Consider the following 288,358-nt stretch of genomic DNA (forward strand, 5'->3'; position numbering starts at 1 on the left):
GCAAGCTGCTGAGTCACAGCTCCTGACAGAGATGGCAGTGTGAGAAGTTCAATGTTTTCAACTAATTTTCCCTTTAAAGTTTCTTCAGAAACAGACACACCAAAAAGGAGTAGACAGCTGGAAATAATCAAACTCAGGGCTAAAATCAATCAATTAGAAACAAATAAAACAATTCAAAGAATCAATGAAACCAAGAGCTGGTTCTTTGAGAAAATCAACAAGGTAGACAAACCTTTAGCCAAGCTAACTAAAAGGCAGAGAGACACCATCCAAATCAACAAAATCAGAAATGAAAAGGGGGACATAACTACAGACACTGAGGAAATCCAAATAATCATTAGGACTTACTTCAAAAGTCTATATGCAACAAAATTTGAAAATTTAAATGAAATGGACAATTTTCTTTTTTTATTATTTTATTTTATTTTATTTCAATGCAGTTTATTCAGGAACCTTGAACAATCATCGGACCCTGGGGAAAGCCAGCCCACAGTTTAAATAGCCTCTGGGTAGCCAACCCCAGCATGCCACGTTGTAAGACCTGTGGTCTCACAGCTCAGGAGTTCAATCGCGCCCTTCCCAGAAACTCCCCCAGACCAAGACTCATTGCAAAAGCAAGAGGATTATTAACCATTGTACAACGGGGTCACCCTTGCTGGTCAGCAAAGAGTGGCACCGGGAGACAAAGGCCTTTAGGTTTTTAAAAGAAAAATTGCGGGAAATTTGAAGTTTTAGTTTTGGCAATTTAGGATTGGATGAGGAAGCTATACAGTAAGATAATTGGTTAGTCTTAGGTGCTCAAGCTTGGCCAGTCCTGCCAAGTGTGGATGCAGGTGCACTTTAAGGTGGGGGTGGTTAGCTCATCCTTGAAGATTAGGGCTGCGGGCTCTTGGCTGGAGGTCAAAAGCTACTCAGAAGAAGTCTAGGTTTGTTGCTAAGAAACGCTATCTCAAGGACAAGGGTCTGGTCATTCTTTTGCTGAGTAAAGGTCATTGCTTGCTTGCCCTTTTTTTATATCTGTCCTCACAGATAGGATCATATTCCTTCACTCTCTGGAAAGGTACTAAGAGGCTTTAGCTTAACCTGGACCTAAAACTCATAACTATAGGCTTTAGAGGACATACAGGTTACAAAGTTAGCCTAACCTTTTCAACGTGGGCAATGCAGATAGGTCCACATACATGGAAGCAAGCCAGATCCTCAGCCTTAGCCAAATGTGGAGTTGTTTGTGACAGAGAGCACTCACCATCGGGAAGGCGGAAACCAGCTCCATCTTTAAGGCGCGGCATTTCGAAGCTCTCTACAGTTCCCCCTTTTTGTTTTAGACGCATCAGGCAAGAGTAGAGGTCTGATCTCTGATATTAGAAATAAATTGGGACTTTGTACTGATGTTCATTTAGGTGTCATCCACCCAAAGAGCATCAGATCCGTCCAATACCTTTTTCTCAGAGGCGGGACCTGGGGCATCAACCCGCATGCAATCAGACATGCTCTTCTCTGGGTCGAAAGCGGCTAACCCTGAGTGCAGTGCTTAGCCTCGCATCCTGAGCATAACATTTTAGCTTTTTATGGTAGCCAAACATGCTTGGGGCGAATGTCCTGCTTCAATGGCTGTAAAGGCCTGAATGATCATGGCTGCATTACGCTGTTGTGAGACTCTAATCTTGCATATACACCACAGACAAACCAAGGAGACTAACACCAGAAGGCCTGCTAACGCTCCCATGCCCGCCCATTCCTTCAGATGATTCATGGCTGCAGCAATCCATGGTGATAATCCTGTGGCTAGTCCTGCGTCCACTCTGGTAGAATTTATGTGATAATGGCCACTCTCAGCTGCTTCATCATAGTATAGAATTCTCCAGTCCCATTACCTAAAATATAGCTAGACAATTGTTTAGACAGATTTGCAGCACAGGAAAAATTCTCATGTTGTATGCTAGTGATACAAAGTCCAGCATACTTTCATTGGCAGCCAGGTTGAGCAATTTGCCATAGGGTATCAATTTGCTCCTGCACGAGGTCAATCCTTTGATTGAACACCATCAAGCCTCCTTTTAGTTGAGCATTAATTCCTTTTTGTACATCTAAGGCATGAGCTACATTGGCTAAAAGATTATTCAGGGTCTGAGCAGTCTGCCCAGTATGACTCATGGCTAGTGTCCCGGTGGTAGCTCCAACAGCCGCCAATGAGATGGTAGTAACAATGGTGGCTGTAGTTTCAAGATCCCTTTTCTGTCTGAAGAGAGTCATAGCGTGAGGGGCATCAACGGGCACAGGCACCCAGCGAGGCATGCGAGTAACCAGGGCATACCTAAATTCACTAGCATTCCAGCATTGGGCAAAAAAGCAAGTATCATCACCACAATTAATTGGCTCTATCTGGCTAATAATGAATAAAAATGGGGGATATAAACAAACAGGTGTGGGCTTATAGGAAATATTATGAGAAGCCTTAACACCCTCGTTGGAACATCTTGCATCAGTTCTAGAACTAGCAGTGGTGTTGATGGACAATTTTCTTGATCGATTCCACTTACCAAAGCTAAATCAGGACCAGGTAAATCAATTAAATAGTCCTATATCCCCCAAGGAAATAGAAGCGGTCATCGAAAGTCTCCCATCCAAAAAAAGTCCAGGACCTGATGGTTTCAGCGCAGAATTCTACCAGACATTCAAAAAAAGCTAACTCCAGTTCTCTTCAAACTATTCCACAAAATCGAAACAAAAGCAACATTACCAAACTCATTCTATGAAACCACAGTCTCCTTGGTACCTAAAACTCACAAAGACCCAACCAAAAAAAGAGAACTTCAGGCCAATCTCCCTTATGAACATTGATGCAAAAATACTCAACAAAATACTCACAAACCAAATATAAGAACACATCAAAGATATCATCCACCATGACCAAGTAGGCTTCATCCCAGGTATGCAGGGGTGGTTCAATATACGGAAATCCATCAATGTGATCCACCATATTAACAAACTGAAAGAAAAAAAAAAAAAACACATGATAATCTCCCTAGATGCTGAAAAATCATTTCACAAAATCCAACATCCATTCATGTTTAAAGTATTGGAGAGATCAGGGATACAAGGCACATATCTAAACATAGTAAAGTCGATATACAGCAAACTATAGCCAACATCAAACTGAATGGAAAGAAACTTAAAGCAATCCCACTGAAAACAGGGACAAGACAAGGCTGCCCACTCTCTCCATATCTCTTCAACATAGTTCTGGAAGTCCTTGCTAGAGCAATAAGAGAGTTGAAGGAGATCAAGGGGATACAAATTGGAAAGGAAGAAGTCAAATTATCACTATTTGCAGATGACATGATAGTATACGTGAGTGACCCCAAAAACTCTACCAGGGAACTCCTACAGCTGATAAACACATAAAGCAAAGTGGCCGGATACAAAATTAACTCAAAAAAATCAGTAGCCCTCCTGTATACAAAAGACAAAAGGTCTGAGAAAGAAATTAGGGAAACAACACCCTTCACAATAGTCACAAATGACATAAGGTACCTCAGAGTAACCCTAACCAAGGAAGTCAAAGACTTGTATGAAAAAAATTTCAAGTCTCTGAAGAAAGAATTAGAAGAAGATATGAGAAAATGGAAAGATCTCCCATGCTCATGGCTTGGCAGGATTAACATAATAAAAATGGCCATCTTACCAAAAGCAATCTGCAGATTCAATGCAATTCCCATCAAATTACCAACACAATTCTTTACAGACCTGAAAAGAAAAACTCTCAACTTCATATGGAATAACAAGAAACCCAGAATTGCTAAAACAATCCTCTACAATAAAAGATCTTCTGGAGGTATCTTCATCCCTGATCTTAAGTTGTACTATAGAGCAACAGTTTTAAAAACTGCATGGTACTGGCATAGAAACAGAATGGTGGATCAATGGAACTGAACAGAGGACCCAGAAATAAACCCACACACTTATGGATACCTGATCTTTGACAAAGATGCCAAAACCATACAATGGAAAAAAGATAGCATCTTCAACAAATGGTGCTGGTCCAACTGGATGTCTACATGCAGAAAAATGAAAATAGATCCATACTTGTTACCCTGCACAAAACTGAAGTCCAAGTGGATCAAAGACCTCAACATAAAACCAAACACATTAAATCTGCTAGAAAAAAAAGTGGGGAATACCCTAGAACTCATTGGTACAGGAGAAACTTCCTGAACAGAACACCAATGGCACAGGCTCTAAGAGCAACAATCAATAAATGGGAACTCATGAAACTGAAAAGCTTCTGCAAAGCAAAGGACACCGTCATCAAAACACAGTGACTGCCTACAGATTGGGAAAGAATCTTCACCAACCCTTTATCTGACAGAGGACTCATATCTAGTATATATAAACAACCAAAGAAGCTGAAAAGCAGCAAACCAAGTACTCCACTTAAAAAATGGGGAACAGAGCTAAACAGATAATTTTCTGTAGAGGAATATCGAATGGCAGAGAAGCACTTAAAGAAATGCTCAACCTCATTAGCCATTAGGGAAATGCAAATCAAAACAACCCTGAGATTTCACCTTACACCCATGAGAATGGCCAGGATCAAAAACTAAAGTGACAACCTGGAGAGGTTGTGGAGAAAGGAGAAACCTTCTCCACTGCTGGTGGGAATGTAAACTTGTACAACCACTCTGGAAATCAATCTGGCACTTTCTCAGACAACTAGTAATAGTGCTTCCCCAAGATCCAGCCATACCACTCCTGGACATATATCCAAAAGAGGCTCAAGTACACAAAAAGGACATTAGTTCAACCATGTTTGTAGCAGCTTTATTCGTAATAGCCAGAAGCTGGAAACAACCCAGATGCCCCTCAACTGAAGAATGGATGCAGAAATTGTGGTACATCTATACAATGGAATATTACTCAGCAATGAAAAATAAGGAAATCATAATATTTGCAGGTAAATGGTGGGACCTGAAAATGATCATCCTGAGTGAGTTGTCCCCGAAGCAAAAAGACACACACAGTATATACTCACTCATATAGACATACAGCATAGGACAAACCCACTAAAATCTGTATATCTAAAGAAACAAAGCAAGAGAGAGGACCCTAACTAAAACGGTCAATCCCCATCCTGAAAGGCAAAGAGGATGGACATCAGAAGAAGAAGAAAATAGGAAACAACCTAGAAAACTTCTACAGAGGACTACTGAAAGCCAGAAGAAGAAAACAGGAAACAAACTAGGAACCTGCCACAGAGGGCCTCTGAAAGCCTCTGCCCTACAGACTATCAAAGCAGATGCTGAGCCTGATGGCCAACTGTTGAGCAGAGTGAATGGAATTTTATGTAAGAAGTGGGAAATAGTAAGAGCTGGAGAGGACAGGGTCTCCACAAAGAGAGCAACAGAAGAAGAAAATTTGAAAACAGGGAACTTCCCAGAGACTCATATTCCAACCAAGGACTATTCATGGAGATAACCTAGAACCCCTGCACAGATGTAGCCCATGGCAGTTCAGTGTCAAAGTGGGTTACATAGTAATGGGAAGAGGGACTGCCTCTGACATAATCTGACTGGCCTGCTCTTTGATCACCTCCCCCTGATGGGGGAGGAACCTTACCAGGCCACAGTAGAGGACAATGCAACCACTTTTGATGTGAACTGATAGACTAAGATCAGAGAGGAGAGGAGAACCTCCTCTCTCAATGGACTTGGGGAGTGGCATGCATGCAGAAAGAGGAGGGAGGGTGTGATCGGGAGGGGAGGGGGGAGGGGCCTATGTGGGGATACAAAACGAATAAAATGTAATTAATAAAAAATTAAAAAAAGTTTCTTCAGGACATAATAGCATTTTTGAAGTTGCCAATGACTGGCTTCTCTCTCTCTCTCTCTCTCTCTCTCTCTCTCTCTCTCTCTGTGTGTGTGTGTGTGTGTGTGTTTGTGTGTGTGTGTGTGTGTAATGTATATAGGTCAAAGGTAGTTGTGTAAGTGAGAAGCTTATCCCATAGTTTTACTTACAAGGTCCTTTTTTAGTAGAGTTAGGAGGATTACAGAAATTTTAGAAGGAATAGCTCCTTGATGTAGGAAGTGTACCACTGTGGGCTGACTTTGAGATTTATACTTTCTACCCACTTTCTCTTCTTCCTGAGTGAGGATGGACCTGTAATTTCTCAGGTTACTGCCCAAGGAGCCTAGTGTCTTAATACCGTAGACTGCCCTTCTGGAAATGTAAGCTAAAATGAATTCTTTCTTCTGTTACTTTCTTTTGGTAATGATGTTTTATCAGAGCAGCAGAAAGTAAATGATACACCATGTATCAACATAGGATCAACAAGATGGTGCGTTACATACATTTAGAAAAGTTCTCTCTGGGACTATGTTTATCCACTGGCTGATTTATCAACTAACAGTCTATAGAGAGTGTATCTCATCTACACAAATTCAACTTTGTTCTAAATACCTGCATTTCACAAGGTTGTAGACTTCTAAGTTTAATGTGGAAATACAAATGTTAGCTGTTAAGTGTTACAGAATATCGATCTGATTAGGGGACCTGAATTATTTGGATATCATAGATCAATATTTCTTTTTCCTAATGCATATGTATTTGCCCTGAAAATTTTGTTCTGAACTCTCTATACATAAAATTTCATTTCAGTGTGGTTCTTGGGAATCTTACATATTTTATGGTAATTTTAAGATTTTATTAATTTATACGAGGAACATATAATGTTGATGTAAATAGTAATAGATGTGGGTCTCGTTTGGAGTTTGAACTTGTTTATCACTAGGTTCACATCCATATTAATGGGAGTTCTAGGGTGCTCCACATTTGCTTTTGCTCTGTCTGTTCACTTTCTGGAAGCTTATTGCTATCCAAATATCTCTGGGCATATTTCTCATACATATATTTGATTTTTAAATGGTTTCATATAAACATGTCTGACATTCTTCTTCTCAGATTCATCTATATCTGAGAGGGGAATGAGTAATAGTTTGACCCCATTTTCAATCCTCTGGACTGGAAAAAATATTCCAAACCACTGAATTTTTCTGCAACATCTTATGCTTATGACCATGGCAGCTGTTTTCACTTAAGTCTAGTTTTTGCATCATGAACTATTGTATATTATATAACCCTAATAAAGTTGGCTTTATTATATTATATTCAGGTACTTCATTAAGCAGAAATATTATTATTAAGAGAAATAATGTATAATTTCATTGACTATCTGAGTATAATCAAAATACTCTTCACCACTGTGAGGATAGATTATCATTCATCAGAGGATAGATTAGCATTTACTGAACAAAAAAGTAAAGGCTCTATACAAAGTAAATATCCCTTCTTTTATCATGTTTTCTACTAGAACTCTTAGTATTGAAATACAGAATAAGTGTGTGTGTGTGTGTGTGTGTGTGTGTGTGTGTGTGTGTTAGTGTTTGCAAGCACATACACACATGCAAATTTGGTCCATCTAACTGAAGGCTATGCAAGAGCCATGACAGGTGTGAAGAGGTCAGAAACAACTTTCAAAGTTTGTTGTTTCTACAGTCTGTTATCTGGTTATTGAACTCAGGTACTGCAATTATGCAAAAAGCATCCTCGTTTTTGAAACCATCTTTCTAATTCCTCATTCTATGTGTGTTTTTATTAGACTAATTTTAAAAATAAAGGTTGATTTACTTGTAAAAAAGCAATGGAGCATATGAAGTACTAGATTCTTACATTTGTCATTTATTCTGTAAGAAATGAAACAAGACTAAGATGTAATATGTGGAATGTAGAATTATCATTGTACACATTTTCCTAGGGTCTTTACTTTTATTCGTTAAGAGAAGGAAATGACAGGAAAACAGAATCAGTTCAAGTGTATTTGGTGAACCAATAGTTTTCTTGTGATTTAAGGAAATGGATTGGTGTTCATGCAGGAATATGTCAATTAAATTAGATAGGGTTATCAAAAAGTCCTACCCTAACATGTACGAGGACTTTAGAAAACCATGCACACAATTTTATTTTAAATTAATTTTTATTTTATATATATATATATATATTGGTGTTTTGAATGCATGCATGTCTGTTTGAGGGTGTCATATCTCTTGGAACTGGAGTTTCCGACAGTTGTGAGCTGCCATGTGGGTGCTGGGATTTGAACCCAAGTCCTCTGAAAGAGCAGATGAATGGGATGGACAGGGGACATAGAAAACAAATAACAGGACAGAAGCCTACTCAAAGGTCCTCTGAAAGACTCTACCTAGCAGTGTATCAAAGCAGATGCGAAGAATCATAACCAAACCTTGGGCAAAGTGCAGGGAATCATACAAAAGAAGGGGGAGTTATTATGACTTAGAGAGGACAGGAGATCCACAAGGAAAAAATATATCAGGGCACGGGGGCCCTCTATGAGACTGTTTCTCCAACCAAGGACCATGTACGGATATAACCTAGAACTTCTGCTCAGATGTAGCCCATGGTAGCTCAGTAACCAAGTGGGTTACCCTAGTAAGGGGAACAGGAACTATTTCTGACATGAACTCAAGGACTGGCTTCGTTACCGCCCCCACCCCCCAAAGGAGGAGCAACCCTGCTAGGCCACAGAGGAAGACATGGTAGCCAGTCCTGAAGATACCTGATAAGCTAGGGTCAGATGAAAGGGGAGGAGGACCTCCCCTAGCAGTGGACTTGGAAGGGGACAAGGAGGAGATGAGGGAGGGTGGGTGAAATTGGGAGGGAAAAAAATCAAAGGAAGTTATAAAATGATTCTCCTATCTCCCCGAGCAATTTTTCACCACTTATATAAACTCTATGGAAGGCTTCATTCTCACAATGGGTGCAAGAGGAAAGAGATACATAATGGCAGTCCTAACTATAAGTCCAGTTTCTCCCTCTTAATTTGCTGATTTTAAGAACACCTTAAGCTTAGATTAGTGCAGGCCACTGACCTGTGAAATGAGACCAAGAAACTTTGGTTATAGGGATACAGCGAGATCAATTAATAAGAAAATGATAAAACTATGATCACCATCATCTTCGTGGACAAGTAGTTGCAAACAGTTGTAGGTTCTGTGACAATAAATGATAACGTTATACATGTATAAGACTTTGCATTAAAAAATAACAGATTGATCTCTGAACGAAGCCACATAAAGTAATTTTTAAATATGTTCTGTGATTTTTTATATAAATTAGTAGTGTCTTAATAGGTATAATACCGATTCTCTGATTATTTCATTCTGTAGATATATTATGTTTACATCTATTACTTGTGTTATGAATAAATACAAATCAGAGCAGGTTATAAATTGTTGTTTATGAAAGAAACAGCAGTGGCAATAAGAACAGAATTCAAAATTGTAAGTGTAAAGCATAATCATAACAATATTGAAACCAATAAGCTGTGTGTTATCGGAAATAGAAAAAAGCTTTCCTCGACATACATCCTACTAGCAGCCTGAAAATAAGTACATTCAGAAGTTTCAGTGATAAGATTTTACATTAACGCACAATGTAACCAAATGGAATTGTCTTACAAATTACCTCACATGCAGAGTAGATTTTTCTGCCATGATATTTGATCATAACCTATTGTGATCATCTATTTCTGTGGTTAATTTAATATGACAACATTAAATATTGAATTTCTATTATTAACCCTCCTAATTTAATTTTATGCTCACTAAGAAACCTTCAAATATGAAGTTCGGCATTTTCTATTAAAAACCTCCAGGAAGAGACTCTGTATCAGACCCTACTTTTATTTCTCTTTGTGCACTAATTGTATTCATATTCTTGTTCAGCTCATGAAGCTTGGCTCATCTGTGACAATTCTGGGACATAGAGAAACTCGATATTTACAAATTAGTCTGGTTAGCTTGATATGAACTCTGTACTGAGGTTAAGGATTAAGTTAAGGCTTAGAGTGAAGACTGCTCTGGGCAGCTGGCCAGCCTGCCCTAAGCATGTCTGCATCATTGCATGCTCCATACGTCTTTTCTTGAAAGTTCTCCAAATGAGAGATTATATGATTCATTTAATCAATATTGATAAACACTCACAGAGCACCCTCTCTTCTGCAGAGTGATTTAGAGAAGGAGCTGTGCACACAGACTGCTTACTAAGCTGCTCCATGACAAAACTGAGAACTGTGAGACTTTATATAACTGCACTGTGTGCTTTACTGTTGCTCCAACCTGAGAAGCAGCCCTTTTTAGTTTTGTAGGAACCCTACTGACAGTTAATGCATACATGGCAAGAAATAATGTTAGGAAGGAGATTCCAGAGCATTCTGAGCATAGAGGAGGCAACATAAGATTAGCTGTTTCTACCATTGTCATCATTTCAAATATTCCTGTTTTAAAACATCTGACAATGTCTCTGCAAATATTTTTTCCTTAGAAGTGACTGTATTTCAGTATTTATAGAACAACATAATTAAAATATGGCTTAAGGTAAAGAGATATTTTAGCAGTAATGAGCCTTGGCTCCTCTTCCAATGGAACCAGGTTCTATCCCCAACACATACAGAGAGGCTAACAACCCTCTGTTCTGGATCTGTTGGAACTGGGTTACAGAGAGAGCCCTCTGGCTTCTGTTAGCAGAACATGCATGTATTGCACAGAATTATATGCAGGCAAAACACGCACACTTAAAACGTATAAGATCAAAATAGCCGTCAGAGTGACAGTTAGAAAAGAATCTTAGATACAGTAGGAGCAAAACAAGTTTCTTTATTAATGAGAAAAGCCACAATTTATATTGATAGAAACATATCTAAATAGAGTTTTCTTTTATTGTTCACCAGGACAATTTTGTCCTCCCTGGGAAAGTGACAAAGTCTATAATCTTCTTTAGACAGGTAACAAATCATCTTGATTAGACTCTTATTCAGGGCTGGGTGCTACCATTCTATGCAGCATTGTGCAACGCAGATAGCAATGCACAGTTTATAGATATCTTGAGAAAATTAGTCCACCTTTGTAAATTGAGTGCATGGTAGCCACTCAAATATATTTATTATTCTTTTTTATCTTTTTAAAATGCTTTATTAATTATACTTTATTCATTTTGTATCCCCTTGTGGTTCCCTCCCCTCTCCTGTCCAAATCCCTCCCTTCCTCCACCCTCTGCAATCATGCCCTTCCCCAAGTCCACTGATAGGGGATGACTTCTTTTCCTTCCTTCTGATCCTAGTCAATTAGGTCTCATCAGGAGTGGCTGCATTGTCTTCTTCTGTGGCCTGCTAGGGCTGCTTCCCCCTCAGGGGGGAGGTAATTAAAGAGCAGGCCAATCAGTTCATGTCAGAGACAGTCCCTGTTCCTATTACAATGGAACCCACTTGGATACTGAACTGCCATGGGCTACATCTGTGCAGGGGTCTTAGGTTATCTCCATGCATGGTCCTTGGTTGGAATAGCAGTCTCAGGAAAAGACCCCTGTGCTCAGATTTTTTGGTTCTGTTGCTCCCTTGTGGAGTTCCTGTCCTCTCCAAATCTTACTGTTTCCCACTTTTTCCTAAGATTCCCTGTACTCTGCCCAAAGGTTGCCCATAAGTCTCAGCATCTACATTGATAGTCTGCAGGGCAGAGATTTCCAGGCTCCTGACTTGTTCCCTCTTTTCTCCTTCTTCTGATGTCCAGCCTCTTTGCCTTTCTGGGTAGGAATTAAACATTTTAGCAAGAGTCCTCCTTCTTGATTAGTTTCTTTAGGTGTACAGATTTTAGTAGGTTTATCCTATATTATATGTCTATATGAGTGAGTATATACCGTTTGCATCTTTCTGCTTCTGGGATAGCTCACTCTGGATGATCTTTTCTAGATCCCACTATTTACCTGCAAATTTCATGATTTCCTTGGTTTTTTTTTATTGCTGAGTAATATTCCATTGTGTAGATCTACCACAATTTGTGCATCCATTCCTCCACTGAGGGACATCTGGGCTATTTCCAGCTACTGGCTATTACAAATAAGGCTGCTACAAACATGGTTGAGCAAATGTCCTTATTGTGTACTTGAAACTCTTTTCGGTATATGCCTAGGAGTGGTATAGCTGGATCTTGAGGAAGCACTATTCCCAGTTGTCTGAGAAAGCACCAAATGGATTTCCAGAGTCTCTGAAAAAAGAATTAGAAGAAGATATCAGAAGATGGAAAGATCTCCCATGCTCATGGCTTGGCAGGATTAATATAATAAAATGGCCATCTTAACAAAAGCAATCTACAGATTCAATGTAATTCCCATCAAATTACCAACACAATTCTTTACAGACCTAGAAAGAAAAAATCTCACCTTCATATGGAATAACAAGAAACTCAGAATTGCTAAAACAATTCTCTATATGAGATCTTCAGGAGCTGTCTCCATCCCTGATCGCAAGCTGTACTATACAGCAACTGTAATAAAAACTGCATGGTACTGGCATAGAAACAGAATGGTGGATCAATGGAACCGAATAGAAGACCCAGAAAAAAACCCACACACTTATGGACACCTGATTTTTGACAATGATACCAAAACCATTCAATGGAAAAAAGATAGCATCTTCAACAAATGGTGCTTGTCCAACTGGATGTATTTATTATTCTTATACACAACTTGTTCTGCTTCATTTGCTACTAAAATAAAATCATACTCACGTTAATTTTTAGCTACACAATACCAGCCATGAACTGATATGGTTTTGGATAGACTTTTGCAAGATGTCCAGTTCCCTTCGGGCTTCCTTGCATCAAGAGCCTCAGGACAGCACACTTGGACATCAATCATGAGCTTACAAGCAGTTGCTTCCCTCATAACCCTGCTACATCCTCGTCCCTTGCAAACAGCTCACACAGTTCTTTGTTGTCATCACAAAGAAGCGCTGCTAGTCCAAGACAACGATTTTAGGCTTAATTCTGTAGAAGTAGAAAGGGGAATGAGGTCTTGACATCCTGCTCCCGAACAATGATTCTCAGTCTTGGCAGAACTAACAGTCTGACAAGATTAGCCATAGCTCTGTGTGTGCAGGGGTGCATTATGAATTGCTGTATTGCAGAGCAGCAACTCTGGATTCCAATCTTAAGATACCCATGCCACTATCCTTGTAAAACATCACATCAAAAGGAGTTCAGAAACTGTCAATTATGTCCCCTGAGGGGCATAATTGCTCTGTAGAGAAACCCTAATTTAGCACAGATTTCTGTAAACTTATTTACAGGAATAAATAAATAAGCCTCTCTTGTTATGAAACATGTCCTGTTTCTACTCTGTCATTCGTACTGATATCCTACAATTATTACATGATTTTTAAAACTCACTTAAGATGAATGAGAGTAGTTCATATTTGAATGAATGGTATGTAAAAAAGTAACTTTCTGAGCCTGGGATGATTTTATGACATGGAGAATAGGGTAGTTTTATTCAATTGTTGCTATTTTATCCTGAGGAATCAGACTAAACAAAGTCAATGCTATGAAAGTTGCTACCATCCATTTTGCTTATACTTAAGTGGTATGGAGTCTGGATAGAAAGATAAATTTAAGACAAAACTACAGAGTAAGGTAACTGCTCATATGCAGCTACATATATTCTGTATGACTGAAAGTCACTGCCTGAGTGTTATCTCTGTGGGCTGGTGTCAGCAAAAGATTTGATCTAGATTGTTCCACAGTGCATGCCTGATTCCCTCTACTCCTTTTAAAACAAAAAGTAAAACATCAAAAAACAAGAGTTTATCGCTGCGGTCCCAAATCATATAATTCTGCAGTACTTTGAAACTTAGTAATAGTAGTAAACAAGTATAACTAAGCCACATTCTATTTTTTTATCCTTCTTATTATTTTTATATTAATTACACTTTATTTATTTTGTATCCCAGCTGTAGTCCCCTCCCTCATTCTGTCCCAATCCCACTCTTCCTCCCTCATCTCCTTCCTGCTCCTCTCTAAATCCACTGATGAGGGAGTTCCTCCTCCCTCCCCTTCCATTGATCCTAGCTTATCAGATCTCTTCAGGGCTGGCTACAATGTCTTCTTCTGTGGCCTAGCAAGTCTACTCCTCCCTTAGGGGAAGGGGAGAGGTCAGAGAGCCATCCATTGTGTTCATGTCTGAGACAGTCCCTGTGTTCCCCTAACCCACTTTGATACTGAGCTGCAATGGGCTATATCTGGGCAGGGGTTCTAGGTTATATCCATTCATGGTCCTTGGTTGGAGAAACAGTCTCAGAAAAGACCCCTGAGCCCAGGTATATTTGGTCCTTGTGGAGCTCCTGTTCTCTCCAGTTCAAACTAACTCTCCCTTCTTTCCTATGATTCCCTGCACTCTGCTCAAGGTTTGGTTATGAGTTGGAGCATCTGTTTTGATACACTTCTGGGAAGTCTTTCAGGGGCCCTCTGTGGTAGGCTCCTGTCCTGTAAGCTACATTCTAAATTAAGCTTTAAAATATGTTATCTCTAATAGATGCTCAGAATCTACCTAGCAAGGTATCAAAGCACGTACTGAGGCTCATAGGTAAACTTTGGACAGAGTACAGGGAATCTTATGAAAGAAAGAAGAGATAGAAGAGGCTCCACAAGGAGAGCAACAGGACCAAGAAATATGGGCCTATGGGTCTTTTCTGATACTGATACTCCAACCAAAGACCATGCATAGAGATAACCTACAACCCCTGCACAGATGTAGCCAGTGGCAACTCAGTACCCAAGTGGGTACACTAGTAAGAGGAATAGGAACTGTCTTAGACAAGAACTCAGTGGCTGGCTCTTTGATCTCCTCCCCATGAGGTGGGAGCAGCCTTACCAGGCCACAGAGGAAAACAATGCAGTCAGTCCTGAGGAGACTTGATAGGCTAGGGTCAGATGGAAGGGGAGGAGGTCCTCCCTTATCAGTGGACTTGGAGAGGGGCATGGGAGGAAACAAGAGAGGGGAGGTGGGTTTAGGAAGAGATGAGGGAGGGGGCTACAGCATGAATACAAGGTGAATAAACTGTAATTTATAAAAATGTAAGTACATTTTTAAAGTGAAAAAAAGAGTTAAATTAAAAATAGAAAAAGATGCTCATCATATTTTGGGGCTCTGCTGAATAAGGTTGATGTCTGACACCCTTGGATAGCCATTTGTTTGTGCTAGGTCTACATGCTAGAATCCGCTTCTCAGTGGAGCTCTAAAATCCCCCAACCCCATCTGGGTGACCCCAGATTTCATAAGAAGGGTCATTTGTAAGGTGATTCATCATTTATCCCCTGATGGGCTTCCTCCTAGTGACCCTGCTCTCTGCCAATTGCTCCTGGCCCTCACCAGGCCTTTGTCTCAGCTACAAGCTCTCCAGATCTTTGCCATGCTCAGCACAGCAGCTTAACCAAGAGCTATAACATTTGGTATCACCATAGGTTTTGGAATGCTCAAGTTTCCACTGCAACCAGAGGTGATCACATTCTAAAAATACCTAAATTATGACACTAAGTGGAAAATTCTTTCCAGACCATGGACTAGAAAGTGGGCCTCTCCCGAAAGTGTTGTAGCCAATTCTGAGGGAAACAGAACCCCTGTTCTCCACTAGAAAGCCAAGTTCCAGGCCCCTGATGAAATCTGTCTCTTCCGAAAGAAGAATGACAGTATTTGTTTGTTTGTAATTTTTTATTTATTACAGTTATTCACTTTGTATTCCAGCTGTATGCAAATGCTAATACAAAGTACCACGATGCTATTACCTACTACCAATTTAGATGGCAAGACACTATTGTTTATTTTAGATCAGAGTTCTCTATTCCAAGAACTAGAAAGTCTGTGGCTGTATCTCAGTTGTAATGTATTTAATACTTAAAAGGTTTGCACTCCAGAACAGCAGGAGGGATGGGGGAATAGAGGAAGCAAAGCAGGAAGAGAGAAGAAGATAAATGAATCAATAAAGCCCTGTTAGTGCTCAGATCCAGGGTTTTTCCTTAAAAACTACAGCTTCAGGATTTCTTGACAAGTACAAAATTAAATGCATGTAAATATCTTATTCAACAAACTTGACTATTTGTTCAGGATATGTAATGTTCATTAATCCACATGATGTGCGGTTTGTCTTTTCCCAACTACTATGAAAGTTCTCCTATTTCCAGATCTGTCAGTCCTGTTCCAGTCCTTTAAAAGCTGTCTCAAAGAGTATCATGTCAAAGTTTTCTTCTCTTTAGAATCCTTTATCCTGCAGCCATCCTCTCTCACTTCAATTTATATAACACTATTATTTATATATTAGTTCTCTTTGATTTGTAGGCATTATTTATTTTTACTTCAAAGAAAGAATAGAAAATTATAAAAGTCTAGATAGATACTTCAGTTTCATAAAGGAAATACTACTTAAATTTAAATGTGTTGAGAGAGTGAGAATCAGAGTGAAATCAAGCCAAGGTTGTTTTGAAGTTCTTTGGCAGCTCAACTTATAGTAAAGTTTTCTTTAATTTTTGTAGGAATTAATTTAAATGAAATTTGTTTTTAACTATGCCATGCAAACACTTTATTAAAATAGAGAACATAAGTAGCTTTTTTTCTGTTTGTGGCCTTGTGAATCTATTTACATAAGAAATAAGAGTTAGGTGTTGGTCAATTAATGTACAAGGCCAATGAATCATTCCTATGAATAAAATACATATTGCAGAGCACAGAGATAGCTGTTAATACTAATCTGTAGCATATTTTGAGACTGCTAAAATTATAAAGTTCAAATGTTTTCACTACAAAAACAAAGAAACTGCATCTCTTGTGATGACATATATATTAGGTTTCATAGCACATGTACACAACAGTGCACTTTTTTGAGACAGGTTCTCAGGTATGTAGTTCAAGTAAGCAATGAGTCCAATATCTTCTTGCATCAGTACCCTGAGTCCTTGATTTAAGATGCATACTATCATGCCTTGCCTCATAACTATATTTGCAGAATTTTCATTTTGAAGATAGAAAAACACAGAAAGGAGATTGGAAAAAGTATAGAAATAAATATTAGAGAACACAAAATACAGGAAGCAACATTATACATACTGAAGAAAGAAAACATTCACTTTTGATGCTTCTCCAAAAACGACAGCTTAGAACTTAGTGCTTACTTATATTGATGCAAAGAAAGTTTTGCACGTGAAAGAAGGAAGAAACACTGAATCTGGATGACAGATAAACTCTGTCTTTCATTTATGCTTAATGCTAATGTAAGCTAACAGTAACCTTAGAAAATGTAGAGAAATTAAACTGGGTTTTAATGGCTATTTATGGTTATCACTCCACAATTCTAAGTATTTGTAACATATTATAATCACTGAGGCAGCCATAATATAAAGTTGTTACTATTATTTAGTTAATTAGACACTGGTAATTCACTTTGGATATTTTTGGTAGTGTTTATGTTATCTAACTTATACCTTGGAAGAATATGATTATAAGGTTAATTGAAGCAATATTCTGGAATATAACTTGCATAATTCAAAATTTGCAAAAAGTTTAAATGATAATGCTCTCTGAACTAATTTTTGTTTTTGTGTATCCATTAAGAGAGCCATATTAATGTAAAACATATAATATGAAATGAGACAAAACGATTTGGGAAAAGTAAGGGATCAGATGAAAAGGGTAAGAGGCATGGTAAATGGCAAAATGAAAAAAAAAGATGAATAAGGAAAAAAGAGAATTAAAGCTTCTGTAAAGCAAAGGATATTGTTGTCAGAATAAAATGACAACCTACAGACTGGGAAAGGACTTTCACCAACCCTATATCTGACAGAGGGCTAATAACTAGAATATATAAAGAACTAAAGAAGTAAAAAGCAACAAAGTAAGTAATCCAATTCAAAAATGAGGTACAGAGCTAAACAGAGATTTCTCTGTAGAGGAATATCGAATGGCAGAGAAACACTTAAAAAAATGCTCAACATCCTTAGTCATCAATGAAATGCAAATCAAAACAACACTGAGACTTTAACTTACACCCATCAGAATAGCTAAGATCAAAAACTCAAGTGACAACACATGCTGTAGAGGATGTGGAAAAGGGGAACCTCCTCCACTGCTGGTGGGAATGTAAATGTGTACAACCACTTTGGAAATCAATTTGGCGCTTTCTCAGACAACTAGAAATAGCGTTTTCTCAAGAACCAGCTATACCATTCCTGGGCATACATCCAAAAGATGCTCAAGTACACAACAATGACATTTGTTCAACCATAGTCATAAGAAATTTATTTGTAATAGCTAGAACCTGGAAACAACCCAGATATCATTCAACAGAGGAGTGGATACAGACATTGTGGTACATTTACACAACGGAATATTACTCAGCAATTAAAAACAAGGAAAACATGAAATTTGCAGGCAATGATGGGATCTAGAAAAGATCATCCTGAGTGAGGTATCCCAGAAGCAGAAAGAAAGCAAAAAGGTATATACTCACTTATAAGTAGATACAAGAATAAACCTACAAAAATCTGTACACCTAAAGAAGGTGAGTTAGAAGGAGAACCCTTTGTAAGATGATCAGTCCTCACTCAGACATGTAAACAGGATGGACATTGGAAAAAGGGGAAAACAGAAAACAGGACAGGAGCCTAATACAGAGGAACTCTGAAAGACTTTACCTAGCATTGTATCCAAGCAGATCTTGAGACTAATTAACAAACTTTGGGCAGAGTTTTTGCAGGGATTCTTAGGAATAAAAAGGGAGATAGTAAGACTTGGAAGAGACAGGAGTTCCACAAGAAGGGCAACAGAACCATCATATCTGGGCACAGGGGTCTTTTCTGAGACCTATACTCCAACCAAGGACCATTCATGGATATAACCTAGATCCCCTGCCCAGAGGTAACCCATGGCAGCTCAGTCTTCTAGTGGGTATATTAGTAAGGAGACTATCTCTAACATGAACTCAGTGGGTAGCTCTTTGACCGCCTCTCCTGGATGGGGGAGCAGCCTTGCCAGGCCATAGAGGAGGACAATGCAGCCAGTTTTGATGAGAACTGATAAGCTAGGGTCAGATGGAAGGTGAGGGGGACTTCCCTTATCCATGGACTTAGAGAGTGGGATAGGAGGATATGAAGGAGGGAGGGTGGCATTGAGAGGGGAGACAGTTGGGACTTTATCTGGGATACAAAGTGAATAAACTGTAATTAATATAAAAACAAAAAATTAATTAATAAAGAAAAATGGAATAAATACATAGGAATTTTAGTAAGAAAACTATTTCTATAATTTAAATAATGAAATTTAAAAATAAAAATAGAAAGTAATAACAATTATGAATAACGAAGATATTAGTTGAAATATCTATACTTGAAAACTATAATTTTGCAACAATAATAATCTAAAATTATGGTTATTACCTGCTCAATAAATTTATCATGTTCATACACAGCAAGATGTCATCACAGTTATAAATGTATTACTTAAAACATAGAATAAATAACAAGAAAACGGTAATATAGACACAATGGACAGTTCCCCTCAACACATTCTAATAGCGGCAATTATTGTTGTGGTGAGATTATAAGTTAATCATTCTATACCAATAAGCTCCTTTTTAATATTCTAAATTTGACCCTCACCTTTTTCATGTCAGTGGTCCTATCTGGAGAGATACGCCAAGACATATTTTCTGCTCTCCAAATGTTTCAAATTCTTTCTCATCAATTTCAGGGTGGTTTTTGGGTACAAGAGTAGCTAACATGACAGCCCAAGTCTTCCTCCGTTCATGATTACTGAGGTTAACAGGAGTCAGCTCCGGCAGTTCTCTCTTATTTCCCATTCCCACTCCTTTTCTTGAGGTTCTAGAAACTGTAGGGTGTATACTGACACAGGTGAATCTGTGCCTCAATTTTCTCATGCAGATTGATAGGTGCGCACATATGTTCCTCCTTTATATAGGCTTACACACAAGCAGAGCCCAAGTCTCCACTTTTCCAAATAGGTAATCTCAAAGCAGAAAAGATTTCTGACTTGCTGTGCTCTTTTGATTATGTCCCTTATAGAAAATTCTACCAGCAAGCATTATGTTTTGCTTTTTTATTCACAAAAGAGGAAGTGAAGGCTATAAAATCCTCTCTTGGGAATAACTTGCTTTTTATTAAGTCCACGTCATGTACTGTTTTCAATGTCAAAACCTATATTTAACTCTCTCTTCTTTTTTACATTCTTAATAAATCAATCTCTCAGATACAAGAAAGCCATATTCTGAATTGATAATGTTCCTTCACTTTGAAAAAGCTATTTTTTCAATATTAAAGTACTATAACTTCAGAAAAAAGATCATAAACCAGAAATATTCTAAGTACTTTCCTTAAATTATAAAATTTAATTCTCAGCTTCTTTGATATGAGAATTATTAGAAATCTTCAGTTTTAGTACATCTATGAGCATCAAATTAATTTTGAAACATAGAGAGAGATGATTCAGTAGTAAATCTTAATCTTATCTGGTCCAGTTAGATTTTATTAATTTTGAGGATTCTGCTGTCCCAAACAAAAAAATAAAAATAAAAATAAAGAATGCTAGACAGTTAAATACATTGAAATATTTATTTCAATATATTATATAAAATATAAAAACATTGAGTTTAAATATTTCCCATAACCTTTTCTGACTTTCCAAATATTCAATAAGAAAAAAGTAGATAACATGTTTAAAAAAGACTTTGTGTTTCATGAAATATTTTTTTGTTATTATGCATTTATTTCATGCTCTATTAAGTGAAGATCTTTTAATATATTTACAATAGTTTTAACTTTGGCTCATAAATGAAGGCTAGTTGATCCAGAATTACTATTATTATTAAAACCTGTAGCTGTTATATCAGCTCTCAGGTCTATTTCACTATCCCTTCCCACAGGTATCGTGGTAACTGAGGTCTCACAGGATTTATATTTATTCCACATCCTAGATAATACAAGTTTTAGAAAAAAGATGTTATCCTTGATATAAGTGCATTTTTGAAGATGATTGTTCACCAGGAATAATGTGCAATTGCATATTAAAAAGCTCAGGATGCGAGGCTAAGCACTGCACTCAGGGTCAGCCGCTCTGGACCCAGAGAAGAGCATGTCTGATTGCATGCGGGTTGATGCCCCAGGTCCCGCCTCTGAGAAAAAGGTATCGGACGGGTCTGATGCTCTTTGGGTGGATGACACCTAAATGAACATCTGTACAAAGTCCCAATTTATTTCTAATATCAGAGATCAGACCTCTACTCTTGCCTGATGCGTCTAAAACAAAAAGGAGAAACTGTAGAGAGCTGCAGAATGCTATGCCTTGAAGATGGAGCTGGTTTCCGCCTTCCACCTTCCCAATGGTGAGTGCTCTCTGTCACGAACAACTCCACATTTGGCTAAGGCCGAGGATCTGGCTTGCTTCCATGTATGTGGACCTATCTGCATTGCCCCCGTGGCACGCCTGGGTTGGCTACCCAGAGGCTATTTAAGCTGTGGGCTGGCTTTCCCCGGGGTCCGAGGATTGTTCAATATTCCTGAATAAACTGCATTGAAAAAAAAAAAAAAAAAAAAGCATTTTTGTTCATTGTGATTATTCGAGACTCATCCTTTTCTCTTTTTTCTTTTTAATTTCTTTGAATTTAGAATTGTAAATTATAGTAAACTTTCTTTTGCATCTCTATTATCAAAATCAGACCTTTAAAAATCTGTAGTTTCTTTTCCTGTGATATTTTTTTTTCCCCAAAGTTGTCCCCTCCCAATCATACCTTTCTCTCCCCAAGTCCACTGATAGGGGAGGTCTTTGTCCCCTCTGATTTGATCCTAGTCTATCAGGTCTCATCAGTATTGGCGGTGCTGTATTCCTCTGTGGGCTGGTAAAACTGCTCCCCGCTCAGGGGGATGTGATCAAGAGCCAGACACTGAGTTCATGTCAGAGAGAATCCCTGATCCCTTTACTAGGACACTCACTTGGAGACTGAGCTGCCAGGATGACATCTTTGCAGGGGGTCTATGTTATCTCCATGCATGGGCCTTGGTTGGAGTATCAGTCTCAGAAAAGAGCCCTGAACCCATATTATTGAAATTTTTTCAAAGACATTCTCTTCTCTGTTATATTGAAATCATTCTGTACCCAAACAAACAACCAATCACAGCTGTTGGCACTTATCTCTTTAAAGAAATAATGAACACTTGTTCATTACACACGAAAAATAAAAAGGACACTAAAATATAAGAAACTACTAAATTAAAAAAGAATTTGATACTAATAAGAAAATTTAAATCAAACTAATATTGAAGTAGTCAATCTTTGAAAGTAAAAATGTTAACAGTTATGACCCAGTTTGCTTATATGATAGGTTTTAGCCAGACTAACAGATAGTCATATCATACAATATCATTTATATACATTGTTATTATTTATTCACTTTGTATCCCAGCTGTGGCCCCCTTCCTCATCTACTCCCAGTCCCAGGCCCTCTCCCTCTTCTCCCTCTGTGCTCCTTCCCTAGTCCACAGAAAGAGGAGATCCTCCTCCCCTTCTATCTGACCCTAACCCATCAGGTCTCATCAGGACTGGCAGCATTGTCTTCCTCTGTGGCCTAGCAAGTTTGCACACCCAAGGGAAAGATGATCAGAGAGATGGCCACTAAGTTCATGTTAGAGACAGCCCCTGCTCCCCTTATTAGGAAACCCACTTGGAAAGTGAGTCTATGGGCCACATCTGAGCATGGGTTTTAGGTCCTCTCTATGTAAGGTCCTAAAGAAGCTAAAACGAGGAGGAGAATCCTAGGGAAGGTGCTCAATCCTCATTCGGAAGGAAAAACAGGATAGATATTGGAAGCAGGAGAAGACAGGAACAGGACAGGAGCCTTCAACAGAAGATATCAGAAAGATCTTACCCGGTAGGATATCAAAGCAGCTGCTGAAACTCATAGCCAAACTTTGGGTAGAGGTCAGGGAATGCTATGAAAGATGGGGGAGGGGGAGATAGAAAGACCTGAAGGGGACAGGAGCTCCACAAGGAGTCCAACAGAGCCAAAAAAAAAAAAAAAGAAAAAAGAAAGAAAGAAAGAAAGAAAAGAACACTGAAAACTGGGCCCAGGGGTCCCTGCAGAGACTTGTACAATATAATTTTTAGTTTACAAAATATAATTTGAAATGTCAGTTGTGAATGAATATTTGTAGCACATATAACATGAGAAAGCTGAGTGGTTACAGCTAGACAGCCCAAAGCAAGATAGTATTTATGGTTGTTCTTTGTTTCCTTTACCTCTGCTCAGTTCCTTTCTATAACTGTTCCCCTACATTCTTGGTGTTTCAGGTAGCAGCCCTATCTATAATTTCCAAACAAAACAAAACAAAACACAACAATGAAACAAAGCAGACAATCAAAATGAATTAATCCTTTCTAAAACTCCATGTTGGCAGCCCACAGTCCATAAGCCTATGTCTACTGTCTCTTGATCTGAGAAGAGATGCAGAACACATGGCATGCTGAGGATGTGGGGACCTGATCAAGCCCCTCTTTTGAAAAAGAAAACAAAAAAACCCAAAAACATTGTGTTAACATTTCTGATTTGATCTACTTAATTTTAAATTGCAGATGTGATAATAAAAACAGATAAATACTATGGTACTCAAAATCTTTGTGAACATTGGCAGACATTGTTCTATGAGAAGCAAAGAGCTATTCTTTGTGATGACTTTAAACCACTTCTCTATCATAAGATTCCCTGCACTCGGTGCAAAATTTGGCTATCAGTCTCAGCATCTGCTTTGATACACTGCTGAGTAGAGTCTTTCAGAGGCCCTTGTGTTAGGCTCCTGTCCTGTTTCCTGTTTTCTTCTTCTTCTAAAGCTAATAAGACCTGAAGCTTCACAATAAGAGCTACAGAACAAAAATATCTAGGCACAGGGGTCTTTTCTAGGACTGATACTCCAACCAAGGACCATTCATGGATATAACCTAGAACCCTTGCTCAGATGTAGCCCATGCAGCTCAATATCCAAGATGGTCCTGAAGTAAGGGGAACAGGGACTGTCTCTGGACATGAACTCAATGGCTGGCTCTTTGACACCCTCGCCCACCCCGATGGGGGAGCAGACTTGCCAGGCCACAGAGGAGGACAATGCAGGCAGTTCTGATGAGACCTGATAAGCTAAAGTCAGAGGGAAGGGAAGGAGGACCTTCCCTATCAGTGTACTTGGAGAGGGGAATGGGAGGAAATGAGGGAGGGAGGACGAGATTGGGAGGGAATGAGAGAGGGGCTACAGCTGGCATACAAAGTGAATAAACTATAATTAATAAAGAAATAAATTTAATTAAAATACTTCTTTATAAATTCCTTGCTCAAGATCCCATGTAAGAATTCAGGTGATACAGACAGCATTTTGTCTTTATTATGTTTGTCCATATACAAAATGACATAGCGTTTACAAAGAAATCCCTCTGATTGTCATCACTTTGATTCACATTATGTCTTCTATCTGTTGATACTAAATATGCCTGATATAGCTAAATAAATAAACCACTGGGTTTTCTGCAGACACATAGAACAAAACATTTATATCATAAGTTTCGTAAGCACAGTATACAGGAATGAAACATCCCTTTAACAGATTATAAATTTTATTAAAAATAAAATTCCTTTGACAGACATTATATGAGGAGATTCATAATTATTGTTTGATAGTTATTTATTTTTCCTGTTTTGGTTTTCTGTACCATTAAGCACTGAAAATACAGAGTCCATGTTGACTTCCTTTATGATTTTTATACAAATTATGGTTAATAATTTTATATTAGTAATAGAGATTTCACATTTCAATTTTAACATTTTCAAAGAAATGAAAAATATTAGTCCTCTCACAGGGATTCTTTAAGAAGGTGTTGTACAGTTGCATAGTACAGTAGTTAACTGGCATGAATGAGCTCATCTTTGCTAATCAGCACAGGAAAAGTTAAATAAATACATGAATCAAGACAGCATGAGGCAAAGAGGAAGGGATAGAAAGACAGAGGGAGAAAGAAATGGAATGATGGAGGGCCAGTCTGGGCAAACCCTCAAAATTACAAAATGCATTGCTTATATTCATTATCTATTTTCTTGAAAAAATTTCCATGATATGCATTTATTCACAATGCTGCTTTCACATATTTGAAAAAAAAAAACAAACAATGCTTTATCTGTAAAATGTTCTCAGTGATAGTTTCTAGAATCTTATATAGCTATTCTAAAAACATATCTCAAAGTACCAATTAAATGATTTTGTTAGCTAAAAGTGACTAACACATAATTATTTTAATATGTTTAGGAATTGAACTTCATTATTTAAATACATTAAATACTTTATAATTACATATATGTAATTATATACATTATAATTTTACATACTATAAATGCATTATAGTTTAAGACAATGAGAACTATTTTCTAAAATAGCAGAGAGTAAATAGCTTCAGCTTTGTAAAGAGTTGCCCACTCTACTCTGGCTACCTCATTTGCCACTGTAGCATGAGCATCAACTGGAGAAAACAACACAGCATCTCCGTGTTCTCCATCTAACATTTACATATGTAAATTTAAATATCCTTAGCATTTACCTCACACCCGAAAGAAGCATTTCAAAATTTCATCTACTTTAAAAAAATGTCTGCCTGAAAAAGCAATGTGCTGTACCTTCCAATAGCATGATATTCTGAAGAAGTTAAAATGTGGCATCAGGGTAAATCAAATGGAAGGGAAAATTTATAGAGGTAAAAATGTAAATATTATTAGGACACATTAAAACTATTCTACCTGGTATTTTAATGATGGATACAGAAGACTGCGTTTTTCAAAATTCATAAAAACTTTACAGAATAAAGATTAAAAGCTGAAATATAAATTTCTGAAATTAGTACCATCGAGGTACTTGGAAATATAGAAATTAGTAGTGAGTATGAGTAAATGATTTAATTGCATAAATAATTAAAGTCACATTTTCCTTAAAGGAAAGTGAAGGAAATTGTTGAGCTGTGATCTACTTTGAAAATGACTAATACCTGCATGAATGAGGACAAAGGAGCTATAGCTATAGTTAACTAAGTTGAAGTTTAACCATGTTGAAATTGATACTGCCATTCTCATGGGTGCACGGGTGAAATTCTAAGACCCAAACCCATATTAACTGAAGTGGAGCATTACGTCAGTACATGACTGAGGGCAAAACTAAGTTTTTATTACTGTAATTGACAGGTTACCGGTAATGATCAAAAATGTGCTTTAATTTTCTACATAGCAAATGAATCAAATTGGAGATAGTAATCAGGTCAATCTAGATGAAGGAGATTACATGTAGATGCTATTCTGTATGTGTGATGATAGTGAGGCTAACACATTTATGCATTTTCTTAGCTGATGGCTCTGAGTGTTATCAATAGAAACTCAAACAGTGCTTGGAGCTATCATTCTCCAAATAAGGAAGAGAATGGCTTTTAGGGAAACAGATTATCAATACTGGTACAAGTGCTCCTGCGATGTTACTCAATCGTCCAGGGCTGGCATGGCATGGTCGCAGACTTTTAGCACAAAGAAAATAATAGAATCAAAAAATGGTTGTTCCCGGAGTCCCGTCAGGCCCTTCTGCCCAAAACCTCAGTTACCTATAATGCATTCTCAGTACTGGAAACATGGTGGGTGACAAAAAAATACTAGTAGAAATTTTCTCTACCCCGTTATTTGATGATCTAATTTATTTCAAATTGAACCGAATTCATATATGTATATATTTTAGGAAGAATCTAGTGTGTTGTATTTCATACTACCTCCTAAATGCCTCGATTTTGTTATTTATCTCCATATTCCATCCCGACATTCCCTATCAATTATCCCTCCCAACTGGATGCTCACATTTTTATCCCATTTCCATTATATATATATATATATATGTATGTTATTTCTCATTCCTAATGATAGCTATTTCTTTCTTCCAGTCCCTTACTCTATACATACTCTCTGTGTTTCTATGGACTATAACATAGTTATCATTGACATAAAAGCTAACATGCAAGTATAAACAAAAAATATTATATTTGTCTTTCTGTGTCTAGGACACCTCAATCGGGATAATTTTTTTCTAGTTCTATCCATTTGCCTGTCAATTATATAAGTTTTTAATAGCTGAGTAAGTCTCCCCTGTGTAAGCATACCACAATTTTCTTTTTATAGTCTTCTGTTAAGGGACGTCTAGGTCATTTCCAGTTTCTGGCTATTGTGAATAAAGCAGCAACGAATATAGTTCTGGAAGTGTCTCATCGGTAGAATAAAGAGGAAGTTTCTGGTTTCTTTGAAGATTAAATTGTGTCATATGATGTTCTGCTGGAAGCTGTGTTGTGAGAGGGAACATGATGTTTTTCTGTGAGCTGTCTCATGCTAGGGGCATGATTTTGGATAGCTGAAAACATCCATGAATGGATATTGAGAACAGGAGATATATGGAAGCCCAAAGACAGTGAGATAACACTTTTTGGATCAACAGCACAGCATCGGTCTTACTTCATTTTTTTTTTTTTTTTTGTCTTCCCAATCCTACCCTCCCTCCTTCTCTTTGCCCTATGCCCCTCCTCTAGTCCACTGATAGGGGAGTTCCTCCTCCCCTTTTATCTGACCCTAGCCTATCAGGTTTCATCAGGACTGGGTGCATTGTCTTCCTCTGTGGCCTGGCAATGCTTCACCCCCACCCCCACCCCAGGCAGAGGTGATCAGAGAGCCTGCCACTGAGTTCAAGACTACTAATGGAGATATCAAAGCAGAGGATGAGACTCACAGCAAAACTTTGGGCAGAATGCATGGAATTTTATGAAAGAAGGGAGAGATAGAAAGACATGGAAGGGACAGAAACTCCACAAGGAGACCAACAGAGCCAAAATCAAAACAAAACAAAACAGACAAACAACAACAAAAACTGAGCCCTGGGATGCCTGCAGAGACTGATACCCCAACCAAGGACTATGAATGGAGAGGATCTAAAACTCCTGTTAAGATGTAACCTACAGACTCAGTCTTCATGTGGCTTACCAAGTAAGGAGAGCAAAGGTTTTCTCTGGCATGAACTCAGTCATCTTAGTTCTATGACACTTCATTTCAGAGAGAGAAGTCTTCCAGAGAACTTGGGACAATCCAACTGAATCATGAGGCTTTCGCTGAATTATCCCAATCTGCTGAATGTACTTTCTCATGTTGTTGTTGAGTATTGGCATTTTGACTGGACTATTAGTATCAGGAGAAAGAACAATGGACTCACCTCAAGGAACTACTTCTAAAAAGGTCTACAACCCCCTTTTCCTAATAGCTTTCTTTCTACCCTATCTCTGATCAGTGGGTATGAAGGAAGGTAGAGGTATTTAAGAACCCTGAATAAAGTAGGTTAGTTGAAAAATCTAAGCCTATAGTAGAATGCTCTGTGCCCTAGAGTGTTAGGGTTTTTCTTGAGGTAGATGGATTCCCGTCTTTCTGAGAAGCCGTCACACTGATTCCCGCAGCAGGTGTATGAACTTGCTGTCCCACCAACAATGTACTAGTGTTCCTCTGGTTCTATATCTTCACTAGCAAGATTTTTCGCTTGTTCTATTGATCTTATATATTCTCTTTTTTTTGTTTGTTTGTTTTTTATTTTTTCCATCTCAGAATATGGGTTGTTCTCCACAAACTGACACCAAGACCCCTTTGCTGAAGACATGCTCTATATTGAACATTGAGATGTAGAGCTGGTGTCTACATAGAGTTTTCACCTCCACATTCCAGCGTCTTTTGCTCAGGAAGGTGCTCGGCATGCTATTAAAAGGAAACACCAAGTGAGCCAAAGCACTTTTTTTTTTTTTTATTGTTTATTTATTTATTTTTTTTATCAGTTACATTTTATTAACTCTGTATCCCAACCGTGTCCCGATCCCTCATTCCCTCCCAGTCCCTCCCTCCCTCCCTCCCTCATCTCCACCGTGCCCCTTTCCAAGTCCACTGATGGGGGGGACCTCCTCCCCATTCATCTGATCCTGTTTTATCAGGTATCTTCAGGACTGGCTGCAAAGCCCTCCTCTGTGGCCTAACAGGACTGTTCCTCCCTTCGGGGGTGGGGAGACCAAAGAGCCAGTCATCGAGTTCCTGTTAGAAATAGTCCCTGTTCCCCTCACTTTGGGAAACCAATTGGTTACTGAGCTACCACAGGCTACATCTGAGTGGAGGTTCTAGGTTATATCCATACATGGTCCTTGGTTGAATGTCAGTCTCAGAAAAGACCCTGTGCCCAGATATATTTGGTCCTTGTGGAGCTCCTATCCTTTCCCCATCAGACTAACTCCCCTTCTTTCTTATGATTCCCTGTACTCTGCCAAAGGTTTGGTCATGAGTCTTTGCTTTGAAAACACTGCTAGTTACAGTCTTTCAGATGCGCTCAGTAGACTCCTGTCATATGTTCAATGCACATCCCATCTGTCTTTCTAAACGAGGATTGATCATCTTACCCCATGTCCGCTCAATTGATTATCTTTTTTACATGTATAGATTTCATTATGTTTATCATATCTTATAGGTCTATATAAGTGAGTATATCCCATGTTTGTCTTTCTCCTTCTGGGATATTTCACTCAGAATGATCTTTTCTAGATCCCACCATTTGCCTGCAAATTTCATGATTTCCTCCTTTTTGATTGCTGAGTAGTATTCCATTGTATAAAAATACCACAATTTCTGTACCCATTCCACCGTTGATGGACATCTGGGTTGTTTCCAGGTTCTGGCTATTACAAATAGAGCTGCTATAAACATGGTTGAGCAAGTGTCCGAGCCAAAGCACTTTTATCTGTGTATTGACTGCATATATGCTAGTATAATGATGGCGCAAAGCTTATTGAAGTCATCAACCTATAACTGATTTGACTTGAGACCCGTACAAGGAGATGTAGCAATACAATGACTCCCAATAACATTCTGCTATACTCACAGATCAATGCCTTGTTAAGTTATCATCAAAAAAGCTTCCTCCTATAGCTGATGGGAACACAGAGAACCACAGGCACACATTAGGTGGAGAATAAGAATACTTGGCACCCAACCCTAAATGGAATGTCTCCATCAATTTCTTCCCCTGAGTCAGGGGAAGAGAACAGGAGGCAGTTAGAGTGTAAAATCCAGAGGAGAATGAGGACACAAGAAATCAAGACCGTCTAAACGAAAATGAGGAACGCTCAAATGAACTCACAGAAACTGAAGCATCATGAACAGAGCCTACATGAATCGGCACCAGGTCCTCTTTGCTTATTTTATGACTTGCTTACCTTATGACTTTCATTTTACTCTTTTTATGTGTCTGTGTTTATTTTGCCACCTCTTAGACATTTCTCTGTGTGTTAGTTTGTCTTCTTCTACTCAGAAGTGATAGGTTTTGTTTTATCTTAGTATAATTTACTTTGTTGTATTTTTGAATGAATTAATGAATGGATTCATTAATGAATGCATATCTAACATCTTGGGTAAAGGTTGTCAACTGAACTGTCACTTGTGTCTGCTGGGATAGGGAAATCCAGCAGAATGATGCTGAGTATATCAATAATTCTAGGACTGGCTTTTGTTCAGGAGTAGTTGACTAACATAGTGAACTTCACAGTTTTGTTTTTCTGTTTGTTGTTATATATAATTATAGGTTAGTGTATTGTCTGTTTGTTTTGTTTTAAGCATGGTTTTATTTCTTTTGACTGGGTTTATTGTTTCATTGTATTTTTTGTTGTTTTTGTTTTTGTTTTTTGTTTTCTGAGAAAGTGCTTAAAGTTAGGTGGGTAGGGAAAAACAAAGATTCTCAGAGAACTTGGGAGAGACAAAAATATAAACTTAAAATTAAAAAAAAATAAAAGAACAGTGTTATTGTTGGAGATAAATTTGACCAGTGAGGTTAACACCCTTTAATCTATTTTCTTATTCTCATCAATAAAATAATTAATAATTTATCAAAGAAAAATGGTAAATAACTGACAGGATGAGCCTAGAATATATATCAAAAAACTTAAGAACATATTTAGAGACAACAGAAATATATATTTATGCAACAGACACACAGAGGCCAACAGAGAGTGTACACACCCACCAATGTTGAACAACTTAACAACAAAATTGTGGTATTGATTACTACTCAAAGTATTCAATACACATACACACACTCCAGAAAGAGAGAGAAAGAAAGAAAGAAAGAGTGAGAGCATGCAAACAGATACATATCTAGTTCAGATTTGCCTTCTAGCCTGTAGAGCAGAGCTGTCCACACCTCAGGTATGAGCTGGGCCCTCTGCCTCTTCCAAGGAGTAGTCCAGAAAGGAGCATAAAGTAATAGTATAATTCTATGGTGGGGAAGCTTGGGAAAATTTCACTGGATAGGTGTAAAGAATAATAACAGCAGTGATGTGCATCACACAATATCCAAGTAATCTTCCTTTCAAAATAGGACAACAGAGGCCTACGGATGAGGAAAGAAGCCCCCGGGAAATTCCTACTGAGGAGTAATGTATAATTACTTTTTTAGGTTTGTTGTGTTTCTTTGTTTGTTTGTTTGTTTTTGTATCTTTGTCTTTGGTTGGTTGGGTTGGGTTTTAGAGACAGGGTTTCTCTGTGAAGCCTTAGCTGTCCTGGAGTCCCTTTGTAGACCAGACCCACCTGGAACTCACAAAGATCTGGCTGCCGCTGCATCTCAGAGGAGAAACATATAATCCTATCAGCAGTAAAATAAATAAAGGCTGTTCTTAATATATTTGTCCATTGTGAGTAATTAATAAGATAAAGCTTTCAGCAAAGTAGATCTGAGGTTAACGGCTACAGCTGATCCTTTGCTGTTTTCTGGATTAAACAATTCTAACGCACATACTCTTTTGTCTGGCAAGTTAAATCTGGTTTGTGAGTAGTTTCCAAATTTTAAATTTAAGGATTGTATATTTTTTCTTACATAGGTAACATGCATAGTTTCTGTTTTCATACTTGAAATTAAATAATCCAATGTGTCAGTGTAGATATTTCACCTATTTTAGCCCATGAGTATGGTTCATTAATAAGCTTGAATATAATTGTATCTTAAGTAATTATCTGTATTTTTATTTCTAGTGCTTAGTATTGAATCAAGGCTCTCAGGCCTGTCAGGCAAGCTCACTACCAATGTTGTGTAGCCCTAGTTCCATGGACTGTGGTTTTTAATTTAAATAGGTAACTGAACATTTTGTTAAATGGATTAAACCCTGTTTTATTGTTGTTGTTCCTGTTGTTGACAGGATGAGCTTCTGTGGTTTGGTCCACAGCACAGTAGTGAATCCAATTAGAGAGTTGTGTCAGCTTAGTAAGTTTGGATCTTGTTCTTTCTCTCTGTAAACTTAAGAATGTTGTAACAGGAACTCTCTAAAGCTTAGGTGGCTTCAACTTCATTTTTTATTATATTCTAACAATTTTTGTAAAAAACAAACAAACAAACACTAAATAGGAAATTTCCTTTGGCTTTTGAATAGCAAGAAATCTAATTACTTCAATTCAATGAAATAGTATTTGTTCTGTGCATAACATTGGAAGCTAGAACCCCTGCTCAGATGTAGCCCATGGTAGCTCAGTATGCAAGTGGGTGTCCTAGTAAGGGGAACAGGGGCTATTTCTGGCATGGACCCAGTGGCTAACTCTTTGACCTCCCCCTGCCTCCACCCAAGGGAAGAATCACAGAGGAGGACTTTGCAGCCAGGCCTGAAGATACCTGATAAGCTAGGGTCAGATGGAAGAGGAGGAGGTCTTCCCCTATCAGTGGACTTGGAATGGGGTAGGGAGATGATGAGGGAGGGAGGGAGGGATTGGGAGGAAATGAGGGAACAGGATACAGCTGGGATACAAAGTTAATAAACTGTAACTAATATTAAAAAATAAAAATTTCATTAAAATAAGAACATCAACTGGTATTGAACAAGGTTCTGCATATAAAAAAAGATACAATCTCAGTCATGAAAACTTTAGTTCAACACTTTTGGACATAATGTTTCATGGAACAATGTTAAAATAAAACATTAGAAAAAAGATAAGAGATTTAAAATTCAGAAACATGTAATTTTTTCAAAAGAAAATACTGAAAACGAACATATTTCCACCTGATCTCCCTCTTCTGTCTCTCCCTCCCTCCTTCCTCCTTCCTCTTTTTTATAATATTCTTTATTTTAATTTTTTTTAATTACACTTTATTTTCTTTGTATCCCCCCATAGCCCCCTCCTTCCTTTCCTCCCAATCCCACCCTCCCTCCCCCTTCTCTATCCATGCCCCTCCCCCCGGTCCACTGATAGGGGTGGTCTTTCTTTCTTTTCTTCTGATCCTAGTCTATCAGGTCTCATCAGGAGTGGCTGCATTGTTTTCCTCTGTGGCCTGGTAAGGCTGCTCTCCTCTCAGGGGGAGGTGGTCAAAGAGCAGGCCAATCAGTTTATGTCAGAGACAGTCCCTCTTCCCATTATTATGGAACCCACTTGGACACTGAACTGCCATTGGCTACATCTCTGCAGGGGTTGTAGGGGTTCTATAGGGCCTTTGAACTACTCTACCCTGTGAGGTATTGAAGGAGATGCGGAGGCTCATAGCCAAACTTTGGGCAGAGTTCAGGTAATCTTATGAAAGAAGGGGGAGATAGGAAGACCTGGAGAGGACAGGAGCTCCATGAGGGGAGCAATAGATCTGAAAATTCTGAGCACAGGGGTCTTTTCTGAAACTGATACTCTAACCAAGGAACATGCTTGGAGACTATAGATTTTTTTATTCCTGATTTTCCAGTTGTTTGATATTATTTTCCAAATAAAATCTAAATCTGCTTTGTTGCCTGAGCTTCTTCAGTCAGCACTTCTCTGACCTGAGAAACCAACCTTCAATGTCTGCCTTACTCAAGCAAGAAATTCTCACTATTTTACAGCCTGGCATATTCTTATTTTTTATGAATTTATTTACTTTACATGCCCATTATAGCTTCCCATCCCTCCTCTCTTCCCAGAAACACCTTCTCACCCCCATCCACCACACAGCTTTGTCTACCATTCCTCTCTTTCTCCTCAGAAAAGTGGAAGCCTCCCATGGATATCAACCAGCTTTGGCATATCAAGTTGCAGTAAGACTAGGTAGGCATCTTCTTCTATTGAGGCTAGACAAGGAAGGCTAGTCAGGTGAAAGTGATCCAAAGACAGGTAATGTAATTGGAGATAGCTCCTGTTCCCACTTTAGTGGTCTTTTATAAAGACCTAGGTGCACATGTGTTCTATATGTTCAGAGGGCCTACCTCAGTCCCATTCATAGTTTCTGGTTGGCACTTCAATCAATGTATGCCCCTATTGGCCAGGTTAGTTGATTCTGTAGGTTTTCTTGTGTCCTTGTCCCCTCAGGCTCATTCAGTCTTCCCTCTCTGTATTCCAAAGGATTCCTCAAACTTTGTTTAATGTTTGGCTGTGGGTCTCTGCATTGGTTCCCATCAATTGCTATGTGAAGCCTCTCGGAGGACATTTTTACTAGCAAAATAGCATTAATATGGCCAGGGGTGGGCTCTGTGGTTCAATGGATGACATACTTCTATTTTAGCAATAGTACAGTTTCCTGGTGCAGGAATTCATCTGTGAAAACTTTATGCAGTGAAAGACTGATTTCCAATCATGCACAAGGTCTGTGCATTAAGAACTCTATTTCTTTTAAATATCTGTTGTTTAAGAACTGTTGCTAGAAAAGAATGAGTATAAAAATGAAAACTTTAACTGAGAATGTGCTTATTGAATATGGGCCAGGTAAATAAATAGTATCAAGTATATAATTCTTAAACCTCAACAAAGAAAATTATACAACTTCATCATAAAATCCTAAATACCTTATTAGATGCCTTTCCAAACAATTTACTATATAAAAAGTAACTCTATGAGCAAGCATAATATATGTTGTTAGGAATATAATAATCAAATACTGATGGCATACCAGGAAACCAGAGTAGACAAAGGCCAGAACACTGACAATACCCAAATAACATCATTGTTAAAGTTATTTGTATAAAATTGTGGAGTTTTTTCATAGTTTCCTCACTTATCTCTCTATTACCAAAGTAAATTGAGACTTGTGTTACTTTAACAAGCTTCACAGCACTACAGCTGAACAGTAATTACTTTCTACTTAATCCTCTAAACTAGTCTGCTTCCTCCCAGCATAAATCCCACTGATACTTGAACTTTGTGCTTTCCTTGTTCAGCTGCTCTCTGATGATGTCTCCTGGAAATCTCTGGCCATGGATGAATTTCTGCTTCCTCTTCTGTCTTCTCCTCTCCTGGGTGGCAGGAAGTCCAGCTTTGTTCTCTTCCTTGCACAGTAACTGTAAGCTGCTTTATTGGCTCTCAGTAAATTCAGGTCAATTCTCTTCACTGTTCAGTGATGGAATGTAAGCTGCTTTATTGGTATATCAGGAGACAAGTGGGGAGCAGTGTTTATATAGCATTAAGACAAGAGATTCTCAGGAAAAGGATCACAACCAGTTATAGATGATACAAAAACCAGCATTTGAATTACACAATAACCTTATGACTACACATTGTCAATCCATTGTTGATAGAAACACAAGATAGAGAACTAAACACTGTCATTACTCTTTGACTTTGCACATAAGATTTAAAGACTAATGAACATTCACAAATAACAAATAACAGGACCAACTAAAACAAAGAAGCCACAATCAGCATCTTTAGTTATAATTGCCAGCACTACCAGTGAATGGAATATTAAGGAGATTAACAGATAAACTGCTATATATCAAGTAAATTAATTCCTACTGACTACTAAAATAAAATGAATTATGAAGACGTCAAAATACCTAAAACAAAAGCATTGTGAAATGAAAGAAGTCATTCTACAGATTCTGTTAAATGCATCAGAGTAAAATAAAACAAACTAACTATGGACATAATTAAATATGTACTGTGTGCTGGGATTCACAGGCAGAAGGGAATGAGTATTGAAACCCCAGTATTTTTAGAATAGTGAAAATTGCAAACATGCCATTCTCTACATTGCTCAAATTCATTGATATTTCAGTACCAAGAAATCATTTCCTTGTAAGCTATATACTGTGTGTGACAACATGTTACATGGACACATGATTGTGACAAGCTGTTTTATCAGATGGTAAATAGAAGACTACCCACAAATGGGAGAACAGGGTAAATTAGACACATGAGAATTTCTTTCCTGGTAATAAAATTTGAAAAAAAAAAAACTTTGTGTTTGTTTGCAGCATGTTTGTATACAGGCATGTTTGTTTGTCCACTAGATAACATTCAGATATTTGTTTTCATCAGGAACTCCACTTAGTTGGTGATGTGCCCAGGCTGGGTTGAAGTAGCAGTCGTTGGATGACACCTTCTCAGCATTCATGATAACTTTAATTTTTTTTTTAACTTTAATCTTTTAAAATGATGTCTGCCAGCTGTTCTTACTGAGAAGTTAACATTTCTGTTTTTAATTTATAAATAACATGTTGTGATATATTTAGAAATATTATAAATAATATCTCAGTAGTCTACCTTTCATTTGGTGATTTTAGCACACATAAATTTTAACTATTGACATTAATCTTATGTGTGCTCAGTTTTCTATTTTAAGAAAGCAATTCTGTTTCATTTACTTATATATCATTTTTAAAATATTTCAGTAAGTCAACACACGTGCACACAGACACGCTATCCTTGAGTGTCAGATAATTTTTCAATAATGAAACTGGCATAAAATATAAAAATATATAAAAAAGCATGAAAGTATAGAAATGGAGGAGACCAGAGTCACATCAGATATGATGAGGGAGGAAATCCTGCAGAAGTAGAGTAGTGGAACCAGCATCCTAAGCACCCAAGTGATTTCATGTTAATTACATATGAAGGAACCTTAGATATTTCATATTTGGGCAAGCCAGGGAGTATACTCTTTTAAGAAGTGGAGTTTCATGTCTTACAGCATTTTCAAGGATATCAAGGTTGTGATTATTTGCTCTATTTCTTAAGTAGCATTGCTTTGTGTATAAAGTAGATATGTTTATGTGTGGACATTTGTATGTAATTTACATAAACTTTACCAGGATTAGTAATGAAGACCTAAATTAATTACATAAAATATTATTATTATTATTATTATTATTATTATTATTATTTTGTCTCCAGTTTCATTTGAGTTTGGGTCCTCTCCAAACTGAATTATTATTGAATTCTAGTTCACATTCATGTTGTCTTTCTTATTTCAAGCTGTTTATTTGCATTGGATTATTTTATTTCTTTCGGCTCTAGATGCGCTATTTCTATTCTGTAAAAATGCTTCTTTCTTTTTTTATTAATCATTGTTATTTTTTAAAATTTATTCACTTAATATCCCAGCTGTGGCCCTCTCTCATCTCCTCCCAATCCCACCCTTCCTCCCTCTTCTCCCTTTTGCCCCTCCCCTAGTCCACTGATACAGAAGGTCCTCCTCTTCTTCCATCTGAACCTAACCTACCAAGTCTCATCAGGACTGGCTGCATCATCTTCCTCTGTGGCCTGGGAAGGCTGCGCCCCCTAGCGAAAGCTGATCAGAGAGCCAGCCACTGAGTTCATGCCAGAGACAGCCCCTGCTCCCCTTGCTAAGGACCCCATTTGGAGACTGAATCTACAGGCTTCATTTTAGCAGGGGTTTTAGGTCCTCTCCATGCATGGTCCTTGGGGTATCAGTCTCTGCAGGGCCCAGTTTTTTTTATTTTATTTTATTTTTCAGGCTTTGAGAATGTTTATAACTGTTCTACTTGAATTACATATCTAAAATATCATTTCAGTTGTTCTTGAATTTATGCCCACCACATTGGGGATCTGAGGAGGGAATAGTATCTTGGTATATCATAGTGCTCGTGTTTTTGTGATAGAGCTCTATGTAGAGCTTGAGTTGATTTGTTTCTGAGTGGCTTTAGTTCTCTGTGTTTAAGTACAAATTTAGAGGCTGGATGGAAGAGAAGGTTGTGACAATGGAAGTTCACGAGTCAGGCTAGGAACGGACCGGGATGTTGGGTGTATCTTACTCTGTGTGTTGTCCGGTGTCCCACCTGGCACCAAGGTGGCTGGAGTGAAAGACATGAGGTTGGATCTTTTACTCTGTCATTTGTCAGGTTCAACATGTTTGTTACCAGGATGGTTCTGTGGTGTAGAACAGGGGGAGAGATTCCCCAGGCACATGTGGGAGGAGATAGGATAATTTGGGCATCTTGTCCTGACATTTACAAGGGGCAAAGAACTTCAGGAGTTCCTGAGGCAGGAGAGGATGTTGTGGAGGTGACAAGGTGTTTTGTGGCTCTGGTAGCTGTAAGGCTTGTTTTTTGAAGAGGAACATTTGTTGAAATTCTACAGGTATTCAGGGCAGGCGGGGGTAGGAGGACAGGGACTTTTTGTTCTTTTAACCACTTACGTAGACTTGGATCTGAATCAACAGCCTTTGAAAAGACAGAAAAAATAATGACTTTTACAGAATGCACTGAATTCAACCAAACAGAATTCAAGAATGTTCTGATGTTATCTAAAATTTAAAGTGAATTTTGAGAACTCTAAGTTCTATTAACTCCAGTTCTATTTCATTAACTCAACTCTGATTTTTACTTTTTCTACCTTCATCATTCTTTCGCTGTGTTTTTATTTCTACCTGTTTGAAGTTAAATGACATTCTTTCTTAAAGGAAAGTAAGATAACCTAAAGAAGGATACTGATATTTATACTTTCTAGATAAATACACAGTTAAATACTTTCACCATGGCTTTTTCCTGACTTAAACGAATACTTTCTGGTATTGGATAAAGAATTTCAAATAATGCTAGTATTCAAAAAACTAAATTTTCTCTTTTATTTTCTTAGTTGGAGCTCTGTTAAAATGGAGAGGGGGCATTAGTGAGACACAAAGTATGTGATGACACAGTGAATGTGATCAATATTTCCTTTATAATGTGATTTTATTTTATATGTGTGATTTCCACTCTGCTTACTGGCTCTTATAACAGAGAATGCTATTAGTTTAATACAACATATTAGGCAGGGCACATCGGCCTTCTCTTTTTTCACTGGAACCTTCTTTCCTTTCAAACATAGACATGTCAGACAAACATTTTTGGAATGTGTTAGCTGAACATTGGCTCCCATGAAACTTCAAGCTAAAAATGTCTTCAGATCATACCTTAAAACAGCATTTTCACTCACTCTGGTATAATCTGAATATCTGTGGTCCTTACCAATGATTTTACTAAATGTCTTGGCTTATAACTTCTTGTTTCATTACTAAAAAAATGATTGAAACAGATTTTTTTGTGAAAACAACTTATTTGGGTTAATATGAATTCCAGTACCAAGGTCATTCATATATGATCAGAAAAAAACAAAACAAAAACAAACGTGTCTTATTGCTTTTGAGACAATGACTGTGTTTTTCTTTAACAAACCTAATGAATAAAATTAAAACATCTATTAATACAAAAACTGAGAAGGGTAGCTTGTTTTTCTATTATAGCTATATCTTGACTGTTGATTTATCTACTCTGTAGGAAATGTGCTTAGGAATTTAATCAGTATAATAACAATTGTAGGCACATTTAAGGTTTCTAGTTAATCTTTAAGAATCTTTATTTGGACTATTCCAAACAACAGGATAAAATCATACAAATTTTTAAATTTAAGAATATAAGGAAGAGATGTATCCAAATAGTAAAGAAGAAGAAAGGGTTTTTAAGGAGAAGGGCATGGGAATTTTTGTCGTGAGAAGGTTATTGCATATGCTGATAGAATTTTATGGGGCAAGAAGTATTGAAACTGCATTCAGCTCATGAAGCTGGAACCAACTTCCTAGATCACAGTGGAGCAAACAATTCATCTTGAGTTTTAATTCAGCTTAGAAAGGAAACTATGTCGATTTTTGCAATAGTTCTCATATTCTTTCAATGTCTTTCTGTAAGGAAGGAAAATCTGCTGACAGTTTATTGCAATTCTGTGTTTATTCCAATTCTTGGAGCCCCAATGGGCTCCTAAGCAGACTCAATGTCAATAAGACAAGCATAAATTGTTTGAATTTGTTAACCAATTTTGTTATTTTATGATATTTTAGCACTACAAATATAATGTGCTTAGAAATTTCATTAGTAGAGTAACATAACTGTACATACTTTTAAGTTTATTAGTTAATAATTAAATAGTGATATTTATTTGACTATTCAAACTAACAGGATAAAATCATATAAACTTTTAGATTTAAGAATAGAGGGAGAGATGTAGCCAAGCAGGAAGAAAAGAAGATTCATAAATAAAAGTTATTTTAAGTTATTTAAGTTATTTTAAAATATTTAAGTTATTCATAAATAGAAGTTAATTTCATAATAGTAATTTCTTAAGACAAAAGCATAAAAATTATTTGAAATATGATCAATTCATCCCCGTGTCAGTTTGTTTCCTGAGTGGTGGTGGATGATCTCTGTGAAACTATAAGTATTGTTCTCAGATGCCAAGGATTTTCTCATCATCCCATCTGGACAATATTCCTCAATTCCAATTATTTCCCTGGAAATGTGTGTAGTGTGTGAATAAGAAAGTGTTATCAATACTTAAGGTATTGTAAAATATTTGGGCATTTACTATCAATTTGTGGGAGTATTTGTCGAGCATTCATAGTTCAATATAGAGTAGTGAATTATAGCAAGTAGATATTTTAATAGTGTTTTAGACTGCTATAAAATCCTATAAAATTGATAAATTATAAGTAAGAAAATGTGATAGTTCTAGAGACTAAGAAACATAAGATAAATGCAATAAGTTTTCAAAGAGGCTACTTTCATGCTCTGAGATACGTTTGGTTTTGGTAGTGCTGATATTTAGTATATCTTCACATTGTGGAAAGGTTAAAAGTCTATCCATGATCTTTATTTGAGGACATTGATCTTATCTATAAGGGTAAATGCTCATAACTTAATCACTGTCCAAATCATTTCTCCCTCCATGTAATATCAGCACTGGATAAGGCTTTCAAAGTATAGAAATTAGAGGCCTAAATTTTTGATAGTGATAAAATATAGAAATGAAAATAAGTCCCAAACATTTTTAACTTCATCAAATCATAAACATGATGAGAAACAAATAATAAATAAAATATCCTTATTATATTTATTTTGAGTGAAATTGTACTGTGGGGCCAGAAATTCATGTTACTGGCGTAGCCAGTCCAAAGCAAGAGTAAGGTCAAGACGTGTTAAAACCATGAAATTCTCATTCTGAGACTGACAGGAGTAGCATTCTTTCCTCCTTGCTCTGGGCATGCATGTCCCAGTGCATGAAAACCTACAAAGACTCCCATCTCTACCACCCTTGAGGTAGTCACATAGCCTGGTAACGGGTTTCAGGTTAAACCTCATCTTTCCATATAAGGGCATGCACCATAGCACCTGGAATTCCTATTCACACAAATGAAACTTTCCAGTACCTTAGCCCCAGCCAATAATGTACACACACCCCAAATGCCTCTTCCACTACATAAAGTTTGTTTATATAGCCCTTATTGACCCCCAATAAATGAGCTGTTTCACTGAAAACTGTCTCAGAGAAGAAGGCTGTTTCTCCCACACCCATTATCAGTCATGATCCTGTTAACCCACCCATCTGCCTGGCTAAGTATCATTCCTTCCAGTCAAGCCCTGTGCACAATGGGTGCCGGTACAGCACAAGGGCAAAAGCAGACATAGGGCTGGCATTGTATAATTAGATTTTTTGCAGAGGTTTCTAAAATTTCCTCAGAGTGGTACTGAGTAAAATATAGGATATTCCTAGAATACAGGTTTTCACTTGTAAAATGGAAGATGAACAGAGCATCTTTCCTGGCTAATGAAAAGGTTTCAGTTAAAAAATTATGGAGGAGGGTTCCCCTTTCTCCACATCCTCTCCAGCATGTATTGTTACTTGAGTTTTTGATCTTAGCCATTCTGATGGGTGTAAGGTGAAATCTCAGGGTCATTTTGATTTGCATTTCCCTGATAACTAAGGATGTCGAACATTTCTTTTTTCTTTTTTTTTTCAAGGACAGTTTTATTGAGCGTTGAAAGGAAGGGGCTGGAACAGTGGCTCAGTGGCTAGTGTTTCTCTGCCATTGGATATTCCTCTGTTGAGAATTCTCTGTTTAGCTCCATACTCTATTTTTTTTTAATTGGATTACTTGATTTGTTGCTGTTGAACTTCTGGAGTTTTTTGTTTATTCTGGATATTAGTTTCTGTCAGACATAATGTTGGTGAAGATCGTTTCCCAGTCTGTAAGCTCATGGAGATAACCTAGAACCCCTGCATAGATACAGCCCATGGCAGATCAGTCTCTAAGTGGGGTCCCTGGTAAGGGGAACAGGGGCTGTCTCTGACAGGAATCTAGTTGTTAGCTCTTTTATCACCTCCCTCTGAATGCGCGTGGGGGGCAGGCTTACCAAGCCACAGAGGAAGACAGTTCAGCCAGTCCTAATGAGGCCTGATAGGCTAGGGTCAGATGGAAGGGGAGGAGGACTTGGGGAGGAGAAGAGGGAGGCAGGGCAGGATTGGAAAGGGACAAGGGAGGGGACCACAGGTGGGATACAAAGTGAATAAATTGTAATACATAAAAAATAAATTAAAAATTATTACAAGTAATTAGTATTATGCCCAAAACTCAGTTGGCATTATTGTAAGAATCATCAATCATCACCATCATCTTATCCTCATAATTTGTTTTTAAACTTTCACTAATCTAGAAATGTCTAGTTTGTTTTTTCTAGAGTTCTTTTTACAGTCACTTAGGTGTCTCTATAACTTACACAGTTACAAACAAGGCAGGACTAGAATTCTGTATTGTTTTACTTTCACTTTTCATGCTTCTTTATAACCCTTAGATTTTGAGTGAAAGAGAACTTTCTAGCTTTCCTAATTACTGTACAAGACAAGATAATTCCAAATATCTGAACTAATAGTCATATTTTTTTAAAAAAGTGAAGATGTATTATTTTCTAAAACAGTATATTTTTATCTCTTGAAATTGTGACCCTGAGATAAATTGTTCATGGTAGAACATAAGCCTCTTAGTATATGATTATCAATTGCTTTGCTGCAAGGAATATCATGATTTCAAAAGTTTTACATCAAATTTGTGGATAAAATGTATCTTTACCTTAAGCATTAGACTTGTTAATTTTATATGAATGTGTTTTTCTGTGACTCACACATAAAACTCATATTATGCTTTATCAAAGTTATTCAATTACTTTATATAGGTATATACATGAATCTATATGTATAAATACAGATACATAAATACTACATGATTAAATCAAGCATTTCTTAACAGCAATTTTTATAGTTGATTTTTTTCTATTCTGCAAGGTTTTTAGTTTTGTGTAACCCAATTAGTCAATTTCTTCTTTAGTGATTAATTAATTGTTTCAAAAGTTATGCAGGTATCATTGTCACAATAATCTAATTATACCTCAAATTCATTTTCTACTTCTTTTAAATTTATTATCCAATGGTAGTTTACATGGTTCTCTACATCAGTTGTGTCAAAAGGAGCTTGTTTGATGATAGAACTATTCTACATCCTACACTCTCCAATATAGAAGCAGCTATTCCAATGTTGACTTCTTCAAATGATACTAAGAAAACTACAGAAATCCTTGATCTTCATAAGGACACTTATACTACATTAAAATATGTGATTTGTACTCTGGTAATGCCATGGCTGTCATTTCTTCTTCATTTTGTAAATAATAGAATAATATTACCACATGAAGGCTTCTCCACTCATACTACATAAATTACTTTGTTAATTAAATAGTGTTTTCTTTATTTTGTCATTTAAGTGAACATTTAAGATGATACATGCTTATTTATTAGATTATTTCTCTCACTTAGATGTATTTTACTTTATGATCATGAATTTCTAAGTATTAATAGTCATTTTACAAATATACAATATGTCCAGATACATATTTATGTTGAATATAGAGACATAGATATAGGATAAAACATGTTTCTGGGTCAGAAACAAAAGGTGAATGGGAAACTCTTAGTAAGCCACAGACCTATTGTAAAGAAAAGTATTTCATTATAAAGTAAGGATTTTCACAAAATTGACATCTCACATAATACATAGATTTAAAAAGTGTCCACTATTCATTCAACAATGAGGTAGAACAGTCAATCATCCCACAGAAGAGTGATCTACATACCTCATTATCTGAATTCAGTCAATGAAATTTCTTAATGGTCTCGGTGAATCAGTGGTTAGGGAGAGGAATACTAAATAGGAAAGAGATTCTTTAAACTAAGAATGTCCACAGAGTATGTTAGCACATAGTTGTAAACATCAGCACTTAGAAGGTGACCAAGAAGACAGGATCATCTTTAGGTATATGACATCATGCCTTTATGAAAGCAACAAGCGAACCAAACAAACACACAAAAACAAAACCTACAAAAAGAGCAAAAAACAAAAAAAACAAAAACAAAAACAAAAACAAAACTACCAAAAATCAAAATCTAAAAATTTTCCTGCTTTCAAACTTCACCTTAAGGGAGGCTAAAAGTCCCTTTTATATTAACTCAATTTTTGAAAAATCTGACTTTGGATTCTGAATTCCCTTTGAGCATTTGATATGGTAACTTTTAACTCTGTAACTGAGTTTTTGTTTTGTAAACTTTTGTATTATAAACTTGGGAAAATGTATTGCTGGTTTTCAAGTCCAGAATGTCCTCCACTATAATTGGACTGGAGAAGGGGCATGGGAGGAGATAAGGGAGGGATGGATTGGGAGGGAATGAGGGTGGGGCTACAGCTGGGATACAAAGTGAATAAACTGTAATATATATATATATATATATATATATATATATATATATATATATATATATATTAAAAAATCCGGAATGACTATTGTAGGTATTTGGAATGCACATCACTAAAATGCAGTCATCATGGGAGATAACTATCCTAAATTCCAGATTATATATAACAGTGAATACAATTTCTAAATTTAGTGAATATACTTCTGAAAATTGTAAAAACTTTCAGCCATGTTAATATGAGGATATTCTCCTTTGTTATGCAAAAGCAATAAGCAAATCCAGTTGATCTATAGTTCCCCTCATACCCAGACACCCTGTTCCTAAGACCTGAATAACTCTCCTAACTTTTATTTTTTAACTCATTACAAACTGAGTTCTGGACTTTTTAGATTATACTAAAGGTATCTACTCTGATTGCTTAACTTTTCAGGTAAGTTGTCTTTAGCTCTTCAAATCTATTCCCATTTAAAAAATTAATTTATTTCTTCTCTTCTTGTTTATTACATCATGAACACAGTTTCTCCTTTCTCCCCTTGTCCCAGTTCTCACAACCAACCATCTTTTCAAGATCCACCTCTCTTCCATTCCCCTTTAGAAAATACAGGTCTTCCAAGGATATCAAACAAACATAGCATATCAAGTTTCAGCAAGACTAGGCACACATCACCACATTAAGTCTGGATGAATATTCACAGTAAGAGGAAAAGGGCACCACAATCAAAGTGTAAAGACAGCCACAGCTACCACCATTTAGAATCCCACAGGAAAGACCAAGCTTCACAATTATAACACATATGGAGAGGACCTAGGTTAGCTGTGTGCAGACTCCCTGATTATCTGTGAGCTATTAGTCTCTATGATCTCCTTTGAGCTTAGGTTAGTTGATTCTCAGGTTTTCTTATGGTATTCTTATGCATTCTGGCTCCTATAATTTTTCTTCCCCATCTTCTGGAGGATTCCCTGAACTCTGCCTAATATTTCACTATAGGTCTCTGCATCTATTCCCATCAGTTACTGGAATAAGTCTCACTGATAAAGAGTATGCTAGGCTCCTCTCTATAAGTATAGCAAAGTATCATTAGGAAGAATTTCACTGACTTTTTTTTCTCTTTCTTTGGTTATATACTATGCATTGGGTTATCAGCCTCTGGTTTCTGGCCCTCAGGCAGTGGCAGGCATGGAATTCTTCTCATGGCCTGGGTCATCATTTGGCCACACCTACAATTTATGTGCCTCTATTACCTCATCGTATCTTGCAGGCAGGACACATTGTAGGTAGAAGGTTTTGTAGCTTGGTTGGTTGTCCCAAGCCCTACACCAGAAGTCTGGTGTATTGATGATGGCCAATTCAGGTTCTATATCGCCCATTGCTAAAATTCTTAATTAAGGTCACTGATAGAATCCTGAGAGTTTCCATTGCAACAGGTTTCTACCTTGCATCTGAGATACTCCAATTTCACTTTTCTCTCCAAGTACTCTCTACCCCATTGCCTCTCCTCCAAAGATATGATCCCTCCTGTTCCTATACTCATCTTCTCTCAGTCCACCCATGATATCTAGTGAGGAAATAGACTCCGTTCCTAGGGAGTTTCATGAATTCCCCTTTGGTCCCTCCTTTTTACTTACCTCTCTGGATCTCTGGATTGTCTTTTTATTTATATCCAATATCCACTTATAAGTGATGAGTACATACCAACTATTTTTTGTCTGGATTACCTTACTCAAGATGATCTTTTTTAGTTCCACCCACTTACCTGCATTTTTTATGGCACTATTTTTTTAACAGTTATTTTATATATAGTTTCTTTATCCCATCTTTGGTTGATGTAAATCTAGATTGTTTTAAGTTTCTGGCTATTATGAATAAAGCTTCAGTGAACATAGTTGAGCAAGTGTCAATAGACTTGAAGGCAATGACACAGGAGACAACTTCCTGAACAGAACATCAATAATGCAGGCATGAAGATCGAAGGTCAACTGTTAATAAATGGGACCTCGTGAAACTGAATTTTTTCTGTAAAGGACATTGTCAATAGAACAAAACAGCAGCCTACAAAAAATGTGAAAAAATATTTCACCTACTCTATGTCTGCCAAAGGCTAATATCCAAAATATATCTTGAACTCACAAAACTAGATATAAAAATAACAAATAGTCCAATGTTAAAATGGAGAACAGATCTAAACAGAGAATTCTCAACAGAGCAATGTCAATTTTCAGAGAAACACTTAAAAAGAATGTTCCTTAGCTAACAGGAAAATGCAAATCCAAAAGACTCTGAGATTCCATATTATATGTGTCAGAATGGGTAAGATCAAAAACTCAAGTGACAACAGAGGCTGATGAAGATGTGGAGCAAGAGAAACATGCTTCTATTGCTGGTAGGAGAGCAAACTTGTACAGCCACTTTGGAAATCTTGGGTATATACACAAAGGATGTCCTATCCTACCACACTGCACTTGTTTCAAGTCTGTTTTCAATCTAATCCCACTATAATTACTTGAAAGTCTATATGAGAGGACTTTTATCTACTTAAACCCATAGTGGGTTACACTTCACTTTGAGAGAAAATTGTGATGTCTGCATGGGGCAAGCTGAAACAAGCTTTGTAGTCTCTAGGTCAAATGCATGAATTTACAACTGAATCAGGCCTACCCCAGTGGCAGCAATAGACATGGAAAAGATATAGCATCTTCAACAAATGGTGCTGGTCTAAATTGATGTCTACAGGTAGAAAAATGAAAATAGATCCATATTTGTCACCTTGCATAAAACTAAATTTCAAGTGAATCAGAGCCCTCAACATAAAATCAGACACACTGAACCTGTTAGAAGAAAAAGTGGAGAAGAGCCTCAAACCCATTGGCACAGGAAACAACTTCCTGAACAGAACACTAATAGCACAGGCTCTAAGATCAACAATGAATAAATGGGACCTCAGGAAACTGAAAAGCTTCTGTAAAGCAAAGGATACTGTCTTCAGAAAAAAAGACATCCTACAGATGGGAAAAAGTACCTTCACTAAGCTTGCATCTGAGAGAGGGCTAATACCCAGAATACATAAAGAACTAAAGAAGTTTAAAAGCAACAAATCAAGTAATCCAATTTAAAAAATGGGGTACAGAGCAAAACAGAGAATTCCCAATAGAGGAATATAGAATGGCAGAGAAACAAAGAAACGTTCAACATCCTTAATCATCAGGAAGATACAAATCAAAACCATACCCACTCTTAACTCCCAGTACCAATCACTGCACTTGTCATTTGTACTTGTCCCTCCAAACTGCCTTTACTCCATTCATTTTCGGTTTCTAGCACACACTACATTGCCCTCTTCCTGAATTGCAGCAAAAGCTTTCCAATGTTTTCTGTGCAGGAAATTCTAGATGCTATATCGACTATGGAAAAAACGTTACTGTGACATCATGGGCAAACTTAGTAAATAGAAATCTTAGTTTACTTTAATCACATGTAAACCTCTTCTTTCCTCCTCCATTGCTCCTTTGGGAATTGTAATTGTAAGAAAATTATAGTTAAAGTTTTAATGAATTATCTGACAGGAGACTACTCTCTTCCTTCCCCTCACACTCCTCTTTGTTTTTTAATTCTTTTTTTGCATGTGTTAATCCTTTTTATTGTTAATTTTAGTATTTATTATGGTTAATACCTGTTTGAGTATTGCTTTTATTTAGTTGCTCTTTTTAAAATATTTTTTAATTCTTTATTAATTATACTTTATTCACTTTGTATCCCCCCTATGGTTCACTCCCTCCTTCCATCCCAATCCTTCCCTTCCTCCCCCCTCTGCACTCATGTCCCTCCCCAAGTCCACTGACAGGGGAGGTCTTCTTTTCCTTCCTTCTGATCTTAGTCAATTAGGTCTCATCAGGAGGGGCTGCATTGTCTTCTTCTGTGGCCTGGTAAGGCTGTTCCCCTCTCAGGGGGAGGTAATTAAAGAGCAGGCCAATTAGTTCATGTCAGAGAGAGTCCCTGTTCCTATTACAATGGAACCCACTTGGATACTGAACTGCCATGGGCTATAACTGTGCAGGGGTCTTAGGTTTTCTCCATGCATGGTCCTTCAACACCCTTGTGGTACAGTAATTCTATGCATACACTTATTTCTACCTCCAAACTTACATAGATAGCCCTACTGATAAACATTTATCTGTACAGTTTTCAGTGAGGTTTGTTTTGTCATTTACATAAGAACTTGTTGGAGTGGTCATTTCCTGATGTTCCAGCAATCAAGTCAGGGTTTGAAGATAATACATTTTTTCTTAGTGAGGTATTCATTATTCTCTATCTTAAATTTTTATTGCTGTGAAAAGATGCCACTAACACTGCAACTCTTACAAAAGAAAAAGTTTATTTGGGAGTAGCTTATATTTTCTGAAGACTATTGTTATAGCAAGAAGCATGGCAACAAGCAGACAGACATAGTGCTAGAGAAGGAGATGAGAGTTCTACATCAAAGCCTCACAGTGATAAACTTCCTCCAACAAGGCTATACCTAATCTAACCAAGCGAACCTCTTAATACTGCCATTCCCCTTAAGGCAAGCATTCAAACACAGGAGAACTGGTCTTTTCTGAAGGGAAATGAAAGGAGAGTAAATCTACAGAAAGGAGAGGTAGTAGGTAGCAGAGACGGAGGGAAGATTGTGGTCAGGATGTGCTGTATGAGAATTCTTTTTCAATTAAAACTAAATTTTTATTACTTCTAAAAGAAGTGTTAGAATAAGAATGGAGCAGGGATTGAAGGAATGTTATACAAGTAATAGGCCCAAATTGAGACTCACCCCCTGGGTGATAGTCAGTCTGTCTGTTAATGAGACTCTGCTATGCTTGCAGACAGGAGCCTGGTTTAACTGCCTTCTGAGAGGTTTCCTGTATCAGCTGATGGAAACAGATGCAGAGATCCACAGCCAAACAATAGGTGGAGCAGAAAGAGTCCTGTGGAAGAGTGGGAGGAAGAATTGAGGGAGTAGGAACTGTCAAGGACACCACCAGAAGACCTACTGAGTCAACTAACCTGAGTTTATGGGGCCTCAAAGAGATGACCAACCAAAGAGCATGCTTACACTGGTCTTTGGCTTCCTACACACATGTAGCAAATATACAGCTTGGTCAACATGTGGATCCCCTATCAATGGGCTGTATCTGACTCTGTTGTCTGGCACTGGATCCCTTTTAAATTTCTAGGCTGCTTTGGCAGGCCCTGGTGAGAGAGGATGTATTTGGTCCTGTTGCGACTTGAAATACCACAAAGGATTGATATCCCTTGGGAGCCTCCTCTTCTCTTAGAGGAAGAAGAGAAGGGAATGGGATGATGGGGTCATGAGTGTGGAACTGGGAGGAGAGGAGGAAAGGGGCTGGAATCAAGTTGTAAAGTGATTGAATTAATAATTTTTAAAAGTAATGGTATAGGAAAGAAAACTAATTTCATGAGGATGTTACCCTAAAAGTGTTCAAAGGTTTATTGAATAAATACTTCTCTGTTAATTCCACTTGAATCTTCCTTACGAGTTAACTTGAATTTAATTTTCGTGAGTTTGACATTTTCTGTGTAACATATCCCTTATTTGAAAGCCTTACAAGAAAACAAGATCTCCGAAGGTGTCAGCACTGGCTCTCTTTGTTCTTTATGTATTCTGAAAAGCATCTCCTGCTTTTCTACTCTTGGTTACTCATCTAATAAAATTGTTAATTCTAGAAACAGCTTTTACCATGAGGCCTTTGCAGCTGTGAGAAGGCCCAGAACGGTAGGACATGAGAACTTTCATGCTTTCCTCATCCTCTGCTTGTAACACAGACATTGCTAATAACTGCCTTATCTGCAAAATTTCATTATATGACTAAAAAATTCTAGGATTTTCTGTTACCATTAGGGTTTTGTCAAGAAAACGGGGTGTAATGTGATGAAAATATCTTTTTTCTCCAGAAATAATTTCTGTATTTTTTCTGTTATTCAGGGGATCATTTCTCTCTCTCTTCCCAAATGTATTGAAGTATAACTCTCTCTATCATTTTGCTCTGTCCGCAAACATTCTCTCATAAGATCAAGGGGTTCCACCTTGAAGGCTGGTATGTACACCAAAAAAAGCTAAGCAAGAAGGAGGACCCAGGGTAAGATGATCAATCCTCAGTCAGAAAGACAAATGGGATGGACATTGGAAGAATGAGAAAACAGGAAACAGGGCAGGAGCCTACCACAGAGGGCCTGTGAAAGACTCTACCCAGCAGGGTATCAAAGCAGATGAAGAGACTCATAACCAAACTTTTGGCAGAGTGCAGGGAATCATATGAAAGAATGGGGAGATAGTAAGACATGGAGAGGGCAGGAGGTCCACAAGGAGAGCAACATATCCAAAATATCTGGGCACAGGTGTCTTTTCTGAGACTGATACTCCAACCTAGAGTTGGATATAATCTAGAACCCCTGCTTGGATGTAGCCCATGGCAGCTCAATATCCAAGTGGGTTCCTTAGTAATGGGAACAGGGACTGTCTCTGACATGAACTCAGTGGCTGGCTCTTTGACCATCCACCCCTGAGTGAGGAGCAGCCTTGCCAGGCCACAGAGGAGGACAATGCAGATGGTCCTGATGAGACCTGATGAGCTAGGTTTAGATGGAAGAGGAGGAGGACTTCCTCTATCAGTGGACTTGGAGACAGGAATGGGAGGAGTTGAGGGAGGTAGGGTAGAATTGGGAGAGAATGAGGGAGGGGGCAACAGCTGAGATACAAACAAAAAAATTTAATTAATATAAAAGATTAGTAAAAGTTTAATAAAAAAAAGTTTAATAAAAAGATCAGTGGGTCCAGAGTAGCAGTTCTTACTATCCTTTATTAATATATTCTCTTTAAACATGAAAATGGGTAAAACATAATCCTCAAAATTGAGAATAATTTCAAATTAAATTAAAATCTTCATCAATGGAAATGAATATTTAGTTGTTTAATACATACAGTTATTTCTTGTTTGTGTCTTCATGTGCAAATAGTACAAAGACCAGAGGTCAGCATTGACACATCTGATTAATCACTCTTCACCTTAAATTATCATGCAACAGAGTTCATGTCAGTGACTGTCTCTTCTATCTGTAATAGGGGACCCACATGGAGGCTGTCTATGGGCTACCTATCTGACATGAACTCTCCATTGCCTCTTCTTTTATCACTTCTCCCAGGTGGGGCAACCTAGCCAGTCCACAGAGGAAGAAGATACAGGCAATTCTGATAGTACCTGATAGGCTAGAGTCAAATAGCAGTCCAGGAGGACTTCCTTTATCAGTAGACTATGGGAGAGGGATAAAAGAAAAAGAGGGAGGAAGAGTGGGAATGGGAGGAGATGAAAGAGGGGGCTACAACCAGGATATAATGTGAATAAATTCTAAAATGATAATAATAATAATAAGTTATCATACAAGTAATTATATATAATTATGGGATTTTCTAACAAAGTTTTAGTAGAAGTACCTTCCTGTTTGTCCTCTCTGCCCCATGCTGCCTCTGAGCCCTCCTTGTAACTTCCCCTTCCAACCACTTTTCTTCTATCACATTTCATGTCATTATGTCTAACCCAATCCATTCTCCTCCTCTATTTCTTCTATCACACATCTTTTTCCTTGCTTTTTAAGCTTTACCCATATTTACATCCATTTAATTACTTGCATGCATTACAGGCTAGTATATGTATAAAAATATTTTATTTTCCTTATTTTGTTTAAGTCATTTTGCTTAACGAACTTTCATCTATTGTTGTTCAGGTTTCTTTTTTCTTTAAAGTTAAATAAAAGTGTATTCTGTGTGCATGATACTTTTTCATTATTCATTCATTTGTTGATGGATCTCTAGCCTGGTGCCATTTTCTTGGTGTTGTAAATAGAAAAGCAATAAACATGGATATGCAAGTATCTCAGTGATAGTGTATATGCTTAGGAATGGCCTTGTATCCCTTCAGTTTGGAGTCCAAAACACTCTGAAATTGGAGCTTGCACATTTGCGTAAACTGACCGGTCAACATGTGTCATGGATCCCACATAAACATTTGGGATGCAGTGTATCTAAATCAGTTTAATAGGGAAGTTTACCAATCCAAATCTTATTCTCTTTGTTTATTCACACCTTAAGGATCCTCTACTGTCTATGTTGTAGATAAATAAGTAATGTGCTCATGTTTAAGACTAATATAACTAAACACTTTGGAGAGGTCAGGGCAGGGCAATTAAAGTATAAAGGGATGTTCAGGAGAGTCTAGCAGATCAGTAATAGAATATAGATAGTGAGCTGAAAGTGACCTAAAATCAGATCCATTCGGGCATTTTAAACATAAATTATCATATACTTGATTTTAAAAAAAATCATGAAGATACTGGAAAAGAACTAGTTGGTCTGTTGATAAAGTCAAGTAGATCAGAAGAATGCATTGTGATATCTGGAAGAGGCATTAGTTCCCAGAATGAGCATCAAGGTTGTCATGATATCATAAAAAAAAAAGAGGCATCATTCCTATGAAGAAAAATAACTGATCTGACTTTCAAATTTCAACATGACTCAGTTTGTGATGCTAACTCTGATCTTATAATACTGAAAACTATGAGAAGACTTAATAATAGTGGCTTTACTTTCTTTCCTGAAGATTATATGTATGTATTTATGTATGGATATGTGTATATATATGTATGTATGTATGTATGTATGTATGTGCATAAATATTTATATATAGTTTGATTCAATTTAAAGAAAATAATGGTGATGTGATTATGAAATTACATAGAAGATGTAATATTTACATAGAATAAATGAACTAAAATAAGAAAAGCTGATTATTTATTGATTATTTACAAAACTGATAATATTGAATAAGGGACTTTTTTGACAGTTTTTAATTTTTCAAGGAAATGTTTAATCAGTTTTTGATTAATTTAGAAAACAAAATAATAAAAAAATAAGAACTGTGCTCAAGTCTAGGACAGGATTTCACTTTTTTTTTCTTGCTGATGAAAATAAACAAAAGTTTTCAAGCCCAATGAACAAATTGATCCTAGCACTCCAAGGTCATTTCTTGTAAATAATAACAAAAAAAATTGATGAGGAAGAACGTAAAATCATACTGTATCTCTAATAAATTAGTTATTTGTTATTTATTTTATAGAATTTTATGAATTATTTTCAATGCCTTTACTTCTTATTTTTAAATAATTTTATATATTGACTTGTATCCCAGCTGTAGCCCTCTCCCTCTTTCCCTCTCAATCCTCCCCTTCCTCCCTCATCTCCTCCCTACCCCCTTCCAAGTCCACTGAGAGGAGGTGTCCTCCTCTCCTTCCATCTGGCCCTAGCCTATCAGGTATCATCAGGATGGTTGCAATGTCCTTATCTGTGGCCCCACATGGTCCAAATATATCTGGACACAGGGGTCTTCTCTGGGACTGTTTATCCAACCATAGACCATATATGGATATAACCTACAACCTCTGCTCAGACATAGCCCGTGGCAGCTCAGTATCCAAGTGGGTTCCCTAGTAAGGGGAACAGGATTTGTTTCTGACATGAACTCAATGCCTTTACTTATGACAAGCAAATACTAACATTGAGTCACACACCCCAGATTCCATAGTATTAAAGAGATTTCAGTATGTCAGCCCTTGGTGGCTCAATATATTTGCTTCTCTTTTTTCATTGCTGACTAATATAAATTTCATAATGAGGTTTTGTGACCCATCAGAATTTAAATAAACTAACAATGTGAATGATGAGCTCAAGCATATGCCCATTACTCACAGAAATGTTATGAATTCATTTGCTTTTAAAAATAAAAATACTTCTGATATTGCACATCTCTTTTCAACCATTAAGATATTTAGCTAGAAAAATATATTTTTACATTTTTGTAATTTGAAAAGAAAAAAAAACAAAGATGTTAATGTTGAACTGGGAAACCTTTGCATATCTAAATTTTTTCATACATGTGCAATAAAACGAATAAAAATAGAAATAATAAATAAATAATAAGTAATAATAAATAATGAATAGAAATAAAATTTCTATTTCTGCCTCTCACTGTTTTTCTTTGGACAGTGTCTCACGTAGCTCAGTCTTGTCTTCCTAGCTTGGGAAGGAAGACTTCCTTCAGAGCTCTCTGCCATTTCTCCTGAGTTATGGACTACAGACTCATAGCACCACATTCGTTATATCTGCTGTTTGGGACTAAACACGAGGCCTTAAATAAAATAAACAAGTGAACCACCAAATGAACAATTTCACAAGTCCTGCCAGTCTCTCCTTTATAGTAAAAGGAGTAAAGTGATGTCTTAAATATTATAATTTATCCCAAACTTAAAGAAAAGAATAAATATTCTCAATCAGCTGAGTCTTCTAAAACATCTAAAATAGTGGGCTTCGACATAGCATTTTCAAAGGTCTGAAATGTTAGTTTTCTGTCCTCATCTTCCATTTGCTACCTTGATCTACAATCCTGCATACCATTTAATCATTGCTATAAGATGGGAGAAACATTTCCTAGTTATATATCTGACAGAATTAATATTTAGCATATTCAAGGAACTAAAAAATAGCATTTGAGTGAAATAGATTATTCAAGGAATGCATATAATTGGGTGAAAATATGTTTTTAAATATTTACCATATTTACCTATCAAAGAAATGTAAACAAAAACTACTTTAAAATTTCATTTGATCCAAATCATAATGGCTAAATAAAATAAATACCCAGGTGAATATGAAGAAATGGAAACAATTGTTTATAGTTGTCTGGATTGCAAGCTAATCAAACAATTAGTACATCCAGAGTTGAGATTTCTCAAAAAAGTTAGACATAGTTTGACATATAATCCAGGTGCCCATTTCAAGCATATTCCCAAAGGGCACTATATCCTGTACTGGAGGTAGTGTCTCACCCATGTTCACTGCTATTATCTTCACATTGTGCAGACATGAAAATTGCCTAGGTGTCCACCAACTAATAAATGGATAATCAAAATGTAGTATACATACATTGATATATTACTTAGCTGAAAAGAAAATGCGATTTTTTTCAGTTAAATGCAATTAATTTCAGTTAGATATACAGAGCTCAATATAGTAACCTAAGTAAGGTTACTCAAACACAGTAAAACAACACATTTTCTCTCATATGTGGATTTGAACATTTTGATATGCATATTTAAAATGAATTATTAATAGAAGTGAGGAAATAAGGTGAATATGAGGATTTAAGGCAAGGGCTATGGAACACAATGGAATATGATGATATTTAAATTAAAGATATTTCAAATATAAATTACAAATTCATTCATATTTGTAAATACTTAGTAAAACCCCTTTATTTCTTCTCCAGTCTTCTTACATTTCCATTTTTATCCTAATTTCTACAAATGATACTATATCTTCACAAGAAACAAACACACTTATACACATATACACACATACATTCAAAGGCAACCCTAAAACATACCATCGTTTATAGAACACTTAGAAATCCATTAATATAAGCAGATGTTTGGGGTCTGGAAAATAGCTCTATGGCTGAGAGCAACGCTGTTCTAAAGGTCCTGAGTTCAATTCCCAGCACACACCTAACAGCTCATAGCTGTCAGATTCCATAGCCAGGTGATAGTGGTGGTGCACAAACTATTAGTCCCAGAATTAGGGAGCCAAAGGCAGGTTGAACTATATGAATTCAAGGTCAGCCTGATCTAAAGAGTGAGTTCCAGCTATACAGAGAAATCCTGTCTTGAAAAATCAAAAAGAAACAAAGGAAGGAAGGAAAGAAACAAAGTAATGTGCTGGATATATAGACAAAAAAAGATTTTATATTTGTTTTATTGCTCTAAATAGGACTTCAACTATTATGTTGAAGAGATATGGAGAGAGTAGGCAGCCTTGCCTTGTCCTTGATTTTTTTTTTTTTTTTTTTTTTTTAGTCTTTCTTCTTGATTTATTTTTTTAGGTGTACAGATCTTAGTATGTTTAGCCTGTATTATATATCTAATATCCACTTATGAGTGAGTATATACCCTGTGTGTCTTTCTGCTTCTGGGATACCTCACTCAGGAAGAACCTTTCCAGTTCCCATCATTTGCCTGCAAATTTCATGATTTCCTTGATTTTTCTTTTTCTTTTTTTTTTTTTATCAGTTACATTTTATTAACTCTGTATCCCAGCCGTGTCCCGATCCCTCATTCCCTCCCAGTCCCTCCCTCCCTCCCTCCCTCATCTCCACCGTGCCCCTTTCCAAGTCCACTGATGGAGGGGACCTCCTCCCCATTCATCTGATCCTGTTTTATCAGGTATCTTCAGGACTGGCTGCAAAGCCCTCCTCTGTGGCCTAACAGGACTGTTCCTCCCTTCGGGGGTGGGGAGACCAAAGAGCCAGTCATCGAGATCCTGTTAGAAATAGTCCCTGTTCCCCTCACTTTGGGAAACCAATTGGTTACTGAGCTACCACAGGCTACATCTGAGTTGAGGTTCTAGGTTACATCCATACATGGTTCTTGGTTGAATGTCAGTCTCAGAAAAGACCCTGTGCCCAGATATATTTGGTCCTTGTGGAGCTCCTATCCTTTCCCCATCAGACTAACTCCCCTTCTTTCTTATGATTCCCTGTACTCTGCCAAAGGTTTGGTCATGAGTCTTTGCTTTGAAAACACTGCTAGTTACAGTCTTTCAGATGCGCTCAGTAGACTCCTGTCATACGTTCAATGCACATCCCATCTGTCTTTCTAAACGAGGATTGATCATCTTACCCCATGTCCGTTCAATTGATTATCTTTTTTAGGTGTATAGATTTCATTATGTTTATCATATCTTATAGGTCTATATAAGTGAGTATATCCCATGTTTGTCTTTCTCCTTCTGGGATATTTCACTCAGAATGATCTTTTCTAGATCCCACCATTTGCCTGCAAATTTCATGATTTCAATGAGACTGATTTAAGTTTCTCTCCATTTAGTTTGACGTTGGCTATAGGCTTGCTGTATATTGTTTTTACCCTGTTTAGGTATGTGCCTTATGTCCCTTTTCTCTCCAAGATATTAAACATGAATGGGTGTTGGACTTTGTCAAATGCTTTTTCAGCATGTAAGGAGATGATCATGTGGTTTTTCTCCATCAGTTTGTTTATATGGAGGATTACATTAATGGATTTCGGTATAATGAACCACCCTTTTTTGCCTGGGATGGAGCCTCTTGGTCATGGTGGAAGATATCTTTTATGTGTTCTTGGATTTGGTTTGCAAGTATTTTATTGAGTATTTTTGCATCAATGTTCATAAGGGAGATAGGTCTGAAATTCTCTTTTTTTGGTTGTTGTTGTGTCTTTGTGTGATTTAGGTAACAAAGTGACTGTGGCATCATAGAATGAGTTTGGTAATGTTATTTCTGTTTCTATTTTGTGGAATTGTTTTGGAGTTAGCTCTTCTTTGAAGGACTGGTAGAATTCTGCACTGAAACCATGTCATCTGGTCCTGGACTTTTTATTGGAAAGGAGACTTTTGATGACAGCTTCATATTTCTTTGTGGGATATAGGACTATTCAGTGTATTTAATTGATCTTGATTTAATTTTGGTAAATGGAATCTATCAAGAAAATTGCCCATTTCATTTGGATTTTCAAAATTTGTGGCTCAACCATGTTCATAGCAGCTTTAATCGTAATAGCCAGAACCTGGGAATAACCCAGGTGTCCCTCAACTGAGGAATGGATACAGAAATTGTGGTACATTTACACAGTGGAGTACTACTCAGCAATTAAAAACAAGGAAATCATGAAATTTGCAGGCAAATGGTGGGATCTAGAGAAGATCATCCTGAGTGAGATAACCCAGAAGCAGAAAGACACATAGTAAATATTCACTTGTAAGTGTATATTAGACATATAGAATAGGATAAACATACTAAAATCTGTACATCTAAAGAAGCTAAGCAAGAAGAAGGAACATGGGTAAGATGATCAATCCTCATTCAGAAAAGCAAATGGGATGGACATAGGGAGAGGGAGAAAACAGGAAACAGGAGAGAAGCCTACCACAGAGGGCCTCGGAAAGACTACCCAGCTGCCTCACAGCAGATGCTGAGACTCATAGCCAAACTTTAGGCAGAGTGCATTTATTATTATGAAAGAAGGGGGAGATAGAAAGACCTGTAGGCGACAGGAGCTCCACAAGGAGAGAAGCAGAACAAGAAATTCTGGGTCAAGGGCCTTTTCTGAGACTGATACCCCAACCAAAGACTTTACATGGAAAGGACATAGAACACCTGCACAGATGTAGCCCATAGCAGCTAAGTATCCAAGTGGGTTCCCTAGTAATGGCAACAGGGACTGTCTCTAACATGAACTCAGGGGGTGGATCTTTGGTCACTTCCCCTTGTGGGTTGCAACCTTTTCAGGCCACAGAGGAAGACAATGCAGGCAGTCCTGTTGAGACCTGATAGGCTAAGGTCAGATGGAAGGGGAAGAGGACCTCCCCTATCAGTGCACTGTGGAAGGGGTTTGGGAGGAGAAGAGGGAGGGAGGGAGGTATTGGGAGGGGACTAGGAAGAGGGCTACAGCTTGGATACAAACTGAATAAATTGTAATGAATAAAAAAGAAAAAAGATTTTATAGTAAAGTAAATCATTTACCAAAGCTGAAGGAAATTGGAAACGGAAAGATCACATACACATATGAGTAAATTTATGTATTTATTGTTGAATAATACAAACTATAACCCAGGCTTTAAAAAAATATGAAAAAAGAATTCAAACAATAAACTAAATTTAGAATATAGGTACAATTAAAAAAATAGTGGAACATTATTACGGAATGATCAACTTATATTTTCTAATGTAGTCCTAGAGAAGCTAAACAAGAAGTAAGACCCTAGGGAAGATACTTAATCCTCATTCAGAAGTGCAAACAGGATAGACATGGAAAGCAGGAGAAGACAGCCAACAAGACAGGAGCCTACCACAAAGGGCCTCTGAAAGACTTAACCCACCCTGGTATCAAAGCAGATACTAAGACTCATAGCCAAATTTTGGGCAGAGTGCAGGGAATCTTACTAAAGAAGCTAGATTTTTTATTTATATGTTTTTAGAATTGTCGTATCAGTTTGATGATCATTATATAATTTATGTGTTGGTCTCTTCTACTTTTTTCCCAAGTTTTCACTACGTAACACAATTTAATATCTCTTTTTTCTTCAAGTTTTTATTTTAATTTTTTGTATTTATTTTGCATCTTTGGTGTCTCTCCATCCCTCTTCCCCTCCTAGTCCTACCTTTCTTTTCTCTTCCCCCTCCTCCTTTTTTTCCTTGGAAAGGTGGAGCTCCATCCAGGTCCCCTCATCAAGTCGTATCAAGACTGAGCTTGTCTTCTTACCGTGTGGCCTGACAATGCAGTCCTTCCAGAGGTAAATGATGAAAAAAGAATGTTGTCAAGTGAGTCCCTGTCTAATTCAGTCCTCTCTTCCCTTAATAAAGAACCCAAATGACACCTAAGCACTCCATGTGTTACAACTTTGTGGGGAGCCTAGGTCCTGTTCATACATGGTCCTTGGTTCATCCTTCAGTCTTAGCAATGCCTCTGGGCCCTGGTAAATTGGCTCTGTTGGTCTTCTTGTAGAGCTCATGTCCCTTCCATGTCCTTTTCTCTTTCCCCCACTTTTCCACAAGACTCCTTACACATTGCCCAATATTTGGTTCTTAGTCTCTGCATCTGTTTTGTGGTGCTGCCTGTCTGCAAGCTTAGCAAGAGTAATTCATAGTGTCAGAGGTTGGCACTCTCTAATAGGGTGGGTCTTTGGTTGGGCCAGGCATTGGTTGGGTATCAAAGAATAGATAAGGACCCTATGGCACATTTACACAGTGGAATACTACTCGGCTATTAAAACCAAAAACAAAACAAAATAATAAAATTTGCATGCAAATAGTTGGAACTATAAAAAAAGCTCCATTATAAATGTTCACTAGTTAATATTTAGCTCAATATTTCAGCATGGCTCTCACTATCAGATCATCATTTCTTTTTACATGCTTTTTTTTTCTTTTTTAAACCCAGACACAGAAAGACACAAATGGTATGTACTCACTTATAAGTGGACTTTAACCATAGAGTACAGGATAAGCTTACTACATACAGACGCCGAAAAGATAAGTAACATAGAAGACCCAAGAGAGAATGCATAAATCTCTCTTTTCTAATGTTATTTATTTAATCAATTTATTGCCTGTTCCCTGCTCTCCTCTTTCTCCTCCCACTTAGGACTCAGACCCCTCTTACATCTCTCCTTCTTCTCAGAGAATGGGAGGCTCTTAAGGAGCATCAACCCACCCTGGCACATCAGGTCACAGCAGGAGTAAGCGTAGTTTCTCCCACTGAGGCCAGACAAGGCAGCCCAGCTAAGGAAAGGGATCCAAAGGCAGGTAACAGGGTCAGAGACAGCCTCTACTTCCGTTGTTAGGGGAGCCACAGGAAGAGCATGCTGCAGGCGTGCCAAGTAAGTGTGGGCCCGGACTTGTTCCTGTTGGTTCCATTTTTTCAAAATGTCTTTTACTTCCTCTGCTTTCTGTCTCTGCGTTCTTGGAAGGAAGCTAATCTCAAACAACAACAGAAACAAAACAAACAAACAAAAAAAAAAAAGAAAAAAATGTTTTCCAAAAAGGTCTTTGCAACTTCCCACACTTTTTTATTATTTAGATTTGAAATAATTTAAAAAAAAATCTGTCTTATGTTTTCAACTTGACATATATAAGGTCTATAAAATTCTGGTTGAGATTTTTCTTTTATTTTCCTTTAACTTCTTTCTTCTAGCATACATTACAATTCTGTGCTTTTAGCTGTGGGATAATTTTGTTTCGGAAGGATACAGAATAGTTTGTTGGGTCTTCCGTTTTAAGTAGCTCCATTATAAATGTTCACTAGTTAATATTTAGCTCAATATTTCAGCATGGCTCTCACTATCAGATCAGGATTTCTTTTTACATGCTTTTTTTTTCTTTTTTAAATATCTTCTGTGGGTTGTATATGTTTTCTGCCCCAACCCATAGACTCTCATTTCTGAGTCCACATCAATTAGTTTGCTCAGCGTTAACTTTAATATTTATTTTTACACCAAACCTTCAAACTTTTCTTCAGTCATCAAACTGTGCTCACAGAAGCTTTTTCTTCCTCTATTTGTAATTCTGACAATTCTCTCTCCTTGATCATTTCAGATGCATTACTTTTAAAATCACTAATCTGTACTTTTTATTTTTCAGTTTGTATCTTGAGAACATACATTGTAGCTATTATTTTATATTGTCCCTATTACTTCATCCCACCCCAATGGGGCATCTATTAACACAACATTAAAGGTAAGCTGACATTTACTGATACATAGAAATATTCATCAATAGATACAACCCATCTTTTTCATAATTACTCTAACCTGAATACTGAGAACACCTTAGACTATGCAAAACAGATTCTTGTATATGTCCACAATGTAGTGCTTGGACCTGTCACCTGATAAGAAAATTTGATGTCATAATATCATGCATGATTTACACAACCTGAATCAATATCGGTGGCTTACTTTCAAGCTGTGGATGTTTTGTTTTAAAGAACTGACTAAAATGTATCTGGCAAGTCACCATCATGCTTTCTGCCTTACATTTAGAGCACTCAAATTCATATGTACTTCATTTAATAAAAAGTATCGTATTTAGTGCTACAAGTTAAAAAAAAATACCTTGTTACTGTAAAAAGACAAACTCTGCCTCAGTTTATGTAATACCGATTTGGTAGTCTTTCTAGTAGTGAAAAAAAATCACTTACTAAAAATCACATGCAGGGACAGTTGAGGACATAGTAATGGCTCACTGAATGATTTGACATTTCCAGTCAACCATAGCTGTAATGTTGTCCTTTACTGATTGTAACGTCAGTGGGATTGCTAGGATCACAGAGATGGTATTAACACAGACATTTCCTTTTGCAGACACTCATACTTGTCTGGCTGCCTTTTCAAACTTGAAGGACGTTTTCTCGGTTTACAAACAGCCTTTTTTTTTTTTTTTTCTTTTAAATAAACTACCCTGCTAACACTATGCATGCTAAGTTTATGCCTGTGGCATTTTTAGAAGCAGAGCCACAAACCTTGGGGAATATAAATTTAATGGATGCCTGACAGTTCCCTATCTTTAACACAGAGAATGCTGTCAGTGTTAGATGGTATTCGTCAAGTAATACTGATGAGGTCAGCTCTGTAGAGCAAGCTAATTGCAAGATGTGTTTCTGCTGACAAATTATAAAATGGGCTTATACATGCTATACAAATATAATGTAGTTCAGAGGAGTACAGAGAAGAAGAGCTATCAGGGAAAGTCATTACTTCGATTGAATAAGTAGAAAATTGCTGCTCTTAGCACGTTTTAGACTACGTATGTGAACTATGTACACTGTACCAATCTAGCACTCTGGAAATACAATCATATTTATTTCTGAATGATTTTAAAATTAACTTACATTGAAATTAAGCAGTTTTTAGACTGGAATTACAAATTCAGAGCATAAATTTATCATTATAATCATTTTTATTTTATTATTGTAACTGACAAAACAATGCTTCTGTAAGTTGAATTATTGTGTTGAGCATACCCATTTTATGTTGTTATTGGAAAACTGGGGGGAATCATATACAGTAAATTTGCAGAACCCTTGCCTAACATGCACAGGGTCTAGGTTAATTTCCTAGCCTGTTCTAAAAGAAGTACAAAAAAAAATTATCACTAGGTGAGTACGGGGGGCTTAATCCTTTAATCCAAGCATTTCCTAAACTAAAACAGGGTGGTGGGTTGAGGGTAGGAGCAGGGATGCTAGTTTTTTTTGTTTGTTTGTTTGTTTTCTCCTTCTCACCATGGATGCTACTCTTGAAGCTACCACTTCTCCATGTATACTTCGGTCAGTCTGGGATACATATTAATACTTGTCTCAAAAACCAACTCAAATTTTGATTTTTTTTCATCCTAAAATAATTTAGCTTCTTATAACATAACTTTTATTTAATTTTTTATTTTTTTTATATTGATTACAGTTTATTTCCTTTAGAGCCCAGCTACGGCTCCCTCCCTCATTCCCTTCCAATCCCAAACTCCCTCTTTCAACTCCTCCCTGCCTCTCTCTAAGTCCACTAATAGGGGAGGTCCTCTTCCCCTTCCATCTGACCATAGCTTATAAGGTCTTTTCAGAACTGGTTGCAATGTCCTCTTCTGTGGCCTAGCAGGGCTGCCCCTCCCTGGGGGGAAAGGGCGTCAAAGAGCCACCCAGTGAGTTCATCTCAGAGACATTCCCTCTTACCCTTCCTAGGGAAACCCGCTTGGATGCTGAGCTGACATGGCTAAATCTGAGCAGGGGTTCTAGGTTATATACATGCATGGTCCTTTATTAGAGAAACAGTCTCAGAAAAGACCCCTGTGTCCAGATATATTTGGTCCTTTTGGAGTTCCCATTTTCTCCAAGTCTTACTAACTCCCCCTTCTTTGATATGATTCCCTGCACTCTGCCCAAGGTTTGGTTATGAGTCTCAGCATCTGCTTTGATACACTGTTAGGTAGAGTCTTCCAGAGGGCCTCTGTGGTAGGCTCCTGTCCTCTTCCTTGTTTTCTCCTACTTCCATTTGTCTTTCTAAGTGAGGATAGATCATCGTACTCCGGGTCTTCCTTCTTGTTTATCTTCTTTAGGTGTATAGATTTTAGTATGTTTATCCTGTCTTATAGGTCTAGTATCCACTTATAAGTGAGTATATACTGTGTCTTCCTGCTTCTGGGATACCTCACTCAGGATGATCTTTTTCTAGATCCCACAATTCATTTCATCTTAATGGAGGATACTGCATATTGTTGGAATGAAACTGGAAACATAGTCAACATTGCATATATGTAATACACATGCATATACACATATATGTACACATGTGTATATGCATGCATGCATATAAATGCATATGTACATACATCAACATACATATATATACAAACATGCATATATACATATGCAAACATATATGTATATATATATATACACAAGCAGGCATACATGTCCATATATCAATACATGTTGTAGACAATATTAAATAATTCTTCAATTTTAGATAGAATATATGTATATATACAAACATGTGTATATATTATATATGATAGACAAAATTAAACAATTCTACCACTTAAGATAGTAAATTTGGAAATGTTATTTTGAGAAGAGAACAGTGCAATAATAAACATATTTACTTTTAAAGGTCATTGAAAATATAAAAGTACTTGTGTTTATATATGACTAAAACTGATCATTTAAAAGGGCTAGTGCGATGGCTAAGCAGGTGAGAGCACTTTTAGTATTCTTTTAGGTTTTGATTCAATTTTCAGTATACACGTGGCTGCTAACAACTTCTATAACTAAATTCCAGGGAATCCAATGCTTTCTTCTAGTAACCAATAGCAGCACACATAACATGGTATACATGCAGACACAGCAACCACAGACATTAAATGAAATCTTTAAACATAAATGAAAGAAATCATAAAGATTTTTAAATAAAATAAAAATGTTATATAACTTTATATTGACGATGCAAATTATTTTCAAGTTATTCTAAAACTCAAAAGTTGATGAAATAATTCTACTAGAACTTAAAGATTAGAAATGGCCAAGTGTATCTTCCAAGAAATAACTCGAGTGAAAACAGCGCTGCATGTCAAACATGGCTGACATGAACTCAATGGCTTGTTTTTGATCACCTCCCCTGGAGGGAGTGCATTCCTACCAGGCCACAGAGGAAGACAGTGCAGCCGGTCCTGATGAGACCTGATAGGCTAGGACCAGATGGAAGTGGACTATCAGTGGACTAGGGGACATAGGGGAAGAAGACAGAGGGAAGATGGAACAGGGAGGAGATGAGGGAGGGTGTGGGATTGGGAGAGGAGGAGGGAGGAGGCTACAGTTGGGATACAAAATGAATAAATTGTAATAATCAAAACATAAATAAATAAGAAAACAAAAAATATAATATTGGATTGATATTGTTGCTAGTGTATAAATAAACCAAAGTAAGATAAAAAAATAAATAAGAAAATAAATATTAGAAAACCCTAAAACATACAGTGCACACAGATGTCCTAAATACATGCCAGAAATTGTATTTCTACTCAACAGATAATGGATATACTGATACATCTCATTTCATAAACATGATCAGGACTCACGAAGTTTGCTCTTGAACAAAAATTTTATGAATCAAAAAGCTCAATTAAAAGTGTAAACATGACTATGTTAAATATATCCCATGCTTGTTATGCATCTTATTTCACAATAATACCAACATGAAATCATTTTACAATAATGGCTATTTTGGACTGCCTTCCATGGATGTATTACCTACATGTGTTTCTCATGCTAATCAGAAGAGTATTTAACATTGCATTAAGAATATAACTGACAAAGAGTTATAAAATAACTCCTTGAATCATCACAATTACTCATTGTTTTCTCAAAAGGGTAATTGATTCCATTTTTAGTATATTACCACTTATGTAGTAATTTTCCTATCAGACATCTGTACAGGGTAATGAATAGTTATATCTTAGTAAAATATAAAACTATTTCAAGGATCTAGCTTCACTCCACTCTAAAATTTCTAAGAAAGGCACAATTTTAGAAGAATAGATACTTTTAAAACTATCATAATATTTTATACCTTTGGGATGAATTCTGAGTTTTTTCCTCAGCTTTTTTCCTCTGGTGAGAGCAAAGGGACTGAACGTTCTGTTGTGTCACCAATTCCTGGAAGGGTGACTGTCCATGTCATTCATTGTTCTGGTAAGAATGTACAGCAAGTGGTAAGACACTTTTCAAAATCTACTTGCTTGCAATAATTCAAACAAATATGTTCAGAAACCTCACCTTATGCATTTACAACACACCTTTTTAGGTAGGGGCAGTTTAGTAGTTAGAAATAATTCCTATGTTTATATGTTCAGTATAATTTATCAGTCAAGGCTGGTTTTGTAAGCTGGGCAATGTACTGAGATTGAAAATAAACATTCCTTCACTGATGTAGAACAATATTTTTTTAAATTAATCAGATCGTTTTTAGAGAATTTTATTCATGGTTGCTGTATTGACATAATTTCCATCCCCCCATTCTCTTCTTCAGAACTCCCTCTTAAATTTATGACCTCCTCATCTTTAGTTATGAGAGTTATGATTTTCCTAAAACCTTTCAAGAAAGATGTTAATTAAGGGCTAGAGAGATGTCTTATCAGTTAAAGCTCTTATTGTGCATGGAAGGGAGCTAAAGTTCAGATTCCTATGGCCCACAAACATTGCCAATACACAGGCAGCTTATCTGCCAGTGTCCACACAGGTAAAATATATGTACACAGAAAATATACAGCACATGTAGTCCATTAAAATCAAAACCCACAATTCAGTTTATATTATAGAAGAATAAAGAATTCCAGGCTTGAGAAGAAAAAGAGGTTATAATCTGGCTACAGAGACTGCTACTTCAGGGAAGCCTGCCTTTGTTGAGAGACCCGCTTCAAATGGATTAAATAACTCCTCCACATGCTGGTGTGCTTCCAGCAGCACAGATACATGTGCCCACACACGTTCAAATGTGTGTCCACATAAAAACATACACCACATGTAGACATTAAAAAGACAAAACCCACTATTTAGACAATATTATAGAAGAATCAACAGTCTTAAAAACTATTAAGAACACAAATTTTCAAATATACTTAAAAAACTTGTTTAGAATGCGTTGTCACTTGAGTTTTTTATCTTAGCCATTGTGATGGGTGTAAAATGAAATCTCAAGATCATTTTGATTTGCATTTCCTGATGACTAAGCATGTTGAGCATTTCTTTAAGTATTTCCGCCATTCGATTGAGAATTCTCTGTTTAGCTCTCTACCCCATTTTTTTTTTTAATTGGGTTACTTGATTTATTGCTGTTTAACTTCTTGAGTTCTTTATCTTTTTTGGTTATTAGCCCTCTGTCAGATATAGAGTTGGTGAAGATCATTTCCCAATATGTAGGCTGTTGTTTTCTTCTGACGACAGTGTCCTTTCCTTTACAGAATCTTTTCAGTTTCATGAGGTCCCATTTATTAATTATTGATTTTAGAGCCTGTGCTGTTGGTGTTCTATTCAGAAAGTTGTCTCCTATACCAATGAGTTCAAGGCTCTTCCCCAGTTTTTCTTCTAACCATTTAGTGTATCCGGTTTTATATTAAGGTCTTTGATCCACTTAGACTTTAGTTTTGAGCAGGGCAATAGATATGGATCTATTTGCATTTTTTCTACATGTAGACATCCAGTTAGACCAGCACCATTTGTTGAAGACACCATCTTTTTTTTATTGTGTGGTTTTGGTTTCCCTGTCAAAATCATCTATCAGAATGGATAAGATCAAAATCTCAAGAGACAACACATGCTGGAGAGGATGTGGAGAAAGGGGAACCCTCCTACATTGCTGGTGGGTATGTAAACTTGTACAACAAATTTGGAAATCAGTCTGGCACTTTATCTGAAAATTAGGAATAATGCTTTCTCAAAATCCAGCTGTAGCACTCCTAGGCATATATCCAAAATACGCTCAAGTATGCAAAAGGACATTTGCTTAACCATGTTCATGGCAGTTTTATCTGTAAAGCGCAAATCTGGAAACAACCCAGATATCCCTCAACTGAGGAGTGGATACAAGGATACAAGGATACAAAAATCATGGAACCTTTATACAATAGAGTACTACTCAGCAATTACAAAAAAAAAAAAAAAAAAAAAAAAAAAAAAACAGAAAATGTAAAATTTGCAGGCAAATGGCAGGAAGTAGAAAAGATCAACTTGAGTCCTCACCCAGAAGCAGAAGGACAAACATGGTATATACTTACTTTTAAGTAGAGGAAATATAGGATAAACATACTAAAATCTGTACATCTAAAGAAGCTAAAAAATAAGGAAAACCCTGGGTAAGATGAGCAATCCTCACTCAGAAAGGGAAATAGGAAGGACATCAAAAGAAAGAGAAAACAGAACAGGACAGGAGTCTACCACAGAGGGCCTTTGAAAGACTCTACCCTGCCAGGTATCAAAGCAGATGCTGAGACTCATAGCCAAACTTTGGGCAGAGTGCATGGAATCATATGAAAGAAGCAGAGGACAGAAAGATCTGGAGGGGATAGGAGCTTCACAGGAGAGCAACAGAACCAAAAAATCTGGACACAGGGGTCTTTTCTGAGATTGATACTCCAACCAAAGACCATGCATGGAGATAACCTAGGACTCCTGCACAGATGTAGTCCTTCATAGCTCAGTGCCCAAGCCAGTACTGTAGTAATGGGAACAGGGACTGTCTCTGACAAGAGCTCAGTGGCTGGCTTTTTGATCACTTCCCTCTGAGGGGGGAGCAGCCTTATCATGCCACAGAGGAAGACAATACAGCCAGTCCTCATGAGACCTGAGAGGTTAGGGTCAGAGGGAAGGAGAGGACAACCTCCCTTATCAGTGGACCTGGGGGGGGGATGGGAGGAGAAGAGGCAGGTAGGGTAGGATTGGGAGGACATGAGGAAGGGGGCTACAGCATGGATACAAAGTGAATAAACTTTTAATTTATAAAACAAATAAAATTTAAAAATTCTAGTGTAGGCAAAATTGCTTTAAGTATTTATTCTCATTCAATTTAACTTATTTAATTAAATTCTCTAATGAAAGAAACCTGGCTGTTTTAAAATTTTTAACTAATTACAAAAGTTATCTCAAACTAAATTACTCATTAGAAATGATACCAATTAAAATGAACTTGAAATAATAAGAAATGTCTAAGGTGACGTAAAAATACATAATTCATTACAGAAAATATTAAGAATATTTGCATCTCAGTTATATTATCATTTACTTAAAACTAAATTGCATATTTAAATGTACTAATAAAAGCAAACAAACTTACAGATTGAATCTGTAAGCCGAAGCTGGTTAATTTAACATTTATTTAAGTTACTATGTGTTGAAAAAACTTTAAGTACATGTTATGATATGTATATTTAATCTCTAAATGTTTGATTCTGTATTTTAATACACATTAACATAATTTTATAACATGAATCTTTCTAAATTTACTCTGAAATAGCAAATATTTAGAATTAAAGTCAGATAATGTAGTTCAAATTTACTTAGGCACTATTTAGGTACAAAAAAGAATAAGTTAACCTCCATTGTGTTTTGGATTGAAAAATGTACCTCACAGGCACATGCATTTAAACAACTGGTCCTCAACCTCTGGTTCTACTTTGAATGGTTATTGCAATGGATAATTTTATGTCTCCTTGACACAAATGAAAGTCATCTGACTGGAGGGAATCTTTTTTTTTTTTACTTATTTTTATTAATTACAGTTTATTCACTTTGTGTCCCCCCATAAGCCCCTCCTTTTTCCCCTCCCCTCTCTCCTCCTTCTTCATGCATGCCCCTCCCCAAGTCCACTGATAGGGGAGGTCCTCCTCTCCTTCCTTCTGATCTTAGTCTATTAGGTCACATCAGGAGTGGCTGCATTGTCCTCTTCTGTGGCCTGATAAGGCTGCTCTCCCCTCAGGGGGATTTGATTAAAGAACAGGCCAATCAGATTATGTCAGACACACTCCCTCTTCCCATTACTATGTAACCCACTTGGACACTACACTGCCACGGACTACATCTGTGCAAGGGTTCTAGGTTATCTCCATGCATGTACTTGGTTTGAGTATGAGTCTCTGGGAAGACCCCTGTATTCAAATTTTCTGGAGGTATTTTATTTGTGGAGACCACTGCAGGTAAAAATTTGCTTAAAAAGTCATTGTTGCTTGAGGGTAGTTTGAGAAAGAAATGAAAATACAATAAAGAGTTCTACATGTAGACATCCAGTTAGAACAGCATTTGTTAAAGATGCTATCTTTTTTCTGTTGTATGGTTTGGCATCTTTATCAAAATCAGGTGTCCATAAGTGTGTGGGTTTATTTCTGGGTCTATTACTGGATTCTATTGATCCTCCAGTCTGTTTTTATGCCAGTATCATGAAGTTTTTATTACTGTTGCTCTATAGTACAGCTTGAGATCAAGGATGGAGATAACTCCAGAAGATCTTTTATTGCACAGGATTATTTTAGCAATTCTGGGTTTCTTTTGTTTTTGTTTTTCCATATGAAATTGAGAATTTTTTCTGTCAAGGTCTGTGAAAATTGTATTGGAAGTTTGATTGGAATTGCATAGAATCTGTAAATTGCTTTTGGCAGAATGGCCATTTTTACTATGTTAATCCTACTGTTCCATGAGCATGGGGGATCTTTCCATCTTCTAGTATTTTCTTCAATTTCTTTCTTCAGAAACTTGAAGGATTTTTTCATACAGATTTTTTCACTTGCTTTGTTAGAGTCTCACCAATGTACTTTATATTTTACTTGTGGCTATTGTGAAGGATGTTGTTTCCCTAATTTCTTTCTCAGCCTGTTTATCTTTTATATAAAAAATATTTTGTAAAAAATTAATGAAAACAACCACAGAAAACAAATATATTGTAAAATATCACTTTATCATAACTAAAAGCAATGCTATTAAAATGTAAAAAAAAAAATCGTTTTTAAAATTTATTTAATTTTTAAATTTGTTACAGTTTATTCACTTTGTAGCCTAGCTGTATTCCCCTCCTTCAGGGCTTCACAACCCCATTCTCCCTTTCTAGTCTCCTGTCTCCTGCAATGCCCCACCCCTAGCCCAGTGATAGTGGAGGTCCTCCTCCCCTTCAGTCTGACTCTAGCCTATCAGGTCTCATTAGGGCTGGCTGCATTGCCCTCCTCTATGGCCTGGTAAGTCTGCCCTCACCCCTCAGGACAAGGAGATCAAAGAGCCAGGCACTGAGTTAACATCAAAGACAACTCCTGTTCCCATCCCACTTGGAGACTGAGCTGCCATGGGGTTCATCTGTGCAGGTTTTCTTGGTTATATCCATGAATGGTCCTTGGTTGGATTATCAGTCTCAGAAAAGACTTGTGGTACCCAGATACTTTGGTTCTGTTGCTTTCCTTGTGGAGCTTTTGTCCCATCCAGGTCTTTCTATCTCCCCCTTCTATCATGAGATTCCTTGCATTCTGCTCAAAATTTAGCTATGAATCTCAGTATCTGCTTTCATACCCTATTGTGTAAAGTCTTTTAGAGGCCTTCTGTGGTAGGCTCCTGTCCTGTTCCCTGTTTTTCCCTCTTTGGATGTCCATCTTGTTTACCCTTCTGAATGATGGTTGATCATCTCACTCAGGTTCCTCCTTCTTGTTTAGCTTCTTGAGATGTACAGGTTTTAGTATGTTTATCCTATACTATATGTCTAATATCTACTTATAAGTAGTATATACCATGTGTGTCTTTCTGCTTTAGGACTACTCAGGATGATCTTTTCTAGTTCCCACCATTTGTCTGCAAATTTCATGATTTCTTTTTTTTTTAATTGCTGTAGTATTCTATTGTTAAATGTACCACGATTTCTGTACCCATTCCTCAGTTGAGGGACATCTGGATTGTGTCCAGATTCTGGCTATTATGAACAAAGCTGCTATGAACATGGTTGAGCAACATTTTTTTTAATTGGTGGTTGATAGGAGTGTGTCCTGTCCATTGTGGGTGTGGCATCTCTGGGCTGTTGTTCCTTGGTTCTATAAAATGCACGGGGAGCATACTACGAGGACAAGCCATTAAGCATTAACCCTCCATGGCCTGTGTTTCAGCTCTTGTCTCTAAGATGCTTAGTGAGTCTCCACCCTCACTGCTGTTGAAGGTGAAAAGCTATATGGAACTGTGAGAAAAATAAACTCTTTTATCACCAAGTTGCTTTGGGTCAAGTTGTTTCATCACAACAGTTGTAACCTGAACTTAGAAAGTAATGGAAATTTGAGCAGGTGGGAAATAGCACAGGAAATCATTAGCCTTCGACTTTGATAGTTATTGTCCTCATCCCCACTTCTGTCCCTTTTCTATGTCCTAATTTATCAATATACAAGAAGTTCTGGTCTAATTTTACCGCCACTAGGAAACCCACCATAACTTATCCATCATTGCGGTCTTTAAACCCTCAAATCATGAATCAAAGTAAACATTTCTACTTCTAAGTTGGTTTTTTGTTTGTTTGTTTTGTTTGGGTTTGTTTTTTTGTTTGTTTTTTATTATGTTTTGTTTTTTTGCAGTATTATTGATCATGGCAAAGAAATGTATCTAATTTAATCACTAGTGGTCGAATAATCTCCTTGTAAAATTTATGAATGATCCAGACTGGAGAGATGACATTCTGAACTTCCAAAATTTCTGTTTGTCACTCTACTAATATCTAGCAGGTCACCATAGCCTGTAAGTCCAATTCCAGTGGAACTAATACATACATCACTCACTCACACTGTTACACATAAATTAAAACAAAATTTTTTATAAAAAACTTCTGAGTAAATATTTAAACTGATAATAAATGAACAAATGCTATTTTCATTTTGAAACAAAATTTACCTAAAGTCTAGGTTACATGTAAATAATGTATGAATATTTGTGACTATATATACTTCAGTAAAACATAAAAAAAAACTTACTAGAAAATACATTTCTGTTAAATTTTAAATAAAATGGTCCCATGTGTAAAACAAGGTGTGCTGTACTTTTTTTCCCAGCTAGGTCATGATTGGCAAGGGCAGCAATGGACTAGCAGCAGGTCTTTGGGAAATTCGAGGCCAGGAACTGGAAATTGATATTTTTCATGTAAGCTGTGGTCAAATTCTGTACTCAGAGCTCTGAAATGCTTTGCATAGTGTGCCATCATATATCTTGTAAAATATGCTTCATTTGAGGAATATATATAAGAGGATGTGATACTAAAATTTAACTTGCTTGGGTCATCAGCATTTGCAGACCCAAAAATCTGTTGCATAAAAGAAACATATCTAAGTCACTAATACAAATATTACATGACCCACTTTAGCCAGACAAAAGCCAGCAGTACGTACCCCGGAGTCCCAGATTGGCACAGCGGCTGCACCATTCTCCCAGGGCGCGAATCTGCTAGACACCATACTAGCTCCGCAGGATCGCCATCACTGACGGTACGACCCGCCCAATCCCACAGTGACAGAGAATACGCTATATACTCACCGAAACCAGACAGAAACGTCATACAACCTGGACACACCAGGCACTGGGCCTCCCAAGCTTGGAGAGCACAACGAAGAGATCCCAGGACTTCCCAGAAAGCATTGGGACTAGCAAGCCAGTCTCCAGTTACAGCAGGACGTGGCAGCGGAGCAGTACTGAACTGGTGGGGCACCACAGCCCTCCAGTTTAAGACTAACCAGGGCCAAACCAGAGAACAGAGAGCCTGATTACCCCATCCCTGCTGAAGTGACCACCCTGAAATCTCCAGCTGCAGCAAGACCTCAGAACCTGGCAGTGACAGTAGCACAGAACTGGCGGAACACATCAAAGAAGCAGGGCCAAACCAGAGAGCAGAGAGCCCTGGATACCACGATCTCGGCCAAGAGACCTGCCTGTAAGTGAGTGCACCCTTGAGAATCTGCAGTTCCCCAGATCCTGGGTCCTTCTAAATCAGAAGCCAGGCATCGAACCCCCCTCCCACCCACATACCCACTTTGGGAAACAGAGGGGCACTTGGGACATTGAAGTTCCTGCCCTGTGGGCCTGATTGAGGAGCTAAGACAGTTAATACCAGAAATTGCGTTGCGATCATCATTAGCACCTGCGACATATACAGTACAGAGCCCCTCCCACACACTCAAGGGTTCAACATTAGCCATCACTCTGTCCCTCGAGAAACTCATCCACGCACACTTACACACACAGACACACACGCGCGCGCGCGCGCGCGCGCGCACACACACGCTTGCATTTGCCCCATTTGCGCCTGCGTACTTTCCTCCCACAGGTACAGCTAGTCCTCAGCACACGCTGAGAGTGCTCAGCTTCCTGAAGAACTCTCCAGACACCAGAGAGAGACAGCACCAGTCTGATCTGCAGAATCCAAAAACAAACAGGGAAGGTTTCAGATAAGCCAATGGCCAGAGGTAGGCGAAAGAACACTTCCAACATAAATCAGGACATCATGACTTCACCAGCAAACCCCAAAATCGATGGATACACCAATTCAGCAGAAGCACAGGAAAATGATTTTAAAGCCATGCTTGCCCAATTATTTGAGGCTCATAAGGAGGAAATGAACAAGTCTTTCAAAGAGATGGCCAGTCAATTGGAGGCAAAGAAAGAAGAAATAGACAATATCCTTAAAGAAACACAGGCAAACATAGCCAAACAAATAGATACACAAGTAGAGGAAAAATTAGTGGCATATAAGAAGGAAATGAAAAAAGAAATAGAGGCCATCGTAGAGAGACAGGAATCCAAATTCAAACACATGAAAGAAATGGTGCAAGGCATGAAAACAGAATTAGAATCAATAAAGAAAACACAAAATGAGAAAACCCTTGAGCTGGAGAACTTGGAGAAAAGATCAGGAACCACAAAAGTAAGCATCACCAACAGAATACAAGAGATGGAAGAGAGAATCTCTGGAGCTGAAGACACACTTGCAGAAATGGATACTTCTCTCAAAGAAAAAGTAAAATCAGAAAAGTTCCAATCACAAAATATCCAAGAAATCAAGGATGCTATGAAAAGACAAAATCTAAGAATAATAGGAATTCACGAAAAAGAAGACTCCAGACTCCAAGGTCCAGAAAATATTTTCAAGAAAATCATAGAAGAAAATTTTCCCAACTTAAAGAAAGAGATGTCAATAAATATACAAGAGGCCTACAGAACTCCAAATAGACTAGACCAGAAAAGAAACACATCACGTCACATCATAGTCAAAACACTAAATCTACAGAACAAAGAAAAGATATTAAAAGCAGCAAGGGAAAAAGGCCAAGTAACATATGAAGGGAGACCTATCAGAATCACGCCGGACTTCTCATCAGAAACTATGAAAGCCAGAAGGGCCTGGGCAAGTATCATGGAGACTCTAAGAGATCACAAATGTCAACCCAGACTACTATACCCTGCAAAGCTTTCAATCAACATAGATGGAGAAAACAAAATATTCCATGACAAAACTAAATTTATACAATATCTACACAGCAAACCATCCCTACAGAAGATACTAGAAGGAAAACTCCAATCCAATGAAAACAAATTCACCCAAGAAAACAGGGCATACAGATAATGTCCCAACAAAAATGAAAAGAAAACAAGCAATGAATCATGGTTAGATCATCGACTCCATTACAAAAGGAACTAACATGCATTGGTCACTATTATCTATCAATATCAATGGACTCAACTCACCAATAAAAAGACACAGGCTAACAGAATGGTTAAGGAAACAGGATCCAACATTCTGTTGCATCCAAGAAACACACCTATGCAACAAAGACAAACACTACCTCAGAGTAAAGGGCTGGAAAACTGTTTTTCAAGCAAACGGTTCCAGAAAACAAGCTGGAGTAGCCATCCTAATATCTAATAAAATAGACTTTCAACCCAAGTTAATCAAAAAGGATAAGGAGGGCCACTATATTCTCATCAAAGGAAAAATCCACCAAGAGGACATAACAATCTTGAATATTTATGCCCCAAATACAAGAGCACCCACATTCGTAAATGAAACATCATTAAAGCTTAAATCATACATTGATCCTAATACCTTAATAGTGGGAGACTTCAACACTCCACTCTCACCAAGGGACAGATCAACTAGACAGACACCAAATAGGGAAATAAAAGCAGTCACAGAATCCCTAAATCAAATGGTCCTAATAGACGTCTACAGATCATTTCACCCAAACTCAAAAGAGTACACCTTCTTTTCAGCACCCCATGGAACCTTTTCCAAAATAGACCATATAGTGGGCCACAAAGCAAGCCTCAACAGATACAAAAGGATTGAAATAATCCCTTGTATACTATCTGACCACCATGGACTAAAGCTCGACCTCAACAACAACAGAAACAACAAAAAGCCGACACGCACATGGAAACTAAACAACTTACTACTCAATGACAGCTGGGTTAAGGAAGAAATAAAGAAAGAAATTAAAGACTTCCTAGAATTCAATGAAAAGGAAGGCACAACATACCCAAATTTATGGGACACACTGAAAGCAGTGCTCAGAGGAAAATTTATAGCACTAAGTGCCTGCAAGAAGAAATTCGTAACATCACATACAAACAACTTAATGGCCCAACTGAAAACCCTAGAACAAAAAGAAGCAGATACACCCAAAAGGAGCAGACGGCTGGAAATAATCAAACTAAGGGCTGAAATCAATCAACTAGAAACAAATAAAACTATCCAAAGAATCAATGAAACAAGAAGCTGGTTCTTTGAGAAAATCAACAAGATAGACAAACCCTTAGCCAAACTAACTAAAAGGCAGAGAGAAACTATCCAGATCAGCAAAATCAGAAATGAAAATGGGGACATAACCATAGACATTGAGGAAATCCAAACAATTATTAGGTCATACTACAAAAGCCTATATGCCACAAAATTTGAGAATCTAAATGAAATGGATAATTTTCTTGAAAGATTCCATCTACCAAAACTAAGTCAAGATCAGGTAGAAAGACTGAATAGCCCTATATCTCCCAAGGAAATCGAAGCAGTCATTAACAGTCTCCCCTCCAAAAAAAGCCCTGGACCAGATGGCTTCAGCGCAGAATTCTACAAGACCTTCAAAGAAGTGCTAACTCCAATTCTCCTCAAGCTATTCCACAAAATAGAAACAGAAGGAACACTACCAAACTCATTCTATGAAGCCACAGTCACCTTAATACCTAAACCACACAAAGACCCAACAAAAAAAGAGAACTTTAGGCCTATCTCTCTTATGAACATTGACGCAAAAATACTCAATAAAATACTTGCAAACCGAATCCAAGAACACATCAAAGATATCATCCACCATGACCAAGTAGGCTTCATCCCAGGCATGCAAGGGTGGTTCAACATACGGAAATCCATCAATGTAATCCACTACATAAACAAACTGAAGGAGAAAAACCACATGATCATCTCCTTAGACGCCGAAAAAGCATTTGACAAAGTCCAACACCCATTCATGTTTAAAGTCTTGGAGAGATCAGGGATACAAGGCACATACCTAAACATAGTAAAGGCAATATATAGCAAGCCTATAGCTAACATCAAACTCAATGGAGAGAAACTTAAATCAATCCCACTGAAATCAGGGACAAGACAAGGCTGTCCATTGTCCCCATATCTCTTCAACATAGTACTTGAAGTCCTAGCCAGAGCAATAAGACAACTAAAGGAGATCAAGGGGATACAAATCGGAAAGGAAGAGGTCAAAGTGTCACTATTTGCAGATGATATGATAGTATACATGAGCGACCCCAAAAATTCAACCAGAGAACTCCTTCAGCTGATAAACACCTTCAGCAAAGTGGCAGGATACAAAATCAACTCAAAAAAATCAGAAGCCCTCCTATATACCAAAGACAAAACGGCTGAGAAAGAAATTAGGGAAACAACACCCTTCACAGTAGCCACTAATAACATAAAGTACCTTGGTGTGACCCTAACCAAGCAAGTGAAAGACCTGTTTGAGAAAAACTTCAAGTCTCTGAAGAAAGAAATCGAAGAAGATATCAGAAGATGGAAAGATCTCCCGTGCTCATGGATTGGTAGGATTAACATTGTGAAAATGGCCATACTGCCAAAAGCAATCTACAGATTCAATGCAATTCCCATCAAAATACCAACTCAATTATTTACAGACTTTGAAAAAAAGATTCTCAGCTTCATATGGAGAAACAAAAAACCCAGAATCTCCAAAACGTTCCTGTACAACAACAGATCATCTGGAGGTATCTCCATTCCTGATCTCAAGCTGTACTACAGGGCAACAGTAATAAAAACTGCATGGTACTGGCATAGAAACAGAAAGGAGGATCAATGGAACCGCATAGAAGACCCAGAAATAAATCCACACACCTATGAATACTCGATATTCGACAAAGAAGCCAATTCCATTCAATGGAAAAAAGACAGCATCTTCAACAAATGGTGCTGGACCAACTGGATGTCTACATGCAGAAAAATGAAAATAGATCCATATTTATCACCCTGCACAAAACTAAAGTCAAAGTGGATCAAGGACCTCAACATAAAACCAGATACCCTAAATCAATTGGAAAAAAAAAAGTGGGGAACAGCCTAGAACTCATTGGCACAGGAGACAACTTCCTGAACAGAACACCAACAGCACAGGCTCTAAGAGCAACAATCAATAAATGGGACCTCATGAAACTGAAAAGTTTCTGTAAAGCAAAGGATACCGTCATCAAAACAAAACGACTGCCTACAGATTGGGAAAGAATCTTCACTAACCCTTTATCTGACAGAGGACTAATATCCAGTATATACAAAGAACTAAAGAAGCTGAAAAGCAGCAATCCAAGTAATCCAATTAAAAAATGGGGAATAGAGCTAAACAGAGAATTCTCGACAGAGGAATATCGAATGGCAGAAAAACACTTAAAGAAATGCTCATCCTCATTAGCCATCAGGGAAATGCAAATCAAAACGACCCTGAGATATCACCTTACACCCATCAGAATGGCCAAGATGAAAAACTCAATTGACAACACATGCTGGAGAGGTTGTGGAGAAAGGGGAACCCTGCTCCACTGCTGGTGGGAATGTAAACTGTTACAACCACTCTGGAAAGCTATCTGGCGCCTTCTAAGACAAATAGGAATAGTGCTTCCTCCAGACCCAGCTATACCACTGCTAGGTATATACCCAAAGTTTGTTCAAGTACACAAAAAGGACACTTGCTCAACCATGTTTATAGCAGCTCTATTTGTAATAGCCAGAACCTGGAAACAACCCAGATGTCCATCAACGGTGGAATGGGTACAGAAATTGTGGTATTTTTATACAAAGGAATACTACTCAGCAATCAAAAAGGAGGAAATCATGAAATTTGCAGGCAAATGGTGGGATCTAGAAAAGATCATTCTGAGTGAAATATCCCAGAAGGAGAAAGACAAACATGGGATATACTCACTTATATAGACCTATAAGATATGATAAACATAATGAAATCTATACACCTAAAATAGATAATCAATTGAGCAGAAATGGGGTAAGATGATCAATCCTCATTTAGAAAGACAGATGGGATGTGCATTGAACGTATGACAGGAGTCTACTGAGCGCACCTGAAAGACTCTAACTAGCAGTGTTTTCAAAGCAAAGACTCATGACCAAACCTTTGGCAGAGTACAGGGAATCATAAGAAAGAAGGGGAGTTAGTCTGATGGGGAAAGGATAGGAGCTCCACAAGGACCAAATATATCTGGGCACAGGGTCTTTTCTGAGACTGACATTCAACCAAGGACCATGTATGGATATAACCTAGAACCTCCACTCAGATGTAGCCTGTGGTAGCTCAGTAACCAATTGGTTTCCCAAAGTGAGGGGAACAGGGACTATTTCTAACAGGAACTCGATGACTGGCTCTTTGGTCTCCCCACCCCCGAAGGGAGGAGCAGTCCTGTTAGGCCACAGAGGAGGGCTTTGCAGTCAGTCCTGAAGATACCTGATAAAACAGGATCAGATGAATGGGGAGAAGTTCCCCCCTATCAGTGGACTTGGAAAGTGGCACGGTGGAGATGAGGGAGGGAGGGAGGGAGGGACTGGGAGGGAATGAGGGATCGGGACACGGCTGGGATACAGAGTTAATAAAATGTAACTGATAAACAAAATAAAATAAAATAAAAAAAAAAACAAATATTACCTGAGAGTAATGTCTATATTACCAAGTAATTACAGATTTTCCAAACAAATGGGACCAAGAAGCCAGTAAGGATAGCCATTCTAATATCTTATAAAACAGACTATCAACCAAAATTAAACAAAAGAGAAGGAAAAGTTACTTCATACTCATCACAGTAAAACTCCACCATGAAGAGAATACAATTCTGAGCATCTATGCCCCAAATTCAAGGACACTCACATTTAATAATAATAATAATAATAATAATAATAATAATAATAATAATAAAATTTAAACCACACATAGATCTCCACACAGTAATAATAGGAGATTTCAACACCCCACTCTCCACAAAGGACAGGTCAACAAAGCAAAAATTAAACAAAGAAACAATGACTCTAACAGAGACCATGAATACAATGGACCTAACAGATATCTACAGAACCTTTCACCCAAACATAAAAGAATTTGCCTTCTTCTTATCACCTCATGGAACCTTCTCCAAAAAAGAGCATAGATTTGGCCACAATGGAAGTCTCAACAGATATAAGATGATTGAAATAATCCCTTGTATCTGACCACCATGGACTGAAGCTGGACCTCAACAACAGAAATAGTAAAAAGCCTACACACATATGGAAACTGAACAACTCTCTACTCAATGACAGCTGGGTCAGGGGAGAAATAAAGAAAGAAATTAAAGTCTTCCTAGAATTCAACGAAAATGAAGGCACAACATACCCAAACTCATGGTACACTATGAAAGCAGTACTAAAAGGATAGTTCATAGCACTAAGTGCCTTCAAGAAGAAATACAAAACATCTCATTCAAGCAACTTAATGCCTTGCCTGAAAGCCCTGGCGGGGGGCGGGGGAGACACCTAAGAGGAGTACATGGCTGGAAATAAACAAATTTATTGATTTCGGGACTGAAATCAATAAATTAGAAAATTTTAACGGAATGGACAATTTTCTTAATAAATTCCATTTACCAAAATTATGTCAAGATAAAAAAAAATAGATTGAATAGTCCTATATCCCCCAAAGAAATAGAAGCTGTCATCAAATTTTCCCACCCCCAAAAAATGCCCCAGGCCAGAGGTTTCAGAGTAGAATTCTACCAGGCCTTCAAAGAAGAGCTAACACGAATAATCCTCAAACAATTCCACTAAATGGAAACAGAAGAAGGACTTCCAGACTCATTCTGTGAAGCCACAGTCACCTTGGTACCTAAACTTCACAGAAACCCAGCAAGGAAAGAGAATTTCAAGTCAATCTCCCTTATGAACATTGTTGCAAAAATATTCAACCAAATCCTTGCAAACCGAATCCAAGAACACATCAAAGATATCATCCACTATGACCAAGTAGGCTTCATCTCAGGTATGCAGGGGTGGTTCAATATATGGGAATCCATTAATGTAATCCACCATATAAACAAACTGAAAGAAAAAAAAAACATTATAATCTTAGATACTGAAAAAGCATTTGATAAAATCCAACATTCATTTATGTTCAAAATCATGGAGAGATCAGGGATATGAGCCACATACCTAAACATAGTAAAGGCAATACACAGCAAGCCTATAGCCAATATCAAACTAAATGGAGAGAAAATTAAATCAATCCCACTGAGATCAAGGAAATGGGCAAGGCTGCCCATTCTCTACATATATCTTCAGCATAGTTCTTGAAATCCTTGTTAGAGCAGTAAGACATTTAGAGGAGATTAGGGGGATTCAGTTCTGAAAGGAAGAAGTCAAAAATAACTACTTTCAGATGATATGGTAGTATACACGAGTGACCTCCAAAATTCACCAGTGAAGTCCTACAGCTGATAACCATCTTAGCAAACTGGCTATCTACAAATTTAACTAAAAAAAAAAAAAAAAATCAGTAGCTTTCCTGTATACAAAAGACAAATGGGCTAAGAAAAAATTAGGAAAAAACACCCTTCACAAAAGCCAAAAAGGACATAAAGTACCTTGGTGTAACATTAACCAACCAAGTCAGAAGGCCTGTATGAAAAAAAAAAAATCCTGTCTCTGAAGAAAGAAATAGAAGAAGATACCAGAAGATGGAAAGATCTCCCATGCTCAAGGTTTGGAAGGATTAACATAGTAAAAATGGCTATCTTACCAAAAGCAATCTACTGATGTAATGTAATTCTCATAAAATTTCCAACACAATTCTTTACAGACCTTGAAAGAAAAATCCTTAAGTTCATATGGAATAACAAGGAATCCAGATTTTGCTTAAACAATCCTCTCCAATAAAAGATCTTTAAGAGGTATCTCCATCCCTGATCTCAAGATGAACTATAGAGCAACAGTAGTAAAAACGGCATGGTACTGTCACAGAAACAGGCTGGTTGATCAATGGAATCTAACAGAAGACCCAGAAATATACCCACACATTTATGGACACCTGATTTTTGGAAACGGTGCCAAAACCATACAATGGAAAGAAGACAGTATCTTCAGTAAAGTATGCTGATCAAACTGGATATCTACATGTAGAAAATGCAAATAGGAGTGGCTGCATTGTCCCCCTCTGTTGCCTGGCAAGGGTGCTTTCCCCTCCGGTGGGGGGGTCAAAGAGCCACCCAATGAGTTCATGTCAGAGACAGTCCCTGTTCCCCTTACTAGGGTAACCACTAGGACAGTGAGCTGCCATGGGCTACATCTGAGCAGGGGTTCTACATTATATACATGAGTGGTTCTTTTCTGCTCAATCCCAGAAAAGACCCTTGTGCCCAGATGTTTTAGTTCAGTTGTTCTCCTTGTAGAGCACCTGTCCTCTCCAGGTCTTACTATCTCCTCCTTCTTTCATAAGACAATGAATGCAGCCAGTCCTGATGATACCTGAAAAGCTAGGGTCAGAAGGAGGGGAAGGAGGACCTCCCCTATCAGTTGACTTGGAGAGGCACATGGGAAGAGATAAGGAAGGGAAGGTGGGAGTGGAAGGGATTGAGGGAGGAGCTACACCTGGGATACAAAGTGAATAAACTGTAATTAATATAAAAATAAAATAAATAAATAAAAAACAAAGAAGAAAATGCAAATAAATATATACTTATCACCCTGCACAAAACTAAAGTCCAAATGGATCAAAGATCTCAACATAAAGCCACATACACTAAACCATTTAGAAGAAAAAGTGGAGAAGAGCCTTGAACTCATTTGTACAGGAGACAACTTCCTGAACAGAACACCAGCAGCACAGGCTCTAAGAGCAACAATCAATAAATGGGACCTCATAAAACTGAAAAGCTTCTGTAAAGCAAAGGACACTGTCATCAGAACAAAATGACAGACTACAGATTGGAAAGCCCTATCACTAAGCCCATATCTGACAGAGGGCTATTATTAAGAGTATTTAAAGGACTCAGGAAGGTAAACAGCAACAAATCGAGTACTCCAGTTAAAAAACGGGATACAAAACTAAAGAGAGAATTCTCGGTAGAGGAATATCGAATGGTAGAGAAACACTTAAAGAAATGCTTAACATCCTTTGTCATCAGGGACATGCAAATTAAAACAACCCTGAGATTTCACCTTACACACATCAGAATGGTTACGATCAAAAACTCAAGGGACAACACATAGTGGAGAGGATGTGGAGAAAGGGGAACCCTCCTCCACTGCTGGTAGGAATGTAAACTTGTACAACCACTTTAGAAATCAATCTTGTAGTTTCTCATAAAATTAGGAATAGTGCTATCTCAAGATCCAGCTATACCACTCTTAGGAATATATCCAATATATACTCTAGTATACAACACGAACATTCTCTCAACAGTGTTAGTAGAAGATTTGTTCGTAATAGACAGAATCTTGAAACAACACAGATGTTCCTCCGTTGAGGAATGGATACAGAAACTGTGGAACATTTATAGAATGGAATACTACTCAACAATTAGAAACAAGGAAATCATGAAATTTGCATGCTGATGGTGGGAACTACAAAAGTTCATTCTGAGTGAGGTAACCCAGAAACAGAAAGACACGTACAGTATATACTCACTTATAAGTGGATATTGGACATATAATATAGGATAAAGATACTAAAATCTGTACACCTCAAGAAGCTAAGAAAGAAGGAGGACCCTGAGTAAGATGATAAATCCTCACTCAGAAAGGCAAATGGGATAGACATCTGAAGAGTGGGAAAACAAGGAACAAGACAGGAGCCTACCACTAGAGTCTCTGAAAGACTCTACCCAACAGGGTATTGAAACTGATGCCATACTTCAGGCAGAGTACAAGGAATCTTACAAAAGAGGGGATAGATAAAAGGACCTGGAGCAGAATGTAGTTCCACAAGGAGAGCAACAGAACCAAAAAATCTGGGCCCAGGGGTCTTTTCTGAGGCTGATACTCCAACCAAGGACCACACAAGCAGATAATCTCAAACTCTTGAATAGATGTAGCCTATGACAGCTGAATATCCAAATAAGTTCTCTATTAAGTGGAACAGGGGCTGTCTCTGATATGAACTCAGTGGCTCTATCTTTGATCACCAGCTCCTGAGGAGCCGGGCAGCCTTACCAGGCCACAGAGAAAGACAATGTAGGCAGTCCTGATGATACCCAATAGGTTTGGGTCAGATGGAAGGGGATAAGGTTCACCTCTATCAGTGGACTAGGGAAAGGGGCAAGGGATAAGAAGAGTGAGGCAGGGCAGGATTGGGAGGGGAATAGGGAGGGGCTACAGCTGGATTACAATATGAATAAATTGTAATAAATGAAAAAAATAAAAAAATTCAAAAAAGATAAAATGGTCACACACACACACACACACACATATATATAAAGAGAACGAGAGAGAGTGTGTATATATATATACACACACACACTCTCTGGTGAAATTATTCAAAGATGTAAAACAAATGAAATCCATTATTGGTTATTTAAATCCCATGAAAGCACAAATACAATACTATACTACCAACGTTTTTATTTTTATTATTATTATAATTCATTCACTTTGTTTCCCAGCTGTAACTCCCTCCCTTGTCTCCTTCTAGTCCCACCCTTCCTCTGTCTTTTTCTCCAATGGCCCTCCACTAGTCCACTGATAGCAGAGATCCACCTCTCTTTCTATTTGACCTTAGCCTATCAGGTCTCACCAGGAATGGTTGCATTGTCTTACTCTGTGGCCTGGTAAGACTGCCCTCTCCCAGGGGAAGTAACCAATGAGCCAGCCACTGAGTTCATGTCAAAGACAGCCTGTGATCCCCTTTCTAGGGAAACAACTGAGAGACTGAGTTACCAAAGGCTAAATCTGAGCAGGGGTTCTAGGTTATCTCTGTGCTTGGTGCTTTGTTGTAATATGTGTCTCTGCAAAGATCCTTGTGCCCTTTTTATTTTTAGCTTCTGCTGGTCTACTTGTGGCGCACCTGTCCCCTACAGGTCTTTCTATCTCTCCCTTTTTTTCATAAGATTCCCTGTACTCTGCCCAGTGTTTGACTACAAGTCACAGTATCTGCTTAAATACCCTGCTGGTATTATTGCAGAGTTTTCCAGAAACCCTCTGTGACAGGCTCCTGTCCTGTTCCGTCTTTTCTTCTGCTTCAGATGTCTAGCCCACTTGCCCTTTTAAATAAGGAGTGAGACCTCACCATAAAACCAGAAACAATTAACCTGTTAGGAGAAAAAGTGTGCAAGAGCCTTGAAGTCATTGGCACATGAGAAAACTTCCTGAACAGAACACCAACAGCACAGACTCTAAGAGCAACAATCAATAAATAGGACCTCATGAAACTGAAAAGCTTCTGTAAAGAAAAGGACACTGTCATCAGAACCCAACCTACAGTTAGAGAAAGGATCTTCACCAACCCTAATATCATTAATATAGAACTCAATAAGTTAAAGTTCCACAAATCAAATAATCCATTTAAAAAAGGGGTATAAACAGAGTCAAAATCTTGGGCCCAAAGGCCTTCAGAAACAGATGCTCCAAGGAAGTATCATGCATGGAGTGGACCTAATGTACTTCTCAGAGGAAACCCATAGGCTGCTCAATTTGCAAGTTGGTTCCTTAGTAAGAGTAACAGGGGCTATCTCTGACATAAAATCAGTGACCAAAATTTTGATCACCTCCACCTGGTGGATGCAACCTTGCCAGATCACAAAAAAAGATGATGCAGACAGCCCTGATAAGAACTCATAGGCTAGGGTCAGATAGAAAGGGAGGAGATCCTCCAATGAGTTTGGGAAGGGGTGCAGGAGGAGAAGAGGAAGGATGGGTGGGACTGAGAGAATATGAGGGAAGGGGCTACAGCTGGGAAACAAAGAAAAAATGTAAGAAATAAATAAGAGAAAAAAAAGAATGGCTACAGAGCTAAATAAAGAATTCTCAACAGAGGAATATCGAATGGCAGAGAAACATTAAAAGAAATGTTCAACATCCTAGTCATCAGGAAAATGCAAATCAAAAGGACCCTGAGATTTCACCTAACACCCATCAAAACGGACAACATCAGAAATTCAAGTGACGTACTTTTTATGTATACAGTATTCTGCCTGTATGTACACCTGCAGGTCAGAAGAGGGCACCAGATCTCATTAGAGGTGGTTGTGAGCCACCATGTGGTTGCTGGGAATTGAACTCAGGACCTTTGGAAGAGCAGCCAGTGCCCTTAACCTCCGGGATTGCTGCAGCCATGAATCATCTGAAGGAATGGGCGGGCATGGGAGTGTTAGCAGGCCTTCTGGTGTTGGCCTCCTTGGTTTGCCTGTGGTATATATGCAAGATTAGAGTCTCACAACACTGTGATGCAGCCATGATCATTCAGGCCTTTACAGCCATTGAAGCAGGACATTCTCCCCAAGCATGGTTGGATACCATAAAAAGCTAAAATGATACGCTCAGGATGTGAGGCTAAGCACTGCACTCAGGGTCAGCCGCTTTGGACCCAGAGAAGAGCATGTCTGATTGCATGCGGGTTGATGCCCCAGGTCCCGCCTCTGAGAAAAAGGTATTGGACGGGTCCGATGCTCTTTGGGTGGATGACACCTAAATGAACATTTGTACAAAGTCCCAATTTATTTCTAATATCAGAGATCAGACCTCTACTCTTGCCTGATGCGTCTAAAACAAAAAGGGGGAACTGTAGAGAGCTGTGTAATGCAGCGCCTTAAAGATGGAGCTGGTTTCCGCCTTCCACCTTCCCGATGGTGAGTGCTCTCTGTCACGAACAACTCCACATTTGGCTAAGGCCGAGGATCTGGCTTGCTTCCATGTATGTGGACCTATCTGCATTGCCCCCGTGGCACGCCTGGGTTGGCTACCCAGAGGCTATTTAAGCTGTGGGCTGGCTTTCCCCGGGGTCCGAGGATTGTTCAATGTTCCTGAATAAACTGCATTGAAAAAAAAAAAAAAAAAAAAAAGTTCAAAACAAAAAAAAAAAAAAAAAAAAAGAAATTCAAGTGACAATACATGCTGGAGAGGAAAAGGGGGAACCTTCCTCCATTGCTGGTGGGAATGTAAATTTATACAATAACTTTAGAAATCAATATGGTGTTTTCTCAGAAAATTAGGAATAGTGTTACCTATAGTGGTTCAGCTATACCACTCCTAGGTATATGTCCAATATATGCTCAGCTATACAACAAGGACATTTGTCCAACCGTTTTCATTGCAGCTTTATTCGTCATAGCCAGAACCTGGACACAACAAGATGTCCATCAACAGAAGAATGGATACAAAAATTGTGGTACATATACACAATGGAATACTACTCAGCAATTAAAAACAAGGAAATCATGGAATTTCTAGGTAAATCGGTGGATTTAGAAAAGGTCATCCTGAGTGAGGTGACTCAGAAGCAGAAAGACACACAGGGTATATATCACATGTTTTATAGTAATAACTGAATTGTGATTTTTCAATTAAGACAGAGGATAACGTAATTTTAATAATAGTAAGAAAGGAGGATTTAGATAAGATGTTTGAACATGTTTTTCTGGCCTGTCTAAAATAACTGAACTTTTGTGGTCCTAAACATTTATAATAGGTTTAAACAGCAAATTATTTCTGTTTTCTTAGATGTTTAGACTCCAGGACTTGGTGAAACTGTATAACTGAAAGTATTGAACAGTGTGTCTGTTCTTCTTTCTATACACTGACTCATTAGGAGTATATATAGCCATTCTGACTATAATTCCTCCTCCTCCCCTTCTTTCAACTTCTTTTTCCTCTTCCTCTCCTCTTCCACCGCTTCTTCTTCCTTCTTGTCCTAGTCTTCTTCAACTTCGTCGTCCTCCTCCTCCTCATTATCATATAAGCTAATATCAACCTGTGGGTTGTGATCTCTGTGGCAAATATCTGTCTTCAAAAATATTTTCATTATGATTCATCACAGTTGCAAAATTACGGTTACATCATACCAAAAAAAATTATGGTTATGGGTTCACAATATCATGAAGACTTCTATGAAAAGTTTACAGCAATAGTAAGGTTGAGAACCACTGCCAATGATGATGGTTAGCATTTATTAGTAGTATCGATATTATTAATGTGTGTATGTATGAGTAAGAGGGCAGATAGGGGAGAGTGCAATGTGTATATAAAGGTCGGAAGATAACTTTTTTTAATTCTTTCTTTACTAAATTTATAAAAATTCCAAGAATAAATTAAGTTCATTAGGCTTGGTGGTAAGCATCTTTATGGTTGAAACATTTAATTGGCTTGTAATTATTATTGTTGTTATTATTTCATTTTTACTACTTTGGGATTTCATACAATGAATCCTGATCATACTCTCTCTTGTTCCAAAAGTTAAAAGTCATAATTAGATTAAGTGAAAAACATATTCAGAATTCAGAAGAGTATTATTGATTGGTATATTGAGGGTCTGTATTTGGAACATTTACAGGAAAATCACACATACAATGAAACAAGTCATGTAAATAGACATTTCCTTTTCTAATAAATGTGTTTACCAGCCATATTCAACTATACAAATTAATATAATTAAAATAAATTATAGGAGATCATCATCATTGTTTTTTTGGGGGGTGTGTGTGGGGAGGCTGAATACAAAAGAGAAAAACAATTCTGAATTCAGGCCTTACTTAGAGATGGTTGAAGTTCAACTAAACTCTAGACAGTTTATCTAGAAATTATGTTGTTACGTATTAGAAAACTTGAAGCTATATAACAATGCTCGTTTTTATTACTTGTTGAAAAAGTCAGTTTTATTTTTAAGCATTGTATTTAAGCATTTTTTGTTTTTGTTTTTTTTTATTTAACTTTTATAATTACACTTTATTCATTTTGTATCCCCCCATAGGCCCCTCCCTCCTCCCCTCCCGATCCCACCCTCCCTCCCCTTATTTTTAAGCATTGTATCTTGCTGATACAAGTTAAATTTCGATGATTTGAAACCCTTAAAAATCAAGGTGTCTAAAGGAGCTGTTTTAGAGCCTTCTCTAATCTACTAGAGACATACATGTTTCCATCCAAAGTACTAGTATAAATAAATAAAAAAACTTTATTATATATAAGGAATAGTGCTTCCTCAAGATCCAGCCATAGCACTCCTACGCATATATCCAAAACATGCTCAAGTATACATCAAGGTCATTTGCTCAACCATGTTCCTAAAAGCTTTATTTGTTACAGCCAGAATCCGGAAAAAACCAGATGTCCCTCAAAAGAGGAATAGATACAGAAATTGAGGTACATTTACACAATGGAAGACTACTCAGCAATTAAAAGCAAGGAAATTATGAAATGTGCAGACTAATGGTGGGATCTAGAAAAGATCATCCTGAGTGAGGTATCCCAGGAGCAGAAAGACACACATGGTATATACTCATTTATAACTGGATATTAGACATATAATACAGGATAAACATACTAAAATCTGTACACCTAAAGAAGCTAAGGAAGAAGGAGGACCCTGGGGAAGATGCTCAGTCCTCATATAGAAAGACAAAGGGGATGGACATCGGAAAAGGGAGAAAACAGGCAACAGGACAGGAGAGTACCACAGAGTGACTCTGAAAGACTTTATCCAGCAAGTTATTGAAGGAGATGTTGAGACTCATAGCCAAACTTTGGGCTGAGTGCAAGAAATCTTATGAAATATGGGGAGAGAAGAAGACCTGTTGGGGACAGGAGCAACAGATCAAAAAATCTTGGCACAGGTATCTCTTCAGAGACTGATACTCCAATAAAGGACCACACATGGAGATAACCTAGAAAACCTAGAACTCCTGCACTTATGTAGCCCAGGGCAGCTCAGTCTCCAAGTGGGTTCCCTAGTAATGGGAACAGGAACTGTCTCTGACATGAACTCAGTGGGTGGCTCTTTGATCACCTCCTCCTGATGGGGGAGCTGCCTTATTAGGCCACTGAGGAAAGCAATACAGCCAGTCCTTATGAGACTTGATAGGGTAGGGTCAGAGGGAAGGGGAGGACAACCTCCCTTATCAGTGGACTTGGAGAGGGGCATGGAAGGAGATGAAGGGGGGAGTGTGGGAGTGGGAGAAGATGAGGGAGAGAGGGTGGAATTGGGAGGAGATGGGGGGAGGAGTGTGGGCTTGAGAGGAGATTTAGGAGGGAGCTACAATGGGGATACAAAGTGAATAAACTCTACTTTATAAAAATATAAATAAATTACAAAAGTGAAAAAGAGGCAGTGATTATAAATAATCTTTCTTAATATACTGAAACCTTAAGCTCTTTAACAAACATTAAAATGATATACACAGTATTCAAGAAATCTTGCTTTAAATAGAGGTTTTCAACTGCAACAACAAAGCATTGCCGAGTGTAATAGAGTTCCTTGATCTCTTTCCAACCATGTGTTCAGTTTTGAAGGATGTATAGCATGTACTTTGATTTTAAACGTTATATACCTATTTTTATGGCCACATCTGTCAGGCTGAACATTACACTGTTTGCCGAGTAAGGTACAAGTTGTTTTGAGTTAGAGGTAAGAGACGAAGCATAAAATTAAATGAATGTCAAAGAAAGTGCTTTCCTGGAACATTCAAGAGCTTGGCCTCATGAGAACGTATGAAAGCTCACTCAAGGCAGTAAACATTTCCTTCTAAAAGCAACATGGTGTTGAATGGCAAACATTAAATGGTGCAGTAACTGTGGATTCTTTTATAGATATTCTGAGACATTATACTGTGCAGATTGTTACCATATTATTACTGGCTTGTGGGCAGTATTGTTTTTCAATTTTAATCTTGCCCACTATGGTGCAAACATTACTGTTGTAAATACAGCCAACAGTATTTACAAGTAACTCATAAAAATGGTATGGTACAAGAATATACATATAACTATAAAATGATAATTAGCAACGTATTAGAAAAATGTATGAAACTGCAATCAGAAGCTACAGAGGAAACAAAAAAATGAAAATGCAGTATCAGTGTTCAAAATAGATAAAAGCGTAGAAGCACAATTTCTTTAAAAGTGGTGGTAACTAATTGGAGATGAAATTTCAGAATCAGTATTGTTTCTAGAAAAAAAATTCTTAGAATATAAAGGTGGTAAAACCATGAGAAATGAAAATATAGAAGTAAGTATAAAGCAGGACATGAAATACCTTGGTTATCATGTCAATAAGTTCTTTGAACAAAAAGAAATGATGATCAGGGATGGAAAGTTCCTCAGTTGGTAAAACCTTTGCTAACCATGTATGAAAACCTGAATTTGAATCTCAGGATTCACCTTCCAGGAATGATAGCACTGAACTGAGATCTAACTGCTCTTGTCCTTAACTGGAAGTAGAAACAAGATTCCTCCATAGCACTAAATAACATAAATTCTGCCTCAAACAAAGTGAAAGTCACTGACTTCTTTGGCATGCACTCAAACTCGCAGGAGCACACACACGCACAAATACATGAATGCACACACACATATACCGTATATTTGGATACACATTTATACCAGGTTCATCTTGAGATTTTTTAATTGTATAATATATATATATATATATATATATATATATTACAATTAAAGGTTGCAGGCTCAAGAAAGAGGAGTATGAAATGAAAATTTTGAGATGGATTATGTAATAGCTATATATTGCATATGCTTTGTTGAAAATATTGTAAAAAATCATATTCACTTGATAACTACTGCTTAAGAAAGATCCTAAGGGTCATAGTAAGTTTTAACTAATTGGTGACATTGTCTTATTATATATGTCAGATTATGAAATTATGTTAACAATGATAAGCAGAATTAAAGCTGGACAAAGGGTAGTACTAATTTGTGAAGTTTAGTAGAAGTTCAGTTCTCTATATTCATAAAGTCCTCCTAAATCTGCTTTCCCACTCTAATCTTTTTGCCAAAACTGGATATCCAAATTTCATAGTACTTATTCAGATTTCTCATCTACTAGATACTAAAGATCATAGACTAAGCCGTGAATAGAATGAACAAAACATTCCTTCCATCAAAAGCACTTGTTCTTTCTTGAGAGTTGTGTGTGCTACTTAAAGATGGTCTATCATAAAGGCTATCCGCTAAATTCATGAATTAAAGCACTTTGGGCACTCTTTGTCTTCTCTGATCTTAATCAGCAGAATATGTATGTTCCTTGAGTGTTCTTTAAAGCACAGAGAGAAGAGGTTTCAGAGAAAACTGTCAAGAATGTATCTTAAATTGTTAAGATTTCATTCATGAAAATGATAGCTTAGTATAGAGCAAAACAACAGTTATACAGGAAGATAGAATCATGTGTTCCTAAAATCAACAAAATGGAAATTGTCTCCAAATACAAGCAACTTGTTTATTCTTCCTTTGAGTTTGATCTCTATGAAAGATGATTGATTGCCAAACAGGAGGATGAACTGTTAGCTCCTAGGAAAGCATATAGAGTGTCATTTTGTTGTGGGAGGGAAGAGTTTTTCCATATAATTTTTAATATATATGTAATATTTTAGCTGTTATGCAGGTGCTAGAAATTGAACCATAGTCTCCTATAAGAGCACCAAGGACTGTCAACTGCTAATCTATCTTTCCAACCCTGGGTACCTGCTAATATTACACATCATGTTAAAAGCATGTAAGCTTGATTCATTTAAGCATGAAAGAAATCACCCATAAGTAAATTGTACTAAGAAAGGTAAGTTAAGTCTGTCCTGAAGAAAATAATTCTAGCAATTAATTTTATTGTACCTTTTAATTAATTATTTAAAAACCAAAACAAATTTTAAGGAAACAAGAAGTAAACACTGAATACAAGTATTGTAAATATTAGAAAACGTGATAAGATTTCACTCATGAAATGACAGAAAATTGAGGTCTTACCATACATAATGAGGTGTTTAACTATAAGCAAACTATATTTGGGAAAATTAAAATGTGTGAGTAAGCTAATATAAAGTGCATGATGGCTCAGCTCACAAAATTTTGAATGATTTTAACTCCAGTTTCAAAGGATACTGACTTCCACAGGTAGCAGTTTCACACATAGCATATGTGCTACATACAGACAAAACATTTATACAAATAAAATTAAAACAAGAATAAATTTAGAAATCACATGTAGTTTAATAATATTATATGCAACAATTGTATATAAAGGAGTGGAGATTAATTTAAAACTAAAACTAAAACAGCAATATCTCAATAATATATCCCTGAAAGAAGAGAGCCCATGTAGGGTATTATACAAAGAAGTATACTTTGTTCTTACAGGAAATAATGATGTAATACAGCAAAGCTGACTTTTTTGAAATGCCATAGTTCCTTTAAAGACTAGCAGAAGTCTAAGAAACCCAATGAATGATGCATATCTATCCTTCAAGAGGTAGGAAAAGTGTGTTTTGAAATACCTTCTCTGATAGAATTTGAACAGATTGCCTGTTCAGTATAGAAATGAGCAAGTATGACATTTTCTCTAAAATTCCTAGAACTACAGAACTTTGAACAAAACAAACAAACAAACAAACCAAACAACAACAACAACAAAAACACACATAACAAAAACATTATCTTAACTAAGATTTCTGATTAAATATTAGGTTCTGCAAGCCAGTGTTTTCATCATTGTGAAAAATGTCTGTGAGGAGAAATAATTTTCTTTCATTTCTTTTACTTGTATTTATAGAATTATTTACTATATGTGAATTTAGACACAACATGCATGCTTGTTGTCAAAGAAATTCAGAAGAGGGCATCACATCAGATGCCCTAAATCGTTTATGAACTCTGAAAAATGGTGCTAACAGTTAGGGCGTCAAAATCTGAGCATGTCAAAGTCCTTAGCCATCAGGGAGATGCAAATCAGAGGTACCCTGAGATTTCACCTTACACCATCAGAATGGCTAAGATAAAAAGCTCAAGTGACAACACAGTCTAGAGAGGTTGTGGAGAAAGGGGAACCCTCCTCCACTGCTGGTGGGAATGCAAAGTTGTACAACCACTTTGGAAATCAATCTGGTGCTTTTTCAGACAATTGGGAATAGTGATACCTCAAGATCCAGCTGTACTATACCACTCCTAGGCACATATCAAGTACACAATAAGGACATTTATTCAACCATGTTCATAGCAGCTTTATTCGTAATAGCCAGAACCTGGGAAAAACCCAGCTGTCCCTCAGTGGAGGAATGGATACAGAAACTGTTGTACATTTACACAATGGAATACTACTCAGCAATAAAAAACAAGGAAATTATGAAATTTGCAGACAAATGGTGGGATCTAGAAAAGATCATCCTGAGTGAGGTATCCCAGAAGCAAAAAGATACACACAGTATATACTCACTTATAAGTGGATACTAGACCCATAAGATAGTATAAACATACTAAAATATGTGCACCTAAAGAAGGTAAACAAGAGGGAGGACCCAGGGTAAGATGATCAATCCTCACTTAGAAAGACAAATGAGATGGACATAGAAAGTAGGAGAAAATATGAAACAGGACAGGAGCCTACCACAGAGGGTAGGCTCTACCTAGCAGTGTATCAAAGCAGATTATGAGACTCCTAACCAATCCCATGGCAGAGTGCAGGGAATCATATGAAGGAAGGGGGATTTAGTAAGACCTGGAGAGGACAGGAGCTCCACAAGGACCAAATATATCTGACACAGAGGTCTTTTCTAAGATGGATTCTCCAAGCAAGGACCATGCATGGGTATAATCTAGAACCCCTGCTCAGACTTAGCCCCTGGCAGCTCACTGTCCAAATGGGAATAAGGGTAACAGGGAGGTCTCTGACATGAACTCAGTGGCCGGCTTTTTTTACCTCCCCCCACCCCTGCTGGAGGGAGCAACAGTCTTGATAGGCCACAGAGGAAGACAATGCAGCCAGCCCTCATGAGACCTGATAAACTAGGGTCAGATGGAAGGGGAGGAGGACCTCCCCTATCAGTAGTCTTAGAGAGGGTCAGGGAGGAGATGAAGGAGGAGGAGTGGGGATTGGGAGAGGTGCCTACAGCTGGAATACAATGTGAATAAACTGTAATTAACATAAAAAAATAAAAATTTGGAAAAAAAGATGATAATATGAGGAATGAAGAATTAAGGGAAGATAATGATTTATGCTTGAATAAGTGATATCTGTGTGTCCAAAAGAAAAAAAAAATCTGAGCATGTGAGCACCATTCCTCCCCTTGCCTCCAAAGACTTACAGTCCTTTCATATAAAATTCATTTAATTGACTTTCAGGAGTTACTGCTGTCATAATTGTATAAGTCCAAATTCTTATATGAAACTCAAGGAAAACTCTTCAGGTGTGCCCAGGTAGTAGGAAAAAATAAAATAACTTGTTAAATATAACAAGGCAACAGAGTAAACTCCTGATTCTAAGAGGGAAGAATGGGAGCAAAGAAAAATTGAAACTCAGCATTACAAACATTCAGATGTAGCTCTCAGTACATCATATGTGAGTTTAAAAGAGATGAAAGAGCACCAATCACAGAGCCTTGCTGATTTCATCTCACATGGCCTCTCTGTTGGTCTGTCTCTGAATGCTGCCTGCAACAGACCTTTTCATTCAACATTCCTATTTTGTTGTTGTTATTTTGTATTTTTTTTGTCATTTTAGATTTATTTATTTTTTTATTAAATACAGTTTATTCACTTTTTATCTCAGCTGTAGCACACAATTTGTTTGGCTGAGGGGTGTCTAGGTTGTTTCCATATTCTGGCTATTATGAACATTATGGCTGCTATGATCATTGAGTAAATGTTGAGAAAATGTTTTTATATGGTTCAGTATTTTTCGATTATATTCCGAGGAGCTGCATAGCTGGATCTTGAGGTAGCACTATTCTTAATTGTCTGAGAAAGCACCAGATTGATTTCCAAACTGGTTGTACAAGTTTACATTTCCACCAGCAATGGAGGAGGGTTCCCCTTTCTCCGAAAACTCTCCAGCATGTGTTATCCCTTGAGCTTTTGATCTTAGCCATTCTGATGGGTATAACATGAATTCTCAGGGTTGATTTGATTTGCTGATTACTAATTACCGATTACTAAAAACCTTAAGCATTTCTTCAAGTGTTTCTCTGCCATCAAATATTCATCTGCTGAGAATTATCTTATACTTCCTTATAAGTGGATATTAGCCATGTAAGATAGAAGAAAACATTCTAAAATCTATAATCCTAATGAAGGTAAACAACAAGGAGGACCCTATGGAAGATATTTATTTCTCATTCAAAAGGGCAAACAGGTTAGGCAGGGAAAAGGATAGGAGTCTTCCACAGGGGTTCTCTGAATCTACCCAGCAGGGTATTGAAGCAGATACTAAGACTCATAGCCAATCTTTAGGCAAAGTGCAGAGAATCTTATGGAAAAAGGAGGAGATAGAAAGAAAGATGTGGAGAAGACAGGAGCTACACATGGAGACCAACAGAGCCAAAAATTCTGGGTGTCCTGCAGAGACAGATGCTACAACCAAGGACCACACATGGAGAGAATCTAGAACTCCTGCTCAGATATAGCCATGGGTAGCTCAGTATACAAGTGGGTTCTCTAATAAGGGGAGCAGGGCCTGTCTCTGACATGAACTCAGTGGCTGGCTTTTTTATCACCTCTCCCTGCAAGGTGGCCTAACTTGGCCACAGAGTAAGAGGACTCAAATTGTCTTGATGAGACCTGATAGGCTAGGGTCAGATAGTAGGGTAGGAGGAGTTCCCCAATCAACAGACTAAGGAAGGTACACGGGAGAAAGGGGGAGCAGGGAGTCTTGGAAGAGATGAGGAAGGTAGTTATAGCCAGGATACAAAGTGAATAAACTGTAATAAATATTAATACTTATAATAAAACAATTAAAAAGAAAAAGTAAACCTGTAGAGTAAACTAATCTGGACTCATAGTTCTCCTTGGGGCCTCCCCTACTCTGAGAAGCAAGAGATGAAAGAGTTGGAGGAGGGTCATGAAGGGACTGGGAAGAAATGAGTAAGTGGGCTCACAGAGACTGAACCAACAACCAAACAGATGCATGGCCTGGACCTAATTCCCCTACACATAGGTAGCAGATGTGCAGCTGGTCATCATGTGTGTAGTCTAACAATTGGAATAAGGTCTGTCTCTGACCCTGTTGCCTGCCTGTGGATCCCTGTCTCCTAGCTGGGCTGCCTTGAATGGCCTCAGTGGGAGAGGATATGATTATTCCTACCACAACTTGAGAGCATGGGTTGTTACTCCTTGGGTCCTCCCCTCCCCCCTCTGAGAAGCAGGAGACCAGGGTGGGGGCTGGGATGTAGGGGGTTATAAGAACGAGATTGGAAGGAGCATAGTAAGAGGGCTGGGATCAGGTTATAAGGTGATTAAATAAATAAGGGAAATAAAACAGTCGTCTGTGGCCACTTGAATCCACCCTGCTAGTCCTCTCTGAGTTTCTCAGAAGTTATTTTACTAGGTTATTTTACTAGGTTATTCTTGTGAAATCATAGCCCCTCAGGCTCTTCTCCCCAAGTGAGTTAAAACTTTTAGTGATTTGATCTTTTAATGAGTAAATTCAATTCTCAATATGTCCTCAATTCATCTTTGTTATTGAACTGCTACAAGGCTTTTGATTTTTTTAATGAAAGTATTTGTTTTAACAGTCATATTTTTTTATCCATTGTCTAGAACTTTTTATGTGAAACTTTTCTTATAAAAATATGATAGAGTTAGAGAAATCTCACATGGTCTTAGTCCCAAATGAAGAGCTGCTAGGTAAGGGCTTTTTGTTTGTTTGTTTGTTTGTTTTGTTTTGATTTGATTTTAAAAATAAGGCACCCAAGAGAGTGTCAAATCCCAAGTTTTTAGCTCTAAATATATATGCATATGAGCAATAGTAAGTTGACTCAGCCAATTGTATTTATGGATATTTCACAGTGAAAATTTTGAAAAATATTTGGTTTCCGCCTTCCACCTTCCCGATGGTGAGTGCTCTCTGTCACGAACAACTCCACATTTGGCTAAGGCTGAGGATCTGGCTTGCTTCCATGTATGTGGACCTATCTGCATTGCCCACGTGGCACGCCTGGGTTGGCTACCCAGAGGCTATTTAAGCTGTGGGCTGGCTTTCCCCAGGGTCCGAGGATTGTTCAAGGTTCCTGAATAAACTGCATTGAAAAAAAAAAAAAAAACAAGAAAAAGATTCATTTTCTCACATGGGTTTAGAAATCTGAATTTTTTTTTCCTCTGTTTATGAATCCATGATAAGGCTAAACAACATGGCACTAGCAGGCGATTAAAGAAATGATGGCATTTCATTGCACAGTAAAGAGAGGGCCACTAAGCAATGCTGTGGGAGGGAGAAAGGGAGGAGGAAGGAAAGGAGAGAGAGAGACAGAGGTAGAGACCTACAGACAGAAAGACATACAGAGACTGACTGTGAATAAGTCCGGAAGAAGAAATAAGATGCTCAGATCCATACCTCTAACTTTTCCCTCTTTCTTGGTATCACCAAAAGGTTAAGTTACGTCAGCTAGAGAGGGAGCTGAGCTACTAAACACTAAGACTCATAACCTAACTATCAAGATTATGTCACCTGGCCAAAAAGTATCATTGGTTAGGGCTGACTCATTTAATAGGTCAGTGTAGACAATTTCACATCACAATTATAGCATTCTTCATCACTGCAAAACCAGAAATAGAAAAACGTCTGGAAAAAATGAGACAAAAAAATGGTAAGGGAGCAGAGACTGCCTCTGACATAATCTGATTGGCCTGCTCTTTGATCACCTCCCCCTGAGGGGAGAGCAGCCTTACCAGGCCACAGAAGATGACAATGCAGCCAGTCCTGATGAGAACTGATAGTCTAAGATCAGAAAGAAGGAGAGGAGGACCTCCCCTATCAGTGGACTTTGGGGAGGAGCATGGGTGAAAAAAGGGGGAGGGAGGGTGGGACCGGGAGGGGAGGAGGAGGGGCTTACGGGGGGTACAAAGTGAATAAAGTGTAATTAATAAAAGTTAAAAAAAGAAAAAGAAAGAAACCAGGGGACCTTGAAGTCTGCTGTGAGATTGTGTCTCCCGAGAAAAACAGGGTGGCTACATTCATTATATACCTGTACAATATGGCTGCCTATCCCAGCAGTTTCTGATATTGCTCCTAGCAGCTGGGAAATTGGATCTGGGTGTTTCCACCTCCTGTAGCCAGGTTGGGCTTCCGTGGGAGGGAGGGGTACACTAAGTATAAGTAAAACCTTTCACCCAAAATTTGCCCTGCCTTTAAGATGTATAAGAACAAAGATGGAGCAGAGATTGAGGAAATGGCAAAGCAATGTCTGGCCCAACTTGAACCCCACATCATGGGAAAGAAGAATATTGTGATATGCTTAGGCCTCACAGCCAAACATCATTGGTCTACGCATAGGGAGTATTGAAGATAGTGGAAGGAAAGAGAAAAGGACCTGGAAATGACAGGAGCCATACACACACACACACACACACACACACACACACACGCGCGCGTGCAAAGCCAACTAACCAGGGCCCAGAGAAGTTTGGTGAGACTACAGCATAAACCAAGGACCATGCATGAACTGGACCAAGGCCCCCTAAAAATAGGTAGCAGATGGGCAGCTTAGACTTCAAGTGGGTACTCTAGTAAGGGAAGTGAGAACTGTATCAGAAGTGGATTCACTTGCTAGCTTTTAGATTATTTTCCCCTGGCTAGACTGCCTTGACAAGTCACAGCTGAAGAGAACAAGTTTAGCTCTGATGTAACTTGATGAGCTGGGCTGGATGGGAAAGAAGGCTCCCCTTTTCCACAGAAAAAGGGAGGAGAGAAAGGAAGGGGCTACAAGGATGTAAATAAAATAAATGAGAAAAAAAAAAAAAGAAAAGAAACAGTGATTACATCGATTTCTCTTGCACATGACCAGAGTTCAGGTCTCAGCACACATAACTATCTCTTAATACAATTCTGGAAGATCATTTGCCCTCTTCTGGCCTCTCTAGGCTCCTGAAGGATGTGTAGTACAATAACTCAGGCAGGAAAACACATATTAATAAACACATAAGTTAAAAAAACCTTTAAAACTAAATCCTGGGCAATAGAAATAATTACTCTCTCAAAAGAAAAGGACAGATATGCTTACAATTCCTTCAGAAATACGAAATCATTAGTAGAGAATTCCTCTTATGTATATAACTTAGTCTACCTTAAAACTGTCACCTGTGTGGCTTTCTAACTATTCAATAATAGCAGTTGTAGAGTCTCCTCTGATAACCATGACTTTACTAGCAGTGAGTACTTAGCTAGTGTTCTAATACCAGGCATGGTCTCCCTCTGGTTGATGGATTAAGTCTAATTAGGGTTCTGTGGCTTATGACCAAAGTAAAGCTAGGAACAGAAAAGGTGGCCTTCTCCACGGAAGAGCATGCCAACTGTTTATCCAGTTCTAAATGTTCAGCCCTAAAATCATAAGTTAGTATCATAAAAACATAATGACTTCCTGATAAGAGTATATGTACAAATGAATGCACATATTTGCATGCAATAGAAATTAGTGAAAACATTCATCAATTTGAAGTAAATTTGGAAGGAAATTGAGACTGGAGACTTGTAAATTTTTTGTGCTTTGATTATAGATATATACATATATACACTCAGAGGACTTAAGGCTTTTATCTAAATCCACGAAATGATGGTACATAGTTTAGTGGCTTGAAAGTAAGATGGAGTTTCAGACCTCTCCCATTAATTGCATACATATTATACATAGGTTTGAAAACACATTTTTATAGATACAGAAATGATGTGGCTTTTGTTGGTAGAGTGTTTAAGTTCAGAGACATTAATGTGCTAAACAGAAGATAGGTGATAAATATTTTTCATAGAATAGGTCTCCTTCATAAAACAAATATTGGAAAAGCTTTTCAGTTAAACTCATCTCTAAGGGCACTGGTGACAATGGATTCCATATTAATAGAAAAAAATCTTCAGGCAGTAACATTATTCCAAGGTCCAATGTTGTCCTACTCTAGAGGATAGAACACACAATTGCTTGACTACTGGTTTGTCATGAAGGTAGCATTCTTAGGGGAATTAAATACTGAATTTTTTTTTCACCAGAATAAAAGGGTCATATGTTACCTTGAGAGAAATTCTAATTCTCAAGAGGTAAGTGTTTGAAAGAATGTCTGAGTTTTCTTTTCCTCTAATACAAAGAATGCAACACTTGTTTAGAGAAAGAGACTGTGTGAATTGAGAATTCATGTTGATTTTGAAGTAGGACATCCACATTGAATAACAGAGCCACGATGGTAACTCACAGTCTCTTCTACTCAGAGTATGCTTCAGAATCCCCAGGTGGCTCTCTGAGACACAGTTTCCAATTCTTCGAAATGTCATGTAGGAATTGAAAGGAAAACAAAGTTTATGATTAAGAAATAGTGCAAGATATGGACTTCTGCTGAGATAAAAAAATGAATATTTTAATTAATTGTATTTTGGAAGAATGGATAATTCTGTAGTCATATTCAACGTATATATTTTGTTTGTCAGGGACCAAAAATACATGGCAATTAATGACAAAATATTAAATAATGAGAACACAAATCTTTGCATTCTGTATTTTTTATGGTCAAAAAAGAGCTATGATATTTATTTTGTACTACTGTGATAGGATAGCCATGCTGTTTTCAAATCAATGATATAACTAATTTCCTTTATAGATACCTTAAATGACCATTCTAGTCTTTACAGATAAATGCCACTCTCCATAAGAAGGTATAGAAGTTCTTAAGCTTTTGATGCCTGTTCATTTTCTCAGGCTCATTTCTTCCTCCAGTTTTATTAAATGTCTTAGCCTTTCCAGCATCCCACAAGAATTAGGTCAGTGTCTCTCCTTCAAGAACATGCCTTGCCCTTCTCATCCTCAATTTAATTTAAATACTCCCCTGGTAGACTCACATAGCACTTATTGTATTAAATTGAAAACATTTGTCTATTTCTCTCTCTTCTTCAGTTGACTGAGTTCCTTGAGGACTAGAAACTTAACACTCATTTGTACGCTCTTCAAATCACACCCTTTAGCACACACTCAGCAGCCATTGAAAAGATAGTTTTTGAAAAGATAGCTGCCTGATGGTGTGCTGCGGAATCACTGGTCTGATTTCTTTAGAAAATACTGAGACTAGAGAGCGATAACTTGCAGAAAAAGTACTACAGGTAAGTGTTGATTAGAAATATTTGTTGTTAAAAAACCTGATGTGATTACTGTGATATAATAGAGAACCTCTCCTCTAATCTTCCTCAGTCTCTTTCCCCTAGCAACTACATTTAATGGGGCATCCTAGTACAGGCATTGGAACTAGCCCATGGTGACCTTTAGTGTACAAAGCCTGATGTTTTGTCAGTTCTTATTCAACAATGCTATCAAGAAATTGATGAGGTGGATGGTATAAACCATTTCAATACTGTAATTTTTTATGTGACCAATAGCAAAGGCCTAGCTGTCCAAAGTGGTGCAGGAAATGGTTGAGTTGTATATTAGCCTGAAGAGCAATGGCATTCAGAAGGATAGCCTCTTTTGAGGCACTATTAGGCATCAATCTACTCTTCACCTCAAACTTTAGGTATGAATACAGGAGGACCAGTAGACAAGACCATAGATACCCCCAAATTGAAGTCAATGTGGTGAAGAATCTTAATAAGAACAGTAAGTTGGTCAAAACACTGGCTAAGAAATATTATGCCTTTTGGCATGAGTTCCTGATAAAACAGATTCCATATATGCTGGGTTCAGGAATAAAAAAAGGCCTGTAAGTTCCTTTACCTGCTGGCAAAATAAAACATTGAGTAAATTCAAGTTTAAATTCAGATGAAGAAGTTACTGTGACTTCCTGTTTCTCTCCTCTGATTTTTGAGTCAGGATTCAACTAGTCTTTACTTTAAGATAAGCTTTATTTGTTTTTAGATACTATTGCATTATTTTATGAATATTTGATCACAATGAATGGTCCAAACTAAATACCTAAAATTCCAACAATAATATAACAGATTACATAGGTGAATTTCTCCCATGTAGAATGAGCTCCCCAAGGGCTACATCTGAACATAGAGTCTAGGTCCTCTCCATGCATGGTCTTTGGTTGATTCTTCAGTCATTACAGGCCAACCATTGGGCCCAGATTTTTTGGCTATATTGGTTTCCTTGTGGAGTTCCTGTCTCCTCCAGCTCTTTCTGTCTCTGTCTTCTTCCATAAGATTCCCTGCACTCTGCACAAAGTTTGGCTAAGAGTCTCCGCATCTGCTTGAATACATGTCAGGCAGTCAGAGGCCCTCTGTGGAAGGCTCCTGTTCTTTGTCTTCTCCTACTTCCTGTCTATCCTCTTTGCCTTTCTGAATGAGGATTGCTGCAGTCACTGGCATGAACTTGGTTGCCTGCCCTTTGATCATCTTCTGGTGAGGTGGCCTTACTAAGCCACAGAGAAAGAGGATCCAGACAATCCTGATGAGACCTGATAGGCTAGGGTTAGACGGTAGGGGAGGAGGGCCTCCTCAATAAGTACAAGAGGGGAGGGACATAGCTGGGAAAGGAGGAGGTGGATTGGGACTGAGAGGAGATGAAGAAAGGGTCTAGAACCTGGATAAAAGTGAATAAATTGGAATAATAACAATAATGTAAAAAATAATAAAAAATATTTGTATTTCCATGCTCATTATGAAATTGACATTTCTAGACAACTATAATTTTCTTTCAAAGTACACATTATGGTTCTTTAGTTGACTGAAAGTTTATAGTCATTATGCAAATGGAAATCCTCCTCCAACTTATACAGAAACTTTATATGTACATTTTTTCAAAACTGCCTGTTTCCTATCAATCAGTGGAATTTCTTAGCACTTTATTTTTTCAAAAATATGTTTAAGAAACAGAATTTTCAAGTTTAAGTGAAATAATAGATGTCTCTATCATTTTACCTTTTAGTGTGATATCTAAAAAAAATTATCACATAATTTACTTAAAAAGTTAATATAATAATGAAAACAAATGCTTGCATGTAGAATTCTAAAACATTTAAAATAAATGATACATTATATTTTCATTGTAATATTACATATAATTATATATAACTATTTATGTATAATAAATTATGAAGTAAATACATAAATATAAATATGTATATATACTCTGTTTCACAGACTAAAAAGAAAAAAGTCACAAGGGAATGTAATTTGGAGTACATATGTTGTTAAAATTTACTTTTTATTTTGTTTTCTTCTTCCCTTATAATTTCTTCTCTATAACCTCCATGAACCAAAAATATGACGCTATTAACACCATGTCATATGAAGCCACATATCATGGTTGAAAGCATGCTGGGCAGCTTGTTTTACCTTTAATAATTTGCTTAATGTTCCCATAAAAATAACATCTTCTGCAGAGACTATTGGGAAATGAATGTAGCTGTTTCTCTTCCTCTGCAACACAACAATTTAAGTCTCATTTTAATGCATTTAAAACTTTTATTTAAAACATAAGAGCCTAAACTTTTATGTATTGGCCAGGGCTGTGAATATAGCTCAGTTGTGGAGTGATTCCCTAACCTATGTGAGGTCCTAGATATTAGCATGATGAAACACACCAAGCAAAATATTGAATAAAAATTTTATAAAGGTATTTTAAAACTTAGAATGTAGAGGAGGAAGGATTGTAGAAGCCAGTATAGCTGAGGACACATGAAAATCAACTAATCAGGACTCATAGAGGATCAAAGAGATTCAAGTAGCAAGGACAGAACCTGCATGAGTCTGCGTCAGGCTCTACATGCATGCTATGTATCTTTAGCTGGATTTCTAACAATGGGGGTGCATGTGTCTCTGAATCTTTGTCTGCTTTTGGAAACTAACGTTTTCCTACTGGATATCCTCATACACCCTTTGTATGAGGGTGTATTCTGGGAACATACCAATTACTCTATAATGACAGATAGATTATATTGTCTCTGAAAGGATGTTTCTATGTGGAAGGGCAGAAGCAGGAATTACTAAGGGATAGGTGGGACTTTGAGAATAGGAAAGATATTTACTATTTAAGCATGATACTAAAGTAATTAATATTGATGTTTTTTAATGTTAGTTATACTCAGCATATTTTCCAACGATAAAGCACTGTATGAAATTAAATGGAAATATTTTGAGAGATTAAGTATTGTACCTTTGGAAAGTGTGAATAGAATGCTAAGATCCTACCTTTTTAAAAGGCTCCACAATTCAAAACAGTTCCCCTAAACTTGTCTCATTAGATTAAATTTATTACATTAGAATCAAATAATTAGTTATTCTACTTTGAAAATATTATATTAAGCTTGGAAAACAGGCCATAACTTCTTTATTTAGACACACAAATACAGTTTATTCTATGTAAATTAGTTGTATAAACTCTGAATTCATGAAACTAGTAACATTTGAATTTTAGTTTGGGATGTGCCTGTATTTTAAAGTTATTTTATGATATTAATAAAAATATTGCTAGCATTAAAGATGCCTTTATTACCTTAGTAGTGAGTTAAAAATAATTAACACACATGTATATCTTACTAATTAACCAGCAATGCAATAGACATATTATAGAGCATGAGAAAATTAAAACTTTTATAACTTTTATATCTCATGAAGTTAAAATATTAAAATGCCAAACTTTGTAGGAAGTCTTATGGAAGAAAAGGGATGTGGAGATAGAGGAACATAGAGGGTACAGGAGCCCCACAAGAAGATCAACAAAACTAAAGGAGCTGAGCCCAGTGGATCATTCCGAGATGATGAACCAAACCAGGACAATGAACAGAGAGGACCTAGAACCCCTTCTCAGATGTGGCTCATTGTTAGCTCAGTCTCCATGTGGATCTCCCAATGAGAGAAGCAGGTTCTCTCTGTATCACAAACTCATTGCCTGCCCTTATTTTTTCCTTATTTTTTTATTTATTAAAATTTATTCACTTTGTGTCCCAGCTGTAGCTCCATCACTCATCCCTTCCCAAACTCACCCTCCTTCTTTTCCTCCCATACCCCTCCCCCAGTCCACTGAAAGGGGAGGTCCTCTTCCACTTCCATCTGACCCTAGCCTATCAGGTCTCATCAGAACTGGCTGCATTGTCTTCCTCTGTCATCTGGTAAGGCTATCCCCACCCTCCAGGGGTGATGATCAAAGATCCAGCCACTGAGTACATGTCAGAGAAAGCCTCTATTCCCCTTACTAAGGGACCCTTTTGGACAGTGAGCTGCATCTGTGCAGAGTTTCTAGGTTTTCTTCATGCATGGTCCTTGATTGGAGTATCAGTCTCACAAAAGACCCATGTGCCCAGATTTTTTTTTTTTTTTTTGGTTCTGTTGCTCTCCTTGTGGAGCTCCTATCCCCTCCAGGTCTTTATATCTTCCCCTTCTTTCATAAGAGTGCCTGAACTGTGCCCAAAATTTGGCTATGAGTCTCAGCATCTGCTTTGATACCCTGCTGGGTGAAGTCTTTCAGAGGCTACCTGTGGTGGTTTCTCTTCTGTTCCTTGTTTTCTCCCTCTTCCAATGCCTATCCTGCTTCCCTTTCTGAATGAGGATTGATCATCTTACCCAGGGTCCTCCTTACTAAGCTTACCTAGGTTTACAAATTTCAGTATGTTTAGATCATCCTCAGTGAGGTAACCCAGAAGCAGAAAGATACACATTATGTATACTCATTTATAAGTGGATATTAGAGAAATAATAAAGGTTGCCTGTTTTTTGATCCCTTGTTCCTGGTTGTGCTACCTTGCCAGGCATGGGGCAAGAGGATCCAGAAAATCCTGATGAGACTTAACAAACTATAGGCAGATGGTAAAGGTAGAGAACTCCCCCTTTCAGTGGACTAAGGGAAAAGGGAGGGATGGTAAGACTGGGAGGAAATGAGGGAGGTGCCTTCAATTGAGATATATAATGAATATATTGGGAAAATTTTAAATTAAAATAAAACAATATTAAAATGCATGTGGTCCAACGAAATTAAAATTTACTTCAGTTTTCCACTGATAGTATGGATATCTATAAATACAACCTGCTAAGTGTATAAGTGCCTGATTCATCTTGTATTCTCTGCTTTACAGAAAGAAAACAAAAAAAAAAAAGAAAACAATCTGCTTTGTTGAATCAGTTAAATATTTTTTGTGTTACTTTCATAAATACACTGCTTACTGTAGCTAAACCTAAAAATATAAGCAAAACAAATGAACATAAAAAACAACAACTATTAAAAACTAACTTAGTCTCCCTCTTTGAAGACAGGATAGTCTAATTATTGTAGTGTGAACTACATCAGCCATCACTGAATCGAGCAGGACTGGAAGAATATAATTCACGGAGACTGATTGAGAGTGCTTGCCACCAAATTAGCATTTCCACGGACACCAGCATTGGTTATCATAAATGGTGGCGTCTGCTGATGTTTTCTGAACTTTTTCAATGCAGGCTAAATTATTCAGTGTGCAATTGTGTCCTTAGCATGAACCTTGTTTGAAACAGGATTTCTTTTTAGCACTGTACATACCAATTTAGTTGATTCTCAAGCTTTGTGAATTCTTCACTTCTGACTCTCATCTAGCCATAGGACCCTGCAAGGTCCTATGCTTGCTGCGACATCACAATTTAGTGGGGTTACAAGGATTATAACACAGATTCTTGGGCTTGTGAAGCATGTACCTTAACCCTTAAGCTATGTGCCTAGTCATACTATGACCTGTTAATGAATAATGTAATATTTCAAAAATGAAATGATCTCATCAAGAGCAAGTGAGTATAAAGACATCATCATTCCAGATGTGTTTCATTTTATGCATGTTTACTAAAACATTAATTAGGATAACACATTTATTGCAGTGCATCTGTGCTTCAGAAATGCAATTCACTGGGTCTCATATGGTGTCCTTGAAAATGAGAATTCTCTTTGTCAGAAGGAATTATGGGATTGTCAGCGGCTGATCACATTCAGAAAACTCTGCCAGTAGAGAAGTAGATTCTAGTTGGATATGACAGAGCATTTTGGCTTTCCTTGCTTTATGTTGTTTATCAATGACATTTATGATTAAAATTGTGGCCAACAAAAAACTGAAAGTGATGTCTATCATGTTAGATGACAAATATCACATATAAACAAAAAAAGAACAAATGTAGGCTCTGAGGATTAACAGTTTAAAATCATGTAATGTTAGGGAATATTTCTGTAAGGTCACCTCTAAAGCAGAAACAGTCTTAGACAACAAAGTCTATTTTGCAATGTGGCTGAATATACCACCTCATTTTGAAAAGTGTTTATTTTTTTTATAAGCATGCTATAGTAACCTTGGGGATATGTAAAATAGGGAGACACATAAACAAATAAGGGCAAGATATAAGTTTTATCTTATCTGAGAAGAAATGCTCTATGCAATTGAATCTGCATACAGGCATACATTAGTACAATCAGGAATGAGCATTTTAGAAATACTATACTTTGTTTCTTTAAATTGTTTGTATTTTAAATATAAAAACAATTGTAAGTGGAGCATGGCAGCACATAACTATAATTTCAGCACTCAAGGAGTCAGATTCAGGCAGAAATTTGTGCTTACAAGGCCAGCCTGGTCTACAAAGCAGGTCCAGGACATCCAAGGCAAAAAAGAGAGACTCTGTCTTATAAAAACAAAGTAAATGAATAAATATTAAAAAATAATAAAATTCTGAAGTACTAAGAGTGTGAGAAATTAGTTGACAACTGTATTGAGAGTTTAAGGGTTTCAGATACTGAGTACAGATAAGATAAGAATAGAATCCTTATGATTTAACCCTACAAAAATTTTAACCCTCTCAAGAAGAACTTTACAAAACAAAGTTTCACCTCTGTAATGTTGCCTATAGCCACAGAAAGAGGATAGCATATTCATTATCTTCGTAAGTTTGACATCACTAAAAACAAAGTTGGTAGCTCAGTATCCAAGTGGGTTCTCTAGTAAGGAACAGGGACTATTTCTGACATGAACTCAATGGCTAGCTCTTTGACCTCCCTCATCCCCTGAGGGAGGAGCCTTGCTAGGGCACAGAGGAGGACATTGCAGCCAGTCCTGGTAAGACCGGATAAGCTAGGGTCAGATGGAAGGGGAGGAAAACCTCCCCTATCAGTGGACTTAGAGAGGGGCAGGGAGAACATGAGGGAGAGAGGGTGGGATTGAGAGGGAATGGGGGAGGGGATTACAGCTGGGATACAAAGTAAATAACCTGCAATTAATATAAAAATAAAAATTATAAAATAAAAAAAAATTGGAAAAAAGTCTTACCAATATACCTAAAAGTTTGTTTCCATGGTGATTTTTATTCAAATCAAATATACAGTGAAAGTTAAGCTTCAAAATGTACTATAGTTTTATACTGTGTTTTTCTTTATCAGAGAAGCATAATTTTCAAATAAAATATGTGACCAAATGCATTTTTATAGAGTTTATCTGTTTGGATAATTAAATTTTGTTAAATTCTACAGATAAAATTTGAGACGTTTATTACCTTTGTTCACAAATAATTTTCTGAATCTAAAGTTAAGAGGATGAAAGGGTGAGAGCGATAATATAATCATGAAAACAAGAATATAGATGGTCCTGGATATTGGTGAGGATACATCAGTTGAGGCGGAAATAGCCTACATTAGGATATTTTCTATTCCAATTTTATTTCTAGATTTCCCCCAACATCAAGAACAGTCAAAAGAAAGTATGCTGGACTTTGTGTCACTAGCATACAACATGAGAATTTTTCCTGTGCTGCAAATCTGTCTAAACAATTGTCGAGCTATATTTTAGGTAATTGGACTGGAGAATTCGATACTACGATGGAGCAGCTGAGAGTGGCCATTGTCACAGTAAATTCTACCAGAGTGGACGCAGGACTAGCCACAGGATTATCAACATGGATTGCTGCAGCCATGAATCATCTGAAGGAATGGGCGGGCATGGGAGCATTAGCAGGCCTTCTGGTGTTGGTCTCCTTGGTTTGCCTGTGGTATATATGCAAGATTAGAGTCTCACAACAGTGTGATGCAGCCATGATCATTCAGGCCTTTACAGCCATTGAAGCAGGGCATTCTCCCCAAGCATGGTTGGATACCATAAAAAGCTAAAATGATACGCTGAGGATGCGAGGCTAAGCACTGCACTCAGGGTCAGCCGCTTTGGACCCAGAGAAGAGCATGTCTGATTGCATGCGGGTTGATGCCCCAGGTCCCGCCTCTGAGAAAAAGGTATCGGACGGGTCTGATGTTCTTTGGGTGGATGACACCTAAATAAACATCGGTACAAAGTCCCAATTTATTTCTAATATCAGAGATCAGACCTCTACTCTTGCCTGATGCGTCTAAAACAAAAAGGGGGAACTGTAGAGAGCTGCAGAATGCTGTGCCTTAAAGATGGAGCTGGTTTCTGCCTTCCACCTTCCCGATGGTGAGTGCTCTCTGTCACAAACAATTCCACATTTGGCTAAGGCTGAGGATCTGGCTTGCTTCCATGTATGTGGACCTATCTGCATTGCCCACGTGGCACGCCTGGGTTGGCTACCCAGAGGCTATTTAAGCTGTGGGCTGGCTTTCCCCGGGGTCCGAGGATTGTTCAAGGTTCCTGAATAAACTGCATTGAAAAAAAAAAAAAAAAAAAAAAAAAAGAACAGTCAAAAGGATGTCAAAGGACACTCCATTCCAACATGTATGAAAAAAAATTTGACTAGATAAATACATATTTGGAAACAACCACAGCAAAATAAGCAGTTTGAGGCTCAATGGGCATAATACTAAATTGATTCTTAATGATTTGTCATTCTCCCCAAAGATTACTGAAATCCTTTAAGCTTCATCTGAAAAGCTTCCTTTTGCAATAGATGGTGATTAACACAGTGACACACAACTTATTGAAGTAGAGAGAATAGAAGCCTATGGAATACTCAGGCATACCTAGGACATTTTTTTCTTGCCTCCCAAGATTAGACAATATCCCTGTATATAGAAAGACCAATTTATCTTAAAGTCCCACTCCCAGCTGAAGAGCTTTTAATAACTAATGGCTGATGGGAGAGGGAAATTCCATTTTCCGTAATGTTTTGGCCCAGTAGATTAGTCATATTCCTGTGCATGGACACAAAGCCAAAGACACATGAGCAGCAAAATTTGGACATGGTAGGTAAAAACAAGTATAGGAAACAAAATTGGTTTGGTGGGAAAAGAGGATAGATCTAACAATACAAATTCAAAATAGAGAAGTAATTTCTATCCTGTGGAGTTTGAACTGATAAACTGTCAAGAGTTTCTAATTTTTCTGGTCTATATCTTTAAATTCAAACACAGGTACTGGTTTCTTTGGCTTAGGTGTGTATTGAGAATATTGTGCCACTTGAGTGTGCAGAGAAAACCCCTAGATTGTTGCATGACACTGGTCCTGGGAATAAATAAACAAATATGTACTCACTTCATATAAGGAAGTAGATGATAGACCAAAGCACAGATAACACTAACATTTAACTTGTTGAACCATTAAGTTATGTATGGGAGTATGGATAAGGGAGTACTTATAAGAGCATAAATGACTCAACAGCAGCTACATAATCAAAAGCCCAGAATGGGTGATAGTATACAAAAGCTGAAGCACTGAATAAAATACAATCAAGTTAGTTGGAGATTTTACTATTTATGCAATACTCTTGATCTGAAGCTCTTTCAGGCAACTGACTGATTTCTCCATCTTCCAAGCAATCTGGCTATGTTGATTGCTTTTGAAACATCTTGAGCTGGTCTGATACCATCTTTTACCAGTCCTTATTGCTGATATAATCTTGAGAATGGAGGCTATAATGAATATGGTAGCTCTAGTGAGCTTCCCTGAAGGATTGATTGACCCCATTCTATTCTGCATCTCTCAGCTCTTATCACAGAAAGGTAGATGCTGATCACCACAACTGTCCAACGTGCAGAGAATACGTGCTTACTGAATTTTCAGCCCGAAGTGGAACATCTATGCTGTAACTTCTTCATGGTTCAGTGGTCATTGCAAAATGGACCAGAAAAATGTAAGGGCACAGGTGGTGACTGAATACAAGAAAACAATGTCTTTCCCAAACAACAGGTGCACACACTCTGAGAAAGGTAAAGCTAGAACAAATACCAGCAAAAAGAGTGAAGGAAGTAGGAGAGTGAGTTTTCTTTAAGGGTGTTGTCACTGAAGGGTTGGAGAAATAAAACACAAAGTTGGGTGGGTAAAAAAAAAAATACCTAGAGTGGGCAGGAACTCCACAAGGATAACAACAGAGCCACAATACCTGGGCCCAGGAGGGCTTGCAGAGACCTGTACTCCAAGTAAGGGCCATGCATGGAAAGGACATAGACCTCGTGTTCAAAGGAAGCCCATTGGTGCTCAGTTTCCAAGTGGGTTTCCTAGTAAGGGGTACAGGGCTGCCTCCGACATGAACTCAGTGTCAGGCTCTTTTATGACTGACATCTGCCTGGTAGGTGCGCCTTGCCAGGCCACATAGTAAAATTATGCAGCCAGCCTTGCTGAGACATGATAAGTTATGGTCATATGGAAGAGGAGGAGGTCCTAGGGGCACTAGGGAAAGGGCATGGGGGAGAAGAGGGAGGATGGGTGGAACAGAGAGGAGACAAGGGAAGGGGCTGCAATAGGACACAAAGTGAATAAATTGTAATAAATAAATAAATATATAATTAAAATTAAAAAAATAACTGTTGGTAAATCTGAGGCATATTTTTAATATAATTTACAATGCTATGGACTTAAGAATTTTGAAGAATATTAATCAAATATTGTGTCAGACATAACTCAATACTTGCTTGTTTCCTTATGTGATTGAATTATAAATTTTAAAAGGACATAAAGTGCCCATTTAATGCATCATTTTATGAGATAACATGAGACAAATTAATATTAGTGGGATGATTAAGATTGTATCTCTCCTTTCTCCACAATAAAGCTACAATTATCTAAATTACCATCATCCTAGAAAAAGACAAGGGACTACAATTACTTTCAAATTATATTTAAAGAAGTAGATACCTAAATTTTTGGAATTAATGAGAAAAACGTATCTTTCCAATGAATGAATTGAATTCACTTTTACAGTTGTGACAAGTCTAAATGGCATCATCTTCGCATAGCAACTTTCCAGTTTTCAGTAGAACCTTGGTCTTTTTTTCTGATAAAAGAAAACATCTTGCTTATTGAAGACATTTTCATGAATGGTAGACTTAGATCTGTCTGATAACATTATTTAACTTGTACATTATTACATTTTACTTCATTGCGAACTTTTGTATTGCAGCAAATATTTCTATTAAACATTATGAGTAATTATCTGAGAGCTTCCAATTACACTTCTGTAGCTTTTAAATAGTTAATACATGTTATAGATCAAATTGACTTAAGAGATAGTTACAAAATATTCTATCTAAACACAAAAGAACATATTTTTTTCCTGTACATCATAGAAGTTTCCACAAATAAACACACAAAACAAAATTTAGCAGACACAAGAAATTTGAATAACTCCTTGCACTCTTATCAGAACATGATGGATTAAAACTGGATATCAAGAACAACAGAAACAACAGAAAGCATGCAAACCCATAGAAACTAAAGTCCTCTCTACTGAATGCAAAATGGGTCAAGAGAGAAAGAAGAAATTAAAGACTTTCTAGACTTGAATGTAAATGAATACTCAACATAACCAATCTAATGATACACAATGAAGTCTGTTCTAAGAGGCCAGATTATAGCAGTAAGTGCCTGCATAAAAACTTGAAGAGATCTCATACTGGTAACTTAAAAGTATCCCAAAAGGTTCTAGTACAAAAATAAGAAATATTACCATAAAAGAATAAACTGAAAGAAATTAGCACAATCTGGGCTGAAGTCAATAAAAGAAAAGTGAAAAATAAAAGAATCCATGCAAAAAGGTTGGTTCTTTGCAAACAAATTAAACCCCTTTCAGAATCATCCAATAAAGAGATAGAATATCCAAATTAACAAAATAATAATTTAAAATTGTCTCATTAAAGGAAACACTGGGGAAATCCTGCAAATCATGGGGACTTGCTTAAATACCTATGTTGAATCAAACTTAGAAATATAAACTAAATGGATGATATTCTAAATAGTATCACTTAGAATCAAGTTCAGATAAGGAATATAAACAGATTTATAATGTGAAGTGAAAGGTATCATTCAATGTCTCCCAACATAAAAGATCCCAGGGCCTGATTGTTTTAGAATTTCTACCAGACTTTCAGAAAAAGTGTTTGTGCCAATACTCAAAGTATTCAAAATAACAGAAACAGAAGGAACACTGTTCAATTTATGTCATGAGGCAAGTCATTCTGATACCCAAAAAGAAATAGAATTACAGACTAATTTCCTGTATGACCATAGATACAAAATCTCTCAATAAATACTTGCAAACAGAATCCTAGAACACCTCAAAAAGCAAATCGTAAGGGTAACAGGAACTGTCTCTGACATGAAATCAGTGGCTAGCTCTTTGACCGCCTCCCCTGAAGCAAGGGGAGCAGCCTTGCCAGGCCACAGAGGAGGAGAATGCAGCCAGTTCTGATGAGACTGGATTAGCTAGGGTCAAATGAAAGGGAGGAGGACCTCTGGTATCCGTGAGCTTGGAAAGGGGCACAGGAGTAGATGAGGGGGAGAGGGTGGGATTAGGAGGGGAGGAGGGAGGGAGGTACAGCTTTGATACAAAGTGAATAAACTGTAATTATTATATAAAAATTATTATTATATAATAATAATTAAGAAAACCGGGATAGCTTTGAACACATTGTTACAGGAGAAGACTTTATGAACAGAACACCATTATTACCATTAGTATAGGCACTAAGATCAACAATTAATAAAAAAGAGACCTCAAGACACTGGAAATCTTTTGTAAGGATGCTGTCATTTAGACAAAGCGACATCTACTTAATAAGAAAATAATTTCTCTCTTTCTTTCTTCTTTTTTTTTTTACCAAATTCATATTTAATACAGGAGTAATGTCCAAAATATATAAAGAAGTCACAAAACAAGGTATCATAGCTTCAAGCAATCCAATTTAAAAATGGGTACAATAGAGAAATTTCAAGTATCCAAGAAAATCTTCATGAAATGTTTCTCATCCTCTACCATTAAGGGACATGCTACTTTAAAGAATGGCTAACATCAAAAACACAATTGACTAGTCATGCTGTCAAAGATATCTAATAAGGAGAACATTCATCTGTTGCTGGTTGCACTGAAAACTTTTACAGCCTCTATGAAAATGAACATCATGGTTTCTCCAAATGATGAGAATCAGTATGCTTCCAGATCCAGTTATACTATTTTGGGACATTATAAATTAAGTTTTGTTTTTGATTTTTTTGTTTTGTTTTGTTTTGTGTGTGGCTTGGGATGCTTGTTTCTCTTTCGGTAGCCTTCAAAGTACAATCCTGTGTGGAGGTAATGGAAAAGTTTCTATGGTGGCACCCAGATCAATATCTCTATTTCAACAAATAGAGTAAATGTGTCTTCAACAATAGGCCTTAATGTCAGTTTTTAGAGAGTAAGCTATCCACTCTTGGGAAGAGCTTGGGTTCTTTGGGGATTTCCAAGGGTACTTGACTAACAATTCAATTGGATGTAAACCAGTCCTTGTAATGGAAGCTTCATTTCTTGGCTAGAGTTAGCCAGTTGAGAATGCATCTCTCTCGTTATTTGTTAAGTTCGATATATGTACATATTTTTGTAAGTTTGTATTGTATTAGATTTTAAACCACCCCTTGAATACCCATAATTTTTATTGTCTTTCCCTATATTCCTTCCTACAACCCTCTCTCTTTTGCCACACCACTTGGTCCTTCCATTCCACCTCTCCACTGTCCATGGTTATCTATTCTTATTTTTTCTTTTCTTTTTTCCTCTTATTTATTTGCTTGTTTGTTTCACTTTACATCCTGATCACAGCCCCCTTCTCCTCCAAGTCCTCCCCTCACACATCCCAATACATATTTGCTCCTCCTCCATCACCTCAGAGAATGGGAGATCCCCTATGCTTACCAACCTGCTCTGGAACAATAAGCTGGTTGAGTACTGGGAGCGTGCTCGCACACGGAGGCCAGACGGCAGTCCAGAAAAGGGAATAGATCCAAATGCAGGCATCACATTCAGATAGGACTCCTATCTGAATTTTTGGGGGGATGCACATGGAGAACAAACTGTACATGTTCTACATGTGTAGGGGACACAGGAGCAGTTCACGCATGCTCTTTAGTTGGTGGTTCATTCTCTGTGTGACCTCATGGGCCCAAATTAGTTGTCTCTGTAGGTCTCCGTGTAGCGTCCTTCACCACTCTGGCTCCCTTAATCATTTTCCCAAGTCTTCCACAGTACTCCCTGATCTCTCTCTAATGTTTGGCTTTGGGTCTCTGAATCTATTTCAGATATATATATATATATCTGTTCCCTCTATTTCTTCCTCTACAGCTATAGTCTGTGGTTCTATTAACTGTAGCTTGGGGATCATTGCCTTTACAGCTAATATCCAAATATAAGCACATGCATACTATATTTCTCTGAGTCTGGAATATCTCACTAAGAATGACATTGTTCTACTTCCATCCATTTGTCCACAAATTTCATGATGTCATTTCTTTTATAAAAGTTTAGTAATGCTCCAATCCATAAATATACTACATTTTCTTTATTCTTTCTTCTTTAGAAGGACATGTAGGTCATATCCAATTTCCGGCTATTATTAATAGAATAACGTTTAACATGGTTGATCAACTGTCACAGCAGTAGAAAATTTTTAATATAAGGACTTTATTTACCCCCTTTTCTCCTCCCTCCTACCCTGAAATATGTTCTTCCATGATATCCTTTAAATTAATGGCCTATTTTTTACTAATTGCTATTACATACATTTGTGTATATTACATTTATCATACTACATTAATAATATATTAAACACATATTTTATACTTTGTAATATAAAAAAATCTTTCAGTTTTACTGTTTGATTGAACATGTTTATGTTGCTGATTTTGCTTATTTATTTTCTTTCATAATATCTGTTTAAGGACTTTCCATTATAAATGATAATTTCATTGACACTTATCATTTACAAATGGGTTTTATATTTCTAGTTGCTTTGATTTTATTTCATTTTCTTTATTGAATATTACTTTAATTCAAGTATGATGACAAAATAATGCATTATTCTTTAAAGCTTATAAAATTTACTTAGAATGCAATTAAGTTTTATAAAATCTGTATGCACAAAATGAGAGTCATTCCATAGTATACAAAATTTCCTGTTTGAGAATGAGGAAATTTCATTCATTCAGTTGTCGATTACTATGTGATTTCTGTCATTTTGAGAACTCAACACAAAATGGAGTCATATTATTTCTGGAGGGGAAAGAATATGATCATAAGACATTACATGAAAAATAATCATGAGTGTTTGTGCCTATTCGTATTCTAACCTGTTATTCCCTGTTCGGTTGTTGTCCCTGAGAGAACTGCTCTTTTATGAAGAAAACAGTACCAGTAGACCTGGGTGAGAGGGAAACTGAGGAGGGAACTGGGATAAAAACAAACCTTTTTGTTTGGCTAAAGAGTCACATAGAACCAAAATATCTGGGCACAGGGGTCTTTTATGAGACTGATTCGCCAACCAAGGACATGGCTATACGCATGGCTATAACCTAGAACCCCTGCTCAGTCGAAGCCAATGGCAGCTTAGCATCCAAGGGGGTTTCCCTAATATGGGGAACAGGGACTATCTCTGACATGAACTCAGTGGAGGGCTTTTTGCCTTGTCCGAGGAGCAGCCTTACTAGACCACAGAGAAGGACATTGCAGCCAGTCCTGATGAGACCTGATAAACTAGGGTCAGATGGAAGGGGAGGAGGACCTCCCCTGTCAGTGGACTTAGAGCGGGGCAGGGAGGAGAGGCGGTAAGGAGGGTAGGAATGAGGGAGTGGGCTATAGCTTGGATACAAAGTTAATAAACTGATTAAGATAAAAAATAAAAATCAAAAAAAGAGTCACACAGCATGATAATGTTGAAAGTGAATGAAAAATGTCAGAGAATTTATTCAAGAAATTCTCTCAAGTTTCATTCTAGTCAAGAATAAGAAGTGCAAAAAATTGCTTTGTTTTTTTCTATTGCATGGATTTAGCATCTTTGTCAAAAATCAGGTGTCCATAAGTGTGTGGGTTTATTTTGAGGCCTTCTATTTGATTCCAATGATCCACCAGCCTGTTCCTGTGACAGTACCATGCAGTTTTTATTACTGTTGCTCTATAGTTCAGCTTGAGATCAGGGCTAGAGATACCTCCAGAAGATATTTTATTGTAGAGGATTATTTTCGCAATTATAGGTTTCTTGCTATTCCATATGAAATTGAGAATTTTTCTTTCATGGTCTGCAGAGAATAATGTTGGTAATTAGATGGGAATAGTATTGAATATATAGATTATTTTTGGTAAGATGTCCATTTTTTATTTTATTTATTTTTTATTAATTACACTTTATTTACTTTGTATCCCCCTGTAGTTCCCTCCGTCTTGCCCTCCCAATCCCTCCATTCCTTCTTTTTCTCCACGCCTGCCCCTCCCCAAGTCCACCATCCAGAAAGGCAAAGAGGATGGACAGCAGAAGAAGGAGAAAACAGAGAACAAGTCAGGAGCCTGCCACAGAGGGCCTCTGAAAGGCTGTGCCCTGCAGACTATCAAAGCAGATGCTGAGACTTATGGCCAACCTTTGAGGAGATTTCAGGGAATCTTATGAAAGAAGTGGGAGTTAGTAAGACTTGGAGGGGACAGGAGCTCTACAAGGAGAGCAACAGATCCAAAAAATCTGGACACAGGGGTCTTCCCTGAGACTAATAGTCCAACCAAGTACCATGCATGGAGGTAACCCAGAATCCCTGCACAGATGTAGCCCATGACAGTTCAGTCTCCTAGTGGGTTCCATAGTAATGGGAACAGGGACTGTCTCTGACATGAAATGATTGGCCTGCTCTTTGATCACCTCCCCCTGAGGAGGGAGCAGCCTCATCAGGACACAGAGGAAGACACTGCAGCCACTCCTGATGAGACCTAATTGACTAGGATCAGAAAGAAGGAAAAGAAGACCTCCCCTAGCAAGATGTCCATTTTTACTATGTTAATCCTGCCAAGCCATATGCACGGGAGATCTTTCCATCTTCTGATAACTTCTTCAATTTCTTTCTTCAATGAACAGGGGGAAAGGCATGGGAGGAGAAGAGGGAGGAAGGGTGGGATAGGGAGGGTTTGAGGGAGAAGGCTACAGCTGGGATACAAACTGAATAAACTGTATTAATAAAAATAATTAATTATAAAAGAATAAGAAGTCCTCAATATTCCTCACAATTCTCATTATTAGTAAATAACACCAATATTTCATTTTAGTGATTAAGAATTGTATACATCCATATAATTGTACCATCAATCTTAGTTCTTTTTCTTGTGACCATTTGGGAGTCACATATTTTCTTTTGGTTTCCCCAAATATCACATAATTTAATGCCAATTGTTTATTGTCTTTCATTTTTCTTTATACAAAAGCCGTGTTCAATTGTTTTTTCTTTTTTCCTAATTCTTATTTGCCTACTGAAAGGAGCATAGTCAGTCATTTTATGAATACTTGTTATATAAATATATTGCAAGTAACTTTTGTTGCTTCTCATTTTATGAAGATTGTACTGGGGACTTGATGGAGTAATTATCCTAATATTATTCTTGGATATTACTTTATTTAAGTATTTTTGTGTTCAAGTTCTAATTTATAAAAATTAATTTATTTGGTTTATTCATAATTTATGAAAGATTTTCTTTGCTTTTGGTTTTGTTTTTGTTTTGACAGAGTTTGAACACGTTAACCTTGGCCATCCTGGAACTCACGAAGTATAGAAAGCTGTCCTTGAACTCAGAGATCTGATTGTCTCGGCCCCAACTGCTGAAACTATATGTGTGCTCCATTAGGCCCTGTTTAAATATGTTCTTTAATTATCACTTGCAGCTAGAGTACTGAAAGTTCCAGAATTATGTCAGTTTTTTTAATATTTTCCCATATTGAATGTACTTCTGATGAATAATAATATTTATACTTTTCATATCTTCTCATTAATGTTCTTTTGAAATATTCTCTATTTTGTTGTTCTATTGCAGTGATTTCTTTTAATATTTTTTGTATGTTGAACTAATGCTGCTTTTATATATCTGAGAATTCTTTTGTAGAAGAAATAATTATATATATTGTTTTGTTTAGAAACTGAATATTTGTGAAAGCTACATAAATATGCCAATTCTGTTATTTCTGTACCGTATATTTTCTTCTGGGGTCAGTTTCTTCTTTACTAAAAGAACTTTTACAATATAAAAGATTTTAATTCATTATTTAAAAAAAACACTTTTTTAATTTTTATCATATGTTAAAGTTTATTTTTTTTATTTATTTATTTTAATTTTTCACCTTGGTGAACAGTTTTAACATTACAATTATTTGTTCTTAACTATCAAAAGGCTCTGTTACAATGTTTTCTTTTGATGTTGAAAAGGTTCTTCTAAAAAAATTATTCATAACTATTCATTACATGTTGGGGAGAGGGATGCATTACTATGGATCACGTAGAGTGTTCAGAGAACAACTTCCAAATATTTATTCTTTTCTTTCACTACATAAGTCCCTGTGGTTGAACTGAGAATGTCAGCATTGATGTTTTTCTCTGCTAACCTCCTCCCACGGCTCTTCTCGATCTTTGTATATAATCTTTCTTTTATCATCTTCCTTTCATAAATAGTTATCATGGCTGCTTGATACGCACACACACACACACACACACACACACCCTCTATTTAACATATTACAATAATCATACCATATATTTTTCATCACTTTACCCATTCATTTAGAAAATTTCCCCTTGATCGTTCCCCTTTTAATTTCATTGTGATATGAGAGAAAGCAAGCCCTAGGCATTTTCTAAATGTGATTTGTTTCACTGAATGAAATAATCTCCAGCTTCCTCTATTTTCCAAAAGATACTGTTTCATCGTTCTTATAGATGAATACAAGCTTATTATATATTATAAATATATCACATTTTTCTCAATTAATTGGTGCATAGATATCTTGACCTGTTCCATGTCTTTGAACTTGTAAGCCCTCTATTTCCACATTGAACCTATTGGTGATCAAATTGGTTCCAAGAGTTATGTTTTCATTTACTCCCTCTGCCCCACTTCTTTCCTTTGCCTTCATAGTTTTCTTAAGTTTTATTTATTGGTTAAATATTTGATCACTTGTTCCAATTATCAATTTTCTGAATTTTTCAGTTGTTTTCTGAATTTTTAGTAATTATATAATTGTATTTGATGAGTTATTGAAAACAGTGGAACAAATAATATGGAGTAACCAAAAATTTAAGGCCAGTCCTATATGACAGATCCCATTTATTTTTGTTAGTGACATAAAACAAAACATAATTTGGATTAAAATGTATTAGTCCATTTCAAGAGTTTTTCAACTCTATACAAATTAGGCTTCGTGTTGAGTCTTTATTGCTAATTCTGCTTTGAAGACACATATCTTCTTTATCATATTTCCCTGACAGAAATGTGGTATTTTCAGTTTCAGAATCAGCAAATATCTGCAGAGTAGTCCAGATTTGTTCTCACTTTCTATAATGGCATATATATATGCCATTATATATATTATTCCATTTTTCTCTCTGATTATTTCTGTTGTATTTAGGTACTTTGGCCAAGGCATGATTCTCTTTTGAAATATGAACAAGTAGGATTGATGAACCAGGAAAGCCCTGTAAAACATTTAATTAATAATGATTTTGTTTCAAAATATTTAATATATTTCAAAAGTTTTAAACCTGACATACTTCTCAGAGAGTCAGAATGAGATGTGATGATACACTGCCTTTCTCACCTTGTTAAAGAAATATTTACAAGGAAGACATATTTGTGCACCAATTCCAAATGCCTTACTGTGCAGTTTCATTAGTTACCTTCTTAATGGCAAGGCTTCTTGATTCTGTCTTACCTGGGTGTAGAGTTAAATTGAAGCATGCTAGTTAATCCTTGTGTATTTTTTCATATAGCTTTTGAAGATTTAATATTTTAGATATCTTCTTGTTCTCTAACACATATTCTTGTTTATAGCAAGGAGAGACTCCTTACTCCATTATCTAGGCCTGCTTCAAGCTTGTCAAACTGCACATTTTCACACCCATAGTGTTGAGATGACAAACATGTAATTACAAGACCAATTATTTTTACTTTATTTTGTTATTTTTTTATTCTTGATATTGTAATTTAACTACAGCACTTCTCCCTTTCTCTTATTTTCTTTCAAATCCTCTAATAAACTCTTCCCACTATCTTTCTAATTCATGGTATCTTTTTTCATCAGTTGTTATCACACACATATATGCATTTATATATATATGTATACATACATATATAAATACATATATAATAAATATATGTATATATATATACATATATTTGTATATGTATATTGAGTTTGCATAATTTACCTTCATGTATGTCTTCTCATTTACCATTTGGCACTGGACAACAGATTGGTGTCCTCATCTCTGGAGAGGACAACCTTTTCACCTCCAGCTTTACTCAGGTGTATGTATTTCATGTTCATGAGATTTTACAGGTATAGATACTGACTGGAAAACATTCTTATAGTAACAACACTGATTTGCTGGATCTAAAAATCTTTCTGCCCCTTCTTTGACAGTGTTTCCTGACCCTTAGGTGTAGAACTGTTTTATAGATGTATCCATTAGGACTAGGCTCAATAACTTTATATTTTATTGGTTGGGTTTTTATTTTGTTTTGTAGCAATCACCATATGTTACAAAGAGCAGTTTTCTGGATGAGAATTGAAAACAATAGTTATCTGTGTGTATAAGACCAAATGTTACTGATTTTGTTAAGGATTATGTTGAATTAGTAGATTAGTGGATATCTTATCCTCCAATAACCATGATATTACCAACATTGAGTGGTTTGTTTGGATTCTACAACCAGGCATGGTATCACTTGCTAAGTGGGTCTTAGGTCCAATGAGAGATTTGGATACTGTCAAGGTATGTGCCATTTCTGTATCCATAAAGTTATCATGCTCTACTGATCAATGATGTTGTTCATAGCTGCCAAAACTAGATAGGAGAATTGGTAGTGTCACTTCTTTGGAAGATTTCAAAGTGGCTTCTGGTGCCATGAAAGCTACTTTTCAGGGAGAAGACTTTCATGTCAGTTCCAGTTTAGAAGTCTCTGGGATAAGGAATACATGGCGTCTTTCATAATAGGGATAACCAAGGAAATCAGCAATTGGATGTATGTTTTGGATTCTCTTGGACAGCACTGCATAAAATCTCAGTAGAGGGCTTTTTATGAAATTAAACTGTATTTATCAACTTGTATAAAAACTGATTCCAAATGGATTAAAGTCAGAAACCTGAGTCCTGAAACACTGAAACTGCTAGAAGAAAACATAGGCAATACTCTACATTGCATAAATATACAAAACAATTTTGTAAACATAACTCAAAAAGTTGTCCTAAAATTAGGGTCAACAACTGGTAAGTAGAACATCATAAAGTTAAGAAGCTTCTACATATCAAAAATCACTAAGCTAAAAATGCATTGCACAGAATGAAAAAAAAAGTCGTTTCCTTCTATACATCAGATATGAAATTTGCACTCAAAATATCCAAAGAACAAAGAAAGAAGAAACAAAAAATAAGGAAGGAAGGATGGAAGGAAGGAAGGAAGGAAGGAAATAAATGGGACTGGGATGCGAAATAAGCGTTTTTTGTTTTATTTTTTAAAGACTAATATCTCAAAATTGTTAATCATCCATGATTATTGAGGCAATGCAAATAAAAAAGCTTTGAAACATTATTTTAAATTAGTCAGAACATTAAAAAAAGCAATAGAACAACTGACACCAAAGTTTGTAACCAATTTGAGAAAAATGGAACCCTCTTTCACTGTTAGTCATATTGAAAACTGGTGCTACCACTAGTAAAAGCAGTGTTGAGAATCTCCACACTGATAAATAATGAACCTAAGCAGACACCGCACTCACTCATTGGCATATACTCAAAGAATTCAACATTATGCTTCAGAGATACTTTCTCTGTCAGGTTCATTGTTACTCTATTCACAGAACATAGAAAATGAAAATAACCTAAATATTCTATGACAGACCAATTGATAATTAAAACATGGTACGTGTACACAATGAAATCCTATTCAACTGTAAAGAAAATAAAATCATGAAATTTACTAGCAAACGGATGGAACTAGAGAAGATCATATTCAGTCAGCTAACCCAGATTCTGTTCTGGACTCCTTGCTCCAAATCACTGGATGTGAAAACACAGCCTGCAGTTACTGTAGGAATCAGGAAAGTAAAGTAGAACTGTTACCATGGTACAGGTTTGAGAGGCAACAGAGAGGGAATAGTGAGCTACAAGTAAGCCAAATAGGGAAATGGAAAAAGGGAAAGTTCCTTAGAGGGGAAGGGGGATACAAACAGCAAATGGGAGGAAGGTAAAACGACACAAGAGATGGGTTAGGGAAAGTAGGAAAGACAAGAGAGCTGTACAGGAGGAAGGAGTTGGAAGAACAGCAAGAAGGTCTGAAAAAGCTACAAGTAATCATATTCTGTCACCCTCAATTTCCATAATACATGTAATCAGGCTTACAAATATTCATAGAAGCTTTAAGTAACTGCTTAGATAGGGAAACAGTGTTTCTTCCAAGAGACAAAGGTCACTTCAAAAATCAAAAACAAAAACAAACAAACAAACAAACACAAAAGCAATTTAAAAAAGGAGACTTTGGGTGAGGTGGCTTGTGGCGTTCAGTTTGAATTGCTAATTTGTTCCATGGAGAAAAGTGTGGGAAGGAGTGCTGAGCGAAACACTGTCCAGATCAGGTTGACCTGTTGGTAGTGTGACTTTATTAACTGACATAACAAAACCTACCTACTATAACTAGGACCACACCCTGGGCAAGGAATATTCCAGGTTGAATGAGTGGAGGAAGTGAACTGAGTGGAAGTCTGAAGTGTACACCTTGGTTCATTGTGGCCGGCTGCTGCTTTTCATTGTGGATGACACATTACCAGTTGCTTCAAGCTGCTGCAATGCTTATTTTTCTACAATGAAGAGACTGTGAATTAGAATGGTGATCTTTTCCTTTAACTTCTTTGTCATGATATTTTATTAGGGAAACAAGAAATCAAGTGACATTGAGGGGGACTGCTGGTTCCTAAACTTAGGGTCTTGCACATGTTAGATAAGTGCTTTCTGCTGAGCTGTAGCCTCAGTTCTTGGAAATTCTTTTGTGTAATGACAAATCTACAATACAACTATATGCTGCTTTTCAAAATATACACTCACTTTTAAAACACGCTGTATGCTAGACTTAAACAATAAGAAATAAAATATGGTAAAAATAAAAATGAACTCAATCACACACCTTTTCAAAATTTTCCAGAATTTTAGATACAACATTGTGAATTGGTAAGCTTTCTGTTTATTGCTTCACTACTTGTCAATATAAAATAAAAGACATTCTGTACAAGTATAAAGATTCAACTAGTGTCCCGCTTGTATTCTATATAATTTTAACTATTGTATTCATGGGACATCTAAGACATGAAACAAATGAAGGAAACTAGGAGATAATTCATTCCATGCGAGGAGAAACTTTTGGAAAATTTAAATTAGAACTCAGTTCTATTATAATTATTTCTGAATTTAAATTTAAGGTACTTAACATAAACTTAGAAAGCTATGGTTAAGATTGCTAATTACAAAAAAGAAAAAAAAAATCTCTGGTTCTGATGTCCTTTTGCTGGTTTAAAATATACGTTATGCCGGTAAAGAACCTGTCCTTTGATCAAATGTGTCTTACTCTCTGTATGTTTGTACATATTCTTGAATATAAACATTATTTCTTCTTAGAATAATTTAACTAAAAATAATGTTACTATTATTTAAGCATCGATGGAATTTATAATATGAAAAGTTTTATTTTGGTGCTCATCTTTGATGTATTTGTGTTTACTCACTCTCTTCAAAGAAATGTTTCAAGAGCAGATAAGTGAAATGAAAGTATACAGTTTCTGTTGATTTGACAAGCAATTAACATGATCTTTATTGGTCTAATGCTTCAAATCCTGAGCCAAGAAGAACAGCTTTATTATTAAAACATCAGATGCAATACATATTTTAATAATTGTAATACTAGAACAAAATATTATAATATATTATATAATTCTATATGTAGTGAATATCATACATACTGCTAAACATAGTAATAACATTTAAGTGACACAAAGTTTTAATATTAAAACCTTTAGTCCTCTAATTATTTTGCTGAGCACTTACATACTTTAAAATTTTTTATTTTCTTTTTTTTTTTACACTTTATTCATTCTGCATCCCCCCATAAGCCCCTCCCTCCGCCCCTCCCAATCCCACCCTCTCTCCTCCCTCTGCTTGCATGCCACTCCCCAAGTCCACTAATAGGGGAGGTTCTCCTCTCCTTTCTGATCTTAGTCTGTCAGTTCACATCAAAAGTGGCTGCATTGTCCTCTACTATGGCCTGGTAAGTCTGCTCCCCCCCAGAGGGAGGTGATCAAAGAGCAGGCCAATCAGATTATGTCAGAGGCAGTCCCTCTTCACATTACTATGTAACCCAATTGGACTCTGAACTGCCCTGGGCTACATCTGTGCAGAGGTTCTGGGTTATCTCCATGAATAGTCCTTGGTTGGAGTATGAGTCTCTGGGAAGTTCCCTGTGTTCAAATTTTCCTATTCTGTTGCTCTCCTTGTGGAGACCCTGTCCTCTCCAGCTCTTACTATTTCCCAGTTCTTACCTAAAATTCCATTCACTCTGCCCAACAGTTGCCCATCAGGCTCAGCATCTGCTTTGATAGTCTGAAGGGCAGAGGCTTTCAGAGGCCCTCTGTGGTAGGTTCCTAGGTTGTTTCCTGTTATCTTCTTCTTCTGATGTTTTTATTTCATGGAAGTTTCCTTTTTCTCTAAATGTCAAAGTAGCTTTGAAGTCTATCATGTGACAATCACACCATAACTTGAGCACCCCTTTTCAAAGATTATCAAATATGTCACCTTAAACTTTTCAACCCTCATCAATATTCAAAGTCATGTAATTGCCAACCTAGTCCTTATCCAAATCCCATTTATATATTGTTTATACTAATGACCAGCTACGGTCTTACATTCTCCATGTAGTTTTAGCCATCCTTACAAACACTAACAATCAGTTCATTTCTAAATTTTTCATTGCTTGGTTATTGATTGTTACTTTTGTTTTTTTCTTTTCCTTGCAACTCACTGGGCTAATTTTTTTTTTAATCTAAGGCATTAACATATTTTTATTTAAGCTATGGGATGTCAGTATCCCATTTATATCTACTACTGTCAGTCTTTGCATATACAAGGATATATAAGCCCTTCCTAAGTACCTTTAACCTGAGTACTATTACTTCAATAATAATGAAAATTCCCACCAATTTTCATTAGCTTTGATGTTTTTGCTTTCTTAGTCAGTGCAAATTTATCTAATTATTAAGAAATTAGATCACAGTAATCAATATAGATTTAACTGAAGTGAAAAAGAAATTAGGGAAACAAAAATAACAGGTTGTAATGCTAAACCATTCATAATATTCTTAGAGTTCTTCATCATCAGTTCCCTTTAACTTCAGTAAACAAAACTACCTTCATTACAACAAATTGCAGAGAATCCACAAACATTCAGAACATGTATTTTCATTTGATTCTAAAATTAGGCTTAACTCTTCTGTGTTTTGTATATAAGTAACAGCATTCTGGCCTCATTAAAATTAGTAATGAAAATTGATTTTACAGAGTATGATCTGAATTTTGTGCATGTCATTCTAACTGGGCTAATGAAATGACTTTGGTTGCCAGGAGCTTTTCTGTCTGGCTATCTGTAGAGAGGCAATTTACATGAGTTTCCAGAAATAAAAGCATTCATTTGCACTTCTAGACAGAAACTGTGGGTGTCTACAGACTGCCACACAGAGCTACAGAAACCCAATTGGACAATAAAAACCTTTTGAAGTTTCTCTCCAGATGGCTGAGCTGCTGTTCCTTCACGTGGAGCTGCAACACCCTACTTTAGGTGATGGCAATTCTGCCTGTGGATGAAAATTTACAGGAAAAGTTTAGACTCTAAAGAACTGTGCTCAGCTTTGGCAGTGATCGGTATTCTCCACAGGATTTCTGAGCTGTCATATTTATACACCTCATGCTAGGAGTACATGTTTCTTCTCATAACCAAGTAAACATGAATGGACTTTTTCTAAGCAGTAGCAGATAGCTAATGGGACAAGAATAAACATTGCAAAGGGATACAATGACTAACAAGCTTGATAATATATTGACAGATAATAGCGCATTTTTCTTTAAGAAGAAATGAAGAAACTGCTCTTGCATTTGGCATGATAAAATTATTTGAGTGTCATTACAGCTTTTATAAAAAATGAGTAATGATCAAATGTTGTTCTCTAAACCTGCTGTGATAGGGCAGCAAAAGCTTCGGGATAGATGTGATTTTTGTTGGTGTTGCACAGATGTGTGTAATTACTGCTTTGGTTTGCTCAAATACAAGGCATCTGCTTATTTCAGGATGATTATAATATTTAACAAGCACAATCTTTTCTAATTTCATTTATTTATTTATTTATTCATTTGAAATTTTTCTGACCACAAGGTTTAAAGTATTTTCACAAGAATTTATTCAATAATTCAACTTCAACAGCCTGTGAACTCTGAATAAAATTAGCATTGACATTTGTTTTTCAAAAATATTTTATTAACTGTAGATTTATTCTGTTAATAGGATTGATAAATTCAGTATTGTACATTAAAGACAAACTTGATTTATTATGCTTCTGTGTCTTTGTCAGTGAAAATCAAACATATCACATACTTCAGTTTCAAGGCCAAAAACTACTGAAATATTCTGATCTGAATTGATTTTTTAAGTTGTGTAAGGAATGGTTTCATAAACAACCTGTTAATAATGGTTATTTGTATAGACAGTGGTTGATTCAGTTATTGTTTAATGCTAAAATAGCCCATCAGTTTAAATGTGAGTTCTAGTGTGTCAGAAGTTTCTGAACATCAGGAATGCAAAAAAGTTTCTTTGGAATAGCTTTCATTCTTGCTGGGTACCACCAGAGCCCTTTGTTGTATGAAATTAGTGGATGGTTGTCCTGCACACCCAGTTCCATTTTTACCCACAGTCATATTTTGCTCCTTTTAACGGGATTGGTAAAAACTTAACCTTAATGTAGACTTGGCTTTCCATGTGCTCTTGATTTTCTAAGCAATATAACTCAGGTGATTTGATTTTGGGGCGGGGGAGATGGTGGCTCTTCTTATATATATGTATTTCTTTAACCTATAAAGTTATAATTATATAATTTCTCCTTCCCGTTCTCTTTCAATACATACTCTCTTTATTAATTGCTGTTACATGCCTACATGATTACTTATGTATGCGTATATGCATATGGCACATCAAAGCTCAAAAAGTAACAGTTTCTAATGTTCTTAAAGGTGAAATACAGTAACTTCATTTTGGTAGGTTAAAATATTAAATTTTTAATCAATTTTAATATTTGTTGGCTCTTGCTCAATATTGATAACATAGTCTGCCATTAACTAACTTTAGAATTTTAGCTTCTTATTTCATATTTCCCTCTTTTTATACAAAGTAATATACTTGATACATTCTTTTATTATGTGTGTTTATTTGCCAAGGATTGTTTGCCATTAAAAACTCTTTGATCACCTCCCCCTGAGGGGAGAGCAGCCAGGCCACAGAAGATAACAATACAGCCACTCCTCATGTGATCTGATAGACTAAGATCAGAAGGAAGGAGAGGAGGACCTCCCCTATCAGTGGTCTTGGGACATTTGTGAAGAAGGGGGAGGGAGGGTAGGACCGGGAAAGGGGAAAGGAGGAGGGAGGGGCTTATGGGGAGATACAAAGTGAATAAAGTGTAATTAATAAAATAAAATAAAAAATAAAATAAAAATTTAATTAAAAAAAATTAAAAAAGAACAAATGTTAACTTGCCTCCATCTTGACACCTAGATTAACCACTTTCTTTACTTTCAAGGTAATTTTAATGGACATAGTGACATTCTACTTTTATTAGTTGATTAAATTTATAACTAAGGCAGAAAACATTTTTTCACGTTCATGAAATGCTGTGTGATGTGTCAAGACATACAACCATTGTATAATTTAAACCAGGGCAAACATTTATGTGCTTTGGTATTTACTGCAAATACTGCTTTGGTATTTGGTATTCACTAAGTAGTGAAGAAATTATTCAAATACATTTTTCTTGATTTTGGAAATAAGACATTAATTATCATCACTTATAATTATCATATTGCTCTATTACACAGCATAACTTCATGCTGCTACATGTATATTACACTTTTTTTTTCCATTTCTTCTTCCCTTACCTTCTTTTTATTTATTTATTTATTTATTTTCAATGCAGTTTATTCAGGAACCTTGAACAATCCTCGGACCCTGGGGAAAGCCAGCCCACAGCTTAAATAGCCTCTGGGTAGCCAACCCCAGCGTGCCACGTGGGCAATGCAGATAGGTCCACATACATGGAAGCAAGCCAGATCCTCAGCCTTAGCCAAATGTGGAGTTGTTTGTGACAGAGAGCACTCACCATTGCGAAGGTGGAAGAAACCAGCTCCATCTTTAAGGCACGGCATTACGCAGCTCTCTACAGTTCCCCCTTTTTGTTTTAGATGCATCAGGCAAGAGTAGAGGTCTGATCTCTGATATTAGAAATAAATTGGGACTTTGTACTGATGTTCATTTAGGTGTCATCCACCCAAAGAGCGTCAGACCCATCAGATACCTTTTTCTCAGAGGCGGGACCTGGGGCATCAACCCGCATGCAATCAGACATGCTCTTCTCTGGGTCCAAAGCGGCTGACCCTGAGTGCAGTGCTTAGCCTCACATCCTGAGCATAACATTTTAGCTTTTTATGGTAACCAACCATGCTTGGGGAGACTGTCCTGCTTCAATGGCTGTGAAGGCCTGAATGATCATGGCTGCATTACGCTGTTGTGAGACTCTAATCTTGCATATACACCACAGGCAAACCAAGGAGACCAACACCAGAAGGCCTGCTAACGCTCTCATGCCCGCCCATTCCTTCAGATGATTCATGGCTGCAGCAATCCATGATGATAATCCTGTGGCTAGTTCTGCGTCCACTCTGGTAGAATTTTCCGTAACAAAGGCCACTCTCAGCTGCTCCATCGTAGTATCGAATTCTCCATTCCAATTACCTAAAATATAGCTAGACAATTATTTAGACAGATTTACAGCACAGGAAAAATTCTCATGTTGTATGCTAGTGACACAAAGTCCAGCATACTTTCATTGACAGCCAAGTTGAGCAATTTGCCATAGGGTATCAATTTGCTCCTGCACAAGGTCAAGTCTCTGATTGAGGAGGGAGGGTGGGATTGGGAGGGGAGAAGGGAGGGGCTTATGGGGGGATGCAGAATGAATAAAGTGTAATTGATGAAAAATTTAAAAAAAATAGGGAAAAAATAATTTAAGAACCTTAAATGACTTTCAAAAGTGGAGGAAAACATGGAGTTAGTCAATTTACATGGAGCACGTCTCGCCCCTGGGGGCAATGGTCTCCTGAACCTACTCAGACCTCGGACTCCATCACTGCTACTTCTAGAACTGATGCAGGATGTTCCAACAAGGGGGTTAAGGCTTCTCATAATATTTCCTATAAGCCCACACCTGTTTGTTTATATCCCCCATTTTTATTCATTATTAGCCAGATAGAGCCAAGTAATTGTGGTAATGATACTTGCTTTTTTGCCCATTTCCGGAATGCTAGTGAATTTAGGTATGCCCTGGTTACTCGCATGCCTCGCTGGATGCCTGTGCCCGTTGATACCCCTCATGCTATGACTCTCTTCAGACAGAAAAGGGATCTTGGAACTACAGCCACCATTGTTACTGCCATCTCATTGGCGGCTGTTGGAGCTACCACCAGGGCATTAGCCATGAGTCATACTGTGCAGACTGCTCAGATCCTGAATAATCTTTTAGCCAATGTAGCTCACGCCTTAGATGTACAAAAAGGAATTAATGCTCAACTGAAAGAAGGCTTGGTGGTGTTCCCTTACCTTCTAAGAAAAAGAACTTCTTTTATTTCAAATATGAGTGAGAAAACATTTTACTTCTCTCTTGGATCTGGCATTTTCACTTTGCATAATAATTACACTTCTGTCCTGGTTTTCCCAGCTGCAAGGAAGTTTTTCCTCTTTTCTGCATAATATTATTTTGCTCATCAGTTCATGGTGTGTTTGAGACAGGGTCTTGCCATGGACATCAGTCTGTTGTCACGTTGATGTCAACAATCCTGCCTCTACCTCTGAAGTTCTCCAAGTGCATGGATGTGCCACCACACACTTCAAGATCAACTGACACTTTTTTTTTTGGGGGGGGGGGTTCCTGAACTCACGTTGTAGTCCAGGCTGGCCTCGAACTCACAGAGATCCACTTGCCTCTTCCTCCCTGAGTACTGGTATTACAAGCATGTACCATGGTGCACAAAGTGACTCTTACTAATTCCTTTACTTTCAAGAAAACTTTGATCTTTTGTATGTATTCTTCTTTTTGTGTGTGTGTGCTGGATAATTAGATAATTGTTTTCAGTAGATACTGTTAAATGAAATTGTATCACTTATATCTAGATATAATAAACAATTTTTAGAACTCTAATTATGAAGTTCGTGTGCTCCATTTTTTGAAACTTGTTATACCATCACCAAAACTATATTATATAACATTCTAATTGTTAATTTGATTTTTCATTTGTTTGAAGTTATTTTTCTTTCTTTCAAGTTATTGCCATTTTGAACATCATAATATTTTGTTTTAAATAGAGAAACTATTTTTATTTTTTAAATTTAATTTTTTATGTGTTACAGTTTATTCACTTTGTATCCCAGTTGTAGCCCCCTCCTCATTCCCTCCCAATGCTTCCCTCCCTCCCTCATCTCCTCCCTGCCCCTTTCCCAGTTCACTGATAGTGGAGGTCCTCCTCCCCTTCCATCTGACCCTAGTCTATCAGGTCTCATCAGGACTGTCATTCATAGTCTTCTGTGACCTGGTAAAGCTGCTCCCCACTCAGGGGAGAGTGATCAAAGAGCCAGCAACTGAGTGCATGTTAGTGACAGCCTCTGTTCTCCTTAGGAGGAAACTCATTTGGAGACTAAGCTATCAAGGACTACCTCTGTTGAAGGGTTCTAGTTTATCTCCATGAATGGCCCTTGGTTGGAGTATCAGTCTCAAAAAAGAAATTAATTAAAAACAATTTTCACCATTTTTTTGTTAGAAGTAAATTGGTTCTCTTGATAGTATACATATGATTTTTTTGTTTTTATTTGAACTATGTATAATTACATAAACATTTACTCTTCATTTCATATGTAGCTTTTACACATCATTATGTTTATACATTACACAGTTAAATTTCTCCATAAAAAATATATTCCTACCATCCAATTCAATCATTATCTTTGTCTTTATGTATTTTCATTTTTTTTCAGACCTTTCCTTTACATCTTTATTTTTTTTTAAATTAGGGATTTGCTGAAACTTCCAGCAAATTTAATCTCTAGTCTTGGTTTGAGATGAACTTTAGTCTTCATTTTGTGGATATGGAAAATCTATCCTACCAAATAGCAGGTAATTGTTATTGTTTCTTCCGACCAGCCTTGACTGTAGGTTGTAACCTCAAGGTTAGTAAAAAAAGTGAGTGTTTCCTTTATAAATTGCCATTTTTGAAGAAAGCAGATAATGTGAACCACGCATATACTTGATCTGTTGTTTCTAGTTCTGACCTTCATTCTATTCATTATCCACACATGTACTTGGTTTGTGGTTTCTAGTTATGACCTTCATTCTACTCATCGAGTTTTGAATGAAAGGCTTACTTGACTGCTTTTGATAAACAATATTTCTGACAAGTCTCACCTACTTCCTGAGTGTGAAAATACTTTTTTTTAGTTTTGTTTTGATTCTTAAAAATCTTGTTTAAGATAAAACTTTTATATTTTAATTCTATATTTTTCTAACTTTATGGTTTGTGACAAAATTTACTTATTTTCTTTTTAAATGTAATTTATTTATTAATTTATTTATTATAATTTGTTCACTTTGTATCCCCTCTGCAGCAATCTTCCTCCCCATTCCTCATATGAAAGATCCAACCACCCTCCCTCTTCTCCCCCCTATGCCCTTTTCCTAGTACCCTAATAGGAGAGGTCCTCCTCCTCTCCTATCTGATCCTATCTCATCGGGTCTCATCAAGGCTGATTGCATCATCTTCCACTGTAGCCTGTCAAGGCTGCAGCCCCCAGTAGGTGGTAATTAAGAAGCAGGCCACTAAGTTCATGTCAGAGACAGCCCCCTTTTCACTTACTAGGGTACCCACTTGAAAACTGAGCTGTCAATGGGCTACTTTAAACAGGGGGTCTTGGTCCTTTCCATGCATGGTCCTTGGAGTATTGGTTTCTGCAGGGCCCCCAAGGCTCAGGTATTTTCAAATTAAAATATAATAGTTAGAAGTTGAAACTTAAATTTTATAAATTGCATATTTCTATTGAAAAAAATTATTTCCTGTCTTATTTTTTCTTTTTTATTTTATTAATTACACTTTATTCATTTTGTATCCCCCATAAGCCCCTCCCACCTCCCCTCACGATCCCACTCTCCCTCCCACTTCTTCATGAATGCCTTTCCCCAAGTCCACTGATAGGGGAGGTCCTCCTCTTCTTCCTTCTGATCTTAGTCTATCAGATCACATGAGGAGGGGATGTATTGTTATCTTCTGTGACCTGGTAAGGCTGCTCCCCCATCAGGGGTAGATGATCAAAGAGTAGGCCAATCAGATTATGTCAGAGGCAGTCCCTCTTCTCATTACTATGTAACCCACTTGGAAACTAAACTACCATGGGTTACATCTGTGCAGGGGTTCTTAGGTTATCCCCATGCCTGGTACTTGTTTGGAGTATGAGTCTCTGGGAAGACCCCTGTGTTCAAATTTTCTAGTTCTGTTGCTCTCCTTGTGGAGCAATCTCCCTTATGAACATTGAGGCAAAAATACTCGACAAAATACTTGCAAACTAAATACAAGAACACATCAAAGATATCCACTATGAACAAGTAGGATTCATCCCAGGCATGCAGGGGTGGTTCAATATATGAAAATCCATCAATGTGATCTACCATATTTACAAACTGAAAGAAAAAACAACAACAACAACAACAACAAAAAACAAAACATGATACTCTCCTTAGATGCTGAAAAAGCATTTGACAAAATCTGACAGCCATTCATGTTTTAAGTATTGTAGAGATCAGGGATACAAGGCACATATGTAAACATAGAAAAGGCAATATACAGCAAGCCTATAGCCAATATCAAACTAAATGGAGAGAAACTTAAAGCAATCCCACTGAAATCAGGGACAAGACAAGGCTGCCCACTCTCCCCATATCTCTTCAACATAGTTCTGGAAGTCCTTGCTAGAGCAATAAGACAGTTGAAGGAGATCAAGGGGATACAAATTTCCAGTCTTACTACAATTTGCTAGTTAGAGGTCTGGAGGCAATGATGAAGAAAATTTCCATAAAAATTTTAAATTTAATGCAAAGTATCAAAAATTACTTCAGTTTACTTTAATTTATTAGCAGTGGTTCTTCATTTCTAACTAAAGTGTATATATTTTATATATTCCTGTTAAATATATGAACATATGTATATATATATAATAAAAAACACAAACTATGAAAAAAATATAAAAAGACTTTTAAAGCTCTCTAGACATCTAGCGACATTAATTGTGACATAGTTGCTTAGATATAGTTGGGAGAGATACAGTGGATGCTAAGTACTGGATAGTCACACATGATTTTCTCTGTTATGAAGTAGAAAAGGAAGATCTTTAGGAACTGAACAACGCACATAAGTGTTTATGTTGACTATAGTCTTGGATGAAAACTCTAGTGAATAACACATTTCGTGGTATTTTGGGGGCATCTAACCCTAAGATATCATCACATCTTGAGAGCTTTAGTGAAAAAGACAAGGCTCTTCCAACAAATTGCTGAGTAACTATATGAAGGACAGAACCTACTAATGTGTTTACCTTCTGTAAATTTTCAGGTAAAGACACAAAATTTATTGTGTGATATTTTATAATTTTCACTACTCATGGAAGAATTAAATTAATTCTTAATTAATTAAATAATGTACTTATTAAATAATATATTACTGTGAGTTTGATCATAATTTGTAATTTTTGAGGAAAATCTAGATTATTTCCAGTTTCTAGCTGCTATGAATAGAGCAAAAGTGAATGTGATTGATCAAGTTCCCTTGTGGTGTGATGAAGCATCCTTTGGGTATATGTCTCATCCCATGGTTCTTGGGGAGGGGCATGCATGCAGAGGGTGGAGGAAGGGAGGAATTGGGATGGGAGGGGGGAGGGAACCACTGGGGGGATACAAAGTGAATAAAGTATAATTAATAAAGAAAAAATGCTAAAAAAATGTTAATGTTTTTAAATGTAACAACCGAAAAACACTCCTAATGATATTCTACCATCCTCATAGATCAGTACCTTATTCAGTCATCATCTGAGAACTTTCTCCAGCAGTAGATGGGAAAAACTAGAGACCCAGAGTCAAACTATGAGTGTGTGTGTACACAAACATACACACTTGCACACACACACACACACACAGAGAGAGAGAGAGAGAGAGAGAGAGAGAAAGTGGGAGAGAGGAGGGATGGAGAGAAGAGAGACAGAAAGACAAAGAGAGACAGAGAGTTCTCAGTATATAGAGCTCTAAAGGGATAGGCTTTATTAAATACCTCCCCTCAGAGCTCAAAAAACTTAATGGAAGAGGGGACAAAAAGAGTGTAAGTGCTACAGGGCCTGAGAGACACTAGGAAGAAAAAGGTCCTCTAATCAACTGAGCAAAGCTCATATGAACTCAGAGAGACTGAAGCAGAAAGCAGAAGGCCTGAAAGACTCAGCAGCAGGCCCCATGCATAAATTTTGTATTTTTATGGAACTCATGAGTCCTTTAAAAATAAATGGGGTCTCTTTTTCTTCTGCCTTCTCTTGGGAATCTTTTCTGTCTGCTCTGCTACCTTGTTGAACATTGATGTGAAGGCTTTTTTCTTTAATATTATTATATTTTCTTTTGTTATGTTTTGTTGTTGTCTCTTAAAAGCCAATTTCTTTTATAAGGAATAGAAGGGGCTTAGATGTAGATGTAATGGGAACTAAGAAGGAACTAAGAGGAACAGAGAGAGAGACTCTACTCAGGACATATTGTAGGAGAAATGAATCTTTTTTAATTAAAAGGAAAAAATTAAAGTACTTTAATTATTTATTTCTCAATACATCTTAATTGTTTTTTTTTTACAAAAATTTTAGATGTGTTCACACAAAAGCATTTATTTTAACAATATGTTAACATTTCTAGCATTAAAATGTAATTTTCTTTATTGTATTATTTTTTATTTTATTTTATTTTATTTTTTTTATCAGTTACATTTTATTAACTCTGTATCCCAGCCGTGTCCCGATCCCTCATTCCCTCCCAGTCCCTCCCTCCCTCCCTCCCTCATCTCCACCGTGCCCCTTTCCAAGTCCACTGATGGGGGGGACCTCCTCCCCATTCATCTGATCCTGTTTTATCAGGTATCTTCAGGACTGGCTGCAAAGCCCTCCTCTGTGGCCTAACAGGACTGCTCCTCCCTTCGGGGGTGGGGAGACCAAAGAGCCAGTCATCGAGTTCCTGTTAGAAATAGTCCCTGTTCCCCTCACTTTGGGAAACCAATTGGTTACTGAGCTACCACAGGCTACATCTGAGTGGAGGTTCTAGGTTATATCCATACATGGTCCTTGGTTGAATGTCAGTCTCAGAAAAGACCCTGTGCCCAGATATATTTGGTCCTTGTGGAGCTCCTATCCTTTCCCCATCAGACTAACTCCCCTTCTTTCTTATGATTCCCTGTACTCTGCCAAAGGTTTGGTCATGAGTCTTTGCTTTGAAAACACTGCTAGTTAGAGTCTTTCAGATGCGCTCAGTAGACTCCTGTCATACGTTCAATGCACATCCCATCTGTCTTTCTAAACGAGGATTGATCATCTTACCCCATGTCCGCTCAATTGATTATCTTTTTTTAGGTGTATAGATTTCATTATGTTTATCATATCTTATAGGTCTATATAAGTGAGTATATCCCATGTTTGTCTTTCTCCTTCTGGGATATTTCACTCAGAATGATCTTTTCTAGATCCCACCATTTGCCTGCAAATTTCATGATTTCCTCCTTTTTGATTGCTGAGTAGTATTCCATTGTATAAAAATACCACAATTTCTGTACCCATTCCACCGTTGATGGACATCTGGGTTGTTTCCAGGTTCTGGCTATTACAAATATAGCTGCTATAAACATGGTTGAGCAAGTGTCCTTTTTGTGTACTTGAATGAACTTTGGGTATATACCTAGCAGTGGTATAGCTGGGTCTGGAGGAAGCACTATTCCTATTTGTCTTAGAAAGCGCCAGATAGCTTTCCAGAGTGGTTGTACCAGTTTACATTCCCACCAGCAGTGGAGCAGGGTTCCCCTTTCTCCACAACCTCTCCAGCATGTATTATCGCTTGAGTTTTTCATCTTGGCCATTCTGATAATACATCTTAATTGTAATCATAAAATTAATTAGAGAAAATTGTTACATGTTCATTACTGTGCTGTATTAATGTGAGAAATTGGAATGAAGCCAACATATAATATTTATCTGAATAACTGGTTACTGGTAACCTAAGTGAACAGGAGGTTTAGAGACCCAGAGTTAGGGTATGACTTGCAGGAAACAGTGTCTTCCATACTACGCCAGGACTGATACATAGGACTGACTAAAGAAGCTGTGACATCATTCACAAGATGTGGACAGGTTCAAACCTGACCAATTCCCATCACTGAGAAGGAGACTTGCATAGAGCCTAAGAAGCTCTTTACTACTGGCAGAGACTGGAAAGGAGCATCCACTTCTCTCTAATGTATTTCAGCATAGGATATATCAGCCCTACTCACTTCCAGGGGCTTTAGATACAAGGCAGTACAGCAGGCAGGATGGAGGCTCAAGAAAAGGCAGAAGAACAATTCTTCCCAAATATCTGTGTCCTAATCTCTGAGATATAAGCCAGAAAATTCACATTGCTAAGATGGGCCACTTTAAGCACATGCTTTCCTCACGCTGATATACTACCTCTTCAACTGTTAGCCAAAGTCCAAATGCCTCAATTTGCTCCTTATCAGGTATTTTGGTGAAATACATGAGAATATTAATGAACACAGAAAATTCATTCCAAGAATTGGGCTATTGTTATTATAAAATTAACAAAATGAAGTGTATGTCTTTAGAAAATGTGAGGGAAAGTTATGTGGAAAAAATCTGAACCTGGAAGGAGGAAAGCCACAGAATGAAGTAAGAAGAATTTATTGAACTATTCTAGCTGAAGAATTGGTTATTACAATGCCAATACACAGACAGCAAAAACTGCTTTGAGGTTTCAGAAGGAAGTGACTATTCCAGTGAGAAGGGAAGAAGGTGCCTCTATATAATAGAAAAAATTTTGAATACATTCCCTTCATGTCATCAAAAGATGAGTGAGAATGAATTCAAATGTATTAGACTAGTTTGTTTTGTGAAGGAAATATATAGGCCGAAATCTTTCATGCAATGACACTGTTTTTTTTTTTTTTTTTTTTAGTTGAAATTTCCTTCTTTCTTTATTATCTTTTTAATTGCAAGATTTCATTGCATTCTTTTTTTGTTTTTTCAATGCAGTTTATTCAGGAACCTTGAACAATCCTCGGACCCTGGGGAAAGCCAGCCCACAGCTTAAATAGCCTCTGGGTAGCCAACCCAGGCGTGCCACGTGGGCAATGCAGATAGGTCCATGGAATACATGGGAAGCAAGCCACCTTCCCGATGGTGAGTGCTCTGTCACGAACAACTCCACATTTGGCAATGACACTGTTTTACTGTTACTTTGATTAGTTTTAATAGTGCAGGGAATCAGAAAGTTGTAACACTGTATAGTTTGACAGAGTGGGAACTGGAAGAGATCATCCTGAGGGAGATATCCCAGAAGCAGAAAGACACACAGGGTATATACTAACTCATAAGTTGATATTAGACATATAATATAGGATAAACATACTAAAATCTGTACATCTAAAGAAAATAAGCAAGAAGGAGGACTCTGGCTAAGATGCTCAATCCCCATAATAAATATTCTTAAATGGTTTTGAAAATGTGGTACTCAAAATCTATATAACATAATGACTTACCTCCTGCACATTAGTTCCACTACTGTATATATTATAAATAAAATTATCAATTTAAAGCCTAACTTTGGGCAGAGTGCAGGAAATCTTATGAAAGAAGTGGGAAATATTAAGACCTGCAGAGGACAGGAGCTCTACCAGGAGAGCAACTGAACCAAAAAATGTGGACACAGGGATCTTTTCTAAGACTGATACTCTAACCAAGGACCATGTATGGAGATAATCTAGAACCCCTGCACAGATATAGCCCATGGCAGCTCAGTGTCCAGGTGGTTACCCTAATAGTGGGAACAGAGACCGTCTCTGACATGAATTCAGTCATGGATCTTTGATAACCTTTCCCTGAAGGGAGATCAGCCCTGCCAGGCCACAGAAGAAGACAATGCAGTCGTCCTGATGAGACCTGATAGACTAGAATCAGATGGAAGGAGAAAAGGATCTCCCCTATGTGGACTGGTGGAGGGTCATGGAGGGAGATGAAAGAGAGGATGGGATTGGGAGAGAATGAAAGAGGGGGCTACAACTGGAATACAAAGTGAACAAATTGAAGTTAATAAAAAATAAATTATATTTTAAAAGCTGTTATTTTTTTTCTGCTTTTTGTTTCATACTTGATAGTGGTTCCTAGTAATTAAGTCCCGATTAGAGAAATTTTTTTTATGGATGCTAATACCAAGATCTCTGTACCCACTTCAGGTCAAAAAAGTGAATGGGGTTTCCCCCATATTTTAAATATTATTCTTAAGTTAATTATAACCCTCGAAATATTCAGCATTTCTGGGGATTCCAGTTATTTGGCTACCAAGAGCTGATTTGTGCCCTGTTGTCTGATTTATGAAAAAATAAGTTGATAATTCTAGGAGGATTTGGAGGGGAGTTAGGGGCAGGTATAATCTACATGCATTGAATGCATGCACGAAATTGCCAAAGAATAATTTAAAGAATACTGGTCTTAGACATCTTTTGAGACTCAAGCAATTCATTCTACAGGTCTTTTACAAAAGGATAGCAGTAGAAGAAGATGATGGTGAGAAGGAATTGAGAATTCAGATGACTTATGATGTATGTCTCCATTTTGAGGTCATAGTCGAAGCATTGGGAATCTTAGTTTCTGCCTGTCATCATGTAGACTCAGCTATAGGGAAGAAGTATAAGCTATACTGGTTATACAGAGGATATTTGAAGAACAGACTATATGCCAAATTGCTATTGTCTCATTAGAATCAACAGCTTCCCGTGCTTGCATGCCTGAGTGGGTGGGATGAGCTACTCATTCTAGGATGGACAATGTAGCAGCATCCATACCGACTATCCCTATTAGGTATCAGGAACCAATATATCCTCAGTCAGGAGTGAGGTTTTGGGAGTTTCTCCCTAATCAGTCCTGGAATGTTGACATGCTTCCAGCAATCACATTTTCTGTCAGCTGATAAGAATATATTTTTTGTCATGTCCAGCTGACACTGTTTCAAACAAACCTTTCCCAACTTCTGCTTCTAACAATCTTCCTACCTCCTCATCCACACATTTCCCTGAACTTTAGGATGAAGACAACCAACATAGATGCAGCATTAAAGATTTAAGCACTGAACAAATACTTATTCTCTGTAATCTCAGTTGTGAGTCTTTGTATTAATGACTATACACTGACAAACAAAGCTTTTCTGATTAGGGATGATAGTTCCAGCAATCTATGTTTAAAAGGCTAGTTACTTAAAAAAATTTGCAATTATAATCACAGGTTTGCAAATAAATACATGGAACAATAAAGCAACAACAATAACAAAAAAACCCTTTATATTGAAAGAGGTAAGCCAAGCACAAAAAGACAAATTTAGCACTATTTCTGTTATCTTTGTGAGACAGTTTAGGTCCCGAGAATGTTCACCATAAGTCTTGCAGTTGAGCAGTTAATCTCTTTTTTTAATGGATGTCTCAATCAAATCCTTCCCATCAGGGTTCAGGGAACTCTGTGGACTGAAAAAGGGAAAGTAAAAAGAGTAAGAGCCAGAGAAAATATTGGACACCAAGGAAACAACGCCTACTAAACTGACACATTTATGAACTCACAGAAAACACTTCAGGGTATGTCCTGCCTGCAGACACCTGCAAAGGATGGGGTCAGCTGAGAGGGGAATTGGACAGAAACACCCAGCCTTATTCAAGAAGCTAGTTCCAACTGACAACCACTTCCAAATAAACATTTAGATTTCTTCAAGAAAGTCTCAATGAGGAAAGAAAGTGCACTTAAAGGTAGGACCTATGGGCAGATACAAATGTACAATACAAAATGAACTCGATGTCAGCTTTGTATCATAATGTTGTGTGAGTGCTTATTATTATTATTAATTATGCATTGCAGGTCATATATACATGTATATGTGTGTGTATTATGTATATTCTCACTTCTGGTCTTGGGGTTATTGTTGTAGTTATTTTAATAAGATACCTGTTTGTGTAAATGTTTTTTTGTGTGTGAGCATCTATGAATTTCTCCTTTTTTTTTTTTGCTTTTGCTCGCTTTCTTCTTTTGTTTATTTTATTCTATTCTTATTTTTAATTTATTATAATTCTTAGATTTCTTCTTATTGTTTAAGGAAAGAAAGGATGCAAGATGGAAGAGAAAAAAGGGGAGACAGGAAACTTGGGGAGGGCAAGCAATCAGAATTAATTGTGTGTATAAAAATCCATTTTGAATAAAGAAGAAAAATCAAAGTATAAATGAGAAAATCATATACAGGGGTAAAGATGGGATCATAGTTCCCTGACTGTCCATGGTGAACTGTTGAATTACTGACTATTTATAGATATTAAGAAAAAGAGACATTGGCTTTCCTTCTGTATTCACAGGTGAACCAACCACCCTCCAGTGGACATTTGCAAACTCATGGTCATACATATGATCCTGGTAAAACTCATTGGGCCACCAAAACAAATGGAAAGACATGAATCTGGAGAAATAATTTGTGATATTTGTGAAGAGGGTGATAAGGGGTCTAAGTGTGTGGAGATAAAAGAGGGTTAAGACTAAAATTAATCTGAACACACCAAATATGTGTATGGAAATGTCAAAAAACATATATATATATGACATATATATATATATATATGATGCTGAGTGCTTATGTTAAAAAAATCAACTGCAATTTCAAGTTAATTGAATTAATCCAGAATGAAAAAATTGGAAATTTTACTTCTAACAGTAATTATAATAAAGTGAGCTTGTTGGTAGGCTAATATTCAGAAATATTATTAAGAAACAACTTGAATTATAATATAATAGTTTACCAGTAATATGAAGATGAAGCAATATGTTTTGTAAAAATTGAAGATTTAATGTGTAGTCTCACAATATCTCTTATCTGGGAGTTTGCCAAGTCAATCAGCAACTTTATTATTCTATTGGATATAATTTTCATATGTCCAGATATAATACATAATTCCAAATTATATAAAGAGGAACTTGTTCAAGTGTTATGCTTTTGAACTAGAGAGTTCCCTGACTTGACCTCCCTATTGGTGGCTAATATTACAAGGTTTAAAGCATCTTTGTTTATTATCTCTTTCCAGATTTTTAAAAGATAATTTGTTATATCATAATTTCATTCAGGTTCATAATGTACATACATTTCACTCATCTCTCAACCCTCCCTCGTTCTCCCTGAACTATCACACCTAGCCACCGCTTTTTTTCACCATGTCCCAACGTGCTTGTATGCCATTGTTTTATATTTTATTTTGGCTTATAGCCCATAGGGTTCAGCCTGAGCCATGGCCACCCAGTGAATCATGACTATTTAATCTGTGGTTACATAACTGAAGAGAATGTCACATAGTACCTTCATGATGACAGAAAGGAATGCTATTGAGAGTCACAAACTTGTCCTTCCCAGTTTCTTTTTCTAAGTTGTAGTTTTTATTTATTTATTTTTTGGTCCGTTAATGAGGAATTTTATTTTTTATTTTTTTAACATATACGTTTTTTATTTTTTATTGTTATATTAATTACAGTTTATTCACTTCATATCCCAGCTCCCTCCCTCATTCCCTCCTAATCCCACCCTCTATCCCTCATCTCCTCCATGCCCCTCTCTAAGTCCACTTAGAGGGGAGGTCATCCTCCCCTTCCATCCGAACCTAGCTTAGCAGGTCACACCACGGCTGGCTGCAATGTCCTCCTCTGTGGCCTATCTAGGCTGCTCCTCCCACGGGAGGCTGGGGAGGTCAAAGAGCTAGACATAGAGTTCATGCTAGAGACAGTCCCTGTTCCCCTTACTAGGGGGGCACTTGAATACTGAGCTGCCATGGGCTACTTCTGAGCAGGGGTTCTAGATTATATCCATGCATGGTACCTGGTTGGAGAATCAGTCTCAGACAAGTCCCTGTGCCCAGATATATTTGGTCCTTGTGGAGCTCCTGTTCTCTCCAGGTCTTTCTAACTCTCTAGTCTTTCATATGATTTCCTGCACTCTACCCAAAGGTAGGCTCCTATCCTGCTTCTTGTTTTCTCCTACTTCCAATGTTCATCCTATCCGTCTTTCTAAGTAAGGATTGATCTTCTTATCCTGGGTCCTCCTTCCTGTTTAGCTTCTTTAGGTGTACAGATTTTAGTATGTTTATGCTTCTTTAGGTGTACAGATTTTAGTATGTTTATGCTATCTTATCTTATAGGTCTAGTATCCACTTATAAGTGAATATATACCATGTGTGTCTTTCTCTGAAAGACTCTACATAGCAGTGTATCAAAGCAGATGCTGAGACTTATAAGTTGTAGTTTTAAGGAATACAAAATTTAAAATCTAGAAGCTTATACAAACTACATAATGGAATCTGAAACATTTAGGGACTCAGTTAATCACTTATTCCCTTTATTAATTTGATGACTAGAAGACTAAATTCTGATGACCTTTCTCATATCCATTAATTTATCCATTTATATTTATCAATATATATCACTTTCATAAATGTATATATTTAAGAAACAGTTTTAATATATAAACCATTACATTAGAACCACAGCAATACACACAAATCTATGGCACACCATCCCTGTCTTAGTGTTCAGAATCAGTTGAAATAAATATCAAAATAATAGATGCACTTAATATCAGGTGAATAAATTAAAAAAGTTCAAAAATAATGCTAAACAATGGTTAGAACACCCTTGGTAGAAAGGGAAAACATCTTGAAATTTTTATCCTTTTTATCTTTGAAAGTGCTTCCTATCTGTCAGTGATAGTTGTAACATTTAATAAAAAAATCAATAATATATTGAACATTGTAAAGAAAAGAAAAACAAAACCAAAACCTGCTCAATAGCATCTGTTTGTATTCTAAGACCAAGACAAATATCTTTTGTGTTCACTCCTAAAAAAGCATAAAGTGGTAGCTGTGAACAATGACCTCCAAAACATCACTACAGTCAATATAATGACAAGTTTCATTAAGTGATTTTTTAAGTACCCTTCAAATAGGCAAGTGACACAATGTATTATGAGACTTTAATAATTGTAACTCTGTGCTGAACTAGTCTTTGACCTTAGGTAAATTACTTTTTCCTATGTGATTCATTCCCCTATCTAAAAGAAAGAAGCTGGAGTAGATAATTTCTTTGGCCTTTTCATCTCAAAATATATTTAATAAATTTTATATAATTAACTTTTCCAAACTACTAGAAGCTAGTAGTTGCTATTGATGTGCTTGAAGGCGACAAGAAAATGTCGAAGCTGTCAGCAGAACTGGGCTCTACCATCATCATGGGTATGAGCTTTACATGCAAAAATGGTTCAAGATTTTAAGGGTTCATAAAGCCACTGAAGTTAGAAATGCATGGTAGGGTCACAGTTCCTTCCTAAAGACCCTGAAAAGCATTTCTGTAAAACTGTGAAAGTAATTCTTGGATGCTGATGGAGACCCTAAGATACTGAGAATTCTGACCTGTAAAAAAATCTGTCAAGGAGAGCTGCATACATAGAGTGGAATCAGACCAAAATCAAATGTATGTTGCAGGCAGCAAACCAATCTAAGAAATAGTTTGTTGTTCTTATTGTTTCATATTAAATTAATCAGAGTAAAAAAATTTATTTGCGTCTCAGGACATACTTTGGACTTTTGTACACTGGTGAAATGGTTAAAGACTGAAAAGATTTGAAGTTTAACTACCCGCATTTTGTATCATCTGCCAACGCCACGGGTATCTAGGCACACGGGTCTTTTCTGAGACTGACACTCCACCAAGGACCATGTATGGATATAACCTAGAACCTCTTCTTGGATGTAGCCCATGGTAGCTCAGTAACCAACTGGTTCTCCATAGTAAGGAGAACAGGGACTCAATGGCTGGCTCTTTGACCTCCCTACCTCCCAAGGGAGGAGCAGTCCTGCTAGGCCGCAGAGGAAGACTTTGCAGCCACTCCTGAAGATACCTGATAAAACAGGGTCAGATGAAAGGGGAGGAGGTCCTCCCCTATCAGTGGACTTGGAAAGGGACAGGGAGGAGATGAGGGAGGGAGGGTAGGAAGGGAGAGAATGAAGGATCAGGATACAGCTGGGATACAGAATTAATAAAATATAACTAATAATAAAAAATTAAAAATAAATAATTAAGGTTGGAGAAAAAGAAAAGTTATCAAAAAATTTTTAAAAAGTACCTAACCTAAAACAAGAAGTGTCTGTAACAGTTAACATACTGTTGCCCATTTAGTCAAAGTGGTGGTGTAGAATTAAAATAATAATAATAATAATAATAATAATAATAATAATAATAATAATAAAATTCCATGTACTCTGCCTGAAGTTGGGCTATGAGTCTCAGTCTCTGCTTCCATACCTCGATCAGTAGAATTTTTCAGAGTCCATCAGTGGTAGGCTCCTGTCCTGTTCCTTGTATTGTCCTGCTTCTGATGTCTATCACATTTGCCCTTCCGAATAAGGATTGAGCATCTTCCCTAAGGTCTTCTTTGTTGTTTAGCTTCTTTAGGATTATATATCTTAGTATGCTTATCCTATATTATGTGTAATAACCACTTGTGAGTGAGTACACACCAGGTGTGTCTTTTTGCTTCTGGGTTACCTCACTCAAGATGATCTTTTCTAGTTCCCACCAAAATGGGGCCCTGGGGGCCCTGCAGAGACTGGTGGCCCAACCAAGAATCACACATGAAAAGTACTTAAAACCCCTGCTCAGATATAGTCCATAGACTTAGTCTCCAGGTGGGTACCCTAGTAAGGGGTGCAGGGGCTGTCTCTGGCATGAACTCAGTGGCCTGCTCTCTGATTACCCTGGGGGATACAGCCTTGCCAGGTCACAGAGGAAGAAAACACAACCAGTTCTGATGAGACTTGATAGGGTAGGGTCAGATGGAAAGAGAGGAGGACCTCCTCTATCAGTGGACTAGGGGAGGGGCATGGGGGAGAAGGAAGGAGGGTGGCAATGGGAGGAGACAAGGGAGAGAGCCACAGGCAGGATACACAGTGAATAAATTGTAATAAATAATACACAATAAATAAAAAATAAATAATTATTATTATATAACAAGACTGAAAAATTCAAGTAAAACATAATGCATACACATGAACAATTTTGTTTTTTTAAAACAAGTAATTGCATAACCAACCACAGGACAAAGTAAGTAAAGAACAGGAAATTCCTGTAAGTCAGAGAATTTACATTTTAGTTGAGTCACTCAGGAAGATTGATTTTGTGTGTATATATATATATATATATATATGTACATACATATATATGTATCTTTTTAATAATCTACTATTAAGAGTAAACCAGTTATCTAAGAAAAAGGTGTGTCTTGTTAACACACGCACACAAAACTGTAGCACTTTATTAAAAAAATATCAATACAGGAAACTTGAGAAGATGCTGAACTATTAGGAGTACTTGATGGTCTTGCACCGGACTCAAGCTCATTCATAGCGTACAAATTATTTCCTTTACACCTGAACTGGGGCTCTATAGGCACCTGACACTTTCTTATATTGTCTGTATTCACCTCCACAAACACAGAAACACACACACACACACCTATAAACAAAATTAAAATTAAATAGATGATTCTATAAATAAAATTGACACTAAGGATCTTAAAAATAATAAACCTGTGCAAACTCAACCAGACTCGAGGAAATAAAAGTTAATGATGCATGGATTTCTGTAACTACTTTTATATCTTTTCAACTCTTGTGTACATTTTTCTCCTTCCTTTGAAGCCAGTAGTAGTGTGTTTTATATGTAAATATTTTTTCTTAATATACATATGTCCATTTCTTTTATCAAAAATACAACTTGCAAAACATTTTCTTGTATACAAGACCTTTATTAGTTATAATTTTGGTTACCTACATGGACTTTAATTTTTAACAATGTTACACTTTAAAAATTATTAAATAAATAGACATGAATTGTTATATATCAGATTTCTACAGGTCATTGATAAACTGTATAAATGAATGTGTATTCACTTTTCTCCTCTCTGAATTCTTATGTTAAGTTTCTCACTGTCATTAAGAAGATGTTCTGTATTTGTTTTAGCCTCAGCGACGTGAGTGCTGTATAACAGCTACCAGTTCCTGGGAGGGCCCTGAACAGCAGTCTCCCATAGCAGCTGATATACATCAGAAGTTATCACACAGTCCAGGGATTGAACTGTTTTACAGAAACCCAGCTGCCAATATATTATTTCTCACAGAGAGACCAGAACAGCCACCAGAAACCTGGGATCCATGAAAAGCTAACTTCTAACTGCAGGAAACTTTTCAGAAAAGGTAGTCTTCCCTGTGCTTCAGTCTCTACCTCATCTCAGGGATCTAGCTGGCATTCTGGAGTTTTATCCATTGGGAGAGATTTTTATTCACGAATCTAAACCTGCACCGAAAATCGTTTCATAGGATGGATGAGACAAATGTTAGCATCTTCTATTATCTACCATTATCTCTGTTTGTTACTACATTCATAGCATATCCAAGTTTTAACCTGAGAGCTGTAAATAGAGCAAATAAAAGTTGTGCAGATAATTTTGCCTTAGAGGTGCCCTCCTGACTATGTATGGCAAAACTGGAGTTTATTGAAAGATTGAATTAGCAAATCTATACCATGAAAAAGCTCAAAATAATGTAAACTTCAATATATGCTCAAAACAAATGTTTAAGCTATACTTAGAAATTATCTAAATGTCTAATAACAATATAATAAATAATGTAGTAATAATAAATAGCTATCAAATGACTTAATCCATGATAGGTGCAAGCTTGCAGGAAGCCTAACTATTTGAACGTGTTATAAGCAGACATATGAGACACAGCTATCATTGGATATTCATGTTTTTATAATGTTGTCATGTAATAAAATAAGATAGTATGCTTATCTTACGCTATATTTTTAAAGTTTAAAGTTATAGTTGTTTGTTATATTTTTATTTAAAAAATATAAATATATTTGATCATATTCTTTCCCCTTTTCCAATTATTTCCAGATCATCCACACTTTCCTTCCTACTCTACTACATTTCATTTAACCAAAAGTGAGTCCAGACTTGAATTCTTTACTTTATGTTTTCAGTTTTTCCCATTCTCTGTCCTTCTGTTTCATGAGTTTGAATTTCTCCATACCTGAAGAAGGCTGTTTTATCAATTTAACTGTCCCTGTATCTGTCAATGTTTGTGATTGTCTTCTAGTGTGTCTGTCTGTGTCTGTAAGTGTCCTATGAGAATGTGTCAGGGGAAAGGAGGGTTTGGGTGGGTGGGTGTGCCTATATTTTTGTGTATGTCTTCCACATAGATCCATTTTACAAGAAAAAAATCAAAGAAAAACATACAATGGACATAATATAGCTGATTTTTATGAAACCAACATTATAAAATTAACCTTATTTTTAATATTTACTTTATGAAAACAACCTTTTATACTTTTTTATATTTTTTTATATTAATCACAGGTTATTTACTTGGTATCCCAGCCATAGCCCCCTCCTTCATTCCCTCCCAATCCCACCTTCCTTCATCTCCTCCATGCCCCTTTCCAAGTCCAATGATAGGGGAGGTCCTTCTCCCCTTCTATCTGACCCTAGCTTATCAGGTATCTTCAGGACTGGCTGCAATGTCCTCCTCTGTGGCTTAACAAGGCTGCTCCTTCCTCGGGGGTTGTGGGAGGTCAAAGAGCCAGCCATTAAGTTCATGTCAGAAATAGTCCCTGTTCCCCTTACTAGGGTACTACTTGGATACTGAGCTAACATGGGCTACATCTGAGCAGGGGTTCTAGGTTATATCTATACATGGTCTTTGGTTGGAGAAACAGTCTTATAGAGGGCACCCGTGCCCTGCTATATTGGACCTTGTGGAGCTCCTGTCATCTCCAGGTGATACTAACTTCCCCTTCTTTCATATGATTCTCTGCACTGTGCTAAAGGTTTGGTTATGAGTCTCAGCATCTGCTTTGATAAACTGCTAGGTACAGTCTTTCCAAGGCCCTCTGTGGCAGGCTTCTGTTCTACTTCCAATGTCCATCTCATTTTTTTTTTTCTAAGTAAGGATTGATCATCTTCCCCTGGGTCCTCTTTCTTGTTTATCTTCTTTAGGTGTACAGATTTTAGTGTGTTTATCCTATCTTATAAGTCTAGTACACACTTATAAGTGAGTACATACCGTGTGTGTATTTCTGCTCCTGGGATACCTCACTCAGGATAATCTTTTCTAGATTCCATAATTTGCCTCCAAATTTCATGATTTCCACCTTTTAAATAAAAAATAAGGAGATTGGTTATTAGCAAGAGTGCATTCTGTTCCTACACAGGATATAAGATGTATGCATGCATGTGTTTTATATATTATGCCATGTTATATAATATGTATATTTCAGACTATATATGCATGCTGTGCTATATACATATATACCACATATTAAACATAAAACATGCAACTCTAATTCAGATATACTTTATACCCTATATGAACAGATATAAAATTCAAAATTTTGCTTAAGTTCTTTAAATATTTTAAGATAATTTTTTTCCTTTTATTATTATTATTATTAATTACACTTAATTAATTTTGTGTTCCCCCATAAGCCTCTCCCTCGTCCCCTCCTGATCCCACCCTCCCTCCCATTTCTGCATGCATGCCCTCCCCAAGTCCACTGATAGGGGAGGTTCTCCTCTCCTTTCTGATCTTAGTCTATCATTTCTCGTCAAAAGTGGCTGTATTGTCCTCTTCTGTGGCCTGGTAGGGCTGCTCCCTATGTAAGAAGTGGGAAATAGTAAGAGCTGGATAGGACAGGGTCTCTACAAGGAGAGCAACAGAACAAGAAAATTTGAACACAGGGAACTTCCCAGAGACTCATACTCCAACCAAGGACTATTCATGGAGATAACCTAGAACCTCTGCACAGATGTAGCCCATGGCAGGTCAGTGTCCAAGTGGGTTACATAGTAATGGGAAGAGGGACTGCCTCTGACATAATCTGATTGGCCTGCTCTTTAAGATAATTTTTATGAATCCTTTTTTATTATCCCTTTTCATTCTACTTTTGATTTTTAAAATCACATCAAACATTTATGAATATTTGTGTTGTGTTTTATTTATATATCTACTGCCTTTCAAGTCTCTAAATAACCTGAATAAAGTAAGTTCTTAATGTTTTCAAATATTTTATCCATTTTTCTCCTAAATGAAATCAGAATTCGTATTATTGATTCACTACTCCAAAGACACAAATGATATGTCAGTGATCATTTATTAATGTTTGTCATAACATATCCCCATATATACATGGATAATGACTGATATCACATTTAATTAATCATCTTTATTATGGTAATATATATTTAAATATCTCGTAATTATGACATGGCAAAAAAACTGACAGGATGTAATATGATCAGGTTTATTTGTTTCTTAGCTTTATAAATTATTTCTAGATTTTGACTTTTTAATATCAAGAAAATGTCATTCACTATACATAAATAATGAGTAGAGTTCATCTTGCCTTTGATTTACTTTTGAAAATCTTGGAAAAATTCTTGTAAGCTCCTATAACACAACATACCAAAAAAATGTCACAACTAAAAGCAATATAAAAATTTATTGATCTCAAATTAATGATAGAAAAAATGTGTGAAAAATGTACAACTTAAGAATATTTAAATTCAGGAACGGCTCCATTGTTGTCATCTGTGGCCTGGTAAGGCTGCTCTCCATTCCTGATGTGATATGATAGACTAAGATCAGAAGGAAGGAGAAGAGGACCTCCCCTATCATTGGACTTGGGGAGAGGCATGTGTGAAGAAGGGGGAGGGAGCATGGGACCGGGAGGGGAGGAGGGAGGGCCTTATGGGGGGGTACAAAGTGAATAAACTGTAATTAATAAAAATAAATAAATTTTCAAAGAGTAAATAAATAAATTTTAAAAAATAAAATAAAAAGAATATTTAAATTCTTTTAAAAATTATTTTATTAATTACAATTTATTCATTTTGTATCCCAGTTGTAGCCCCCTCCTTCATTCCCTCCCCATTTGCCCCTTCCTCCCTCTACTCCTCCCATACCCCCCCAGTCCATTGATAGGGGAGGCCTCCTCCTCTTCCATCTTACCCTAGCCTATCAGGTCTCATGAGAGCTTAGTACATTGTCCTCCTCTGTAGCCTGTTAAGGCTGCTTCAATGGAATACTACTCAGCAATTAAAAACAAGGAAATCATGAAATCTCCAGGCAAATGGTCAGAACTAGAAAAGATCATCCTGAGTGAGGTATCCCAGAAGCAGAAAGACACACATGGTATATTTAAATTCTTTAGGTGCTGTTTATGAACATACAGTATCACCTGAAAAGGTCTGTCATCATATTTTTATAAAAGTAATTGTTAAATCATTCTATTAATAAGAAAAGGCAAACACTCTTATATCAATATTTACAATTAAGTAAGCCAATCAGATGATAAGTGAGTATAGGTTTTTCATAGAAGATGGGTATGTACAATACTATTTCTTTTTCAAATCCAGATTACTTTACTTCATTGCCTGAGAAGAAAATATATTACCAAAGCTTTTTTTTTTTTTTGAGTAATAAGAGTGTAAGTGTCTGAAGATTTTCTAACCTTTTTTCCCTTAATTTTTACTATCTATATATTTCATGCACTCTAGAATAGCATGGATGATCTTTAAAATTAATTTTGTTTGAGGGATTTATTGATAAATGTATATGATTCATACAAGTTATTGATTGTTTGCCATAGATAATTATTTCAGTTTGATATCTTCTTACATTTCTTTACTTAACAAAGTTTCAATAACAAAAAGAGCGTAATGTAAATTTTGTTTGACACCTTGGTAAGAGGAAGTAAATTCTTTATTATGCAGACATTAGGATAACAATAATTGCTTGCTTCTTGGACCTTCTTGATTGTACTGCATCGTTCATAATTTTACTCTGAGGAACTCCCTGTCTTTAAACATATGATGTGTCTCTTGTAGGCAAACAATAGCTAAATTGTGTTATCTCTTTATTGAATAATTTTCTTAAATCCTGGATTATCCTAACAATTTCCATAAGTATTACTTTTGTGGGTTTTTTGGAGGAATATCATCTAGACATTTATTCTTTTTAAGTTTTTTTGTGCATCTTATCTGTATCTTGTTCAAACTTGTTGAATTCTTTTTATTTCTATTTTCTTTTTTTAATTCTGTGTTCATCTCTGTAGTTGTATTTTTTAGAATGATTTTTTTAATTTTTATTTTATTTTTACTAATTACAGTTTTTTCACTTTGTATCCCAGCTCTAGCCCCCTCTCCCATCCCCTCTCAATCCTACCCTCCCTTCCTCATTTTCTCACATGGAGATAACCTAGAACCCCTGCACAGATGTAGCCCATGACAGATCATTGTCCAAGAAGGTTCCCCAGAAACAGGAACAGGGACTCTCTCCGATGTGAAATCATGGGCTGGCTCTTTGATCATCTCCACCTGAGGGGGGAGCAGCCTTACCAGTCCACAGAGGAAGACAATGAACTAAGTCATGATGAGTCCTGATTGACTAGGGTCAGATGGAAGGGGAGAGGTACTTGTCTTTTGCAACCATGTCTACTGGACTTTTGGTGGTGACTGGCTATTGGCTTGATCTTTTAAATTGTATTTTTCCAGTGACATCTGTGAATGTGTACTTCTTTTGCTAGTCTTGTTTTTGATGTGGATGGAAAGGTTAGAAGTTGTTGTGATGGTGTGATATGTGAGGGCCAGACAGGAAAGGGACCTGAGGAAGCCTAGAGTTTACTGTTATCAAAATCAGGGTGCATTGATATAGGAACTAAGCTACTTATGGGGCTACCAGGTGGCATGTGGGAGGGAAAACAGGTAGAAACACCCGTGTGGACCCTGAAGATGCTGTATTAAGTACATTGTAGGAAATATATTTCTAACCCATGAGACTCAATCACACAATAGCTTACTTTAAATAACTCCTGAACTTAAATTTTGCTTTCATCAAAGTACCTGTAACTCTTCACTATGTTAATAATATAAGAAACCATCTGTAAAGGCAGGACTCAGTACACATTTAAATTTAGACCCACAATCTTCCACTTTTATTTTCATTTGAACTCTTCGTTTGAGAGTATGAAGCTCAGAGAGAAAACACCTGGGGCCTTTGACACTATTCTGATACCCTGGTATCTTTAGAGTGCTAAACTGACATATATTCTTGAAAGACACAGGGCTAACACCTACAGGGACACACTATTGATAAAAATGATAGAGATCTGAATTTTTTTTCTATGGTTGAATAAAATAAATGAAAATAATATACACTGACTTTGAAATAACAACTCAATGGTTTTTCAGGTTTTGCTTCCAGCTGTCAAATAATGATGACATAAATTTACACCTCAAATTGATATATGAAGATGACAACAGTGTCCCAGAAAAATAATCTTATATTTCTAACATCTAATAAACCATCCAATATATTCCCACATTATATAGTTTCAATATTAGTTTTCTTTTAATATCACAGCAGTTGCTTGTTCAATTACAAAAGTTCTCTTTTAATATAGAAAATATTTTATTTCCCTAGATATTGTTATATAGAGACATAAATAATTTCGACATTAATACAAAACATTTATTGAACCACACTATGGCCAATACTTATATGTGACAGGTACTTAACAGTGATGGATTTGATCCTACAGGAAGTTAATTAAGTTATTCAAGGCACTCGGTTTCTATTTGGAAAATGTCCCTAAAAGCTCTCTTGTAATAGCTAATTGTACTCCTATTTTATATTACTTGACAGCCATGGTTGATGTTTATTCTGCACCTGGTTTCCTACTGCATGTATCACGATGATAATTCTTCTGACTTAGAGCAAATATATCTTTATAATTGCTAGTAGGCTAAGGCAACATTCTATGACAGAAGCCCATGTACCTGATGACAGAAACCCAATGTTTTACAGAGAAATAAATTTCAGTATTTCTACATTAGTTTGGGAAGTACAGTAAGATGCCATAGACCTGTGCAAAAAAACTGAGTTATAGCACATAAAATACAACACCAAAGAAATAACAATAACACAATCCACTACCCAATATGCAAGCAAATCAAACATTTTTGCATGCTTTTTATTTTATTATTTTTTTATCAGTTACATTTTATTAACTCTGTATCCCAGCCGTGTCCCGATCCCTCATTCCCTCCCAGTCCCTCCCTCCCTCCCTCCCTCATTTCCACCTTGCCCCTTTCCAAATCCACTGATAGGGGGGACCTCCTCCCCATTCATCTGATCCTGTTTTATCAGGTATCTTCAGGACTGGCTGCAAAGCCCTCCTCTGTGGCCTAACAGGACTGTTCCTCCCTTTGGGGATGGGGAGACCAAAGAGCCAGTCATTGAGTTCCTGTTAGAAATAGTCCCTGTTCCCCTCACTTTGAGAAACCAATTGGTTACTGAGCTACCACAGGCTACATCTGAGTGGAGGTTCTAGGTTATATCCATACATGGTCCTTGGTTGAATGTCAGTCTCAGAAAAGACCCTGTGCCCAGATAGATTTGGTCCTTGTGGAGCTCCTATCCTTTCCCCATCAGACTAACTCCCCTTCTTTCTTATGATTCCCTGTACTCTGCCAAAGGTTTGGTCATGAGTCTTTGTTTTGAAAACACTGCTAGTTAGAGTCTTTCAGATGCGCTCAGTAGACTCCTGTCATACGTTCAATGCACATCCCATCTGTCTTTCTAAACGAGGATTGATCATCTTACCCCATGTCCGCTCAATTGATTATCTTTTTTAGGTGTATAGATTTCATTATGTTTATCATATCTTATAGGTCTATATAAGTGAGTATATCTCATGTTTGTCTTTCTCCTTCTGGGATATTTCACTCAGAATGATCTTTTCTAGATCCCACCATTTGCCTGCAAATTTCATGATTTCCTCCTTTTTGATTGCTGAGTAGTATTCCATTGTGTAAAAATACCACAATTTCTGTACCCATTCCTCCGTTGATGGACATCTGGGTTGTTTCCAGGTTCTGGCTATTACAAATAAAGTTGCTATAAACATGGTTGAGCAAGTATCCCTTTTGTGTACTTGAATGAACTTTGGGTATATACCTAGCAGTGGTATAGCTGGGTCTTGAGGAAGCACTATTCCTAATTGTCTTAGAAAGTGCCAGATAGCTTTCCAGAGTGGTTGTACCAGTTTACATTCCCACCAGCAGTGGAGGAGGGTTCCCCTTTCTCCACAACCTCTCCAGCATGTGTTATCACTTGAGTTTTTCATCTTGGCCATTCTGATGGGTGTAAGGTGATATCTCAGGGTCGTTTTGATTTGCATTTCCCTGATGGCTAATGAGGATGAGCATTTCTTTAAGTGATTTTCTGCCATTGGATATTCCTCTGTCGAGAATTCTCTGTTTAGCTCTGTTCCCCATTTTTTAAGTGGATTACTTGGTTTGCTGCTTTTCAGCTTCTTTAGTTCTTTGTATATACTGGATATTAGTCCTCTGTCAGATATAGGGTTAGTGAAGATTCTTTCCCAATCTGTAGGCAGTCGTTTTGTTTTGATGACGGTATCCTTTGCTTTACAGAAACTTTTCAGTTTCATGAGGTCCCATTTATTGATTGTTGCTCTTAGAGCCTGTGCTGTTGGTGTTCTGTTCAGGAAGTTGTCTCCTGTGCCAATGAGTTCTAGGCTGTTCCCCACTTTTTTTTTTCCAATTGATTTAGGGTATCTGGTTTTATGTTGAGGTCCTTGATCCACTTTGACTTTAGTTTTGTGCAGGGTGATAAATATGGATCTATTTTCATTTTTCTGCATGTAGACATCCAGTTGGTCCAGCACCATTTGCTGAAGATGCTGTCTTTTTTCCTTTGAATGGAATTGGCTTCTTTGTCAAATATCGAGTATTCATAGGTGTGTGGATTTATTTCTGGGTCTTCTATGCGGTTCCATTGATCCTCCTTTCTGTTTCTATGCCAATACCATGCAGTTTTTATTACTGTTGCCCTGTAGTACAGCTTGAGATCAGGGATGGAGATACCTCCAGATGATCTGTTGTTGTAAAGGATCGTTTTGGACATTCTGGGTTTTTTGTTTCTCCATACGAAGCTGAGAATCTTTTTTTCAAGGTCTGTAAAGAATTGAGTTGGTATTTTGATGGGAATTGCATTGAATCTGTAGATTGCTTTTGGCAGGATGGCCATTTTCACAATGTTAATCCTACCAATCCATGAGCACGGGAGATCTTTCCATCTTCTGATATCTTCTTCGATTTCTTTCTTCAGAGACTTGAAGTTTTTCTCAAACAGGTCTTTCACTTGCTTGGTTAGGGTCACACCAAGGTACTTTATGTTATTAGTGGCTATTGTGAAGGGTGTTGTTTCCCTAATTTCTTTCTCAGCCTTTTTGTCTTTGGTTTATAGGAGGGCTTCTGATTTTTTTGAGTTGATTTTGTGTCCTGCCGCTTTGCTGAAGGTGTTTATTAGCGGAGGAAGGAGTTCTCTGGTTGAATGTTTGGTGTCGCTCACGTATACTATCATATGTTAGTATAGAATATCTTGTCCTTTCAGTATTTCTAAGATGTTACATGTATAATATTGTAATTTCATACAGTTTTTGAGGAACATATCTTGTGCCCTTCTGCAATAAAATTAAAGCCCTCGGTTCCCAGCAAGGCAGCCTTGCTAGGCCAAAAGGAGGACATTGCAACCAGTCCTGATGAGACCTGATAAACTAGGGTCAGATGGAAGGGGAGGAGGACCTCCCCTATCACTATCAGTGAACTTAGAGAGGGGCAGGGAGGAGATGAGGGATGGAAGGTGAGATTGGAAGTAAATGAAGGAAAGGGCTACAGCTGGGATACAAAGTAAATAACCTGTAATTAATATTAAAAATAAAAATATTAAAAATAAAAAGTAAAGCCCTTCAGTTAGTGTTAGTACCACCTGCAGAACTAAATTTGGTGCATACAGATACTCAATTTCATGATAAATAGTACAGAATAAAGAGCTACGTACAGTTGTCTTTATTAACTTGTTCATAGAACTTCTAATCAAGTGACAACTCATATTTATTATTGTCATTTCTTTGTAAGTGAATTTTATATGTTCTATGTTGTAGTCCTTTCAGTTATTTCAACTTCTGGCATTGAATGTCACTTATAATTTTCCAACATTTAAATTTATGAGTTTAAGTCTTATACCCCAAATCTTGTATTTTATGGGCAACCATGCAAAGTATTCTTTACCTGAGGGCTTATTCCTTACTAATGGCAGTGCTATTGGAACCCTAATTTTCTGTGATGGCCTGTCATCATAACTATGATGATAATGATCTGAAACTTTTTAGGAAATGAGAACAATGCTGTTCTTCTACTGGAATTAGAGTCATCTTGGTGTGTTGCATCTCGATTTAGACATCAAACTTAGTAAAGCTTGCTCAGTGTCCCTTCCAACTTGATCATTTTCAGCCTTGATTGCTATTACCATACTATAGCGTGTATCACTTATTATACCCCAGCATCTGATAAATTGATAACATCTTTTATTTACTTACTTATATCTCTACCAACCCTTGAAAGTCAAGAACCACTTAGTATATGTGTATATATATGTACATATATGTATGTGTTAATATTCATATTTATGTATATATTAGTCTCATTTTTCTTTGTGAAACAGCCAGATGCCTTGCCAAATACTTGGTAACCTAAGGCTGAATAGTGGATACGTGTGGAAAGAACAAATGAAATAAAGTTAAATCCTCCTCTAATCATGCCGTTTGACTTCAACCTGTGAATATTTTTTGAAAATTTGTTCCTAATATTAAATTGCTAACTTTTATTCATAGTTTGTATGTACAAAGATTAAGATTGACATACATAATCTGGAAATTCATATTCTGTGTGTATCTAACACTTCACTCAAATTGAACCTTTATATTCTTTGCTACAAATAGGTACACTCGATTAACTAATATATTTATTACTATCATAATTTAACTTCAATCATTTTAGGCTATTTTTTAGAAGGATTCTTACTCTAATCTTCACGTCTTTGGAGATATTACTACAAATGATACTTGTCTTAATTCCTCTAAATAATTGTACGACTTTCTACAGTATTAATTGTGCCAAGTTACGTTCTGTCTTAAAATTTCTTTATGGAAATACTTATGTATTCCTAAGTTTACTTGTTTTTGTACCTATGATAATTTATAATTCAACACAAACCTACAATTCATAAATGTGAGTTATGTCTTTCAATAAATTATTCAATATTATGAGTGAAGGGACACCTGGATAGAACTCAAAGGAATCAATTTTCAGCATTATATTCTCTAACTTATTGGCTTGATTTTCTGAATCATTCTAAATTAAAAAATATATGTCCCTGAGTTACATTGAAGAGGACAGAATACCAGGGTCATTACCATTCTTCGAGAATGTCATTATAAGTACCAGCTATGAGACAATAAAAGTGTATCTGTCAATAAAGCACGAGCTGCATCCATTGCATTTGAGAGTGAACTGTTCCAGTAATGCCTGTTAATTTTCTTTTTCTTTTTTCGTCTTTATAATTTTTGATTATTTATTTATGAGAAGCATTCTGTTTGCATCCTGGCTGTATCCCCTCTAACCTCCTCTCAGTACCACTCACCCGTCCTCTTTTCCCCCTGTGCACCACCTCCATTAGTCCACACTTAGGGGAGGACCTCCTCCCCTTCTTTCTGAACTTAGCCTATCAGGTCTCATGAGAACTGGCTGCACTACCTCCCTTTGTGGCTTGACAAGGCTTCCCAAAATAGGGAGAAGGAGTCAAAAGCCTGCCACAGAGTTCATGTCAGAGAGAGCCCCAGCCCACTTGGGAACCCACTTAGAAAATGAGCAGCTTATAGGCTTCCTCTGACCAGGGTGTCTAGGTCCTCTTGATGCACGGTTTTTGGTTGGAGTATTGGTCTCTGCAGGTATTTAAACATTTTAAAGATTCCTTGGTGGCATATTTTGAATATATACCTAGGAGTGGTATGGCAGATCTCAAGTTAGTACTATTCCTAATTTTCTGAGAAAGTGCCAGACTGATTTCTAAAGTGGTTGTACAAGTTTGCATTCCTACCAGCATTGGAGGAAGGTTCCCCTTTCTCTACATCTTCTCCAGGATGTAAGGTCACTCACTCTCTGATCTTAGCCATTCTGATTGGTGTAAGGTGAAATCTCAGGGTCATTTTGATTTGCGTTTCCCTGATGACTAAGGACTTTAAGCATTTCTTTAAGTATTTCTCTGCCATTTGATATTCCTCTTTTGAGAATTTTCTGTTTAGCTCTGTACCCCATTTATGTTTGTAGCAACTTTATTCATAATAGCCAGAATCTGGAAACAATCCATATGTCCCTCAACTGAGGAACGGATATAGAAATTGTGGTACATTTACACAATGGAATACTACTCAGCAATTGAAAGCAAGGAAATCATGATATTTGCAGGCAAATGGTGGGAAATAATAAAAGATTGTCTTGAGTGAGGTATCCCAGAAGCAGAAACACACTCATGATATATACTCACTTATAAATGGATATTAAACATATAATATAGGATATAAACACTAAATCTGTACCTCTAAAGAATCCAAGCAAGAAGGAGGACCCTGGGTAAGATGAGCAATCCTCCTTACTCAGAAAGGCAAAAGGGATGGACATTGGAAGAGGGAGAATACAGGGAACAGAATAGAAGCCTACCAGAGAGGGCTTTAGAAAGACTCTACCCAGCAGGGGATTGAAGCAGATGCTGAGACTCAGCAAAACTTTGGGCAGAGTACAAGGAATCTTATGAAAGAAGGGGGAGATAGAAAGACCTGGAGGAGACAGGAGCTGTACAAGGAGAGCAACAGAACCAAAATATCTGGGTCAAGGGGTCTTTTCTGCAACTGATACTCCAAGCAAGGACTATGCATGGAGAGAACTTAGAACCCCTGAAGAGATGTAACTAATCGCAGCTCAGTGTCCAAGTGGGTACCCTAGTAATGGTAGCAGGGGATGTCTCTGACATGAACTCAGTGGCTCTCTTTTTGATCACATCTCCCGAGAGGGAGCAGCCTTACCAGGCCAAAGAGGAAGATGATGCAGCCAGTCGTGATGAGACCTGATACACTAGGGATAGATAGAAGGGGAGAAGGACCTCTCCTATAAGTGGACTGGGGGAGGGTCATGGGAGGAAAAGAGGGAGGAAGGATGGGAATGGGAGGAAAAAGGAGTGGCCTAGCACTGAGATATAAAGTGAATAAATTTTAATTTATAAAAAAATTAAAATTATAAAAGACTCTTTGATGGATGAGTACACCAGAAAGTTTTGAAATTACATAACCATGTCTAATTATGCCTTTGATATTTTCTTCCTTGTAACTTATGACTGTACCGACAACTTACTACCGTCCCCTTGCTTTTAACAAATCTCATATAATGGACATGAAGTTTCTCTCTTACATTTTCAATTAACTTTTTACTTTAGGCATATATTTTAAACAAAGAACTGTCAGATATGAGTCTAATAAGACACACATATTCACTGCATCTCAAGAAACAACCAAACAAATTCCAACTTAATAATCTGAAGACGTTTATCATCTCTATGAAACTGAAGGTGTCAAACAGCAGCTATAGCAAAATGAAATATTAAGTGACAAAGAAAACATTTTTCTTTTACGTTTTTATGGAGTTTTACAACCTGAATCCAATATAAGAGTACAGTAGAAAACCCAGTTCTTTTTCAACATAATAAATATAAGAAGCAGTCCAGTCTAAATGCCACACCAAGCTGTAACATAAATCAGCAGGATTCAGCAGAAACAGTAAGACTTTGCTAATCAGAATGAGTCCATGAAAGCCACAAAAGCTCAGTTGGATTATGCCTAGAAATTCTCTGGAATGTTTCTGGAAAGTGAATTGTTGAAGCATGAAGAATAGTGAAGTGATGCTGATCCAAAGGATATTCTCTCACTGTCCGTGGGCTTCTATATTTATCCTCTCCTCAGAGTCCACATAGGGATGCGTTCAGCTGCCCAAAGTTATGGCCCTCACATTACAAAGCTTTTAGCAAAACATCGAGTATTCTCTCATAGGACAGCTTATAGCAAAGTATCACATGACACACCTAAGCCTTCAAAGAAAAAAAAAAAAACAGAAACTCCCCCTACTGTCCATTTTTTTCAGATGGAAAGTGTTCAGTGGATGATAATGAAATTACTCTTAGGTGAAAGATATCGTTACATTTTTCTATTTTTTTTTTTGTTTCTCTCACTGTCTATAAACATAAAGAAAATTAATTTTCCCCCTTTTTGTTTTAGATGCATCAGGCAAGAGTAGAGGTCTGATCTCTGATATTAGAAATAAATTGGGACTTTGTACCGATGTTCATTTAGGTGTCATCCACCCAAAGAACATCAGACCCGTCCGATACCTTTTTCTCAGAGGCAGGACCTGGGGCATCAACCCGCATGCTTGCACTTCTCTGGGTCGGGTCGAAAGTGGCTGACCCTGAGTGCAGTGCTTAGCCTCGCATCCTGAGCATAACATTTTAGCTCCCATGCTCAGGGAGACTGTCCTGATTCAATGGCTGTAAAGGCCTGAATGGTCATGGCTGCATTACGCTGTTGTGAGACTCTAATCTTGCATAAACACCACAGGCAAACCAAGGAGACCAACACCAGAAGGTCTGCTAACGCTCCCATGCCTGCCCATTCCTTTGGATGATTCATGGCTGCAGCAACCCATGATGAATGCCGTGCCTTAAAGATGGAGCTGGTTTCTACCTTCCACCTTCCCGATGGTGAGTGCTCTCTGTCACAAACAACTCCATATTTGGCTAAGGCTGAGGATCTGGCTTGCTTCCGTGTATGTGGACCTATCTGCATTGCCCAAGTGGCACGCTGGGGTTGGCTACCCAGAGGCTATTTAAGCTGTGGGCTGGCTTTCCCCAGGGTCTCATGATTGTTCAAGGTTCCTGAATAAACTGCATTAAAAAAAAAAAAAAGAAAATTAATCTTTCACATAAGTAAATTGCTCTAATCATTGCAGACTTTATTGTTATCACTTAGTGCTGAAAAACATTACATATTTTCCTGTTGCTTACTTAGCTAAATCAAAATGTCTGATTGATATGTTTATATCTGTGCTAGGGATCCTTTTGGTTTACTTTTATGCTCAGAAGTTTCAACTTCTGTAAATTTTACAAAAAAATTAGCACTACCTACCACTTTTTCTCAAATTGCCTTGTGGCCATTGTTTTGTGGAAGACTAGGGCCAACTAACAGTTTTTGTTATTGTGTCCTCTGAAAAGAATGGAGTTTTACTTTTTCTCATGTCGCCATTGTAAATAAAATGTCTCCTTAGCATTCATAAATTTCTCGGCACATCATAAATTCACTCTATAACCTCATGTCTTTGGGAGATGAATTCAAGAAAATCGGATATTCAAGGTTATCATTGTCAAATTGAGAGTTCGAGAACAACCTGTGTTACATAAAAAATCTCATCTCTGAATAACAACATAAACAAAGGAACTTCTTTTAAACTTGCCTTGTCCATACACTTTTAGCAGTAACATTTGGCAGTCTTTTAAAATTGTATTATCTGTTTTTTATAAAAATTTTAAAATTGTTTATAATTTGTCACATTGGTGACAGAGAAATGTCCAAACATCAATTAACCTGACATGCACTATAATATTCAGTGAGATACTAGCTCCGCAGGATCTCCATCACAGACGGTACAGCCCGCCCAATCCCACAGTGACAGAGAATACGCTATATACTCACCGAAACCAGGCAGAAACGTCATACAACCTGGACACACTAGGCGCTGGGCCTCCCAAGCTTGGAGAGCACAACGAAGAGATCCCAGGACTTCCCAGAAAGCATTGGGACTAGCAACCCAGTCTCCAGTTACAGCGGGACATAGCAGCGGAGCAGCACTGAACTGGCAGGGAACCACAGCCCTCCAGTTTAAGACTAACCAGGGCCAAACCAGAGAACAGAGAGCCTGGTTACCCCATCCCTGCTGAAGTGACCACCCTGAAATCTCCAGATGCAGCAAGACCTCAGAACCTGGCAGTGACAGCAGCACAGAAGTGGCGGAGCAAATCAAAGAAGCAGGGCCAAACCAGAGAGCAGAGAGCCCCGGATACCAAGATCTCTGCCAAGAGACCTGCCTGTAAGTGAGTGCACCCTTGAGAATCTGCAGCTCCCCAGATCCTGGGTCCTTCTAAATCAGAAGCCAGGCATCGAACCCCCCTCCCACCCACATACCCACTTTGGGAAACAGAGGGGCACTAGGGACATTGAAGTTCCTGCCCTGTGGGCCTGATTGAGGAGCTAAGACAGTTAATGCCAGAAATTGCGCTGCGATCATCATTAGCGCCTGCGACATATACAGTGCAGAGCCCCTCCCACACACTCAAGGGTTCAACATTAGCCATCACTCTGTCCCTCGAGAAACTCATCCACGCACACTTACACACACAGACACACACGCGCGCGCGCGCGCACACACACGCTTGCATTTGCCCCGTTTGCGCCTGCGTACTTTCCTCCCACAGGTACAGCTAGTCCTCAGCACACGCTGAGAATGCTCAGCTTCCTGAAGAACTCTCCAGACACCAGAGAGAGACAGCACCAGTCTGATCTGCAGAATCCAAAAACAAACAGGGAAGGTTTCAGATAAGCCAATGGCCAGAGGTAGGCGAAAGAACACTTCCAACATAAATCAGGACATCATGACTTCACCAGCAAACCCCAAAATCGGTGGATACACCAATTCAGCAGAAGCACAGGAAAATGATTTTAAAGCCATGCTTGCCCAATTATTTGAGGCTCATAAGGAGGAAATGAACAAGTCTTTCAAAGAGATGGCCAGTCAATTGGAGGCAAAGAAAGAAGAAATAGACAATATCCTTAAAGAAACACAGGCAAACATAGCCAAACAAATAGATACACAAGTAGAGGAAAAATTAGTGGCATATAAGAAGGAAATGAAAAAAGAAATAGAGGCCATCTTAGAGAGACAGGAATCCAAATTCAAACACATGAAAGAAATGGTGCAAGGCATGAAAACAGAATTAGAATCAATAAAGAAAACACAAAATGAGAAAACCCTTGAGCTGGAGAACTTGGAGAAAAGATCAGGAACCACAAAAGTAAGCATCACCAACAGAATACAAGAGATGGAAGAGAGAATCTCTGGAGCTGAAGACACACTTGCAGAAATGGATACTTCTCTCAAAGAAAAAGTAAAATCAGAAAAGTTCCAATCACAAAATCTCCAAGAAATCAAGGATGCTATGAAAAGACAAAATCTAAGAATAATAGGAATTTACGAAAAAGAAGACTCCAGACTCCAAGGTCCAGAAAATATTTTCAAGGAAATCATAGAAGAAAATTTTCCCAACTTAAAGAAAGAGATGTCCATAAATATACAAGAGGCCTACAGAACTCCAAATAGACTAGACCAGAAAAGAAACACATCACGTCACATCATAGTCAAAACACTAAATCTACAGAACAAAGAAAAGATATTAAAAGCAGCAAGGGAAAAAGGCCAAGTAACATATGAAGGTAGACCTATCAGAATCACGCCGGACTTCTCATCAGAAACTATGAAAGCCAGAAGGGCCTGGGCAAGTATCATGGAGACTCTAAGAGATCACAAATGTCAACCCAGACTACTATACCCTGCAAAGCTTTCAATCAACAAAGATGGAGAAAACAAAATATTCCATGACAAAACTAAATTTACACAATATCTACACAGCAAACCATCCCTACAGAAGATACTAGAAGGAAAACTCCAATCCAATGAAAACAAATTCACCCAAGAAAACAGGGCATACAGATAATGTCCCAACAAAAATGAAAAGAAAACAAGCAATGAAACAGGGTTAGATCATCGACTCCATTACAAAAGGAACTAACATGCATTGGTCACTATTATCTATCATTATCAATGGACTCAACTCACCAATAAAAAGACACAGGCTAACAGAATGGTTAAGGAAACAGGATCCAACATTCTGTTGCATCCAAGAAACACACCTATGCAACAAAGACAAACACTACCTCAGAGTAAAGGGTTGGAAAACTGTTTTTCAAGCAAATGGTTCCAGAAAACAAGCTGGAGTAGCCATCCTAATATCTAATAAAATAGATTTGCAACCCAAGTTAATCAAAAAAGATAAGGAGGGCCACTATATTCTCATCAAAGGAAAAATCCACCAAGAGGACATCACAATTTTGAATATCTATGCCCCAAATACAAGAGCACCAACATTCGTAAATGAAACATTATTAAAGCTTAAATCATACATTGATCCTAATACCTTAATAGTGGGAGACTTCAACACTCCACTCTCACCAAGGGACAGATCAACTAGACAGACACCAAATAGGGAAATAAAAGCACTCACAGAATCCCTAAATCAAATGGACCTAATAGACGTCTACAGATCATTTCACCCAAACTCAAAAGAGTACAGCTTCTTTTCAGCACCACATGGAACCTTTTCCAAAATAGACCATATAGTGGGCCACAAAGCAAGCCTCAACAGATACAAAAGGATTGAAATAATCCCTTGTATACTATCTGACCACCATGGACTAAAGCTCGACCTCAACAACAACAGAAACAACAAAAAGCCGACACGCACATGGAAACTGAACAACTTACTACTCAATGACAGCTGGGTTAAGGAAGAAATAAAGGAAGAAATTAAAGACTTCCTAGAATTCAATGAAAAGGAAGGCACAACATACCCAAATTTATGGGACACATTGAAAACAGTGCTCAGAGGAAAATTTATAGCACTAAGTGCCTGCAAGAAGAAATTCGTAACATCACATACAAACAACTTAATGGCCCAACTGAAAACCCTAGAAAAAAAAAGAAGCAGATACACCCAAGAGGAGCAGACGGCTGGAAATAATCAAACTAAGGGCTGAAATCAATCAACTAGAAACAAATAAAACTATCCAAAGAATCAATGAAACAAAAAGCTGGTTCTTTGAGAAAATCAACAAGATAGACAAACCCTTAGCCAAACTAACTAAAAAGCAGAGAGAAACTATCCAAATCAGCAAAATCAGAAATGAAAATGGGGACATAACCACAGACATTGAGGAAATCCAAACAATTATTAGGTCATACTATAAAAGCCTATATGCCAAAAAATTTGAGAATCTAAATGAAATGGATAATTTTCTTGAAAGATTCCATCTACCAAAACTAAGTCAAGATCAGGTAGAAAGACTGAATAGCCCTATATTTCCCACGGAAATCGAAGCAGTCATTAACAGTTTCCCCTCCAAAAAAAGCCCTGGACCAGATGGCTTCAGTGCAGAATTCTACAAGACCTTCAAAGAAGTGCTAACTCCAATTCTCCTCAAGCTATTCCACAAAATAGAAACAAAAGGAACACTACCAAACTCATTCTATGAAGCCACAGTCACCTTAATACCTAAACCACACAAAGACCCAACAAAAAAAGAGAACTTCAGGCCTATCTCTCTTATGAACATTGACGCAAAAATACTCAATAAAATACTTGCAAACCGAATCCAAGAACACATCAAAGACATCATCCACCATGACCAAATAGGCTTCATCCCAGGCATGCAAGGGTGTTTCAACATACGGAAATCCATCAATGTAATCCACTACATAAACAAACTGAAGGAGAAAAACCACATGATCATCTCCTTAGACGCCGAAAAAGCATTTAACAAAGTCCAACACCCATTCATGTTTAAAGTCTTGGAGAGATCAGGGATACAAGGCACATACCTAAACATAGTAAAGGCAATATATAGCAAGCCTATAGCTAACATCAAACTCAATGGAGAGAAATTTAAATCAATCCCACTGAAATCAGGGACAAGACAAGGCTGTCCATTGTCCCCATATCTCTTCAACATAGTACTTGAAGTCCTAGCCAGAGCAATAAGACAACTAAAGGAGATCAAGGGGATACAAATCAGAAAGGAAGAGGTCAAAGTGTCACTATTTGCAGATGATATGATAGTATACATGAGCGACCCCAAAAATTCAATCAGAGAACTCCTTCAGCTGATAAACACCTTCAGCAAAGTGGCAGGATACAAAATCAACTCAAAAAAAAAAAAATCAGAAGCCCTCCTATATACCAAAGACAAAAAGGCTGAGAAAGAAATTAGGGAAACAACACCCTTCACAATAGCCACTAATAACATAAAGTACCTTGGTGTGACTCTAACCAAGCAAGTGAAAGACCTGTTTGAGAAAAACTTCAAGTCTCTGAAGAAAGAAATCGAAGAAGATAGCAGAAGATGGAAAGATCTCCCGTGCTCATGGATTGGTAGGATTAACATTGTGAAAATGGCCATACTGCCAAAAGCAATCTACAGATTCAATGCAATTCCCATCAAAATACCAACTCAATTCTTTACAGACCTTGAAAAAAAGATTCTCAGCTTCATATGGAGAAACAAAAAACCCAGAATCTCCAAAACGATCCTGTACGACAACAGATCATCTGGAGGTATCTCTATTCCTGATCTCAAGCTGTACTACAGGGCAACAGTAATAAAAACTGCATGGTATTGGTATAGAAACAGAAAGGAGGATCAATGGAACCGCATAGAAGACCCAGAAATAAATCTACACACCTATGAATACTCGATATTTGACAAAGAAGCCAAATCCATTCAATGGAAAAAAGACAGCATCTTCAACAAATGGTGCTGGACCAACTGGATGTCTACATGTAGAAAAATGAAAATAGATCCATATTTATCACCCTCCACAAAACTAAAGTCAAAGTGGATCAAGGACCTCAACATAAAACCAGATACCCTAAATCAATTGGAAAAAAAAGTGGGGAACAGCCTAGAACTCATTGGCACAGGAGACAACTTCCTGAACAGAACACCAACAGCACAGGCTCTAAGAGCAACAATCAATAAATGGGACCTCATGAAACTGAAAAGTTTCTGTAAAGCAAAGGATACCGTCATCAAAACAAAACGACTGCCTACAGATTGGGAAAGAATCTTCACTAACCCTTTATCTGCCAGAGGACTAATATCCAGTATATACAAAGAACTAAAGAAGCTGAAAAGCAGTAATCCAAGTAATCCAATTAAAAAATGGGTAACAGAGCTAAACAGAGAATTCTCGACAGAGGAATATGGAATGGCAGAAAAACACTTAAAGAAATGCTCATCCTCATTAGCCATCAGGGAAATGCAAATCAAAACGACCCTGAGATATCACTTTACACCCATCAGAATGGCCAAGATGAAAAACTCAAGTGATAACACATGCTGGAGAGGTTGTGGAGAAAGGGGAACCCTCCTCCACTGCTGGTGGGAATGTAAACTGGTACAACCACTCTGGAAAGCTATCCTGCGCTTTCTAAGACAAATAGGAATAGTGCTTCCTCCAGACCCAGCTATACCACTGCTAGGTATATACCCAAAGTTTGTTCAAGTACACAAAAAGGACACTTGCTCAACCATGTTTATAGCAGCTTTATTTGTAATAGCCAGAACCTGGAAATAACCCAGATGTCCATCAACGGTGGAATAGGTACAGAAATTGTGGTATTTTTATACAATGGAATACTACTCAGCAGTCAAAAAGAAGGAAATCATGAAATTTGCAGGCAAATGGTGGGATCTAGAAAAGATCATTCTGAGTGAAATATCCCAGAAGGAGAAAGACAAACATGGGATATACTCACTTATATAGACCTATAAGATATGATAAACATAATGAAATCTATACACCTAAAAAAGATAATCAATTGAGCGGACATGGGGTAAGATGATCAATCCTCGTTTAGAAAGACAGATGGGATGTTCATTGAACGTATGACAGGAGTCTACTGAGCGCATCTGAAAGACCTAACTTGCAGTGTTTTCAAAGCAAAGACTCATGACCTAGCCTTTGGCAGAGTACAGGGAATCATAAGAAAGAAGGGGAGTTAGTCTGATGGGGAAAGGATAGGAGCTCCACAAGGACCAAATCTATCTGGGCACAGGGTCTTTTCTGAGACTGACATTCAACCAAGGACCATGTATGGATGTAACCTAGAACCTCCACTCAGATGTAGCCTGTGGTAGCTCAGTAACCAATTGGTTTCCCAAAGTGAGGGGAACAGGGACTATTTCTTTTTTTTTTTTTTTTTTTTCAGGTGATATGAATCTTTTTTTTTTTTTTTTCAATGCAGTTTATTCAGGAACCTTGAACACTCCTCGGACCCTGGTGAAAGCCCACAGCTTAAATAGCCTTTGGGTAGCCAACCCAGGCGTGCCACGTGAGCAATGCAGATAGGTCCACATACATGGAAGCAAGCCAGATCCTCGGCCTTAGCCAAATGTGGAGTTGTTCGTGACAGAGAGCACTCACCATCGGGAAGGTGGAAGGCGGGAAACCAGCTCCATCTTTAAGGCATAGCATTCCGCAGCTCTCTACAGTTCCCCCTTTTTGTTTTAACAGGAACTCAATGACTGGCTCTTTGGTCTCCCCACCCCCGAAGGGAGGAGCAGTCCTGTTAGGCTACAGACCAGGGCTTTGCAGCCAGTCCTGAAGATACCTGATAAAACAGGATCAGATGAATGGGGAGGAGGTCCCCCCTATCAGTGGACTTGGAAAGGGGCACGGTGGAGATGAGGGAAGGAGGGAGGGACTGGGAGGGAATGAGGGATCGGGACATGGCTGGGATACAGAGTTAATAAAATTTAACTGATAAAAAAAAATAAATAAAATAAAAAAAAAAACACTTGAATACTTCAAACAGAAAAAAAAATATTCAGTGACTTTTGAGTGCATACATGATCATTATCCAAGAAATAATGATAATTTTAGTCAATGAAAAATCTTTTATGTCAGCTAGTGCAGTGGTATAAGCACAATATATATACATGAATTCATATGTGTTTTTGGTAATGATTTAACAAGTGTAAGATTTTTCTGACATGTGTACGTCATAATTACTGGCCTAACCTCTGTTTATTATTTTTATTTTCTTTATATATTCAGTTTAACAGATACTACCGGAATCACTCAAATTACTTAAGTATTCATCCTCCCTGCTTAATATTTCAGATCAAGGTAAGAATTCTTTGTTACTTTTTCATTGATCAAAATAATATAAAATAGTTTGTATAGTCTACCTGTTTATTTCAGAAGGCTAAACATTTCAAATGTAAATTTAAATTAAATTATGTTACCCTAAAAATCTATTGTAAAGTTTCATTTAGCTGAAAATAAGGTCAGAATAAATACTTATAATGTAAGAATAAATTATTTTTGAGGATGAAAGTACAAAGTTGGCATCTCAATGTTTAAAGGAAAAGAAAGAGTGTTCAGTACAATGTACAGGGACTATACATTCTTTACAAGTATGATAAAATGTCATAATATGGCAAAATAAGTGGACCTCTGTCAGAGTCTTAAGATTGAGACCGTTTAATATGTCCATTTGCTGTCATTAATGCAAAGAGAAACCATCAAAACAATATAGTGTTTATTAAATGCTACATAGCTCTTTTTCTGGGAAAACTCTTTTGCAGATGCTTTATTTCTACTTATACTCATGAATTTTACTGACTCACAATAAATAATGGAAAAAAAACCTCATTCTCTAGTAATATTTTCTTTTCTTTTGAACATCTGTCAAAGGCATAAATCAAAATCAAATAAAATGATCTAGTGGATGTAACATTCCCTTTTATCCCCTTAGGAAAATTACATTTCTAAAAATCTTCAAATTGAAGAAATAGATAAAACAGTAAATGATTTTTTAAAATATCAAAAATAGTTGTCATAACTAACTTCTTTGAAAAGTCCTTTTTAGTGTTTTAAAGTGAAAAACACACACTTAAATTTACTATAATGTTTCTATGATTATTATCATTGGCAACTATAATATGTAAATTCTCAATCATTGCTTAATTTATAAAGAATGTAAATATTCCATGTCTATAGCCTCTACTATTAGGAGTTTCTGCTTGAGTCCCCCTCATATCCTTCTAGAAGACTATAATGACTTTGGTTGCCAGCTTGTCATAGAGATGCCCCCACAAGCCTTCTGTCCTCTTGCCCATGCTCTCCCATGTTCTGACATACACCCCAATATTTCTCAGATCTCCCTCTCTTACCTTGTTCCTTCTCTTGTAACACTGATGAAATTTGTGCATCCTCCCTTGAATCCTCCTTGTTACTTGTCTTCTTTGAGCCTGTGCCTTGTATTAGGTTTCTCCTCTACTATATGGCTAAAATCCACTATTAAGTGAATACATACCATGTGTGTCTTTCTGGGTTTGGGTTACCTCACTCAGGATGATATTTTCTAGTTCTTTCCATTTTGCCTGCAAATTTTATGATTTCTTGGTTTTTAATAGATGAATAGTATCCCAATATGTAAATGTACCACAGTTTTGTTATACTTTCTTCCACTGAGGGACATCTAGATTATTACCAAATTCTGGCTTTTTTTGAATAAAGCTATTATGAACATAGTTGAAAATGTCCTTATTGTATGGTGGAGCATCTTCTCTAAATAGACAAGTCTCATAGTAGAGGGAGAACACCAACCCACCCACAAAAATCTTGACTTAAATTTTATGCTGCCTACAAGTGCAGCATTAAAGACAGAGCATATTGTGCAAAGACTGAAGGAATGTCCAACAAATTCGTGGCTGACCCAAAGACCCACCCTATGGGAGAGTGGCAACCCTTAACACTATGAAGAGCCTCTTAGAGTTGTCCTTAGAGACTATCCAGCAAACTCTCAAAACAGATGCTGAGACTCAGAGCCAAACATTGAGCAATGCATAAGGAGCCTTGTGAAAAAAGAGGGAGAAAAGTATCTGGAGGGGACAGGAGCTCTACAGAAAGACCAAACAAAATGAAATAACCAGGATCCTTAGGGACCTACTGAAGCTAAAGCATAAACCAAGGACCACACAGGGGCTGGGCCTAGACTTCCCTTCAAAATCTAGCTGATGGGCAGCTTAGGCTTCATGTGGATCCTCAGGAAAGTGTTGGGTCTGATGTTTGTATTTTTATGCTAATTACTAGCCCTCAAGATCAGGTTACTGCCTAGATAACCTATGCTTGTTGTGTAAACCTGCCTAAAACATTATACCTGATTGGCTGATTAAAGGCCTAGACAGGGAAGAATGGGGCAGGTGTGGCTAAGATTCCAGGGCTTTGGGTTCAAGAGAATCATGGGAAACAGAGAGAAGGAAAGTATAGACGTACTTTTAAAAACTCTTTTATTGGCTTATCCCAATCCCTTCCAACACCCCAACACCAGTTAGGAGAGAGCAAGGGTTAATGGAAGAAGGGGCACAGTTCTCTCAGCTGCTTCTTGTTGGTAAGGGGAGTTGAGTTCCTTGGATCCAGCCCAATCCTCATTTCAGAAAATATTCAAATTCTTGTCTCACAACAGCAACCAAGAAGCAGGAGCAGCATTGTTCTCTCTGTGCACTCGACACTCTGGGCTCTCACATTTACTCTCTCTCCAGGGTCATCAGATTTAAAGTATCTGCAGCTGGCAAGAAGCCAGCAGGAAGCAAAAAGTCTACTGCTGTTGACCATCTGAATCACTCCCATATCCCACACCTGGGACCAAAACAAAAACACGTTTTCATCCACAACAGGGAAGAGAAGAGTCAGAAAGTTAGCATGCTGAAGGAACCTTATGGGTTGGGAAGAAGGACTCCAAGAATGGTACAGATGGAGAAAACAACAAGATGAAAAATATAAGCAAGTATGATGGGATTATGGATGGAAGGTAGAGATGAGGATGGTTAAGGAGTATGGCATTGGGTGGGGGCTGGGAGGTGGATGGTGAAGTTTCTGAGACAGTGTAGGTAGAATATCTTCCCAGCCCAAGGTGTTTTAAGGCAATTATGAAATCTGTCAGGTCTCTGTGTCTCATTTGATTGTGATAGCAGGCTAAATAATAACACGGTGGTAATTATATGTCTAATAATAAACATTATATAGCCCAACACCAATTTTATTTATTACAACAAGTAAGGAAAGCTGGGACTGCATCTGACATAGACTTTCACACAGCTTTTCTATCACTTCCCTATGGTGGGACTACCTTGCTAGTCCACAGGGAAAAAGAACATGCTGAGTCCTGATGCAACTTGATAAGCTGTGGTGGGTGGAAAGAGAGCTCCCTTTACTGAGGAAAAGGAGGAGGAGGAGGGGGAAGGGAGAGGAGGAGGGAAGGAGGATGGAGCTGGGAGGCTGGCAAGTTGGGATGGGGCTTTAACCAGGATGTAAAGTTAATAAAAAAAATAAATTTTAAAAACAATGCAAATATTTTGACTTACCTTTATTTTATAATTGACTTTTTAAAAATAAAATTAATAATAAACAATAACTTTAACCATTTGAAAAGGCATTTTTTTCAGTGCTAAATGGTGATATAGCTGAGACAGCTTATTAACTTTATATTAACATATTAACATACTTAATATTTATATATGTTCAAATAGGTGAGAAATGACTGCATAATTAAGTTACTTCATTAAAATTTGATAGTTATGACTTTTCATCTCTTTCTTTATCTTTGAATTTTGTTCAATTTTTCTGGCAATGGGTTAGAAATATAAGATTACCTATAATCATATACCTAGAAATAGATTATTTTCCTTTTGTCTTTATAAGAACAATTATCAAAATAAAAGTATGAATAAAAGCAACCCAATAAATATCTACATTTATTGAATATAGAGAATCTTACAGAAGAAAGGAGAGATAGAAAGACCTGGAGGGGACAGGAATTCTGCAAGGAGAGCTACAGAGCCAAAAAATCTGGGCTCAGTGAGTCTTGCAGAGACTGATGAATCTACCAAACCATCTATGGAAAGGACCTAGACCCCTGCTCAGATGTAGCCTAAGGGCAGCTGAGTCTCAAAGTGGGATTCCTAGTAAGGGGAGCAGGGGCAGTTACTGCCATGAACTCGGTTTCCTGCTCTTTGATCACCTTCCCCTGATGAGGTAGCCTCCACAGAGAAAGATAATCCAGACAGCCCTGATGGGATATGATAGGCTAGGTTCAAAAATAATGGAAGAGCTCCTCTCCTCTCAGGGAAGTAGGGGAGGGACATAAGGAAAGGAAGGAGAGTGAGACCAGGAGGAGATGAGGGAAAGGGCTACTGCCAGGATACAAAGTGAATAAATTGTAATAACTGATAATAATAAAGCAAATAAAAAGAAAATTGTGTTAGCCAAAAATTCTATGGTACATGTGAGGACTAATTAGAACCATCATGTTTACACTTAGAATTCTAATGTGTCTAAATCATCGAATTATAAAAGATTGCAGAAACAATATTTGACATATTTGAGATTCCTTTGCTCTGAGATTATAATTTTTTGTTGTTTGAACTAATAAGATAATTACATCATGTCTTCCTTTCCCTTTTCTACCTTTAAACCCTCATTTGTACCTCTTCCCTACTTTCTTTTAAATTTGTGGCTTCTATACACTTCAGTGGCAGTGTGTGTATGTTCCTAAATACAGAATACAAACTGCTCAGTCTATATTTTGTCAATGGTCATTTGGTGTTGATAATAAATTGGTGTGCTCTTCCTTGAGGAAGGCTATCTCTCCAGCTCTCAGAATTCCTTAGTTATTTGTAGTTTGTTGTTGTTGTTGTTGTGATTGTTCCTCCTCCCATGTTAGCATGTCTGTTGCTGGTGTACTCTGGCAGATTAAGTTGTTGTGAAAGGATTATTTGCCTCTCTGTTATACTCACAAAGATCCCATTGACTGACAATATTCCATTATTATATGCACGTAAATACACATATGTGTCCATTCTTTGGGTGAGGGACATCTAAGTTGTTTCCAGATTCTAGCTATTACAAATACATCTGCTATGAACATTTTTGAACAAATGTCTTTTTTGTATAGTTGAGCATCTTTTTGGATATATGCTGAGAAGTGGTATACCTGGTTCTTGAGGTAGCACTATTCTCAGTTTTCTGAGAAAGTGGCAGATTGATTTCCAAAGTGATTGTACAATTTTACATTCCCACATCCTCTCCAGCATGTGTTGTCTTTTGAGATTTTGATGTTAGCCATTCTGCCAGTTGTGAGATGAAATCTCAAAGTCCTATTATTATTATTATTATTATTATTATTATTATTATTATTATTTACAGTTTATTCAATTTGTATCCAGGCTGTGACCCCCTTCCTCATCTCCTTCCAACCCTATCATCCCTCCCTCTTCTCACCCTATGCCCCTTGCCTAGTCCACTCATAGGGGAGGTCCTCCTCCCCTTCTATTTGACCTTAGCCTATCAGGTCTCATCAGGACTGGCTGTATTGTCTTCCCTGGCAAGGCTGCATCTCCCGAGAGGGGGGTATCAGAGAGACTGTCACTGAGTTCAGGAGTTCACTGAGTTTTCAGTGTAAATTTGATTTGCATTTCCATGATGACAAAGGCCATTGAGCATTTCTTTAAGTGTTTCTCTGCCATTTGATATTCCTTAGTTCTATAGGGGGACTCTGAAATACTCTAACCATCAGGGTATGGAAGGGAATACTGTGACTCATAGCCAAACTTTTGGCAGTGTGCAAGAAATCTTAGGGAAGTAGAGGAGATAGAAAGACCTGAAGGGGACAGGAAGTTCACAAGAAGACCAACAAAGCCAAAAAATTGGGACCATTGGGACCCGCAGAGGCTGATACTACATGGTCTATGTACTCTCCATACATGGTCCTACAACCAAGGACCATGCATGGAAAATACATAGACCCCTTGCTCAATTTACAAATGGGTTTCCTAGTAATGCGGGCAGGGGCTGTCTCAGACATTAACTCAGTGGACAGCTCTTTGATCATCTCCCCCATGGGCATGCAGCCTTGCCAGGCCACAGAGAAAGATAATGCAGCCAGCCAGGAAGAGACTTGATAGGCTAGGGTCAGATAAAAGGGAGGAGATTCTCCCCTATCAGTAGACTAGGGAAAGGGCATAGAGGAAGTATAGGGAGGAAAGGTGGGTGGCAGGTTGGGTGGCCCAGGGAGGAGATGGAGGGGGCTACACCTGGGATACAAAATTAATAAATTGTAATAAATAAAATAAACAAGAAAGAAAGAAAGAAAGAAAGAAAGAAAGAAAGAAAGAAAGAAAGAAAGAAAGAAAGAAAGAAAGAAAGAAAATTCTCTGGACAGAAATTGTAGTATATTTACACAATGGAATATTACCCAGAAATAAAATAACAAGAAAATCATGAAATTTGTAGTGAAGTGGAAGTCAAGGCATGAACTGAAAAAGAAATTGATCAGAAAGGTGAGAAATTTTACTTGCTAGATTGCTCACAGTCTCTTGTCTGGCTCTCTTTGGAATACATCTCAGGAAGACCTGCTCACAGAATAGTAAAGTCCAGTTTTCTTTGCTCTAATTCTTGAATTACCACTCAAAACAGTTTCACACAGACATACCTCTAGGGTGATATGATAAGGCATCTATCATTTTAGACTCCATTCTTAGGTCACACTTGGCTATGTCAAATTGACAGTTAAAGCTAACTTGGACATTGTGATTTGTATGCAAAATGATAATAAGAAGAGAAGAATTAGAAGTAAGACAGAACTTTGAAAAATATTCTTTTCAAAAAATTTACACGTTTTTGTTATTTTTTTCAGTATTAGTACATATACTGATAAGATGACTAATCCTTAGAACATAGAAACAATTTATGGTTGAGTTAAGAGACACTCCAAAAAAAAAAAAAATAAGCTCTTTTTATGAAACTCAATAAATTGTATTCTTACTTCTACTTGACTAGGTTCATAAATTAAATGTTTCTATTTTAAATATGATTTATAAATAGTTGATAGAAATCTAGGAGAGGGCTGAGAGATAGCTCATTTCTCAAGAGTGCTTGCTCCTCTTGGACAGAAATGGAGTATGGTCCCAGACCCACATGAATAGCCTCCATATCCAGAGCATATGATGTCCTCTATGGCCTTGGTAACGACATATATGGGGAAATCATAGAAGTTGTATGTGTGTGTTTCTGTGTGTGTATTTAGAAATGGCTTGAGTTTTAGTGACATTTTATTTATTTAAAATTTATACCACAAATTTGGAAATTATTTCAAATCCTAGAACTTCAAACTTGCAGAATTTTAAGCCTCTCCTTTCATTGTTTTCATGTGTTTAACAGCTTTGTGTTTCAGGGTCTGTTCTTATGTGTATGTCCCTGTATTATCATCTAAAGTATTGAAATCCAGATAAATTACTTATTACTCATCATCTCAAGGTTTCTCTAAAATCTGAACTCTCTTTATTATAATTAATGTACATAAATGATTTCCATGGCCATGACAGTATAACTGGAGCATGGAGGCAGGAACCACAGCAAGTGCCAGCAATGTCATCATGGTAATGTAGACTAGCATAGTTAGCTTTCCTGGTTAACGGTGAATACAAATATACACCAATTGCTACAATCCCAGGCTGTTTCTTCTTACACAGACATTTAAAGTTCATTTTCAAAAGTTCTATAATTACAGCTGATTAAATTGGAACTAATTGTGTTGGAAAACATTAATATACCATTGACATTCCAAGCTTCCATATGTTTCTTATTTTCCTTCTGCATCAACCTTGTAGAAAACACTTTACTTTTAGCTTATTTCATATATTTTCAGTTTTTAATCTTCATGAAAAGGAACAGTCAAAGCACTTTGATGATTTATTGATTTCTAAAACTGTTAAAGCTGTCTTAAATCTTATGCTGAGTTAAATGGACTAAGCTGATTTCTAATATTATTTTAGAGAAAAGTGTGTTCTGAATAGTGCCTGAAATTTATTCTACTTATTTCACTGCTATAAATATTACTTTAAAACAACTACTCTGTGTCCTCATTAAAGTGATTTGATTATCTATTTGCATAGATATATTTGGCCTAAACTTGACAATGGATAATTAATATTTCAGTACAGTCATTTGATACCTTCTAAATGTATACTCTATTAAATAATTGCCATAATCAATCTAATTAAAAGATTTAAGGCAATACCTTTTTTGGGCGTAGAGAATGTTGAACATACTTTTAAAACTTTGAGCAGGCGTTGCAGTGTTCAGAAATACTGTCACCCTTCCTGAAAACTGACCTACACAGCTAAAATTCAGTGTTCTTTGCAAACTATGGCTTGAAACATGTTGTCAGTATCATAAAGGAATTCATACTGAAAACCAAACAATAGAATCAAAAAAGAAGACTCAATTAAAAAATATTGCAAGGTATAAGCAAACACATGTCTGACTAAGGGTTAATGAGTACAGAAAACGATACAAAAATAAACAAATATCTGAAATAAAAATCAAAACTATGATGAATCAGTTTCACAGTTTTTATGATTGCTACTTAATAGACAAAATATAAGAGCAGTGACAGGACGTAGAGAGAAAAGAACATGTTATGCTCCTAGTAGAAATGTCATCTCTATGCTTAAACTTTGGAAATGTGAGGTTTCTTTTTCCTAATTTCACCAAAGTAAATTTTGTGATATAAATTAGAATAGAGTTTAAAGTCATCACCTGCTTACTCTGGGGAAAATTTTTCTTTCTTTCTCTTAATGAATACACTTGTTAACTTACAAAATATGGCTCAGTTCCCATTAGTCTCTGATTGTTCCTTCCTTATTAAACTCTCTCCATCTCTTCAGCATGCCACAGCCTACTTTTGTTCTTTTTAAAAGTGATCCACTGAGCTTAACTCTAGTTGTCTGCATGAGTGGGAGTTATTTACTGAAACTTGTTAACTCATCAGTGGCTGCACCACTGAAGAAAGTGTCACTTCATCCTCTAGCACCTGATAACTTCCTGAAGCCCTTCAGTAAGAAGCTTGAGTTCATGAGCCCTTCTCCATGAAGGATTTGATGATGGCAGGCCAATTCTTTTGCTGGAAAGTCACTGGTTCAGACAGTTCACATTTACAATGTTTGTGTCCTATCCACGAGATGATTTTGCAACACTACTGTCCTTTGCTACTGCATTTTTTCTTCTCCACATGCTCTTTCGTGATGTTCCCTGAGCATTGCGGGGAGGTGGGGGAATATAGATGTTTTATTAAATTCCAAGCACTCCGCATGCACTAACTTTCCAAAGTTTGATCAGATGTGAGCCTCTTCATTATCTGCAGTTTACTTCTAAAAGAGTATTTCCTGATGAAAGCTGAGAACAGATGAGTATTTGGAAAGCAGTGTGACTCAGTGCCCATTTAGCCAAACAACAGAATGAGCTTCTACTTTCACCTGGAGCCTATATCCTCACAGCCATGGACTTTTGATTAGGTTTTCAGTAGGAGACATAGGTTCCTTCCTGTAGAATGGGCCTCAGTTTCAAGCAGAATGCTGTTGATTACCCCAATAATAATCTTGAATGGATGGGCTTTCTGTGCAAGATCATTAATGTAACAAACCAGGGCCACAGATGTATAGATTCATGAATGAGTCCTACTCTTCCATATATTTGTGTGTTCCAAAAACACACTGTATTGTACCACGAGTTTCTATGTTTATACTCTAAAATAGAGAAAAATGACATAGTCAAGGTTACATATGCCAAAATGACTTCAACTTATGCATAACATCATAAGCCTTTTAAGTGCAAAATCCTTCTTGAGCTGTGTGTTCAATGACTTAAAAATTTAAGATAACCACTAATTATTTTATTTCTTGTTTTCTCCTACATGTGATAAAGTGACTATGAATTATCTATTATGTTTAGGAGTCAATAATCATAATAAAGATTTACCTACAGAGATTGTTAGGCTGTTCACAGTTATCAAAGAATGTGTTAGAGTCTTCACTTAGCATTTTTTTTCCTGAAAAGGATTTTTACTGTTCTGTTAAAATCCTTATACTCAATATATATATATATATATATATATATATATATATATATATATATATATATTTATAGAATCAAAATAAGTTGTGCTTCTTGCAGAAACATGAATCTTTCAAGAATGAGTAAAATATGAAATATATGCGTTTAATGTCTTACTTGCAAAAGCAATAAGGCATCTTTCTTCTGGTACAATATAAAACTAAAATACCCAAAAGGACTAATATACAGAATATAAAATTAACTCTATTTAATGGAGTCAGTGTGGTTTTATATACGTTTTCTGATGTTTAATAAAACAGAAGAATGGAGAAGTTTGTAAGATCACTACTTTTTATGAAAAAGACTAAACTGCAGTAAACTACTATATATAATTTTCTTTTTCTCCAGTTTCTCCGGATCCATAGAAATCACATTGTGATGCGCAGCTTCTAAGGCATCTTTGCTATTTGGAGCTGGTTGATGCATAACATTTCTCTATCCCTCTTATCTAATCACTAGGGAGAAAGCCCTTTGGTAATCCTGAGTTTCTTCCATTTCCTCTAGCAATCAGAACACTTGCTGAGTGAAAATAAGAGGTACTTATCATGTTATGAACTTCTTCAACATAATTAGTTACATTATAACCTGATAAAGTTCAGCAGGTCTTCCGGGAACTGAACAAATGAAAGAAGAATGAGCCAACAGTCTGTCTCCTTTAAAAGATATATTTTATAAACATAGTTCACTGCATCCCATCCTTGGTACTACACACAGTCTCCCATATTTCTGAGAATTCTGTAATATTTTCACTATGTGTGATTGTAATATCAACATAAAAGCAGTATATTTATGTTAGAAGTTGATTTGGTTAGTGGCAATTTAACTGGCATTAAGAAGTCAGTGTTGGGTACTGAACTGTAATATTGAAGTTGATTCGATATTAACATAACAAGCGGTTTAGAATGTTGCCTTTGTGGCAAGTTTTCTTTAAACACAAAACTTAAATATCTAATAATGGGATTCCTTAGTAATAAAGTCATGTTGCTTACAAAATTACATAATATGGTTTCCTATCATATCATTTCAATGAGGATTATTTCCTCTTTGAAACCCCAGTTGTTTTTTTTTTTTTTTTAAAAAAAGGAAACCATTATAAGCTTTAAAGGGTTATTAGTGAGAGGGATTGAGAAACTGCCCCGTATTTAATAACTCATCTTTCTTTCTCAGGGCTAGAGTAAGGTGCTCCCAGATATATTCCATGTTCATAATTACTGAGGCTTGAGGGGCTTAGAGATTTGTGGATTTCCTCAGCAATTTAAGTAGATTCCTTAAAATATATATCTTGATAGGAGGATCAAGTATAATCAACATAGAATGTTATTAAGTAGTAAAGCAAATTATACTGATCAATACTAAGTGATTGTTTAAAATACTATCAGATATTATCTTTCAGTAAAAAATAGTTCAAATGATAAAACATTATTATTTTTGACCATAACAAATAAGAGAGTTATTTACCCTTAAGTTGATGACTGAATTCTACCATGAAGTAGATCAATGGTTAAGCCTTTATAATTTTTTTGTGCTGCCTAGTGCATGTGATTAAAGGGAATCATATTAATTATATTAAATATGCTGAGAGACTTGTATGAGAAAAAGAACCCAGAATAGGATGCTTTCTTCTTCTGTTTTTCCTATGCATTATACATCTTGTATTCTCAGATATATTAGACCATACCTGTGCCCTGGATCCTAACATGATTTCCACCATCAGATGCTACAAACACTTATAGAGCCTCACTGCCTGATACTGCTGACCCTAGTCTTATAGCCAGTACTCATTACATTTCTATTGCAGTTATAGAAAGCCAGAAGATGACTTGCAGGGGAAAAATAGTTTATTTGGGTTTAAAGGTGTAGAGGGATAAGACTATATGTTGTTAGAACAAAGGGTTAGTGGCTGGTAGTCATAGTAGCTAGAGTTCCCTGACAGGTGGAGCAAATAAAGCATGGACAAGGATTTTAATATCAAAACCTGGCCCCAGTAGCATACTTCTTCCAACAAAGTCACACCTTCTAAATTTACCGTAACAGTCCAACCTGGGGATTAAATATTCAAATGTTCAAGATGATGGTGGCACTTCATTCGAACCCCCATACAGCTCACTTCCTTATACTGAAAGTCCTTCCTATAGGGGCCTCCTTGAGGCTTGTAGCATAATACTAATTCCTGTTCCATTAAGACTCAGAGGAAGTTCTGATTTACCTAACAAATAGAGGAGAAAGTAGATTTAAGGACTGATGCTATATGGGAAAGGGGAGCAGGTAAGCCCATTTTATTTCCTTTCTTAACACGTTTTTTCTCTTTTTAAATTTTTATTAATTACAGTTTATTCACTTTGTATCCCCCTGTAGCTCCCTCCCTCCTACTCTTCCAACCCCACCCTCCATCTCCTTTCTCCATCCGTGCCCCTCCCCCAGTCCACTGATAGGAGAGATCTTCCTCTCCTTCCTTCTGATCCTAGTCTATCAGGTCTCTTTAGGAGTGGCTGCATTGTCATCCTCTGTGGCCTGGTAAGGCTGTTCCCTGCTTCAGGGGAGGTGATCAAATAGCAGGCCAATCAGTTCATGACAGAGACAGTCCCTCTTCCCATTACTATAGAACCCTCTTGGACACTGAACTGCCATGGGCTACATCGGTGCAGGGGTTCTAAGTTATCTCCATGAACGGTCCTTGGTTGGAGTGTCAGTTTCAGAAAAGGCCCCTGTACCCAGATTTTCTGATTCTGTTGCTTTCCTTGTGGAGCTCCTGTCGTCTCCAGGTCTTTCTCCTTCTTTCATAAGATTTCCTGCACTCTGCCCGAAGTTTGGCTATAATTCTCAGCATCTGCTTTGATACTCTGAAGGGTAAAGCCTTTCAGAGGCCCTCTGTGGTAAGCTCCTGTCCTGTTCCTTGTTTTCCCCCTCTTCTGATGTCCATCCTATTTGCCTTTCTGAATGGGGATTGAGCATCTTATCCAGAGTCCTTCTTCTTGATTAGTTTCTTTAGGTGTACAAGTTTTACTGTGTTTATCTTATATGTCTAGTATCCATTTATGAGTGAGTATATACCCTGTGTGTCTTTCTGCTTCTGGGATGCCTCTCTCAGGATGATCTTTTCCAGTTCCCACCATTTGACTGCAAATTTCATGATTTCCTTGTTTTTTATTGCTGAGTAATATTCCATTAAATTCCTGACAAAAACCACTTTCTTAACTCTTAACTGAGCTTTCTAATCTTCCTTTGTAGAGATATCCCTTTGGCCTTCTCTAGAAGATCACTTATGACTTCTTCATGAACAAGAGTCAATTTCGTTTTATATCATACTTCTGGGGGGAAAAACATGGACAGAAAATAAAAGGTTTTATGGTCTAGTAGACAAGAAGCTCAGAATGATTGATTAATGACTAATTCCCTTCCTTATTCATCGCTAGACCTAACAAAGGAAAGTTTGTGTGTATATTATGATACATAATACAACTTTTTTTTAAAGAACAAAGCACAGTTTTTATTTTCAAAATTATCTGGTAGACACAGTTCTCTAGAACAGCAGATCACATCTCTCTCTCTGTCTCTATCTCCTCTCTATTATTTTTTTTATTCACTGACATCCTGGTTGTGGTCCCCTCTTTACCTTCCATTCCCACCCTACCTTCTGCTTCCACTTCCCCCTCCACCATTTCTCAGAACTGGGGAACCCTCCTTCCCATTCACTCCAGCTTATCACGCTGAATCAGGGCTGAATGTGTTCTCTTCCCCTGTGGCCTGGCAAGGCAGTCGGCCAGGGTACAGTGACCAAAAAAGCTGTCAAGAGAGTCTGTGTCAAATGCAGTTCCTGCTTCCCTTACTTGAAGACCCACATAAAGCCTAAGATGCCCAATGACTACATCCGTAGGGGGTCTAGCTCCAGCCTATGCACAGTCCTTGGTGGATGCTTCAGCCTCAGCAATCCCCTCTGGGCCCTGGTTAGTTCGCTCTGTTGGTCTTCTTGTGGATGACACACAGAATAGCAAATCTTATGAGACATACTTCACAGAAATAATAGAGCATGCAATATATGAAGGACTTTCAGCCAGAGAAGGTAATATTCCACCTTGAGTAGACAAACTACAATAAAGTGCTTTTAAGTATGTGTTTTAATATTATTAGTAAAACTCAAAGCATGCAAATATTGGAATGAAAGCAGTTAAATTGCATTTTAAACCTGTTTTTGTAACTTGTGTGGGTGATTTATCTTTATTCTTTTAATTTCTCTTTTTGTTTTGTTTTTAGCTCTAGACATTACGAAAATATATTTCAGATTTTAGAAATTTTGTCATGAATCACTTTTCTACATGGTTATATTTTGTATATTATATAAAATTCTGATTTTAGAATATACCACATTTATTTTATGTAAATTAAAATATACAGGAATTATAAATGAGACCATGTAAAGAAAGTTTTTCTTGTATCCTCTGTGCATTGTAAATGTCATTTTATTTCCCCGGATGTAGGGAATGAGATGAGAACTCTTCTAGCTTGTGCTGATCACTGAGCATTTCTAATTATCCTTAGGCCTATGTCTGGACACTTTGAGCTTCCTTACAGTCTAATCTTTGGCAAGCATAGACCCTGACTGCTTCAGCCTCTGTCCTCCATCTGCTAATTTTCACCTAGAATGTTTCAAACCTCTGAGATTTACTGCTGGATAAGTTCAAACTTTCTAGCTCTTTCTTAATTCTGGCTGGCTGGTTCAACTCAGCTCTTCTGGATCAAACTAATCTCCATGATTCAATCTGGCTTCTCTCACTTCTGAGTGAGTTACTATGCTTGGAAAAACTGTCTGTGAACTCCGTGAACTGAACTGCACTGACTGCATGAACTGACTGAAACTGAAAGGAACCACACAGACTCAACTGAGCTCTCCTGCACTCGACTGAGCTGCACTGCCCTGTACCAAACTGTACTGAACTCCACTGTAGTATCTCCAATGTGTTAAATCTCTTTAACATGTGTTCTTTGGGACACTGTTTCTCCATCTGATTGACTCCCTGTGATTCCAAGTACTTGAAAATGAGGTGCATACACCTTCATTGGGCGGTGAGTGAAAACCTGAGGCTGTGGCTTTAAAGGATTTGGAAATAATGGCATTATGGACATACTTCATGAGACAAGTACAGTGTGCTCCTCCAGGTACTTTTCCTTAACTGCAGGAAATGTATAAATTCATAGAAAAAGAAGCCATCAAACGACATGGAAAAGTTTACTTTGTCTCTTATGGCTTCGCTGGCAAGACAACAAAAATCGAAATATGCTAGGAGATATATTTTTGAGGAAGTGTGCGTAGTGAACCAGGTAGAACATATGGACATAGGCAGGAGGTCAATGTAAATGCAATGTGATAGGATAAAGAGAGAAAGAAAGAAAACATAAATTGTGAAGTTCTGATAGGGCGTGGTATCCTGATAGTGGAATACCACAGTAGACTGCTGCAGCTATGAGAGTGTGCATGTGTATTAAGAGTACTAAAAAGTAATGAAATGACAACTAAGGTATAAATGTCAAATAACTGGCCCCAAAATCCACAGTAATCATTATAAGGAGATAATTAAACATATAATAAAAACATTATTGACATAAGTTCTAAGATAATCAGTTTTGAATTATAATTCATATGTAAATGTATAAACTGTCTAGGATAATAGGTTTCATACATGTTTCAAATAACATTAGTAATTGATACAGCCAAGTATTCAGCCTGAAACATATTCATATATGAGCAATACTAAATGAACTCACTGAGAGTTGATTGGGGAACTCAATTTGGGATCATATATATATGATCTAAATGCAGTACTCCTGTTTGAAGTTCTCAAAAATAAATTGCAAAAAAAGTATAAAAGAAAAGCATAGACATATTAATTTGCCATTATATGCATCAAAAATGAAAACTACCTTACTGCTTCTATTTCGTATGTCTGTGTAGTGGGTGGCCCTTCTTTCTGGAGCATCTAGAGGTGAATGAGGTTTTTTATCTAGTCCAATTTACAGAGAACTATCTAAACTCCTTGACTCTCCACTTTAAAGACAAAGAAATGTCCGGTTGATTGTCTCACCTTTTTAACCAGGAATATTATTTTCTGCCTTCTTTTTCCACGTTTAATAAATCTATATTTAAATTTGGAATATAAGGCAATCAGGATCCTCTCCTTCAATCAAAGTCACTACCTTATTTACAGCCCATGCTGCTTTAAATAAACTTGCCTTGAAACATGACATATGCATGAGTGGTGAGGAATAAGTCTCAAACAATTTGGAGAGTTCTCATTCCACCGTCCACCACAGCTCTAGGGACATACAGTAGATGTTGTTTTTAAAGCCTCATTCTGAGCAATGAGTTAAATGAAGATTTTTATCTTTAGCATTCAAACTTGTTTTATCAAGAGACTTTACACATTACATTTAAACCCCTTTAGAATCAGCTATTTTCAGCAGCATTCCTCAGCATCTGTCTAATAAGTTTTCTCTGTTCTGCAGGTTCCAGTCTTTATGTGTGTTTCACATCAAGCTGATTTCTTACACAGTCATGGTTTCATTTCACACCAAGAATATGCTTTTATCTGCCAATCTTTTACACAATCTTCCTCTTACCAGATCTAATTTTTTTCAGCCCTTGCCTTTTATTCTGCTCCACAGGTTAAGCAATCACATAACAGCTTCAGAACTCCTTCTACCTACCATTTTATCTGTCTTAACTATTGATTTCCAGTTGTATGTGTGTGCTTGTCCTCTTATTCTTACATATTTCTGCACAAAGTCACCTTTTCATGATGTAGTAAAAAATAAGACGTAAAATAAGAAACTCCAGGAACACACCATGTTTTTTGTCTCTTCTTTATCTGCTCTTTTAACATAAGTTTCATTTAGCACTGTGTGACTCTTAACCTAATTTTCTAAAGGGTTAGATTTGAATTTCATTGAACTCAATTAACATAGTGACTTTTTTATTTTTAATTGCATTCTATGTAAAAGTGAAACATCCATAAAACATTTTAAATGCCTTATTTGGTTCCAAAAACTCACACAACAATACTATGTTTATCTATTTTCTTTCTTTTTTTTATTGTTAAGTTCACTTTATTCAGGATATCTTTTCAGATTTCATTCTCAAAGCCATGAAAGCACATAACAATATATAGGCATTCACACACACTTTTTTTAAGATAAAGTATTTAAAATGTTAGAGTTGACTTAAAATGATAAATAACATCTGCGCGGATGTTTTATTTGTGGTGCATTTAATTACCCCTTTCAAATGTTAATGGGTAACAATGGTTAACGTGGACTCATTCATAACTCAAAACAAAGAAACAAATCTATAAATGTTCATAAGAAACATGTGTCTATAATTTTGTGTTGTTGTTTTTGTTGCTGGGTCTTGTGTGTGCTTCAGGTATTACGATAATAGTTACCAAGTAAAAAGAATTAGGAAGTGCTCTTTCAGTTTCTCTTTTATGACGTAATTTGAAGGGTATTGTCATTAATTCTTTATTGAAGATCAAACACTATTCTCAGCTGAATCCTTTTGCTCCTGGGTATTTTTGTTTGGAAAAATTTTAATTGCTGCTTCTAATTACATAGGGATTGCAGGTATTTTTAATTAATTAATCTTGTCTTAATATTAATAAGTCATACATACTAAGAAATCCATTTTTGAGGTTTTTTTTTAATTAGTGGAGTATGAATTCTTCTGATTGTCTAAATCTACTCCATAATAATGTTCCATTTTTCATCACTGATTTTATCAACTTTCAAATACTTGTGTTTTAGTTAATTCAGGTGAGTAAAGGTTTGTCAGACTGAATGATATTTTTCATTATTTGTTTTGTTTATTTTGTTCCTCCTTCTGTTTCATTGATTTTAGTCCTGATTTACGTTTTACTATCTACTCCTTTGGGATATTAATTTTTTTCTTGTTGTTTTGAGTTTTCCAGTGAATTTAATAATTTATTAATATGAGATCTCTTTAATATATTGGAATAGGCACTTAGTGCTATAAATGTGCCTGTTAAAACCATTTTAATTGTTTTCAATAGGTTTAGATATGTCCTGTTTTCATTTTCTTTTTTTTTTTTTTCAATGCAGTTTATTCAGGAACCTTGAACAATCCTCGGACCCTGGGGAAAGCCAGCCCACAGCTTAAATAGCCTCTGGGTAGCGGGTTTATCTATTTTCTACACCTGAGAAAACCAAACCAAAAGGATTTGTCTAAGGTTATATGGCCACTGAAATCAGAATAAAATACGCATGCTACTGCAGTGCTCCTGCGTGATCAGTGCTCGCCAGCATCCCTGGCTGTTTCAGTACTGTTATGTGCAGATAAGAACCTAAATACTTTATCTAAAATATATTTCAAATAAATTGTTTGATAAAAATTATAATGACAAGTTAATATCACTAATAATAAGGATACCATATACTCTATCATGTATTTAAATTCCCAACTTAATTATTTTTGTATTTACTTTTAACAAAATCAGTTTGAGATCTTTTATTTGATTCCAAATAACATGTGAAACACTTGGTCTGAGATGTTCTTATATGTGCATTAGTATCTAGTGTTTATCTCTATTACAGACAAATTTATTTATTCAAAACCTTTTTCTTTCTCTTAAGTGTGTCACATATACAAATACACTGTGCTTGTACATTTCTTTTTCGGTCTCTACTAGTTGTATTTTACTCAATTAAAAGAAATTAGTGTGGATCTCTGATATAGGCTATATTTGTGTATCCTCAAATTTCTTATGTTAAAGTGCTAGCTTCCCATATTAATGTATTTTGAGGTAAAGATTGTTAAAAATATCTGCGGTCAACTGAAGTTACAAATCAAGACTTAATTTAATGTGATTTATGATTTACTTGAGGAGGAAATTGACAATAGATATCTATGTGGACAGGAATAAAAAAGACTATGTAAAACAACTGAAAAGGACAGACAAACACAAGGAAGAAGAAGCTTTACAACAACAGAGATTCTGACATATTAATCCTGGACTTCCCACATGCAGAAATATGAAAATACAAGTGTTTCCTGGTGCAGTCACACATTTTCTGTCATTATGCTGAGGCAGCTTGATCAGAGTAAGACAGCCCTGTTAATTAAACTGTAGGGTAATGAGTATTAGGATACCTGGGAACATTATTTTTTTATTATTATCATTTATTACAATTTATTCATTTGAATCCAGGTTGTGTCCCCCTCCCTCGTCTCCTCCCATGCCCCTCTCCAAGTCCACTGATAGGGAGGTCCTCCTCCCCTTTCATCTGACCCTAGCCTATCAGGTCTCCTCAGGACTGGCTGCATTGTCTTTCTCTGTGACCTGGGAACTTTTGTTGGGCCATTTCTGCATCTTTTCTGAGATGCTTTCTGCCTTTAGATATCCTACATTGAAGAGGCCACTTAACATTAGAAACAGCTCACTTCAATGTGAAGGAAATAGATAACTTGTGTTTTCTAATAGCATTGATAATGATACTCTATTAGTAGAAGTATTTGTGAAAATGTAGAAGGTTCCTTGGTACAGTTCCTTGACCTCTTACATCGTTGTGTCAGCTGAATCTAGACATCAGGTTACTAATGATGAATCATATATATTACAGCTGTTAATCCTCCTTCAGAATTTATACCATGTTTTCCTTTCACAGGCATGGGAGAGAAAAGAGCTATGATAATACTTAGAGAGAATCTTGTAGTAAGGTTCAGTTTCTACACCTGTGAACAGTTATCACTTAAAGAATTGAACCTCAGGTGTGTCCTAATTAATTGGCCGTTTTAAAAAGTTCTCAAAGAGCACAGGTTCTCTAGCACACACAGGAAAACGTAGATTTATTTGATGAAAGAAAACATTGGCAGAAAAGATGGATAATGTAATGACCCGAGTTAAAACTTGATAAAAAGTCATTTGAAGACTACTTCTGGAGGATGTTTAAAAGACATGTGTGAACTGGAAATGTTCTCCTTTTTTTCAAGTTAGTTTGAAAACCTCATAAAAATATTCTACATGTGTTATAATTTTAAAATATCTGGCTTGATTTTTCTGAAAAGGGAGTAATCACTTTCACTTAAACCTTCATTATATGCTACCTAGTGGCTTCAGTTTATCCTACTAGTAAGAAAATAATTGTTTTACTCATTAGACTAAAGTGTTTTTAGTACTTAATGCCCATACTCATGATTCCTTCCTACAAGCATTCTGTTTCTGAAATATTGGATATATTGAAAACATGACAGAGACCTTTCTAATGTAGTTTTAAAATATACTACATAGTATGTTATGCATTTTGAGGAGGACTTTAATCTTTAGAAGAAATTTCACATCCTGATGTAATAAACGGAACACATCATTACTATAAAATATCTCTAATGTAGAATATATTTCTTGATGTTTAGAAGAAGCCTATGACACATTTCCCAAAACTGTCTTGGCAAAATTTCCTTTATGTCCCCAGCTTTATTCAAGTACAGTTTCTCAAAGATGCAGTATGGCATTTCACCAAGGCCTCCATAAATAAAGGCAGGGGAAAAATCATTACAAAACCTCCCTCGAGTCTGAGCTGGGCTGAGAAGAGATGGCTCAACAAAATACAGCTTAGACAAAGTATCCTGGCATGATCGTTATTGCTCTGAGCCCTTTTCAGTTAGAGTGTCCCTGTCTGTTGCTTGCTCCTGACTCATTCTTTTCCTTTCTGTGCATGAAGCAGACATGAAAAGTCATTTTTATTTCAATTTAGTTAGGATTATTTTCTCAAACTGATTTAATGAAGACTTCTGGATAGTTAGATGAAATTATTACTCTATTTCACTGTCCTTCTTTCCATATCTGACCTAGATATAAAAATGTAAATGAAACCTTATAAAAATGAATAAAAGTTTGTAAAAGCGAATCTTAACCCTTTGTAAATCTTTGTAAAAATAAATAAATAAATATGGATGGCAGATCAAGGTAGAAATCTTGATGACTTTGTATCATGTTTTCTTTACTTAGCACTATAATAAAGGAATATTCCAGCAGACCAATAATGCCTCCTAATTAATAATAGTTTCTATGCAAACAGAATCAATGCTATTTACTCCAGAACTTCCATACTACTTATGTTCTGATTCCTAGAACTGAGGATCTACATCAAATTTATAGAATATACCTTGATCTCTGGAAGTATAAATATTTAGAATATGTTTGGCCCAGCTATACATACGAGGCACAAATGTAGGGAGAAAGACAACTATTAGCGGGGAGGGTATTGTCACTGTACTTTGTTTTCAGCTATAATGTCGATTCAGAAGAACTGCAAGATAATTCTGCTGAAATAATCAACCCGACTCATTTTTTTGGTGAAACAACCCAGTTTCTATTTTTTATAATACATTAATTTGATTGGTTTTCTCTCTTAAATTTGAATCAACCATTTTTAGAAAGCATTGGCCATTTGAGAGTTATGCTTTTCTGTTAACTTCCTATGTTTGAAAATAAAGGCCAAGGGTTTATTAAGATACGAGATAGTGTCTAGACAAGTACTTTTTAAACATGAGTATTTTGAAATCACTCACAATATTTTTTTTCAGAAGATTTGGGATCAGTGAATCAATATGGATAATGGGACCTTACTTTTCAGAGAAGCTAAGATACCAGAAGAAGGTGTATGAGTCTATGAGTCGTTGCTATTCTCATGTAAAATAATACCCACAAAAGAGTAGTAGAATACATTTTAAAAGTCATATATGGAAAATTGTATTGCTACACCTAGTCTGGGACTCCATGTCCTGTAGAATCCCTTCACTACAACTTGGTGACTGTTGCAGAAAAAAAAAAAAAATGTCAGTGTCCCGATCTGAAAAATATAGTTGTCACAGTAAATTCTACCGGAATGGACGCAGGACTAGCCACAGGATTATCAACATGGATTGCTGCAGCCATGAATCATCTGAAGGAATGGGCGGGCATGGGAGCGTTAGCAGGCCTTCTGGTGTTGGTCTCCTTGGTTTGCCTGTGGTATATATGCAAGATTAGAGTCTCACAACAGTGTGATGCAGCCTTGATCATTCAGGCCTTTACAGCCATTGAAGCAGGACATTCTCCCCAAGCATGGTTGGATACCATAAAAAGCTAAAATGATACGCTCAGGATGCGAGGCTAAGCACTGCACTCAGGGTCAGCCGCTTTGGACCCAGAGAAGAGCATGTCTGATTGCATGCGGGTTGATGCCCCAGGTCCCGCCTCTGAGAAAAAGGTATCGGACGGGTCTGATGCTCTTTGGGTGGATGACACCTAAATGAACATCTGTACAAAGTCCCAATTTATTTCTAATATCAGAGATCAGACCTCTACTCTTGCCTGATGTGTCTAAAACAAAAAGGGGGAACTGTAGAGAGCTGCGGAATGCTATGCCTTAAAGATGGAGCTGGTTTCCGCCTTCCACCTTCCCGATGGTGAGTGCTCTCTGTCACGAACAACTCCACATTTGGCTAAGGCCGAGGATCTGGCTTGCTTCCATGTATGTGGACCTATCTGCATTGCCCCCGTGGCACGCCTGGGTTGGCTACCCAGAGGCTATTTAAGCTGTGGGCTGGCTTTCCCCGGGGTCCGAGGATTGTTCAAGGTTCTTGAATAAACTGCATTGAAAAAAAAAAAAAAATATATATATATATATATATATATATATATATATATATAGTTGTTTAAGCAATACATAACCTAATAGAGCAGAACTACTTGGCAAAAGCTAGTTATGAATCTTGGCTTACAATCTAATATATGGTTAATAATTTGAACCTTATCCAGTCTGTCACTGATAATGCATGAATGCTAAGAATGTATATTCTATGGATGAACTTTGAAATCTTTAAAATTTCTAAGAAAACAATCCATGTTTGTAGCACCTTTATTCGTAATAGCCAGAACATGGAAACAACCCAGATGTCCCTCACCTGAGGAATGGATACAGAAATTGTGGTATGTTTACACAATGGAATACTACTCAGCAATTAAAAACAAGGAAATCATGAAATTTGCAGGCAAATAGTGGGACCTAGAAACAATCATCCTGAGTGAGGTATCCCAGAAGCAGGAAGACACACATGGTATAACTCACTTATATAGACCTGTAAGACAGGGTAAATATACTGAAATCTATACACCTAAAGAAGAGAAACAAGAAAGAGGACCTGGGGTAAGATGATCAGTCCTCACTTAGAAAGACAAATGGGATGGACAGTGGATGTAGGAGAAAACAAGTAACAGGACAGTAGCCTACCACAGAGGGCCTCTGAAAGACTCTGCCTAGCATTGTATCAAAGCAGATGCTGAGACTCATAATCAAACCTTCGGCAGAGTGCAGGGAATCATATGAAAGAAGGAGGAGTTAGTAAGACTGGAGACGACAGGAGCTCCACACGGACCATATATATCAGGGCACACAGGTCTTTCATGAGACTGTTTCTCCAAACAAGGACCATGTATGGATGTAACCTCGAACCCCTGCTTGGACATAACCCAGTATCCAAGTGGGTTCTCTAGTAAGGGGAACAGGAACTATTTCTGACAGGAACTCAATGGCAGGCTCTTTGACCCCACCTCCCAAGGGAGGCACAGCCTTGCTAGGCCACAGAAGAGGACACTGCAGCCAGTCCTGAAGATACCTGATAAGCTAGGGTCAGATGGAAGGGGAGGAGGTCCTCCCCTATCAATGGACTTGGAAAGGGGCAGGGAGATAAGGGAGGAAGGGTAGGCTTAGCAGGGAATGAAGGAGGGGGCTACGGCTGGGATACAAAGTAAATAACATGTTATTAATATTAAATAAATAAATAAACAAATGATTAAAGAAATAGAAAACACTGTCATTTTTTCTTTGACCCATAGTGTTTTTTATCTTATTTTTATTTTTAATACTTCAGCAAAATGAATTACTAATATATTTTGGATATCAACCTCTCATAACATGCATGGTTATAAACATTTTCCATAAACATCAACCAAACATTGTCAATGACCAGCAGCTTTGTCCTTTCCTTTTCCTTCAGTATTTGTTATAGTTTAGAAGCACTGGGAAGTAGCTTTTATACAGTGTTATCAATTAGCAGTTCTGTGTTATTCCTTTATGAAAAGACAATGAGGTTTTCTCTCATTACGTCTATAAGAGACTCTAGTACATTTTTTACATCCTTTGAAAATCAGCTGCTAACAAATGTGTACACTTATTTCTTGGGTGCCCAGGTTTTTTCTTGGCTCTGTGTTCATTTGTTGACAATGAAGTACTTTCTTCATTACTGTAGTCTGGTAATCTGCTTTGAGTAAAAGAAAGATTATTGCCTTATAGATAAGAATTTTAATACAGCAGTAGGCTGCTCTAGTAAGAGATCACTTCCATGGATCTGTCTCTGTGATCTTGCTGCACTAACACAGTCCTTTAGAATACTCCTTCAATCCCTCGCGCTGGCATTTAGTAGACACCTTTAATTCCAAACAATGGCATCTATTGAGGAACAGATAAAGTGATGAATCAGAAAAAGAACTGACAGAATGAGTCAGAGATAGTATACACCCAGCTCACAGGAGAATAGACAAGAAAGAGGGGCTACTAAGAGCCATAAAGAGAACAAGAGCAAGAAAGTTCATAGAAACAGTGCAGTAGAGTTCAGTAGTACAGTACAATTTGGTTGCAGTTCAGTTGAGTGTAGTACGTTTGTGCAAAACAGACTGTGGACCTCAAAGGCAGTTTTTCCAAACCAAGCAATCCAGAGAGAAGAGAAGCTAGTTTGAATCAGTCAGCTTGGAGAGGGGTTTTGGACCAGAATAGCTGAGTTGCACTTGTCAGCTAGAGTTCAGAAAGAACTACAAATGGTAAGTCAGTAAGTCTACGGCAGTAAGTCTCAGTGGCTGAAAACATTCTAGGCCTAGGTTCACAGAAGGAGTCTTGAAGCTGAAGTCTTGAATGTCTGAGCTTGCAGGAGATTAGGTTATAAGGATGCTAAATGTCTCCAGGACTAGTCCTAGGGATAGTAAGTTAGAAATGCTCAGGGCTTGGCTTAAACCATGTATTTGTAAAGCTTAAGTGTGGCTCTCATCTCATCCCTTCATCTGAGGAAATATAAAGAACACTTACATTTATAGTTTGAACTTGGCAAGGATTACACTGAGTAAGTAGTGCATTGTGGTTATTGTGAGCATATTAATTTTCTTTTGAGCACACCATTAGGCTATATCTCTATTGTTATTTATCTCTTTAATACACATCATTGATGTACTGTACAGATTTATAAATTACAGTGCACACGTTTTTCATTTTCATGATATGTATGAAATAAAGCAAAACAAGAGGAAAAACCTCTTACACTACAGTAAAGAATGCATTATGAATGGGAGAAGGAAGGAGTCCACAGGAATATACTCTGTGTTCAAGTATTGTTGGGAGCATCCAGAAGAATGGTATCAACAGAGGTGGATAGAAGTAGAAAGATTCAGAGTGTATGTCAAAATGAGAGAAGACACGTTGTTCTAGTACAATAGAAATGAGAATGGTTCTTGACTTTTACCTCTGGACAGATGTTTTCATCTATCCCGAACAAAAATATGACTTGAAAGAGTTTGAGGTTAAAATAATCTTGAATCTTCTCTTAGTCATGCCAGAAACAAAACAACAAAATTGTTACAGAATGGGTTGAAGAGGTAATAAAACTTTTTATTGAAGTTCTGGAGGCTCAAAGTCCAGTTTCAAGGTGACCAGCATGTGGGGTTTATTGTGAGATCTATTCACATGGCTTGTACCAGACGATTCTCAGTGGATATGAGCCAGGTCAGTTATGCCCATTTTCCACATATAGTTGGAAAGACTAGCTACAGAGTGATGTACTCAGTAAGATGTCCTGAGATGGTAAAGACTAGTTGAGACAGCTAGAAATCCGCTGCCGTTTCTGTTAAAAAAAATACATCATTTAACAGTTTAGCGAAGGGTTTTCTGTAGTGTAAAAAACTCAGGAGAAGCTGCTATTTGTAACATCTCACTTAGGATGTGCAAGTGCGATTCTATCACAGGCAGGTCATCTAAGTCTGAGAGGTATAGCTTTCTTATAATCTTTAGGGTTCTGAATTTCCTTAGTGTCTCTCTGTAAATACTGATCAAAAGACAGGCAGTTTGTTCCATGCAAGGATCTTCCCACTACATTCTGTCAAGCTGACCTTAAGATTACAGTGAACTTGACTGAAAGCTTATAGGTAAACACCATTTTCCTGTGTCCTGAGAAGATCTCTTTACTCTGTCTAACCAAAAATAGAGAGTCAAAAAATAGAAAAAGAAAGAAAATATGGGATACAGAATAGACACACAGATACTAAAGTGAATAAGGAGAATCATAAATACATAATACCAGTTATGTAATTACTTCATATCAAAACTTTCAAAGAAGCTAACAAATCAAGTATTCTGAAAACTTGTACTTATCATAATGACTTTCCTTTCAATTAGTGAGACTTATACATGATATAAAAAATTAAGTTTAAGGCTTAGATCATTTGATACTTTGAAGATTATACTTCAAAGTATTCTTATGTTGTCATTGATGATACTGAAGTCATTTTTCTTACGATCTTAATTGTTTTGTTGGGAAACTGTTATTTTTTCCAACAGATATTCCAGAATTTTCCCACTTTTTCTGTCGTTTCAAAAGTTTCATAATTAAGTTTCAATGAAGTATGTTCAAATAAGTTCACATTCACCAGTTAAACTAGGCAACTTTTGTATTTAAGAGTAATTTATCTTTCATTAACTATGGAACATTTTCTATATTTGTACAAGTATTTTTCCATGTTTTTATTTTATGTGGATTTATATTACAGGATATTTTTTATTTCTTCCTTTTAACCTTCCTCTGTAAAAACATATTGCTCTACATTTTCTTGATTTGGATTTTTTCTCTTCATTCATTTTATCCTTGAGTTTTCATTTCAAATTGCATTTTAACTGACTCTCCTTTTTCAGTGGACTAGGGGAGTGGAATACCAGAGGAAGAGGGAGGAAGGGTGGCAAGAGGAGGAGATAAGAAAGGGGGCTATGATCAAGATACAAAGTTAATAAATTGTAAAAAAGAAAGAAACATATTTCTAGTAAGGTCAAACAAATAAGAATGCATTGTCTCTGTGCATAGTCAAAATTAAAATTAAATCATATTTTATGTAAACAAACAAGAATGTTTTGTTTCCGTAATTAAAATTTTATAGTTATGAGTAGGACCCCAGTGCCATTGTCCACCATCTCCAGGAAGCCTGTGGAGCATTGGGGTAGCACGAGGCTCAGAGAACTGTCTGTATGTACCTTAGCTACCTGGTATAACTGGGTCACAAACAGTGAGCATAGCAGAAACACTGAATCCACCAGAGATGAGTTGGGTGAGGGACCAAAGTCACATTGTCCTCCACGCCAAAAAGCCCTCTCAAGTACTCAAATGTCCCTAGGCTCAGAGATCTTTCTGCCTGCCCCCCACAGCTGCCTGGTCCACCGGGGTAAGAAAAAGCAAACCCAGCAGAGACAGTGAAACCAATGGAGATGAGTTAGGCAAGGGCCACAACTGCCATTGTATACCTTCACAAGAAACCCTGTAGGGCATGAGGGCAGCTCTGGATTGCACCTGTCTGCCTGTACCCCAGCTGCCTTGCATACATGGATCACAAACAGTGGGCTAGCACAGACAGTGAGCTCAGCAGGGTGCCCTCCCTTCTTAGCTGCATCTGAATTTTCAGCAGCCATTCTCAAGCCCCCGGTGACTTCTATCATTTTCTCCAGAATCCAGAGACAGGTGGATGCCGTCTGAGGAAAAGGCTCCAGGAACAAAGAGTCAAGGCTGCAGACAACCAGAGGGCTAGAGGCTGGTATAAGAATACAGCCAGCATAAATCACAATGCCATGGCTTCACCAGAATCTCCAAAAATAAGTGGATATTCTAATGCATCTGAAACACAGGAAAATAATCTTAAATCTATGATTATGCAGTTATTTAAGCACATGAAGCAGACACTAACAAAAATATAGAGGCCATTATGGATAGAGAGGAATCCAAAATCAAACGGGTAAAGGAAATTAATAAAATCTTTCAAGATTTGAAACATAATTAGAATCAATAACATAATTAGAATCAATAAAGAAAACAAGAGTGAGAGAAAGACACACACAGAGAGAGAGAGAGAGAGAGAAAGAGAGAGAGAGAGAGAGAGAGAGAGAGAGAAAGCCATGGAGTTGGAGAACTTCAAGAAGGTTAGAGAAGAACTTACCATAAAGGTAAGCATCACTAAGAGAATACAAGAGATTGAGAAAAGAATCTCAGTCGATGAAGATACAGTTACAGAAATCAATACATCTTTCAAAGAAAACATAAAAAGAGAAAAGTTCCTGACACAAAACATCCATGAAATCAAAGACAGCATGAAAAAAAAAAGAAAACCTCAGAATAATAGGAATAGAAGAAAAAGAAGATTCCCCAAAAAAAAATGTTTCAAGAAAAACTTAGAAGAAAATCTCCCCAATCTTAAGAAAGAGACACTATTAAACATACAAGAGGCTTACAGAACACCAAATAGATTAGATCAGAAAAGAAATTCCTCCTGCTACATAACAATCAAAACATAAAATCTAAAGAACAAAGAAGAAATATTAAATGTGCCAAGGGAAAAAGACCAAGAAACATATAAAGGCAGACCTATCAGAATTACACCAGACTTCCCAACAGAGACTATGAAAGTCTGTAGGATCTAGGCAGATATCACGCAAACACTAAGAGACCACAGATGTCAACCCAGACTACTATAACAAGCAAAATTTTCAATCCACATAGGTGGAGAAAACAAAATATTCCACGGCATAACTATAATTTAAACGATATCTACACAACAACCCAGACCTAAAGAAAATACTAAAAGGAAAACTCCAACTCAGTGAAAGCAACTACAACCCCCCCAAAAAAACCCCACAGAATAAAGACACTTTCACAACAACAACAACAACAAAAAGAAAAAAAAGCATACACCAGCTCCACAGTAAAAGGAATTAGCAGTCATTGGTCACTAATATCTGTTAACATCAGTGGTCTGAGCTTTCCTATAAAAAAGACACAGACTAGCAGATTGGTTGCAGAAGCAGGATCCAACATTCTGCTGCATTCAAGAAACACACCTCTGCAACAAAGATAGACACTACCTCAGAGTAAAGGTCTGGAAAAAATGGTTTTCAAAGCAAATGGACCCAAAAATCAAGCTGAAGTAGCAATCCTAATATCTAATAAAATAGACATTTAAACAAAATTAAACAAAAGAGATAAGGAGGGACCCTTCATTCTTATCAAAGGAAAACTCTACCAGGACATCACAATCCTGAACATCTATGCACAAAAGACAAGGTCTCCTGCATTGTCAAAAGTAATCATTATCAAAGCTAAAATCACACAGCAATCCCAACACCTTAATAGTGGGAAACATCGATACCCCACTCTCACCAAGGGACAGATCATTGAGATAGAAGCTAAATAGAGAGGAAAAGAATGACACAGAATCTTATGTTAAATGGACCTAATAGATGTCAATAAAACTTTTGCCAAACATAATCAAGTGTACATTCTTGTCAGAACTCACTTAACCTTCTATAAAATTGACCATATGGTAGGGTACACAGTAAGCCTCAACATATACAAGAGATTGAAATAATCCATTGTATCCTATCAGAACACTATAGTCTAAAAATAGACCTCAACAAAAACAGAATAGTAAAAACCTACATACATATGGAAACTGAACAATTCTACTCCACAACAGCTGGGTCAAGGAAGAAATTAAGAAAGAAATTAAAAACTTCCTAGAATTCAGTGAAACTGAAGGTACAACGTACCTAATTTCATGGGACACAAGGAAAGCAGTGGTAGGAGGAAAGTTCATAGCACTAAGTGCCTACATAAAGAAATTTGAGACATCTCATACAAGCAACTTAACGGCACAACTGATGAGGAAAAAAAAAAAAAAAAACTCAGACAAACCCAAGAAGAGTAGATGCCTGGAAATATTCAAACTCAGAAGTGGAATCAATAAATTAGAAACAAAGAGAACAAATCAAATAATCAATGAAACCAGGAGCTGGTTCTTTGAGAAAATCAGTAAGATAGAAAAACCATTAACCAAACTAACTAAAAGGCAGAGAGACACTATCCAAGTCAACAAAATCAGAAATGAAAAGCTGGGCATAACAAAAGACACTGAGGAAATCCAAAAAATTATTAGATCTTACTGTAAAAGCCTATATGTAACAAAAATTGAAATTCTAAATGAAATGGACACATTTCTTGAAAGAGTCCATTTACCAAAGCTAAATCAAATTCAAGTAAATAATTAATTTTTATAAATAATAGGAAATAGTACTATTTCCTCTAAGGAAATAGAATCTGTCATCAAAAGTCTCCATCAAAAAAAGCCCAGGACCAGATGGTTTCAGTGCAGAATTATACCACTGCTCTTTAAACTATTCCACAAAATAGAAACAGAAAAAAACATTACCAACCTCATTCTGTGAGGCCACAGTTGCCTTGATACCGCAACCAAACAAAGAACTAACAAAGAAAGAATTTCAGACCATAACTTTTATGTAAGTATCAATGATATCATTCACTATAACCAAGTAGGTTCATCTCAGTCATTTAGTGATGGCTCAACATATGGAAATCCATCAGTGTAAACCATCAATGCAAACTGAAAGAAAATTCACATGATCATCTCCTTAGATATTGAAAAGCATTTGACAAAATAAAAAACCCATTCCTGTTTAAAGTTTTGAAGAGAACAGGAAAAAAACACATTCCTAAACACAGTAAAGGCAATGTACAGCCATTCTATACACAACATCAAACTAAATGAAGAAAAACTTAAATCAGTATCTCTGATATCAGGGACAAAGGAAGGTTGTCCACTCTCTCCATATCTCTTCAATATAGTACTTAAAGTACTATCTAGAGCAATAAGACAAGTAAAGGAGATCAAGGGGATACAAAGCTGAAAAGCAGAAGTCAAAGATTCACTATACAGACAATATGATAGTATGCATGAGTGACCACAAAAATTCTACCATAGAACTCCTTAAGCTGGTAAACACCTTCAGTAAAGAGGCTGGATAAAAAATCAACTTAAAAAAAAATTAGTAGCTCTCTTGTATACAAAAGACAAAGGGCTGAGAAAGAAATTAGGGAAACAACACACTTCACAATAGCCACAAAGTACATTAGTGTAACTCTAACCAAACAAGTGAAAGACATGTATGGAAAAAAAAAAAAAAAGAAAATTTGAACACAGGGGACTTCTCAGAGACTCATACTCCAACCAAGGACTATTCATGGAGATAACCTAGAACCCCTGCACAGATGTAGCCCATGGCAGTTCAGTGTCCAAGTGGGTTACATAGTAATGGGACGAGGGACTGCCTCTGACATAATCTGATTGGCCTGCTCTTTGATCACCTCCCCCTGATGGGGGAGCAGCCTTACCAGGCCACAGAAGAAGACAATGCAGCCACTTTTGATGAGAACTGATAGACTAAGATCAGAAGGAAGGAGAGGAGGACCTCCCCTATCAGTGGACTTGGGGATGCAGAGGGTGGAGGAAGGGAGGGATTGGGACAGAGGGGAGAGGGAACCACAGGAGGGATACAAAGTGAATAAAGTGTAATTAATAAAGAAAAAAAAAACATAGTGAAAATGGCTATCCTACCAAAAGTAATCTACAGATTCAATGTAATTCCCATAAAAAGCCAACACAATTCTTTGCAGAACTTGAAATAAAAATTCTCAGTTTGATATGTAGAACTGGGGTCAGATGGAAGGGGAGGAGGACCTCCTAGTGGACTTAGAGAGGGTCAGGGAGATGACAGAGGGAGGGTGGGATTGGGAGGGAATGAGGAAGGGGGCTACAGCTGGGATACAAAGTAAATAAACTGTAATTAATATAAAAATTTAAAAAATAAAAAAGAATATCTAAAACAACACTATATAATAAAAGAAATAATCCATTTTATCCTATTGGAACACTGTAGTCTAAACCTAGACCTCAACAAAAGCAGAATAGTAAAAACTTACACACACATGGAAACTGAACAACTCCACAACAGTTGCATCAAGGAAGAAATCAGTGATCACCATCACTGGTCTCAAGTTGTACTACCAAGAAACCGTAATAAAAATAGCATGGTACTAGCATAGAACCATTCTGGAAAGTCAGTAGAATCAAATCAAAGACCCAGAAATAAACTCACACACCTAGGTATATCTAAATTTTGTCAGAGAAGCCAAGATGATAAAAAAAGGTAGCATCTTCAACAAATGGTGCTGGTCTAACTGGATGTCTACATGTAGAAAAATGCTTGTATTTATTACCCTGCATAAAAGTAAAGTCCAAGCAGATCAAAAACCTCAATAAAAAACTAGATACATTAAATCTGTTAGAAGAAAAAGTGGGGAAGAGCCTTGAACTCATTGGCACAGATGACAACTTCCTGGACAGAATATCAAGAGCTCAGGCTCTAAGATCAACCATCAATAAATTGGACATCCTGAGACTGAAAATCTTCTATAAAGCAAAGGAAACAGTCAAGAGAACAAAATGACAACCTAGAGACTGGGAAAATATCTTCAAGCAACCCCACATCTGACAAAAGGCTAATATCTAAATATATATAAAGAACTCAAGAAATTAAACACCAAGAAACAAAATATTTCAATTAAAAAGTGGGATACAGAGCTAAACAGATACTTTTCAACAAAGGCATATCAAAATGCAGAGAAACACTTTAAGAAATGCTCAAAATCCTTAGTCATCAGACAAAGGCAAGTCAAAATTGTGAGATTGCATCTTACACTCATCAGAATGGCTAAGATCACTTAAGTGAAACACTTTCTAAAGAGGATGTGAAGAAAGGGGAATCCTCTTCCATTGTTGGTGGGATTGTAAACTTGTACAACCACTTTAGAAATCAATCTAGTACTTTCTCAGAAAACTGTGAATAGTGATACCTCAAGACCCTGCTATATCACTCCTGGGTGTATAGCCAAAAGATGTTCAAGCATCAGAGAAGAACATTTGCTCAACTATGTTCATAGCAGCTTTATTCGTAGTAGCCAGAATCAGGAAACAATGTAGATGTCATTCAAATGAATAATGGATATTAAAAGAATATTAATAATTAATATTAATTTAAAAGGTAAAAAATAGAAAATGTTGATTATATTTTTATTCTATTGTTATTATTGATTATTATTTATAACTTACTCTGTATCCCAGTTGTATCCCCCTCTCTCATCACCTCCTGGTTCCATCCTCCCTTTCTCTCCTTCCCCTATTACTCTTCCCTTGTCTGCTGACTGGGGCAAGCTCAGGTCCTAGGGAAGCAGATACTAATATTTAGAATGTGTATGTGTGTGTGTGTGTGTGTGTGTGTGTGTGTGTGTATTGAATAGTTATGTTGTCAAAATAAATTGTTAATATTTAAGTTTATGCTTAGATTTGTGAGGCTCTCAAATTTTTTTGGTATTTTCTAAAATGTATTTATTTTTTTATTAATTACAGTTTATTCACTTTGTATCCTTTCCCTCATCCCCTCCCAGTCCTGCCCTCCCTCATCTCCTCCCATACCCCTCCCAAAGTCCACTGATAAGGAAGGTCCTCCTCCCCTTCCATCTGACCCTTCAGGACAGGCTGCATTGTATTCCTCTGTCCATATATGTGCAAACATAGGCAACACAGATTTGACAAAGGAGTGTACTAGTCACAATAAAATAAGAAGACATGAATTCGGAAGGGAGACAGGTGCAATTCTGAACAAAGGGTGATGGAAAAGTATAATCAACATATATTTTATAAATGAAAACGTATGACATTTTAAAGTAAAAATATGATTTAAAAAGACAGTGAAAATTCTAAGATGAAGAATATGCACCCAAATAATAGAAATAATGGTTTATTTATGAAATTTTAATTAAACAGGTTTATTCTATGTTTTCTAATTGAGCAAGTAAATTAATTCAAGCTAGTATTTTCAGCACCATTTCTTCTGACAAACTGCTTTTGAACAACTTTTTTGTAAATAATGTTTTGCTCCAAACAACTATTGCTTTAGACTCTTAAAATCTTTCTGTCTTCTCCTCTGTGATGAATCATGAGCTTTTGGAGGAGCGGGAGTTGATGTATGTGTCTCATTTACACCCAATGAGCCCCTCTGTCTCTGCATTAGTCTACTGAAAAATGTTCTTTGATGAGGGTTGAGAAATGCACTAACCTATGCTTTAAAGTCAGACAGGGCAGTATAACATTTAAACATGTCATTTTTACAAAAATATTACTATTAGGTTCTCAAAAGAACTTATTTCAATTATGGTTTCAATCACATATTTCAATCAATCGTAAGTTAGCAGTCCAGTTAACACACACACACACACACACACACATACACAGAGAGAGAGAGAGAGGGATGGAGGGAGAGAGAGACTTAGAAGTAATAGGGAATGAGGGAGGAACTGGAAGTAAAGGAAACTTAAATGAATTTTTGTTTTCAAAACACTTTACATATGTACAGGAAATCTAGCTTTGTCTTATTGTATCTTCTTTTGTCCTGTCCTCTGTTGAAGGCCTCCTCTTTTCTGAAGAGGAAATAGGAGAATGAATCTGGGGATAAGGGGTGGTATGGATGGAGGGGGAAGGAGAGCAGGGAGGGAAAGTTGTGATTGAGAAGGATTGTATAAAAGATTCTAGAGGCTTCGAGGAAGTAGGAGAACATGGCCCACAGAGTAAACTATACAGGGCTCACAGAGATTGAAGCAGAAGTCGTGGAACCTGTGTGAGTCTGAGCTAGGTCTTCTGCATACGTGCTGTGGTTGTTTAGCTTATGGTTTCTGTGGGACGTTTAATGGTGAAAGTGGGGGTGTCTCTGGCTTTTTCCCAATCTTTGTACTATTTCCTCTTACTGGGTTGACTCGTCCAGCCTTGATATGAGAATTTATGACTAGTCTTACTGTATCTTATTATGCCATGTTCAGTGGTTATCATTGAACAACTCTTTTGGTATCATTTGACACCTGCTCTTTTCTGAAGGGAAATGAAGAAGTAAGGGATCTTGGCAAGAGGGCAGCTGGAGGGGAGAATGGGAGTAGTGCTGGAAGGGAAGTCTGTAGTCAAGATGCATTTAATGAGAGAAAAATAAATTAAAAAAGTAGAAAGAAAGAAAAAAAATGATCAGTGGAATAATATTTGACAATAAACTTCATGGAGTATTGAAAAAACAAAACAAACAAACAACAACAAAACCAAGCATCCAACAAGCCCACTCCAGCATGGGTGAGAACTCAGGATACCTGCCACTCTGGACCCGCCTACGCATTGTGCAGACAACAGTGGCATGAGTCGAATAATCAGATTCATAGTAACTTCGCCAGTCATTCCCCTCCTTCCACAGTTCTTTATTGATCTGGTAAACCTATAGAGGAATCCTTCCGAATCCTGCACATATCAGTTTTACCAGACATACAAAGTTGAATTGTTGAGTCTCAGGTGCCTCCCTTGTCCTTCTACAGTAAGGTATCAGCAAAGATTTCACAGCATTTCTATTGCAATGATTTTTAGTTTCCATTTTGTTGTGAAACTTCCTTATGTTTACATACTTTAATACTTATATTTTGAGAAGTCAGGATAGATACCTAAGACTTCTATGGTTAAACTTTAATTCCTTCATTTGTTATATTCTAGGTTTCTATGCTTTAAAAATCCTATTCATTTCATTTTAAAAATACATTATTCTATCAAATAGTTTATTATTTACATTTAAAATTTGAAGTCTGGGGTCCCTCATTGATCATAAAATTCCTGCACTTAGAAAATCTTTTCAGAAGTGATCTCTTTCATCTCATTCAAATATACATTTGTCACTATCAATAGATCATGTCATAATAAGTTACATAAAATTTATATTTTTAACTAAATTATAATATTAATTGATTCTGTTGACTGAATTTTATTTCAACTTTTGTTTTTGGGAGATCAATCTGTTGGTTTACACGCTCTTTTGATATACCATATTTTTTGTCTTCTCTGAATTGAAGTTGCTTTTTGATAATGTATTTTAATGTTCATCTTTGCTAGTTTATGTATTTATCCTACACTCATCAACTTTTATTAGTATATTTATTATTAGAGACTCAGAACTATTGGGGCACTTTTCTGCTCATTATTATATAATACTATTTTTGCTGGGTTATTTCAGTTGTTTCAAGCTACTAAGTTTAATATATACAAATAATAATATATATGATATCCATTATATTTTTCATGTAACATTTTATATGTAGTCTATGTATGTAGCCTTCTGGACCAACACGATCATATGTAACCAATTCTACCAAGAAGCTAGCCTTTCCCTTTGATGACCAGCAATTTCCTATTCCATTAATGCAATAACTAGTTCCCAGCAGGCTTCCCTCACTTACTGCATAGTTTATTATCAGTGAACACAATTCAATATTATTAGAATTATTCTATCATAGTTCCATTGTAAAAGCATCATCAAACAGATCATATTTCGTCAAGGGGTACTTAATCAGTTCTTAATACATTCTCAAATGACAGTTGGCATTATTTTCAAGCTCCTTCACTGAAGATGTTTCATATAATTATATGAATTCAATTAATTTGTCAGCTTGCTGGAAGGATCCATGGCCCCATGAAAGCATTCATATTAATGTACAAGTATAACGTTTTTATTAGTTTTGTGTAGTTCTATGTCTTTGAAAATCAGGTATTTTATCAATAATAATAATAATAATAATATAGATTTACTCTTCCACTTTTTCTGTCTTTTATTGTGCAAGTGGTTTTTTTGGTCTAGTTACCATTATCCAAATATAAGTCATTATTTAGAACTCAATTATGAAAGAAGGACTATGTATTCCAGTACAGGGCTGTAGAGGAACTTTAATCCAGCAACATGGCTTTTGTACCTATGGATTACATGTAAAGACCTAGGTCTAGTTATCCTGCTGGAATATAGACATGATCTTAAGAAACATCTTTAGTCTCTCTGGCTGGTATACAGACCTGCCTTTAGTACATACCATTTTGCCCAAACAATGTCATCTAATTGAAGAACACCTAAAGTGACAAATCAGAGAAAGATTTGACAGAATGAGTCAGAGATAGGATACACTCAACACTTACAAGAACAGACATGAAAGAGAAGCTTTTTTTTTTTTCAATGCAGTTTATTCAGGAACCTTGAACAATCCTCGGACCCTGGGGAAAGCCAGCCCACAGCTTAAATAGCCTCTGGGTAGCCAACCCAGGCGTGCCATGTGGGCAATGCAGATAGGAAAGAGAAGCTTCTTAAGAACAACAGGCAAATGGTGGGATCTAGAAAAAAAAATCATCCTGAGTGAGGTATCCCAAAAGCAGAAAGACACACATGGTATATCCTCTCTTATATAGACCTATAAGATATGATAAACATACCAAAATATGTACACCTAAAGAAGATAAACAAGAAAGAGGTCCAGGGTTAAGATGATCAATTCTCATCTAGAAAGACAAAGGGGATGGACATTGGAAATAGGAGAAACAAGTAACAGGACAAGAACAGCACAGAAAGAAAAAGCAGGGGAGTTCATGGAAACAGTACATCAGAGTTTGTGAGTACAGACCAGTTCAGTTCAGTTGACTGGAGTAAGATTCAGTTGAATACAGCTGAGATCAGTTGAGTCTGTGCAGTTCCGTTCAGTTTCATTCAGTTCATGCAGTGAGTGCAGTTCAGTACATGGAGTTAAGATGCACGTTTTCCAAGCAGAGCATTTCACTGAGAAGTCAGTTTGAATCAATTAGCTTGGAGAGTAGTTTTGAGCCAAAATAGCTTTGTTGAACTAGTCAGCCAGAGTTCAGACAGAACTACAAAGGGTAAGATTATTCAGCAGTAAGTCTCAGAAACTTAAAACATTCTACGCCTAGTTTAGCAGATGGAGGATTCAAGGTTGAGGCTTGGAGATTAGATTGTACTGAGCAGAGGCTAGAAGGTTCCAGGCCTTGACCTAGGGATAGTTAGATAGAAATGCTCTGGGCTCAGCCCAAGCCATGTAAAACTTGAGTACTTAGTATCTATTTTGGAGCACTGCTAGGTAGACTCCTGTCATACGTTCAATGCATATTCCATTTGTCTTTCTAAATGAGGATAGATCATCATACCCCGTGTCCACTTTCTTGATTATCTTCTTTAGGTGTATAGATTTCATTATGTTTATCCTACCAAAGTCCATGAGAAGATAAAACCTAGAACCTCTGCTCAGATGTGACCCGTGATAGCTCAGTAATCAATTGGTTTCCCATAGTAAGGGGAACAAGGACTATTACTAACAGGAACTCAATGACTGGCTCTTAGACCTCCCCACCCCACAAGGGAGGAGCAGTACTGTTAGGGCACAGAGGAGGACTTTGCAGCCAGTCTTGAAAATACCTGACAAAAGCGAGTCATATGAAAGGGGAGGAGGTCCTCCCCTACTAGTGGACTTGGAAAGGGGCAGGGAGGAGATGAGGGAGGGAGGGTGGGATTGGGGAGGGAATGAGGGATACAGCTGGGATACAGAATTAACAAAATGTAACTAATGAGAAAAATAAAATTATGGAAAAGAAAAAAAAATTAAAAAAAAAAACTTGAGTACTGCTCTCATCTCATCACCTCATCTGAGGAAATAAAAGAACTTTTACAAAGGGCAGTAATACAAACATGTTTTTGAAAAGAAATCCATGAAATATTTTTAATAAGTAATCAATAGGCTAAGCCCTGTAAAGAACTTATTCAGTATTACACAGAATTTTTACAAATAATACACATCACATTATTTTGAAGTAATTGACTTTGGTTAACCAAAATTTTTAAAGAATATCCTTATGCATTTGGAAGCTTTTATGGTTCATAAAGCAACATTAGCATACAAAGGCTTTACCACATAACTAGTGTACACTCCCCAAATGTCAAAAGCCACTGACTCACTCTGGTCTTACAACTAAACATTGTCAGGAATCTAGAGTCATATTACTTTCTAAAAAGGATGGCAATGAGTCATTCTGTAGTAACTTTCTAAAGTTTGTAATTCTGTATATACAAATATCACCTTTTGTGATGTTTTCATTTTAAAATCTGTCAATTAGTGCTTTAAAGTGCACTAAGTGCTCTCCAGGAAACTTGAAGAGTTACTGTCTTCCCAGTGGTCTAATTTGCTACCGGGTTTGACAAGAACACAGGGGGAAAAAAAAGAAAAAAAAAAAAACAAAAAAAACAAAAAAAACATACCAATACCAACAGAATTTAGTAGCACAGAAATAAAGTGAAGCAGTATATAAGCATTTTCCCTCATCTCTTCGGGGCATTATTTCTGTCTACTGTTCACCTACTCTAATTATCCTGGCAGATCACTTAAATTACATTATTTCTGCTACTAACAAGATGAGCCAGATTTTCCCCAGTGCCAAAGACACAGTATCATCAACAAAAAAAGTCTTTATGATACTCCAGTGGCTTCAAAGTGTTAATCCATCACATTGGATGTTTATCTGGTTCTAAGCAATGACGTGCTCTAGGGAGAATTTGGCTCAGTGTGAAATGGCTTCAGTACACATGCAACAGTACTGTTCAATTTGTTTTTCTTATGTTTACATTAGGTAGGCTTTGGCAGCACAGCTTAGATTTTTGAAACAAACATAGCACTATGCCTGCTGCTCAACTTGGGCTGTTTTCAGGTCAATTAATGCCTGCTAAGTTTTTTTAAACAGGTGTTAATCTGGTATTTAAACTGCTGTGACATTGGCGTATTTCCCCTGTAAAGTGAAGTTGAAAATAAATTCTGTAAATGTCTAAAAAATAATAAACACATTCCTCTTACATTTACCCTGATAAACTTGTTTTTATATTAACATATTTCAGATTAAATCTTGGTGTTGATCCAAATTATGCAGGTTTTCTTTTAAAACAAATGTTATTAGGTTGTTTTAATTTGTTTTTTCCATATTAGTTCTGTATTGCTAATTTGACACTGTCAAAGAATTAGTTGGTGAAAAATGGTGTCTTCTTATGAATACTATAATTTAATGATGCCATTTTATAAGTGTTAGAGAAAGAACATTTTAAAATTAGAGAAAAAAGATAAATATATTCTGAGAAAAATAAAACTTCATTTTTAAGCAACTGTCTATTTTATACCTATACAAAGTCAACTGCAGTCCTGGATCTGTTAGAAGATTGTGAAAACACACAGCTATAATGTAGACCCTGAACTTAGGGCATGTGAAGTCTAGGTGAGATGTGGACATGAATTGAAATAACTTAGGAGAGTTCAAGCACTAGTTGCAAGAGACTATAACAACAATCTTTTCTATTAGGTTTATAATCCATAATCTGAGCTGTTTGAAAGAGATAATATGCGATTTGGATTATAATATGCAAAGTTTAAATTTCTAAAGATTATAAAATACAAAAGACTGCCTGAGCAAATGGAGAAAAATAAGTCCAGCTCAAGAGCACAAAGGAATGATTTGCATGTATAAAATAATAGCTGCAGAGCTCTATTGGTATAAAATGAGTGAAGCAGGTCAGCAATGTGGGTTGTGGGTGTTGAGATTAGAAATTTAAGGACCAAACAATGGCATGACTCACATAACATGTTCACTAGCTGAAAATGTGGCTGTGAGTCAGTGGTTACCAGAATTCAGAATACAAAGATAGCCTTGTTTTCTGCAGAATCTGTTTAAAGGCGAACATTGGAGCTCTAATATAAGATTCTGACTTACCAACTCCAGTTACTATGATTTCATATTTCTCCAGAATTTATAACCCCCCTAGAAAATCAGGTATGTTGGGGAGCTCATTATTGAAGATATCAAGCATGAAAGAAACATGATTAAATACTTTATACTAACAATGTAACTCACAAGTAGGCAGACACCTAAGCTGGTTTATTGGTTCATTGCAAAGTTGATAAGTATTGAATGAATCATGTTCCATGCAAGAACTCATGTCAACGTGGGACAAGAATAATTTTAAAGGTTCCACAACTCATAAGCTTTAAAATATCTCATTGTGTTCTTTTTCCTCAAAAAGGAAACTATTGTATTGACTTTTAGTGCTTCTATAAAACTATAAGCTGGAGACAAATAGCTGATCTCTCTAAAATTAAAAAAATAGAGTTTTGTAGTCCATTACATGAAAAGGGAAAATGGCATGTGTTTAGAATTTCTGTAAAAGTTCTGGCACAGTTGAGACTCTCATGTCTATGAAGGTACACAAAAACAAGAATAATTAGATAAAGTAGGTGGGAGTAAGTGAACTAACTCTGGGTGCCTGTTTGGATGCAGTGATGTCATTACTTGATTGTTTTATATAAATGGGAAATCATTACCTCACAGGTTACAGGAGTATTCATTACTATCAAACAATGATAGCACTGATTCATAGTTGACAGTGTGTGTGTGTGTGTGTGTGTGTGTGTGTGCAGTCTAAAATGCTTCACACGGTTATATTAACTGAACAGTATCACCTTTTTGGATCTTTTACATTTATCCTCAAAATTCCATCTAACATAATGGCAATGATTTACAAGAAAATGTTGATAAAGTATGTAACTGAAACAATGATTAACAACGATAATTTTTGTAAAATGCAGAGCATTCCGTGTCTTACCCAGCTCCTGAATAATGGTACAGAGATCTTATACTTATTAAAAGCTTCCATCTCCATAGCTGTGCAGATACTCAGCTATTCTAACCTGTCAGTAGTGGCCTGGCCCACTACCTAGTCATGTGGCTTGTTACCTGCCATCTTAGTCTCATCCTGTCACCTCTTTCACACATGCCCCATTGGTGACTCCCTCTAGTGTCTACCTGAGGCCCCCTCCCTGGGCTGGGAATCACACCTTATGCTCTCCTGCACAGCTATTGGCTGTTCAGATCTTTATTTAACCAATCAGAAGGTGATGGAGAATAATATTTTCAACACACCAAGACAGGAGATGCTTCCTAATAATTACAATGCCAAAGTCTGGGACGGTAACCAGAACTCTGGGTAAGTAAACCAGCATCTGAATACACAGTACACATACACATTCTCCAACAGCTTTAGCGTGATCAGGTAACAAAAACTAAAAATAAAAAACATAAGAAATTATAATAAAATGCACAAAACAATAAAAAAATATTTCACTTAAGAGGAAAATATGGTATTTGTAAACAGTGAAGTGATCAGAACAGGAAGCTCTCACACTCATCCTGTCAACAGTCAGCTCTTCTGACCTCCAAGCACTTTCTCTACAATACGTAAACTTAGCTACAGAAGCAGCATTTAATCTCAAATAAATGTACAAATTATCCTCCTTTCTGTTTCTTAGCTTGTGGTATAACTAAATATAAAGATACAAAGGTTTAAAAATAACCAGGTGTGGTGGCTCATGTCATCAATCCCAGCACTCAGGGAGGCAGATACAAACAGATGAGTATCAGCTGAGGGCCAGCCTGGCCTACAAAGTGAGTCCAAGACAGACAAGGCTACTGCTTGCTTGCTTGCTGCTCCTGCTCCTTTCTTAATCCCAGCTGTAGTGAATCATTTCTAGGAAAGATTGTGACTAATGTGACTGCTGTTCCAAGGATTGGCCAAGCGTCCCAAGAAAATTTACCCTGGTACACATGTGTGATGCACATCTGAGTAAAGAAACTGTTACTAATATGTCAGGTAAATTTTCATGGCTACTTTTAAAATGAATGTCAATATCCAGTATGGAAGAAACATTAATGATTACCTTCATATAACTGGAATATAAACGGATACTTTGTGCATGTGGGTTTCTGTACATGTGTGTGCACCTGAGTGCGTGTGTGTGTGTTTATGTGTATGAATGTGTAGTATATTCGAACAATCACATGAATAATTCCCATATCAATGCAAATGAATGCAGCCATTATAGAAAACTACATAGAAGTGCTTAACAACTGAATTTAAATGTACCATGTTGTACAGACATGGTATCCCTGGGATTCAAATTTAAAATGGCATCAGTGCTTAGGAAGATTGATAAGTGATTAAAGCATGCGCTGTGCAAGTGCGAGGGCCTGAATTGGGATTTATTCAGCACGTCTGTAGGCAGAGCCTTTGGAGCAGGGCGGTATTAGAAGCAGTGTAGATCGATGGGCTGGCTAGTTATCCATGCCAGGTGCAAGACTGAGCCACAGAGTCAGTAGGAGACTCTGGTTTTGCTCACTTGCTCGTTTGTTTGCTTAGCAATAGTGTAATACATGTGTAACATAGACCTATGGCATTATGTATAAACATACATAAATGAACATCTTCCTTAATCATGCAAATTTATCCATAAAACAAATAAAAACAGACATTTTAAAACACAAAAACAATAAATGAAAAAGCTATTTCCATTGCCATAATTGTTGCAAAATTTTTCTCAATAGGCAAAATGTAGACACATTCTTTGTGTTCATCAGCAGATAAAGCAGTAAAGATTGTATGTACATATATAATTTCACAAGAAGAGTATCATTTGTTGACTAAATAGAATAAACTGTCATTTCCTTTAAGAAAGATGAATATGATAGATATTGTCATTGGAAAATGTGTAAAAAGCAAGATTAAAGGTACTATAAAGTTTTGGCAAAGTTATTTATTGCATTAAAATAAACTAAAATATACACCAAACCTGGAAATTCCCAGGAAAACAGACAGTCAGTCTTTATGCATGATCAATACCTCATTTATCTGTTAACATCAGTATAAATTCACACAGACTTTTTTGAGCAAAAACTCATCTAAACAAAAAAAAATGGAATAAATAAATTTTGGCTTAAGAAATCAAAATCTGAAGATGGCGGTGACCAGTGAACACCATACCTGAGGGGCACAAGATCTGAAACTATGAAATTGGTGAGTGGAGGGGCAGCTGAAGCCAGAACATTGACACTGAGGCTTCCTGGCCGAGAGGAGACAACCACTAAGGTGGGACAGTTTGGATCCTGGTCACCCATGGACGACTCCAGGGACTGAGAGTGTTAAATATTCAACCACACCTACCCTTCCCCTTACACCAAGCATGGCTCTCCCTGCTCTGCAGAGGCAGCAGTGCCTCCGGGCTTAGTGACTGAGACAGCAGAGGCAAGAGACTGTATGGGCCTCCCAGGTCTGCAACTCAGGCTAGGCAGTGCCTTACCCAAGCAGGAGCCTCCTTGCTCCTTAACTGATATGCCTGATATGCCAAGATAGCAAGACCTCCAAGAGACCACCAGGAGTCCAGTGCAAAACACATGAGGATTTATTTATTATTATTATTATTATTATTACAAGCTATAGCTTTGGCCTATACCCTCACCTACTCAATGGTTGAGAGCAGAGTGCCTCTTGCTCAGGGTAGGTGGTTGATTTAAAGATTCCAGTCCCTTCCAGTATGCCAAAAGCAGGGAAATTCCTATCTGGCAAGTGTCTACTGGTTGAAACACAGCAAGGGATATTGCATTTTAAACTGATTGGCTATATGAAGTACCCCAAACCAAAAATGGTCTGGCATCCCTTGTTTGGCTGACCTAAGGGAGAGGGGTTTCTGGGCCAGATTCCCAGCAACTGTATCTCTAGTGGGCAGGAAAAGAATGCAGTCAGGCTGGTTCCTCAATGCCAGTGGCTGGGCATGTCCCTACCTGTCTGGCCTTTGTTCAGGCTTGTGCTTTAAACTTTAAACCAATAACTCAAAAAATGAATTTATAATTCTTTGGTCACTCAGCAGCTACCCTAAGTACGGGTCTCCCTGCCCAGCTGCCAAACAGTTGACACCACTGAGCTGACAAATCTCCTACAGTCTCACTTGCCTCTGTGCACCCAAGTCACAAGAGTAGAGAACGGGGGAACCACTCTACTTTCCAATGAGGCCTGCAGGCAAATGAGTGCCTGTCAAGGGAGTGCATGCAGAGCCCCAGATGCAGGGTCCCCACACTAGCAGCCCGACATCAGGTTCCTCCCACGCTACTGTGGGCAACATACTGATCCTTTGGGACAGCATTCTCAACATTGAAGCCCCTGTTCTGTCGGTGTACCAATGGAACCCATGCAAACAATTTGTGGAGCCCAGACAGATCTGAATACCAGGAGAAAAATACAATAGGCCTGTAGGCCACTGAGGTATTCAGGGCACCTGTGCATGCACATTGCACTCAAGAACAGTACCAGCACCCACACCCCCTCCTACACCTACACCCCCTCCTGCTCTCAAACTCCACCCTTCCAGGCATCTACACTCACTAGCATGCTGTCCTTCAAGGAACAGTTCCACATACATGCCTGCACTCTAGCATATGTGCCTGAAACCTTCCTCCATTAACTACAGCTGAAACACCAACATAGACTATCAAACTGGTGGACTTCTCTCATCTTCCTGAAGAAAACTCCAGACAGCAGACAGATGGACTCAGTCTGAAGTACAGACTCCAGGAAAAAACTGTGAAGGTTATGGATATGCAGATGGCAAGAGTTTGGCAAAAGAACACATCCAACAAAAATCAGTACATCATAGCTTCAACAGCATCCCCAAAATCTATGGATAATCTAATTCATCAGAAATACAGGGAAATGATCTCAAATCAATGCTTATCCAGGCACATAAAGAGGAAAGAAACAAAGCTCTCAGGCAAATAGAGCCAAACAATTAGAGGCACAAGTAGAGGCATATAAAGAGTAAATGAACAAAACAAAGAGGAATCATGGGAAGACAGGAATCCCCATTCAAACAGATGAAGGAAATGGTGCAGGACATGAAAACAGAATTAGAATCAATATAGGAAACACAGAGAAAAGACTGGAGCTGGAGAGCTTAGAGAAAAAATCAGATAGCACAAAGGTAAACATCACCAAGAGATTACAAGAGATGGAAAAGAGAATCTCAGGCACTGAAGATACAATTACAGAACTTGATACATCTCCCAAAGAGAAGATAAAATAAGAAAAGTTGCAAACAAACAAACAAAAAAATCCAAGAAATCAATGATGCCATGAAAAGACAAAATCTAAGAATAATGGGAATAGACAGAAAAGATGAATCCAGGCTCCAAAATCTAGAAAAATATTTTCAAAGAAAAAAATCATAGAAGAAAATTTTCCCAACTTAAGAAAAGAGATGTCCATAAACGTACAAGAGGCCTAAAGAACACCAAATAGACTAGAACAGAAAAGAAACTTCTCATTTCACATAATAGTCAAAACACTAAATCTACTAAACAAACAAAAAAAAATATTGAAAGCAGCAAGGGAACAAGACCAAGTAACATATGAAAGTAGACATATAGGAATCACACCAGAATTCTCAAAAGAAACTGTGAAAGCCAGAAGGACCTGGGAAATGTCATAAAGACTTGAAGAGACCCAAAAATATCAACCCAGACTACTATATCCACCAAAGCTTTCAATCACCATAAATGGAGAAAACAAAATAATCCATGAAAAAACTAAACATAACAATATCTACACAGCAACCCAGCCCTACAGAAGATACAAGAAGGAAAACACCAATCCAACAAAATCAAATACACCCAAGAAAACACAGGATATAGATAACTTCACAGCAACAACAAAAATTAAAAGAGAAAAATCATTGAAACAAAGTAGCACCACCTACTCCACAATAAAAGGAACGAACATTCATTTGTCACAATTATCTATCAACATCAGTGGACTCAACTCTCCAATAAAAAGACACAGAATAAAAGAATGGTTGCTGAAACAGTATCCAACATTCTACTGCATCAAAGAAACACAGATTAACAACAAAGATAAACATTACCTCAGAGTAAAGAGCTACAACACAAAACAAAAACAAAACAGAACAAAACAAAACATTTTTTTTTTCAAAGTTTTCAAGCAAAGGGACAGAGAAAACAAGCTGAGGTGGCTATCCTGATATCTAAAAATAGATTTTCAACCAAAATTAATCAAAAAAAGATGAAGAGGGACACTCACTCTCATCAAAGGAAAAATCCACCAGGAAGACATCACAATTTTGAACATCTATGCCCCAAATACAAGAGCACCTGCATTCATAAATGAAACATTATACACATCGATTCCAACACCTTAACAGTGGTAGACTCCACTCTCATCAAGAGACAGATCATACAGACAGAAGCTAAACAGGGAAATAATGACACTTACAGAGGTCCTAAATAAAATGTACCTAATAGATGTCAACAGAACTTTTCATCCAAATGCAAAAGAGTATACCTTATTTTCAGTACCTCATAGAACCTTCTCAAAAATTGACCATATAGTCAGACAAAAAGCAAGCCTCCTGAGACTGATACTCCAACCAAGGACCATTCATGGAGATAACCTAGAACCTCTTGCTCAGATGTAGGCCGTAGCAGCTCAGTGTCCAACTGGGTTCCCTCGTAAGGGGAACAGGGGTTGTTTTTGATATGATCCTCCCCTATCAGTGGACTGGGAAAGGGGAAGGGGGAGAGATGAGGGAGAGAAGGAGGGAAGATTTGGGAGGGAACAAGGAAGGGACTACAGCTGGTATAAAAAGTAAATTGTAATAAATGAAAAAGCAAGCCTCAACAGATAAAAGAAGATCAAAATGATCCCTTGTATCAGACAGAATACCATGGCCTACAACTGGACCTCAGAAACAACAGAAATAACAAGAAGCCTACATACACACAGATATTAAACAACTTTCTACTGAATGACAGATTGGTTAGGAAGGAAATAAAAAAGGAATTAGAGATTTCCTACAATTTAATAAAAATGAAGGCACAACTTACCCAAAATTATGGGAAAAAATGAAAGCAGTGCTAAGAGGAAAGTTTATTATACTAAGTACCACCAGAAAAAAGTTTGAGACATCTTATACAAACAACTTAAAGTCACACCAAAAAGCCCTAGAAACAAATGAAACAGACACACTCAAGAGAAGTAGAGGATTGGAAATAATCAAACTCAGAGCTGAAATCAATGAACTAGCAACAACAACAACAAAAAAAAAACAATTCAAAGAATCAAAGAGAAGAGTACCTCCCCTATCAGTGGACTTGGAAGGGGCAAGCAAGAAGAAGAGGGAGGGAAGGTGGGGCTGGGAGGGGAGGAGGGAGGGGCTTATGGGGGGATACAAAGTGAATAAACTGTAATTAAAAAATAAAAAAAGAATCAATGAGACCATCAGATGGTTCTTTGAGAAAATAAACACGATTGACAAAAGATTAACCAAACTAACTAAAAGGCAGAGAGAAACTATCCAAATCAACAAAATAAAAAATGAAAAGGGGAACATAAAGAGAGACACTGAGGAAATACATACAATCATTAGGTCTAACTACAAAAGCCTATATGCCATAAAAAATAAATCTAAAGGAAATGGACAATTTTCTGAATAGATTCCATTTAACAAAATTAAATCAAGATCAGGTACATAGATTAAATAGTCCTATATCCCCCAAGGAAATAGAAGCAGTCATTAAAAAAAAAAAAAAAAAAAACAACAACAAAAAAAAAAAAAAAAAAAAAAAAAAAAAAACAGGGCCAGATGGTTTCAATGCAGAATTCAACCAGACCTTCAAAGAGCTAACTCCTAGTCTCTTCAAACAATTCCACAAAATAGAAACAGAAGAAACTTTACCAAACTTATTCTATGAAGCCTTGTCACCTTGATACCTAAACCACACAAAGAACCAACCAAAAAAGAGAACTTCAGACTTATCTCCCTTATGAACCTTGATGCAAAATGCTCAATAAAATACTTGCAAATCAAATCAAAGAGCACATAAAAGATATCATCCTCCATGACAATATAGGCTTCATCCCAGGCATACAGTGGTGGTTCAATATACTGAAATCCATCAATGTAAACCACCATATAAACAAACTGAAGGGGAAAAAGAAAACACATCATAATCTCCATAGATGCCAAAAAACTTTTGACAAAATCCAACACCCATTCGTAATTAAAGTCTTGCAGAGATCAGGGATACAAGGCACCTACCTAAACACAACAAAAGCAATCTAAAGCAAGCCTATAGCCAACATCAAACTAAATGGAGAGAAACTTAACACCAATCCCATTGAAATCAGGGATAAGGAAAAGCTTTCCATTCTCTTCATATCTCTTCAACATTGTACTTGTAGCCATAGCTAAAGCAATAAGATGACTAAAGGAGATCAAGGTATACAAATCAGAAAGAAAGAAGTCTAAGTATCACAATTTGCAGATGATTTGATAGCATACATGTTAACTTGGAAGATGTTTAGTGAAAAATAAAATGTTGAGTAAAAGAGAAAACTAATGTTTTCATATATAGAACCTTGGGAATGAATGGTGTTTGGACTTGGAAAATTGATTAATTTGAAGATTTTAAGAAGGAAACAACTAAAAGAAAATTATTTGAAATAGATATAAACAACTTAAGACTTGCCAAAAGTGAGATTAAGTTCTAAATTGTACATATGTTTTTTTCTAGACCTTGAAGCTAATTTTCTCAATTTGCTTTCAGAATATTGAAGTCTGGTTACCATAGTGGTAACCTATGGTACCATAGCCTCACATAACTCCACCCTGTAAAAAGGACTAAAATTACAGCCACTCTCATTAACTGGGGACTGTAAATAATATTTTCCCTCCATTCTGCACCATCACCCGTGAATACCCAAGGATGTTACATAGCTATTTGTATGGCACACTAACATGTTCTACTCTTCCTTTTTTTCTTTCTGAAACCTTCTTTTTATAAAACCTTTATGAACTTTCTTTACTTTATTTCTCATATTGTAGGATTTCAATTTCTTCAAAATTTTAGTGTACTCAAGAGTAAATTATTCTCATTAGAATTATTGTTTAACATCTTTTATCCCTACTTAATTAAGGTTTTCTATCATCAATTAATCTTGCAATATTTTAAATTGAAAAAGCTTTGTAATAATGAAATATATTAAATTCTTAAAGGAAGAAAATTTATGAAAGAAATATGAAAGGTCTTTTCTCATTTTCAAAAGATTTTAGTATTAAAGCTGTAATATATATGCATTTAAATTAAGAAATCATTTTATTACATTATGTAAAGGAACAAAAAATGAAGTACAACTAAGCAGGGTAGCCAAATTAAGATGTTTTAACTAATATTTATGGAAAACTGTTGGAATTACTTTAGCATATTGCATACATATTGAATCTTCTCCAAGTACAGCATGTGAGTTTGATTTATTCTAGTAAAAATATACTACATTTTCATTGTTCTACCTGTTTTGTTCTTCATTTGGACCAAGCATGTATACTAAGCTAAACGTTTTTGCTTCTGTGTTTTTCTACCTACTTTTGATCTGTGGGTCAATTTTCTGCTAAAGTTCTTTGAGCATTTTTTGTTTAGTTCACCATGGACAACTATATCACATGATTCTTCACTGGAGAAAAGATGTTTGGCTATACATTAGCTGTAACATTACTCAGGAGCATACTAAAATACTAATAGTAAAATACCAAGTCAAAGCTCTCTGTTCTGTGCACAGACTAGGATGCTAAAAATCTCCTGAAATGATACTTTAAAGGAATGCATGCTGAGGCTTCATTTTGAGAGAATATGGTTTAAGTGATTCACTCAGGCCTTTGCCTCCAGCAGGAAATGTCTTTTCAAATATGACTTAGGATTGCAACTGTAGCCATCTGTGAAATAACTATTAAATTATACAATATCTCCCACTATTCAAAACATCAAAGCAGTGGTCTCTACTGCAGTAATAGTCAGTAAGCTTCCACGGTCTGATCTGGGGCTGATCTCAGCTTTTCAATCTTGAGCAGCAAGTATCTGAAAACAAAAACTAAAAAAAATCAAAATATAAAATAAAATAAAACCCCACATCTGTTTTACTTTAGGTAAATGTTTGATTTCTCAGTCTTCTAATTTAAAAGAAAAGATGAACAAAGGTATCCTTTTTTTCTATTTAAATTTTATCCATCATTAGTAAATAATTCTAACACATGATTGTTAATGAACTTTACTGCCTCACAAGACCTTTCCCAATAAGTTTCTAGACAGAACAGGATCTTTATAGTAGAACACAAGTCAGATAGGGGCCTCTGAAAGACTCTACCCAGCCATACATAAACAAATGCTCATTTACACTATTTTTTTCCAGACAGTGACAAATATTAAATTACTTCTTTTTCTAATGGCAGTTTCATTGGATGATAAGCTGTTAAGAGTTAAGATTACCACAGAGGGCCTCTTATAAACCCTACCCAGCAGTGTATCAAAGCAGATGCTGAGACTCATAACCAAGCATTGGGCAGAGTGCAGGGAATCTTACGAAAGAAGTGTATGATAATAAGACATGGAGAAGACAGGAGTGCCACAAGGAGAACAACAGAACCAAAAACATCTGGGCACAGGGGTCTTTTCAGAGACTGATACTGCAACCAAGGACCATGCGTGGAGATAACCTAGAACCCCTGCACAGATGTTGCCCAAGGTAGCTCAGTGTCCACTGTCAATGTAAAAATAAATAAATAAATAAAAATTTAATTAAAAAAAAAAGATCAAGACTTACAGACTACAAATACATTGTGCTTTTGGCTCTACAGTTACTTATTTATTTTTTTAAATACCCAACAGTTAGAGATTACATGTAGTGGAATTATGGTTTCAACATCTACAAATAGTGAATATGTCTGGTCTGTCAAACTAAACAGCTGCATAGGAAACTTCTGTTCCTTTGGAGCATATGTATTGTCATCTTTTAGAGATTTCTTAAGCTCACTTTGTGTTTTATAATCAGACTTATGTATTGCTGTCTGCCTCACATAGAACAGAGATCATGTCTGTCAAGGCACAGATTGAGGAAGGGTTTTGTGAGGCATTAGATTGCATTAATAACATGTTAGATTTGTTCATGTACTAATCATGAAGGAAAAATTTTTAACAAGATGGTTCTGTTGCCAGTATAGAGTCAAGAGCCCCACCCAATTACTTTTGACTCCAAATTTCCAATTTCAGATATACTCTTAACTTATAACTGGCAGCAAATGATTTACGGGAGAGAAAAACGTGTAATTTCTTTCCAAAAGAAATATTTCAGAAAGAAAATGAAATTAAAAAAAGGCATTCCTGTAACTTCATCAAGATTAAATGATTTCATAAATTTTCATCAGGATATTGGGTGCCACCCAAGAATATATTTTTACCTAATGATTAAAATATCTTACTTAAAATTGGGTGTCTTGAAAATAATGTCAAATACAGACCTCAGAATTTCAAACACAAACTTTTTATGTGAAAGGCAGAATAATTCACACATAGCATATAACTTTAGAATTTCAACAACTCAAGTACAGTATTTCTATATTGTTGTATGAAATTGTGGGGGTAAATGCTGCATTTGGCCTATGTGTGCATGTTTATGTGCATGGGCATATTTGTGTGTGAGTGTATGGATAGGTGATAGATAGATAGATAAAGAGATAGATGATAAATAGATGGATAGACAGACAGACAGATAGATCTAATATCCAGAAATTTCTATTTCTGAAGCATCGTATTCACACTCTCAGGTCATCAATATGAAAGCTCTTCTTAAAATGTTTACTCAGTGTGTTATTTTTTTTTCTTGGAAATTACACCTGGTGTGATTAATTCTGTTGATATGAGGAATGCAAATGCTGGATTCTTCTGGATTATTTCTCCAGATAAAGGAATTTTCACTTTTTGTGCAAACTATTGTGGAAAACTTTTAAAACATATGCAACCACACCAAGTTACCTAAATAAGAAAAAAAAAATGCACTAAATTTGAGTTGATAGTGTAAGGTAAGGCATATGTAAAAAGTAAAATTATCCAGGTTCTTTTGAGTGACAACAATTTTTCAAAATTTATCAGAGATTATTTCATATTCATTATTTCATTTCACTAAACTTCATTTGCATATTTATTTAAGGAATTATTCAGGAACTACAGTTACTGAGGAAGTAGTCAGGTATTTAGCAATCACCAGGAAGTTATGCTGTTTCATCTCCATATTGTAACACTGTGGGACTTTCAGACTCAACTAATTGCATTGCATGTTTGATGATTCAACCCCCAATTGAACTGATACAGCTGTGCTCTTTGATGTGACAATTGCTGAGTTTTAAACTGCAGTTTGATTTTATGATTTCATTTCCTGCTTTAATAACTGAATGTTAAATGTAGCAAAACTTATTAACCATGCCTTAGTCATTTTTGAAAACACTATGATTCTAACAGTGTATGCTTTTAGGGATGTGATTGCCTTATATTTTAATTTCAAATAATCTTTATTTTAGGGTAATTCTAAGTGATAAACTCATGACCTAACTTATGTTCATTTTTTTATGATATAAAACAAATGATCGTTACTGATTTTATAATATTTTACAAATATCTCTTATTATACTTTAAGAATTATAGACACATATACACAGATACATAAATAGATAATAGATATATAGATAGATGATAGATAAGAGAGAGATGATACATAAAATAAATAAATAGATGACAGACAGAGATAGATGATAGACATACATACATGTTTGGGGTTTGGTCTGATGCTTGTATTTTGATACTAACTACTGTGACTCAAGATCTGGTTATTGCCTGGATAAACCTATCTTTGTTGTGTAAACCTGGCTAAGACATTATACCTTATTGGTTGTTTAATGGCCTAAAACTTAGGCAGGGCAGGAGGTGGTAGGCATGGCTAGGGTTCCAGGGCTTTGGGAAGAGGAGAATCACAGAAAACAAACAGATGGGAAGAAGAGAGGTAGAAGGAGGCAACAGGTTAGCATGGAGAAGGAACCATGTGAACAGGAGGGAAGGAGTCCAGGATTGATGTGGAAAGGCCCAAATGAAGAACAAAAGCAAGTATTTATAAGATTATGGATGAAAGGCAGCCCAGATAGGAATGGTTAAGATGGATGGCATTGGATGGGACTGAGAGGTAAATGGTGAGGTTATTGAGACAGTGTAGGTGAAATATCTGCCCAGCACAAGGTACACAAGGCAATTATAAAATTTACCAGAAGGCTGTGATAACAGGTTAAATGATACCAACATAATAATTATATAATTATAGTGTTAATAATAAACATTATATAGCCCAACACTTTTTTATCACCAACAGCAATAGATGGCAGATAGAAACATAGATCAAAAGATAGATAGATAGATAGATAGATAGATAGATAGACAGACAAATGGATAAAGGGAGAGAAAGTGGAACAAGGAGAGAGAGAAAATATTATGTCATCAACTATAGCAGCATAGAAACCCTACAAAGGAACACAGCACTGAAGAAAATTGATTATTCTTCCTCTAAAACCATCAAATAACAACCACTCCTCAGCTAGGTGTTAAGGCCTGTGAAGCCCCTCTCTTATTCTTTTAGGAACGTTGATTGGGTTTATTATCTTCAGACATTGTTCTGACAACCACAACCATCATAAGTTTATGAGTATTGCAGACTTGTCAATTTCAGAACACCCTGTTTTGTATCAGTGTTCCAACAACTTGCTCTTAAAATCTTTGTCTCCTCTGAGGTTCTCTGAGCCTTGGATGAAAGGTAATTAACCTGTGTGTGTGTGTGTATCACTGCTCTATTACTAATTCTCTACTCTATGACAAATTTTAAGACTTTGTGTTAACTAAACACCATGAAAATAAAGTTTCTTTGATGAGGGTTACATGCTGTGTAGATATAAAGATGAATATTTAGAAGACAGTTTGATATGTCCACTTCACAAAATTAGAGTACTAGCCCCTTCTTTAGACTATGCAACCTACCTACTTTGCTCTGAGTTCTTGGCCAAGTTTAATGTATTGAGTATGTGTTTCCTTTTTATAATGGGATTTGTAACCAATTTTAAAGTGGTTGGCTACTAACATAATAATCGTTCTCTTAGTTTACAAATGGACATATATTGCACAGTCAGGCATCATCATATACCACAGGGTTTGCAAATGGGTTATATTACTGATGACTTAGACATTCAAGCCACATATGTACATTTTATCACATTAAATATTGTATTGATGGAAATGGAAAATTGAAGCTATGTATATATGTGTGTATGTATATGTTGGTATTTATATATTTTAGGTTTGTGAAATTTTATGGCAGAGATTTTTCAAAGAAAAAAAAGCATTATTCATCCAATAGTGTGCTTGAAATTATACCTCAAATAAATTCTACAATTGAACTATTTAAGGTACATAGCTCAGTTTAAAAAGTAAGAGTTGTAGAGATCATCTGTAAAACAATGTAACTTTTCCTCATAATGCTGTTCCCAATATTTGAAGATTTGATTAGAAATTAGTTGTAATGTGTTCCTTCTGCAATTAAACTTTGCCATGAAAGTTAAGCAGGAAGAGTATGTGACACCTACTTCAGCTTTTTTATGTGTAAGATAATTACACTGCTATTGAGATAGTACTCTCTGGTTTTAATTTTATGCTAAGGATGCTCAGACTTGAAACAGTTTTAGACAAGAGGAATAAAATCTTGAAAAGAATATTTAAGGTCTGTAGTCAGTCATAGAGCAATTTCGAAAGGTGTATGATGGATTGAAACATCTTGGTGAAGTCTGATTAATATGAGAGGTCAATGCTGGTTGATTTTAGTCAGAGGATACAAACCTACACATATCTGGAAAGAAAGAATCTTAATTGAGAAAACACCTCCAGAAGTGCATCCTATAGGCAAGTCTCTAGTACACTTTCTTGATTGGGAATTGATATATGTAGCTCCTCACAGAAGCTACTGTCGCATTTTGATTGATAGTCCTGTCTAGTATAAAAAAGAGGGCCATGCAAACTATAGGGAGCAAGCCAGTAAACAGTACTCTTTTGCAGTCTCTGTGCCAGTTCCTGCTTCTGGGTTCCTGCTTTGAGTTCCTACAACTTCCATGAATGATGGACTACTACCTGTTAGATGAAATAAACCCTTCTCCCCATGTTCCTTTTGGTTATTGTATTTTCTTGCAGCTAAAGACAGGAAATGTACTAAAAGTATGGTTGAATTTTACAATGCTTAAGAAGGAAGGCTCTATCCATTTGGAACTAGAAATGATCATCCTGAGTGAGGTATCCCAGAAGCAGAAAGTCACATATGGTATATACTCACTTATAGGTGGTTATTAGACATATTATATAGAATAACCATACTAAAATCTATAGTCCTAAAGAAGATAAACAAGAAGGATGATCCTAGGGAAGATGCTCTATCCTCATTCAAAGGACAGACATAAGAAGCACAAGAAGAAAGGACAAGAACCTACCACAGACAGCTTCTGAAAGACTCTACTTATCATGGTATTCAAACAGAGGCTGAGACTCATAGCCAATCTTTGGGCAGAGTGTAGGGAATCTTATGAAAGAAGGGGGAGATAGAAAGACCTGGAGGGGACAGGATCTCCACAAGAGACAGAGCCAATAAAGTGGGCCCAGGCAGCCCTGCAGAGACTGATCACAACCAAGGACCATGCATGGAGAGGACTTAAAACCTCTTCTCATATGTAGCCAATAGACTGAGTCTCCAAGTGGGTTTCCCTAGTAAGGGGAGCAGAGACTTTTTCTGGCATGAACTCAGTGGCAGGCACCCTAATCCCCTAATCCTGTAGGGGTGCAGCCTTGCAGGCCAGAGAGGAAGACAATGCAGCCAGTCCTGATGATACCTAATAGGCTATGGTCAGATAGAAAGAGAAGAGGACCTTCCCTATCAGTAGACTAGGGGAGGGGCATTCGGGGAGAAGAAGGGGGAAGGAATTAGGAGGAGATGAGGGTGGGGAGCAAAACAAAAATACAAAGTGAATAAATTGTAATAAATAAACAGAACAATAATAAACAGAACTGTAATAAATAAACAGAACAAAAAATCAAATAAAATAGAAAGGCTCATTCAGACCTAAAAAAGAAAAAAAAGGAGTGCAAGTGAAATATCAATGAGTATGACTCCAAAGGTAGAAATACACTCTTCAATCCTTAATTATATTTAATCTTATAGAGAACATATTAGAAAGAAGGAGATTGGAAGATGATGAATTAAAATTCAATCTCAGCTATATAGTGAGCAGCTCACATGGGGTACGTGAAACCCTGTCTTAAGACCCTGTTATAGTGATAATAGCAATAATCAAGGTAATAATTTCTTTAATGATTTAACAGAAAAAAATAAGTTATATTTGATAGCCTTACACCAAGTTAAGTAATGATAAAGGAAGTTCTCATGTTTGCAAAAGTAAACACTGTAATAATGACTTAATCAATGAAATAAATCTAACAAGTTATAATAATTTTAATGTTAAGGGTGTTATCGTTTAGGTAAAGACATAATAGAATTCATACAAAATTGGCTCTACTAGCCTTCACTTAAGAGTTTTTTCTTCTGAGGGTCAGGGGAGGGAATATAGGGAGATGAGAGAGAAACAGAGCAGAGGCACCAGGGGAAAAGAAGGAGGGGCCTAAGACTGAGATGTAAAGTGAATGACTAAATTTTTAAAAAGTAAAAGAAAAAAAGAAAAAAAATCTTTGAACTACTATTTCATTTCTGAATTATCTCAGCTATGAATAGAATTAGAAAATCATTTTAGTCAATTGTCATACTTAATCTCCTCAATGTTTATAGAAAAAAACTGTAATAAATAATAATATAAAACATCAATAATAAAATATCCTGCCCATGTATGTGTTTGATATATGTGTATGCGTGTGTGTATGTGTGTGTGTGTGTGTGTGTGTGTGTGTTTGTGTGTGTGTATTTGTGTGAGAGATATGTGGGTCTCAATTGTTTCTTTGTATAGTGTGGAAATAAATGTCACATATTGACTGAGACAGCATGTACATAATCCTTCATTAGACATGCTGAGCCTAAAGCCTCGAGAGATCCTCCTTTCTCACCTTCCTTCTCTCCTATGTTAGTCCTGAGTTACTGATGCTCATTTACTGGGGAATCTAGCTTATCAGGCTTGCAAGTCACATGTTTGTTTTTGTTTTTTTTTTTTATACTAAATAAGCCATTTTCTGTTTCATGGAATTTTTCTTAATGTAATTATTTTTATCTGTAAATAATCAAGCACCCCCCAAAAAATCAAAAGACCATATTAGCAAAACACAGCTTTTTTTTTAATTGGCCAGTAATATCACTGAAATGAATAACTTAGTAATCTTTCTTGTTGACAGGCAAGTAGCAAACAGAAATAAGAAATACTGCCAAATGTTCATAATTGGTACAATTCTGTCATTGGCTTCAAATCTCCTTACTAGAAGCAAGTACTTAGAGAAAATTTTGTGCTTAACAACATACATAGGAGCACAGTATTCAGGGCAATCAGTCTAAATGCAAATTTAGCTACTAATATATTCACTTCAATCAGTAAAGTATGCAGAAAGTTAACCATTGGGATTTACATCTTGTGGTGTAAACAGAATGCAGCTGGAATGTAAAAATAGACCATGCCTATGATATAAGTCAATGTGAAATATTTACATCTTAAAACTACTGTCCACTTATTTTAATAAGCTCTGTTATTTTATACCTATATTAACCAGCAACAATTCAGAGCAATTAACTCTTACTGAATTTTAATTTTTAAATTATCAGTGACATCTCTTAACAAAGGAAATAGTATACATTCGTAAATCAAAACAATAACAAAGGAAAATAAAAGCTGATGGCATATTCTAAAATATTGAAATACAAGATAGTCCTGTTTTTATACTATCTGCAGAATATCTTTCATATATTACCTAATGTTATTTGCACAATACTAAATATTACAGCAACTGTTGTAATATCTTCCTTTTCTATATATACTGGTAAAAATTATGGTCATTAATATCTGGTGTTTTAAGAAAATTTTTAACAACAATATGCTGTCATAGTCCAAAGCGGTTAACCTGCTGACAGTTAGTGGACTTATATTTCCTTTAGGAAATTTCATTTTCTGTTCTCTTCATATATATACAAATAGATATTTTATCTCACTTTAAAAATCACTCCTTACCTGGATAGGAGGTGGTCACTTCAGTCTTCATGTCCTGCTAGGAGTTTCAACCGGAGTCACAACCATATCCTCCCAGGAGCCTACCCTGTTGCAGGTGTCCACCTTGACAAAAAGATGGCTCCCCTCAATTTCCCTTCTTGCTTCCAACACTCTCCCCTCTATCACCTGTTCTCCCCACATCTGATTCCCATCCTTCTATCCCTCCCCATTCCATCTCCTGTCTAGTTCCCTCTTCATCCACTTCTGCTGGCTATTCTATTTTCCTTTCTAATTGACATTCCGGTACCCTCCTAAGGGCCTTCCTTGTTACTTAGCTTTTTTGGGTCTGTGGATTGTAGCATGGTCATCCTGTACTTTAGGTCTAATATTCACTTATAGGTAAGTACATACCATGTGCCTCTTTCTGGGTCTGCGTTACCTCACTTAGGATGATCTTTTCTAGTTCTATCCATTTGCATGCAAATTTCATGATTTCTTTGTTTTTCATAGCTCAGTAGTATTCCATTGCATAAATGTACCACAATTTCTGTATCCATTCCTCAGTTAGGTGTTTCTCTACCATTGGATATTCCACTATTGAGAATTCTCTGTTTAGCTCTGTACCCCCTAGTGGCATAGATTTATCATTGAGTACATTTCTACTTAAATTAACTTTAGTAATTTATGTTCCCTTGGTTGATAATTTTAATATAAACAGTATTTAATTAAGAATACAGTATTTAATCAAGAATCCACTTGTGGTCTTGCTATGGCAGTGCCCATATTGGCTGAATTATTATTTGAAAAATTAAATCTCAGACACATAGCTGAATTCCTGACAGAGAAATGATTTTGTTTTTATAAAGTATTGCATATATATATATATATATACATACATATATATATACATACATATATATATTCTGTTAATGAAGAATGAAAAACAAACATGAATAATGGATGCACATAAATAAAAAAATAGTTAATTGGCACTGTGAAAGCAAGCAGGTTATAGCTGGCAGGGATTCAGAGAGTCACGGATAGACCATGCCTGATGCAAGGTGTGCAGTGTCAAAACAGTAGTCTAAATAATTCCCTGTTACATTTCAGGAGGCTGACCATGCAATTAGGCTTTTATTGGAATAGAAAAATAAATCATGCTGTTGATTAGTTTAAAAATTCCTCTCTAGCTTTCAGAAATGTCCTAAAGAAAAGGATATTCCTGACAGGTATTCTTTATTGAGTAGATAATTTAAAGCAAATGGGGAAGAGTATTTGGGGTCATGAAAACTCATTTTCTCCAAATTATTTGATTTGTCATATCACAGGGCTGAAATTCAAATGTAGACAAAATGCATGACGAAAAGGAAATAGTAAGCATTACAAGCTAAATTGTGATCACAGGATTTTATTTTGTATAAGATGTTTTTGCTTGTATTCTGTTATTATTGAAGGAACTCTGGGCAGCTTGGACATGATGAGCATGGTCATGGCAGGCCATTCACTTCTTTCCCATTCCCTCTGCCTTGCTTGAAACTGACAGACTGCATTCCCAAAGCTAGCCACCAAGGTTTATTGATTTTTCTTGGCCACTTCTTCCTCCTGAGGCTAACTACCAAGGTCCAGCAATTGAAAATCTCACTTTTTTTTTTTCACCTACTCTATGATATCTCTTTGGCAGAGTCTCAGTGAAACCCAGAACTTGGTTCTGAAACCCCAGAAAGGGAATGAAGAAATGGCACTGAGAAAATGACAGTGATAAATAATAAATGATAAAATGAAATGAAAAAATGATAAAATCTGGGTTCAGGTGCATTGATTACTCAAGAGAGCTGCAGCCCAGAATGCCAGTGTGTTTATTGGGTGGAAAGGGTGGGTCACTCTTGGTAGGTTGTCTCTATAAACAAGCATTCTTAGGCCGTAATCACCTTGGAAGAAGAAGCTGCCATTGCTACTTACACACTAATAGTTTGACCACAGGAAGAACAAATTAAGGCCTGATCCACCTAGGGAGGCGATTTGCCAATGGAACAAAGGTCTAAGGCCTTGGTCCTTGATGTGGAGGTGCTCAAATCAACAATAAACATTCATTGAGGACATCACTCACTCAAGCTTCCAGTAACAACTACATACTCTAGCCACTTGAGACATGGTCATTATTAGCTCTTAGGTTACACACTTTTGTGTTTTTTATTTATTTATTTTTTATTTTTTGCTTTTAACTTATTTTTATTTTTATTAGTTACAGTTTATTCACTTTGTTTCCCACCTGTAACTCCCTCCTTGCCAATCCCACCCTCCCCCTTCTCCAACCAGGCCCCTCCCTCAGTCAACTGATAGGGGAGGTCCTCCTCCCCTTCCTTCTGATCTTAGTTTATCAGGAGTGGCTCATCAGGAGTGGCTGCATTGTCTTCTTCTGTGGCCTGGTAAGACTGCACTACTGCTGAGGGGGAGATGATCAAAGAGCAGGCCAATCAGTTCATGTCAGAGACAGTCCCTGTGCCCATTACTTTTGAATATTTTTATTTTTAAAATTTATTTATTTATATATTAATTACAGTTTATTTGCTTTGTAGCCCCCTCCATCATCCCTTGTCTTTCCCCCCTCCCTCCCTAATCTCCTCCCATGCCTCTCCGAAAGTCCAGTGATAGGGGAGGTCCTCCTCTCCTTCACTCTGACTTTAGCCTATCAGGTCTTATCAGCACTGACTACATTGTCTTCCTCTGTGGCCTGGTAAGGATTCTCCCCCCTCAGGAGGAGGTGATCAAAGAGCCAGCTACTCATTTCATGTTAGAGACAGTCCCTGTTCCCATTACTTGGAAACCCTCTTGGACACTGAGCTGCCATGGTCTACATCTGTTCAGAGGTTCTAGGATATCTCCATGAATAGTCCTTGGCTGAATAACAGTCTCAGAAAGACAATATCTGGGCCCAGATATTCTGGTTCTCTTGTTCTCTTTGTAGAGCTCCTTTCACCTCCAGGTCTTTTTATCTCCCCTTTATTTTGTAAGACTCCCTGCACTTTGCCCAATGTTTGGCTATGAGTCTCAGCATCTGCTTTGATGCCCTGTTGGTAATAGTCTTTCAGAGATCCTGTGTGGTAGTCCCCCATCCTGTTCCCTGTTCCTTCCAACGTCTATCCTGTTTACCTTTCTGAGTGAGGGTTGATTATCTTACCCAGGGTCCTCCCAATAGTTTGTACACATAACTATTTATGTGTACAAAGTTTAGGCTAATGGGTCTCCCACAAGCAACAAGACACACACAGTAAATAGTCACTTATAAGTGTGTCTTGCTGCTTGTGGGATACCTCACTCAGGATGATCTTTTCTAGTTCCCACCATTTGCCCGCAAATTTCATGATTTCCTTGTTTTTAATTGCTGAGTAATATTTCATTATGTAAATGTACCACAATTTCTGCTTCCATTCCTCCACTGAGGGACATCTGTATTGTTTCCAGATTCTGGCTACTACAAATAAAGCTGCTATGAATGTGGTTGAGCAAATGTTCTTGTTGTATACCTGAACATATTTTGGATATATGCATAGGAGTCATGGGTTTAGCTGGATCTTGAGGAAGCACTGTTACTATTGTCTTTGAGAAAGCGCCAGATTGATTTCCAAAGTGGTTGTACAAGCTTACATTCCCACCAGCAATGGAGTAGTGTTCCTCTTTCTCCACATCCTCTCCAGAATGTGTTATCACTTGAGTTTTTGATCTTAGCCATTCTGATGGGTGTAAGGTGAATCCTGAGGGTTGTTTTGATTTGCGTCTCCCTGATGACTAAGGTGGTTGAGCATTTCTTTAAATGTTTCTCTGCCAGTCCTTACTCCTCTATTGAGAGTTCACTGTTTAGCTCTATACCACATTTTTTAAAATGGATTACTTGGTTTGTTGATGTTTAACATTTTTAAATTTTTTATATTAATTAAAGTTTATTTACTTTTTTCCCAGCTGTAGCTCCCACCTCATTCCCTCCCAATCATACCCTCCTTCCCTTTTCTCCTCCCATGCCCCTCTCCAAGTCTACTGATTAGGGATGACTTCCTCCCCTTCCATCTGACCCTAGCCTATCAGGTCTCTTCACTGGCTGCATTGTCTTTCTCTGTGGCCTGGCAAAGCTGCTTCCCTCTCAGGGGAAGGTGATCAAAGAGTCAGCCACTGAGTCATGTCAGAGACAGTCTCTGTTCCCCTTACTAGGGTACCCACTTAGGGACTGAGATGCCATGGGCTACATCTGAGCAGGGGTTCTAGGTTATCTCTATGAATGGTCCTTGGTTGGAGTATCAGACTCGGAAAAGACCCCTGTGCCCAGATTTTTTGGTGGTGTTTCAATTCTTTAGTTATTTATATATTCTGGATATTAGCCTTCTGTCAGATATAGGGTTGCCTAAGATCCTTTCCCAGTCTGTAGGCTGTAGTTTTGTTCTGATGACAGTGTTGTTTGCTTTACAGAAGCTTTTCATTCTCATGAGGTCCCATTTATTGATTGTTTATCTTAGAACCTGTGCTGTTGGTATTCTGTTCAGGAAGTTGTCTCCTGTGCCAATGAGTTCAAGGCTCTTCCCTACTTTTTCTTCAAAGAGATTTAGTGCGTCTGGTTTTATGTTGAGGTCTTTGATCCACCTAGAATTTAGTTTCGTGCAAGGTGATAAATATGGATATATTTGCATTTTCTACATGTAGACAGCCAGATATACCAGCACCATTTATGAAAGAAGTTGTCTTTTTTCATGGGTACACCCTTCTTTATGCAAACTTTTGTTATAATTAAGAAAGCTTTCCTAGTTAATGTGTTTACATGTTGTTTGTTCATTCTCTCATGTGTTTGCTTTTTCATTTTCTTTTTTCAATTTATTTTACTTAACTGTTATAGATGACAACAGAAATATGATTATGTCTCCATTCAATGGCTTGAAAAAGCCAACCAAATTTTAATCTATGACTTAATTCTGTGTGTTGAACTTTAAAACAACTCTTAGCTACTCTGCAGCATGACCAACACATGACTAATGTATAGTTTTGTGATATTACAATAGCCAAGACACTACCAATAGAGACTCATCAAGTCAGTTATAATCATACGTTGGTTGCTGACTCAGGCAGTGAGTCAGAACTTGAGGTAGATATACCTTTCTGATTTGAAATGCTCTGTTACATAAACAAAGAATATCAGTGACTCAGATATTGAACACATTCTTGAATGAAACAATTATATGACTAAACACTTGAAAGAACAGACTCCTGTACAGAAAGTAAGCATCTTCTCCAATTTTGACTTTATTTAAAAGAAATTGAAAGAAATGAAACAGCCTCCTAGTGTCCATATCCTTTTTAATTTCTATTGAGACTTGCTAAAATTTATTATTTTTCACTGTCGCTTCAGAAATTAGAGATTTTACAGTTTCCTTTATGGTCAAATGCAACTTAATGAGATGGCTATAAAAACCTTGAATTCAAATGTAGCATTAAAGATACACTTACAGATTGTACTGAAAAAATGTTTGTAAAGTCAAGGTTATCTTTTCAAACAAAATTATGACTTATGTAAATTACTCATCTTTACTAATAAAAGTTAGGTTTTAGCTATAGTAAAGCTTTGACGTTTTGGATATGCATTTCTGTATTATGGAGGCAACCTTTCTCCATTTTGCCTTAGCTATTTCAAAAAATGTGGTCCTCCTGCATCAGATTTCTAAATAGGCAGAAATAAAAGCCATTTCTCACTATATTGTAGTTTATTAGAGGTGTATTGAACATTGAACATTTTTAAAACAAAAACAAGGCTGAGTCTCATTACGCAATCTCTGTGCCAGTTGAGGTAGACGTATGATTTTATTAAAGTGCTGGATCTTCTATATGCCTTTGCATATAGAAGCACCTTTCTATCACAGGAGGATTGCCAATTGGTAATTCTGAGAGCTGTGTGTGATTATTAAAGCTCCTGTTGTATCTTCTCATCTGGTGCTTTTCTGGATGACTTTATATTACAGTATCTGAGATAATGTGTAGTGATACATTATAAGTTTTTGTACTCATTGTTCTTATTTTGTTCTCATTGTTTCTCCATGTTTTGGCATTACAGTAAATTCATTTTAAAAATAATCTGTCAGTATTCCTTTTTTGTTTTTGTTGTTGAAAAAGTTTGTAAAGGTTTGATACAAAATGTCCAAAAGTTTTTTTCACTGTTTTAACTGTATAATATTCTACATTGTGTACAAACACACACACACACATGATTCCATTACAAGCTATTAGATGATATTTACTAATATGCATTTCAGACAGTTGTAGTTTGTTCAGATTCATGTTGATATTATAATATGAAACCCACAGTGACGATTATTCATAATAGGAATTAGAGCAAGTTTAACAAGAAAATGAAGACCACACTATCTCTTACATAATTTTGAGGTTAAAAAAAAAGCCTAAATAAATTTACTAAATGAAAGGCATGTCTACAGTATGAACCAGGGAGTAATGGCTTCATTACCTGCTTTCTAAGCTTTTCAAATACATTTTATTTAAAATATAATTATTTCACTCCTTCAATTTTCTCCATCAGAACCTTTCCAAACTGACCCTTAGTTCTTTTAAAACTGATGGTCTCCTTTTCTTTGATCATTATTGTTTTACATACATACACACACAGGAATATATAAATGTAGCCACTATATCTGTCTTTGTTATTTATTTGTATGTGGTTTCAGAACTTGCTGGGTTGTATTGGATGATACATTAGTGGTCTCATGCCTAAGAGTGACTAATACCCTCTCTCAGCAGTCATTAGTTGACTGTAGTTTTTAGACTAGTAGTGGAACACTGTGAGATTTCCCAACTTAAGATGTTAACATTTACAACACAACTCTGCACCTAGGACTCAGGGAACATCATAGAAGAAGAAATAGAAATACTGTAAGAGACAGAAGTCCAAGAGGACTGCTGTGAGACTGCCCGTGCCTCTGAATTGGTTCCTAAATGATAACTTGTTTTTCAACTTCTCATGTCTGATTTGGAAGATAATTTAAATATGTTTTTGTAAAGTTAATGTTTTTACTTACCTGTCAACATAAACTTAAATAGCAGTAAATTATCAGATATTCCTGATTTTGTTTAGAGTAAACAAAATAATTTCTTGAAAAGCTAAGAATATGTTTTAGTTCAAAGTTGTCAATGAATGTGTCATGATGAATCTGTCATTTTTAGAAGTGTTTCTATGAACTGGACTCCCACAAAGCACTATATTCACTGCATTTTCACTATTTCAATCACCTTGAATATAAGATATTATATTTCTGTTAATATATAGATATGATTGTTTTACTATTTTTCATAGTTAAGATACATAATTAGAATGCAAATAATGAAACGTCACAACACAGTGATAGAAACAAGTTTTGCCCACAATTCTATCAGTTTCTAACCTCATGATTCCAGAAGTGAAGTAGATGAGATGATCTACTAAAAGGAGGAGCAGTCCTGTTAGGCCACAGAGGAGGACTTTGCAGCCAGTCCTGAAGATACCTGATAAAACAGGATCAGATGAATGGGGAGGAGGTCCCCCCTATCAGTGGACTTGGAAAGGGGCATGGTGAAGATGAGAGAGGGAGGGTGGGATTGGGAGGGAATGAGGGAGCAGGATACAGCTGGGATACAAAGTTAATAAAATGTAACTGATAAGAAAAAAAATAAAATTAAAAAAAGAAAATATTTGCAAAATGCCTTTGCTTCTTACATGTATTATTAAATGTGTGTGAATGTTTGTGTATGTGTATCATGTGTGAGAGATAGAGGAGAGAAACACAGAGAGAGAAAGAGCATAGGATATGGAGTGTAGACATAAACTGTCAGGACTCTATTTTCTCCTTCCACTATTGTTTTCAGAGCTCAAGCCCGCAAGGTTGGTGACAAGCAATTTAACCTACTGTGACCTCTCACTAACTCACATTTAAAATTTCCAGGAAATGTATTGTCTTATATCTGATATACAGCAAGTCTATTGTTTAAAAATCTCACATTATGTGAGCTGGAAAGATGGCACAGCAGTTAAGAGTGTACTCTAACAGCTTTCAGAGTTAGCCCACGTTCAGTTCCCGGTCCACAAGTGCCTGTAACTCATAAGCAATAGGTTCTGATGCCTCTGGCTTCTGCTGCTGCTGTGCTCATAGTCACATAATCACCCAGGAAAAAATACATATAAATAAATAAATAAATAACAAAATACATCTTTATGTGGTTCATGCTATTTCTTTCCCCTTAAACAAAAACTTATAGTATTCTAGTGAAAATTGCTGTTAATTAATGTATATATAAAATTGAACATTCTAATTTTACTCACTGGCTATTGTTTTATGTGTTTCAAGGCACAACACTACCAATGATTCAAAACACTTGTCACGATACATTTTAAGTGCTGGTTTCTTTTAAACAAATGACACATTTAAAAAAATATTTCCTACAGAAATGGAAGGGTATAAGATGAACTAAAAGTCCCAAACAGTAATAATTGATGTTACAAGCCTAGCCTATAATCTCAGACTATGGGAATCTGAGGCAGGAAGATACAGGTTCAAACCTAGCATGAGTTACACAGGCAGACCCTCTTAAAAACATCTCAAGATAACAAGAGAATAGCTATCCTCACCTACATATAATGTCTAAACTCTAAAACACTGATGTTAAATGATAAGAATCAGAACAAAAGATACTGTGATTCACAGCTTCAGTAAATGCAAATCATACTTTATTAGAAAATACTATGAAAATTTCTTACCAAACTAAAGAAATCTATTCCATGTGACTGAGCAGTTACATCTATGAGGAATTCACAGGGGAGTTAAAAAAAAAAATCACCAGCATGAAACTTCCATACAGCTGTCTCTAGTATCTTTATACAGATTTTCTTAAAGCTAGAAGTGGAAATTATCCTTTGATATGTATGCGGGTCAATAATCTGAGGTAAATACATACAATAGTGACAATGTGTTACAAATCAATGAAAATATACGGAAGGGATAGATTGATACTGGCTTAAGGATTATGCAAACTGAAGTTTAGACATGGTCTGTACTTGTATAGCATCATGAAAAGATAAAATTATGGAAACAGCTAAAAGTTTAGTTAATGACCTGGAACCCCTGTGCAGATGTAGCCCAGGGCAGGTTGGTGTCCAGGTGGGTTACCTAGTAATGGGAAGAGGGACTGCCTCTGACATAATCTGATTGGCCTGCTCTTTGATCACCTCCCCCTGAGGGGGGAGCAGCCTTACCAGGCCACAGTAGAGGACAAACAGCCCCTTTTGATGAGAACTGATAGACTAAGATCAGAAAGGAGAAGAGAACCTCCCCTATCAGTGGACTTGGGGAGGGGCATGCATGCAGAAATGGGAGGGAGGGTGGGATCGGGAGGAGAGGAGGGAGAGGCTTATGGGGGGATACAAAATTAATAAAGTGTAATTAATAAAAAAGGTTTAGTTAGGCAAAATATTGAAGGGACCTATATTAAAAAAGATAAAATTATATAAATAGCTAAAAGTTTAGTTAGGCAAAGTGTTGAAGGAGTATATATATATATATATATTCATATATATATATATATATATATATGATGCTTGTGTGGTGAATGCATACCACTAAATTTGGTCTAAACATATACATTATTTGACAACAGTGTGATATCCTATGAAAACTTTGGAATTGGGTAATACATTTTTGTCACAGTTTCTGCATCAACTTTAGAAAACATACTATACTATAGAGAACACTGATTGTAGAGCCAGTGTTGGGGCAGTGGGTGGATGGAAATGTCCATGTTTTCTCAACTTGTATAGAATAAAAGAAGGCATAAAATATAAAGTCTGTATTTTTAAAATCTCAAGGAGAAAAATACTTAAAAATTATTCAGATAACAGTGACTCTACTTGCATTTTTTTAAAGTTTTCTGCTAAGCATACTACTGAAAATTGTAAAACTCTGAAGGACTTATTAAACTGTATACATAAAATTGTAGTTTCTATTTCAAGACTTAGGCTCCCCTCAACTGCTGTCAACAGGTTGTTAATTGAATGTTTCTGTGACTATGATAGCATTTTCAACAAATGCAAAAACATTATTCTCATGTCTTTGACTTTGGTCTCTTGTATTGGATTTAGAGAGTGTGTGTTATAACCATCTTTCTTTGTTTCTATTAATCTGTGCTCTTAACTTCCCACCTAGCAACTTCACTGTGATGTGTCATTGCTTGTCACTGTACTTTAATATTCTTTTCAATAACTTCAAACAGTGTAGCACTTTCTTTATGCCATGAAAGAAGATAATTTTAAGATGTAGTTACAAAGAAAAATAAACATTCTCTATTGACCATTCAGAATGAAATATTCTTGATATACATTCATCATCTCAAAGAGCTGATACCATGCTAAGAAATAAAAACAGTGTATCAAGGAAAGTCAAATCTGTAATAAGTAAGAAGATAAATAACTACAGTTGAATAGAAAATCTCATACTATTAAAAATTTGGAAACACAATAGGTACTTCAAATCTTGACTAAAATGTTTGCAAGTTTATGTCTTTTTTTTTCTGGTAGGCATACTTTGGACTTTGGAGTAATTGATGACTGATAACTTCCACAAGAATGTTTGGACATGAATTTAAGTTAACACAAAATCACCTGTGTGTCACAGTAAAAGCATCTCTAAGAGGGAAATTTATAGGACAAAATATTTACACATAAAAATAGATGGATAGATAGGTAGATAAGTATGAAATAGTTAGGCCTTTTTATTTATTGTATTTATTTTTATTTTTTTAATTTTTATTATTAGTTATATTTTATTAACTCTGTATCCCAGCCTCCCTATTCCCTCCTAATTCCACCCTCCCTCCCTCATCTTCTCCCCCCACCCCCTCCAAGTCCACTGATTGGGGAGGACCTCCTCCCCCTTCATCGGACCCTGTTTTATCAGGTATCTTCAGGACTGGCTGAAAAGTGAATTAGGCCTTTTAAAAAATATTTTCTTCTGATAAATTTGAATCACAACAGAATATTCACATGTTTTTTTTTATGCAACTATATGTTCATAGTTTTAATTTAATTACCTGTGAAATTTATTTTTGTCCACTGATGTGAAAGTTCTCAACAAAATTCTAGTTAATTTAATTTAAATTAAAAATTGTATGGATATAACCTAGAACCTCCACTCAGATGTAGCCTGTGGTAGCTCAGTAACCAATTGGTTTCCCAAAGTGAGGGGAACAAGGACTATTTCTAACAGGAACTCAATGACTGGCTCTTTGGTCTCCCCACCCCCGAAGGGAGGAGCAGTCCTGTTAGGCCACAGAGGAGGGCTTTGCAGCCAGTCCTGAAGATACCTGATAAAACAGGATCAGATGATTGGGGAGGAGGTCCCCTCTATCAGTGGACTTGGAAAGGGGCACGGTGGAGATGAGGGAGGGAGGGAGGGACTGGGAGGGAATGAGGGATCGGGACATGGCTGGGATACAGAGTTAATGAAATGTAACTGATAAAAAAAATAAAAAAAATAATAAAAAAAATTTGTAAGCCAAAAAAAATTTATTTATTTATTCACTTTACATCTCTTTACATACACATTTTTATCTTTTTACATCTTTCCATAGTTCTCTCCCTCCTCACATCCTAGTTCCACTCTTCCACCCTTTTCCTTTTCCCCCTCTTCTCCTTAAAAAGGGCTCCCCCTATCTCCCTACCATCCCACTCAGGCACATCAAGTTCCATCAGCACTGAGGTCATCTTCACCCACTGAGTCCAGACAAGGCAGTCCCACTATGGGAAGTGATTGTAAAGCTGGAAACAAAGTTAATTTCATAAACAGCATGTGCTCCCCTTACTAGGATACCTACATGAAGATCAAGCTGATAGGTTACATATCTGTAGGGAGCCTAGGTCCCATCCATGCATGCTTTTTGGTTGGTGCTTCTGTCTCTGTAAGCCCCATGGGCCTTGGTTACTTGACTCTGTTGGTTTTCTTATGGAGTTCTTGACCCATCTGAGCCCTTCTGTAATTTCTCCCCCTCTTTCACAGAACTCTCTGAGCTCTGCTTAATATTTGCCTGTAAGTCTGCATCTTTATTTCTATTCTGTTAGGTGGAGCCTCACAGAGGAAAAATTTGCTGGTTTCTGTCTGTAAACTTAGCAGAGTAGTATTAATAGTGTCCGTGAGCAGCTCTCTCCTCTGGGGTAGGTCTTGGGTTGAGCCATGCATTGGTTTGACATTTCTTACTGTCATGAAATAATATCTTGGAGACATGGATTATCATATCATATAAAGGTGTTCAATATATAAAACTGACTAGTAATAAGACACATTACTAGTATAAAAGACAGAATTACATTATCAAATCAATTGTCAAAGAAAAAGCATTGGATATATTTCAGTGCTCTCTCATGACAAAAAAATATTAGCCCAGCAAGCAAAAGAAGAAAGCCAATTTCCCATAACAGATAGCATACCATGAACCCCCTTAAATTCTGAGTAACTTTTACTTGTATCATACATATTATCATGAAGAGGCCATGATAATGATAATTTCAGCCATTACAATCTGCTTCAGGTTTTCTTATATACAGGATTAGTTCCTTATTAGAAGCACATCTTTCCCACATTTCCATGAAATGGTGTCCCAGAAACATGCACAGACCTCAGAGCTTTTTTTTTTATCTTCTATTCTCTAATTAGTTTTCTTATTTGTTTTGTCTGTTGAACATCCATATTACAGCATAATTAAACACAAAATATTCTAGAAACAATTACTAAATGCTTTACCTACTACTGAGATGAAATGTAAGTGCTGAGTGTAGTAGAGACAAAGCAAAGTAGAAATGGTGAGGAAAAATGATTTTGAATCCCATAACCTGAATATTGTACAAGACTGAGCATCCGAAGCAAGGACAGGAGAAGCTTAATTAGATGAGAAATGTTACCACGGAAGCTGTCTGAATCAAATAAACCCTAAGACAACTTTCTTTATTCCTTAACACAGGTCAGACAGTAGCTTATATTTAGAGACCTAAGTTAACTGGGTACAAATTCCCAAATACAATATGTATTTCTTTGATTCAGTTACTCCATTGATATGTATAGAATTAAACCAACAAAACATCTGATTACAGTAAGACATTGGGAACTCTTTGCTGACTATAAAATTATGAGAGTGGTAACAGTTCTTAGTTAAGTCTCAAAAGTGTGCTGTTTTTAACTCTTTGTCCTCAGGTCCTCCCTCAACAGACCTGTGGGCTGTTCACACATATGAATTTCTACCAGGACTATCCAGGAGGACCCCAAGAATTGGACAAAAATATCAAAGGATGTGAACTTTTATTCACAATCCTTCTAAACCCAGTATGTGTTCTATTCATAATTTTACAATAGTATCAGTGCCTTGTCAAATAAATCTAAATAATGAAGGTGTTTTTTTTTTTTTCCCCCTCAAACAGGTTCTCACGAGGTATCCTACCTAGTCTAGAACTGCAGAAATGAAGCTCATAGATTGCTCAATTTCCAAGTGGGTACCCTAGTAAGGGAATCAGGGGCTGTCTCTGGTATGAACTCAGTGGTTGGATCTTTGATCACCCGCTGAAGGGGGTGCAGCCTTACCAGGCCACAGAGGAAGACAATGCAGCCAGTCCTGATGAGACTTCATAGACTAGCATGAAATAGAAGGGGAGGAGTTTCTCCCCTCAGGGGACTAGGGGAGGGGCATGGGAGGAGAAGAGGGAGGGAGTGTGGGACTGGGAGGAGTGAGTGGGGAGACTACAGCCAGGACACAAAGTGAATATATTGTAATAAATAATAATAAGGGACTTTTCAAGTTGGCAGCAATCAGTGCACACCTTTACTGAAGGTCAGAAAATCTGAAACTCAAAAACTGGTGAGTGGATGCGCGGCTGAAGCCAGAGCATCAGCTTTGAGGTTCCTGGGCTAGAGGGGACAACCAGTGATCTGGGACAGATTGGATCAAGCCACCCCAGTCCTCCAACCCCCGTGGATGACTTTGGGGTCTGATAGTGGCAAATTATCAACCCCTGCACTTCAGGGTAGACTTTTGCTCTGTGGCAACTAAGAGAATTACAACCCCAGGTACTGGGTGCCTCCTCACTCTAAAGGACAAACAGGGGACCCTGAGAGTAGAAAACCATGGGTTCCCTGAGATTACCACATTTACCTGCAAGAGAGTTCCCAGGACCTCTCTGCTTCCCAATCAGGCCAGCTACTGTTTGCTCAAGAGCACTCTGTGCTTTCCACACACACCTGCCAGTGAGTGCTTCTACAAAAGAGTGCGTACAGAGCCCCAGATTGAGTCCCTCTACACTAGCAGCCAGACATCAGATCCTGCTGTGGGCAACATAGTGATCCTTGGGAAAGCATTCTCAACATTGACTCCCGTGTTCAATGGGTCTCCAAGTGGAGTACAGCCCAAGAATTCCTGAAATCAAGATGGTGCAGCTCAGGAAAATCTGAGAAATTGGAACACAAAATCAAGACAGGCCTGTGGTCCACTGAGCCCATCAGGGCACCTGCAAAACTTACTGCACTGGAGAATAACAAAGGGCACCTGCACCACAACCTACACTTGCTCCTCCCTTACACTTCACCCTTCCAGGCAGGCGCACCTGCACACACATTCTCGTGCTTGCGCACTTTCTCCTGCAACCTTGTTCCTTTAGCTGCATCTAAACACCAACATTCAGTCTCAAATCAGTGGATCTCTCTCATCTTCCTGATGAATACTCCAGACTCCAGAGACAGACGGACCCAATCTTCAGTACAGGCTCCAGGAACAAACAGCAAAGTCTACTGACCATCAGAGGGCTAGAAGCAGGCATAAGAGCACATCCAACAAAAATCAGGACATTATGGCTTCACCAGCAACCAGCAAAATCAATGGATATTTGAAATCATCAGAAACACAGGAAAATGATTTTAAATCTATGTTTATCAAGTTATTAGAGGGAAATAAAGAGGAAATGAACAAAACTCTCGAAGAAACTCAGGCAAATATAGACACACAAATAGAGACACATAAAGAGGAAAAGAACAAAACTCTCGAAGAAACTCAGGCAAATATAGACACACAAATAGAGACACATAAAGAGGAAAAGAACAAAGCTCTCAAAGAAATACAGGCAAATATAACCACATAAATAGAGGTACATGAAGAGAAAACAAACAAAAAAATAAAGGCCACCATGGAAAGACAGGAATCCACATTCAAACAGATGAAAGAAAAGGTGCAAGAAATGAAAACAGAATTAAAACCAATAAAGAAAACATGAACAGAGAAAACCCTGGAGTTCGAGAACTTAGAGAAACCTCCAGGAATCACAAAGGTAAACATCACCAACAGAATACATGAGAAACTCTCAAGGGCTGAAGAAACAGATGCAGAAATTGAGTCATCTCTCAAAGAAAAATAAAATCAGAAAAGTCCCAAACACAAAATATCCAAGAAATCAAGGACGCTATGAAAAGACAAAATCTAAGAATAATAGGAATTGATGAAAAAGAAGACTCCAGGCTCCAAGGTCCAGAAAATATTTTCAAGAAAATCATAGAAGAAAATTTTCCCAACTTAAAGAAAGAGATGTCCATGAATATACAAGAGGCCTACAGAACACAAAATAGACTAGACCATAAAAGAAACTCCTCACATTACATCATAGTCAAAACACTAAATCTACAGAACAAAGAAAAGATATTAAAAGCAGCAAGGGAAAAAGGCCAAATAACATATAAAAGTAGACCTATCAGAAACACACCAGACTTCTCATCAGAAATTATGAAAGCCAGAAGGGCCTGGGCAGATATCATGCAGACTTTAAGGGACTACAAATGCCAACACAGACTACTATGCCCAGGAAAGTTTTCAATCAACGAAATGGAGAAAACAAAATATTCCATGACAAAACTAAATTTAAGCAAACAGTAAACCAGCCCTTAAGGAGATGCTAGAAGAAAAACTACAATCCAATGAAAATGACTTCACACAAGAAAACATAGAATACAGATAACTTCACAAAAAAAAAATTAAAAGAAAACAAGCAATGGATCATAGTAAGACCACCAACTCCACAATAAAAGAAAATACATTCGCTGGTCAATATTATCTATCAATATTAAAGGACTCAACTCTCCAATAAAAAGACACAGACTAACAGAATGCTTGAGGAAATAGGATCCAACATTCTGCCGGATCCAAGAAACACACCTTTGCAACAATAACAGACACTACCTCAGAGTAAAGGAATGGAAAAATGTTTTTCAAACAAATAGACCCAGAAAACAAGCTGGAGTAGCTATCCTAATATTTAATAAAATAGACTTTCAACCAAAATTAATAAAAAAAATATGAGGAGGGGCCCTTTATTCTCAACAGAGAAAAAGTCCACATGAGGATATCACAGTCCTGAACATCTATATCCCAATTACAAGAACATCTATCTTCATATATGAAACAATATTAAAGCGCAAATCACACATTGATCTCAACCTTAATAGAGGGAGACTTCAACACTCCCATCTCACCAAGGGACAGACCATCTAGACAGAAACTAAATAGGGAAATAATGACACTTACAGAGGTCCTAAAATGTAAATAATAGATGTCAACAAATTTTTTTACCCAAACTCAAAAGAGTATACTGTCTTCTCAGCACCCCACAGAACCTTCTCTAATATTGACCACATAGTCTGTTACAAAGCATGCCTCAACAGATAGAAGAAGATTGAAATAATCCCTTTTATCCTACTAAAACTCCTGGGCCTAAAACTAGAGTTCAACAACACCAGAAATAACAAAAAAGCTGTACATGCAAGAAAACGAAACAAATCTGTATACAATGATAGCTGAATCTGGGAAGAAATAAAAATAAAAAAATTAGAGACTTCCTAAAGTTAAATGAAAATTAAGGCACAATTTACCCAAATTTATGGGACAAAATGAGAGCCGTGCTAAGAGGAAAGTTCACAGTGCTAAGTACTTTCAGAAAGAAAGTTAAGACATCTCATCCTAGCAACTAATGGTGCACCTGAAAGTCCTAGAAAAATAAAAAGAAGAAGAAGCAGACACATCCAAAGGAGTAGACAGTTGGAAATGATCAAACTTAGGGGTGAAATTAATAAAGTAGAAACAAATAAAACAATTCAAAGAATCAATGAAACCAAGAGCTAGCTCTTTGAGAAAATCAACAAGATAGACAAACCATTAGCCAAACTAACTAAAAGGCAAAGAGAAACTATCCAAATCCGTAAAATCAGAAACAAAAAGGGAGAGATGACAACAGACATTGAGAAAATTCAAAGAAACTTTAGGTCTTATTTCAAAAGCCTATAGGCTTCAAATGAAATGGACAATTTTCTTGATCGATTCCACTTATCAAAGCTATACCAAGATCAGGTAAATAGATTAAATAGTGCTACATCCCTCAAGGAAATAGAAGCAGTCATCAATAGTCCCCATGCCAAAAAAAAAAAAAACAAAAACAAACAAACAAACAAACAAACAAAAAAAAAACAGGACCTGATGGTTTCAGTGCAGAAATCGACCAGACTTTCAAAGCAGAGCTGAAGAGCTGACAATACTTTCCAAACTATTCCACATAATAGAAACAGAAGGAACATTACCAAACCCATTCTATGAGGCCACAGTAACTTTGATACCTAAACCACACAAAGAACCAACAAAAAAAGGAGAATTTCAGACTCATCTAGCTTATGAACATTGATGCAAAAATACTCAATAAAATACTGGTATATTGAATTCAAGATCACATAAAATATATCATCTATCGTGACCTGGTAGGCTTCATCCCAGGCATTACAGGGATGGTTCAATATATGGAAATCCATCAATGTAATCATCCATATAAAAAACCTGAAGGAGAAAAACCACATGATCATCTCCTTAGATGCAAAAGGTCATTTGACAATATCCAACACCCATTCATGTTTAAAGTTTTGTAGAGATCAAGGATTCAAGGCACACACCTAAACATAGAAAAGGCAATGTACAGCAAGCCTTTAGCCAACATCAAGCTAAAAGGACAGAAACCTAAATCAATCCCATTGAAATCAGGTACAAGGCAAGGCTGTCCACTCTCTCCATATCTCTTCAACATAGTACTTGAAGTCCTAGCTAGAACAATAAGACAACTAAAGGAAATCAAGGGAATAAACATTGGAAAGGAAGAAATCAAAGTATCACTATTGATGATATGATAGTATACATGGGCGTATCACATGATGATACACAAAGTATCACAGATGATATGATAGTATACATGGGTGACTCCTAAAATTATATCAGATAACTCCTTCAGCTGATAAATGCCTTCAGTGGACTTCGGGAAGGGCATGCATGCAGAGGGTGGAGGAAGGGAGGGATTGGGATGGGAGGAGGAAGGGAAACAGAAGCAGGATACAAAGTGAATAAATTGTAATTAATAAAGAATTTTAAAAACTCACAGAAAAAAGAGAAGTGTCTTTGTTAATGATTAAAATCTTCCCTATCAGTGGACTTGGAGAGGGGGCATGGGAAGAGATAAGGGAGGGAGGGGGGATTGGGAGAGAATGAAGAGGGGTTACAGCTGTGATACAAAGTAAATAAACTGTAATTCATATAAAAATTAAAATTAAAATTAAAAAAATAGTAGTAAGAATCACTTAATTTCAAGGAACACTGCATGTTTATATGCTAAACTGGTAAACTGAATGACATGTATATCTTACCACAATATCAAAGACAGGAAAAAAAAGAATGCCTAAACTGCTGACATTCATTTTAATGGAGAACATTTGACCCTATTTTGGTGTCTGTGTAGTTATTGAAATGGTAGTCATCACTTTGTTTTTACCAGACAAGGATATGTTCACAACCAAGGCCCTCTAATTCATCCTCCCATAGATTATCAAAGACCAAGTCATTGCTTGTAGTTGAGTCATGCCTAATTAAACATCCAGGTTCAAATTATTTAAGTTTTAGTACAAAATGTTACTCATTCCAGTCACAAGCCAACTTACTACTCAGCCAACTTACTACACAAGCCAACTTCATACTCAGAGGCCAAAGGAAAATAAGAGATTTCTCACATTTCTTTCTTCTCCCTTTGCACTTTTATGGAGGAGCTATTACATGCAGGTATATAAATCAAGGGCTTAACCTTCACACTATGTCTCCTTCAATTTTCCAACATTAGTTTCATTGAACTCTTTACCAAGATAAAAACAATGAAATGGTGCTAATACTACACTTTTTTTGTTATGTGTCATTCATTCTTCAGGAAACTTGTTCAGCAAAATTTTGCTAACTCATACCCTGAAACTTCCCACTAAAATATTTATATAATACTAGTGTTTCCTTGATCTAGAAGAAATATTCTATCCAGTAGGATAGATATTATAAACTAAGGATTTGTATCACGAGTAGTGTTTGGGTAAGATATGTTCATTATAACCAAAAGCCACTTTCTATTTTAATAGTTAAGATTCTGAATTCTTGGAATGAATCACATAGGGACTATATTCATCCACTCCTGAACTATTACAGAATTACATAAATTAATGATTAAAACACTCTGGACATGTAGCTTCATATTAAAATCACAGTGCTTATCTGGGTTGACACCAATTCAAAACTCCTTTCTTGCGTAAAAGAGGGAAACATTGATTGCACCTGTGCCTTTTCACCCAAGCTACTCAGGTTTGCTTGTAGACTTAGCAGGATTTATCCTTCACCATATTCGCCTTTACTCTGCATTCTTTTACTGTGATAAATTATAAGTATGATGACAACAGCATTTTTAAGCTGGAAAATTTTAAACAATTCATCGAGCCTTAGGGGATGGTCAAAGAGATGCCTCAGATAGCAGAATCTGCATATTGATTGATGCTCTATGCCACTATTAAAATAACAAAGTCTCTACTCAATTTTAAAAGCAAAATTCACCTTCACACCATTTTCTCCTCTCTTGTACTTTTAACTTGTTCTAATAAATGATACAGTAAGTGATTTATAGAGGCCTGGATAACTCAATAATTCTTTTGTTCTTAATGCAGTAGGGACGATGTATGAATCTGGAAACTTCTTATCACTCCAAAACTTCTTCTTTGGCAAATTTATCTCTTTTGACTATGTTATGGTTATCAACTTGACAAACGTAGGAAGAAGGTTCATTGGAAGAATGGCACAATTTTATTGGCCTGTGGGCATGTCTGTACAGCTGTTTCTTGACTGTTATTTACCTCAGGAAGATTGTGGGCATACCATATGTGTATAGGAAAGGTAGGCGAGCACAAGCCTGGGATCAAATTTGTATGAAGCAATCCCCATGCTCTATGCTTTTGGTTACTTCTTGAGTTTCTGATTTTGGGTCATAGTGTTTATCTCATCCATACAAAGCAAACTAGGAGAGAATAGTTTTATATTTCTGTGTGGACAAAATGTTTTAAAAGATAAACCAAACGTGACAATGAAGGTATTATATCCAATCTGTGTTTTTGAGGATAATCACTCAATAAAAGGTAATAAAATGTATATATTTCATTCCATCATTTTATCTTTTATTGGTACCACCAAGAATGAGAACAGTATGTTCCAAGTGACTATTATGTCCTAAAATTCCTGGTCTGACTAGTGAAATAATACCTAACACTAAATAAGTTTTTAAATGTCAAGGCTTTCAAAATGTCTTAAGTTCTCACAAAGTGGAAGAATAGTGCTAATTATATTTAATTACTTGCAACAGATATGTCAAAGTGGAGGTAGATTCAATGTTTAACTTTTTCTTATTTTCTTGGCTGTGGGAATTAGGAAGTTGGGTGGTCATGATCTTCTTTCTCTTTCAGCTATGGCTGTAAGTACACAGACAATTAACCTCCTTGTACTTCATGTTTTCCATAGGCTTGTAATAATGCTGACTTCAAACGAATGCCTTGGCACATATTGTCAAATTTTATGAAAATTTTTTCTTCCCATTAGTCTCTTTTTAATTGTTGCTGATAATTTTTCTTGCAAGTCTCCTTAGAAGAAAAAGAAAGAAAACTAATGAAAAATATGTGCATGCACTATGTAATCTGTGGAATATTCTCCAACACCTTTAAGTATCTAGAGTAAATGAAAAGATCTACGGCCACATATACAAGCAGCAAATACCTTAGCTCAAGAGACATGCATGTGCCCTCTGATCTAATGCCTTAGACATTCTAACATATGTTATTTTCCCTCGAAGCAATGACCAGCATGTTGTTAATGATTCTTTCCTTAAAATCAGTAACATTTAGAAAGATATGAATCATGTATAAAGATGCAATATTTCCTACAAATTCTGATTAAAATCAGAGCTAACATAAAGCTTTCCAAACTTACAGTAATCAATCAACTCTTTATTCATGTTTGAAGAACTTATATTTCGTTCAGTATTATTTCTTTCATTGTCATTTTAATTTATTGAGCCATTCCCTAGATGGTTTTCTGTCGCAACCACCTCGACCAGCAAGGAAGGCACGGCACACGAACTCTTCTCCAGGTAGTTTATTAAGGAAGGTTTGAGCTATCTTCTGACCCCAGGGAGAGCCCTCCCCAGTAATAAATACCCTGGAGCCAACCAATCCCAAGAAGCCACGTAGGAAGTGCGGATAGGTAGACGGCAGATCATCAGACACACCACAGCCAATAAGAAGTTGTTTATCCCGAGAGCACTCGCCCTGGGGATGGCTGAAGGTGGAAACCGGCTTAGGGCGCGGCACAGGCAGCTCTCCACGGTTTTCCTAATTTATTTTCAAATATATGACAAATAATTCAGTTTAAAAAATGGATTTCACAGTGCGAAGGAGTCTCTCTGAAAACTTTCTATCCTGAAAGAAAAGATTAAATTACCTTAGTTAAATTTATTTAAGTAAACAGGATATGTCGATAAATATCACAGACTTCATAGAGCCATGGTACTAGAAGCCGATCTCTTTAAGCAAACTATAGATTAACAAATTTTAGCAACCTATATAAGCAAAATATTAATCTACTTAATTGAAGTATTCTTCTTTACTTGCTTTAGCAGATTATCTTAATAATAGTGATAGTGAATATTTTGGAAGACATGTCAATTCACAAATCAAAAATCTCTTATTTCACAAGATAAATCTAATGATGGTCATCTCCAGGATTGGATTTCCATTAATTATAGCAACTGCTGTAACAACCAAAGAATTTATTTGAACTTACTACTAGTTCACACTTATAAGCATAATATATATGTAAATTGTTTATATTGTTGTTTTATGCAAGGGTTTAATTGCTGTGATAAAACACCATGGCCAAAAGCAACTTGAGGAAGAAAAATTCATAGTCCTTCAAAGTAAGAGTACATCACTGAGTGAAGTTAGGACAGAATCCAAATAAAACAGGAACCTGGAGGCAGGAAATTATGCAGAGGCCATGGAGAATTGCTGCTCACTGTCTTGCTCACCCTGTTTTTTTAAAGCACCAAGGTACCAGCAAAGGCATGGTACATTCCCAACTCAATCATCAATCTAGAAAATGTACCACAGACCTGGCTAAAGGCCCATATGGTAGGAAGTTTTCCTTAACTTTTTTATTTTAATAAGTATATTTTAAATTTTCACTTATTTATTACAATTTATTCACTTTTTATCCTTGCTGCAGTCCCCTCCCTCTTCTATTCCCAGTCCCACTCACCCTCCCTCTTTTCCTCCTGTGCCCTTTCCATAGTCCCCTGAAACTTTGGCAGAGTGCCTGAAACCTTATGAAAGAAAGGGAGATAGAAAGACCTGGAAGGGACAGGAACTCCACAAGGAGAACAAACCCAAAAACCTGGGCCCAGGGGGGACCAGCAGAGATTGATACTCCAACCAAGGACCTTGCATGGAGAGGACCTAAACCCCCTATTCAGAGAAATCCTGGAGGCTTCTCAGTTTCCAAGTGGGTTCCCTAGTAAGGGGTACAGGGGCAGTCGCTGACATGAACTCAGTGGCCAGCTCTTAGATCACTTCCCCCTGGGGTACAGCCTTGCCAGGACACAGAGAAAGATGATGCAGCAGTCTTGATGAGACCTGATAGGCAGGGTGAGGAAAATTTTCTTAATTGAGGTTCTCCGTGATGCTGTAAGAAAGCAGGGTAGTCAAGACAGTGAGCAGCTCTCCTTCATGACATCTGCATCAGCTCCTGCCTCCAGGTTTCTGTTCTATTAGGATTCTAACAAGGAGGACCCTAGGGAAGATGCTTAATCCTCAGTCAGAAGGGCAAAGAGGATAAACATCAGAAGTGAGAGAAGGCAGGGAGCAGGACAGTAGCTTAGCACACAGGGCCTCTGAAAGAATCTAACCAGCAGGTTATCAAAGCAGATGCTGAGACTCAGCCAAACTTGGGGGAGAATGTAATAAATTTTATGAAAGAAGGCGGAGATAGAAAGACCTGTAGGAGACAGGAATTCTACAAGGAGAGTAATATAGGCAAAAAAATTCTGGCCCCAGGGACTCTGCAGAGACTGAAGAATCAGCCAAGGACCATGCATGGAGAGGGCCTAGACCCCCTGTTCAGATGTAGTCTATGGGTAGCTCAGTCTCCATGTGGTTTCCCTAGTAAGGTAAGAAAGGGCAGTCTCTGGCATGAACTTGGTTGCCTTCTTTTTGATCATCTGCCTCTGGCAAGGTGGCCTTATTAGGCCACAGATAAAGAGGATCCAGCTAGCCCTGATGAGACCTGATAGGCTAGGGTCAGACAGTAGGGAGGAGGACCTCTCCTATCAGTGGACTAGGGGAGGGATATGGAGGAGAAGGACAGAGGATGGGACCAGGACTAGAGGAGGGAAGGGGCTACAGCCAGGATACAAAGTGAAAAAAATTCAAATAAATAATAGCTAACATAGTAGTTAAAAAATTAGAGAATTAAGGCTACAAGCAAAAGCAACAGGATGGCTAATCTTACCCCTTAGATCCAGAGGTGTTGTCTAAACACACTGTTTTATCAGTGTTTTAATCTTATTTCATTGAAACTTTATTCTTTGCTAAAGAAACAGCTGGCTTTCATAAATATTAAATTGATTTTTAAATATATATTGTTTCACAAGTAATTATCTACTTCATTGTTTGATATTAGCAGTCATATTATGTTAGTACTCATAGGAAATAGGTATAAATAATAATCATTTGTAGCAAAAGTATGTGAAAACTATTTTTGTAAAATTATTAACATTGCTTGTTATTTTGTTTTATGCTCCATGTTTTTCAATAATATGTACAAATACTAATGATAAAATTGGATGTGAGTTATATGGAAAGTGTAAAATGTATATTAACTTAATCAATTCCATTACAAGTCATATTTGTAGGAAATATTAGTTGCTCCAATTGGCAGAGGATTATAGAGAAGAGCAAAGAAATGTATCAAATATACTTAATAAGAAAATAAAGAGGTAAGGATCAGACTTCACACAGCTGATGGTAAGCTGTCTTCCTAACGTTCATGAAAACAAAAAAAAATTGTAGAAAAGGCAATCAGCTTACAAATAAAATAGAAAGTACAGAAAAAGTATTTAAACGGTATCTGTATTAAAAAAAAAAAGAGTATAAGATAATCGCATAGAGCATTGTTTTGGTTTTTAAAAAGTTCTGCATTTCTCAGTGAAAAAATATTTGATCTAATAACTCATTTAAAATTAAAATTATATTTACTGAAGCAAGATTTAAGTCAACTAAATATAATTTCTAACAAATATTACCTGATAAATATATTTTAAATGTATTAATAAAACTCAAAATATAAAAATAAAAAGCATCTGGGAATGCCCTGAAAGCTTTCAATTGTTCCCAAACTTTTATTTGCCACTGCAGCTAAAACTGCAATTTTATGAGTAATTGAAATTATTTATGAGCACCAAAATTTTAACTTCTCATAATTCTGAAAATTTGCAAAGAATATATTAAAATTTGAAATTTAAATTTGGGAATAATGGAGCTAATTATCTCCCATTGACAATGGATTAATCCATTATACTTCCTCTTTATATTTGGTACTAGAGAAGACACAAATGACAAGGTAAGCAATAAAAATATTCCAATTTAGTTCTTATTGTCTGTTAACTCAAAGACTGGATATGATTTAAAATTTTGATACCACATTTGCATAATAAAGCACCTGGAATGGATTCCTGTTAATTCTTTCATAATGCAATGGTTTCTCTTCTGCACATTTCTGGATAAAAATTGAATAATTCAAAACATACCAGATTTTCATTATAATGACATTAAAGGTAAAGGAAGAAAATTCCAGATACTAATGTTTAATTAAAATTGTTTTTATAGAAGTTCATTAAATGCTCTAAAACAATGTAAACATCTTTAAATTAATTAAAAGTAATACTTTATTTATTTATATATATGATGTAGTAACAACAGTATAAAATTTTTCTTTTCAAAACTTATTAAATTTTCATATTACATTTATTAATCTGTTTTATGTTTGTTTGTTTATTCATTGTGGAAGCATTTTGAAAATGCTCTCACGTATTACATCGCACTGCAGTTTTCCCTGTCTCCACTCCTCACATTTCACCCCTCCCTTCCCCAGATCCACTCCTCTTCCATTTCCCTTCAATATAGTACAGCCTCCCAGAGACAGCAACCTAGCACAGCATAAGAACTTGAAATAAGACGAGGCATTAAGACCCATATCAAGGCCACATGATTCATCCTAGCAGGTGGAAAGGGGTCCCCAAAGCAGTCAAAGAACCCCCACATACACACACTCACAACATTCTCACTGCTAGGAGTTCTGCCAGAACACCAAGCTATTCAACCATAGCAAATAATGCAGGGAACCTAGCTCAACACCATACAGACTCAGTGATTACCTCTTCAGTCTTTTTTAATCCCTAGGATCCCTGGATTGTTCATTCCCTTTTCCTGTGGTGCCTTAGAAACTCTCAGACTCCTGCAGTTTTTCCTCCCTATCTTTCTTGTGGTTCCCTGATCTCTGCCTAATATTTGGCTTTGGGTCTCTGAACCAGCTCTGATCAGCAGCCAGGGGAAGTCCCTCTGAAGACAGCTGATCTAGGTCATACTAGGTCATAATCTTGTTCTATGTGTACAGCAGAATCATTTCTTTGTTTTTTTTGTTTGTTTGTTTGTTTGTTTCTTTGTTCTGTTTTCCAGTTGTTTGGCAACATCCTAGTTCTCTGGGCTATCCAGAGGTTCCTGGCACTCCAGGCAGTGTAAAACATATGTTTTCTCTTGTGTCATGGGCATCAAGTCATTGGTAGGCCATTTCCATGAGTTATTAACCATCATTAATTACCCCAGCATATCATGCAGGCAGGACAAATTGTATGTCAAAGCCTTTGTGAATGTGACTGTGTAGGTGTCCCAACACTTGCAGCCTTGCCTGTTTATAGAAGATGGCCAGTTCAAGATCAATATCCCCCTTTACAAAGAGTCTTTACTAGAGCCAACCCCATAAGGTCACAAGGAGTTTCCATTGTACTGGGTTTCCAGTTGTCTCTTTGTACATCCAAATTGTGGCAGCTATTTAAAATTATTTTCTTATTAATTTTGTTAGCTTATCAAGAATAAAATATAATGAGCGTTAACCATATTGACCTTCTTCCCAACTCCTTGCAAACTGCTTTCCCCTTTCCTACCTCTTTACCTTTGTGAAATTCTATTTTCGTTCAGCAAGAGCAATTTTTGGTACCCATAAAAGCATGGATATGTAAACTTCCACTGATATATGGTTGACTAAACAGTGTCAATATAAAAGAAAACTACCTCTTCCTGTCCCAGCAAATAACAATTAGCAGTAGATATTCAGGTAGGCGTGTGGCTTCGTGTATACTTCTCATCTCCATTCTGGGATTGGTCTGGTTTGCAATCATAATTGTCTTGTGCATGCTGTCATAATTGCTGTGAGTTCACTTTTGCAGCTTCCCAGTGTGTTCATAAGAAATTATTCCTGGTTAGTCTCTCCACCGATTTTGTGATGATTGCTGAGCCTTAGAAGGAGAGGGTACATTATGCTTTATTTGGGGCTGATTCTATAGTCTGTACCTTGGCCAGTTGTTGGTCTTTGTAATAATCACTATCTCTTGTAAGTAGAAGTTTCTCTGATGAGGACTGAAATAAGCATTAATACATACATTCAAGAAAAGTTGTAACATTAAAGAGGCAGTTTAATAAAAATGTCCATTTAGCACAATAACAGCAGTAACTTCTTTCCTAGGGCCTATTACCTGTGAAATCCACAAGTTCTTAGCCCACAGATCATGCTAGGTATGGTTTCAACCTTTGAAGAGGAGTTTAAATACCCTCAGAAATAGGTTGGTTAATCCCATGCTGGTCAAGTCACTTTTGCACTAGTGACAATGTTTTATTGTAGTGACATTGTTGTTATTGTAACTCACAAGATTCACAGATGAGTGAAACTAGCAGCTGCTTTTCTCCTGCAGTAGCATGCATAGCACCTTCCAGCAATACTTATGCTATCCAGCTGGGAAGAAATTTTCAGCTTACTATCTATAAGTTTTGTGACTTAGATATGTGGTGTCTTCAGCGATATGATTTCCCCATCACATTCTGGAAGGAACTAAGGACACTGGTAATAAATAGCTTGAAATCTTGGTATTTATGGGAATTCACTGTCCAACAACTCCAAAAAGGCAGATCCATTCCTAAAATAGTACATTTTATTTGTTAGCCTATGGTCTTTAATAAGCAGATTTTTACTTAATTATACGATATAGGAGAGACTTATCTTCCTTTCAGAATAAGAAATAAGTAAGTTTACAAATTACATTTTGAAAGGTGTTTACAGTTATTTCTTTTCCAGTATTTCCTCTTCTACCCTGCCCTCTCTCTCCCATCCCATTTTAATATGTTCTCTTCCACTAATCCCATTAAGCTATTATATCACTTCATTTTATCTGCCCTCCCTTAAAAATCCTTCCCTGTGACCTCTTACTAATTTCCTGAACTCTATTGATTTTCCAAACAATACATATCTACCTGAAGATTCGAAGCTAAAACCACAAATGAAAGAAAGCTTGTGATATTTATTCATCTAGGTACCTCAATCAGAATGATTGTTTCGAGCTCTATCCCTTAATCTGTAAGTTTTATAATGCCTTCACTACTGAATAATATTTTACTCTGTACATATATCATATTTTTATTTTCCATTCAATAATTCGTGAACATCCAGAGTGTTTCCAATATCTGGACATTAAAAAACAACAAAAATTAATAAGCACTTGTCTCTATAGTAGAATATAAGAGTTTATGCACAAGATTGGGACAGCTGGATTATATGGTATATCAATATTTTGTTTTGAAACATAAGCGCAGCTTGGCATGGGCCAATTAGAGCTAATAGAGAAGATAGGATTACATATTTTTGTCTATTTATTTTTTATATTTATTTGCTTGCTTTGAAACCCACAAGTTCAATAATAATTTTGTGTCACCATGGATTTGAAACTATCTATTGTAGCCTGTGGAGCTCCTCAGTGGCTACACAACTAAAAGCAATGGTTTTAAAAGCAATGGTCTTAAAGCAATGGTTTTCCCTCTCTCAGTAGTTCTTAAAGAAGTATTTTAACTTGGCTGCTATATTTCTTTACAATGCTAAACAGGAGAAAGTAAATAATAAGCAAATAACAAAAATGTTAATGTGATAAACTCTTGGTTTACATGAAAAAAAATTTATCTGAGCTACCAATGGTATGGTACTGAAAATTGAGCCTGATAGTTTCTGTGGAATAATTTTCACCTACTTTTTATATTGTGAAATATAAGAATCTATATATAAGTGTTGTTCTAAACAAAACTTTGATGGAATGACAAATCTTGAAGCTGCTGCAAATAGTAGGATCATTCCTTTATTTTTATTATTATTATTTCTATTACTCTTTAAAATTTTGTATCCCAGTTGTAGACCCCTCCCTTGCTCTTCCTCCCTTACCCCTCTTTCCTAGTCCACTGATAGGGGAAGTCCTTAAGCCCTACTATTTGACCCTATCCTATCAGCTCCCATAAGGACTGTCTGGATCTTCTTCCTCTATGAGCTGTATAAACAACATAAAAGAGATTTCTTGAAAGTAGAGATAAACAAACATAGTTTATCTCAGTTATCTCTTACTATTGAATCAAAGTCCCTCAGCACACAGTAGTAGATAGAATACTCACAATTCATGTATCACATGAATAATTATCTTGAATATATACAAAAATAATTTAATACACTATTAAAAATATGTATTTTAAAAAGAATGGGATTTTACACAGACATTTATTCTTCATATAAAATATACATAAAACAATCAAAAACATATAATACTCAAAAATATAAGCTACTCAATGCAAGTAATCACCAGAGAATTACAGATTTAAACCACAATAAAATCCTAGTTTAAGCATACATATTTTATGTTATGAACAAATGAATAAAAATTTCCAAAGAATAATCAAAATGGTGATAATCAAAAGGCAGCCAATATTTTGCAGGCTGTGAAACTGGCTCATATTATATGTTTCCAGACAATAAGACATTGCAGTAAGTTTGGAAACACACTTATTTTATACAAATACTAACAATAAACCAAAAAACTCTATTCCTAATAGAACTAGAAAGAATTGAAATGTGTGCCTACCAAAAAAGTTGTATGACAGTCCGTAACATCAGTCTTAGAAAACATAAAAGCAATCCATGTATCTATCAGTAGGGAACTGAATTGAAAGGTGTTAAGTCTCTCTAACTGGGTATTTCTTAGCAATTCAAAAGAGTGATGTACCAATGTCTCCTCTGAAATCCAAGAAACTTGCAAGCGCTGTGCTTAGTCCAAACAGCCAGTTACTCACATATTGTAACATTAAATTTATGTAAAGTGCCCTTAGAAATGACATGCTTAAAAAAGAAAAGAAAAAGGAAGGAGAATGAGCATGAATAGGCTCCCACTTACTCTGCAAGATGATTCAATAGTTTCCAAATCATTGCATGATGAAATGGCAGAGTGAGGTTTATTGAATTCATATTATATCACACTGGGATTTCAAAAAGGAAAAAGAAGGGAGGAGCAAATTAATTATTCACTTGATATTAAGCCTCATACTTTTATAAAAATAATAACTTTAAAAATATGAGGAAATTGTGTGAACTCTAAGTTGTTGAATTGTGAACTTTAAATTTATTCAATTACATGGGAATAACTTATAACGAAACTCATGAGTGTCTATTTTTGTGTACATATGTATATGTGTGCACATGTATGCATGTAGCCGTGTGTGTCTGTGTGTGTGTGTAGGCTCAGAGGGTGACATCATAGGTCCTTAGTAATCGTTTTGAAGTTAATTTCTGTAATAGACTCTCTCCATGAATCTGGAGCTCACCATTGGTTAGACTAGACAGACAGTGAGGCCCTGAAATTCATCTTCCTTGTTGCCTCAACAATGAGGCCTAGATTGCAGGTACGCACTATCAAACTGAGCTCTTACATGTGTGCAGGGAATCCAAGCCCAGGAACTCAGGCCTCTTCCACAAGTACTTTAAAACTAAGCCATCCAACTAGCATCTCTACCTAAGCTATCGTGACTAGATAAATGCCACTAAAAACTGAAACTATGGAGCTCATTATTCTCGCTATTAAATACATATTTGTTTATATACTTAGTATTTATATAATGACAACTGTTGTCATTTTTATCCATCACATTTAAGCTGAATTTTTATAATGGTTAGTTTTTCAAATAACTGGACTGTTTCTTATGACAGGATTGATAAATCGTATCTTTTAAAGTTCTTTGGATCATAAGACTCTTCAGAAGTTTATTTTAAGAATATGTGTATATAAATAATATGAATATAACTTAGTACAGTCTCTCCAGGAATAGGGAAATTAACAAAAGCTATTAATATTAAATAAATCATAAATTGTAGGAGTGGCAGACAGCAAAATTACTAAGTGAATGTAGCTCATAAATTATTGATATTTTCATGATAAAGCAAAAAGAATAAGACAAGTAGTATTTTCATGCAGTGTAATAGCTTGTGTCCTAGTGTTCAGAATGATGAAATGTTGCAAGGACAAAAAATGTGGGCTAAGAGAAAACATGCGACTATTAACTTAACCTCACGTAAATTGGTTCTTCTGGAGTGCGAGCTGTCTCAGTCATTTCAAAGATACACTCATTAAAGAGTCACATAATACAAAACCAAAAAAAAAAAAAAACCTGTCATAACAAAAATAGCTTTGTGGGTCGTGATTTGCATATTGAGCAGTTGTCACAGGAGAGAAATAGAGGACTTCAAATCATTCAATGCTATATCGTGTGAAAAGGAAGCACAGCATTTAAGAAATATCTTCATTTTATGCTGCAACATCTGTGATACTTCTCATGGTCTCATAAGTCCTTAGATTCTAAATTTGCTTAACCAGAATACACTCACACAAGGGATTCTCTGCTGAAACTGTTCAGATGCAAAAGATTTTCTTTCCAGCAAATATCCTTATTTATTTTCCAAGAGGTTAAATATTGACATATATTGCTGGAAATCACACTAAATCATTTACCTCCTATTTTTACCAGAAGTGCTCTCTATAAAATGAGAATGAAACCTACTGCAGGAAACTTACTTTATTTATCACTGCTTAAAAAATATTCTCTACAAAAATTTTTTTCAAGCATGACAGTGACAACTCTGAAATAAACATTACTATTATTATCACAAAGATGAAAGCATTACAAGTATGTCATGTCAATAGAAAGACATTAAGTTTTTTGAAAAATTGAAAAGACAAAAGAAATTTCAATGTTCTTTTGTCTCTTAGAAAAAGGGATATCTTTATGTCAAATACATAGGAAAATATTTTGTAATCACAAAAATGATTAGTACTTTATTCGAAATTATAACTGTCTAAAATATGCTGGTTTAAAAATAAAACAATCATTTATAGTTTTAGTCAAATGTATGTGTTTGTATCTCTTTGGGTGTGCATTTCTTTAAGTGTTTCTCTGTCATTTGATATTCCTCTCTTGCACATTCTCTGTTTAGCTCTGTACCCCGTTTTTTAGATTACTAGATTTTTGTTACATCGTAATTCTTTATATAATCTGGATATCAGCCCTCTGTCAGATATAAGGTTGGTGAAGATTCTTTCCCAAACTGTAGACTGTTATTTTGTTCTGGCAACAGTGTCTTTTGTTTTACAAAGGCTTTTCTGTTTCATGAGGTCCCATTTATTGATTGTTGATATTAGAGTCTGAACTGTTGGTGTTGTGTTCAGGAAGCTGTCTCCTGTGCCAATGAGTTCAAGGCTCTTTGTTAGTTTTTAAAAAGCATGAGGCTGGTGTCAACTGATATTCTCTGCAAGAACGTTATTAGGAAGGTGGGGGGAGCAGGGCATGGGGAGAGAGAGAGAAAAGGGAAGGGGTGTCCCGAGAGAGAGAGAGAGAGAGAGAGAGAGAGAGAGAGAGAGAGAGAGAGAGAGGAGACTAAGAGAGTGTAGGAGTGAGAGAGAGTAAGAGAGCAACCACGTGTTGGGGTTAGCCCTTTAAGGGCCAAGGTAACCACCTGGCTGGCAACACATGATGAAATCATAAGTTGCTAGGTAACCCAGGAGCAGGTTGTGTTTCAAAATACTAACACTCTTCCCCAATTTTTCTTCTAACAGGTTTACTGTGTCTGGTTTTATATTGAGTTCTTTGATCCACTTGGACTTTAGTTTTATGCAGGTTGATGAATATGGAGCTATTTGCATTTTTCTACATGTGGACATCCAATTAGAGCAGCACTATTTGTTAAAGATGGGTAGAGTCATTCAGAGGCCTTCTGCGGCAGGCTCCTGTCCTGTTCCCTGTTTTTTTCCAACTTCCAATGTCCATGCCATTTGTCTTTCTATGTGATGATTGATCATCTTACCCAGGGTCCTCTTTCTTATTTATCTTCTTTAGCTGTACAGATTTTAGTATGTTTATCCTATCTTATAGGTCTAGTGCCCAATTATAAGTAAGTATATACCATGTGTGTCTTTCTGCTCCTGGGTTACCTAACTCAGGAGGATCTTTTTTAGTTCCCATCATTTGCCTGCTAATTTCATGATTTCCTTGTTTTTAATTGCTGAGTAGTGTTCCATTGTGTAAAAGTACCACAATTTCTGTTTCCATCCCTCCGTTGATGGACATCTGGGTTGTTTCCAGGTTCTGGCTATTACAAATAAAACTGCTACAAACATGGTTGAGCAAATGTCTTTTTTTGTGTACTTGAGCATCTTTTGTGGGTTTCTTATTATTCCATATGAATTTGAGAATTTTTCTTTCAAGGTCTGTAAAGAATTGTTTTGATAATTTGATGGTAATTGCATTGAATCTGCAGATTGCTTTTGGTATGATGGCCATTTTGACTATGTTAATCCTGCCAAGCCATGAGCATAGGAGGGAGGGAGGGAGGGAGGGAGAGAGGGAGGGAAAGAGAGAGAGAGATAGAGAGAGAGAGAAAGAGAGAAAGAGAGAAAGAAAGAAAGAAAGAAAGGAAGGAAGGAAGGAAGGAAGGAAGGAAGGAAGAAAGAAAGAAAGAAAGAAAGAAAGAAAGAAAGAAAGAAAGAAAGAAAGAAAGAAAGAAAGAAAAGAAAGAGAAAGAAAAACCTATCTTCTTTAACTTGTCTTTGGTCATGGTGCTGTGTCCCAACAAAAGGAAGGTGCTCACTGCAATTTTCACTTTCACTCGTGATCTGGATGGGAGCAGACAGAGCAAAGAATTGTTCAGATAAAGCAGTGTTGTCCTATAAAATACAGCTGCTTATCGTGTATTGCTTTTGAAACTACAGTTTAAAATATGATGGAATATTTCTCCTACTATGGTCAAATGATGACTTATGTAAGTTACTCATGCCAATCAGGTTGTTTCTTTTGGAGAAAAATGTGAGTTTACAGGTATATAGTTATATTTGGAGAGTGAATACCATTGATTGCCAATATAGTGAGGAACTAAATCACATCTGATGATGCCAGGCAAGGATATCCTTGGTGCCAAAGGGAACATTTATTTGTACAATGTCAATTCGTATCATGTAGAAGAGAAAGTGAAGTCTGTATCATAATATACCATACAAAATTAAAAATTAAAAGGTATCTATTACAAATTTAACAAAACTTATGGTACTGAAAATCAGAGAGATGTTGATTCTGATGTTCAAATGAAAAACAAGAACTATTAGCAATTTTTCCCTAAAACTTAGCTTAACATGTAAATTAAAAATAATAAATTACATGCCCTCTACAAAACCAAGCCAAGATATTGAAAAAACCTGAGGAGTGAGATGATAGAAATACCAAATCAAACAACAAATTCAGCTCAGGTTTATCACACTAAACTGTTGTATGTCACAGCACATATTTGAATAAATTTCAACTAAAATACTATATAAAAGTCAACCCTAAGCTTTCATATAGGTTCATATCAACAGGAACTTTAGTTAATAAATTGCTATTTTCAAATAGAAAGATAAAATGAGTCAAATTAATAGCAATAATATAATAATGGAAAACATAAGAGTACTTAATACATATAAAACTGAAAAAAAAAAAACAAATATTCTCACCGTATTTTCTGGCGCACACTCAGAAGACAGGTAGGAAGAGCTTGAGTCTGATATCAGCCAAGAGAGTTAGTGAGCTCTAATTCAAAGCCAAGTTGAATTATCACTAACACAACAGCTCAAGGTTTTAGATACATCTCAATGATAGAACTCTTACTTGATATTCCCAAATTTTTGGATTTAATTATCAGCATAAAAAAGGAGCAAGAAGCATAATACTAGGTTATCACACTATAAATAAAAATGTTCTAGATTTTCACAATATCTGTTTGCTGGTTGGGATGCCAAGATAATGTGTATTTGAAATTTCAGTTAAATGATTTTTAGAATGTAAATACTGTTTTACCTATGTGCAATATAGTTTGCTCTTCTTCTATTAGATCTTCCATTTTACTTAACTAGATCTATGAAATGTTGAAAATAAACGTTTTTGTGCGTTCATTAAGAGAACATGACTATTTTTTATTGTTTGTAATTATTAGTGTTGAGAAAGGTTATCAATATTTTCATGTATCTCACTTTGGTCCACTTAGCATGTAGCCAAGAATGATACTAAACTTTTGTTTGTTTTTGCCCTCACCTGCCTCCTGTGATTTCTTGTGTGTGCTTGGTTTATGTTGTGCTAGGGACAATGAACTATGTCATCCTTATAATTTCTATTATTAGAAAAATTTATTGTCTTTTTTCAATTCATCATCATTTAAGGTGTTTTTTTATTTCTTTTTTTCATTTGTCTGTTTAGTAAATCAATGGCTTGAGAGACCTTTGTCATCACCGTTGATGTGTAATTTTCTTGCCCAGGTTAGTACTCCCTACTTAGTTCTCATTTTATACTCATCTTTCAGTTTTGCTTATTTTCTTTGTTACTTTTTCCCATGTAATACAATAGTTTTCAACATAAAATTATATTTGAAGATAACATTTTCATGAAGCCGTTTGACACTTGTATTTTGCAGGGTGACATATAAATGTACTTTTCACATTGATGACATTAATTATAACTATGAGAACAGCCGTGAAATGAAGCTTCAGGATGGCATGAGATTGAAAGTTTGGTCTCTCTTATCAGCTGAAGATAAAAATGACTGAATAGTTTAATAACATGCAGTAGTTTGTGTTTTAATTGTCAATGTTTATATAAAACTCTTCAAAATTTCTTCTTAATACATCCCACCTAAAATTAATTGTTTAGAAATAACTACTTGTCAACTGCACTACTGCACTACTCATGGCGTAACACATCATTCTCAGGAGTATAGCACAATCCTATTGCCCATATCATAGACTCACATGTTAAGAATGGATGAACACGATGATAACATGGCTTCTGTGACCACAATACTAACCTTCCTGTACTTGAAGGAGTGGGAAAGGTAGTGTTAGCACTTACTCCTTTTTTCTTCCTTCCTTCCTTCCTTCCTTCCTTCCTTTCTTTCTTTCTTTCTTTCTTTCTTTTCATTTTTGATAACTGCAGCAGTTTCACAGAGTAATTATTCACCTTGGGTAAACATGACATTTCTTTAAAAAGCAGTGCTTCCTGTAGCCACACTAGTAGGACTCATCATGTAGGTGTGATTCAGTATGTTTGTAGAGATGCGATAAGTAAAACAGAATCATTTCTCTCTATATGTATTGACTCTTCATGATAGGACCAAGCATCAATCATCATGCCATAATTCTTTAACTTCTACTCCTTTACCTTTCTGTTAGTGTGAATAATGTTCTATGACCCTGGTTATTATTTTTGCTTAACATGTTGTTAAATTTTTAAAACTTGATACAATAATAAAAATTGTAATTCCTTTTTGATACGTGATTTTTTGAAAGAACAATATTTTTCTTCTCTTGCTGAAAACAGATTCTTTACTCATATGCTAATTAGAATTACCCCTCCTCACTGCTACCCCGTTTTTTCCAACTTCTTCTTTCTTTGATATCCACTCACTTTCTGTCTCACATTAGAAAAGAATGGGTTTCTAAGAGATAACAACCAAACATGAGAAATTCAATGTAAAATGTGGGGAAGCAAAAACTGTCATATTAAAATTGGACACAGCAATTAAATAGGAGGAAAGACGTCCCAAAAGCAGGCATAAGACTCAGAGACCCACTCAGTCCCATAAAAATATTAAACTAAATAAATATAATTTATGCATAGAGGACCTGGAGCAGACCAACATAGGGCCTGTGAGTATTGCTTCATTCTCTGTGGTCTCCTATGTGCCTTGCTTGGTTTATTAAGAAGCCTTGTTCTCTTGGTATCCTCCATTCCCTCTTTCTCTTAAAATCACGTCACCTACTCTTCAGTGGGTTTCACTGAGCTCTGAAGGGAGAGCTTTGATGGAGTACAGGGAGTGATTATATCCATAAAAACAGTTTAGAAGTAACTTATTTTTATTTGCTACCTTCTCAAATATTTAATTCAAAGCACTAATATTTTTGAAATTTTGTCTTTTATGTGCGCACACACACAAACACACCATTTCTATGTAGACTAAAATGCTCATCCTGCAGAAATTTAATTATGATTCTATCATCTAAAATTTCACATAAGACCCTTATATTAACAGCTAGTAAGCTGTATTTATGTGCTTTGGCCTATTAATTTTATTTTCAATAGCTTTAGGATCTTCATAAGTAATGTTAACCAACACAGCAAGAAAATATTGTAAATTCTTCAACATGCCATAGAAATAACACATTAAGTGAGATTTCTTAGGAAAGTAGTAATATTTGTCAACATCCCAATGCTATTAAAGACATTAATGCTTTAAGTATAAACTATTCAGAGAATGTTTCCAATTTTTACAGAAGAGGTTTTAGGATATTTTGAGTTATCACCTCTATATCAAATTAAATGCTGTGTGTGTGTGTGTGTGTGTGTGTTTGCCTGTGCTCATATATGCCATTTTTGTGCAGGTGACTTCACAGGCTGGAGGAGAGTATCTAATCCCTGAAACTGAAGCTACAGGCAGTTTTGAGCCATTCCTGACTTCAGATGCTCTAGAAAAGGATAAGATCTCTTGTTGTTTGAGCCATCTTTTTAGCCCCTCTAAATAGAGTTATAATTTCACAGAGATTTAAGAAAAGACACCACGGATACCAATTAACTAGAAAAGAAATAACTGCATGAAAATTAGTTATTTGGTCAATATTTTAAGATCATCTTCTCTTAATTTTGAAGTTTTAAGTCAGAAGTAGAATATGTCTTAATATGTCTTAAAGAATAAGTCTTAATATGTCTTAATATGTCTTAATATGTCTTAAAGAATAAGTCTTAATTCTGTAATATATTTTTAAGGTTGCTACAAAGGAGCCAACAATGTCTTTTTCTTTCTTTTTTTTTTTTTTCAATGCAGTTTATTCAGGAACATTGAACAATCCTCAGACCCCGGGGAAAGCCAGCCCACAGCTTAAATAGCCTCTGGGTAGCCAACCCAGGCGTGCCACGGGGGCAATGCAGATAGGTCCACATACATGGAAGCAAGCCAGATCCTCAGCCTTAGCCAAATGCGGAATTGTTCATGACAGAGAGCACTCACCATCGGGAAGGTGGAAGGCAGAAACCAGCTCCATCTTTAAGGCATAGCATTCCGCAGCTCTCTACAGTTCCCCCTTTTTGTTTTAGACGCATCAGGCAAGAGTAGAGGTCTGATCTCTGATATTAGAAATAAATTGGGACTTTGTACAGATGTTCATTTAGGTGTCATCCACCCAAAGAGCATCAGACCCGTCCGATACCTTTTTCTTAAGGAGAAAAAAATCTCTTGAAAATAGTCAAATCTTCAAGTTGAAGAACATCAATATATGCATTTGATTGATTTAAGTTCTAGTCATGTGATTCTTCTAAAATATATTTGAGTGAAAACAACATTTAAACCATACGAAATATATTTGATCCTGTTATTGTCGCTTTAGGAAGTCTTCTTTCAGTAAAAAGTATTGCTGGAAGATAATGCTGTTTTATTGAATTGGATTTTTTATAATATGTTCTGATCATAGTTTCCATTTACCTGTATGTTTTCTGATTTTGATAGTTTAGGGGACATCTGTGCCTGCATTTTTTTAAAATATGGTTTGATTCTGAGGGTTCTGGCTTTACAGATTATTCTTTGATGAACTTATAAAGGTTTACTTTTTTTTAATTTGGTATTTGGGGGGTTTGTTTTGTTCTGTTTTTAGCTGAACTTGAGCATATTGGGAGAATTAAGTCATTTGGTGACTGTCCTAAAAAGCACATCTTACGCTGAGCCCCTTCCTAGCTTTTGCTGCTTTCTGACCAGAATGATATGATCTACTTAGCTCTACTACATGTTCCTGGCAACAATTATTAATATAGCACCAAACTCAGAAATGCTGCCGCTCATCTAGTGTGGGATTTCTGAAACTATGAGCCAAAATAAATATTTACTAATTATGTATGTTTTATATGGTAACAGCTAAAAAGAGCAATGAAATCACTGAAGGAGAATTTTCTCTTTCACTCTTCCTTAAATTGTTTCCTTCCAATATTTCTTTGATAGAAGAAATAGTCCAAGTATTTCACAAAATGTCCTTGATGGGTCGATTGTTGTTCTAGCTCATGACAAGTGTCCAGACATAATAACCAACTGAAAAAAAATATTCCTTTAAAACACTTTCATATACTAAATGTGTACTTTTACATAAGTAAGGCTAAGAAAGAAAGTGAGGGAGAGCTGGTGGTGGTACATGCCTTTAATATCAGGACTCGGAAGACAGAGGCAGGTAGATCTCTTTGAGTTCAAAGCCAGCCTACTGCATATAACTAGATCCAGGACAGCCAAGGCTGTACAAAACACCCAGACTTGAAAAAACAAAAACAACAACAACAAAAAAATAAAAGACAGACAAAAAGAAAAAGAAAGTTAAACAGTAAGTTATATTCCAGATGTCTGCACACAATTAACAAAAATTCAGGCAAAAAAAATTATGTATTTCATTTTCTGACTATTTGGGTTGTCCTATCTTATTTTGGAATACTTAGCACTTATTTTTTTGCATATGAAAAAAATTTAGTCAGATCTTGATTTTTTTTGACAACAGTTCAGTGCTCATATGATGCTGCCCTTAAACAATTAAAATTATCTAAGTATGAGATTGCAATTTCAAATTGGGCGTAAAAATCATCGTTCACTTCTTTGCCACTTCGTATCTCCTGATAATGTCAACTAGAATTAAATGAAGGCCGAGTAACAATTCAAAACAAATTTTAATTATTTTGTTTGTGAGATTATAATTATATCACTTCTCTCTTCTTTTTCCACTCCATAAATACTCCCATACTTCTCTCCTTACTCTCTTTCAAATCATAACATCCTTTTTCATTAATTCCTGTTACATGGACATCTACTCCTAAACATATCTTGCTCAGCATGTATAGTGTTACTGTATGTATGTTTTAAGGGATGACCATTTCTTTAGGTAACTATTGACTTCCTCTTCACTTGGAAAGGCAATTTCTCTCACCTTCATTGCTTCTTAATTTCCTATGATTCTTTGTGTAGGGTTGAGGGCTCCTTTCGATTATTGTTCTTGTTCTGGTCATGTTTGAGAAGTCATGTTGGTGATACTTTTGAATGTTGCTTCTAACATTACTAAGAGACACAATGTTTCAGCATATTCCATGATCCTCCCCCCCCACTGTCTGTTTTCTTTTGTGCACTGTTCCAGAGACCTACCTTTGGGAGTTATTTTGTAGATGCAGTCATTGGGATTATGTTTCACAACTCTACATTTTGATTGGCTATGTCTCTCTGTAATGGTCTCAGGCTATTGCAAAGAAAAAACTACATCATGAAGGATGAGAATTATATATAAATGATGGAAAAAATGCAGCTATTTAAAATGTAACTAATGATTGTTCCGGTTTAGCAAAACGATGCCTGTAGGTTACCCTCCAGATACATGACTTCAGTAGTTCTTGAAAGTTGGATGGAATTTGACCACCGGCATGATTTCCCTCTTGGGGTGTGACTCTTCTGTCTAGTTAGAAAGCTATTGGTAACCAACGAGTGTACCATTGCATCCTCACTGTTATCGTATGTTGATAGGGGTTCCTGGGGTTCATACGAATTATAGCTTGGCAGGACTATTGGTTGTTTCCTTCCTTTGGAAGTTTCACAACATCTTTCTACCATTAAAGTTAACAAAATTGTACTCTGATGTGTTGTGAGAAGCTGACCCACATTAGGGAAAACCATCTGCTTTACTTCTTGCCCTGACTTAAAGGTCAATGTCACTGAGAAAGAGCCCCAGAATATACTCATAATAACTTTAAGAAAATATCTGAGTATCTCATGGCTCTATGAAGCTGACATCAATATATCTTTGAAAATCCTTGTTAAATTCCATAGTCTTCCAGAGTAGTATCATCAATTGATTGTTGCCCATTTCAGAGATCGTAATATATCAGTGATATTTTACTGTGTATAATTTTCTTCATTTATTTCTACATATGACTTTTCCCAAATAATTAAATGCTTATGAACAAACATGAAGGAAGAAAGAGCAATACAGTTAGTTTCTTCTTTCAACTAGTCCTCATCCAAGGCTCTGCGATCTCTAGCATATCTCCTTTTAAAAAAAATATTTTTATTAAAGCATTACATCATTGCCTCTCGCCATCATTTCTGCCAAAAATTCTTCATATGTCTACCAAATCCTTCTCATGTTCATAGCTTTTTTCTTTATCGTTACTATAAACAAACACAAATATATATATATATATATATATATATGTATGTATGTATTTGTACGCACACATATATGTGTATTTATAGATGAATGTGCAAATTCACAAAACCTGTCAAATCCATTAGAGTTATTGTTAATGTATTAGCTGTTTTTCAGTTTGATTACTTGGTGTAAGATAACTAAGTAGGATGCTTGTCATTTAAAAAGTAAAATTCTTGTTTTTTCAGTAGTTGTTATTTGCAATTCCTAGTGTCTCATACAATTTTCTCAAGTCACACTAGAATGTTCACTGCTTTTGGAGTTGTCCAGCCATATTGTCGATATTTTTATGAGCGTAGCTTACTAGAATGCATATCTCTGAAGCAGACTTTTTGGTCCTCTGACTCTTAGAATCTTTTTTCAATGGTGCCTGGTCCTAAGTTGAAGGAGCTGTGGTTATTCATCTGGGCACCATATGATCCCCTCTATGCATTTTGACCAGTTGAGGCTTTTTTTTAACTTTTATTAATTACACTTTATTCACTTTGTATCCCCCCATAAACCCTCTCCTCCCCTCCCAGTGGCTTTTTGGAATAGTCTCCACATGCTGCAAAAATGAGCTTCTTTGATGAAGGGTGGAATATATACTTATCTGTGGTTATAAAGTGATGACATTTATAATACTGTCAAAAGTATACAGGTTTAGAGAAAAAGATGGTAATATGTTCTTTGCTTATATCCATGACCTCATTATCTAAGGATAGTTGTCTAGGTTTACCAGTTATAGTTTCCATCTATTGACCGGGTCTTAAACCAACTAGAGAGCTAATAGCTGAGATTTAATAACCATTTGCACAATTATACCTATCTTGTCATGTTGGTCATTACTGTAGTTCGTATTTATCACACATGTGTAGGACTATCGATTACTTTTCTCTGTTGGAAGCTTACATGACATTTTAAAATCAAGTGCTCAAGAGGAGACTGTCAGATAGAATCCATGTGAAATTCTATCTTCTTGCTTCAGCACTTGACTTTGCAGAAAAAAAAAATGTTCCAGAGAACTTCTCAGGGCGATCCAACTGAAACTTATGGCTTTCACTGACTTGATACAATCTTCTGATTGCTGTTGCTGCTTGGTGTTGGCCTTTGGTTTGGACTGCTGGTTTCCTGACAACTGATGTGGCAATCCCCTAAATACTCACTGACCCTAATCATTAGGAAATAGATAAAAGAGGCCTACAGCCCTTTACTCTAGCAATCTCCTACCTAAGGTGTCAGGGGCTGGGTGGAGGAAGGCAGGTAAAGGTGTTTAAGAACCTTAAATAAAGTAGGTTTGATGAAAAATCTAAGCCTACACAGGGCAGAACCCTGCAGGCTGGAGATGTTATAGAGGCCATGGAGGGGTGCTGCTTACTGGCTTGATCAACATGTCATTATTTTCTCAGATGAGAGGGTGAGATTAGAGCTGTTCCCAAGCATTTCTAGATCTTTCTGAACTCTTACTGAATGATTCAATTCAGTTGTCCTGGCCGAAACTTCAACTGCCCTGATCAACAACTAGAACATTTTCTTTTAACGGATAGCTACGGCTTTGTTTCATTTTCTATGGCTCTTGTGTGTGTGTGTGTGTGTGTGTGTGTGTGTGTGTGTGTGTGTGTCTTTTTCAAATATTCTTTTTTTTTAATTTTAATTTTTCTTTTTAGTTACATTTTGTTAACTCTGTGTCCCAGCTGTATCCTGCTCCCTCATTCCCTCCCCAACCTCACACTCCCTCCCTGGTCTCCTCCCTGCCCCTTTCCAAGTCCACTGATAGGGGAGGGTCCTCCCCTTTCATTTGGCCCTGTTTTATCAGGTATCTTCAGGGCTGGCTGCAAAGTCCTCCTCTGTGGCCTAACAGGACTGCTCCTCCCCTGGGGTGGGAGGGGGGAAGGTCAAAAAGCCTGCCCTGGAGATTCTGTTAGAAATAGTCCTTGTTCCCCTTACTTTGGAAAACTATTTGGTTACTGAGCTACCACGGGCCACACACGAGCAGAAGTTCTGTGTTATATCCATAGATGGTCCTTGGTTGAGTGTCAGTCTCAGAAAAGACTCTGTGCCCAGATATATTTGGACTTGTAGAGCTCCTATCCTTTCCATATCATACTAACTTCCCTTCTTTCATATGGTTCCCTGCACTCTGCCGAGGGTTTGGTTATGAGTCTTAGTGTCTGCTTTGAAACACTGCTAGGTAGAGTCTTTTAGATGCCTTTTGAGGTAGACTCCTGTCATACGTTCAATACACATCCCATTTGTCTTTCTAAATGAGGATTGATCATCTTCACCCATGTCCACTTTCTTGATTATCTTCTTTAGGTGTGTAGATTTCATTATGTTTATCATATCTTGTAGGTCTATATAAGAGAGTATATACCAAGTTTGTCTTTCTCCTTCTGGGATACTTCACTCAGAATGATATTTTCTAGACCCCACCATTTGCCTGCAAATTTCATGATTTCCTCCTTTTTGATTGCTGAGTAGTATTCCATTGTGTAGAAATACCACAATTTCTGTATCCATTCCTCTGTTGATGGATATCTGGGTTGTTTCCAACTTCTGGCTATTACAAATAAAGCTGCTACAAATGTGGTTGAGCAAATGTCCTTTTTGTGTACTTGAGCAAATTTTGGGTATATACCTAGCAGTGGTATAGCTGGGTCTTGAGGTAGCACAACTCCTAATTGTCTGAGAAAGCGCCAGATTGACTTCCAAAGTGGTTGTACCTGTTTACATTCCCACCAGCAATGGAGGCAGGTTCCCCTTTCTCCACAACCCCTCCAGCATGTGCTGTCACTTGAGTTTTTCATCTTGGCCATTCTGATGAGTGTAAGGTGAAATCTCAGGATTGTTTTGATTTGCATTTTCCTAATGGCTAATGAGGTTGAGCATTTCTTTAAGTGTTTCTCTGCCATTCAATGTTCTTCTTTGGAGAATTCTCTGTTTAGCTCCGTTCCCCATTTTTTAAGGGGATTACTTGGTTTGTTGCTTTTCAGTTTCTTTAGTTCTTTATATATACTGGATATTAGCCCTCTGTCAGATAAAGGATTGGTGAAGATTCTTTCCCAATCTGTAGGCAGTCGTTTTGTTTTGATGATGGTGTCTTTTGCTTTACAGAAGCTTTTCAGTTTCATGAGGTCCCATTTATTGATTCTTGCTCTCAGAGCCGGTGCTGTTGGTATTCTGTTCAGGAAGTTGTCTCCTGTGCCAATGAGTTCTAGGCTGTTCCCCACTTTTTTTTTCCAACTGATTTAGAGTATCTCATTTTATGTTGAGGTCCTTGATTCACGTTGACTTTAGCTTTGTGCAGGGTGATAAATATGGATCTATTTTCATTTTTCTGCATGTAGACATCCAGTTGGTCCAACACCATTTGTTGAAGATGCTGCCTTTTTTCCATTGAATGGATTTGGCTTCTTTGTCAAATATCGAGTATTCATAGGTGTGTGGGTTTATTTCTGGGTCTTCTATTCTTAATGCTATTTATCCATCTTTCTTCTCTCTACCTTGGCCTCCCTTCCCTCTCTTGTTAGGTTTCAAGCCCATGAAAAATAGATGAGGTACCTACTTAACATATCAAAGGGAACCTGTCCAGTAGATTTTCTCAGCATCTCTCAGTCTGCTACCTGTTACTGGGTCCTCCTGGCTTGGATACCCCATGTTCTATTTTGAACTCTCCAGCCCAGAGGATTGGTTAGCCTTTTCCTACATAACCTACACATTCCCTTTTGGGTCTTTTGGCAGCTACATTTGGTTTCTCTTTTTTCCCTTTCCCTTCTCCTACCTTCTTGCCACATGTGATTCAGGATCATGTCCATTATCAACCCTCCGTTACATCCCTGCCTCAGGTTGTGTTCTACATTTTACCTACAAAATCTTTTTCCTCCACCATAGCTAGAATTAGCCATTGTTTTGTTGTTGTTATTGTTTGTTTATTTTATTTTCAAGACAGAGTTTTTCTGTGTATCCTTGGCTGTACTAGACTCACTTTGTAGACTAGACTAGCCTCAAACTCTCAAAGATTCTCCTGCTTCTGCCCCCAAGGGTGCTGGGATTACAGGTGTGTGCTACAGCTCCTGGCTCCTTTTTTGATCATTTAGCTCTCAAAGTTCCCACCAGATTTTTCCCATCCCTTTTTTGAATCATATGTTTTCTACTAGTTCCCTCTCTAGTGCAAAATAAAATAAAATAAAATATTACATGTTGTCTGTTTTAGTTTATCTCTTGTTGAAAATCTTTAGATCTCATTATATAACATGGAATAATCACAAAAAAATCAGTAAAGTCAAAAAGCATAAAGCAGGGTGAAAAGAAGATGCTTTACAGGGAACCACTTTCATAACACTCAAGAAGTGAGATTGAATTATACTCTGTCCATTTTATCTTTTCTGTGTACAGATATATTGAAGAGAGGGCTTTCATGAAAGTGCCATATTTGAAGTTCTAAGCATGAGAGCCCTACTCAGTAAGAAGCATGGCTTATTTTAGAGTCACTGAACACCTTTTTTTGTCCCAAATAAAACAATGAAATTCATGTTTAGGTTTAAAAGTCTGAAGACTTAACCTCAAATAACAGCACTTCCAGTGTTTACTTTTCTCAAGTAATTCAACCCTTTTTAACTGTATTTGCATCTGTTTTGGTTATAGTCAAGGAGAATTACTAGGAAAATAGCAGAAGTTTTATATGTGAAACAAGAAGTTATTAGAAGCTGTATTTCAGCTAGGACAGGGTGACTGTGGTAAAACAGGACACTTGAATAGAATAGTATTAAATGGCAAAAAATGTGCCTTCTCTCTCTTTGTCCATCTTTTACTATCCATAATTAATCTCTTTGAGAATTTTCTGCTAATTTCATAATATGCTTTAGAGACTGTTATTTGACACTAGGTTTGGTAACATACCCTTACCTTTGTCTACACTATTAAGTTATGTGTTAATGAAAAAGGGTTTTTCTAAATGGAACATTTAAATAACTGTGCTTATCTTCTAACTTATAGAACATAATTTAGTATTAATTCTCAGTAAAATTTGGAATGTATTATATTAACATGTAATTTAATACACACTACATAATGACTGGCTCAGAATCTTCTAAAATACAGGACCTCTCATTGTCCTATTAATCAGACTGCATGTTATAAAATGCTCAGATCCAGCTATACCACACCTGGGCATATACCTGAAAGACGCTCAGGCATAACAAGGACATTTGCTCAACTATGTTCATAGCAGCTTTATTCTCAATATCCAGAACATGGAAACAACCTAGATACCATCAACTGAAGAATGGTTACAGAAACTGTGGTACATTTACACAATGGGATTCTACTCACTTACTAAAAACAAGGAAATTAATTTGCAGGTAAATGCGTCGAACCAGGAAAGATCATTCAGAGTGAACCTAGAAGCAAAAACACAAGCATGGTAGATACTCAATTATAAGTGGATATTAACCATATAATGTAGGATAAACATACTAAAATCTACAGTCCTAAAGAAGCCAAACAACAAGGAAGACTCTAGGGAAGATGCTTGATCCTTATTCAGAAGGGCAAAAAGGATAGACATCAGAAGTAGAAGAAGATGGAAAAAGAACAAAAGCCTTCCACAGGGGGCCTCTGAAAGACTCCAACCAGCAGGGGGTTGAAGCAGAGGCAGAGACTCAGCCAAACTTTAGAGAGAGCACAGGAAGTCTTTAGAAAGAAGGGAGATATAGGAGGACCAGAAGGGGATAAGAGCCTTTCTTTTTTTTTTTTTTTTAATTTTATTTTTTTTTTATCAGTTACATTTTATTAACTCTGTATCCCAGCCGTGTCCCGATCCCTCATTCCCTCCCAGTCCCTCCCTCCCTCCCTCCCTCATCTCCACCGTGCCCCTTTCCAAGTCCACTGATGGGGGGGGGACCTCCTCCCCATTCATCTGATCCTGTTTTATCAGGTATCTTCAGGACTGGCTGCAAAGCCCTCCTCTGTGGCCTAACAGGACTGCTCCTCCCTTCAGGGGTGGGGAGACCAAAGAGCCAGTCATTGAGTTCCTGTTAGAAATAGTCCCTGTTCCCCTCACTTTGGGAAACCAATTGGTTACTGAGCTACCACAGGCTACATCTGAGTGGAGGTTCTAGGTTATATCCATACATGGTCCTTGGTTGAATGTCAGTCTCAGAAAAGACCCTGTGCCCAGATATATTTGGTCCTTGTGGAGCTCCTATCCTTTCCCCATCAGACTAACTCCCCTTCTTTCTTATGATTCCCTGTACTCTGCCAAAGGTTTGGTCATGAGTCTTTGCTTTGAAAACACTGCTAGTTAGAGTCTTTCAGATGCGCTCAGTAGACTCCTGTCATACGTTCAATGATAAGAGCCTTTCAAGGAGACCAACAAAACCAAAAACAGCTGGTACCTGGGGGACTTTAGAGACTGATGCAGCAAACAAAGTCCATACATAGAAAGGACCTAGAACCCCTGCTCAGATGTAGTCCTCAGTCTCCATGTGGGTACCCTAGTAAGGAAAGAAGAGACAGTCTCTGACGTGAACTTGATTGACTGCTCCTTGATTCTTCTTCCTGGTGTAGTGAACGAGCAAGCCCACAAAGAGTGTCCAGGCATTCCTGATGGGAGCTAAAAGGCTAGGGTGAGACAGAAGGGGAGATGGATTTCTATCATTTGACTAGAGGAAAGGGATGAGGAGGAAGAGGGAGGGAGGGTGGGACTGAGAGGAGATGAGGGAGGGAGCTACAATTGGAATACAAAGTGAAGAATTTATAAAACATAGTAATAAGAATAAGAATATTCATAGCAAAATAAGAATAATAAAGTTCGAATACATGGTCAATTTCTCAAGAATCCTAAGAGAAGACTTACTGCAACGTATTTTATTTCTATCCTTTAAATGCTGGAGTTATAGCATGGCATTATATTTATGGGATCTTCTTAAGTAGTCTTCACTATAATGTAACTAAACCAAAAGCTGAAGTAGTGTTTGAGATCATCAGATCTCTAAAATACTAATAGTGAAATTGTTTTTTTCCATTCATTCCAATTACTATGTTTGTTTTTAGAATATCAACCCATTATCAAGTGTTCATTTTCTATTTTTTTGATAAATCATATATAATTAGAATATTATCAATATAATTAAACCATGATGTTATCATTTGATTGACATGTGCATTCATTAAGTAAAATATAACATCAAATAGGAAGTCAACAAAGGTGGGATGCAAAGAATTAAGCATTTACCTGCAAATTTAAACATTACAAAAATCCTGACAATCACTTCTTCTTTGTGAAATAATTTAATATTCTATCTGAAATAAGAGTGGTCATTAGGCTGAATTTTATCTAATGTAAGTAAGGTTCAAATGTTATTTAAATATGTTTGCATTTTAACTTTACCTTCTATGATGGGTGTCCATGGAAAATTTACATTGGGAGCATTTGCCTATTAAGTAAGCAAGGTTCAAATAGCTTTCTAAGTAAATCCTGTCTAAAGTCACACTAGAATGGCAATAGCTATAGAATGGTTGCTCTAGATTTCCCCTTCATTCCTTCTTTCTCTTTCCTACTTTCATTCTTTTTTTTTTTCATTTCTTGCAACTGGAAAAGGTAGAAAGTAAATTAAAATACTCACCAGGAAATTGGTCCAATGCATACCTAAAGTAAAAAATAAGAACTAAACCACAGTCAAACGATATGTAACCTTTATTAGGCATATCAAAATTCACTGATATTTCCTAAATAATGAAATCAATTTGTATTGTATTCTGTAAAATATATCCAACATATATTTCTTTGTAATAACCTAATAAGAGTATTACATAATACTTGTAAAATAAGCCTGTCCTAGTTTTTCTGTTATTTTCTCACTTTACTTCATTTATTTATCAGAGAATTTCTCAAATGTAAGTATCTCCTCTTTATACAGGCAAAATACTATGGTTTAAATGCATCTGTTTTATTACATAGTTGTCTGCTGGAAATACTTTCCAGTTTGAGAAGTTCAAGGAGAATTTTGTGCTTAGTTTGATTATAGTATAGGCCCCTTAGGTCATTATTCTTAAAGGACACTGGATTACCAGAACTATCATGTTAGTAGCAGGAGAAAACAAGAACCATAATAGGCTGTTGTTTTTTTTTTTTTTTAACTTTCAAAAACTTGCTTTAATGATTTATAAATCTATAGAAGAACAAAGCTATAAGTTTCAAATAGAACTTAAAAGAGAGCCTAAGACTGACCTTCCTATCATTTTTGTCCTACTCTGTCCTTTTATCTATGTAGGTGAAGTTGTATATAATAAGAAATATGTGGCAGATCTAGTAATTGCTTCAAAATCCACACAAATTATATCAAATCAATCTTATCATTTTCTTTTTTGTCATTATGTAACTGACTTCTACACTCACACACACACACACACACACACACACACACATCACTGACTATGAATAGCTTAAGGGAAATTTTCTCAGAAAGAGTAGGTTTGAAATTTGATAGCATTTTAACTTGCATTCTGTGTCTTTATTCAATTCATACCATGCATATTTAGAAAAAAAGATATTTGTTTTAAGAAAATAAAAAATCAATATTTTATAATTTGATATGAAGGCAAACAAAAAGACATCTTTTAAAGTACAATCTTCTTTGTATTTACATTAAAATTTTTCATAAAATATGTTTTGATCATGTTTCACAACCTTCAATTCCTCCCAAATCTGTACCCATACAACCTTCTTTTTCCCCACTCTTTATTTTTTTAAAAATAAAAGAAACATGAAACAAAAACAAGAAAAAACAAAAAGCCCACACTATTGCTCCCCCCACAAAAAAAAAAAAAAACAGGCAAAAATCCAATAAAAGAAAAAAAATGTCAGAGTGAAACAAAAAGTGCTCAAAAATATCATCGAAGTTGTTTTGCATTAAACTACAAGTCTGGTATGTCAGCTGCCCTGAAGTGTGAGACCCTATCAGAGAAAACTGGTTTTCTGTGACAATGGCCACTCTCAGCTGCTCCATCGTAGTATCGAATTCTCCAGTCCAATTACCTAAAATATAGCTCGACAATTGTTTAGACAGATTTGCAGCACAGGAAAAATTCTCATGTTGTATGCTAGTGACACAAAGTCCAGCATACTTTCATTGACAGCCAGGTTGAGCGATTTGCCATAGGGTATCAATTTGCTCCTGCACGAGGTCAATCCTCTGATTGAACACCATCAAGCTTCCTTTTAGTTGAGCATTAATTCCTTTATGTACAACTAAGGCATGTGCTACATTGGCTAAATGATTATTCAGGGTCTGAGCAGTCTGCCCAGTGTGACTCATGGCTAATGCCCTGGTGGTAGCTCCAACAGCCATCAATGAGATGGTAGTAACAATGGTGGCTGTAGTTCCAAGATCCCTTTTCTGTCTGAAGAGAGTCATAGCGTGAGGGGCATCAATGGGCACAGGCACCTGATTGCATGCGGGTTGATGCCCCAGGTCCCGCCTCTGAGAAAAAGGTATCGGACGGGTCTGATGCTCTTTGGGTGGATGACACCTAAATGAACATCGGCACAAAGTCCCAATTTATTTCTAATATCAGAGATCAGACCTCTACTCTTGCCTGATGCGTCTAAAACAAAAAGGGGGAACTGTAGAGAGCTGCGGGATGCTATGCCTTAAAGACGGAGCTGGTTTCCGCCTTCCACCTTCCCGATGGTGAGTGCTCTCTGTCATGAACAATTCCACATTTGGCTAAGGCTGAGGATCTGGCTTGCTTCCATGTATGTGGACCTATCTGCATTGCCCACGTGGCACGCCTGGGTTGGCTACCCAGAGGCTATTTAAGCTGTGGGCTGGCTTTCCCCAGGGTCCGAGGATTGTTCAAAGTTCCTGAATAAACTGCATTGAAAAAAAAAGAAAACTGGTTTTTGCTTTGCTGTCAATTGGAAATAAATTCTTGGCTGGGAACGATAATCCACTTTTGCATCTCCACATTTGGACCTGTCTGGCTAGGACTTGGGCAGGTTGTGCACATGTTTCCATAACCACTGTGTGTTCATATTTACATTGATCACATTGTATCAGCAAGACATAGCTTCCATGGTATCATCCATCATCTCTAGCTCTTAAAATCTTTCTGGCTCCTCTTTCGCACGGATTCCTGAGACTTGACGGGAGGGCTTTGATGAAGACATCCCATTTAGGACTAAACACTGCGAAGTCTCTCACTCTCTGTACATTGTTCAGTTGTGGGTCTCTGTTTCATTTCCAGTCTCCTGCAGGTGGAAGCTTTTCTAACTTGGTTTTACTGAACCCTTGATCAATGGATATATAGTATGTCTTTAGGGATCAGTTTATTGTTATGTAGGTTTTCCTCTAGGCACATTACATATGTAGTCTCATGTCTTGGCCATCTGATCATTTTCAGGTATTGGTTCTGTCTCATGGAATGAACATTAAGTCTAGTCAAAAAGTGGTTGATTACACACTTACTGTTTGTGCTACTGTTATACAAGTTATGTTACAGTCAGATTTCTGATTTAAGACTCAGGGTACATAGGTAATATCGATGATGAATGTTACTGCTCTCAAACATACAAAGCACCTTCCAGTGTGGCGAATGGCAGAGTGTAGAGGAGTCTAGTTAGGCTTATAGGGCTCACCACCGGAGTCCTCTCTGTTGTATTCAGGAATAGGGCCTTACCATCAGGTTGTGAAAGACAACGAATAGCCTCAACAACAGCCTAGGATGTTTTTAAGGGTTTTCAGGGACTTCTTCAGCCAATGAACCAGAAAGATGTAATCCATTTCAGGCATTAGATGTTTTACTCGGTGGCATAAGATGTTTTGTTGGGGCTTTGTCTCCCATATTACCTGATGACTACATTTAGATTATTTTTGTTTATGTAGTTGTTGTGTAAAAATTTTTACATAGGGAGTCACAACATATATACCTACTCACCCCAGATATGGAACCCAGGGCAGTTCAAAGTCTCCATGCCACTGAGGTCCAACTTGGTGAACCAATATGTTTATTAGTATAACTCACAGAAATATGGTGAACTGTTACTTACAGGACCAGAAATGACCCAAAGAGAGCTGTATCACAAAGCTCAACCCAGCATGGGTGAGAGCTCACAAAACTAGGGATCTGGAACAAACTGCACAGCCTGTAGGCCGTTAAGGAGGATCCTTCCCAGGTGCAGAAGTTAGAATAAACCTCTTCCAGGCAACTCTCCTGGTTTCTTCTACCAGAAAGCTGGTCTGGTGTCAGTCTTTGAAGCTTTTTTTTTTTTCTTTCAGAATTTTCTTGGCAGCTCATCTTTTCTTAGCCTAACAGGGATTTTCAGTGTTGGTTGGTATCCTTGTGTATCTTGTCTCTCCGCCGACCTCACCCTGTCCAACTGCCTCCCAACAAGAAGGAGCCTAGTTAATCTAGACTGATCAGTCTCGGGAACGTCCTGAAGCTGTTTCGAGTTGTTTACCTTCCTGCTTAAATTGCTTCCCTGCAGCATATAACGTTTTAATCTCTGAGGAAACTGGCACACAACAGTAGTTTTAGGGCACTCTACTGTAGTACATTGCCATATGGCTTTTCAAATACCCTTTATTGTGTTGTTGTTCCTTTCCATGTTCTCTCTTTCATCATTATCTCCTAGGCTTTTCTCTGTTTAATCCTATTCAAGTTTCCACTTTGCATAGTGCTATGAACACACCAAGCATTTTTAATTTTTAAAATTTATGAATAATTCTGTTTTTTTAACTTTAATTTAATATTTAAGAAATGGATAAATGGACACAGTGTATCTTGATCATATTTCCTACTCAAACGCTCCCATTGTCCTCCTAACACACTCCTTTCCAACTTTATATCCATTTTTGTTTGTTTGTTTGTCGTCTTTTTTTAAATACTGAATCCATTTAGTACTGCGTATCTGCATAATTGCATATTGCTGACCACTGGGGCATGGGCAACCTACCACACGTCCCATTCTAAAGGAGCATTTTTCTCTATCCCAGATGTCATCAATTGTACGACTTCTTAACTAATGCTATAGCCTCAGGGTAGTTCCTCTATTAATGTTGGGCTGGTAACTAGATTGATCTAGTGCAGTTATTATTTAGCCAAGCACGGTTTCTATGGATTAATAAGTATAATAACAAAGCCAAGTTTAAAACAAACCACTTCACAGCACTCCTTCATATAATCTGGCTCTTTTATTATTTTAGCCTACTCTTTCACAATCGCCCCAAACCTTGGAGCAGCAAAGATTGCTAGAGTTGACTGAAGTCTGAGTACTCAAAATTGCTTATTTTAAGCATGTTTGTTTTTCTTTGTGTATGTGTTAATCACTGTCCTTACAAAGAAACTTCTGTGACCAAGATTAAAAGCAAGATGAATTTATGGATGTAAATATAAGTATTTAGAAGGCAGTGTGATAACTTGATCATTTAACAAAGCAATGATAGCAGGTTTCACACTATCATTTTTGGCCACCACTACCATGAATTATGATAGGATAGGGTTACAGTAACAGGCATGAATTTCTTCATGTATAGAAGACCTCAAATCCACTCATAAAGTGAGTATGGATATTCCCATAATGATCATGCTACCAAGGCTTAGTGGGTACATTCTAACTGCCAACTCATTATTATAGCATTCAAGGTCTAGTGCTAAGTATTGTAAATATGTCAATTTATATATATATATATATATATATATATATATATATATATATATATATGTATATATGTAGGATAATCCATTGTAGAGGAATTTTAATCCAGCAACATGTCTGTTCTGGCAAGGGCTCAAATTGAAAGACCTAGGTGTCTGTGATCCAGCTGGAATCAGGCACACCTTTAGTACCTACCTTCAATCTCTCTGGCTGGAATTCACACTTTAAATTCCTCTGGCTAAATTATAGACAGGACACATTTTTAATCCCTCTGGATGGAATTTAGTAGATACCTTTAATTCCAAACAATTTCATCTAACTGAGAGGCAGACAAACTGACAAATCAGAGAAAGATTTGACAAAAGAGTCAAGTTAGATATCCTCAACTCAGGAGACAGACAGGAAGTAGAAGATTCTTAAGAGCAGCACACTCCAGTAGAATTTACTGTGACAATGGCCACTCTCAGCTGCTCCATCGTAGTATCGAATTCTCCAGTCCAATTACCTAAAATATAGCTCAACAATTGTTTATACAGATTTGCAGCACAGGAAAAATTCTCATGTTGTATGCTAGTGACACAAAGTCCAGCATACTTTCATTGACAGCCAGGTTGAGCGATTTGCCATAGGGTTTTAATTTGCTCCTGCAAGAGGTCAATCCTCTGATTGAACACCATCAAGCTTCCTTTTAGTTGAGCATTAATTCCTTTATGTACAACTAAGGCATGAGCTACATTGGCTAAATGATTATTCAGGGTCTGAGCAGTCTGCCCAGTATGACTCATGGCTAATGCCCTGGTGGTAGCTCCAACAGCCGCCAATGAGATGGTAGTAACAATGGTGGCTGTAGTTCCAAGATCCCTTTTCTGTCTGAAGAGAGTCATAGCATGAGGGGCATCAATTTGGCTAAGGCCGAGGATCTGGCTTGCTTCCATGTATGTGGACCTATCTGCATTGCCCCTGTGGCACGCCTGGGTTGGCTACCCAGAGGCTATTTAAGCTGTGGGCTGGCTTTCCCCGGGGTCCGAGGATTGTTCAATGTTCCTGAATAAACTGCATTGAAAAAAAAAAAAAAAAAGAGCAGCACAGAGTAGAGTACAGTACAGGAATACAGAAGTGTTCATGGAGATACTACAGTAGAGTTCAGGAGTACAGTATATTTCAGGGCAGTTTGACGCAGTTTAGTTGAGAACAGTTCAGTTTGTGTTTTTCAGAGGCCATTATTTCAAGCACAGCATTACAGTGAGAAGCACAGAGAAGCAAGTTTAAATCAGTGAGCTTGGAGAGTAGTTTTGAGCCAGAACAGCTGAGTTACACCAGCCAGATAGAGTTCAGAAAGAACTAGGAAGGGTGAGCTTATTCAGCAGTAATTCTAGGAGGCTAAAAGCATTCTAGGCCTGGGTTAGTCCAACACACCTGGAGTCTGAAGCCTTCAATGTCCAGGTTTGCTGACATTTAGATTGTATGGAGGTTAGTAGCTTTCAGCCCTAGGCCAAGGGATATTTAGATAGAAACACTCTGGGCTCAGTCCAAGGCAAATATTAGTGAAGCTTGGGTACAGCTGTAATCTCATCTTCTGAGGAAAGAAAAACAACACGTACAATCCATCATTATTCAGTCATTCAAATAAACATCGTTTGTCCAAACAATACCACTAAAACTGATCAAGAAATCCTCTTTAATCTTGTCTTCTTTTACATTATGAATTTATGAGCAGCATTTTTCTTGCTACCTAGTCTACACATACAGAAACACCTTGTTTCTTAGGACTTATTCAGTAATTTATTTGATTTCATGTTGTTGTGTTTTAAAATTAGGGTGGATAAACTAGAATATTGTAAAAGATTCATGAAATATATATTTTTTTTAATCAAGGAAACATCTGTTAGCTCACCAGTTTTAACAATGCACAATGGAGTACTAAAAGCTCAAAGTTTTCAGCAATAGATTCAAGTATTATCTAAAATATCAATGTTTTGTTTGTCTTTGTCTCTGTCTTTTTCATCTTCTTCCATGAAATTCATTAATACTGAAAATGTGAGTTTAAGTCCTTTTTGGATTTAAAAATGCACACATGCAAGAATAAGAAGCCAAACATAAAACGTCTCCTTTAC

The sequence above is a fragment of the Meriones unguiculatus genome, chromosome 9 (genome assembly GCF_030254825.1).
Source record: "Meriones unguiculatus strain TT.TT164.6M chromosome 9, Bangor_MerUng_6.1, whole genome shotgun sequence".
NCBI classification, from domain to species: domain Eukaryota; kingdom Metazoa; phylum Chordata; class Mammalia; order Rodentia; family Muridae; genus Meriones; species Meriones unguiculatus.